Raw genomic sequence first — 288,358 nt, 5'->3', positions numbered from 1 at the left:
AGGACATTGGCTTACAATTTGATGAGCTTGTTCTCTGGTAATACTAAATTTTTTACGTAAGCTAGAAGCATTTTGATGATGCAAGGAATGGGAAGCTAGGGCACAGTCATATGAAGACATCTGTTGACAAAAAGCTACTAATTTATCAATTTTGTCATTACCTGCAATTAAAGATCCAGGAAGGCCAGTATGCGCTCGGATGTGTCCAATAAAACATGGGTACTTCCTCATTAGCACTGTCTTTTGTAAATTATGAAATAATTCAAATAACTCCTGTGATGAAGTAAACCCAATAACTGAGGTTTCAATATTTTTGGTAACTCCGACTGCATATAAGCTGTCAGAATAAATATTAATAGGCTCATTTGAAAAATAATCTAAGGCACAAATCAGAGCTTGAAGCTCTGCCCTTTGGGCAGAAGTATAAGAAGTTTGTATTACCTCTGTGTGAACACGGCTGAAGAAACCTGCCTTACCAGAGTTGGAACCATCTGTGAACACCGATAAAGCTTCCTCTATTGGATGAGAACGTATAATCTTTGGAAAAATAAGTGATGTTAATGATGCAAATTGTACAATCTTATCACGAGGATAATGGCTATCTATCTGGCCAGGAAAATCTGCAAAAGCTATCTGCCATGAACTAGAAGTTTGAAAAAGCCAATTAGTCTGTTGAACAGAAAATGGAATAATTATGATATCAGGCTCAGATCCAATTAATTGTAAAATCCTAGTTCTACCCTTAATTACTAATTGAGCTATAGAATCATGAAAAGGAATTAATGTTTTTTGAGGGGTATGGGATAAATAAATCCATTCTATAACTCCTAATCTTTGCCATATGGCTCCTGTTGGGGTATGCTCAGTTGGAAATATTAATAAATACATTATTTCTTTAGGATCTATTCTAGTAAGCTGTGCATTTTTAATTGCAATTTCTACTTTCCTTAAGGCTGCTTTGGCCTCCAAAGTTAGTTGACGTGGAGAGGTTGGAGAAGGATTTCCTTGTAATATCTGAAATAAAGGACTTAACTCAGAAGTAGTTAACTTTAAGGATGGTCTTAGCCAGTTAATATCTCCTAATAATTTTTGAAAATCATTAAGGGTATGTAACTCCTTAACTCTTATCTGAAGATTTTGAGGACGGATTGTACTCCCTTGAATTATCTGACCTAGATATTGAAAAGGAGATACCTTTTGCATTTTTTGAGGAGCTATACACAAACCCATTGCAGTAAGTGAGGTCTCTAACTGAGTAAAAATTTCTGAAAGTACTTCTGGATTAATATGAGCCAATAGTATATCATCCATAAAATGAATAATATATGCATCAGGGAAGTTATTTCTAATGGGATCTATTGCCTGATCAACATATTTTTGACACAGTGTAGGACTATTACGCATTCCCTGAGGAAGAACTTTCCAGCAGTATCTTTTAACAGGTTCCTTAAAATTAACTGCTGGGACAGTGAAAGCAAATTTTTCACAATCTTCAGGATGTAACCTTATAGAGAAAAAACAGTCTTTTAAATCTATTACCATCAAGCTATAATCTAAAGGAATGGCTGTGGGGGAGGGAAGTCCTGGCTGTAACGATCCCATAGGCTGAATTGCCTGGTTTATTGCCCTTATGCCTGCCCATTCAGGGGGCAGACAGGTATACAGTCATCCCACATAAGAGTGATGCCTCGGAGACTGGTGGGCAGTCGGCCTTATTACCTTTCGGTAGAGAGGTTTTTGTTGACATTGCTTCTCAGATTAGTCTCCTACTGGTATGTTTCCTGATGAATGAAAACATAATGGAGCAGCCTGGTAGAGAGGGACACCTGAGAGTTTGGCTGTGGTGTCTTGGATTGAAGAGGCCTCTTTGAGTGCAGACTGAGAACTATTTATCGGGTTTGCTATTAGTTTTGGGGATTAAATTCTAGCCTGCAAACACAGCCAACATTGCTGTACATAGTTTGTATTATTAGTAGCCTTTGACAGATTGAGAGAGATATTGACATGTTTATGAGAGAGAAGAGGTTCTTTGACTATTTTTGCCTTAACCAAATCAGGCAGCCAATTGGGTATATCAATTGTTCTCTTCCAGCAATTCTTCCTATTGAATGTCCAGCCACTTGGGCATGGTGTGGGAGGAAACAGGCCTGGATTTTTCCCAATAGCCATCCAGTATCTATTGTTATTGTGTTTAGAGGCCTGGGGATCATCGTGGTAACAGTCTTTTGAGGGGTTTCATTGAAGAATTTAAAATTCTTCTTAGGAGAAGTTTGGCTACAGTTTGTGGGACAGGATAGTACAGGGTTTAGCCTTCCCTGCACCACACTTTGAAAGAGAGTTAGCAGGTATAAAGCCAGTAGACATAGGTCTAAAAAGGGTGTGGATGTACTGTGTTGCCATGGGTTCCTAGATCCTATTGGGAGACCCATTCTTATGTATATTCTTCTCCTCTGGAATGAGAGGGAGGGTGGTACATGACTGTGAAAAAAAAGAGCTTTCCAGGGTTATCTGGGGATATCTCACAGGTAAATCTGGGTGATTATGGGGGTCCTGCAAGGCTGGGAGCTGTGGTGAGATTGTCCTCTGGAGGGCTTACTGCTAGTTTTAATCTAGAAATATGAATCAGGGGTTAGTTTCTTTCCTTCCTGTTGGAGTTTTGCAGCATTGGGTGTACACAGGGCTACCTGTAATGGTCCTTCCCATTTTGGGATTAGAGGGGGATCTTTCCCCTGGGTAAGAAAAGTAGACCCATTCTCCTGGTTTGAGCAGAAAGGAGGCAGCTGAGTTCTCTGGATCCAGAAGCAAAAAATCTTGTTGCTTCCATAGCTCAGAGCATATAAAGAAGAGGAGGGGAAGAGCATATTGGTTGGGGAGGGGCCAAGGCTCTGGTGAAATTCCCAGTGGGTGGGGGGAGAGAAGAGGACAACCATACATTATCTCAAAGGGGGAGGCAAGGGATGGCTTTTTGGGTAAAGCCCTCAGGCATAGTATGGCAAGAGGGAAGAGTTTAACCCAATCTAAGTGAGTCTCTAAAGATAGCTTCATTATGATGACTTTCATTGTGTGATTGGCTCTATCAACCTTACCTGAGGCTTGGGGGTGATAGGGACAATGAAAGTGCCATGGGATGGACAATGTCTTTGCCACATTCTGGGTTACTTGAGAGACAAATTCAGGCCCATTTTGGGACTGGATTGAAGCGGGCATCCCAAACTGAGGTATTACTTTAGTTAGGAGGATGTTAGCCACCCACCGTGGTAGCCTGCTTATTTGAGGTGGGGAAGGCCTCTACTCAACCTGAGAATGCGTCTATTAAAACTAGTATGTATTTGAAGTTTTTTACTATGGGCATGTTGGTAAAGTTGATTTGCCAATCTGCCCCGGGAATATGGCCCCTAGCCTGATGAGAAGGGAATTTTCTGGGTTTTAAAGATGTATTGGGATTCACTCTTTTGCATATCTGGCATGAGGCTGTGATTTGCTGTAGCTATTCTTTATTCTGGGGAGTCAAAGTAAAGAAAGAGTGGAGAAAGGCTTTGAGGGTCTGTGGACTGGTATGGAAAATGGAGTGGAGATAAGTAAAGACGGCATATTTTGGTGGGTCTCCGTTATTGGGCATTGTTGGAGAGCATGTGGCAATGAGAGATCTACTGGGGTCTGAAAGGGCAGCTGATCTGGATGCCTGATCTGGTTTTGATTTTCCCTGTGTGATGGGGGAGGAGTCATTTTGGTGTGATATGCAATGGACAACTCCAAGTTTTTTAGGAAGCTGGAAGGCTTGTAGTAGCTGGTTGATGTATGTGGAGATGGTTATAGAGATGCCCTTTGAGTTCAGGAGACCTCTATCCTTCCAAATTGCTGCATGAGATAAGAGAATGTGGAAAACATATTTGGAACCAGTATAAAGGGTAAGATTTTTTCCCACTGCCAATTTGCAGGCTCACATTGCAGCTACCAGCTCAGCCTGTTGGTTGGTGGTATTTGTAGGCAGGCTTCTATTATTCATGATAGGGATACTATGGCATATTTAGCTTTTCTGATCCCCTTATGCATAAAGGAGCTGCCATCAGTGAACCTGGCATAATCAGATTGGTCTAGAGGTCCCTCAGTGATATTAGTTTTGCATGGGAGGAAGTTTTCTAGAATTTCCCTGCATTTATGTATTGGGGATTGTGTTTGACCTTAAGGCTGAGTGTGTAACAGAGTTGCTGGGTTGAGAGGGGCACAGGTTTGGAAGGACACGGAGGAGTTGTAGAGAAAAGAGACAGAGAGAGAGAGAGAGAGAGAGAGAGAGAGAGAGAGAGAGAGAGAGAATTTGACAGGGAGGGAAGGTTTGCAGTCCTTTGTACATTAGCAAGTCCTTGTGGTGATGAGGAGAGGTGACAATGATTTGAAAACCAAAAATTTTACTTGGTTCTAAAGACTGATGTAGTTTATGTTCTCTTCTTCAGGCTGAGAGCTTTCCACCATCATCATCTGTCTGTTCCCTAACACTGACAGACTGATGTCTAGGAAACATGAACTCACAACAATAAAATCAAAACACATGATGAAATGAACTACCCTGAAGAAGAACTAGTGGAAGTAAACTACAGGGTGAGACCAAAATACATGTAAGTGTCGAAGATAGAGTATTAAATGCTTTATACATTTAAAAAATTAAAAGATAGAAAAAATGGAGAGAATATTTTATTTTATTTTATTATTTTATTTTTGGTACTGGGGAATTGAACCCAGAGGTGCTTTTCCATTGAGTCACACCCCCAGCCCTTTTAAAAATTTTTAAATTTTGAGTGAGGATCTCATAAAATTATTTAGAACCTTGGTAATTGTTGAGGCTGGCTTTGAACTTGTGATCCTCCTGCTTCAGCCACCTGAGCTCCTGGGACTACAGGCCTGCACACTTTTATAGGATTACACACCCGGCTAAAGAAAGTGATTGTTTCATGGAAAGTTTTTAGGCACATACTGAAGTTTTTAATTACTATTTAAATAATTTTAGGTAAACATTGCATTAAAAAAGGGTACTATAATATAACAAAACTCCAGTGTATTAAACTAAAAATAATTTCCCATAAATTAGTTACATTAAAATTTTCAGTATCATTTGGATCCAAATTCTATAAAATCAAGTCAAATTCTTCTTTTTTTTTCTATATATTTTTATACATTTCTTGAATACTTCAAAGAAATTACTGTCCATTTTGGTTAAAAAAGATATGATATTTTATGGCAGATTCATTTATAAATACACTTGGTAGGAATGGATTGATTGCACTTGCTCCTAGCAGCTGACATAAAACCATATCACAGACCCAAATCCAGTATTTTCTTCCCATGAAGAGACAGTGACCACAAAGACCACATGAGGAAAATCACATGCTTCATTAGAAACAGGAGCCTTCCCAGGGGCAGCTCCTCAGACAGAAAGGAGTCTGTTCTCCAGGAATACACCCACAGTTAGCAAGGGCCTAGTTTTCTCAAAGAGAGAGGAAGGGGCAGGAGAACAGGAAGGAAACAACAGACAGAAATAAGTACATCAAAATCTCAGAACAATGCAAGACAATTTATATGGGCAGTTTTAGAACCTCCTAGTTGATTATTTGAAATACCAAATACATATTTCTTGGCAACAGCTTTCTTCTGTTTTCTTATTTTATTATAAAGTAGGGAGTCTCTAACTTAGGGAGTCTAGCTTTGGCATGTTTTTTATGTTGTTTTAATTCTCTTCAATCAAAATGTTCCAATTACCATTCATTCCAAGAGAATAAATATGAAAAGAAATTCTCATGCAAACTTTTTCTTGTCCTGAATATTCAACAGTTTTTATAAATTTATTGGCCAAATGTGATAACACAGTTGTTAAATTCTTTTAAGTATTTAAAGTCATGTTGTCATTTAGAAAAATGTCCCTCTACATAAATGACTACCTGAACTCTTCCATGTCTTTCCTGGTCTTTAAAAACATTGTGTAGCAATTTTCCAATATTTCTACAATAATATAAGAGAGAAGGAATTAAATAATTTTCCCTTCAGTTTTCAGTGGATAAAATTGAGGTATTACAGGGCAAAAATTGTGTCTAAAGTTACAAAATAGATTATTTATTCACACAAGAAATATATGTTTCTCTATGAGGTAGCATCTAGACACAACATTTATCGAATGAAACTATGATTTTTAAAATTAATATTGGTTATGGTTAGATATGAGGTGAACTCCAAAATTGCATATGTGACACAATACAAGGACATTCACAGGTGAAATGAGAAATGATCACTGTTTGAGGGTTGTAACCTAATCAGTGGAGTGATCCACTGATTGGATTAACTGGTTGGTAACTGTAGGTAGCAATTAGGGTGTGGCTGGAGGAAGTAAGTTACTGGGACCATGCCTTTGGGGTTTATACTTTGTCCCTGGGAGAGAAGCTTTCTCTCTCTCTCTCTCTCTCTCTCTCTCCTTCCTGCTGGCAAGTAATAATTGTATACTTTATGGAGTAAAATCTGTTTTAATGTATAATATGGAATGAATGATTAAATCAACATGATTACAATCACATAATTAACAGTTAATTTAGCATATACTAGATACACACATATGTATATGTATACACACACACACACACACACACACATAGATAGATATACTCAAAAATATGCACTTTTGACATGCATTTGGGTTTCTACTATTGTAAATTATTAACAGAATTTTTGACAGTTACAAAATTTTGGTAATTCATGTGAACAAGTATGTGGACAAAACTTGTTTTCAATTTTATGCTTGAACTCTTTTTTAGCAATTTAAATGTGGAATTTGGGGATTTTATGAAATCCAATAACATTTGCATTTAGACTAACAGATTGTGATCTTTGAAATTGTATACAAATTGTATACAATCAAGGTGCTCTCCAGCTGATGATCTACATAGAGTTTAAATCTTTAAAACTCAATATTAAGGGCATATCAGAATCGTTGTTTATAAGGTCTCAAAGTTAGTGTTATATAGAATATGAACATTTTAAAATGATCATATTTTGATCATGTATCAATTATTCTTCCCCAGGAAAGACTACACTGCAAAAGTCATTCTCTTTTTTTTTTTCCTAGACTAAGCTTTGTATAACTTATTTTGGGGAATGAATCTATTATTTTCTCTCCTTTTGGATGAAACTCCTGGAGTTTCTCAGTATCTCTATCAACTCAGCTGGTAGCTACAGAGAGAAGACCCACCTGCATGGGGCCATTCTGGAGGCTTCACCATCAGGGCTCAGATTCCAGGCACAGAATCACAGTGTGAAAGCTAAAGAGTCTGTAGGACTTACAGACTCCCTGAGTGGAGTGCATAGCACATATGGAGGCCATACTTAGGTCAGAGAGCACAGCAGAGAGGAAGAGAAGAACTTCTGGGCCTACACACTTACTGGGCTGAGCTTGTGATCCAGATAGGTTCCCCAGAGGAGCTTTGACTGGTGGTTTGAAGAAAGCAGGCAGTAATTCCAGGAAATCATGATGTGACTGAGAGGGGTCACCTAAGCTCCTGGGCCATGTCTAATTTTTCCCTTGAAGGGAAGTAGCTGGAAAGTAGAAGGAAGCCTTCAGAGTTGTAATCTGAGGCCACCAGCAGGAGCCATGGGGTGCCTTATAGTACTGGGAACAGTTAGGGTGACCAAGCCCTGCTTCTTGTATGAAAGTTATACTTAAACTAAGAAGTTTTCTCTCAACAAAAGAAACAATAAGAGAGATAAACAGGGAGCCTACATCCTGGGAACAAATCTTTACCCCACACACTTCAGATAGAGCCCTAATATCCAGAGTATACAAAGAACTCAAAAAATTAGATAATAAGATAACAAATAACCCAATCAACAAATGGGCCAAGGACCTGAACAGACACTTCTCAGAGGAGGACATACAATCAATCAACAAGTACATGAAAAAATGCTCAACATCGCTAGCAGTCAGAGAAATGCAAATCAAAACCACCCTAAGATACCATCTCACTCCAGTAAGATTGGCAGCCATTAAGAAATCCAACAACAACAAGTGCTGGCGAGGATGCGGGGAAATGGGTACACTTGTTCATTGTTGGTGGGACTGCAAAATGGTGCAGCCAATTTGGAAAGCAGTTGGAGATTTCTTGGAAAGTTGGGAATGGAACCACCATTTGACCCAGCTATTCCCCTCCTCGGTCTATTCCCTAAAGACCTAACAAGAACATGATACAGGGACACTGCTATATCAATGTTCATAGCAGCACAATTCACGATAGCAAGATTGTGGAACCAACCTAGAAGCCCTTCAATAGATGAATGGATTAAAATAATGTGGCATTTATACACAATGGAGTATTACTCTGCAATAAGAAATGACAAAATCATAGAATTTGGAGGGAAATGGATGGCATTAGAGCAGATTATGCTAAGTGAAGCTAGCCAATCCTTAAAAAACAAATGTCAAATGTCTTCTTTGATATAAGGGGAGTAACCAAGGACAGGGTAGAGACGAAGAGCTGGAGAAGAAGAATAACATTAAACAGGGATGATAGGCGGGAGGGAAAGTGAGAGTTAAGGGAAATTGCATGGAACTGGAAGGTGAGCCTCAGGGTTATACACAATTACATATAAGAGGAAAGGAGGAGTAGGAGAAAATTATATAAGTGGAAGAAACGATTTATAGTAGAGGGGATGGAGAGAGAGTAGGGGAGGGGAGGGGAGGGGAGGGGTGAGGGGACAGTGGAGAATGGGATAGACAGCAGAATACATCAGTCACTAGAAAGGCAATTTGTAAATCAATGGAAATGTAACTGATGTGACACAGCAATCTGTATACGGGGTAAAAATGGGAGTTCATAACCCACTTGAATCAATCTGTGAAATATGGTATAATAAGAACTATATAATGTTTTGAACAACCAACAATAAAATAATTAAAAAAAAAACACACACACACACACAAAAAAGTGGATGTGGAAGCAACATAAAATGATATGCACTCACTACCTAGGAAAAATGTTCTCACAGAATCATTTGTAGGGTCTTAATATGTGATGACTTGTTTCACTGTAATGAAACTAAGCAAAGCAAATGCTTTTCATTCTCACAAAACCCTGTTGGTTGTATGACCTTATTATCCCCATTGTATAGATGTGAAAGCTGAGGCTGAGGCAGGCTGAGAGACATCACAAGATCTATCAACTGGGAAGTGCTCCCCACTCATACCCTGTGTTATCTGCTTCTGAAATCTGTGTTTGGTCCTTGCCAAGGTAATTATGATTGTGGGGAGAGGGGAGTTAACCAAAGTGGTGAGAAGAAAAATGTTTGAGCAGAGGAATACAGGGGAGATTTGGGGCAAGGTAATCAAGGTAATCAGGGGACATTTATAAAGAAAGGCCTGGGCTGGGGATGTGGCTCAAGTGGTAGAGTGCTCGCCTGGCATGCATGCGGCCCAGGTTCAATCCTCAGCACCACATACAAAGATGTTGTGTCCGCCAAAAACTAAAAAAAAAAAAAAAAGTAAAATAAATATTAAAAATTCTCTCTCTCTCTCTCTCTCTCTCTCTCTCTTTAAAAAAAATTAAGAAAGGCCTGCTGTGGCTCAGGCTGGGAAAGGGAACAGGCTTTTTATCTTAAGCAGTTTATGGGATAATCCTCACTTACCTCAGATCAACAGTGTGGTTCCCATTGGAGGGACCACTTTGCATGCAATAGGAATGACTCTGGCTGGTCTGCTAAATTTGTTGCATTTGAGAAATTGCCACAGTAACACTCAAGGTGTCTTGCATATAACTTTCCAGAATTCATTGAAATACCCATGATGCCCAGTAACTTAATGTCCCAGAAACATCCCAACTCCTTTGGAGCTTCTTAACCCTTTTTGTGTGCCAAGAACAAATACATTCTGCAGTTTGCTGAAGCCTATGAGCATCTTCTCAGAGTAATGCTTGCATATACTGAACACCTGCAACTGGCATTACAGAGAAAAGCAATTATTGTAGTGCAGTAATGAGGGTACTAGAAATTTTAATATGGTAGGCATCCTTGGTTATTAATTAGCATGTAAAATAACAAATATGGTGGGGAGCTTAATAACTAATGTTATTTTGACTACATGAGAGACACAAACAATATTTCCAACCACATGGTGATTGATATAAAAATATCTGCAATTTATGAGGATAACAATGCACAGGACATGCTGAACCTGTATGGCCTGTCTACTTTCATGATTAAAATAAATGTTGAGTTTAGTTAGAAGTGAGTGAAAATAAAGATGTAATTGTTTTTTACCCATGTTTGCAGAGCCCCTAAATGGTATCTGTCCCCATGTGTTAAGAATCTTGCCTGAGCCACATGGGGTACTCCTTTAAATACTATGGACAACCTCCTGGGCTTTTGATTGGCCTTCTAATGAATCTTTAGCTCAAGTTAGGAATAATTACACCTTGAAAATATGGAGTCTTTCTGCTGGTGTTTCTTTCAGACTGCATTTATGTAGTTGTTTTTTCCTATTTTCAACAGTTTTTATAATAATCTCCATAAATACCTTGCATCATTTTGTCAGATGCAGTCTTAGAAACCATTATATTTTGTTGCCATTTGATGTTCTCTCTTATCTTCTAAGTATGGCTGGTGTTTAAATATAGCATTAGTTTTTGAGCTAATAGCTAAGCAACCAGTTTTGTATCTTTTACCTACATGGCCACATATTCAGAAAGTGCTGACAGTTGCTTTTGGATCTTTTCAGTTCCTATGTGCTTCATTTTTAAATTTTCTCCTATAAACTTATAGAACCCTCAGTGCAGTGTTAACAGAAGTAGTGATGCCTGTGAGTCTTCTTCCTGAATTTAAAGAAAATCCTTCTAATATGTCCCCATTGAGTCATGTGCTGGTATCAATTTTTAGCAGCTAGAAGAGTTAACCACTAAATTTTCATGAATTTTGTAAGCTAGTGTTAAAATACAGCCATTATTTAAAATTAAGGTACACAAATGTGCAACTAAGCCAAACATATTGAAAATAAGGTAGGTGCCACAGGTAGGGATCCCACCCCAGGGCCTCTGCCACTGCAATGGCTTCAGGATGGGCCAGCAATCCCTGCTGTGCAGGGGAAGCTCTTTGTCTCTTCCTTTTGGCCAAGACCCTCCCTTCCCTCTTCCCTGGGGTGTTTCTGCTGCAACTGGGTGAACAGAGAAGCCAGGGTGTCTCTGCTTGTGTGAGCCCAGTGGGGGCTCAGTCTAGTGTTGCTAGAATGGGGGAGCCAGACAGCCATAGTTCTCACTTCTTGTTCTGTTTTTTTTTTTCCTTAAAATATCACATTTTAGTTCTGGGGGTCAAGAACCCATAAAGAGTCTTATGAGGCTAAAAATCAAGATGTTGGCAGGTTTGCATTTCTTCTGGAAGCTCTAGGGGAGAATCCTTACCTTGCTTCTTCCAGTTTCTAGAGGACACCTCTATTCCTGGGCTCTTGATCACATCATTCCCACCTCAGCTCCCCTCATCGCATCTCTGAAGCTGATGCCCTTGCCTCCCTATTATAAGGACCCTTGTGATTATATTGTTCCCATATGAATAATCCAGGGAAACCTCTCCAACCTGAAAGCCTTAAACTAATCTGAGCATTTTTCCATGTGAGATAGCATTCAGAGGTTTGGGGGCTCTGTGCCTGAGAACATAGACAGGTTAGCATTGCTCTTATTATGCCTACTGTATCACCATCTTCCACTGCATTTGTGCTGCATTTCTATATGGGTGAGGAGGTCTCAAATCTGAAGAGAATATGGCCAAGAATCTGCACACTTTCTTCAATTACTTATTATCATTGAACTTCTGGTCTTGGACCAAGACTTGTAAGCAGTTTTTCATACCTATCAATTATTTCGTTCTGGTTATAAAAGGAACTGCTATTATCTTTTTTTTTTTTCAAATGAGAAGACTGGACCAGAGAGGTTAAGCAGAGTTAGTTAATTAATACTAATTCTACTCTAGAATTTGGTTGTTTGAACTGTCTTAAAGTGCTCACCTGTGAGCTGATGCTTTGGGTCAATTCTCAATTAGGATGATAAAAATCTAACTTGGAACAATGATCATTTTTTTTTTTTTGGTGGTGCTAGTGATTGAACCCAGGGCCTTGTGCACAAAAGACAGGTACTCTACCAACTGAGCTTCATCCCCAGCCCTAGAACAACAATCTTAACTGACAAAATATTCTTTCCTTACCCTACAATTAAGAGACTGTTCACAAATGGGACCTTATGCTCCAATAAGTCAATGTATAAATTGTCTTAACAGAAATTGGAAGTAAAACATAAATTGGACCTTTGGGGAAAAATACTGGATTCCTGGATCTACTGGTCAATGGGTGAACTTTTGCCAGCTTAGTTCTGTTCTACTTTGGGAGAGAGAGGAAGTCAAATGCCCTTTTTAAACTTGCTCTTTGAGATTCATCTCCTGGATACTGTTTTACAGAGTTAATATAAGAGTTGAAGCAACTTTGCTGAAGATGAAGATTACATAATATTAGAAGAGTTTTTTTTTCTTTCGAAAGTCTTGACTGGCAGATTGCCTTCAATTTCCACTTTTCAATCAAATCTGTTTGCTTCATCAGAAATGTGTTTTACAATATCCTAGAAATTGAGTTTACTGTTGCTTGGACTCATTTGAGGATTGATGTAACTGCACTACACTTTTCAACAACCCAGACATCAAAGCAGTGTCAATATACCAGATTTAAGCAAAATATATTTCGAAGCTCTAGCAGAGGAAAGTAAGAACACAGTGGAAATTGAGACTGGTGCTTCTGTGGCAGGAAATGGGATTAAAGACCAATCCCTGTCCTTTTAGATGATATTTTGCAATGCTTGGTGAAGCTGGAGAACAAAGTTGGCTATATTGTTTTAATGACTTCTCCACCAGCATAAACAATGGAACTAGTGGGAATTTGGTGCCAGTAACCATAAACAAAAGGATAAATGCATCAGGCACCATTAGATAGCAGTTGAAGATCACCCTGAGCTTCTACATAGACTATGGATTTTATCCTATGGCAAAAGGGCTTTTTAATTGCTGGCTAGGACAAAAATAATACTTTATATAAGCTCCATGCATTTTCAAGGAAGGTTCTGGATTCATGGAACTCTTAAATCTGTATATAAAATTTTTATATGTTATTATTTTACTGTCAGGCAAGTATTATATTCTTAAAGGGAATTAGATAACATGGTTAATGTAGTAATAAGGAGGTTGATGATCTTATATAAATCTTTTGTGTTTGAGATAAATCTGGAATAAAAACACTAAAAGACATATTCATTTCTATAGATTATTTATTTAAGTATATAACTTATTTTTTAGACAAGTGGAGAATATTGTTATTGAATCATTCTATCACTTGTTCTCAATAGATGTAACTATTTGACTAAAACTATTAGAAAATGTGCTTATTTCCAGTAGTATATTTTGTTACTAAGATTATGAGCAGAGAAAGGAAGTATAATGTTAAAAATAATGTTTTGAAATCATGACTCAAAGAATGTCTTTATGTGTACTATCATTCAAAATAATTGAAGGTTAATTATTCTATAGTTTTAAAAATTACATTTGTAAGAGTATAGTCTTGAAATGGGTAGCAGTCACTGTTCATAAGCTATTCTTAACACTGGGGAAATTTAATAACAACATTAAACTAATATTCTTTAATCTCATAGTTAAAAATTTCTAGAATGTATTCTAAAAAATGAGAGATTTTTTATGATAAAATTAAAATTCACTAAAGTATTCATGATTTTTCACATACATGAGTGTTGCTTTAAAAGTTCAACCTCTTAGCTGGGTGCATTGTCCCATAACTGAAGTCCCAGCTGCTTGGGAGGCTGAGGCTGGAGGATCAAGAGTATAAGGCCAGCCTGGGCAACATAGTGAGACCCTGTCTAAACAAAACAAAACAAAAAGCATTTAACCTCTTGAGAATTTGTGAGATGTAGAATGCATATTATTTCTTCATTGGGATAATTTTGCTTTTGTTATGTTGGTGGAAAAGAGGGGATACTTGAGGATTTTAACCAGATATGCATAATGAAGGAGTTTGTGCTGCATACAATTGTTTAGAAAATGCATTACTTGATGTTATTTGAGTATTTAGATTTATGAATTTTTCTGATTAGGCTTTCATTTTATATAATGACCACTTAAAATAATTTAAAACATTTGAGATATAATTTAAGTTATAAAGATTGCCTATCCTTTCACTAAAACAGCTACCATACATAGCAAAAGAAATCTCAATCTTGGATAATTCTAGTGTAGAATGAAATACACCTTTATTTAATTTCCCTTGTAGCAAATCTAATTACTATATGGTGCCCTATATGTCATAGTATTTATTCTCTGTAATACCTGCTGAAGTGCAGCTAGCTTCTAGATTTAGGCTACATTGAATTTAGTTTTAGATATTATATTCATTATTATCATATGATACCATAAATAGCAGCAATAATTATAAGTTTTGTTAAAATAAGTGTTTGAAAATATTGTTTCATAAAAGTGATTTCCAAACTGTCTTTTCTGTACCTTTATGTGAACAAATTAATTGTATACCATTGCCAGGTGAAATGTGGAATAATTGGTCTCTCTGGTGAGATGTAGACATTTTGGTTTCTTGTTTTCATTTTCAGGGATAAAATAAAGTGTTATTTGTACTTATAAAAAATATGGGTAATCAATTATCAAAACTCATCTCTCACTGCTTCTTTTGTGCAGTCTTGCTGTTACCCCTGCTCTTCAGGCTGTTTATATGTCTTCTGCATGCATGGTGGAAATGTTGTGTTGTGGGTGACTGCATGCCTTCCCAGCCCTGGGTTCAGGAACATCACACTTAGGGCTTTGACTTGACCATGTTGGAAACAGTTATACCCAGGCAATGACAGAGGCTGGAAGCCTGGGCTTTGATTTTCCTTATTAGCCTGTTGTTAGACATACAATAATGTGCTTATGATCAAGACTGCTACAAGTTCTAGCCCATTAACTACAAAAAGAAAGGAGAGAAGGAAGGAAGAGGAGAGAGGAGAGTTTCTCCCAGTGTGCTTACCTGAACGTGTTGCTTTTCTCTGCAGACAACATGATGCTCTGTTGGCCTCTGCCTTGCCTGGGGTCCTTCAGTGGCTCATCAGACCTGCCCAGCAGCCATGGCCTTGGGTTTGCAAGTGTAAATCCGAGAGATGGTGAGTCAGCTGCTGTCTCTGCTCCTTCCTCAGAGAGAGCTTGCATCTTTAGTTATTTTTCATTACTATAGTCAAAAATTAATTATTTGCATTTTAATGAATTTGAAGAAATTGTATTTTTATGTTATTTTCTGTTTGCTTTCTTTTTATTATAAATTTATTTTTATTTATTTTATTTTTAGATAGATTTCTTCCTTATTGGTTGCCAGTAAATGCTCATAAAAAATTAAGTCAGAGGGAATTATTAGGGGCTCTACATTTTTTCCAATTATATCATCTAGAAGAGGCCACAGAAATGTTACTAGTCAAGTAAGCTTATCATGAAAAACTCAAATATGTAAGTACATAAATGAGCCAATGTCAGTGCCACTGGGGTTAGTCAACAGGTCGCCACACAATGTCTGTGTGACTGGAAGAGTCCATGGCTGCTGATGCGATTTGACCACCATCCCAGGACATCACATGGGAGGAGGCCAGGGGAAGGCTGTGCTGACAGTAGGAATTCTTTCCCTAGGTAATGTAAAGAAAGCTGCAGGCTTGCTTTGTGGAGATGTTTCTTTCCATCACAACACTCCAGTGTCATTGAGTAAATTACCTTTTCTGTTGGATAAGTAGTAGTTCAGAGGATTACATCAGTGAATACAATTAAAAATAAAGTGCTCTACAACCTTCTAAAGAGGTAGACTAATTTTTCTGTGAAAAGTGAGCTAATTCATTCAAGCAGTAGAGCTTAAGACTATCTGTCTCCTCTAAGTGAGTGTTTGTAAATATTGTAAATGATAGAGTTCAAAAATGGCCAGTCAACTTTCTTTGTTTTGTCTTCTTCAACACATCTGGAGATAAGTAAATATTGGTGATGTAGCCTTGGAGTTGAGTATTTTCTCCCTTTATGAAGTATTCCAAAGATGTGGGCTCAAGTATGGCTTGGGTTTAATTTTATCCCTTATAAATCAAGCATGGTACTTAGTAAGTGGTCAAATAGATTGGCAGGAAAGGGTTGACACAAGGGATTGGAGAGCATGCCCTTCATTATCCACTCTCACCAGTTTTTGCCATAAAGTAACATTTTTGGCTTGAGGTTTATGTTTAAAGTATCGTTTAATCATTTCTAGCATGCCAATAAAGATACATTCTCACTGAAGCCAGATTTTAGCTAACTGTATGTTATCAAATTGCTATTTTTGGTCTGGTGATTACTTTAGTATTGTAACAAGGAGCATGAATATCAGGTGGGTTCTTTATCTTGCCAAGTTGAAGAATGAAATCCATGAACACAAGGGTGAGAGAAAAGTAACAGGATTTATTAGACTAACATAAATAAAGCAGAACTCCCAAAGATGAAGAGGTGTCTGTTGTCTAGGTGTTTTCGTGGGCTTGATCTGTCCCTGTAGTTGATTGGTGGAATTATAGAGTTCAGAAATGGCCAGTCAACTTTCTTTGTTCTGTCTTATTCTTCACATCTGGAGATAAGCGATTTCTAAGCCTTTGTTAGCACAAGGGTGGAGGTGAGGGTCTTTTTGGACAACACAAGTACCTTTTATGATTGGTCATGTCTAGGGGCTGTTATGAAACTGTCCTTGTGGCTCTGAGTAGCTGGGGTCAGAACTTTGATTTCCCAGTCTCTTTTACTCTTTTCCTTCCCTCAAGACCCTTTACCTGGCTGTTCATGGGTGATCTTTTTTCATACCAACTTAACATCTAAACTTCCCAGTAGTTGTAAAGATTATAATAACCAAGTAAACACTTTAATAATTTTAAAGAAGCCCAAGGGCTTTGCATGTTATGTTTCTGATATGCAGAGACAGAAACCCATTATGATTTAGGCTCCCCTACAGTGAGTACTGTGAAGGTTGTAAAAAAATCTCCTAGTTTAGGATCCACTTATTTCCATTGTATTCAATTTTAAAAGTTATCAGCTCAGAATATGATAAGCAGTCATTATGAAATGGTAGTACAAAATTTAACTTGTGTATTCACACTACTTTCGTTGCATATTTAAATTAGTTGTTTTGTAAGACAGTAGCAATTAGCTGATGAGGTTTAATGTTTAGGATTGCTACTCTGATTGCATGTAATGTGTGCTTCAATAAATATTCCTGGTATTGCTACCAGACTTTATGCTCATCCCTGAAGTGTGATTTACAAAGCTCAATATATCAACATTTCTTCTGAAGGATTATCTATGTGTTTTATTTATATAATTTTGTGTTTTTACTCATTTATTTATTTATATTGCATTCTATTGATTTATGAAAAGTAATAAAATATTTCTTAGCAACACATTTGTGACAAAAGAGGAAAGGGGTCTTATGAAAGGTACTAAGAGGGCTGAGTAGAGAATTTTGGAAAGTTCAGGTACCAAGGGCAGATAGGCAGCTCCCAAAGGGCTGAGCATCATGGCCAGTGATTTTGTGGCCACCCTTGAGCCAGTGTATTTTACAAGTTCCCTAATGGAAGAGCTGGTTATTGTAGAGACAGTAATGGATTAATATTATCATTCAATATAGAATTAAATGCTCTTTTGGTTTATGCAAGCATTTGGGGAAGCAGAAAAGAAAAAAAAACCTTAATGTGATTCTTCTGACACAATATGCCTTATCTTTTTATGCCAAGAAACATACATTTTAAAATGTTACCATCTCAAAATGGTTGAACTAGGGCTAGGGGTATAGCTCAGTGGTAAAATGCTTGCCTAGCATGTCTGAGATCCTGGGTTCAATCCCCAGCACCACACATACACACACACACAATGGTAAACTAAAAAATTTTTAAACTGTTAGATTTTAAGAAGTAAAACTTACAACTACCTAATAAAATTGATGTCATTAGATATAAATGTAACTTTCTAAAAAAATTGACTGTTCACTTTGCTTCCATCAAAATTAAATTGATATTTCCTAAAATTAAAAAAAAATATTTAATATGTCTCATACAAAAGAAGATTGCTGAAATTTATGCATTCTAAACAAGAACATGCTATAATATTTAGTTTTTCCTTCATAACCTCCTTAAGCCAGGCATGGTGGCACCTGCCTCTGATCCCACCAGATCTGGAGGCTGATGTAGAAAGAATGAGAGTTCAGTCAACCTCATCAGCTTAGTGAGGCCTTAAGTAACTTAGCAAGTCCCTGTTTAAAAAAATTAAAAAGGGATTGAGAATATGGCTGAGAATTTAAGGGCTTCTGGGTTCATTCCCCAGTACAAACAAACAAACAATAAGAAAAACAAACCCAAAACCTCCTTAAGAAAACTTGTATTCAAAATTTATACAGACAAAAGTAAAAAATCAAGTGCCCAGAAAAATATCTCCAAAAGTAGCCATTTGAGACTTTTATTCCACATTTTGCTTGTGCAGGGTTCCTTTTTCTGTGGTTATTGTTGCTCTAGGGATCCAGAATCCAGCTGGTTCAGAGCATTCCAGATGCTGCTACCTTCAAACCTTCAGTGCCATTTTCTTATCCCATCAGTCATGGTGCCTGAGAGTTCAGGTTGGTGAAGAGAGCCATAGTTTTGTCAGAGGTGGTTGAAATCAATTAGAAGAATTATATTGAGAGTTTTTTTTTACTGTTCCGTACCACCAAATGCTTGCATAAATGCTCTGTTACAGGCATGGACTGCTCTGCTCTTAACTCAGATGGTGAAATCATGGTCTCTAAAGCCAAAAGTGCTCACCTGCAGGGGAGACCTCCCTGGAGACAGTGGAAATTGTCAACTACTTTGATTGGAACTCTATAAAGTAGCATTTAAAATACAGTATCATCATGGCTGGGTGTGACGGTACATGCCTGTAATCCCAGTGGCTTGGGAGCCTGAGGCAGGAGGATCTCAAGTTCAAAGCAGCCTCAGCAAAAGCAAGGTGCTAAGCAACTCACTGAGACTCTATTTCCAAATAAAGTACAAAATAGGGCTGGGGATGTGTCTCAGTGGTTGAGTGCACCTAAATTCAATTCCCAGTTCAAAAATAAAACATTATTTATGACACAACATAAAGTAGATGGAGACAAATGGAACTGATTGAATTGTTTATTTTTTTTCTCTGTAATTCTCAGCCTTTTCAGCACTGAGCCATCGAGCATATTTCCTCAGATCATGAAGATTGTCCTCATCTGTTGTTGGAACCAGGAAATAATTTGCCTAATACTTTTAATACTGTAATTATTTTAGCATTAAGATACTTGTCTCTCATTCTCATATAGTTATTAGTATAAATTTATATTACAGGCATCAGCAAGATAAATAAATAAAAGTGATTAGATTGGGAGATTTGTCCTTAAGGTATCACATGGCTTCTTACAACATGGGACTCTGATTATGTGAACTCTGAAATTTCCCAAATAGTATATTATATAAAATTCACTTAATTTAAGAAATGTTTTTTTAAAAAACTTGAAATAAATAATTTAAAATATCTAAACTCCTGCTATAAATCAGCAATATCATCATAGATGTTCAATGCAAATCTTTCCCTTACATTTTTTTTCCCACAGAATCTAGGTTTTTGTTTTTTGGTTTTTTGGTTTGTTTATTTGTTTTTTGTTGTTTTTTTTTTTTTTTTTTGTAATTCCATTGTTAGGCATAGGCAGGAGTCTGGTGGAATTGGCCTGTGTTCCATCCAATGGGTCAATTCAAATCACCGTAAAGGGACTTGCAAACCAGATTTGTATAAGGGCAAATAAAATACAGGGAAATTTTTGTTTTTGTATATCAAATACTTAATTTCATTTATTTGTTCTTCCTAAAAATTTTAGACCTATGAGGGCCAAGTAATGTTCTATTTGAAGCTACCATTTTTTTTTCTGAAAAAAAATTTTTAAACCCTTCAGATGCACTACATGTGTGAAGTGCTGTGGACAGGCTAAAGGTTAAAAGCGTGTATGTTAAATATGTCCATGTGCTGATGCACAGAGGCCTCTCTTGGAAGCCATGTAACTTTATTTCATCAGTTTTTATAAAAAGCGATAGAGTAGCACCTGGGGGTAAAGCTCTGAAACAACAAAGTTTGGACAGAATGTCCTGGAGATACAGCATGGAAGGGAAATGCTCCTGTTCTTTCCAGCTCCTTCACTAGCTTCAGAGCCTCCATATTCTCCATTAAGCCAAAGTTAACAGATGAGACAAACATAAATAACCAGCCATATTTGTTTTTAGTGTTGTCAGCAACCTTCAGGGAAGCAGTGTTGGGTGTGATGTTTGTCTAACAACTATGCCAAATCATAGAATCACTCCCAGAATCCAGGCTCTGCTGGACTCAGTTGCCTCTTCTGGGGGGTTGAATGCTCAGATTTCTTAGTGCTTTTCCTTCTTCTTTGCAAGATGGTTTTTGGATGCACGGGACAGTCTCCTGCCTTCGTGGAACTACAAGATAGGAGGAGACATCCTGGTGTGTCAGCCTCTCATGTTTGTCCTTGGTTCTTGCTGTGTGCTGAGGGAGTTTGATTGGCCTTAACCTGGAAGGCAGAGAATCCACATGTGTCTCTTCTCCCCCAAGGTTCTCACAGACATTAACAAAGTACAAATATCATACTATCCTTTAAGAAAATGTTTTTCATAACATCCTCTGGAGAGACAGCTACAAAACAAAGCCTGGGTCAGTGGCCAGGGCAGAAGTGGAATGTGAAGAAAGTGGAAGGAGAGGACAAGGTGGAACCAGGGCTGCTGGGTGCAGGCTGTGGGGGCTTCCAAGGAGAGGGTGTCTGTGCTGAGCCAGGAAGGACTAGTAGCTGTTTTTCAGATGTAAAAGAGGAAAGGGTTACAGAGACAATACACTATACAAATAAAAAGGTTGGAGGCTGGTTGGAGGAGCTACAAATAATTTTTAGAACAAGAAACTTTCACTGATTTCATAACAGAAAACTGCTTTATGAACTAAAATGATTCAAGACGAGTTGAACATTTTGTATAGGTATAGGATTCAATTTATATCAAGTAGTTCTCCCTTATCCTTGGTTTTGCTTTCTGTGGTTACAAGTATACCCAGTCAATTATAGTCCAAATATAGTATATGGAAAATTCCAGAAATAAACAATTCATATAGTTTGCATAACTCTTATTACTGTGTGCTATTATAATTGTTCTATTTTATTAGCATTGTTTCTCTCTGACTGTGTCTCATTTACAAATTAAACTTTACCCTAGGAAAAGTTTGCTGTGTCCCACACAGCAAGGGATCAGTAAACCAAATGGAGGTGTGAACTGGTTGAGAAAATTAAAGGTCTAAAGAAATGTTTAGAAATAAAAACAAAAACATGAAAATAGTTTAAAAGTGGGAGCATGGTAGGTGGATCAGATCTTAAGAGTCTGATCTCTTAACAAAGAAGAAAAGCCCAACACCTTTTATTTATAGGAAAGCACATCACAGAGATTTATTGTAAGAGAAAAACTTCTTCAAGATAAACAAAGGGCAAAGTAGAGCACCAGGAATAGGTTAATTGAGGCTCATCTACTTGTGCAATATCTTCTTCTAGCTCTGGACACCTAGGTGTGTATGTGGAGGAACAAACACAGTATATGTGGAAGATAGTATTACCTGCAGTTTCAGACATCCATAAATGGTCTTGAAGTACATCCTTGCAGATGGGGAGGGGGACCACTGTATTCCTCCTAAAACAAAGCTGGCATCTTTATACAAGTGCACATGGGAGAAGTAACCTGAAATATAATGAGAAGAAGGAAAATAAATCAAGAGCAAACCTTTGTTTATCAGGAAACTGACCCCCAGGGAGTAGAAGAGAAAGGAGTGAAGCCAGGGCTTGCATGGGTTTTTTCCTCTCTGCAGTGAAGGGACAAACACAAACCTTGCTTCACAGGATGACCTAGGCCAACCAAGCTACTCTGCTATAAAGTCATCAACTTGGTCATTGTGCTGAATAAGGACAGATACAGAGCTGGGATCAAAGCCTCACACTTAAACCCTGAAATTATTGTGGGCAGTGCAGTGGGCAGGAAGCCCTGCTGCATTTCTGGGCAGCCATTTGATGGGAGCCCACTTTCCTGCTCTGGCCAAGGATCTGCTAGGGGCATCTATTGACTTAATGATGGTCTCACCGGCTCCAGGCTCAGAGCATACAACTGCACCAGCCTGCAGGTCTGGGAGCCAGGTCATGGTCATGGAGGTGCCTTGACCAAAAGCACCACTGTATCCCACCTGCTGGATGCTTCTCTGTTATCTCAGCCACCCTGAAATTTGAGTACTGAAACATATGACTTATGATGCAGAATGAGAATCTGTCAAAAATTGAGCAGCAGTCTACACTTCTCTGATGACTGGAAGCACCTTAGAAGTAATCTCTTCCCACTCCAGGACGAAGAGGAGAGGACTCCTGATGCACACTCTTGCCTCAAATACCCACATTCTAAGACCCAGAGAGATGGAATCCTTCATTCCCTAGCTGGAGTAGGAGATTCCAGAGGAAGGACTGGCCATACCAAGTCTGTCCTCCGGGGAAGGTGTCACCTTAGTCCCACCCTTTTTTTCCCCTTCACACATCTAGAGGGAACAGCATGGTGACCTCTAAGAACAAGTGAGGCTGGGCTTGGTGACTGGAGATTTTCTTCTTATGAAACTCCCTGCCATTCCCTGATGGGGATGGGCAAAAAAGTATATAGGCTGCTCTTAGAACAGGGATCAGGTTTCTAGAAATGGGTGCTATTGTAGTTTGTTAGGGCTACCTGTAACAAAGCACCAGAGATTGAGTGACTCAAACAGCAGAAGTTTATTGCTTCACAACTCTAGATGTTGCAAATCTGAGATCCAGGTGTCAGCAGCATGGTTTCTCCTGAGGCCTCTCTCCATGGCTTGTAGATGCTGTCTTTTTCCTAGGTGCTCACATGGTGGTCTCTCTGTGAGTGTCTGTGTCCTAATCTCTTCTTAAAGTGATACCAGCCAGACTGGATTAGGGACCACTGAAAGAGCTTCAACTTCCCTCTTTAAAGGTTCTGTCTCCATATATCATTGCATTCTGAGGGCCTGGAGGCTAGGACTTCAACATATGAATTTGAGGAGAGGCACATCAGGTGGGCCAGCTGTCGCAATCCTTTAGTTATTGTTATAACCACCCATGGACAGAATCATGGTTTAGAGGTATTAATGGCCATAATTTCAAATCATATGTTTCTTTTCCATTCATCAAATATAAACGTTATTCATAATTTATCAATTATTCTGGTGGGTCCAATGTCATTACAAGGGTCTCAAAATGAAGAAGAGATGGGATGTCGGGTCCCTGAGGAACTGATTCTCTGAGAGCTTCACCAAGGGGCAGCTTCAGCCAGGCTGTGTGCCTGAGGAGGCATGGACACCAGGGATTGCCAGGGACTTGTGAACTTATGAAGACATGACTCCATTTCAAACTAGTGGGTCCTGATACTTGTGAAAGTCTGTGGCCCTGTCCCTCTCTGGGAAGTAACTGCTTGGGTCTTGCAGGGGTGTGAATTCCTGGTGGCAGAGTACAGGTGGTTTCTTGAGCTTACACCTTTTGTCTCCATGAAGGTTCAGAGAGTTTTCCAATCTTGTCAGAGAATGTTTTTCAAACATATAAATGTGTGGGTTTCTTTTTTAGTACAATCATGCTATGAAGCTATATCCCAAAATGTGGAGTCCCATCCCTGTATGTTCTCTTTGGCTCTGTAGAAGGTGTGGGTGCACACAGTTGGTGAGGGTCACTGCTCTGTGGTTATTTGTTTCTTGCACTGATAAATCTTCCAGAGATTTATCAGTGTATTGATATTTTTAAAGAACTAGCTTTTGGTGTCATTGATCTTTCTTTGCTGTTTTTAATTTTATTGTTGTTATTATCTTTAATATTTCTTTCTTCCTACTTGCTTTGGGTTTAATTTTTGGTCTTTTGGTTTAATTTTTGGTCAGAGCAAAGAGTTAATTGAGTTATCTTTTTTGAGATTTTATTAATTAATTGAGTTATCTTTTTCATAATGTGGGCATTTCAGTACTATACATTTCCTTCTAATCACTGCCTTCATCTGTAACCCAGAGTTTGATATTTTTTTTAGTTGAAAATATTTTCTAAATTTCCATGAGAATTCCATGGACCATTTAGAATTGAGCTGGTCAATATGTGTTTAAAGAATTCATTGTTATCTTTCTCTCAGTGATTTCTACATTAATATCAAACCATATAAAGTGTTTTATGTGACTTTCATTTATTTAAACCTACTAATATTTGATCTGAAATGCAAGATGTGATCTGTCCTGGTTCACTTGGCAAGGACATGTACCCTGTGCATTGGGTGGAGGGTCTATGAAAGTCCACTCTGTGCACTTGGCTTCTGGTATTGTTCCGGTCACTACCCTTGATGATTTTCTATCAGTTTGATTGATGACTTGGAGAACAGGATCAAAATCAGTTTGATTGATGACTTGGAGAACAGGATCAAAATCTTCATTTTCTCTTATGAATTTGTCACATTCTTCTTCAAGTTCTTTCAATTTTCTCTTCCTGATTTTCAAGCTCTGACATTGCACATTTAGGATTATTGTGTCTTCTCATAAAATGACTCTTACCTCATCATGGAATGCCCCTCATTCTCCCTGGTGGTGTCCTTTGTTCTGATGTCTGTGTGTGTACCATTCATATAGATGGTTCAGTTTTCTTTTCATTAGTATTTGCATGGTATGTTTTCTTCCAGCTTCTTCTAGAGCATTTAAAATTGTTATTCTTAAAAGTAATTCTGACATTCTTTGTACATGGATATTCTCTATATGTAGAGTTAGGTTCTCACTGTTACTATAGTAAAGCAACAATATATAGTTTTTGTGTTTTTTAAAAAGTATTTATTGAATTGTAGATGAGCACATATAGTATCTTTGTTTTTTTATGTGGTGCTGAGGATCAAACCCAGCGTCTCACACTTGCAAGGCAAGTGCTTTACCACTGAGCTACAGCCCCAGTCCCATTTTTGTGGGTTTTTTGTTGTGTATATTTTATTTTTGCTTAGGCAGTTTTTGTTGTTTTTTTAAATTTTTTTTGTGTTTTTCTTTGGCCAACAATTCTAATTCTAGGAACTTCATTTTTTTGATGTGTTATAATTAAACATAATAGTGTATTTCATTGCTATGTATCTGTTTGATCAATTTTATTTCCCAGTATCTCCCCTTTCCATCCCCTCCTCCTGCTCCCTTTCCTCTACTGTACTGGTCTCCCTTCTATTGTCTTTAAAAGCAATCTGCCAGTCTGTGTTTTGACTACTGTGCTTAGGCATTTGCATTGAATAAAATCATTGATCTATTTGGATTTAGCTACTTATTATTTGTTTCCCGTCTGTTTCTGGTTTCTCTATTTCCCTTTTCTAACTTCATTTGTGTAATGTGAATAGGTTTGGCTGTTGCACTGTTTTTTGTTTTGTTTTAGTTTAATCATTATTATTTAAAGTATACTTTTAAAAATCATAAGTGGAGTTTTATAATGCAAAGCTGAAACATTTATTTTCATTACTTTAGAATCTCACAAGCAATTCCAGACCATACTTTGTAAATTCAGTCTTTTTTGCTGTTTTTCAGACTTTTGAGACTAAGATTTTACACTCACTACTCCATTCTAAATGTACAATTTTAGATAACTACTGTACACTTGTTGGTAAGAGAGTTGTTTGAAAACAGTTCATCAAATATAAAGAATGGTTTCCATCTAAGGATCAGCAGTGAGGGGGAAATATTAAACACCTTTCAAGAAAACATGTATTCATTAAAAAAACAAAACAGAACAGAACCAATGAGTTCTTTGTCATAAAACATAACATATAAAATTAATCTAAATTATTTTTGTAGCTTTTGGTAATATCAACCCCCCCAGGCCTCAATCTTATGTACTTAATTTTTTAATGCAAAGTCACCACTAGAATTTACTGGGAAAGAAAAAAATTCCCAGTTGTTATTTCAAAGATGAATAGGTTATTTCTAAGGAAAAGAGCTGCCCTGGTAATTTCTCTCAAATGCTCATTTTATTTTTTTTCAAATGTTCATTTTAAATGAAAATAGTTAATGGAAATATTTTTTAAAACAAAATTTGGGTACTATGCAGCATACTACTCATTACACAAAATAGGAAATCAAACTTTTCTAGGAAAATTTCTACCTTTACTTTTACGATTACAATTTACTCAACTTTTTTCCCTTAGACATATACACATGTGCACATGTGCACAGGAGCACACCCTCCCCCATACACTCACTCTCAAGTAAGACAATTTTTTGTGTTTACTTATAAATTATGATAAATATAAACTAAGTGTGCACAGGGTTTCATAGGTGTGACTGCAAGATGAGAGACACAGACTGTCAAACCAATAATCATTGCTGAAGAACTGGAGCAATGACAAATCTTTGGCCCAGCTGGATGAAGGCTGTATTCTTTCTCACATCACTTAAAGGAGGAACTGGAATGGATTACTTACACTGTGACTCAGCAAGACATCTACTCTGGTGCCCAGGTACACAAAAAGACATAAAAGTTGCATCTGCAGCAGCACTATTTCAACTAGCAAAAAAACTCAGATGCAAATTGAACTTGACTAAATTACATGTTGGTATATCCATTTAGTGGAATACTCAATGGAAGTTAAAAATAATAAGCCACATTGTCTCAACAAGGGCAAATGTAACCCATAATTTTATTGACTAGAATGAGCAACTTGCAGAAGCATACACACACTGCACCTGCAACATCCTTTAAGAAAAAGAGGATGATAAACACCACATCCTTGGAACGCTCCTTTAAGGTCCCAGGAACCAAGCTAAGTTAAGGGAACATGGAGAGCAGGCCTGAGTCAAAATGTCCAGAGAGCGCTATTTTGAAGGACACTGACATTCTCTCATGTATGCTGGGAACTGGGACATGTTAGTATTATCTGTAGGAAGCCACTTTTTTGCAGGCATGACAGGACAACTTCTCCTTGGGATGTTGGTCATATAAAGAACAAAGCAAGCTAATACTGATGATGAAGTCAGAATTAGACAGGCAGTCAGTGTAGATAGGGAAATTGAGTCAGGTCAGATCTAGGAGGCCAATTTTGAGTGAGTCTGGGAAGTTGGAGACTGTCCCTTGAGGGATCCTATCAAGAACCTGCCCCCCCCCTGTTCCAACCTGTTGCCAAGGTAACCTGTCCCTACAGGGAGCTATAAGATTGTTAATGTGTCCTTGGCTACTCCACCCTGCCATTCCCCCTTCAGCCCACCTGTTTCCCACCTTTTGGCCATGCCTCCAGCATTCCTGAGCCTAGTCACATACACAGAAAGGAGAAGGACAAGGGGGGAAAGGCAGGAGAACAAAGGAATCCTAGGACATATAAAAAGGGCAGAACACCTCGCTTCTTGGGATACCATGATACCAGCTATGGCCCCCTTCTTCTTCCCAGGAGAAGTCTATGTTACCCCTTTTTAAATAAACCCTGCTTTGTATGCTTGCCTCAGCATGCCTCTCTAATGTTCAAACTTCTACATGTGGGGAAGCAGGTATCAACGATGTCACTGCTTCTGCAGCCTAGCCTGCAAAATCTCCCTCCATACAGTGACTGGTGCTGAACTGAGGGCACTGCAGAAAGGATAGGTGTCTTTCATTCAGCTGGCCACCACCAGACAAACGCCATAGGAATAGGAGACATTCTTTTCTGGGGTGGCATTGTGAGGGACAGGAGGTGCTCCTTGGTGAAGCACTATGAGGGAAGAAGGTCCAACCTTCACTACTGGACTCTAGTAAAGCCCCCCATTCAGCCTGTCACCACTGGACCTTCCCCCAAAGCATTTTCCCTACATCTCACTCACCATCTGTAGGTCTCTTCCTGGTTGTTCAGCAACCTATTTCACTGCCCTGGCACAACTGGGCTGTGGACATTATAACCCTATTTATAAATTGTTTAAAATACACAAAATAAGTCTCTGGACTGTTTAGGAATGCATACATACACAATAGAGTCTAAAGGGAAATACAGGAATAACGAAGATTAAATTCAGGTTAGTGGTTATATTCTGGGAGAAAATGTCAGGATGGATTAGACAGGGAGATTCAAGGTATGCTGATCAGGAAATCAATGAAGGTGTTCTTTATTAAAAAAAAATAATAAACAAATTGTGTATTTGAAATATGAAATGGTAAAATCCATATATTTATCTCCCCATATACATATGAAGAAATGCACCCAAAATCTTAGAAATGTGTATTGTTGAGCAGTAAGATTATGAGGTATTTTTTCTATTCATATTTTCTAAAAATTTCTTTTAGAATGTGTATCATTTTTATTAACAGTAAAAACACTGCAAGAATAGCTTTTGATAAAGAATGTTTTATCACAAACAGACATACAGGGACAGACCACACAATACTGAGATCAGGATGTGCCTGGCTTTCTGAAATAGACTGTTTCCATTTCTCCAACATTTTGTGCTCCTACTGTGGGATGTCAGTCTCAAACATCACTTGGGTGATCACTCAGCAATAGCTAAGCTGAATCTTAAATGCTTCACTTTGCTCCACAGACCATTAGGCTGCTGGACTGTGTATCATCTGTGTATCACAAGGTCTGGCAGGGCAACAGAAACTGGAAGCTTTGAACCCTTGGTCCCAGAAGCACCCTCCCCTGGGGCTGCACTTGGCTTTTCACAACTGAGGGATGAAGGTGACTCCTGCTGCAGGGGGAAAAGGCTGTGCCACCATCAAGGCATTGCCTAACTCAGTGTAAAAAAAAATATTTTTTTTATATTTAAATTTAAGTATTTGATCCATTTTGAGTTAATATTTGTACCTGTTTTGAGAAGGAGTCCAACTCTGTATTTGTGAACATGGATAACTATTGTCACAGCACCATCTGTGGAAAAGATTCTTTTTTTCCTCCAGTGAATTGTCTTGGCAATGTTGTTAAATATCAACAGACCATAAATATAAAGGCTTCCTCTGGACTCTCCCTTTCCATCAATCTATACCAGCAGTGATCCTACCAGCACTGCACTGTCTTCAGTACTTATTGCATTGTCCTGGGGGAACTGGGTCTCTTGGAAGCACTACATATTCCTCTGGCTGCTTTTGTCTTTGACCCAAAGGCCTTGCACTTGACAGAGGGAACTTGTAAGCAGGGCCCAACCTCAGACACCCATTATTCCTGTCCCAAGAATTCTCTTCAGTATTTATTTTAGTATAAGAATGATAGCAATCAATTTCTTGAGTTTCTTTTTGTCAGCAATCATTTATTTCACCTTTGCTTTGGGAGAAATTTTGGTGGATATAAAACCCTAACACTTAAAAAATGTTATTCCATTGACTCCTGGATTTGTACGTTGTCAGCAGTGAGTTGTCACTGTGTTCTTCCAGTGTACTGTGCCTTTTCTCACTGTCTACTCTCAATATTTCCCTTGAAGCTTTGGTTATAAGTAATTTTACTAGTATGTTCTTAGGTGTGGATTTTGCAGAATTTTCTGAATCTCTGGGTTAATGCCTTTCATCAATTTATTGAAATTTTTGATCATTCTCTTTTAATGTTATCTTTGCCATTTCTATTTCACTTTTTTAGGACTCAAATTTTGCATGTTAACTTTTGAATGTGTATCACAGATTTCTTTTATGTAGCTAAATGCATTTTCTCTTTATTTCAGTTTGGATATTTGCTATTGATTTCTCTTCTACTTCAGTAATTCTTTTTATTTATTTATTTATTTATTTATTTTATTGTTGGTCGTTCAAAACATTACATAGTTCTTAATATATCATATTTCACAGTTTGATTCAAGTGGGTTATGAACTCCCATTTTTACCCCGTATACAGATTGTTGTATCACATCAGTTACACTTCCATTGATTTACATATTGCCATTCTAGTGTCTGATAGTAGAGAATAGTAGAGAATAGGATAGACAGCAGAATACTTCAGTAATTCTAAGCTCTGCTATATCAAATCAGCGATTAAAACTCATTTTCTTAATTCTTGATTTCCTACATATTATATGTCCATTCTATAATATTCTCTTGATTTTTAACATGGACTCAAATTTCCTAATGACATTGTAGGTCATTCTACCTCCTCTGACTATGTTTTCATCTACCATCTTCAACACATTAACCATGGTCATGTTAAAGAACAATTTCAATATCAGGGCCCCTTGGAGATCTGCCTGTATTTCTTTCCCTCCTGCTATCTATCATCATTTTTTGTCTCACCCATGTATGGTTATTATTAGATATTGTATATTAAAAGCCTTCAAATGTTCCAGATAGTATGATAACCCACAAGAAATGGCTTCTATACTCCTCTCTTTAATAAATAAATGATAAGGCTATTATTTCAGTCCCATTAAGAAATCAAGAAAATTAGGCTGAGCTGTTAGATTCAGTGTACCTTTGCCACCTTCATCCTCAGATGTGGGCTCCCTGTCTGAATTACAGTCATGTCCTCAGCCTTGACGTGCTACCTAAGACCAGTTCTGTACTTAAGATTCCCACTCCAAGTTTCTTCAGTCTCCTAACTTGCACAGTTTCAATGTGAGGCAAAATTATAAAGAGGAAGCCTGGTATTGTGGTTGAACCAGGGTCTCCTCCAAAGTGGTTCCTTGGAGCCAAAGCAGTACAAAATTATAGGAATATTTGCTCAGATTTCAAGATTGAAAGCCAGGCTCCTAAACCTCCTACATACCTCTGAACTTAGCACACATCTCTTGGGTCAAATAGGCCCTTTAGAAAACTGTACAATGGAGACCTCTTGATTTCTGATATATTGTCACTGGATTTAAAAAATGTGGCATCTATACACCATGGAGTATTATGCAGCACTAAAAAATGACAAAATCATGGAATTCGCAGGGAAATGGATGGCACTAGAGCAGATTATGCTTAGTGAAGCTAGCCAATCCCTAAAAAACAAATACCAAATGTCTTCTTTGATATAGTGAGAGCAACTAAGAATAGAGCAGGGAGGAAGAGCAGGAAGAAAAGACTTACATTAAACAGAGACATGAAGGGGGAGGGAAAGGGAGAGAAAAGGGGAATTGCATGGAAATGGAGGGAGATCCTCATTGTTATACAAAATTACATATAAGAGGCTGTGAGGGGAATGGGAAAATAAACAAGGAGAGAAATAAATTACAGTAGATGGGGTAGATAGAGAAGATGGGAGGGGAGGGGAGGGGGGACAGTATAGGATAGGAAAGGTAGCAGAATACAACAGTTACTACTATGGCATTATGTAAAAATGTGGATGTGTAACTGATATGATTTTGCAATCTGTGTTTGGGGTAAAAATGGGAGTTCATAACTCACTCAAAGCTTATGTATGAAATATGATATGTCAAGAGCTTTGTAATGTTTTGAACAACCAATAAAAATAAATAAATAAATAAATAAAATGGTGTATTACAATAATTAGTTTTTCAATTTAGTATTTCTGGGGCAAGTGTTCTGTATCCTGATGCATTATCAATTTTCTATATTACTTGTTTTGAATTGCTACTATTGTGCATAGATCTTGTTTCGATTTTCATGACATTTTAGTCATACTTTTTCTTGTTTTATAATCTTTGTGGACTCATGACACTTCTGGTCTCATAAAATAATTTGCAAAATGTTCCCTCCTCCTTAATTTTCTGAAAGCATTTATGAAATATATATATATATATATATATATATATATATAAATGCTAAACAGTATTAACCAGTGAAGTCTTCTGGGTCTGGAGTTTTGTTCATGGGAAATTTCTTATTACAAAGTCAACTTTTAAAATACATATGGGATGGCCATGTAATTTTTTTCTTCTTGTGTTATTTATGTATTATGTCTTCAAGGAGTTTTTTATTTGATCTGTTATTTAATTTTTTAGCAAAGTGTTTTATAATATTTAATTATTACCCTTTCAATATATATTCAATTACATTCAGTATTTTTAGGATATATAGTGATGTCTTTTATTTTATTTTTGATATTCTCTTTTTTTCCCTTAATGTGTATAGATAAAGATTTGTAAGTTTCATTGATATTTTTGAAGATTTAAATTTTTATTTCATTGATCTTCCATAGTTCTCCTTTTTATCTATCATGCTGGTTTAGCCCTTATAAGAATCTTCTATTTACTTTGAATCTATTTGCTTTTGTTTTATAATTATTTTTCTTTTTTAATACATTTAAAACTGTAAATAACTTTTTTGGCTTGCTTCAGCTGAACCTCACAAATTTGGTATGCTATGTTTTCCTAATCATTCAATTTCAAAAAAGCTTAAGATTTACCTTTTTATTTTTCTTTGGTCAATGACCATTTTAGAGGAGCATTATTTAACTTCCCAATATTCTAGGATTTCCATAATATCTTTCTGTTATAAACATTTTCCTCTGTATAATTGCATTATGTTCAGAGAACACATTCTGCATAATTTGAGTCCTTTAAATTTTGTTGAGACTAAATTTATGACCCAGAACATCATTTGTGTTGGCTTTTGAAAAGAATGTGTATTTTGATGTCATTGTTGGAATATTTTTTGTCAGATAATTCAACTAAGACCAGTTGGTTGTCAAGATTTTCAAATCCTCTTGAGAAAAAAAGGGTAAAATCTTTCAGTATGATTGAAGATTCTCCTATTTTTCTTTTTTATAACAAGCAATCTTGGATTCATGTTTTTGGAAGCTTTCTTATTGTATTCACAGAGACTTAGTATAGCTTTTTGTTGTTGTTGTTTAATTGATATTGCTGTCATTATGGAAATTTCCTCTTTCTCCACAGCAATACTTGGGTGTAGGAATCTCTTTGATCTGCTATTGCTATAGTCCTCCCTGCTTTCCTTCCTTAACTTTTGCATCACATACCATTTTCATCCTTTTAATCTATACGTTTATTTAGATTTGAAGTGCACTTTTTACATGTATGTTATAGAGTTGGGTCTTGCTCTTCATTAGGTCTTAAAATATCTGCCTTCTCATTAAATTATTTTTGAGCATTTACATTTGATGTAAATATTGACATGCCTAGGTTCAAAGGCACCATTCATTTTTGTTTGTCATTTTGTTCTCCTTTTAATTACTCCATTTAAAAATTATTTGTGTAAATCACTTGCATTTTTCCCACTATTAGATTTTACTCAGTATCTCTTTTCAAGGTTTTTTTTGTGTGTTTACTTTCCAGTTTATATTATTCACCTTCAACTTATCACCGTTTATCTTCAAATGTGATATCAATTAATGTATATTGTAAAGATCACATAATAGGGGCTGGGATTGTAGCTCAGTGATAGAGCACTTGCCAAGAATGTGTGAGGCACTGAGTTCGATTCTCAGCACCACATATAAATAAATTAAATAAAGGTCCCTCAGCAACTAAATTTTTTTTTAAAATTACATATCAATATATTCATTTCCTCCTCCCATTGTTTGGGTATGTACATGTATTCACACATATTATTTCTGTATATGTTAGAAACCCCATGGCACTCTTGTTATTGCTTTTAATTAAATAGTAAATTATTTTGTCAAGAATTTGTAAAACAAAAGACAAGAGTATTTTATATTTATGCACATTTTACCATTTTTGGTGCTCTTTTCTGTTTGTGGCTTTTTTGTATTTGGTAATGTGTTTTTATTTCTTTGTTGGGGAATTTACATTGATTTTTGAAGGATGAGATCAGTCGTGTTGTGAAATGTACCATTTCTGAATCTGTTTAAAAGTTTTTATTTATATCATTCCTCCACTGAATAATTTAGAACTGGGATGATCTAGTGGACATCTATTATACATGGGGCCATAACCAAGTAGTGAATCATGTAAAAATGCCAATGTTGTAGAAATAACCTCTAACATGGTTGCAGAACTCAAGGCCAACAAACAAATATCAATCACTGCATAATATATTTAATATATTTAACTATTTAACACAAATGAAATGTATACTTAAAAACAACTATATGTTGTCTCTTTTACCAAAGTTTTTTTTTTCTTTTTCAGAAAGCATTAGGCAGGAGGATCACAAGTTCAAAGCCAGAATGGGCAACTTGGTGAGACCATGTCTCAAAATAAATTTCAGAATGTCTGAGAATATAACTAAAGCATAATTAGAGCAATTGCATAGCATATAAAGGCCCCAGTTTCAGTCTCTAGTACAATATATATATATATATATATATATATATATATATATATATATATATATATATGAGACAAGGTCTAGCAACTGGTATCTGATTAGATATGAAGTTATATTTTTTCCTTGAAGATAAATGAAAATATAAATCAGTCAAACAACAGTTACAATCACTTTTCTCTATGCCAACTATAATGACAATCTATAGTTATCAATACAATTTTAATTTTAGCAAACTAGGCAGAAGATTGGAAGAAATGTTTCACAAAAGAAAATAAAGAAGGCCAAAGAGCATATGAAAAGATTTCACATCATTACACAGTTCCCTGGAAATGTGAATTAAAGCCTTGCTGATATATCACTACATACTCATTAAAATACCTGTATTTATTTACACATGAGAAAATTCTCAGGAAATGACAAATATTGGCAAGCATGTGTATTTAATTGGAACTATCACACATTTCTGGTGTAAATTAGTAGTCATTTGGAAGTTTCCCATGTAATTAAACAAACATGTACTTAACACATGACAGGAAAGTGTATTCATAAGTAATTACTCAAGAGAAATGAAAATATATATCTACATAAATACTTATAACAAAAATGTTCATATCATATTTATTCATAACAGCCCCAAACTGAAAACATCTCAAGTGTCCATCAATAAGTAAAAAGCATGAGATGAGGTTGTGGTAGAGCGCTTACCTAGCATGCGTGAGGCACTGGGTTTGATCCCGGGCACCTCATAAAAATAAATAAATAAAAAATAAAGGCATTGTGTCCAGCTACAACTAAAACAAAACTATATTTTAAAAAATAAGTAAAAAGCAAAGCAAATTTTAGTGTTTCTATACAACAAAATCCTACTCAACAGTAAAAAGAAGCAAAAGGTAGGAAATTCAAAACCATTACTCCAAACAAAATAAGTCAGATACAACAGAATGCATACTAATGACCCCATTCATGTTAAATTCTAAAGAGACAAAAGCCATCTAGTGATAGAAATAAGATCTGTGGTCTTCTGGTGCCAGGATGGGGAGAATGGCTTCTTAAAGGTAGGAAGGAACTTTGGGGCAGTGAAAATGTTCAGTGGTTTCATAGCTATATGGTTTTATTGGTCAAAACTAAGTGAACATTTTGAACAGGTGTATTGAAATTGTTCAGAAAAAACTTCAACCGTTTATGAAAATTATGTCACAGTTTTGTCATAGTAAATAAAATAACAGCTAAAATGATATCTGTTTTATATGAATTCTTTTCAGTAAATATTTCCAAGACAAAGGGTATTTTTAAATGATTTGATGTTATTGTTTTCATTATTAAATTGTTCTTGCAATCACTGGGAATTTATAAAAACAATGTTCAGATCTTTGTTATCATTTTGTGCCTTTTACCAAATCTTTAACAATGAATACTTGCCTTAACAAAACACTTTAATGTTTTATCATCATAATTAATATTTCAAATTTAAAAGAGAGTGAGGAACTTATTCATTTAAAGAAAATCTCTAATTCACCTTGAGATTTTACTTAATAAGAAAAACAACTCTGTATAAAATTTATGCCAGGAAGTAAATGGATTCTATAAAGGTTGAGTTATGTCTTATCAATCATAATAAATCATTAACAATTAATAGGAGACCCAGCCTATGCATCGCAATTGCACAAGATGGCCACAAGGTAGTGGTGATATCCTCTATTGAAGCCTCATCCTACAGAAAGGGCCTGTAGCAAAAGAAAACTGTGCAGTCCTCTCAGAGGGCCTAGGACCAGACATGGATTTCCTCCTTGTGAAATTCCCTTAAGAATAAATGTCCTTAAATAAACACTGAATTGCACTACTGCTCTAATCCACAGAATAAGGCATCAACTGCTGTGAACAAAAACAATGTAAAGGTATAATCTAGTCCTAAATTGCTGCAAATAAGAACTAATTTGCTCTATATAGGACCCGATACCCACATAATTCTAGATCTTGTTGTTATTGACATTTAGTGCTGTGGATCCTTCACATCTTTGTGGCTGGAGATCTCTGACCTCTGCCCACCCTTAGAAATCATGGCAACCAAAACAGGTCACTAGACCCTGCAAATGACCCTAACTGGAAAAAAACCAGTTGAGAACCACTGCCCCAAACAAGATTTAAATGATTAGAAAGGCCCATATTGCACTAAAGACATCTCTATTATCCCAGATGGATAATGGCTTATATACTGCAACCTGCATACACATTCTCTAGAGGCTGGTGGAAACAGATCAGGAGCTCCTTCTCTGAATTTCTGGTGTGATTATTAACACCTTGCCAGGAGATAATGATGCTTCTGGCTCCTAATACCCTACAGAATCACTGAATCACCTCAGATAAAGCCTCGATTTCTCTAGGACCACTTTATCCAAATTCCTTTTCTATTATGCTGTGCCCACTTGGGCGGAACAAATACCATATGCTGCTACCCTATCATGGCAAGGAAAGAGTAGTGGAACCATCCAGGGAAGAAGGGGATAAGGAAAGAGTAGTGGAGCCATCCTGAGAAGCAGGGGATAAGGGGAGTGCCCTTCCCTCCATTCCTTGTCCCACAACACCCTCCGTGGTGCCTTCTTTGGTGGGAGAGTCAAAGAACCCTCCCACCTTCCCTATGTCAAGAGAAGAAGTACCTATCCACAGAAATCTGTCTATAAAACACTGCTTGAATCTGTGTTGCTATAATAAAATACCTGAGACTATGTACTTTATTAAAAGAAGAGAGGCTTATTTAGCTCATAGGCCAAGGGCATGGTGCTGGCTTCTACTTGCTTTAGTGAGGTGTTCATGGAAGATGGATTCATAAAGGTGGGAGCACTGACAGAAGAGGTGGCATAACAAGACCAAGAATCAAGAGATTGGACAGGATACGGCTCTCTCTTGTAGAAAAACCTGCTGTCCTATGAACAAATCCACTTTTATCAGACCTGACCCATTCCTGAGAGATAGCATAAATCCCTTCCAAGGTGAACTCCCATGTCCTGATTATCTATCACTATCACTAGGCCCCACCTCTTAAAGTCCCACTACCTCCCACTGAGGACCAAATTCCAACATATGAACCTTTAAGGAACAAACCACATCCAAACCATAACAACCTACAACCCAGAACTATGAGGATTTCTTATGGTCAGAAAGCACTACTATTAGCATTGTTATGGTTTGTATGTGAGGTGTCCCCCTAAAGCTCCTATGTTAATGCAGGAATTCTTAGGGGTTAAAGAACTAGATTATGAGCCATTACCTAACCAGTAAATTCATCCATTCTCTGAATTAACAATTTGAATGGATCAACTGGGGCATAATTGTAGGCAGGTGGGGAGGAGCTAGAGGAAGTAGGTCACTGGAGGTGTGTCTCTGGATATTTGTATTTTGTCCCTGTTGCTTTATTCTCTCTCTGCTCCCTGGCTGCTATGGGTTGAGCAGCTTTTCTCTGCCATGTCCTTCTGCCCTGATGCTCTGCTTCATCTTGGGCTCAGAGCTATCAAACTGGCCATAAACTTTAACATCTAAAACCATGAGCCCAAGGTAACTTTTCCTCCTCTAAGTTGCTTTTGTCAAGTATTTTGGTCACAATGATAAAACCCTAACTAACAAGCATTATCAGAAGCTCAGATTATGACCAAGAAATAGGTAATAGTAAAGAGAAAAATCACTTAACTTTTTGAGGATTTTATAGGAATCCATCTTAATTTCATATCTCTACTCCACAGAAATAAGAATGAAAAGAAAGGGACATTATTATTAATTCATTTTTGGAGTTATAATTCATTTAAGACAAACTCATGAGTTTGCTATTTTTTAAGAAAGATCACAGTCACGTTAATTACTGTCCTTTCCTAGAAATATCTGAAAATAAAATAATTCCTGATGATAAGATGCTTAACAGACTTGAGTTACTATTTTAAGGGTTTTTATTAGTTCATTATAGTTATACATAATATTGGGGTTCTTTTTGACACAGTCATGTAAGGATGAACTATAATTTGCTCCATACAGGAATAAGTACTTCCTCTTTCCCCTCTCCTCCTCCCTCCCCAGTTCCCCTTCCTCTATATTTGTCTTCTTATTTGTGCTGTATAGATAAACACAAAAATGAAATTCACTGTGGTGTATTCATACATGTCCACAGCATAACTTGATCAATTTCATTCTGCAGTTCCTCCCTTTCCCCATCCCTAGCCCCCAGCTCCTTTCTGGACTCCACTGATCTCCCTCCTATTTCCATAGAATTTATCTCTTGTTTTTCTTTTCTTTTCTTTTTTTTTTTTTGTTGTTCTAGTGTCAACATAAGAAAGAAAACAGTGGATCCTTGACTTTCTGATACTAGCTTATTTCTTAAACCAGGAATTTTTCAGAGAAAAACTTCAAAATCAACAAAAATAATTTTTAAGTGCATAGAAATATCTTAACGTAAGGATATGAGTGGTGGGGTGGCTTTTTAGATCTTGGGCCTGAGGAAGGGCAGGCTTTGTGCAGTGCTGCTGGCTCTGGCTTTGACTCTTTAAGGATATCAAAGGCAGAGAGTGTAAGACAAGTCAGTTCAGATGAATAGTTTATAAATTTTATATTTGAAACTAGAAGGTTGCACTTTGGAGATCATTGCTTTACTGAAATTTTTACTTGAGATATTAATAAGCAAACCAAATGCTACTGTAATCAACTTTGTCAAGCAAATACAGAATTGTATTGGTCACTTTTTTAAGGGCAGCTTATAGAACACATCCAGTTAACACAATCAGTGTGTAGAGAGAAATACTGTCTCCTGCACATTGTTTTGAAAGCTTTTTGGTAGAAATCACATGGTCTTGAACAGTCACATGTTTGAAAGACATCAATTAAATTCAGCCCTGTAATGTGTTTTTCATGTTTACAAGTGTTCTTATTTATGTGTCAAATAAATATTGGCCTCTTTTTCTGCCTCTCTGGTTACAGAAATCACAGCCAACTAATGGTTCATTAAGGAGAGTTTACTTTGAGGAAAGCAGATTGAGTCAAAAAGGAGTCTCTCTATCTGCACACATGTCCTGTTTATTGCTCAAGGGATAAGTCACAGGGTGCACACACACTCTGCAGTGGCCTTGTGCAGAGGCTTACGTATGAAATATCAATCATTCCATGCTCATGGTAAATAAAGTTGTGAGATAGAAACCCTCAAAATTATCTTGGCCCTGAAAAGAAACTAAGACAGCTCATTAGAAGTTGAATTATGTCCCTTGTAAAAGTGGCCTCAACTGGACCATTATCACAGACCCTGATCCAATATGACTGTGTTCTTATGAAAAGGGGACATTGGGACACAGGTACACAGGGAGAGCACCATGTGAGATGTAAGCAGAGGTGCAGTAATACTTCTACAAGCCAAAGAATACAAGACTGATGGAAACCTCCAGAAGCTGGAGAGAGGCCTGGGGCAGATTCTCCCTTCCAGCCTGAGAGGATATCAACTTTGCCCACACCTTGATCTGTAGTTTAAGCCATCTAGATTGTGCTATTTTTTTATAGCAAACTAATACCCAGCTACACTGGGCATTTTGTCCTATGCATTAAATAAGAGAGAGAAATAAATGTCTCATGTTTGCATGTTTTTTTTTTCATACTTTAAGTCTGCTAAAATCTATAGTGTAGATGGGACCTCAAGGATAGGCTGGTATCTGATATGGCTTTGTGCAGCTGTAGACCCAGACAGATCCTTTGGGGAAGTGAGTTCTCATAGGGAGCATCAAAATGATCATTAATGGTTATAGATAACAAGAAAAAGAATCTCTGAAAACTTCAGGGCACCGGAGCCGAGTACTTGGCTCTGTGCAAGGTTGTTGGAGGTGTAACATGGAGAGTGTCCCTTTGTTGTCCTGACCCACCCTGACAAAGCATCTTGCTCAGAATGGGAACCTCAATGACAGCCACTCCAAGCTCTGTGGGAGACTCAGTCTCTGAGTTCAGGGTAGAGGCCCTTCCTTTACACCCTGAGGGGGGTCTGATAGGGTGTGCTGGGGCCCTGTTACCTCCTGGCCAGACGACCCTGCTGATGGCAGGCTTCTGTGTGCTGAGGAAGCCCCTATCTTGCTGAGCTCAGGGATCAGGAAATGAAAGCACGAAAAGACACCAAGCACTCTCCTTCAGGCCCTGAAGAACTGAGAAGGAAGGGGTTTGCCTAAGACCACCTGGCCAGGCATGACAGGGGCACGCCAATCCTGTCCTGCAAGGTCCTGCACCCTCTCTAAGGCTGGGTCCAAGCTACCTGTGTCCAGGATCTGGCTCCTGGGCCCCACCCCAACCTTAGAGCCCATGTGATCCCAGCACTCTCCCTCAGATGTGGTCCCTGCTCCCTCCACCAGCAGGTGCCTTCCTCTCTCACCCTATACTCCCTGCAGGAAGGAGTTTCTAGGGCATTCCTTCCCTCATACACACTTAGCTCACTGTCAGTCATCTGCCCCAAGATGGTGGGAGCAGATGCCTTATTGCACATCAGTGCCTGACATGCAGTCGGCCCCGTACCTGTAGCAAATGTGAACACTGCCAGCCAAGGTCAGGGCCAGGGGCAGAGACCCCCCCCCCCCCCCCGCAAACATTCCATTGAGACAGAAGCTCCTTGTCCATGGTGAGGCTGAGCAGGTCAGAATACCCAAATGGCCCAACAGGGCTGGAATAAGGGTGTTGCTGGACCTGGAGTCAGAGCTGCCCTGGCAGTAGCCCCTCAGTCCAGCTGCCTGAGGGAGTTGATGGGGGCCCCTCTCTAGCAGGCTATGCCCTTGATGGATAAGACTGCCACTGCTTCACTCCCTGGAAAAGCCCACAGTGTTGGGGTACTAGTTCCAGGTCCCAGACCTACCCCTGCCAAGAAGGAGCAGGTGGACCCCTCAGTCATTCCCCATGAGGCTGCCACTGCACAGAGAGCAAGCTCAGGCCAATGGAAGGGCATCCAGAACTTTCTAGTGTCCCAGAGGCTCAGAAGCTCAGCTGGAGCCAAGGGCAAGCCCCACCCCCAGCTCTCCCCTTAGACAGCCTGAGTATCCTAGCCTTTCCTGTCCTGGATCCCATCTCCATCTTCTCTGACTTCTATCACTGCAGGGGCAGGTAGTCATACTGGGTCAGGGGATCATGAACCTGCACCTCCTGGGAGGTGGTGGCCATAGATCTCACCCACTGGTCATCTAGGATGCATGTGGCCAGTTGGTAAAGAAGCCTCTTTCCAGGCAGCAAGCTCCAGACCTAGGTGGGGAGGAAAGGTTGCTGAGGACCCTGGGATCCTGGCCTTTGGCTCAGCTCTGCCCTCTCCAGTCCCAGGAGTAGGGCTTTTTGGTGGTTGATCCTCAGCTGGGCACTGGAGAGGGAGCCCAGCATGTAGCAGGGGCCTGGTGGGGAAAGCACTGGTGGGCAGCATTACCCTAATCACTGACATGGGCCAATAAAAACAGAAGACACTGGCTCAGAACTCTCAAAACTTTGCTTCAATGTGAGATAGAACGTCTTTGTTGCAGAAAGAACTAGAACATTTTAGGGTCTATTTGCTGAGCTGATGAGCCTCTGGTGCATCTATGGTCACTGGCTTAGCATTCCTTTGGTGTGAGAGGAGGGGAGAAGATGGGACCTGCTGCCAGCTGAGCTCTTGCTACAAGCCAGCCTGCCTGGGCCAGGATGGCCAGCCCAGTTCCTTAGGACCCAGAACCCACTGCCAAGCCCCTCAGCCTGCCCATGTTCCCCCTTCCCTCCTCCCACACCTCTGCAGTGCTGCATGCAGACACACAGTACCCCCAGGCTGCCCTCTGCTCCCTAGCATCTTACATTTGTTCTACTTCAGCAGGGCTCAAATGAGTACATGCTTCACTGTCTCAATTAGCAGCTTCCTTGGACCACTCCACCCCTGTGGAGGTACCATATGTCAGTGTCATGAATAGACATAAGGCTGGGGGCTGGGAATTGGCAGCTCTCAATCACTTGCTGAGTAGACCAGGGTGGGGTAATCTACTGCACCAGAGGGGGTGCTGGGGCTACACCATGGACAAAGCCATGGGTAGGGCTTGTGAGGGTGTGGTCATTGGTACTCATCTGGGGGACACCTATCAGGCACCCAGAGCACATGAGTGTTGCTTGCCAAAGAGACAAGAGCTAGCCTGGCAGTTGGTCTCTGCCCATCTGCCTGAGCATCTGTCCCTCCTCAGCACTGCTCTGTTCCCCTCTTTCAGCCAGGACTCATTTGGGCAGGTGAATAAGGAATTAATGAGGTAGCAGAGACCAGAGCGCATGCCAAGTGCTCCTGGTTCCAGTAGAGGAGCAGTGAGGCCTCCTTTTTGGCCCTGCTGGAGGCTGATTCCAGATCCAATTGATGCTCCAGTTGATTGGCTTTCTCTTTCTAGGAGCATGACAGGTCCTGCCAAGTAATACCCAAGATAATTTGGGTATTACTTGATACTTAGATACCCAAGTAATTTGTCCTGGAGACAAATTACCAGTGGGTTGCCTAAGCCTTTAGCATTTGTGCCCCAGAAATGAGATTGGCAAGTTAATAATGTGGCCCTAATCACACTGTTCCCTGCTGGCATTGGAAGAGAATTACTAGGAGATGGAACATGGTGCTGGTGGGAGGAGACGGTGCCTTACTAGGGCTTTGGAATAAAGCTTCATGAGTCCCCTGAGCTTTTACACTTCTGCAGAAGGCCCCAGCCTCAGTTTCCCCACCTGGTGTTTTTCCTCTGGCAACAGAGCCTTGATTTTACACTGAGAAACTGCATCTCCATGGGTGGGTAGAGGCTGGATCTGCCCCTGACTCTGGCCCCAAGCCACAGTGACATGTGCACTATCTGTGGCTTTAGCTGGAGCCACTCAGCTAGAACATCCCCATGCGTGGGGTCCCTAGATGCAGGAAGGAGGAAATCTGGAGTTGCTGCTGAGCCCCCATGGGGCAGGGCTGGTGCAGAGCCAAGAGGCAGCCAGGCCCTGCAGGGTCTGGCTCACTCTGGAGTCAACGCACAGGAGTCACTTTTGCTTCAGGTAGTTTCTTTCACACGTGACCTGGAGTTCTGATCACACACAGGATGACTTGGCTTGTACACCTGCACACTCTTGCTCAAGGATTCACCCACATGAGAGCCTGTGAGGAGTCCCCAGGGAGGATGACAACCTGGTCAAAGGCTAGGCCTGGAGCAGAGTGTGCTTGAGGATGGCTCCATTCTGTGTTCAGGGGTCCACTGCCCATGCTAGAGGCCATGGACAGGGGAAGCTAACAGAAACTGATAATTAGTGAAGCTGCAGGAGGTTCCCCAGCACCTCGCAGCCCAGGAAGGCAGCCCAGGCAGAGAGCCCAGCCCAGTGGTGCCACTGTTTGGACCTTGAGTGTCCCTGAGAGGCTCATGTGTTAGGCTTGGTCCCCAGCCCATGGCCCTATCCAGAGGTGGTAGAACCTGTAGAAGGTGGGCCTAGTGGGCAGTCCTAGGTTGCTAGGGGTGTGCTTTCCAGGAGAGAGTGGGCCCCTGGTCTCTTCCTGTTTTTTCTTTCTGTCTACCATGAGGTGAGCAGTGTCATTCTTGCCATGATGTGCTGACCTGCCACAGGCCCCAAAGTAATGGGAACAGATGATCATGAACTGAAACCTCTGGAAACATGAACCTTCCCTCTTTTTAAGGTGATTTTCTCAGTTATTTTATCACAATAACAGAAAGCTGCCTAGCACAGGTGGCCTCAACCCACATAGAACTGTGGGCCCAGAGTAGGAACCAGCAGGCCCTCCAGGCAGCTGGGTTTTCAACATGCAACTGTGAAGTTCATATCAAGGCTATTGACAGACACCTGAAGTCATCCACTTCCAGGCCTTCCTGCTGGAAGATCAGGCCTGGGGTGCTGGCTCTGAGGCAGATCATGGTGGGCTGGCACTCTTGCCACTCAGGATAAAACCAGAGAGCTGTCCAAACTATAGGGCTGTGTGAAATGTGGGAAGGAGGGGATGCCACCCAGAAGCTGATGGAAGAACTTACCAGGCTGGAGTGGAGAGAAGTCCCTGCTGGTGCAGCAGGTGTGAAGGTGACCAAGACATATGGGTGCCTGAGGACAAATGGCTCTGTGTTGCTTATCTTTTGCTGTGTAATAAGTTATCCCAAAACAAAGGTTTACTATTGCACAGTTTTGGGGGGACAGAGCAGAATGGTGGAGGATTCTGGCTCTGGGTGTCATGGGGTTGCTTGCAGTCAAGAGGATGGCTGGGACACAGTCCTCCCAAGTATTGATGGGGGCTGAAAGACCACTTCCAAAACAGTATCCTAGCATGGCTAATGGCAGGATGCTTACAATCCTAGCCAAGTGGACCCATTCACAGAGTGGCTCATGATGGGGCAGGGGACCTCCCTCAAAGCAAATGACAAGAGCGAGAGAAGAAGTCAGAGAGGAAGAGGGGAGAGACAGAAAAAGGGAGAGGTAGCTAAAGACAGGGAGAAGGAGAGAGAAAGAGGGAGAGAAAGAAAGAAAGAAAGTAAAAGAGGAGAGGGAGAGACAAAAGCAGAGAGTAAGAGGAAAGTTGGGGAGAAAAAGAAGGGAGAAATGGAGACAGGGAGAGAATGGGAGAGGTAAATAAAGAGGAGAGAGACAGGGAGAGAGACAGGGAGAGAGAGATAGGGAGAGAGAGATAGGGAGAGAGAGAGAGAGAGAGAGAGAGAGAGAGAGAGAGAGAGAGAGAAAGAGAGAGAGAGAATATGACCACCAACAAGACAAGAGATACAGTATGCTGTGTAACCTAAACCTGGAGCCAGGGAGAGAGCCATGGCTTCTGCCATCCTCTGTTGGTCATATAGATGCACCCTGTGCCATGCAAAAGGACAGGGACACAAGTTCCTGGAGGGCAGATCACTGGGCCATCTTGGAGGCTGGCTATCACAGGATCCAGGAAAAAAATAAGTGCATAGATGGCCTGATATTTTCAGTACAAAAAAAGATTCATATTCCATGGTAGGGTTTGGGGATAAATAAGTAATGTACACATAGAGAATAACACCCCCCCAATTATTAAGGAAAAAAAAAGAAGTTGTACAGAGATTAATTACAACATATTTCTCAGCAGTGACCAATGTATGCAAAGAAACATCTCCTACACACTGAATCCTGATTCATGAGGATGGGAGGAATCAGGAAGACTGTACTGTGTCTGTGCACACATGTGTGTGCATCTGGCCTCCATGAGAGAACAAACTTTGACCCTCCATAGCAGGATATTGACGGGTAATTTCTAAATCTGAAAAGAAAAGGAAAAAGCAGAAGCAACATTGCTATTGAGAAGTAAATATTAAAAGAACCAGTCTAGGGCTGGGGATTTGGCTCAAGTGGTAGCACGCTTGCCTGGCATGCGTGCGGCCCAGGTTCGATCCTCAGCACCACATACCAACAAAGATGTTTTGTCTGCCGAGAACTAAAAAATAAATATTAAAAATTCTCTCTCTCTCTCTCTCTCTCTCTCTCTCTCTCTCTCTCTCTCTCTCTCTCTCTCTCTCCTCTCTCACTCTGTCTTTAAAAAAAAAAAAAAAAGAACCAGTCTAAATACCAGGAGGAGGATGGAGAAAGTAGGGAGCTACGGAAGAGGAGATGGGTTCCATTCCAAGCCCTACAGAACTATCTGATTATCCAAACTGTGCACATTTATCACTTTGTTTAGAACAAAACACAAAGGAAATTTAAATCACCAAAAACAAAACCCAAAGCACCCAAGCTGCCTTCCATGCCCAGCTCCCTGCAGCCTGGGCAGGAGCGCAGACAGCCAGGCCTTTTCCTGGGCCTGAGCTCCCCAATGTCCTCCTTCCCCTCCTGCAGGTGCCCTTGGTCTCTCTGCTCTGTCCTGGCCCTCAGCTTGCTCCCCAGGCCTGCCACTATCTAGGCTTCCCTCTGCAAGGTGGGGAGGAGCCTAAGAAAGGGAGGAAGCCAGCTAGGCAAGCAGGACCTCACCACCAGGGGGCCTCTGGTATCAGAAGCTGAGGGGCTTGGTCCCCTGGCTGGGAGGCAGGGAGCAGGCTGTGCCATCCTTCCACACTCCTTGCCCACCACCCACCTGCCAGTCACCCACATGCCAGTGCAGCCACCTCTGCTGTCATTAGTAATTGACAAACTCCACCAGGTGCCTGGCTGGGGGAGTGCAGTGGGAACCACTGGGCTGCTTGGGTTACTGCTGGGGCAGGTGGGCCAGGTCAGTGAGCCCACAACCTACACAGGCCCCTGGTGGTGCCCCAACTTCCTCACCTTTCTGAGGGACTAGAGAATGGGCAAGAGAGAGGTGTCTGCAGTGGGGGCACTGTGCCTGGAGGGGAAAGTGGAGACACCCCCTCTTGCCCCCCAAACATACAGCTTATTCTGGAGATAGTGATCCTACCATCCCAATGATTTGGAAAGAGGCACATAGAGGTGAAGTAACTTATTCCAGCACACAGAACAGAAGCCTGAATTATAACCTGCACACAACTGTCCCTACCAGGACACAGAGCTCCAAGCAAAGCCCTTCAGGCACTTTTCTGGGAGAGTGTGTTAGGGATATAAGGGGAAGATTCATTCCCTGCAGCCTGAGCTGGCTCTGCGGCCCTGCAGGGTTGGCTCCAGGAGGCCCATGGCTCTAGTGAGATGTTGAGGAAGAGGCCAAGGGACCCAGCTTGACCCTCTCAAGCAGCCCAGTGTCTGGGGGTGGGGTAGACTGAAGCTGGCCTTGGACAGATCATACAGGCCACTCCAGCCCTGGCTGGAGTTCCTGAGTTCATAGGAGAGCCCTGAGGGGTTTTAGGTGAAACCCTGGAGCCAGCTAATCCACTGCTGGAAGCCACTCCCTCTGGGTTTCTAGGCAGGTTGGGGTGGGGGGCTGGGAAGAAGCACAGAGGCCAGGAGGTAAACTGGAAAGTCTATTTAGTTCGACTTAATTTATTAAGAGGTTCAATAATATTCCTAGCCCCTACAACCTGTGGTACACTTAGCTCATGGTGGCCTATAAGGCTGTGCAGGAGAAAACTGAGACTCTTGAGCACTGCTCCCACAGCCCCAGGAGAAGTGTCTGCCCTGCAGTCCCCATCTGTGGCCTGGTGGCTAGACAGTCAACACCTTTGGCCTCTGTGGGCCCTGCTTCTCCAAACAGCCTTCCTCACTGTTGGTCACCATGTTTCAGGCCTGAGCCAATCCTTAGATTCCTCCCCTCCTGGAGTCTTTTCAGTCCCAGGGAAGGTGGGACAGGAATCGTTCCCACCTGATGTCTGAGTTGTGCCCATTTTGTTAGAGAGAGGAGATCAGATCCCAGCCAGCTATTCTCAGCTTCAATCCTGTGCTTCCAATTTCCCTGACCCATGGTCCTGATGGAGGTCTGTCCAAATCTGGAAGAAGTTAGGAGGGCAGCTTCTGGGGCCACCTGCAAGCTTTCCAGTCTGGGCTTCTATGGGAGGGCCAGTGTGTGTGTGTGTGTGTGTGTGTGTGTGTGTGTGTGTGTGTGAAGTTTGTGTGGGGTGTGGTGGGCAGCTGGCCAGGGTTGTGCCTCCTGGGGACCCTGATAGCCGGGGCACTCTGGCAGGGGTCTTGGGCACCAGCTCCAGCCCACCCCAGCAGGTGGGTGGAATGAGGTGGCAGCTTTCTCATGAGAACCTGGAGGGGAGACAGGAATCTGGACAATGCTGGTGTCTTTTGCAATTAGTTGCTCCCTGCTCAGGTCCCCTGGAGCCCCTATACCTCCCCATCTGGCTCTGCTCCCTCTGCTGCCAACTTAGGTGCCCTCTCTCCTTAAGGGATAGGCAAATATCTCCCATCCCTAGTGGAAAGGGGTGCTCAAAGGTGTGTCTACTCCTGAGCTTGGGTGAGAATGCCACCCTTTCCCTAGCTATCCATGTGTGCAGTGCCTGCCCAAGCCTGTGGCAGTCATGTGTCCCCTGGAGAACTTTGCTCAGGTCTGCCTGGGGAAGTGACATAAAATTTTAGGGGAACAGCTCGAGGTGCTTCCACTATAGCCCTGTTCTCTACACACCCTTGAAAGAATTCCACCAGGGGGCCTGGCTAGGAAGCTGACCCATGCACAGGTGCTCAGTGGGCAGTTGCAAGCCCTCTGCCCACCATCTTGTTCCTGGCCCAGCCTGGGACTAGACTCCTGCTCATCCACACTTCACTTACTGTGAATTTCCTGCATGTCTAAGAGACTTCATCGGTATTTGCACATATAATGCCCACCAAACCTGCTGAGGAAACAGGTTCTAAGTGAGAGCTGGTGGTCAGCTTTCTCAGAGGTTTCTGTAGACCCACCCCAATGGGGTCCTCAACACTCAGTACACACTGGCTTGAGTGAGTGGCCTGGCAGCTGGGCTGCTTCTAGTCAGGATATGTTGGGCTGTCTCTCAGGTCAGCAGGAACCCATCACCCCAAGCATGTGGCTGAGTCTCTTTCCCTGCTGCCTTTCTGTTTGGTCTATAGCCCAGCTGCACTAGGGTAATGTGACATGTTTCTGAGAGACCCAGGGAAATATGCACAGATGGCATGCAAGATATTGGTGTACTTTTTATTTTGGTACCAGGAATTGGACACAGGGATGTTTAACCACTGAATCACATACCCAGACCTTTTTTAATATTTTATTTAGAGATAGGGCCTTGCTAAGTTGCTGAGGCTGGCTTTGAACTCACAATCCTTCTTTTCAGCCTCCTGAGCCTCTATGATCACAGGTGTGTGCAACCATGACAGTGACATTGGTGTATTGAAATCTAATCATGGAGAAGGGCCACTCTTCCGTGAAATTGCCTGTTTTATTTTTTGTGATGGTAATTTTTTATTGTTTATGATGACACTGTCAGTAATTATAGCCACAAAATTTTATGCTGACATAACACTGCTCAATCCATTCACCAGGCTGTGCTACCACCAACAATATGTAGGTAAAGATGGAGCCCCCATAGAGAACATGAGTCCTTTGGGGGTTGTCACCCACAGGCCATCCTGGAGGAGGTATAATAGAGGACCCTGTGTATGGGGAAGAGGTAACTGCCTAAAATGTGGTGAGCATTTCAGGCCATTATATGTCTTATGTGATCTGTGATATTCACTATTTTAATTGTCATGTGGTACTATAAATCCTGTTCATATAAGATAGCAAAATTAATATGTGTGTTATTATTGCTCTATGGATTATATCTCACAATCCTCTTATTCCCTAAGACACAATATTGAAGCTAGACCAGTTAATAACTCAGTAATGGCCTATACTGTTTAAATAAAAGGAAGAGTCTCATGTTTTGTACTCTAAATAAAAATCTGTAACTCTTGCACTGGTTAATCACACTAAGGATACAAAGGAAATGTTCTTGAAGGAAATTAAGGTGCTGCTGCAGGGCATATGTGAATCATAAGAAAGCAAAACAGCCTTATTTCTGATATAGAAAAAGTTTTCATCTTCTGGAGAACAGATGAAACAAGCAACATTCTTTTAAGTCAAATCCATATCTAGATTGTTCTAATGCCAAGAGAAATGAGAAAGCTCCAGAAGAAGTTTGAAGGTGCATGAAGCCCATCTCCATAAAATAAAAGTTCAAGGTGAAGCAGCAAGTGCTGATGTAGAAGCTACAGCAAGTTATCAAGATCTTGCTAAGCTATTTGATGAAGATGTATTATGGATTAGTTACTAGGTTTCCCCCAAAAACTCATAATGCAAGAAAGTTTAGAGTTGAAATTATTCAGTTATGAGAGCCTTAACTGGTCAGTGAATTAATCCTCTGGCAGGGATGAAAAGGCCAGAGGCATGAAGGGGATGCCTTCCACTCTCTCCAAGCCTGGAGGTGTAGACAGCACCTGTGGAGGCATCTGGTGGCTGTGAAAGAAGTCTGGTTGCAGACACTCAAAAAGTGTATAGCACCTTCCTCAGTGTTGCACAACAGTGTTCCACATTTGAGGTGCCCAACAACAAGGGGCAGTGCCAGGATCTGGCACCAGGGGCATCTATCTGCGAGGAAGGCATCAGCAAGGCTAGGTGTCCAAAGGCGGTTTGGGGAGTCCAGTTGTATGGGTGGCAGCAGCAATGGGAAGTCCAGCCTTGGCATTGGGCATTTGTGGAGGCTTCAGTGTCTGAAGTTTGGTTATGGCAGTGGTGGCAAAGGCAACTGAGGGGTCTGGAAGTGGTAGCGGCAAGCAAGGCATCCAGGTAGGAGCTTCCTCATCCTTTGGTGGTGGTGGGAGTCTGGTTAGTATGCAATGGTAGTGAGGATGGCATTGCTGGTGGCCATGTTGAAACTCCAGTTGCTGCAGCATGGAGCTCTGGCTGCAGCAACAGCGACAGCTTGGGGGAAGCGGGCCTCAGAGCCAGAGGGCAACTGGAGGCTGGTAGGCTGCAGTGGCTGCTCCAGGCAACTGGTCTTGCTCCTGGCAGGGCCTGCCTGCTCAGGAAGTAGAACATGGGAGGTAGTGATACCCAGATATCCTCTGAGAACCACATTCTGCCCACGCCTTCCCTGCCTGCTACTGTCCTTGAGCCCACTGGGTGTCTAATTGCCCCCACCCCCGGTTTGCCCTGTTCCTCCCTGGGTTTTGGCCTCTGCAAGGGGAGTAGGCCAGCTGTCAGCTCAGGCAGGATTTGGAGATGAACCCCCTTCCCCAGACACATTTTCCATGGATTGTGGGGGGAGAGAGCTTTGGAAGGGTGAGGGCTAGCAATCCTCCCCCAGAAAGCACATCCCTGTGGTGGGAGGAGTGTGGAGGGCATAGGCAGCAAAGGGAGCCTGAAGGTGCAGAGCCCTCAGTCTTGGTCTTCTGATGCCTTCACCCACAGAAATGTGCTTTGAGAATGAAGATGTCCTAGGTCATCTGCTCTCTGCCCCACAGCCCATGTGGGATGTGGCTGGGGATGGTGGGAGTGAAAGAAAAGTTGCGCAGGACTGACCATAGGAATACCAATTATAGAGGCATAAGAAGAATTATTGTCAGGCACCTGACAAGTCTGTCTCATGCAGAGAGGGGAGTGACATGAGTGAGAGAAAGCAGCAGGAGAGGGAGAGCAGCAGCAACTCCCCCTTGAGCATTACCTTTTATAGGCCAGAATCATGGCCACCTGTCAGGGGCGAGTATAGCCTTTGTGACTGGCATAGCAAGCATCACCTGATTTTTCAGAAGGCAAGTTACTGTTTCTTTAGAACAGAGAAGAGAAATATTTTCTCTCTCAAGGAGAGAACAGAGACCTGCTGGTCTTTATCTCTTGAGAAAAATAACAGTGTTCATAGAGTGGGAGTGGGAAAAGGAAAATGGCTGTAGTTATGTCAATATTCCTCCCTTTTTTAAATACTAGAGCTTAGGGTGGCTTATGGATGGAGGTCTCTTCTTCTTATGGCTAATTCCTACTGGCATGGTGGTGGTGATGGGGCAGAGACAGGTCCTAGAGGGAGGTTTCTTCTCTCAAGTGAGTATATTATCCCAGAAGCATCTTATTGATCACTTCATTGGTGTAGGTCTTAGTCCTTTCCATGATGGTTTTCTGTAAAAACTTGAAAACACGTGGCAACAAAAGGCTAGGCAGAGAATGGCATTTAGAAAAGAGGTAAATTTTAGTTGGGGTGAAGTTGGAAAAAGGATCCCTAAAAATGTAAGTCCTGAAGGAGCTGGAAGAGGAAAGTGGGAGTCATAGGCCTTGGAAGTCCTGGGTCAGAGGCCAGCTCTGTCCATAGGATGAGAAGAAATTGATAGTAATGAGAAGGGAAGAGGGAGTCACTTATCTGGGGTTGTATGGTCTTTGAGTTGTTCTGATACCAGGTGAAGTTTGGAGGCTTTTGTCTGTTTGAGCCACAAGGTGAGTGGCCCTGTGGGCATTGCAGTGAAGTGAAGGTGAGGGCAGGTTTTGAGAGCTGAAATGTGTATCCAGTTGGGGAACCCCTTAAGATTGGCGGCAGTTGAGGTGGTAAGAGTAACTTCATATGGTCCCATCCATTTAGGGGACAAGCCATTAGGTGGAGTAACTGCATTGGGATGGGAGGATGAAATGTTAGAGGAAGGATTAGTTTTTTGTTTGTTTGTTTTGTTTTTACATATCTCTCAGAATGAAGAGAGGTCCTGGAAGAATTTGATATGGTCTGTGGTGACAATTAGAAATTGTTTGATAGTCTCTTAAAGAAGAGAATTTAGGGTGAAGTAAGTGGTGTAGATAGGTGAGGATGTGATAGGTATCTTGGGTGGTATTGGGGTGCAGATGTGTTTTGGGAGGTGTCTGGGGTGTAGAAAGGAGAATGGTGTTGGATTCATTGTTGGGGAGTGGGTATAGAGCTGCCTGTGGGCCATTTGATTTGCCAGGTTGCTACCTGCTGTAATAATGGAATTATCTCACTGATGGTTTTGCAAAGTACTATGCCTATAGAAGGGAGAAGGGAGACTTCTAGGAGGGCATTGATGTATGAAGTGTTGATGATGGAGGAGCCTTTGGTAGTCATGAGTACTTACTCTTTCCATATTGCTGCATGAGCTAATAGTATATGAAAGCAATATTTAGAATCTGTATAAATGATCAAAGATTAACTCTTAGCTTGGGTGAATGCTTGGGTTGGAGCTATTAAGTTTGCTTGTTGATTGGTGGTGCTGGGGGGTAGGGAGTTACACTCTATCACTTCTAAAGCTGTGGTGATCATGAGAAAAGGAACACCCATCCATGAACCAAGTGTATGAGGGAGTTGGCAAGGGTTCTTCCTGAATATGGGAGGGATAGGGGATTAACTGGAATGGAGAGGTTGATGAAGATTAAAGTCATTAGGAGGAGAAAGTAGAGTAAAGTGACTGAGTGGTGGGCATGTTTTGAAGGTTAGAGTGAGGTCCTCAATCAGTGAGATCTGAAGGGGAAAAATATGGGAAGGGGGCAGAGTCTGAGAACCCTTATAGGAGAGTAATTCAGTTAAGTGTTGAGGGGAGAGGACTATTAGAGGTGACCCAAATGCTAAGTTTTTTTTTTTTTTTGACTCTTGGATTAAAATGACTGAGGAGGCTATTACCCCAAAGCAAGGTGTATCATTGTATTGTTGGGTCAAGGCGCTTTAAGAGACTGCTATTCAAAGGCCTTTGAGAGAAATGCCACTGCTTACCCAATGTTGGGTAAGTGAAGGGCTGAGGCCTGTAGGAGGGCTTGGTGGTGGGCCCAAAAGGAAGTGTTGATGGGTATGATGAGGAGCTCTTCAAGGGAGACTTTGTGGCATTGAGAAGGGGTCAGGCCAGCAAAGAGTAACTGGGTATCCATGTCTTAAAGTATCCTGTTAGTCCCAAGAACGATGAGAGTACTTCAGCCATGGTAGTAGAAACAGGAAGGTGAGAAATAAGATTTTGGGATCCACTGTGATGGCCTTGTGGGCAGGGTTATTTGGAAGTCCAAGTAAGTGACTGTGGGAAGAGAAAGGTGAACCTTAGAGGGGGAGATGAGATATTCTTGCTAGGCCAAGAATTTTAATAATTTGGTTGTGTAGGTTTTACTATGGTATACAGAAGGGCTTCAGAAAAGAAGGTCATCTACAAGAAGGTCATCCATGTATTAGGGGGAGGAATGATGGTGACAAAGATAGGTAGGTGAGGTCTCAGGCCAAGGCTTGTCCAAAAAGGTGGAGGCTATCTCTAAAACCCGGAGGAAGAACTGTCCATGTAAGTTGAATGGATACCTGGGTGTCTAGGTCAGTTTGGTAAAAGCAAAGAGGGCTTTAGAATCTTTTTGTAAGGGAATGGGTAAAGAGGCATCCTTAAAGTCTAGAACAGAAAAGTGTATTGTGGAGGCAGGGGTGGAGGACAAGACAGTGTTTGGATTTGTAACAATGGGGTGTAAAGGTACTATTGCTATGTTGATGGATGCAAAGTCTTGGACCAAATGGAAGGCACCTGAGGGTTTTTCTTGATGGTGAGAATGGATGTGTTATGAGGGGAGTCTGCAGGATACAGGCCTTTGACTAGGAGGTGAGAATTGATGGGTCCCCTAAGACTATTTTAGTGGTTATTGGGATTGGAATGGAAAGAGATGGGTTTTTGAATGTGATGTGGATGGTCTCTTGGTGTGTGGCTACAGAGAGGTTGTGTATGTCCCATATCTGGGGATTGACCAAGGATGGGGGCAAGAGTATTGATGAGGGAGTTATTGTAAGTGATAGGAGGAGTAGGAGTTGGAATGGGGATACGTCTTGGAGAGAGTACAGCATGGAAGATTAAAGGAAATGGATGAGCTATAGTTACTTAAGAGATCTATCTAGACCTAGTAAGGGAGTGAGTGGGGCATTGGGGAATAATGAGGAAAGAGTGGGAGAAAGGGATCTGGTGAATGAGCATGTAAGAGGTGGCATTCTTAGTGGTTGATATGATTTGCCTCCCACCACGACAATGGAGGTCATAGAAGTAGAGGTGGACAAGTACTGAGAATGTAGCCTGGTGTCTAAAAGGAAAGTGATGAGCCTACCTGCTACTACAATGGTTACCTGGGTTCTGGCATTAGTTCAATGTTGGTATCACAGTCCTCATCAGTCATCCATAGCTAGTCTCAGAGGTTCTGCTTGTGTTGTGGTGGGGATGTGTGACCTCCTGCCTCACTGGGCAAAAGGGCAATCAACAGCTCAGTGGCCCACCTGGTGGCATTTAGTACAGTGACTAGGAGGTTGGTAAGGACTGGAATAAGATTTGGCTCAATGGCCCAACTGACCACAGCTATAGCATGATCCAGGGGGTCTTCTGTGGGTTATAGGGGTAGTGATTATAGTGGAAGATTGTTGAAATGTTTTGGTTAGCATTTTATATTTAGCATCGTGCACCTTTTTCTTTTCTGCCATTGTACACCTTGAAGGCCACCTCACACACTTGAGTCTATGGGGTAAGGGGACCTTGCTCCAACTTTTTAAGTTTAGCTTTAATGTTGGGAAGTTAGGTCATGAGTAAGTTCTGACCATCAAGTGACTTGGGATCAAATTGGTGTATTGGAGTAGGGCCTGATTCAGGTGGTTTAAAAAGGAAGAGGGGTTTTTATTTTTATCTTGGATGACCTCTTGGAGTCTATCATAATTGATGGCTTTATGAGCTGCCCTTTTAAACCTGTCAGTAAGCAGGCAATAAATTGGTCCCTTCTTGTTTGGCCCCCAAGGAAATTTTTTAGTCTCAATTGGTGGACTTCATAGTTTCAGACTTGTTTCCAGACTTATCTATACTCCTCTTGGAGGAGGGTGTTGGATAGGATCATGTGCATATTAAGAAAGCTGAGATTTTGGCCTATGTTATGTACTGTAACTCCTTGGTATATGTGTTAGGATTCGAGGCAAATGATCCTAGGTGTCTCTTGATTTGGAAGAGATCACCTAGAGAAAAGGGCACATGAATTCTGTCTACCTCTTCAGACCCAGCACTTCCTGAAGAGAGAGTAAAAGGGCAGGCTCTCAAATGGCTGTGTGAGATTGGGTGATGGGAGGGCTGAAGGGTGTTTGGAATGGTGGTGTGGAGGGAGCAGGTGGGCTTAATGGAACTCAGTAAGGGGGAGGCTCATCAGTGGGGTTGAAAGGAGGGTTTGGATCCCTTGTTTGTATAGGAATAGGGTGTCTGGAAGAACTTTGTGGCAAGTAACAGCTGGGCAGGAGAGCAAGAAGGGCAAAGGAAAGGCTTAGAGCAGAGAATGGTGAAGGGTGCAGGGCAGGTGGAAGAGTGGAACCCACTACAGCTGGCTCAGAGGCTTCTTCCCCCTCATTGCTGGCATGATTCTCAGAGTCCAGAGTCCAGGAGTGTTGACCTTGAAGGGTCTAAAGTCTGGTGTCACTTGGTTAAAATAACACAGTATTTTATCATCTTGTGAGTTTTTAGAACATGTATGAATGTAGAATTTTAACCTTTAATCATCTTGGTTTTAGTAAGACCAGAAATAAAGAGATCTTAAACTTTTTATTGAACAACAATTTATAAAAATCACATTATAATATTTATCTTATTTATGTTAAATCTGGTTCATTCATTTTAAATTAGGTTACTCATGAAAACCAAGTTTAGCTAACATTCTAAGGCATTTTTTTGTAGTTGTTACTAAGGAAAAAATCCTATAAGAAGTAATGGACATCAGAAGCAATGGGCATTATATTTAAAACATTAAACAGAAAATGAGATTTTCCATTGTCCGATCATCTGCATAAGTGATTTTGAAGACATCATACCTTTTTTGTTTATCCAATTTAAGCTGAACTTTAAATCATGAATCAAAGGTATTTAGATCCATTTTTTAATTTTAGTTTATGAGTGCTCTGTATATTCGTTCTGATGGACACACATATAGACAAGACAGTAGACAGAACAAATAAGTAAAGGGCTTATAACTTTTAAAATTTATTAGATTAAGAATCAACCTTTGTAAATTGGCCTCTGAGCAAAGCAGAGTATAAAAAAAAAACTTTTATAGTTGCATAAAATAGGTCTGAACATAAATTATAATTTAGGCATGCAGGATCAAAATTATGAGTTCAATAATATAGAATTTTTTTAAAAAGAAGAGTCCTAGAAAAAATGTTATGGTCATTAATTATTTTATTAAAGCAATATGAGAGAATGAGACAGAGAGTGAGAGAGAGAGAAAGAGTGACTTTGAAGTCATTTTTCTGTGTTGCAGCTAAGGAAAAAATTAAATTGACTTTTTTTTTCTTTAGTCTTAGGCCTCTTATCAAGCCTGCTGAGTTTGACTTTGTATTTCAATATTAGCTTCAGTGTATCCTTGCCAGGGAGATTGCTGCCTATGGCTTTTTAACCTTACTCTATTTCCCAGTCAGTAATTAGGGCATGTTTGGATGTAAAAAATTATGAAACTTTATTAGTGGAGATGAGGAAGAGTGAGTGGTACCATTAAGAGAGTGAGGGGAGCTGTTGAAGTTGTCAGGTGGGGAGTATGAGGAGGGAAGAAAGAGGGAGAAGAAGAGGTGGGAGTAGGAGATGTGGTGTTGAGGTCAGGAGAAAGGTAGACTCCCTATGTGGTGAAGGTGCATCTGAGTAAGGTGATGAAGTGTGGCTGGGTGGGGCAGCACAGCAATATAGAGTGGAAGCTGAGAAAGTGAAAAGTTATCTTGTGGGTTAAAAAGGGGAAAACCTGGTAGGATTGGGATGGGGAAAGGGTTAAGGGAGAGTGAGCAAGGAGAACCTATGTAGGGCAGCAGGATTGACACAGAGAGTAAGAAGAATAGAGGGAATGTTTAGAATGGAAAAGAGAATGCTTGCATGCAAGGGTTTTCCTTCCATTTATACAAAGACTCACAAAAGTTGTAAAGATACCAAAAAATGTTAAGAATGAAGGTGCAATTAGGTGGCCATTTGTATCCATTGTCCAAGTCATAGAAAGGCCATGACTTTGTGGAAAATTGAATCAGTTGATGGGCCTTTAGATCTGGAGTCAAATGGAGGGGGTGAGGAGGCAGCTGATAGGTGAGTCAGATGGGGTTTTGGATTGAGAGTTACCCATGGCAAGTTGGAGTGTTGGAGTGGCTAGAAGCAGGCGTCTCTGGCTCTAGGACAAAACAGAGAAGAATAAGAAGGGACAAGAGTGAAGAGGGGTTGTCAACACATGATTCACTGACCCAGGGCTAAACCCTTTCTGGCACTGAGAGAAGGGGGTCATCACCCAGTACTTCACTAGTCCCAGGCTTGTGAAGCCTGTCAAGAGTCTTGGTGCCTGGTACCAGGGCTTTTGTAGCTCTCCCAGATAGCCATGTAGGCCCAAATAGAATAGAGCCAAGACTGGAGTAGAAACTCGCCAAGGGGGAGGATATAGGAAAGTAGGTCACTTGTAGTGAGTCTTGGTGCTGAGCCAAGACTTAAGTTTAGTGAGTCTCCAGAGTGGAGACTTGTGAGAAGGATGGGAGGTAAAGGGCAAGGTCACTTATCCAAATAAGGCTGGTGTGGGGAGACAGAAAGAGCCCTCAGTGAATGGAAGGAAGTGTCCTAGGCCTTCATCCCAGAATCCTGAAGCAGCTCAAATCCCCAAAGGGGAGAGCAAGGTCAAGAGGAAAGTTTGTCTCAGAGCCTGTATCCAAGTCACTGGCATCAATGAAAGAAAAGTGGTGCAGGACTGACCACACAGGAACACCAACTACAGAGGCATAAGAAGACTTATTGTCAGGAACCTGACAATGGCTGTCTTGCACAGAGAGAACAACAAGAGAGGGAGAGCAGCAACAAGTGGGAGAAAGCAAAGGAAAGTGAGAGCAGCAGCAACTCCCCCTTGAGCATTATCTTTTACAAGCCAGAATCATGGCTGCCTGTGAGAAACTGATGTGACTCTATTTATTGAGAAATCAGCTTCTACCTCAAGGCCTGTCCAGAGGTAGGGGGCATGTCCTTGGGAAAATCCATAGAGCATTCCTAGGCACATAGCCACATTGCTGAGTTCTTTGTCTGTAAATAACAGGAGAGATCTGCAGTGCCAGGTGTCCCTGACTCAGTTACCTAGGTGAGGACCCATAGCAACCCCCTATCAACCACCAATCAGCATGAGCCAGGGAAAAAACCTGGGATTCCAGATGACTCCCCCAGTAGTCTCGGTGATTGATAACATGTTGGGAGACCATGTAGTTTAGCACGTACACCCCTCATGGCTTAAACCAATCAGTTCAAATGAATCCCCCTCTTGTACCAAACAATCACCCCTACCCGACTTGTTCCTGTCAATAAATGTGCTAATCAATGTTAAGAGTTGTTGTTTGATTTTCCCATGGTATGAAATGATTCACTGTGTGATCTTGTGACACATAGAGTATCTCCAAAAAACCTATAAAATCTCACTGAACAAAGGACCGGGGCTCATTCCTCGGGACTGCTGCATTAGAAACAGTTGTGAGTCCAGGCTCTAGCTTGCAATAAAGACTCTTGTGTGATTGCATCAGATTCAGTTCCTGGAGGTCTACTGGGGTCCCACGTATCTGGTATTACACCTTTTAGGGGCAGGTTTAGCCTTTGTGACTGGTATCACCTGATTTTTGGAGAAGGTAAGTCACTGTTTCTTTTCTTTTCTCTTAATAGCATTTTCTTTCTTTCTTTTTTTTCTTTTTGGTACCAGGGATGAACACAGGGGCACTCAACCACTGAGTCATATCCTCAGCCTTTTTTGTACTTTATTTTAGAGACAGGGTATGACTGAGTTGCTTAGTGCTTTACTTTTGCTGAGGCTGGCTTTGAACTCCCAATCCTCTTTCCTTAACTTCCTAAGCTGCTGGGATTACATGCATGTGCCACCACCCCTCACTAAGTTACTGTTTCTTTTTCTTTTATTTCTTTTTTTTTCAGAGAGAGAGAGAGAGAGAGAGAGAGAGAGAGAGAGAGAGAGACTGAGAGATTTTTTTTTTTGTAGATGGACACAAGACAATGCCTTTATTTTTATGTGGTGCTGTGGATCGAACCCGGGTCCCACCCGTGCTAGGCGAGCATTCTACCGCTGAGCCACAATCCCAGCCCCTAAGTTACTGTTTCTTAAGAACAGAGAAGAGCAACTTTTTATCTCTCAAGGAGAGAACAGAGACACTCAGGTTTTTATCTTTTGAGAATAAGAATAGTATTCATAAAGTGGGTAAGGGGTAAGGAAGATGGCTGTAGTTATGTCAACAGGTGTCATCTCCCAAGGCTGCCCCACTTGGCAGATGACCTAGTTCCTCTGCAGAGGCCATAATGGGGGATGGGGCGAGCAGTGGCCCAGTGGGATATAGCCAGTGCCAGGCAGGGCAGGTGTGGGCAGCTTAAAGTCCTCAGAGACTGTCTGGGTACCACCACCTCCTATGTCCTGCTTCCTGAGTAGGCCGGCTCTGACAGAAGCAACACCAAGGTCCTGGAGCAGTCACCATGGAAGCCATCCCAACTACTAGTTGCCATCTGACTCTGACACTCACTGTCCCAAGCCCTCACTGCTGCTGCCAGCCTGGAGCTCCTCACCATAGCCACTGGACTCCCCACATGGCTGCTAAATGCTGCCTTCACTGCCACTGCAGCCAGACTCCTGTCACTGCTGCAGGATGAAGACACTCAGGGCTGGATGCCTCTGTTGCCACTGCACCAGCTTCTGCACTCTCTGGTGCCACCACCATCACACATAAACTGAACTCCCAAACCCCAGCTGGACACCTATGCTGCCCACCTATGCCCCAACGTCAATGCACTTCACTCCATGCTGACACCCCCAAGGTCCTATACTTGACACCAGACCCTGATGCAGCTGCATGTTGCTACTGCCACACCAGACTCTGGAGCTCCACGCTTCTGCCACCAGACTCCAACATGGATGCCAGACAGTGATACTCAGTAATGGATGCCGAACTTTATTGCAACTGCAGCAGCGGGACTCCTGTCAGTAATGCAGGACAAAACCGCTTAAGGCTGGAAGCCTCTGTTGCCCCCACCACACTTCTGGACTCTTTCACTGATACCACCACCGGACCACCTTGCAAACACACTCCCAAACCATCCAGCTGATGCCTCCACAGATGCCCCAACGCCAATGCTCAACTCCCTATGCAGGAAGCAGCTGCTTATTGCTGTCACCAGAGGCCACCATTTGGTGATGCTGCTGCTGCTGCTACAGCAACTCAGCCCCAAGTCTGCTGCTGTGTTGCCCAAGATAGCAGAAGCTGGGGAAGCTGGGCATTCTACATGACAGTGGCCTCGCTAGTGTCTACCGCATGCCACCTGCCTTTCCTCCCCTAGGACTAGCCACCAGTCCTTCTGGACCCTTAAGGAATTGTGGTGCTAACTCAGAGAATTCATCCAAGGAAAACAAGTAAGTACTTTAAATAAAGGTTGCAGTCCTTGAAGCAGGCAGTATGCTGGGCTAGGTGGGTTCAGCCAGCTGGTGAGGGGCCAGGTCTGGACCTTGACCCTGTGGGGCAAGCTGGGAAGGGATCTCTGGCTGCTCTGGGAGAACCCTCTTGTCCTTTCTCCTGAATTTTCCACCCTTGCCCGTTCTCCCACACCCCCCCCCACTCCTTCCTGAACAGAACTCTGGGTACTGGAGACAGGGCTGATGGGCAATGGGCCTATGGGCAGTAGTGAGAAGCCTAGGTACATTGCAGCAGTTGGGGGACAGCCTGACTGATCAGACTCCATAAACCTGGATTGGGGAAAAGCAGTCTCTTGGGAAAATACTTCCCTAGATCTCTAGATCTATCAAATTTAGCCTAACATGAGCTACTTCCAAAAGATTTATCAAGAAAGGAAAAATATAAGTTAATAAGTTTTGTCTTGCTAAAGGGTAGTGTGAGGAAAGGCAAAGTTTTCAGAGTTGGTACAGCTGGACCCAAATCCCTCTTAACTGGGTGATTTTGACCAGAGTACAGAACTAAATACAACCTTGGTTTTGCATCTTGTAGAATAAAGATGGTGAGAATGATAAGCCAGGGGTAAATTAAGCTGTTGAGCACTACCTCAATTTGGGAGCCAGGAAGGCATTCGGCATTATTTCCCTGAAGAAATATATGCCGAGATTAAATGTGACACACTTAGAAATGCACCTTTGGAAGAAAACTGACCTCTGAGGTAGAAAATTTAAATTTACTTCATGTTTTTAGATAAAATAATAATATATGGGAGATCATAAGCTAAAGTTGGGTCAGGCTCATAAAATTATAGGCTGTTTTCAAATTTGTTTAAAATTACATTCAGATAAATCTATGTAGTTTAAGCCTCCTGGGATATCCCCCAGCTCTACCACACATACATGGAGCACTGTCCACAATTCCATATTTTTCTTTACAGTGTCACCAAATATATCAACACATGTATATACACATACACAGATACACATTTTGTAATATTTTGTTCCTTTTGACCTGTTTGGGGACTTTTTGAAATATAATCTTATATTGTCATACACATTCTTTAGCAGCTTTCCCACCTTAATTGCATCCCTTCCCCTGACCATCAGGAAGAAGGAAACAGCAGACAAGCTTGAGGATCAGAAGAACACCATCCCTGCTCTAGTCACTCTGGAACCTGACTAGCCTGCGCACACCTGCTTGAGGAAACATCAGCCCTGCTTCAGCCACTTGGAGCTGGCTGATCAATGGAGGGTGGGAAATAAAACTAACCAGCAGGACAAATGAACTGTTTCATCTGCTGAGATGGCTCTTATACTATGATTCATTACTTCTGTCATGGACACAGTCATTTCCTTGGTGCTTACTTCAGGATTGATAACAATAAAACACATAGCTGACAATATCAGAAAACTAGTACATGTACCAGTTCAAATCTCAAAGGGCATTAAGGATTAGGATCCAAGCTCACTACTTGGAGGATGGTTTTCTATTCTTGGTGGATTCAAAATCATAATTGACATAGTAGAGTTTATGCTATTAACTTGTTTATTTCTTTCATGTTTGTCTTCCCTTTACATTAAAACTATTATATCTGGGCTTGGGATGTGGCTCAGGTGGTAGTGCACTCGCCTGGCATGCGTGAGGCACTGGGTTCGATCCTCAGCACCACATAAAAGAAAATATATTGTGTCCACCTAAAATTAAAAAAATAAAATATTTTTAAAAAAAAACTATTAGGTCTACTCTATAAGAAGATGTGTGTGTGTGTGTGTGTGTGTGTGTGTGTGAGAGAGAGAGAGAGAGAGAGAGAAACTAAGATATGATATCACATAAAGCTTTAAACCAAGAAGATAATGATGGCCTTTGATTTAAAAGATTAAATAATGAGCATCAAAGGGAGTAATGGTATAGTCCCCAAAAGACTCCAAATGATGAAGTCCTCAAAAGACCCACACCAATTGTAACATATAAGCTTCTCTCCTAGCGAAGATTATATTTTTTAAAAAGTTAACAGGATTTCCAGAGAGCTCATTGTGGTTTGAGCTCCTCTTTGTTGTAAAGGTCAGGTTTCTCTTTCTTGTAATGAAGGTCGGCAGGGCTGGGGTTGTGTCTCAGTAGTAAAGCACTTGCCTAGCATGTGTGGGTCACTGCTTTTGATTCTCAGTACCATACAAAAATAAATAAAAAATAAAGGTATTTTGCCCATCTACACCTGAAAAAAAGTCTGCAATCAAGCTTTTTGATGTACAAAAGTTACTGTTTCTGTTTTCTTAGTAAAAACTTGTGAAATCTCTGTTTAACCTAAGAACATTGAAGAAAAAGTAACTGTTATGTTAACCACCCTGTTATTGTGTAACCACCAACTGAGTATAAATCTCAGAGAATTTTTATACCCGGGGTCCAGAGATTTTTTGGCATTAGTCCCTCTGGATTGCTGCACCTTAAATAAGACTGCTTCCCCAAAATTCCACAGTTGATAATCCTCATCTGTCCTGCATCAAAGCCTGTTTGAAATGCTAGAATGTCCCCATTATTGAAGGGTACACAGAGACAGTCTCTCTCAACTCTGCCACAGTATGAATTCTATTCAAAGTCATTAATCACAAAAGACTAAAGGGAGATTACATTCTAGTGACCTCTGGAATTAAAGTTAATATTGCATGGGGCTGGGGATGTGGCTCAAGCGGTAGTGCGCTCGCCTGGCATGCGTGCGGCCGGGGTTCGATCCTCAGCACCACATACCAACAAAGATGTTGTGTCCGCCGGAAAAAAAGAAAAAAAAAAAAAAACTAAAAAATAAATTTTAAAAATTCTCTCTTTCTCTCTCTCTCTCTCCCCCCCTCCTCTCTCTCTAAAAAAAAAAAAAATATTGCATGATAAAACTTGTATACATGTATTGAATTGCTGTGATTCACCCCATAAAGATATACAAATGATATATCTGAATAAAAAAAATTTAATCTGGAGGAAAAATGTGTTTTGTGAGAAATCTGAATGCCATGTTTGCATTTTTGTTGTTTCTAATATTATGCTGTAACTATATTTAATGATATCATTACATTTTTAAACCTGAAAAAGACATCCAAATTTTATACCATAATATTATTAGCAAAGGGAATATTTCAATGATTAGAATTTATGGTTTCCTGTTTTTAAAGCTAATATGTTTAATTGGAGGTTTGCAGCAGATACCAACTCCATCAGAACCTCAATCTGGTGAAGCCACAATTTTGTGCCTGCCCAGGCAAGTGCCCAATTGTGCCTAGTTCTTTGCCACCCAGTAGATAGTGCTCTGACCCAGGGTGGTGGAGCCTGCATTCCAGTCCTGTTAGAGTCTGTAAACAAGTCAAGATGGCACCTGGCATTTTGCAAGAGGGAGTGGTTTGTGAAGTAACGCCAGCCAGCCATTGAGTGTGGAGATTCCTTATTGGTTGACTGCTGTATCTAGTTTATGTTAATTAATATAAGCTGTGTGTAATGTATATATACTCCTCCTGTCCTACAATAAACGGCTCCCACTCCATCAATGTACACAAGTTTTTCGTTACCACCCAGCCCCCAGCCCCCCCCCCCCCCCCCCCCGTTATTTTGCTGCAGCCGGACTATGGCACAGTCCCCTTACTTGTCTATCTTGGGGCAAACTTGACTGTTGTGCTCTGCTTTAATTTCTCATCTGGGAGTATTTTTGTCCAATTTTCCCATGGAACTGTTGGAGATCAGTGAGAAAATTCATCATTTAAGAAAGTCTGGCTGGTTCAGTGTGAGGAGGGGCATCATGCCAAAGCTGGCTCTGTGACTAACCCCCACACTCTACTTGCTTTCCTGTATGGTCCCTGAGGGTGGCAGGGGGAATGTTGTTCATCTGCCATGCAGCTTGCCGGCTCCAAGGCAAAGGGACCCTCCTCTGACCTGTACCTGCCCAAACCAAAGGTAGTCATTGTTAGTTCTCTCAGTGGGTAGGAGAGATCAAGTAGTAGTGAGTAATAAACAGTGAAATGCAAAGCAATAACAGGGCAATATCATGGGTTTTCTTTAAGTTACTTTAAGGTGTTCTTTAAATTATTTTTTAAGGCAAATGGGTAATCAGAAAACGCAGAAAAAAAACAGGTATATAAATAAACACACAAAAAAGGAGGCAATTAAGAAATATATCAAGTAAGATTAGTGGGGTAATTACTAACTCTTGACAGGGTCAGCTGGTGTCACTGTAAAGTTAGACAATGGGATCTTCTGAAAATAGAATTTTATATTCACATATACATTCTTATGACCATAGTTGCCTAAAAATATTCCTGAAGAGAAATTTTCTTAGTAATTCAGGAGAACAAAAGTAAATTCTTATTAGTCACTGACCCCAAAAATCACATTAATATAGGAATGACTTGTAAATAACCACCCCCTTTAATATGATGGCCACTATGACAGTTCTGGGGAGGACCAATGAGGATGAAAAACTCCACCATCTGACATGAAGGAGCTGAACACCCCGATTGGTAAAGAGTGCTGAAGGTGAACCCCAGTTATCAAGGCAACCATAAAACAGCAGTACATTTACAAACAGCACTATTTCATTAGTTATTCTCTGCTGGGAGATGACTCACATGAGAAGGCTCTTTGTTTGAGTCTTACTTTATTTTTTACTTATGAGAAAGTTCGACCTCAATCTGTTGCAAAAAACATAACCACACTTAGGATACATGGCCTAGTTTGATTTAGAAGTCAGGATAGACCTCAAAATCCTGATGTCAACATATTGTGATTTTATAGTCTTATGACTGGTTTGGGACTAGTTGGTTCTTGAGACCTGAAATTAGATGGCCAGCCCCCAAAGGGAATCAGTGGATATGTGGAACTAAATTATGGGTCTGGGTTCCTCCAGGCTGGATAGAAAAATGTACTGTTGGGTACCTAAGAATGCAAGGAGGTGGACACAAAAAATAAGTCAATGGGCAAACATCCCCAGTCTCAAGCATAGATGGGGACTGTTTTTCACTGGTATGATCATTTAGCTTCACAGTTTATCCCAAAAATTGGTCTAGAGGATATAAATGTGGTACATGGAAGGTTTAACCAACTACATTGAAAAAGCTTTCAATGACACTGAGAAAGGCATTTTTTTTTTCTTAATGCAGACATGGTACTCATGAAAAAAAGCTGTTTTACAACACCAAATGGCCTCGGTGTTCTTACCTTGGATGTTCTTACAGCAGCTCAGGGTGGCACTTGTGCCATTGTTCAGACTGAGTGTTGCATTTACAACTGAAAGATCTGCATTCCTGGCTGGGTGCAGTGGTGCATACTTGTATTCCCAGCAGTTGGGGAGGCTGAGACAGGAGAATTCCAAGTTCAAAGACAGCCTTAGCAAATTTGTTTCTGTTGTTTTATGCCATCCAGTTTGTGGTGTTTTGTTACACCATTCTTAAGATACTAATACATTCAGAGAGCCTGGGTGCATTTTGTCTTTCTCTAGTGCAAAATTACTGTCATCTTTTTAAAAATCTACCTGGGAACTTTTAGAAAAGTTTGCATAAGTCCAGGGTCATGTTAATTCAAGTGTAGCCTAAGAATCTAGAATCATCCACACAGGGGCCTACCTGGGAATTAATGATGTCAACATCAGAACTGAAAGTCCCCCTCACATAGTCCTCAAGGCCTGAAGTGCACATCTGGGGTAAAAAGAGGGAATCAGAAAGACAGGCACCTACATTGGAAGCCATAGGGAAACATGCCAGCTTCAAGTCAGTATAGCAAGTATTGAAAGGACTTTCCACCATGGGGGCTGAGAAAGACTATAGGTGATGAAACAGAGCACCACTACTGAGACCTGCTTAGGTGTTTAACAGCATGGACACCTGAAGAGCTGAGAACAAGAAAGCATGGGCCAATCTACTGGGTAGGCTGCTTGCAGGTCCACCAAGATAGAGGTTGCCTAAGAAAAAGCAGAATAGTCACCCTTAGACTCCCTTCCCTGCAATCTCAAGAGCCTGGCCCCCCTCACTCAGGTCCTGAAATCCTCATTTCCTTCTCTTGTGCAGCAGGTTGTGTTTTTTTTTTTTTTTTTTAATAATTCTTGCAGACTTTTAAAATGTCCTCTGTACATATTTTATACCAACTTTCACTTATTAGAAAAGTAGAATAAAATCAGATCTAAAAGGATAAAAATCAGTTTTATGACCTCCCAAATTAAAAATAACAAAGTGAGAATTAAATTGTTCATTCTTTGAAGAAATGTGAAGTCAGAGTCACAAGAAAACAATCCATATTTAAACCCTTTTTAATATTTAATGACTTGATATCAGTTTCCACACAAGTGAAATATGTACTTCATATTTGAGATCTACTTCACTTATGTATATCTTTATGTGGAAAATGACACCATGCCTCAGTTAATAATATATGGGTTTATAAATATGGAATTAAAAGAACTTACCCTTTCCCTTTGTGCAGCTCTGACTTCCAAATCAGTTTCTATAGAAACAAGTAAACAAGTGCCAGTACCAGAAGTCTGCCAATTATAACTCAGCTTTTACTTGTTGGATAATAAAGCCAGATTCCAAAGTTGGCTAGAGAGTTTTGTCAGTAGATCCTGTTTACAAGAGATACAGCTGTTTACCACTGGAACACCACCTTGCAGAGTATAACCATGGCATCCTTGGTTGATAATCACCTGTTGCCTAGTAATCATCATACTGCATGGAAACAGCACTAGGGCTCTTCCATGCAAGCTTAAAATTCTTAACAAGCCCAACAAGCCTGCATTTCAAGGAGGTCTTCATCTGCAACTAGTTATGTTTAAAATTGGCAAACAACCATGGTGTATGAAGCCTATGGTGCAGCATTGCTGGTTTCCTCTTGAACTCCAGTGTTGTCATTGTGCACCGAAGTCTCCTGCTGCAAACAGGGGACTTGTTCTCCTGTACTGGGAACAGGCTTCCAAAGCTCAAGAGCCCCTGTACAGGGTAATGCAGGAACTAAAGGCAAACACTTTCTCCTCCTTAATGATGCCTCCATTTTTTTTTCTCACAATCTGTACTACCAACCAAAGTGACTGGGCCTGAGTGTGCGTTCGTACCTATGAAACTGTCATGGTGCATGCACATCCAAGGCATGTGGAACCACAGGTCAAATAAGGCACAACAGATACCAAGTAATGGTTCTAATTACAAACGCTATCTCTCAGGAACTCTTCATCCATTTAGAACTAAACCCATCACTGCACAACTCCTAAGAAGCCCCTGGAGATAGAGGAGCTCCTCAAATGTGTCAGGAAAGGCTTTATTAACATCATCATTAACATTTAAAAAGGAAACGGAGCATTTCTCCTTCTTTTGCCAATTTGGTGGAGATGTTAAAAGTGCAAGATAAAGCAATTTCAAATTTTCTTCAAATTAAAAACAAAGGCCAAACGTGATGGGTGAACAAAATAAATCAAAACTTAAATTTCAGCAACTCTAGCTTTTCAAACCAGCAAAGCCTCTGACTCCTGCATTGTGGTGAGGCTTAGGGTGCTTGCCCTGGCTTCTTGCATGCCAGCAAATAGCACCATTTTCTCATCACGTTGAGGACTGAGAAGCAAAGAATCCCCTTCACTGCAAACAAGGGGGTCACAGTAACACTAGTGATCCTTCAAAATTGACACACCGTGACAGTCAAAATGAAATTGATGGTCTCCCTGTTTCTTGCTCAAAACATACACGATCTGAGCAGCAGCAAGTACCCACTTGGCCTGCAGCAATTTTTAACTGAGTCATTTTATAAATTGGTTTTTAAATGTCTCAAGTAACTCCAGGCATGCCCCCACTCCCACCTCAATTAATTTCTTTTTTCTTTATCTCAAATTCAAGATCATAAATCCTCTGGGGTAGAATAAAGGGTTTGGGGCCAGACCTTGCTGGGCATTGGGCTGGCTCCCTGAAGCTGGAATCCAAAGGAAATTTCCCAACAGCCCAGGAGTGTATGCTCAAGACCCACTGAAGGGAAAAGAAGATACTGACCCAGCAAGTAAGGGGTTCTGTGGGGAATGCTCACACTGTGAGCAAGAAGGGAAGAAGGGGCAGCACTGGGCAGGGCCATCACCAGCATACCTGGATTTGAGGGAGTGCTACCTGTTAGCATTTACTAAGTGCTCCACTGAAGCCAGCACCAGCCAGTCCTCACAGGAACTGTGGAGTAATCTCCAGGAAAGTGTTGCCCCAGCAAACAATACTGATGTGCAAGATCAGCTCCTATCTAATGTGCTTTGACCTGAATACACCACTAATTATGTGTTGTAAAAATCCCTGGAGTAAGTGCAGTTATGATCCCATTTTACATAAGGAAAAAAAAATAGGTGAGTCAAAGATCAGAAAACAAGGCTGGGGAGAATCCAGCAAGGTCTGGCCCCAAACCCTTTATTCTACCCCACAGGATTTATGGTCTTGAATTTGAGAAAAAGAAAAAAGAAATTAATTGTATTCAAAATGCCTAGGATTAGCAGCACTTTAAATTTTGGATTTTTTTTCCAGATTTTGGAATATCTGCATAGACATAATAAGAAATCCTAGGGATGAGACTCAAGTCTAATCATAAAATTTCTTCATTTTTATATGTGCCTTAAACATAGAGACTGAAGGCAATTTTATATCATGTATTTAATAATTTTGTGCATGAAACAGAATTTTATGGTATAAAATTTTCCATTTGGGGCCTTGTGTTTTTACCCAAAACATGCTGGATTTTTCTAATTTTAGATTTTCAGAATGGGAAAGCTCAACCTGTCCTAACAGCTAACACATATGAAGGCAATGCCTGCCTCAGACACTCCAGTGAAAACTACATAAGCTACCTTCATTAATCCCCTACCAGCCAAAATAGATCATATCACCCATTTAACAGATGAAGAAACTGAGGCAGAGAAGAACCATGTAGGCTAGAAAGTGGCAGAGCTGGGATTTGAACTCACACATTCAGGTCTTACCTCCTACTCTCTAACCCATGGTAGGTGTAGACCTGGCCCTCAGATGGTGAGGGACAGGGGGATTTTTTAATTTAACCACACAAAAACTCTCTCTGAATCTGGTGCTTCCTAGGTATATTTAATGATTTCCACTGCAACACTGCCCTGAGCAGTTTCTTGTGTCTCCCAAGTTCTCCAGCTGGGGCCTTCGTTCCTGTTTTAAGAAGTGAAAGTGTGGGGACACCAGTCCATGCCAGATATAGTTTCAGATCTAAAATTAACAACAATGACCTAGCTCCAGCCTGACTCTGAAGAGAAGAAAGGGGAGAAGGGAAAGAAATAAAGAAAAAACCAACAACCAGTTCTTCACAAATTAGAATAATAATAAAGCTTCTTTCAAGTGTCGGGCATATTCTTAGCAAGACCCTAACACCTAAATCAAGTCCATGCTATAAAAATGGCACAAAAGCCAGAAGCCAGGATACAGTCCTGACTTCCTTTAGGGAGACAGGGGATTTGCTGGGTGTCAGGAGGCTGGGTGGCAGGGATGGAGCCAGAGAGTGCCTGACTCCCTGGCAGGCACATACTTCTGTCTGGCCCCCACTGAGTTCCATCTGGGAACCCTGGGTGGGGTTCTGGAGCTGGAACCTTCTGTGGTCATCATCATGCCTCTTGCTCACCTTCTCAGCTAATCTTGAAACAGCCCAAGGGCACATCTACCATGCCAGCCAGGTGGGCAACATGAGGACCAGCAACCTGGGTGCCCAGTGCACTGAGGGCTGTGGCTGTCTGGATTGAAAGCCACCTGCATTTATAAGAGGCCATGTGTCCCAGGGGCCAGCCCTAGCCAGAGTCTGAAAAAGGCAGGATACTAAGACAGGCCCATTTCTGGAGGATACAGAATCACCTGGACAGCTCAAAGATGCCCCAGGGCTTTGTAGAATCTTCCTCAGACTGCATGGCCACCAGGGACCACCCATCTAAAATGTATTTGACAGATATTTTTAAGCTTACTGAGTGACCACTAGGAATCAGATCTTATCTTGCCCAGCTCCATTTTATTTCAATAAAGCACTTCCCCTAATAAACCCTTACATATTTAATTCCCTCTTGGTGTCTGCTTCTTGCAAACCCAGACTAGCCCCATGTCTCTTCTCAGTGTTACCCTTTTCTAGGAGCTACTACTTATCTCAGCAGAACAAATGCAAATTCCTTGCACTGGCCTCCAAGGCCAAGGACCTCTCTACACTTGACTAATGTGTTAGTTGGCTTTTTTGTCACTGTGACCCAAATACCTGATGAGAGCAATGTAGAGGAAGAAAAGTTTACTTTAGTTCCTAGTTTCAGAGGTTCTGTCTGTGGTGGCTGAATATTGCTCTGGGGCTGAGATGAGGCAGAATATGATAGGAGAAGAATGTGGCAGAGAAAAGCCACTCATCTCATAGTGATGCAGAAACAGACAGCACAAGGAGTCAGGGACATAACATACAGCTCCCAAGCACACCCCTGGTGACCCGCCTCCTCCAACCATACAGGATGTGCCTGCAGTTGCTACCCACTAATCCCCTGATTAGGCTACAGCTCTCAAAGTGTAATCACACACCTCCTGTGTCAGCATCTGACCTTTTGGAGGACACCTCATATTCAAACTGTAACAACTACTAACCTTATCCCCAGCTTAGTGCTCTTCTGGTGGTTCCTTGAATACCCCAAGTTGATTCTGCCTTAAGGCCTTTGCATCTGCTCCCCCGCCCCCCAGTCACTTAACTGGGTCCAAGTTGCACCGGCCCCCTCCTCAGCTCTGGGACCATAATTTTCACAGCGCTCCTGGCCTCTGAAGGCCATCCCGCCTGAGAGGCTTCGCGAGAGAAAGTGTGAGGAACAAAGGCCATTGGTCACAGAGGCACCTGGTGCCTCTCAGGCCCCAGGGGTCAGGTTTGGCTAGAAGGCACAAAGATGAAAGTCTAGAATCCCTTTTATTTACCTGAATCTGAGGGGACTGCCAAGTGCCAAGAGGACCGCTGCTGGGCTGCAGCAAGTGGGGAAGAGCAGCAGCCCAGTCCTTCCCCTCCGCTCCTCAGCTCTGCAAGAGCCGGATCCCGGAGGTGAGGAGTTGGCGCCGGCCAATGGGCGCCTGCGCGGCGCCGAGGAGGCGGGGCGGCCTGAGTGGGGGAATCCCGCTCAGAGTTTAATTTCTCAGCGGGGCTGGGGTCTTGGCGGAGTGCCGCCGCTCCTTCCTGGAGGCAGGAGGTACGCTGTGGCCTGCAGAGCCTAGAGCCACAGGAGCAGTGCCCAGAGGAAGCCAGCGGTGCCAGTGGCCCCAAGACCGGGGCATCCTCTGCCTTCTCTCCGCTTCTTGCTTCTGCACAGCAGTGTCTCCTGGGAACCTAGGGCGCCCCGGCGGATCGCTGTTGCTGCAGAGGTGAGCCTGCCTTCTCGGCTGGGGGATCTGGGGCATGGAATCCAAAGGCGCGCTGAACACTGGAAATGGTGGCGAAAAACCCCAGCCGGGTGAGTCGTGGGCACGCGGTGGGGGTGGGGGTGGGGAGTGGGAGCGCGGTTGGGGTGGCGGCGCTGGTGGGGGTGGGGGCGCTGGTAGGGGTGGGGCGCCGGAGGAGCTGCAAGCGGTTGTACTTTGTCTGTCATTTTTAAACCCCTGAAATTGAGGTTAAGTTTATTATCCTTTAAGATTTAAATTACTAGGGCTGCTGCAGGGATCTCTGTGATTAAGTCCTTTTGTTACACCCACTTTGCCACGTGTCTGTCTGCTAACTTGGTCAGTCAATAAGCTTAAAAATATTTATCAACATACATTTTAGATTTACCTTATTAGATAGTTTGGTGATTAACATGGTAATAGTTCTGGATAGTGTTAGACATCACATTAGAAAATAACTCAAAGCATTAGGACAAAAGAGTTTTAAAATCATTATTTTGTGTCTCAGTTACTCAATAAAATTTTCACTTCTCCATTTTGCCTGAGGAGAATCTTCCAAGAAATATAAATTTGGCGGTTTAAAGCTGTGGATCTCAAAGTATGATCACCAGCTAGCACAGGGACACCAGGAGGGAATTTGTTTGAAATGCAAATTCTCAGCTTCTACCTTAGATCTGTTCAGTCAGAAACTCAGGGCCCAGCTCAGCAATCTTTGTGCAGAAAATGCTCCAGTAGATTCTGATGCTTTAATCATTGAACTTTGCAGAACCATAGAGGCAACAGGGAGGATGAGGGTAAAATCCTTTTGACCAAAATAATCTTGGCAAAATCATGTACAGAACAAATATGTCCTTGTTGGCTAATTGCAAAGCAAGCCTTAGTTATTTTTAATGCCGCCAGTGACATACATAGGAATATGTACTGCTAAAATGGGAAATCATTTAAATTCTTCATTATCAGGGTTTCATTATTATATTGCTATCTAATAAGCTAAAGAACTTCATTTGAACTTGACTAATTATATTCTTACTTTGTTCACCACTTTGTTACATTCACCACTTTGTCCAGTAGTGGCCAGCTGGATTGTTGACACATATCCTTTCCATGGTGCCCTCAGCCTGTGCAGGTCCCTACTCAGAGGGGTTTTATATCTTAGACTGCAGAAGTAGTGACATCATCAGCATTAACTGATTAGTTAGCTTCTCTGACCAGCATCCTAAGGAGCAACTGTCCTGGTGTACATGTAAGAAAGTAGCTTTCTACAGATAGCACCAACTAGCCCTGGTTTCCATTGTGCATAAGAGAAAGCCCAAGTCCTTTAAGATAATACATTTGTGGACTTTCCAGCCCAGGCTTTTTCTCAGTGTTCCCTTAACTTGGCAAGGTTTTTGGGAACAGAAAGAGGGCATTCAAGGACATGGAGTTTTACTGTTCCCCTTTTCTTTAGGGTTGATACACTTTGATAAGCTATTATACAGATCACCATGGAAATAATGATACAATATTCTCATCTAAAATAATGAGAAGGCTTCATATCACTAGAACTTGTAATAAGGGGATTGTGTCTCTCCATAATGAAGACAATGATCAATCTGCATCTTAAAACTTCATTTGGAATTAAGATGGCAATATAATATGCAAATCAAATTTGAAGATAATTATCATTGTATCTGTAAATCATTAATATTTGGGGCAGATAATCAGAAAATAATTAATATTATTTATATTATTTTTTCCTTTTGAACAACAGCTTTGGAGGGATTCCTGGACATGGAAAATCAATGGTGTTGCCACATAAAAGCTTCCACAAGTGTTTTGAAAAATCTCTATTATAATGGAGTGGATATCATTGATTTGTCCAAGAAACACAAATCAAGAGATACTTATCATGGTAAGAAATTCCTAATGTGTACTTAATAGAGACAAGAGGTGCAATTTGTTTCATTGATTTAGTTTTAAAATATAGTTCTTCTAAAGTACAAATCATTCATAATTTTGTTTATGTTTGATATAATTTTTATACATGTTTGAAATGGATGCATGTTACAAAATCATGAAGTATGATCATATAATAGCTTTTAATATACTTTTTGTGGTGATAAGAACACTGAACATGAGTACACCTTCTTAACAAATTGTAAGTTTGCAATAACAAATTAACTAGGTCAGTGTTGTAAAGCAGATCTCTAGAACTTATTTATCTCTAGTAACTGAAATTTTACATGATTTACATGGCAACTGTCCATTTTCTTTGCTCTCAAGCCCTAGTAACTACCATCTTATTCTATGCTTCTATGAGTTTGTCTGTTTTAGATACCTGATCTAAGTGGAATCATGCAATGTTTGTCCTTCTGCAAATGTCTTACTTCAGTTAGCATATGGTTCCCCTGGTTCATCTATGTTTCGCATATGACAGGATTTCCTTTTTAAAAGTTTATGTGTGTGTGTGTCTGTTTTATATCCACTCACCTATCAATGGATGTTAAATTGTTAATGCATTTTGGCTCTTGTGAATAATGATACAGTAAACATGGGAGTGAAGTCTTTTAAGATCCTTATTTCCCAAAAGAGTACAATTGTGTTCTTTCACCTGTGAATATACAGTTTTCCCCATACCATTTGTTGAAGGGACGATCCTTTTCCTTTTGTATATTCTGGGCACTCCTCTGAAACATCTGTTGCCTGCATATTTGTGGATTTATTTCTGGTCTTTATTCTGTTTCTGTCTTTATCCAATACCATTCTTTTTCAATTTCTGTAACTTTGTAATATATTTTGGAAAAAAAATACATGATTCTTCCTGCTCTCTTCTTCCTTCTCAAGATTGCTTTGGCTATATAGGATTTTATGTCATTCTATATGAAATTTAAGGTTATTTTCTATTTCAATAAAAAATACCCTGGGTATTTTGGTAAAGAGTGGATTAAGTCTGTATGTTACTTTGGATTATATTGCCATTTTAACAGTATTGTTATATCATCCATGAACATGACATGTATTTGTGTCATATTTCTTTTATCTGTGTTTTGATGTTTTCTATATAATCCAAGTTTTTTTAACCTCTTTAGTTAAATTCATGCTCAGTATTTTATTCTTTTTGATGCTACTGCAAATGAAAGTACTTTATTAATTTCTCTGTCCGCTTTCTGTTACTGTGACAATACACCTGTGATAGTCAATTTATAAGGAGGAAAGGTTTATTTTGGCTCATAGTTTCACAAGTTTCAGTCTCTGGTCACTGGACCCTGTTGCTTTGGTCTGCGGAAGCAAAGTATATCCTGCAGGATGGTATGGCAGAGGAAGCCTCTTTGCCTCATTGTAGCTAGTTAGAAAAGAGGGGACCAGTTACCTAAGATACATACCTAGTGACTCAACTTTCCTCTACGAGGCCCCACCTTCCAAAAGTTGCACCCCCAGTCAGTAGTACCACAGGCTGAGAACCAGGCTTCTAACACACGATCCTTTGAGGGTAAAAGGCTTCAATTTTTTTGAATGCTATTGGTTGGATCTTGAATGTCCCCCAAGGGCCAATGTGTTGAAGGCTTAATCCCCAGCCTGTGGCACTAATGGGAGGCGGTGGTTAAGCCATACTTCAGGAGGTATAGCTTGCTATTGGTTGGATCTTGAACATCCCCCAAGGGCCAATATGTTGAAGGCTTGATCCCCAGCCTGTGGTGGTAATGGGAGGCAGTGGTTAAGCCATACTTTAGAAGGTATGGCTTATTGAAACTAAGCTAGGTCATTGGGGGCACATTAAGGGGGCATTGAGACTCCAGCATCCTCTGTCTCTGTCTTTGCTTCCAGCTGCCCTCAGGTAAACAGGCTTCCTTGGTCATGTGCTTCTATCATGATGTAGTTTCTCACTACAGGCCCAAAGCAACAGAGCCAAGCAACCATAGACTGAAACCTTGAAACTGTGAGCCAAAATAAATCATTCCTTCTTATGAATTGATTATCTCTGGTATTTTGTCACAGTTTCCTTAGAAACACAACAGATTTTTTTGTGTTGATTTTTTTTTTTATTTTGCAACTTCACATTATTTTTTTCATTAATTCCAATTTTTTAAAAATATTTAGTATTTTTTATATCTAAGATGTCATCTGGAAGAAGAGATAATTTTACTTCTTCCTTTAAATTTGGATGCTTTTATTTCTTTATCTTGCCTAATTGCTGACTACAGTTTTTATTACCATGTTGGCTACAAATGGTAAGAGTGGGCATGCTATCTTTGTTCTTTTTTTTTTTTTCCAGTTTTTAAAATTTTATTATCAATTGTGTCAGTAGTTCCCTTTCTCTTATTAAACTAATTTTTAAAAAAAGTCCAGACAGAGCCAAGCAATTTACCAGCACCATCATCAAGTAAACTGCGAATTTATCCTTATCATAGAGCAAGAGGTCATTTAAGATCAACCCAAGAAAACAGCTTTAAGTGTCCACAGGAGTACCTATATCCACTTGTCACTCCAGGACTGCACAGTCCCTTTTAAATGTCTAACTCTTCACCCAGCTGCTTTTTATAGTTTGAAATTATGGAATCACTCAAGTGAGGTTCCCCTTCAGAACATGGTTGTAAACAGATCAAACATGGAGATATCACAGATCCCTGTTATTAAATGTTAAAAATATTTTATATTTAGTACATAGAATATTCTTTATTCTTCAATATATTCTGTTATCTTCTAAAGAGCTTTTGTTTCCCCTTTTTGATAATGTCTTTCATTTCTTCTGAGACCTTTCCTTTGTAGTCATTCTATTGCCTTTTTTTTTTTTTTGGAAGGGGTACCAGGGATTAAACTCAGGAGTACTCAATAACCAAGTCACATCCCCAGACCTGTTTTGTATTTTTTTAATTCAGAGACAGGGTCTTACTGAGTTGCTTAGTGCCTCGCTTTTGCTGAGGCAGACTTTGAACTCATGATCCTCCTTTCTCAGTCTCTGGAGCCAAGGGAATTACAGGCATGTGCCACTGTGCCCCACTGGTTCTATTGCTTTTAGTCTCTCCTGATGTTCCAGTGGCAAACCATTTTCTTTTGCACTTATGCAAATAAACTTTTTATATAGTGGGGATGGGTAAGTGTGTTCCTAATTTGTCATCAGATAGCTTCAACAGGTTCTTTCCTTTCTTGAGTTGAAACTTTCATTTCTGTTACAACATACATTCCACTTTTAACCCCATCTTGCCTCCATGCCACCTCTGACTTCTTTTGCCTTGGAAATTACCAAAGTCAAGCTTAAAATTCTACAGGTGGTCCATGAAGCAGAAAGGTGGGTGAGAGGTTTTGAGGTGGCTCATCTCCTTCATTAAGTTGCTGCCAAGGTGACATACAGAAAACTCTCCTCCTCCTGGCCTGTGCCTTCCTCTCAACAGGAGCTAGCCATATCTAATTAGATGCACCATCCAAGGGGTTGGGAAGCAGAAGTGCAAGAAACACACAGTAACCTGGTGCTGCTGCCAATGGACCAGGACTGGTATCTGCAGCACTGCCCCCAGGGGCTGGGGAAGACTCCCTTGGTTTGTTCTTGATCTTCAAGGAAAAACTTTTATTTTTTTACCATTGAACATATTAGCTTTCCATAGATGATTTTTTTTATTATTTTATTGTTGGTTGTTCAAAACATTACATAGTTCTTAATATACCATATTTCACAGATTGATTCAAGTGGGTTATGAACTCCCATTTTTACCCCGTATACAGATTGCTGTGTCACATCAGTTACATTTCCATTGATTTACAAATTGCCTTTCTAGTGACTGATGTATTCTGCTGTTTTTATTATGTGGAGATAATATCCTTCTATTTTTAGTTGTTGGAGTTTTTATCATGAAATGGTGTTAAATTTTCTCAAATGCCTTCTCTGCGTCTATTAAGATAATTAAGTGATTTTTAGTCCTTGTTTTAAGTGATTTTTAGTCCTTGTTTTATTTATTTATCATATTAATTGGTTTTCATATATTGATACACCCTTGTTTCCCAAGAATAAATCTCACTTAATTATGATGTGTTATCCCTTAAATTGTGTTGTTGAATTCAGTTCTCTGGTATTTTGTTATAGATTTTTGCTTCTATGTTCATCAAAAGTATTGTTTTGTTGTTTTGCTTTTTCAGTCATCTTTAATTTTGCTGCTCTCAGCATGAGTTTAGAAATGTTCTCTTGTATGTTTTTAGAAGAGTTTGAGAATAATTGGCTTCAATTCTTTAAATATTTTTAAAATATCATTTTTAAATTCTTTAGTAGGAGATTTAAAATACTAATTCAATATTTTTACTATTCTAGTTACAGGTCTACTAAGATTGTCTCTTTCTTCATTACTTGATATTAATAGGTTATATTTTTGTGGGAATTTATGCATTTCTTCTAAGCTCTCCAATTTGTTGGCATTTATTTGGTTTTATCAGTCTCCTAGGATTCTTTTTATTTGCATGTCATCAGTTGTAATGTTTTTCCTTTCATATCTGATTTTATTTATTTCAGTCTTTCTTTTTCTTGGGTAGCTAAAATTTTATAAATTTTCTCAATTTAGTTTTCAAAAATCTAGCTCAATTTCATTGATTTTTCTCTTCCTGACTTCATTTATTTCTCTTCTCATCTTTATGATTTCCTTTTTTTTTTTTTTGATGATGGTGGGTGAGCTTTGTTTGTCTAGATCTTTTTTTTTTTTTAAGATAGAGTGAGAGAGGAGAGAAAGAGAGAGAGAGAGAGAGAGAGAGAGAGAGAGAAAATTTTTTAATATTTATTTTTTAGTTATCGGCGGACACGTTTGTTTGTATGTGGTGCTGAGGATCGAACCCTGGCCGCACGCATGCCAGGCGAGCGCGCTACTGCTTGAGCCACATCCCCAGCCCCCTGTCTAGATCTTTGAGGTATAAAGTTAGGTGTTTGTTTCAGATCTTCCTTCATTTCAGAATAGGCACATATTGTTATGCTGTATTCTATAAGTTTTGGCACAGAGTGTTCTCATTTTCATTTGTCCCATGATGTTTTCTAATTCCCCTAAATGTCTTCTTTGATGCACCGGATTGTTCCAGAGATTGTTGTTTATAGCCAGGAGTAGGGCAGTATATGCTTTAAGTCTAGATCCTCAGAAGGCTGGGTCAGGAAGATCAGAAAATCAAGGCCAGCCTGGGAAAGTTAGCAAGACCCTGTCTCAGGAAAAAAAAAAAAAAAAAAAAAAAAAAAAAAAAGTAGCTTAGTGGTAACATGCTTGCCTTACATAGATGGTACCCTGGATTTTAAAAACCAAAAAACCAAACAAATAGAAAAAGACATACTGTTTAATTTTTACATATTTGTGAATTTTCCAGTCTTCCTTCACCTATTGATTCCAGTTTTGTTCCATGGTGTTCAGAAAAGAACTTTTATAAGAGGTCAATCTTCTTAAATTTATAAGAGGTCAATCTTCTTAAATTGTATGGCTTGTTTTGTGATCTAGCATGTGATCTACCCTGGAGAGCATTTCATGTGTGCTTGAGAAGAATGTATTCTTCTGTTGTTGAGTAGAATCATTTGAATTTATCTATTTGGTCTACATTGTTGTTCAATTATGCTGTTTGTTTATTGATTTTTTGTGCAGATGTTCTATCCTTTATTGGAAGTTGGGTATTGAAGTATCCTACTATTGTTGAATTGCTTCAGTTCTGTCAGTGTTTGTTTTATATATTTAAGGTCTCTGATATTAGTACATTTATTTTTAAAATTATGATATTTTCCTAGTGAATTAATCCTTTTATTATCCTTTGACATTGTTCAAATTTTGTGTCTTGTGACAGTTTTTGACTCAAAATTCATTTTGTCTGACATGGTTAGCCACCCCTGCTGTATTTTGGTTATAATTTGCATGGGCTATTTTGTTGCATTACTTAACTCAGTCCATATCTGTCCTTATATGTAAACCTGAATCTCCTGTAGACAACACATGTGGATCTTGATTTTTAATCTGTTCAATCACTCTGTATCTTTTGGTTGAGGAATTTAGTTTATTCATGGTAAAGTAATAATTAATGAGGAAGGTGAATATTTATGCTTACAATATTTTTACCACCAAACTTGTGTGGTATTTTTCCTTCTGATGCCAAATTTATGTTGCCTTTTCTAACACCATTTCTCCAACTCTTGAACACCAGTTGTATGTCCTACAATTCAGAGCAATTCTGGTACTCAATACCCTGAATTAATGCCATATTCCATACTCGTAAGGAATAGTCTTATAAGATTGTCCTTTCTTAAGATGGCATTTGCAAGCATCAGGTCTCTGTGTTACGCATACTTTTGTCAGAGTTGCCTACAGAGTCATCACAGCACCCCCAAGTTGGGTTCACTAATTTGCTACAAAAGCTCACAAACTCTGGAAGACACTTTACTTGCTATCACCAATTTATTTTAAAAACTACTAATAAGCAACCACATGAAGTACATAGGATAAGAGTCCTAAACACAAAAGCCTTTGACATCATGGTTTGGAACATACCACACTCCTAACACATGGATGCTTGCATGCTCTTTTTGTTTAGTGATTTTTATGAATGTTTTGTACATAGGTAAATAGAGTAAGCCATTAGCCCTTGGATTAAGTTCAACCTTCATCCTTTCTTGCCTTCCTGGATTTTAAGAATGCAGTGGAAATTTCCATGCCTCTAATGATTCTTTGTTTTTTCTGGCAACAGCTCCCATTTAATAAGTACTCAGTCGCCAGTCTTCTCTTGAGCATACAGAAGGCACTTAGACCTCTGGAGATTTTAAGAGTTATGGGAGCTATGTGTCAGAAATTCAGTAGAAATACCAAATGTTTATTGTTAATTGTATGACAGAAATACATTACTAGCATTTTGTTAAAGGTTTGCTGCCTATCTTATACATCTTTTGTTCCTGTTTTCCTTTTATACTTTCTTTCTTTATATTTTATTGATGTTTATAGTGATATGCTTTATTTCTTTATTTTATATATCTTCATTGTGATTACAATCAGACTTACATAAGATATTGTATAATTATTACAGTTTACATCAACAACCTCAATTGCATATAAAAACTATGTTATTAATCCTCTCCGTGGACTTTATATTATTAACATCACAATTTACATCATTTCACATTGTATAAAAATGCACATATTTTATATAATTGTTTTAAAAATTTTGTCTTTTGTACTAGAATTGAAAACCAATTTCCACAGTTCTGTTTCGGTGTTATATTATTCTGTATTTTTCTATGCATTTACATTTAACAGCAAGTTTTATACTTATATATGCATTGATAGTGTTATTTAGCTTTGGTTTGTTTCAATTGAAGAATTCTCTTTAACATTTCTTGTAAGACTAGTAATGATAGACTACTTCAGCTTTGTCTGGGAATATCTTTATGTCTTCTTCAATTTAAAGGACAAGACTTCTCTGGCCAGGTATTATATTTTTGATTGGCAGTTTTACCTTTCTGCATTTTGAAAATATTCCATTGCCTTTTTGCTTGCAACATTTCTCTGAAAAAATCCATTGACTATCTTGGACAAGTTCCCTTAAATGTGATTTGTCACTTTTTCCTGGCTGCTCTCACGGTTCTCTTTGTGTCTGATATTTCACAATTCAATTATAATGTCTCTCACTGTGAAATTCTTTGGGTTCATCTTATTTGGAATTTTTTGGATTTCCTAAATTTCCTAGATCTTCCTTTTTTTTCCCCTCAGATTTCAGAAGTTTTTCCCCATTATTTCTTTGAGTAAGTATTTTGGCTCTGTCTTTTCTTGGACATTCATAATTGTATACATTGGTCTTCTCAATAGTGTCCTATAAGTCACCAAGCTTTCTTCATTTTTTTTCACTTTTTGTTTTCTTTTTATGCCGTTGACTGGCTAAGATAAATCAAATGACCTGTCTTCAAGTTCAGTGATTCTTCTGCTTGATCTAGTATGATGTTTTGATGTAGACTGATTTCTCCATTGAATTTTTCATTTTAGTTACTTTTTTCTTTAGAGACAAGACTTCTCTTAGCTCATATGTATCTTTGCTAAAATTTTAATTTTATTCATGCATTTTTCTCCCAAGTTCATTTTGAGTACTTTGCCAGCTAATTCATATATTACATGTCAGTAAAATTAGGGTCTTGAAGTTTCATCTTGTTCCTTTCGGAGAGGCATGTTTTCCTATTTGTTCCTTTTTCTTGTCTCTTAGTGTTAGTACCTGCACATTAGAAAAAAATGACTACCTTTTCCACTCTTTGTGAGCAAAATTTGTATAGAACAAGATCCTCAGTAGGAAGCATTGTCAGGGAGCTTTCAAATTCTCTGTGTGTGTTTTTGCTGGATTTACTTGTGTAAATTCCCAGTTAGAGGATTTGCCTATTTCATTTTATTGTTGCTTGGCTTTTTGGCTTTCTTTCTTTCTTTTCTTTCTCTTTCTTTCTTTCTTTCTTTTTTCATTCTTTCTTTTTTCTTTCCCCTCTCTCTCTCTCTCTCTCTCTCTCTCTCTCTCTCTCTCTCTCTCTCTCCTGTAGCTTCTGGTATCTGTGTCAGTACCAATGGTTTTCTGAAGCAGCAGCACACCATGACTTCTTTGAGTTCTCAGAGGCACACAGACCTCTAGATTATACCAGGTCTCATCCATGCTCTGAAAATGTTGAGACCAAAGCCAGTTCTGAATGTTTGGCATATATTTCTTTCTTCTTCCCAGAGATGAGCCAGGCTCTGGGATTCTCATTGATTTGCTATGCCAGCTCTCTCCTTCCAGAGAAAAGCTGAGATTTCGTGATTCCTTTACCCACTTTAGAACAATAAAGACAGGCTATAATAAGTTCTTACATTATAGTCCAAAATGCCACCCTTTCCTCCAGTGGCTCACAAGTATCTAAAATGTGCCAGGTCCCATCCTTGCTCAAAGACAAAAAAGACAGAAGCCAGTCTCTCTGGCAACCCCAGAAAAAGTTGGAAACTTGTACATATACTTCAGTCATTTTCCTTCCCAGAAATTGGAAGTTGGTGGTTTCTATCTTTTTGCTTTTCTTCTCTACTGAAGTTGAGGGGCTGTGGCAGGTGCTTACTTGCTAGTCCAAGCAGCCATCTTTGTTCTCGGTTTCTCCCAGATGCCTATAACATGCCAGATTCTAACTTGCTTCAAAATTGGTGAGAAGGAACCAATCCCTTGGGAAGAAGCCAGTACCTAGAGAATTTGGAATGTTGGACACACAGTCCATCTCATTCCCTCCCCATGAAGAACCTGGGATTTGGGGGTTTCAGCAAGGCACTCTTTGCTGAGCCATGGAGAAGGGCTATCAGGAATATTCCTTGATATCCTTCATATTGCTCTTTTTGTTCACAGGGACTCCTGTCATGGCTCAGATTAAAGCAAGAATTAAACCAGTCCCTTGGGTAGCCCTAAGGAAAGTCAGGACATTGGATATATAGTTCAGACCTTTCCTTTTCTCCCCAGGAAGAAGCTGGTGCTGCACTTTCTTAGTGCTCCTCTGGTGCTGTGCTGGGAAAAGGCTTATGTTGTGAGGGTTTTATAGATTTTGCTACCAGCTTCAATGTGAAGTTTTGTGCTTCTCACAAAATCTAGTTCTTGATTGTTCACAAGGGATTTGTGTCTTTGAATCTGTGTGTCCTTGAAGGAGGGAAAGGCCAGATCTTCCCATACCATTTCTCTGAGTTCACCTCCTAGTTTTTCTTTCTTCTTGGCTTCTTTTGCTTTCCTTCTGCTTTCTCCCTGTGGAGCTGCATTTCCTCCCAACACTGTCATGTAACTGGGCTAATTTGTCTACCTTGTTGCATTCAGCATAATCAGATCCCATGTAGATCTGTCACAGGCTCACATTCACACACACCTGTCTGAATTTGGCAGTATTTACAAATATGTTTTTCTATATCTTCGGACTTAGTAACACCTTGTGGGAATTGTTTTGAGTTTCCTGATATAGTTTTATTTTATAATGGCTATGTAACATTCTATTATGGTAGCACACCATTGTTTTCTTCTTTTTCTTACAGAGGGTATTTACCTTATCTCTACTTTTTCCCACTGCAAACATTTTTACATGTGTTTTCTGATATTGAGGCTTTTATTTTGATGAGATAAAGTTTCCAGAGTAGAATTTCTTAGCCAATAGGTTTTTCATAGTTTACATTTGAATAAATGTCCCATTGCTTTTCCCAGGAAGAATATAATTTACCTGCAGAGTGTGGCAATGCCTGTCTGTCATGTCCCAGCCAGGCAAATGTGTTAAGCACCATGTAGACTTTTCCAGCTTAATGGACTGAAGGATTGTCTCTTTCTTGTTCATGGTTATTTAACTATTGGCAAATTAATCTTCCTCTATGTTTATTGTCAATTTGGATTAGCACTTTTGATCATTGTTCATTCTTATTTTTACATTTGTTTTTATATTTTCTTCTCAATTTATAATAGAACATTATATTTCATTGATAACCTTACTTTTTCAGATTTATCAATTTTACATTTAATATTTTAGGATATATTGAGTATTTATTTATTTATGATTATTTATTTATTTATGAATATATAGGCATATACCTATATATTTCTTCATAACTTTGAAGTGTTTAGTCCTACTTTTGAATGCCTCCAAAACCACAGAATCTACATAGTCTCATGGATTTTATTGCCAAAAGTTTAACTTAGTTTTCTTTATTTAAAGTCTTTGATTACTAAGATGTATTTTTTTAATTGCTTTTATTTTTTAAATACATGACACAGAATGCATCACGATTCTTATTACACATATAGAACACAATGTTTCATATATCTGTTTTTATGTAAAGTATGTTCACACCAATTCATGTTTTCATACATGTACTTTGGATAATGATGTCCATCACATTCCACCATCATTGCTAATCCCCGACCCTTCCCTTCCACTCCCACTCCTTTGCCCTATCTAGAGTTCATCTATTCCTCCAATGCTCCCCTCTCCCTACCCTACTATGAGTCAGTCACCTTATATCAGAGAAAACATTCACCATTTGTTTTTTGGGGGATTGGCTAACTTCATTTACCATTATTTTCTCCAAAGCGATCCACTTACCTGCAAATGCCATGATTTTATTGTCTTTTATTGCTGAGTAATATCCCATTGTGTATATATGCCACATTTTTTTAAATCCATTTGTCTACTGAAGGGCATCTAGGTTGGTTCCACAGTTTAGCTATTGTGAATTGTGCTGCTATAAACATTGATATGGCTGTGTCCCTGTAGTATGCTGTTTTTAAGTCCTTTGGGTATAGACTGAGGAGAGGGATAGCTGGGTCAAATGGGGGTTCCATTCCAAGTTTTCCAAGGAATCTCCACACTGCTTTCCATATTGGCTGCACCAATTTGCAGTCCCACCAGCAATGTATGAGTGTGCCTTTTTTCCCACATCCTAGCCAACACTTATTATTGTTTGTCTTCATAATAGCTGCCATTCTGACTGGAGTGAGATGATATCTTAAGTAGTTTTGATTTGCATTTCTCTAATTGCTAGAGATGATGGACATTTTTTCATGTATTTGTTGATTGATTGAATATCCTCTTCTGAGAAGTGTCTGTTCATATTCTTGGCCCATTAATTGATAGGGTTATTATTTTTTTTGTTGGTGTTTAGCTTTTTGAGTTCTTTATATACCCTAGAGATTAGTGCTAGGATCCCAGGTGTCCAAGAAATGACTGCACACCCTCCAGGTCGCCCAAGCCTCCCTGGGGTAGGGCATTGCTGGGTTTGCACCTACCTGTGGAGCTGAATCCCCGCATTGGTCACACTGGCTGTGGAGACATCTTCCAGGTGCTCAAGAGTCCTGACTTGGCTGCTGCCCAAGCCCCTTCTTCGTACTGATTACCGCTACTTTGGCTAGTGCCTGGCTGGGGACCCCTGCCCACTACTGGGGCTACAACGGTAGCAATGCAGACTGTCCCGCTGGCCCTCTAGATCCCCTCCCTGTTGCCTTCACTTCTCCACCACAGAGGCCCTTGAACACCAGTGGTGACCACCCAGAGGTGCTTGGCTACCTTTCTTGAAGGACCTTTCTGGCCACACCAAACCACCCCTTCCTTTGCTGCAGTGCTGCAACATTTCCTCCACCAAGGGGAGAAGCAACAATATCTCAAACAAAACCCAGGAATTGGTGTGTGACTCATCTGCTTGGGTACCTTCAGTCCCCAAACTGCCTTCCAGGGGTTTTCTTGGCCAAAGCTGCCGGATGTTTGAGCCTTTTCTTTCCAGGGTAGATGGACTGAAAGATGCCAGTTGTTGACTGTTTGTGATCTGGGCACTGCTGTGTTTTGAAGGAGGTGAAGGGACTCACGCTTGTTTGTCTTCCCACCCAAGCGAAGAGTTCTTGATGTTCACTGCTTATGCTTAGACAGTATGCAATTTGTTTTAATTTAACTTTATTTTTTGTTGTAGGGGATAGGGGTATAGGCTTATGAAGAGCATTCTGAATCTGGAGGAACTCTTTGTTGTCCCTGGTAGGAGAGACACCCCTAGTCTGTCCTCCATGCCATCTACCTTGGTCATCTTCACTTGCTTTGCGAATTTGCACCTGTTTCAGGAGCATCATGTCTACCTGGATGAGCCCATCAGAATTCACCACTCAATGGCATGTTGTCAACCAGCACAGAATAACGCCGTCTTTGATTGCAAAGTACTGACAAGGAACCATGCTTTCCTCTGGTTGGATCACAAGACAGGCAAGGTAATTTCACCACATTGTCTAACATTTTTTCTGTTTCCCTTTGCTCTGAGAGCCATAATGTATGCAGGATCCTAAGGTTTATATCCAGAGGACATTGTCAGCAAGGCCATGGAACCAACTTTTTATATGCCCGATTCTAATCGAAATCTAATTGAGGTGGCTGAATGAAAACAGAGAAGGTATTGTAATTAAATACCTCAGGAGGGCAATGGCATCTTGATAACATGAAATCCCAAACTATATTTCGTTTTGGAAAACAGGATAGTGAAATTTGGCGTTTTGCTTTCAGTCTTTTTAGAAAGGTGAATCTGCACTTCAGTGTTTGATTAAGTAAGCAGCAGTTCCCAAAGCAATTTGAGAAATTTGGCCCACACTATACCTGGGCTCAAGTGTCCCTATGGTAAAATGTAGTTAACACAGCTTTTTAGTTGAGTTTAATAAGGGCCTTATTTATAGTAAGGATAATCACTTGTGTAAACTTTATGTTTTTCAAAAGTCTGATACATATTTACTTTTGAAGGAATAATTTCCAATAATCAAAGCAACCTAATTAGTGTGGACAATTATAACTTTTTGTTTTCAGAGTTATGTTTACAAGTTGGATAAAAACATATACTTATTACTTTTGAAAATCACTTTTTGATATTCTTTGCAGCTCTTGTTAAATACATAATGCTTACTTACAGGGTGATATTAAAACATTAGTGTTAGGAAATTAATTTATTTTCTGAAATTATCTCCAATGCTATCAATTATAGCTTTACTTAAATATCATAGGATGAGTTCAGGGTTTTTCATTTTAAGTGTAACCATTATGGCATTTTTATGTTGGCACTTAATTGATGTATGTGTGTGCTTTTAATTTGAGAAATCAGAAGAGTAAGATTCTTTCATTTTTTAAAGACTCTTTTATCTTATATGGGGAGGGTGTATACCAAAGAGTTCATCTTTGGGCCTAAACCTAAGATTTTATTTGAACTACTGAATCAATTCCAACTTAAAGTAAGTTATGTAAAACTAATAGGAATATCTCAGGTTTCATCTCCTGACTTTTTGCCCCTTCTTTGAGTAAATGATTTAAGTCTTTCTTAAAAGACTTTAAGTCTTCAGGAGTAGTTTTTTTTAAATGAAAGAAATATGAGCTTCAAAATGAAGTGAGAAAATGCTTCTGCAGCTACTGACTTAAAGAGGAAGGAATACTGACCTTGGTGGGGCCATGGGAAGGGAAAGGCAGCACATTGCAGACTGTGGAGCCCCCAAGCAGAAGCAGCCTCCACAGCAGAGGGGGCTGCTGCATGTGCAGGGCCCTCCCCAGTTGGTTCTCTGAAGCACTCCACCAGCTGAGAAGGAAGCAGGCTCAATGTCCCTATAGGGAAGGTATGAGTTTTGCTAGCATTTTCTCTCTGGAGAAAGCACTTGTGCTTGTTTTTCCAACTGGACCTGGGATTCTAAGCATAGGCTTAGTGAACTTGAAGGGGTCAGAACATTGCAGAACACAATGTGAGTGCCAATTGCTGCCAATTGCTGGTACCCAGCTCCAGGCCTCAGGGCTGCTGTCCCATGGAGCACTCTGCTGGCACTGTGACATGCAGCCTCACTTGGTGCTTCTGGCATCACATCAGAGATGCTTTCCATTGGCACACTGGTGCTCGTGGGCATGCCAGAACATGGGTAAGTTTGGCTGGGCCCTTTGAACTGATGTTTTGCTCACAGTGATTATCAGTGGAAGGTTGTTTTTGAGTTGAAATTAGCTTAACATCTAGGAAAGCTGAAATAATCCCTGTCTATCTCCCTTAACAAGTGGCAAAATTTCATAAGCATTAGGGATGGTATGGAAAGGGTTTGAGGGCAAAGACTTGAAGTTCTATTTCTTTCACTGCCTTTCTGTTACCAGGATGTCTTCTCCATGCATAGCCTGCCTCACTGAGTTAGGTAGTTTTCATTCTTACTCCTTAGTAGCTGGGGCTTTGCTGTTTCAGTGATGTCCTTTAAGAAGAAGACACCCCCCTTCCCCACTGAGACTTAAGCTTTATCTACTGTGGACAAGCTGTTCTGTCCAGTGGAAGTTTACCATCTCACATTCTAGAGTGTGCTCTTCACTTCTGAACCATCTACTTCATGAATACTTTCAAGAACATTTCCACAAAAACCCATAACCATTCCCACAGTCTAGCTGAGGTCTACATGGCATATACAGTAGCATGCTCCCAAAGAGAGGGATCCTTTAGCAGCAGAACTCACATTTATCAAAACAGCATTACAAGTATAATGACATTTACTTGTACTAGCCTGGTGTATTTTTGTGTAAATTGTGGTAGATAAGACAGTTAAGGCTTTGAAAGCATAGCATACAAAAGAAAACATCTTAATTAGAAACAATTCATAATAGTGAAAAAAATACCCAGGCCAAAGGGAAAATAAGGGTCTTCATATCAAGGACTTGACACCTGATTCTACCTGTGAAGGTGTGGCAGTGAGGAACAGGTTGAGTCTGAGTGCCACCTGCTGGCCCTGGCAAGCTGCACCCTGACTCCCAGGCATCTAAGGCCAAGGTGCTTCTGCTCTCAGGTGGCAGGCATCTGGTGGGAGGAGGAGGTGGCTCTACATAGTCTGGAAGGTTCATCACAGCTCACTAAATGCAAGTGCATGTTGTGAAAGGAGCTACTACCTGAGGTCTGTCACTGCACTTCCTTCATCAGACGCTGTGAGAATGATACATGGAAATGGAGTGCAGTGTTCCTTCTGTACCTACCTTTGCAGGTGTGCACAGGGCCTGTGCCAGGTTACCTTTTTTTGGTTTTGTTTTTGCAGTGCTGTGGGTTGAACCTATGGCCTTGTGAATATGAGGCAAGCACTTTACTACTGAGCTGTGCCCTTTGCCCCCATTTTGCATTTATGTAGCTGAAAAGTTCTCAGGCCTGATTTCAAGTTGATCTTTAATGTACATGAAAAATAGGTCTCCAATGTGTGGATGGCTCTTATGGCAAACAGGTTCTGAGCTGTGAAGAAAAGGAATTTATCTGGAGGTCCAGGACATCAAAGTAGGTTTCAAAAAGAGACAAAACTTACAATGACAAACACAGCACAAGATCGAGGCAAGTTAATTTCCCTTTTTCAGAAATGGAACTGGTTTTGTACTCTCTCTGAGACTCAGTTTTTATGGTACGGTTGAGACTGAAAGAAAGGAAGGCACATACTCAGGGAAGCTTAGATCACACCAAGATTGCATGCTTATGTAGTGTAATAATACCTGGCAACCAAGAACTCCCCATGGCATTGCCAAGAGCCTGCTCTGATCCATGCTGATGCTGTCGAATTTTCTTTAGAATCTCAAGATATGAGAACTGGAAGGCACTTTGGCTGTCAATCCACTCCATTTTATTCACAGGAAACCAAAACCCTAGCAGTGTCCCAAGTCCCATGCTCTTCACAGAGTTGTTGGCTCTCTTTGGCATCTGGCAGTGACTTAGAGTGGGATCTGGGTTGGCTTTGTTCTCGTGGCATTAAGGCATGTGCAGACACCCTGGCTTTCCATTAGTGAGAAGACAAAGAGAGTGTGGTACTTTTTTCACATCTTGGAACCCAAGAAATATGAGTATAATACTCAGAATTTAAGGGACTGGGAAAGAGAAGAAAACCAGATTATCTTCTGCGTATGCAGAATAGCATAGAGGAAAAAAAAAAAAAAAAAGACCAGTAGCCCTACATTCTGCCTCTGTGTGGCAACATTAGGAAGCATGAGGAACAGGCTGCAGGCCCGACACAGGTCATTGCTGGGTGTGACCCCAACTATGACTCTTCCTGTTGCTCCTTGAATGCACAGGATGGTGGTTGATTTCCAGTTTCAAGTAACTGCCAGTCTCACCACTTGATATTCATAATGTAACATGGAAGTTCTGGCATCTGCATGTATTCTAGAAACAGCTTAACTCTCAAAAAAGCTGTCAGCTGGCACAGTACATGCTGGCCTTGAATTCAGTGCTGTGCCAACACTTTCCTTCCAGGTGCTCCCAGAGGCACAGTGGAGGGGAGGGGAGCTGTGTCTGCAGCACATCAAGAGATGGAGTAGAGAATTCTATTTTGCTTGCCTGTCCTGTTTCCGTGTAGCTGCCACTTTCCACACAGAGACACAGTTGGACAACAGTATCTCTTCTGGGAACTGGGTTTCCACTTCCAGAAGAACTTCATTCTCTTTGGATTCCATGTAACTCATTAGAGTGTCCCTCAGGCTGTAAAATCAAGCACAAGACATAGTGTTTAGAGCATCAGGAGCTATCAGCTCTCACTCTTTCCAGGCATTGACAGGACTGAGGTGCTAAATAAGATGGGAAATACTGAGCGTCAGCCTAAGGTCAGCCAGCTGCCCAGTTCCTGAGCTAGACCTGGAATCCCAGGCTCAAGGCATCTAGAGGATGGAGCTTCCTCGATGATGCTCAGCTAGGCCACTTCAGGCACTCCACTGACGGGCCTGCCTGGCTGCATCAGAAGCAAAGCTTTGCCATTCAGAACAGGCAGGTATTCCCTTTCATGGTTTATCTTACCAAAGGTTGTAAATTCTCTAGGAAGGGGAATTTAATTGCTCACAGGCATGTGCCATATGGCCTGAGATCAGAAATAGCAAGTGTAGTCTGACTATCCATCCAGAAAACCAAGTCAAGTGAAATGCCTGCCTCTTACCACATATAAAAGTGAACTAATGAAAGAAATGTGCAACATAGAACTATAAAAGCAGCAGGAGAAAACATGAGGATATTTTAGCACCCTGCGATGTGATAAGGAAGGCCTTTAGTGTATGTCCCCATGGCGGCTTTTTTGGGGGGGTGGTACTGAGGATTGAACCCAGGGGTGCTTAGCCATTGAGCTACATCCTTAGTCCTTTTTAATATTCTATTTAGAGATAGGACCTTGCTGAGTTGCTTAGAGCCTCACTAAGTTGCTGAGGGTGGCTTTGAACTCACAATCCTCCTGATTCAGCCTCTACAGCTCCTGGGATTGCAGGCATGTACCACTGCATCTGGCCCCACAATGACTTTATGAAAAAATCCCATCGATTGACTTCTAGTGCATTTGTAATGTGTACATCAGATTAATCTGTTCTATACAAAGATCTTTTAAAAATCATTAAGAAAGAGAAACTGGTTGGGTGTGGTGGCATATGCCTATAATCCCAGCATCTAAGGAAGCTGAGGCAGGAGGATTGCAGAGTTGAGGCTAGCCTCAACAATAATGAGGTCTTATCTCAAAAAATAAAGAGCTGAGGATACAGCTCAGTAGTTAAGCACGCATGGGTTCAGTTCCTGGTACCAAAAGGAAAAAAGAGATCAACTGCCCTGTCCAATAACCAAAAGCTACCAAGAGATAATTCAGAGGATGATAAAAGTGGTGATAAATTTAAAAATGTGCCCAACCACAAAAGTAGGTGGGGAAACAAGTGAAAATAAGATACCATTTTTTGGCCATTAGAGTGACACAAATGTAAAATTAAGATAGTTTTGAATATCTTAGATTTCACATATTAGTGTGGCTTTTTGTACCTAATCTAAAATGTTTATCTATTTGACATAGTTATGTCTACTTATTAGACAGAGGGTCAGTTTAACAAGTGGAACTACCTTCACGTCAATGGGAAAAAGCAAATATTCTGCACACCTGCCTGCCAGCAGGTATGCACACCGTACCTCCATTCAGGGTTGAAGCTGTCCTGGGTCTGAGTGTTTCTTAGTTTCAACACCATCATTTCATGAAGCTCTAGGAGGAAAGCATCCAGGTCTGTGTAATTCAGGAAGGCGCTGAGGAGCTTAGCACTTTCTGGGCTGAGGTCTGCTTTGTACTTAGAACTGATTTCCCTAAAGGGATCCTAAAAAAGATAACAAGTGCAACATCAAAGCCTGTGAAGAGGGTGCATCTCCCTTAGTCTGGGCAGAGGCAGGGCAGACTCACTTTCTTCAGTCCCAGTAGCTGTTCCGACTTATGAGCAGAGAGGAATTGCCAGAGAGCAATGGCGTGTTTTAACTGACATCTGCTTAAGGCCTGGAAGAGAAAGAGAGTCCCAAGTAGAATGCAAAGGCTCACACCCTCCCTTGGTGCACACCAAGGACTCTGGGTGCTACCCCAGGGCACTCCTCCCTGTTTCCTCCATTTCCTGTCTTGAGGCCACCTCTATTCCATCCAAGAGTCTACCTGTCTCATCTTGCAAACACATGAGTCTATTACTTCTATTACTTCTCCTGCAGCAGCTGAGTGTCTGTGAGCATCATGCAACGTATAGGTAGCCAATGTCCTCAGTCACTTGTGCATCCCACTCTACTAGGTGGTCAGCACTGAGTGTCCCTTCCTCTCCTGTCCCCAGTGTGCGCTGCTATTCTGTGGACTGGCTAGGGGTGGGGTTTGTGACTGCCCCTTTCCAGAGGTGCCTGCATTGATGCTCCCTGTTTGGTGGCATTCTGGCAGGAAATTAAGATGAGGTGATGCTGATTCTCCTTGAAAGGCATATGGGACCCACCTTTAAAATTGGAGTCATTTGGTCACCCATTCGCAGGATGTCTTGGACATACACATTCAGATGCATATTTGGATCCCCACCAGCTGTGCCTAGAAAGCCCAAAGTAACCTCTATAACAGACAGGGCTTCACAGACATCACTGTAGGACTGAAGCTCTCCACTGATGGCACCCATGGCCGAATTGGGGAGAAGGCACTGAAACCAAAAGCAGGACAGAGGCTTGGGTCAGGCTATTACTTCTCCTTGTTAAGAGCCTAACTGTGAGCTGCCAGCAGGACCAGCTATCCAACACTTGTGGTAAGAACTGATGCTTGTGCTTGAGCTGATGCTGAGTATAGCAGCGTTTCAGACTTTGCACAGAAATGGGCCCGAGCTAACTGAATCCTCCACATGATCCATGAGTACATGGAAAGGCACAATAGCTTCTCCATCTGTCAGTAGCAGAACCTAAGGAGCAGGAAGAATTGAGTTCTCAACTTGTAGCACCATGGTCATGATATCATCATTAAGAAAATAACCCCCAAGTGGTTGGTCTGTACTCAAAAGAAAGTTTGGTGATCGGCCATCCCGCTTGCTTCTCCAGAAAGCACTGGGCTCTTAAGGAGCTCCTGGGGTTCTTAGAGAGCCAGAGAGCCTGGTGCTCACAGCACATACCAGATGGGACTGGACTGTCCTTGTATATGTGAATGAAACCACCTTGCAAGTGAGGGTTTATTATGACCACCTGTGCCATTTTGTTCTTGATGTCCATAAAGAGATGTTCAAAGTTCCAATCATGTCTGTATACCAGCATGGGTATTCCCTAAGGTGAGAAAGAAAAAAAAAAGTTTTTGGAAATTAAATCTATAGTGGAGGTTTCCATCTGATGACAGATATATTCTTCAGCAGTGACTCAGTGACTAAGTACCAAACTGGACTAAGTACCAAGCTGTGGACTGGCTGGGGGTGGGGGTTCCTGACTGCCCCTTTCCAGGGGTGCCTGCACTGATACTTCCTACATGGTGGCATTCTGGTAGGAAACTAAGATGAAGTGGTGCTGCTGGCACTGGGCAGCTGGACCAAAGGCTAAATACTCTGACGTGAAGCCTCGGCCATGGCAGTTAGAGGATGATGGAATGGGGAGGTCTGCGCAGTGGTTTCTGGGCACCAACTACATATGCAACTGAAGGGGTGGCAGCAGTGATGGGTTTTCTTGGTGGTACCATTAACTGTAGTGGAAACCCAGTCCACTGAGACTTGAGGCTGCCCTGGGGGACAGGTGCAGATGGTGATTGTGATATGGAAGAGAGCTGGGGACACTTCCCAGCCCAAAGAAGGCATAGAGACCACAGACCACCAGTGGGGAGGAGATAACGCAGACGAGAGCCTGGGTGTCACTTAAGTCTGTTTACCCTGAAACCCACAGGGCTGACTGACACAAGCAAATCATTGGCAGAGGGCCCAGCCTACCTTGAGGGTGAGCCAGGGCTTTCCCTGGAGGAAGCGGCTGCTAATCTGCCGCTGGATCATCTCCAGGTCAAACTCCTGCAACGTCTCCCCACCTTGCTCCACTTGATACTGGCAGTTTGAGATAATCAGTGGAATCAGGTCTCGTTCCACTTCGTAACTGATAACATGCAGGTCAGTGACCTCTGAGGCATCCACGGAATAGCTGAGGGACACAAGATACAATTCTTGGGGTCCAGGGCAGGTGTATGGGGCCTAAGGCTTTGGTACATATGCTCCTGCTTCTGCCTTCATAGTGTGAGCATGTGAAAACCATGTGTAAACACGGGGCTTTGTTGAGGAAGGCTGAGAGAGTGGGGACAAGAGCTGTTGCTAGCAGAGTCTGCAGCCAAGCCTGGTGGCAGGGATGGTGGGCTTCTGTAGTACCTGTTGTTTTCCTTGGAGAACTTCTCCACCATGTGGATGATTTCGTTGTGAAGGTTAATCAAGTAGCTGACTAACGCAGTTGAGCAGAGACCCAGTCCCCGATGCCGGGGTAGGATGACCTCAAAATCTGTGTCCAGATCCAAGTCAGAGCTGCAGTAGTCTTTAGGTAACTTGATTTCACCTTTAAAAGACAGGATCATTCCTAAGCGGAGGGATTCTGCTCCAGGCATTTGGTTCACAGCCTGGGGCACCCATTTCCATAGAGCTGGTCCCTGGCTCTTAAGTTTCAAGTGCTCTCAACTCTATTCTTATTCCATATTTATAGATTCAAGAGGACTGAGGATTACTTTGGAGATTGATTCATGTATCCCAGCACCTCCATCAATAGGTTGCAATTGCCACACACACAGCAGGGTGCTGGCAGAGCCACATGGAGGAGGACACTTACCATTGGTCTCCAGTGACCGCCTCAGTGTATTCCACGTGGACAGGAAGATGGTGATCCTGTTGTGGAATAGCTGCCTCAGCCCCTCTGTTGAACAAAACATCTGGTAAGATCCCCATGGAAACAATCCCTAGCACTACCCTGACAAGAAACCACAAGGTGTGCTCCCAAGAACCTGACCCTGCACCTTCTTCACGTTCAGTAGCATGCCACATTTCAAGTTTGAGGTTGTGTGAGAGCTGGAGAAGGTGAGGGCTTTCTAGCCACAGCAGTGGCTCAAGGCATGTCTCTGGGATTCGGCATCGTTTGCCTCATGTTCTAGCTTAGAATCTGAGCCCCACCCTCATGCCCCAACCTGAATGATCCTTTTGAACCATGACACATGGATGGTCCTGATCTTTTGTTGGAGCAGGCAGCAGTCATACCTGAACTGTGACTGCTAATAAAACTCCTGATGGAACAGTATTCATCTTCTGGAACATTCTGGAATCATTTCACTAGATCCCTTTGCAGGGCCAAAATCTCAGGTAAGAATTTCACCAGTCTTAGTTCTGCCTCCTGGAAAAGGGAAAACAGCTCAGTAACACTTTCTCTATTTAACTGAGAAACAACATGAGGTGTATAGATTTTGGGGCCGGCAGGGACTTTCTGTGTGGTTTGTGTGGTCAGTGGGTTGTTTTACATGATTATACCCTGAAACTTGCAAATGGGAAAGGGGCAAGCCCATCCTCTCACCAAGTGGAGGGCCTTCAATGTGTTAGACATGCCCTGCACACGACAGATGTAGGATGAACAAGACCAAGTCCCCTCCTTCCTCCAATGAAAAGCTTCCTCAAGGGCTCAGCTGGGCCACCATCTCTCAGTTTGACAAGAATCAACTCTAGATGACCAAAGACCCAGATGTAAGACTTGACATCTGAAGCCGTCAGCAGAAAAATAGAGGAAACACTCCAAGACATTGGCACAGGCAATGGCTTTCTGGATAGGACCCCAAAACCACCTTTACCTGACAGCTGGTAAATACCCAGACTATATAACTCAAAAAATTTAACAACAAAAATATCAAAGCAATCCAATTTAAAAATAAGCAAATGATCTGAATAGACACTTCTTAAAAGAAGAAATACAAGTGGTTAACAAATATATGAAAAAATGCTCAATATCAGTAGCCATCAAGGAAGTGCAAATCAAAACTACAATGAGACGCTATACCACCACAGTTAGAATGGCTGCTATAAAAAATAAGATAGGCATGGTGGCATCTGTAATACCAACTACTCAGGAGCCTGAGGCAGGAAGATTACAAGTTCAAGGCCAGCCTCAGCAAGTTCTAGGCCAGTCTGGGCAACTTAGTGAGACCTTGTCATATTGGGGGGAGCTGGGGATGGGGACTTTAGCTCAGTAGTAGAGCATTTCTTGCCTAGCAAGCCCAAGAAGTCCCTGGGTTCAATTGCCACTAGTATCCCACCCTAAAAAAATAAATGAACCCAAACATAAAATAACAAATGCTCACAAAGATGAAGAGAAAAACGAAATCTAATATACTGCTAGTGGAAATGTAATTAGTACCTCATAATGGAGAATAGTATGGAGGTTCCTCAAACTAAAAAAAAAACCTAGCATGTGACTCAACTATCCCACTTGAAAGAAAATTAGCGTATCAAAGAGGTACTGCACACCCATGTTTATGTGGCACCATTTACAATAGCTAAGACATGGAATCAGCCTAGAAGCCCATCAGCAGATGAATGGATAAAGATGTGGTTTATATACATAATAGAATATGATTTTAGCTGTAGGAAGAATGAACTCCTATCATTTTCAGAAAAATGGATAGAACTGGAGGATGTTATTTTAAGTGAAGCCAGACACAGAGACAAGATCAGTGCATGCTATAGGCATACACGGAAATATCGCACCAATTCCCATTAATGTGTATAACAAATGAATTTATAAAAGTAAATAATTTGGAAAAAAAATTTAAAACCTGACTCTTGGGCCCACTGTTGGGTGTGATGCTGCTGGAAGGAAAGATCAAGGCCTGGGGCAATGGTAGCTGGTGTGATTCCTGGATTTTGTTCTGAAGATCCAGAATCCAGCATCCTCAGTCAAATAAAACTGTGTCTTAAAAAGAGATCACAACACTACCATAAAATTCTTTCTAGTGTGAGCACCAGATATTTCCGAATCATTCTGCTCCCTGCCATGGTTCTGGTCCATGAGGGAGGTGGTGAGAACTTCTACTGTGGCCCAGGAGAGCTCAAGTGGGTAAAAGCTGGGGATGGTTTCTGGGCCTGGCAGATCCCACAGCCCCATCATTCAGCACGCTGCCTCCTGCCTGAAGGGCACAGGGAGGGCTCTGGTTTGGTTTTAGTGTGCATTCTTGACTGTTTACCAGGTACTTGCTGGTAATCACCTGCTCAACTTCTGGGGATGAAGACAAGGTGTCACAGTTGAGTGACCAGGGTGGTCCCTCCTGGCTTTCAAGTTCCTTACAGATCACTGCTAACCCCACTCATGTGCATATTTCACCTGTGACTTCAGCAGATGTGTCTTAAGACCTTTGTGCTCTCCCTGAGACTGGTGCTACAGGTCTTGCATTCAGAATCACAGTGCTGATGGGGTTGGTTAGGGTTCTGCCCCTAGGAATGATGACTTTGAACCCAGGCACAGAGCCTCCCAGTCCTCAGCAGAAGTATTCCAGGAAAAGGGGGCAGCCCATGAAGCAGACACACCTTCTGTAGAAACTGCCAGAGCACAGGCACCACCTCCTTGCCGTTCTTCTGCTCCACGACATGCTGGAGGTACTCGACTGTGATCTTCTTCCTGCAGCTCCAAATCTTTGAGCAATGAACCACACTTTTCTGGGGCAGCTGGGGCAAGAAGCTTGCAGGGTCACCATATATGATTTTGGCCACAGGGCTAGAGCTGATGCGCTCATCCTGGCTGATGAGTGTGCTCACAGTCAGCAGGGTCTTATCTAGATGCTGGATAAAGAAATGACACAGCATTCTGCAAGTGAGACATTGTCACAGACAATCGGGCAGCTCATGGCCCCACAGTGGCTCTTTAGGAATCTGCCTGCACACACTGGATGCATGATTTTGCTGTCTTTCACGGTGATTGGGGGGTTCTTTGTTTACAGGGTTTTTGCCTCCCCAAACAGAGCAAACTTTATTTTAGGGGCCTTTATTTCACCTCCCTTTTGCTTCCTGACTTTCCTGTCCTGCTGTGGATAGTCAGCTCTGTGATGTTCTCACCAGAGCAGTCATGAATCCAGATATCGATGTATTTCTGGAGGGTCTCTGCCTCTTACTTTCACATCCTGCTGTAAAAAGCAATAGAGAACAAGCGGCCACCTGCCCTGTGAGAACTCCTGATAATCGTTGGCCTAACTTATGAGCAGTATAGGAGGGACACCTGGGGATAGCAGAAGGAGTGGTTTCTCCAGGTGAGGCCTCTAATGACCTTCCTGAGGACAGTGGTCCAACAGTGCTCTACAGATGAATGGGACCCCCTCCTGGACACAGGGCTAAGGAGTAGTCACCACTCACCACTTACCTCCAGTTCAGGTAGAAGAAGAGCTTTGACATGTTTTTCCCAATTGTTTCTCTGTCCTTTGGTTGACAATTTTGCATCAAAATTTAAATGCCCTACAAAGAAAACCAAAACGTGTGTGTGTTATCCAACAAACAAAAAACGGCAATCTCCATACAGAAAACACTGAATAATGTTAATAAAGATAGTCCTCCTTTTGAGGTGATAACTTCCTAAGTTAGCCAGGTACTGCCAACACCAGCCTCCAGACCTTGTGAAGATACTTGAGTCTCTGACAACCTTCCAACCCAAAGTTGTGGTCTTAAAGGTATTCTAAACAAATGGTTAAGGACAGGGCATGAACTCAAAAGCCTAGGGACACAGAGATGCTGACAGGGTACCCAGAGCCACCTCACTGCTGCCTGTTGGGCTCCCGAGTCTGTGTGCTGTGGAAACCACACCAGAACAAGAGGCTTTCAGCAAAATCAGTCTTGATAAAATGGGAAGCACATGTTAATGTTGGTTTCTGGCAAAGATATCCCTGAAGGGAAAGGGATTCTTTGGTTGTGGGAACAGACTTTTCATTGCTATTGTATTATCTGTATGCTTTTAAATAACATTGTTCTGCAATGGTCATTTTAAGAGATTTTTGCAGGTAAGCAAAAAGAAACTGAAATCCCTCCTAATGCCACTCAAATAACCACTTACAGAGTCCCCTCACAGACCTTTGCTTTTGGCATGGTTTAAATGTTTAAGAGTAGAAGAGTTAGCTTGGCAGACAGTGTTCTGCAGCCTCCTTTGTTCGGGTAATGTGGATAGGCACATATTAAGTCAGGGTACAAGTGTGACATCTCTGGAAAGCAGAAGTAGAACACATATCACCTGGTGGGGTGCCATGTGGTCTCAGGGTACAGGTTAATGCTGCATGAACAAGCAACAGGTATCAGTGCTGCAGGCCCCCACCAGGCAGGTGATATGTGGAGGAGTGCAGCAGCCCCAGCAAGGAGAGCAGAGTGCTTGCTCCCACTCTTGTCATGCCATTCACCAGGAGCTGAGGGAGCCTGACCTCTTGGCAGTCATGTGCAGCCCTCACCCCGCTTACTCTGGTTAGGGAGTAGGTGCTGCTCTTTGAGAAGGCAGCACAGCATGAGGTGGACCACATGGGTGGTCTCATCAGCACTCTTCCCCAGCATCTTTGTTAACTGCTCCAAGTCTCTCTGGATGTGCTGCTGCAGGAATCTTTTTGGGTCACTCACTGGAGGCTTGATGATGTTTATCAAAGCCTGAGAGAGCAAGAAAATAAGATGTGCAGTGGGATCTGTGTGTAGAGGACACAGTGAGAGGCCAAGGGAGCAAAGCACCTGCACTGGGGAGAAGGTGGTTTCTAGGTGAGGTCAGGGTGCTCTCAGGCAGCAGATGGAATCACATGCATCTCATGATGCAGGCAGCAGAGGAAGGGAGGCAGGTGGTTGGAGCCAGAGACTGCTGGCTCTCATGTCATCCTGGTGCAGCAGGGAATGCTTCACTGTACCTCAAATAGCCACCACCATAAGGGGGTGACAGGGTCCTACCACCTCCCCATGCCCAGGTTTGGGCTGAGGACAAGAGTTGTACACGCCAAGTAGACTTTATGAGCTGATTATTACACCTTGTATACACATGCTAAGATGTCACACTGTATGTGTAATTGCTTTGTGTCAGTTAAAACATTTTAAAATTAAAAAATGAAGAGGATTTTCCATAATCTGATGAATAGTTACCCCATTGCATCATATGTCACAGTGGAAAAAGCAGGATCTATAACTTTTGTATTACCCTGTGACTAGGTAAAATCCCTAGGTGTCTAGGACTTTGTAGACAAAAGGACTGACTGTAAACACAGCAGGTTCTTCCTATGGCAACATAAGAGAGTCTAGCGGTAGCATCTTATACCTGAGGATTTTGTGTGGCTCCCAAAAGCATAGCCAAATGAGTGAGTAGCCGGATGAGAATGAAGACGACTGGGGACAGGTCTCGGTCAGACACCACTATGACATCTCTGGGTTGTGGGTGGCCCAGCACATGGCCAGTCTTGGTTCTATCTGTGCTGGCTCTGGAAAGGATGAGAGGAAACAGGGTGAAGATTGGAGATGTCTGTTTCTCCTCAGCCAGGGTCTCACACCTTAATGGCTATGTTCCCAGTTTTTTTTTTTTTGTTGTTGTTTGTTTGTTTTGTTTTCTTTTTGTTTTTGGTATTGGGATTGAACCCAGGGGCTCAACCACTGAGCTACATTCTCAACCCCCACTTTTTTAGTTTTTATTTTGAGACAGTCTTGCTAAGTTGCTGAAGCTGGCTTTGATTATCCTGCCTCAGCCTACTGAGTCACTGGGATTATAGGTGTGCACCACCACACCCAGTTTTGAGGAAAACTCTAAAAGTACCGGTTCAGGCCTAGACCACCTGCCTCTAAGTCCTTCTCTTTAGACCCACCCTGCTGACTGGCCAAACCCTGCAACATTCCCAGTGTTAAGTGGCTGCAGTGGGCCAAGTAGACTTTAGGATCTGATCATTACAGATCATTAATGTGGCCATTAGTGCAGGGTGTCAGAATGGAGGTCAGCACCTGCATCAGGACAGCAAGTTTGGAGCATTTTTGCATCCTCATGGGGTTTGTCCACGTTTTTCTCAATATTTCCAAATCAAAAACTGAGATACACAGTCTGGCAAAAATTTTTTGAGATTTAACAACATTGATAGTTTAGGGAGATAACAGGCTAGACAATTTTAAATTTTGTAACAGAATAACCAGATGTATGATGATGGTAGAAAGTCCTGCCTTTTATATCTTAAGGGAACACTGACAGCCACACTTATCTTAGAATCAAGCATGGGACTGTGAGATCAGATTTTTATTTTTATTTATATTTTCAGTTTTGGGAATTGAGTGGGGGCCTCACATATGCTAAGAAAGCACCCTACCTCTGAACTATGCCCCCTATCCTTTCTATTTTTATTTTGAGTTGGTCTCACAAAGTTTCCCAGGCTGGCTTCAAATTTTCCATCCTCCTGCCTCCCAAGTAGCTGGGATTATAGGAATGTACTGTGTCTAGCTGGAGGTCAAATTTTTATCTGGTTTCCGAATCTGATACATTGGGCCTTCTGTATCTGCAGTTCTGCACCTGTGGATTCAAGCAACTGTGGAATAAAAATATTCAGAAATAACTGCATCTTTATTGAATAGCAGCTTTTTTCTTGTCACTATTTCCTAAAAAAATATGATAAATGAATATTTTCATAGCATTTACATTGCATGAGAAACTTAGAGATAATTTTTTTAAAGTCCATGGAAGGCTGGGTACAGTAGTGCACACCTGTAATTCCAGTGCCTTGGTAGGCTAAGGCAGGAAAATTGCAGTTTCAAATTCAGCCTCAGCAACTTAGCAAGACCCTAAGCAACTTATCCAGACCCTGTCTCTAAAAAAAAAAAAAAATTAGATAAAAATGGGCTCGTGATGGGGATGTGACCCCTATGCTCAATCCTCAGTACCAAAAGGAAAAAATATTTAAAAAATAATTTTTATTATTTTTTAATAATAATATTAAAATTTTGTGACCTACCTATTTGTAGGTCACAAACAAGATTGTTTCATGACATATAAAAGAACAGAACATCTGAATCTGAGTATCTGTGGAGGGCGGTGTCCTGGGAACAGTCCCTGCAGATATGGAGGGATAGGGATGGATGTACTTGATAAGACTGATTATATGTATCTTTCACTTTTCTTATATTAAAAAAAAAATGGGCTGGGAGGCAGCCCAATGGCAGAGCACTTGCCTAGCATGTGTGAGGCCCAGGTTCCATCCTCAGCACCACAAAAACAAAACAAAGCAAAACAACAACAACCAAAAAGTTTCAGTGCCACATGACTACAGGTGTGTTTGATGTGGATCCCCAACATGACACAGGTCCAGATGTACAGCTGTGGTGTTAGTGATCCTATAGTTGGTATGATTCATCTGCGGGAATAGACAGCCTGGAACCACAGGCTCCAAGGGAAAGAAGCTGAGCCCACATACCCGATGCTTTGGAAGCCAGCATGAGGTCTGTGGTCGACACCTCCAATTACAGCACCACAGTCAACACAGGTACTCAGCTCCATCGGCTTGCCACACTGGGACAAAGAGGGGACCCACAGCCAGCATTGCTACATGTGGAGAAGCCACCTTGCGTAGAAGGTGGCGTGTGCCACAGACTGCATCTGGTGCATGTGTGCATCAGTAAGCAGCAGGAGCTCTGGGGACAGAGTAGGCACTTAATCAAGTGTGCCGTCCATGAGCAAAGGTGGCTTTATTTTCCCAAAATAAGGTTTTTTTACTCCAATGTAGAGTGACAAGTGTGTACAGCCCCATCTTCCTTTCTCATATTCACTGCCTCCTTCATCCCTGTGACTAGCATGCCAGCCTCTAGAGCTTCATTATCTAACACCAGGAATTATGGTGTTAATAGCTTCCAAATAGACCTCCTAACACCCACTGGACAAAAAAAAAAACAAAAAAACAAACAAACAAAAAAAAACAACAACCATAAGATTTGCCATCACTGATGGGCCCAGGTTTTCAAGTCAAATGGCATCCCACTGCATGCTATGAATCACAGCCACACCAGGCCCCTCCAGCTACAGGCGTTCAGACCACAGAACTCAGCACTAAGAGGGGCCCTAGAATCTGTTCCTATTTCACTTCATGGTCAAGGAAGCGATTCAGGAAGGTGAAGTGTCATATCAGGGCTCCATCCCTGTCTCCAATTCACTCTATGGAGAAGCATGCATAGGTCTAATCCAGCAGCCTGTTGCTCAGCAAGTGCAGATGTTGTGAACAACCAGGGAGATGCCCCAGAGTCCCAGATGAGCAGCATCTACTTGTCCCCCAGGACTCATTAGCCATGAGTCTTTCTTGTCCTCTCCGGTTCTCTGGTATTCAGCCCACATTTCTCTCTGGCTAGTGATCCAGCTGAGGGTCTGTGTGGCTGAGCCCTGCTACAGTGCTCCCAGCCAGCAGCATTATGGCATCCCAGGAGACTTGGGTGATGCCTGCAGACATTCTTGGGCATCACACTGGGCTGGGGGGTACTGCTACTGGCACCCAGTGCGCTGAGGCTAGGTATGCTGCTAAATATCCTACAATGCACAGACGATCTGCAGGAAAGAATCATGTCCTTGGTGTCTTTAAATGAGACTCAGTTGGAACACACTGAGTAGTCCTCAGAATGCACCTGTGCCTCCTAGAAGGTGAAGACCCTTATTCCCAAGTCTGTGCCCCCCACCCCAGATGGGAATGCACATTTTGAGCCTCCCCCAAACACCAAGACTCACCTGTCCTACAGTGCATGGATGACCATTGGGACAAACTGTTCAAAGAACAACAGGACACATGTTAGCTAGCAAGTCTCCATCAAATTACCAAATGAGGGAAGGGGAAGTTGCTGCCCTCCTCTCTGGCCCTGACCAATAGGACACAGAGCCCATGTTCTAAGAACCTCACCAGAAGCCTCGAGCCATGCCATCAGCTAAATTACTTGCATGTTCCTGGAGCTCAGTGAACACATATCACCCATGAAAATAGTCTGAATTTGGTTTACACAGCAGAGAGAAGTTGGATTCCAGACACAAACCAGGGGTAACTTGGTGGCAGCAGGGCTAGCACTGTATATCTTTCTATTCTCTTGGATTTTTATTTTTTTGGCAAAAGCATGTTTCAGAACAACTTTAAAAACTAGTTTTAGAGGATTATTTACTTAAGGCAATGGCACAACTCATATATAAGTCATGGGTTATGTGGCTGTCTCCCAGGTCTAGACTGCAGGAAGCTGTCTCTGGGTCAAAAACCTCTGGATTGTGACTGGCCTTTGAATGAGCCTCAGTGTGGTCTCCAGGTCCCCCTTCTTCCAAGTGACATTTCTAGAGAGCACCAGTGTAGCCCAATGGCTCTTATTCCATGACTACACAGGGAAATTATTTGGTCATCTAGCCAGTTAAGTCTGTGGCCCTCAAGCCAAAGGCAGGAGGAGGCAGGTAACATGGGCTTTCAGCAGAACCTAGTGAAGCCCAGATCCAACCTCAGGCATGGCATGGCCGCAGGCTGACCTTACAAGCTGAGAAGAGTGCGACCCCTCCCCATACACTGGTACTCACTATACCATTGGACGCCTTCCAGACCCTCCCACTTCTGGGCTTGAGCCAGCAGGTCTTCAGGCATTGTTGGAAGAAAAGCATTCTGAAAGACCAAGAGCAGAAATGGCCCTGCTGAGAGGGCCTCTGGGCTGCAGCTGCTGCCCAGCAAGAGGCACAGAATGAGGCAGTTTCTTCTCAGCTCCAGAGCTGTTTACAGAGGACATACAACAGCTCTGTGTGAACTGGCAAAGGGCAGAGCGCGTTTTCACCAGCACTGTGCTGAAGGATCAAGTGGGGCAACGGGGCAGAGAATCTAAAAGGTGGACAGGTTTGAGAGTTCCCACAGCCACCGGCCAGGTCTCAACATGAAAAAATACACTGAAGTTTCACTGTAAAATCAAAGTTATCATGCAGCTTACCGACATGCTGGCGGGAGAGAAAGCTAAGTTCCTCAGGGGCACCAAGACTTCACTCTGTCCACACAGAAGGACAGCTGCAGTGTGAATGGCCATTTCTGTCACTGTTCTTTCAAGACTGTCGGCACCAGGGCCCGCACTCAGCAAAGGCAGAGTGTTGGCCACGAGGGATGCTGCAAAAGCCCTGACTCCCGGAGGAGACAGGATCCTGCTGTTTTCAATGAACCTGCTCACAGCCTCGCATTGCTGGCACGAAAGACGTTTTTCATGTTAGGATATTTCAAAAAGGAATACTGTGAATTTAGGATTTCCTCTTTGAAGGTCACACATTACGATACTGAGTACACATCAAATATCCAGGTAAACATAGTTAAATGATCACCAGTGGAGGGAAAATGCTTCAGAAAAGAGAATTTTCATACAGATACACAGCAACCACATTCTTCAGTACAGATCTCAATACTCTGTTTTGGTAAATATTAAGTAAGGTTCCTGAGTCTGTAAGGTTTGGATTAAACAAAATAATTCTTCCACATAACAAGGGTACACCCTCTATCCTACGTAGAAAATTATGGAAAGTCATAATTCCTATTACCCTAAATAGGAAATAAAATTTGTGAGTTCTGTGCTTAGAAAGTCCTTCCCAATCATGAGACTGAACTCAAGCCCCAATGTGTCACTCACCTCTGGCTTAGGGCGGAGGTCTACGTTGTGGGAACAGTGGAGAGCAGCCACTTCTCGGAACAGCACCAGCAGCAGGTAGACTGCCTGTTGAGCTCTGGGTCTCTCGAAGGACTGTGGGTGGGGTGTGGAGCAAGTATTCAGAAGATGCAGCACTACCCAGAGCAACCTTCCCTGGGCTATGCACCATGGGCCTTCATGCACATGATTGGGGCTACAAGGTCATGAGACAAGCTCAGGTTAACCTCAGTGCACAGGCAGTCATGATGGAGAAACAGAAGTCAGCACCTGTTCTCCTGTGACTACTTTACTGGTCTTAGAAATGTGTCCTGAGAAGAGACAGAATTTTCTACTTCCTCTTCCTGGTGTAAGGCAAGGATAAACAGGGACTCAAAAAAGATGCAAGACGAGAACAATTTAAAGATTAGAATCCTGGGGCTGGGGTTGTAGCTCAGTGGTAGAATGCTTGCCTAGTATATGTGAGGCACTGGGTTCAATCCTCAGAACCACATACAAAATTAATTAATTAATTAATTAATTAATTAAGGTATTGTGTTCCTCTACAACTTAAAATATTTTTTAAATGATTAGAACCCTAAAACCCTGTGTCAACATCAAAATAGACACATAGTATGTATGTGGACTATGAATCTACATAGCAATGGATTTTGCTAATTGTTAATATCTCTTACTTGATATGAAGACAATAGGCATCTGCCTCCTGGCATTAGTGTCACTCTTGGGGCTGTTCAGAGACCTTCTCCATCACATCTGCATCTTTTGACAGGGAAGATGCAGGTGTGAGGGATACTACCCGGAATCAGGGAGAAGCTGCGAGCCCATCCTACCATCAGAGCAGTCTCGAGGCCGGAAGCCTTGTACTCAAGCATGGCTTTGCCCACTGCATCACGAAGTGCCTTGTATTCATCCCCATGCACCAGATATTGGTCCATCTGGCCCGTGTGGTCCTTCTGCAGCCCAGGAGAAGAGGGTTAGTCATGGTGGGGCAGGGTAGGGTGTTCTGCAAAGACCCTTTTCCATAGGCAAAGAAAGACAGCAGACACAGTTGGAGGTGAGAGGCAACTCAGCTGGAACTCCCTGTGAGTTCCAGCCATGACAATCCTGGAGGCCTTCAGGAGCATGGCCTCCACAGAGATGGAGAGCCTGGGGAGAAGGGAGGCTGACCCTGGAGCTTCTTGCTTTTTCTACACACAGCAACACACCAACAAACATGTCATCTTTGAGTCCCATATAGTCATCTTAAAGATGCCGAGAGTTTCAGTGCCATTTTTTAACCCCAGGACATTAAGAACTTAACAATTTCTGAGCACTGGGAATGGAGAAGACTGAAAGCCAAACTCATTGCACTGTCTCTCAATTCTTACCCACCTCTGCCTGGCAGAGAGCACAAGACACAGCTTGCAAGCTGAGTAACCTTTTACTTTGCTGGAAGCAAATATTAAAAGAAACATTCATTCACTTTTCCTGTGTAGAATTTAATTAGAAATTAAGCCTCCGGGGCTGGGAATGTGGCTCAGGCGGTAGCATGCTCATCTGGCATGCGTGCAGCCTGGGTTCGATCCTCAGCACCACATACCAACAAAGATGTTGTGTCCGCCGAGAACTAAAAAATAAATATTAAAAAATTCAAAAAAAAAAAGAAATTAAGCCTCCATAAAATGCAGGTGAACTACAAACCAGAAACACACACAGATGTGCACACACAAACATGCCCATACCTACCTTTGCTCTATGGCAGGTGGCCTAAACCCACCCTGAAGCAGAGACCAAGGACCAGATACCTACCTGTGTCCTGCCTATTATGAGGGAAGGGAGAGTGAGGAGTGGTTCCCACAGCTTTCCTGCTCTGCCAGGGACCTGCGTCTCACCTGCTGTGCAATGACTCCCTTGGGAAACACCCACTGGCATCGATTGCCCTGCCTGGAGAGGTTCTGCACAAATTCCATCCCTCTCAGGCTCGAGAGCCTCCGGACCAGATACACGCGGTGCCAGTCGTTCCCTGCCTGGGTGCAGAACTGCTCGACACATCGCAGGTAGTACTGCTCCTCCACAGCCAGCTCTGACAGTGCAAGGAGAAAGCTAGTCAGTGACTGGGGACTGAGGGCCTGCTTCTGGGGAACTCAGTAAAAAAAAAAAAAAAACATCCAGAACAGGGGAACATGGTAAGGGCCAGCAAGTCCCTAAGGAGAGTTCCTGTTCTTCTGAACTTGTAGCTAATTTCTCCAAGGTAAAGAAAACCTGCCTGAGCCCTCCTGAAGCTCCAAAAGGAGATCAGAAGCCCTGTCGAGACACAAGCGGGTCCTGGCCACCTCCTGAAGGTACTCAACAGACACTGTAGTGGCAGGTCCTTGGCCTTGTCTCCCTGAGGAGCAGGTCTGTAGGAAATGGCCTTCCTCCCTCAGGCAGTCAAGTTCACTCCTTGTACAGTAAGCACTGGTCTTCTCATGAATTGAATCCCAAGGAGCAAAGAACAAGAAAGAAAAGAATATTATACTTTCCAACAGGCAACTCCCCAACCTTCTAAAATTATAGAAAACAACCAGAAAAAGCAAACTGATAAGGAAAAAATGTGTATAATCTATTTTTATAATATGCATTATACAAGTTTTGGGAATAAAAATATGAAGACAATAAAAATAAAAAGGATTCAGGATCTCGCCAGGTGGGGATGACCATTGCTAACCCTGTTGTGTACTCATCCAGGCTGTGGTTTCTTCTGCTTTGCACACACATGTACATGACTCCCTCCCCTTTGCCCTATCTAAAGTTCCTCCATTCCTTCCATGCTCCCCCCGACCTCCATTCTGGATCAGCATCCACATATCAGAGAAAACATTCAGACTTTTTTAGGATTGGCTTTTTCCATTTAGCATTTCATTTGTACTCTATATACTGCTGAACAACAGGGACACCTTCAAAAAATGCATCTGTAGGGGATTTCACTGCTGTGCAAACATCAGACATTTTCAGATGCTAGGTGAGGATCTCACGAGACCAACATCAGACACGCAGTGATGGAAATATCACCAAGTGACTCATGACTGTGTGTGACATCTAAGAGCAGAGCAAAGTCTTTGAAACTTCTTTCTTTTTTCACATGGAAAAGAAGCATCTATTAATTGTACTGAATAAAGCTGCATTTTTTCAGTTTTCAGAAACTCTGCCACTGTGTAAACCATATGGTTCAGAGAGTTTGTAGAAGAAAAGCACCAAAGTGGCAGCTGGCTTACTTCCAGGCAGTTGATGAAGAGCATGTAGGGTTCAGTCTTATCTTTAATGATGAATGCCTTCTTCTCTAATAGGGACAGGTAGGCCTGGATGTAATCTTTCACTGCATGGAAGCTGTGGAAACATAAATATTATTCCTGATGACGTTAGAATGGCAGAATCACCCTATACAAAAGAGCATCTATTAACCAATCATCTGCCCATCTATTTCTCTATGTGTATAAAGGTATAATATATATATAGGTATATAGATTTGACAGCTCTTTTAATTAATTCATTCAATCTAATTTGTTATACATGACAGCAGAGTGCATTTCAATTCATAGTACACATATACAGTACAATTTTTTTCATGTTTCTGGTTGTACACAAAGTAGTGTCACACCATTTGTGTCTTCATACATGTACTTAGTGTAATGATGTCCGTCTCATTCTACCATCTTTCTTATCCCCATGCACCCTCCCTTTCCCTCCCTTTCCTTTGCCCTATCTAAAGTTCCTCCATTCCTTCCATGCTCCCCCTGACCTCCATTCTGGATCAGCATCCACATATCAGAGAAAATATTCAGACTTTGTTTTTTTAGGATTGGCTTTTTTCATTTAGCATGATATTCTCCAACTCCATCCATTTACCTGAAAATGTCATGGTTTTATTCTCTTTTAATGATGAGTAATATTCCACTGTGTATATATATATACCATAGTTTCTTTATCCCTTTATCTACTGAAGGGCATCTAGATTGGCTGTACGATTTAGCTATTGCTAATTGTGCTGCTATACACATTGATGTGGATGTGTCACTATAGTATGCTGATTTTAAGTCCTTTGGGTATAAACCAAGGAGTTGGATAGAACAGTGAAGCAGGTGGCATCACTATACCAGACTTTAAACTATACTACAGAGCAATAGTAACCAAAAAAGCATGGAATTGGCACCAAATTAGACTTGTAGACCAATGGTACAGAGACACAGAGACCAACCCACAAAATACAGTTATCTCATACTAGACAAAGGTGCCAAAAACATATATTGGATAAAAGATAGCCTCTTTAACACATGGTGCTGGGAAAACTGGAAACCCATATGCACCAAAATGAAATTAAGCCCCCATCTCTCACCATGCACAAAACTCAACTCAAAATGGATCAAGGACCTAGGAATTAGACCAGAGACCTTGTGCTTATTAGAAGAAAAAGTAGGCTTAAATCTTCATCATGTCAGATTAAGTCCCAATTTCTTAACAAGACTTCTATAGCACAAGAAATAAAATTAAGAATAAATTTATTTTTTAAGAATAAAATTATTATTATTATTGCTGTGGATATATACGTGACTGCATGACCAATGTAATTCTGCAACACCTACACTCAGAAAAATGAGAAATTATGTCCCATTTAATTCAAACGTATGACATGTCAAGATCATTGTACTGTCATGTGTAACTAATTAAAAAAAGAATAAATAAATGGGATGGATTCAAACTCAAAAGCTTTTTCTCAGCAAAAGAAACAATCAGCGAGGTACAGAGAGAGCCTACGGAATGGAAGTAAATTTTTACCACATGGACATCAGAGCACTAATTTCTAGGATATAGAAAGAACTCAAAAACTTAACACCAAAAAAAAAAAAAAAAAAAAAAAAACAAAAACAAATATCCCAATCAAAAAATGGGCCAAGGAAATGAACAGAACTTCTCAGAAGATGATATACAATCAATCAACAAATATATGAAAAAATGTTCAACATCTCTAGCAATTAGAGAAATGTAAATCAAAACTAATCTAATATTTCATCTCATTCCAGTCAGAATGGCAGCTTGTAAGAATACAAACAACAATAAGTTTTATTGAGGATATGGGGGGAAAGGCACACTTACTCATACATTGCTGGTGGGACTGCAAATTGGTGCCACTAATCTAGAAAGCAATATGGAGATTCCTTAAGAGCTTTTTATTAAAAATATGTTTGCAGAGGCTTGAAGGAATATTAAGTTCCATATTGCAGACCAGTTGTTTTCAAACATTTTGGATTCAGGCCCTTTTACAGTCTTAAAACTTATTGATTTGTTTATGTGGGTCAAATCTATCAATGCTTATAGTATTAGAAACTGAAAAGTTTCAAGAGTGTATCAGTTCATTTAAGATAAAAAGAATAAACCCACATGTGTTAATGATGTTTAGAAGAGTGGCTTTCCCACAATTCTTGGAAGCCTGTTTAACAGAAGTCAGCTGACTTCCTACATCTGCTTTTGATACTACTTTGAAGCATTTGAAGAAAATCTGGCCTTACACATGATATAGTTGGAAAAGGGAGAAATCTTTAATAGTTCTTGCATATATTGGGGGTTATTCTTTTCAATACTGTAACAACACTTTTAAAGTGATCATTTCTGAAGGCTGGTTATAGAACCTGACACCATGTCAGTTGTTTTCATCAAGTATATTACAATCACATAGTCTACTCTGTTATGGATTTTTCCCAGTGCTATGGATCAAACTGGGGGCCCCACTGTGTGATAGTCAAAAGCTCTACCACTGAGCTGCATCTCCAGCCACTGGATCATTTTTTGACACACATGATTCTGTGACATTAGGCATTGGTCATTTAGAAAAGCCTTGGTTTTCGGAGCAAGGCAAATCTTGAGATGTTGGCATCTTTTTAGTCTACAATCTCTTGTTGTAGATACCTACCTACATGCATTAACATCACCACAGATCTGTAGTCTGGTGGTCACTGGTTCACGCAAAATGGCAAGGCCTGAGACAAGCAGCTAGTTCTTATCTGGAGACCTTTAGGAGTAGCATTCTTTGAGATAAGCACTGTCTTCTGTTTTGCAGTGTTCTGGGTCAATTTCCATTGACCAGCATTAAAAATCACAACCTCAGGCTGAGGTTGTAGCTCAATGGTGGAGCGCTTGCCCTCAGGTGTGAGACATTGGGTTCAATCCTCAGCACCACATAAAAATAAATAAACAAAATAAAGATATTGTGTCCAAGTATAACTAAAAAAATTTTTTTAAATTTCAAACTCAAGGGTTGAGATTTAGTAAAGCTCATAGTGAAACTGGCATCTTAAAAAGTACATATGCACAGTGAAGAAGAAGACCATAACTGTGGTTGCTATTTCCTTCATGCAGAAAAGCTTTGGCAATATTATTGCAAACATGGACATGTTGAACAGGCAAATTACTATCTCAGTATTATTTTTAAAAATTCAGAGTTCAGGAACCAACTCCCCACCAAAGGGTCCTTGCCAACACTCTGAGAACTGAAGCTCAATGAACACACAGGATCAGCCAGAGGACACCATGCTTGGACATCACCGACTGCCTAATTCGAGAAAACACAGAGTCCACATGTTGTGGAATCTGGACTTGGAGGACATTGAGGGTGAGGGAGACTCTGAATTACCACACCAAAAATCACACTCTGGGGTGGCCATGGAGCTAGGGTCAGAACAACCATTCCTGGGTTCTGCATGCATCACCACACCAAGGGTCCTTTCCCAGCACTCTGTATTTTCACTTCATACCCATGCCTGGCCAGCCTCTACCTCAGAGCAAAGCCTGTCCAAGGAAGGGGGCGTGACCCTTGTCCTTGGAAAGACCCACAGAGCACTCCTAGGCACAAATACCCACCCTGCTGAGTTGTTTATCTACAAATAACAGGAGAGACTGCTATGCCAGGTGTCCCTGACTCAGGCTAGGTGAGGACCCATAGCAACCCCCTAGCAACCACCAATCAGCATGAGACAGGAAAAATACCTGGGATGCCAGATGACCCTCATAGTAGTTTATGGTGGTTGATAACATGTTGGGAAACCATGTAGTTCAGCATGTACACTCCTCGTGGCTTAAACGAATCAGTTCAAATGAATTCCCCTCTGGTACTAACCAATCACCCTTACCCAACTTGTTCCTGCCAGTGAATGTGCTAATCAATGTTAAGAGTTGTTGTTTGATTTTCCCGCGGTGTGTGATGATTTTCTAAGAGAAGCTATGATGTATGTGAAGTCCCTGCCTTCCCCAAAGAGTGTATAAAACTGCTGCAAACCCTGGGCTCGGGGCCTTTCAGTGCCACAAGTTGCTGTGTGCGCAGAGGACCGAGCTAGCTTGCAATAAACACCTCTTTGCTTCTTACATCGATCTTGGTCTCTGGTGGTCTTTTGGGGGTCCCGAATTCGAGCATAACAGTATGCCCACAGAAACATGTCTAAACACACTGAAGAAACTTTCCCCAGTCATGCGTGAGGATATGTGGTGGCACAAAGACCAAGCACAACACAGGCCAGAGAAGCCGAGGCCTCAGAGAAGTGTGCATTCAGGGAGCTGCTCCTACCTGTATTTCAGGAGAAGCTTCAGCACCACAGAGCAGACGACAGGAGTCTTATCCACAGCATCATCAAATGGTGAGAGAGACTTTGTGTGTTCCTGGTATCCTTAGTCAGAAAGAGAAAGGTGCTATTGCTCATATCATGGCACAAAACAGAGAGGAACTGAATCAAGATTTGAAAGAAGAAGGCAACTCACTTTGGGGAGCATCTCTCAAGAGCTCCTTCTGCACGAAGAGTAGAGACAGAAGCCCATCAATCACGTTCTTCTCAGGAGGGTTATTGTCTTTGAAGCACATGGTAGAAATCAGGTCCATGAAGAAACTGTTGCACATCTGCCGGAACTGGGCGTGTTTCCCAATGGCCACCCTAAGGAAACAGCGAAAACCCAGTCAGAAGACTCAGAGACCGTGTTCCCAAATCCCTGCAAGAAGAATGATTTGAGATTTGGACAGCATGTTGTTTTACATCAAGAGATTCAAATATCTACTTTTGTTGATTAGCTGGTCTTAAAAACTGCAGGCAGCATCTACACACATCTCTTCCAGGAACACCTCCATCATTTAACCTGCCTAAGCTTGTCATAGAACCCCTCCATTGGGAGGAAACAGAAGAGAAAGCAACCACTGATGGAGCATGACCATGGTCTAAAGCCCACAGCTCCCCTTCCTGACCTCCCAGAGGCTGGGAGAGAGCTGGTGTGTGGCTCAATGGTAGAGGGCTTGCTTGCCTAGCACCTGCCACCTATGCGAAACGGAGGCTGGAGAAGCTGTATCTAAGTTTCTTGGATCTCTTTCAAGGGCTTCATTTATTACTTTCTGAATTTTGCTGTCTCAAAATCTTGTCAGATGTGTGTGTCTTGGGGAGAGAGGAATTCAGAGACACCCATCATCTAAGAAGTGCCCAAGTCTTACTTCAGACAGCTCTCTGAAGCCAGGCTTTTACCAGACAAAGGTTAATAGAAATTAAATTTCTGAATATTATATTTGGGGAAAAAAAGACAGAGAAAAGAGGAAGAGAAACACTTTTAAAGAGAAAGAGTGTTTTACCTGTGCTCTTGGGAAACTGTCACAGAGAAATTATCTGGCAGGTCAGTTAAACAGGAGGGGCAAATCATCTGCCCAGGGACAAGCCAGCTCTTGATGCACATCAGGCAGTACACATGGTCACAGGGCAGACACACAGGATCATGAGCATCTCCCAGGCAGGTGGGGCACAGCTGCACTCCACACCTGGAATCCAAGCAGGAGATGGGGTTCAAGGCAGACACTGGCTTGGAGGTGCCAGTGCACCCCAGGGGCAGCGCTCCCTCCTCCCTGTGCTCCCTCCTCCCAGACCCCCTCTCACCTGGCCAGACTCTTGCTGGCTTGCTCCTTGCATTCACAGAGAGTGGTCATCACAGCCACAAAAGGCCTGTGGGTCTTGAGGTCAGAGTTTTCTTGAAGACACTGGAGGGGAAAGGCCTGGTTAGGGGTGGCACCCATCAAGGAGGGACAGGGGTCAGCTGTGCCCTGGGGCAGCCCAAGGCCTGGGGAATTCTTAGCAGTTTTCCATCCTTTCAAATCCTTGTGGCCCCACTGCTTTTTAAAGAGAAGGACTAAATTCCCAATGTCATTTTCCATCTTCCTCCTTCTTTTCAGGTCTACGCCCCTTCCTCATCAAGAGGTATTTCAAACTTTAAATGATAATAATGTACACACCATTAAGCTCTAAGAGACCTGAGCATTTTTGGAATATTTGCTTTAGATCTTGTTTTATTTATTTACTTAGAGAGGGGGTATTGCTATGTTGTCCAAGCTGCTCTCAAACTCCTGGACTCAAGCCATCCATCTGCCTCAGCCTCCCAAGGTGCTAGGACTATAGGGATGTACCACCACCACTGGCTAGATCATATTTTAAAGGAACAACACATATACATCCAGTTGTGGCATCATGGGCAACCCTTTCTAGTCAAGTCCCCTCCCCACATTCCTAAGCTTCTCTGAGGACTTGTGTGCACCTGTGTAAACACCCTGCCATTGTCCTGTACCATTCTGCCCTCAGGCCTGGGAGGCCTCACTGCAGGCCCCTTCAGTGATTTCCTGGTAAACAGCTCAGCTGCTTTAACCACTGTATAGCAGTCCCGAATGAATATTCTTCCAGATACCTGTTTCCAGTAACCAGTATTTAGTGTGTACTTGAGTTTTTGCGATTCTAAACAGTCCTGTACAAGCAATCTAGCATATGTCTGCTTCAGAAAAAACAAAAGGTTGAGCTGGGAAGCAGCTGGGTGGTACAACACTTTTCTGGCATGTGTGAGGCCCTGAGTTCCACCAGAGCACCATAAAATAAATCAAAGTGTCTATTGGACACACATTTAGAAATGCACATCTCCAGCAACTCAGGGTAGTAAATTTATTTTTTCTCAAATTATTTTATTTTTAATTAATTTTTCTATTTATATATGACAGTGGAATGCATTACAATTCTTATTACACATATAGAGGACAATTTTTCATATCTCTCATTGTATATAAAGCATATTCACACCAATTCCTGTCTTTATACATGTACTTTGGATAATAATGTCCATCACATTCCACAATCATTTCTAATCCCATACCTCCTCTCTTTCCCTCCCACCCCTCTGCCCTATGTAGAGTTAATCTATTCCTCCCACATTCCCCATCCCTACCTCACTATGAACCAGCCTTCTTATATCAGAGGAAACATTTGACATTTGATTTTTTGGGATTGGCTAACTTCACTTAGCATTATCTTCTCTAACTCCATCCATTTAGCTGCAAATGCCATGATTTTATTCTCTTTTATTGATGAGTAATATTCCATTGTGTATATATGCCACATTTTTTTATCCATTCATCTACTGAAGGGCATCTAGGTTGGTTCCACAGTTTAGCTATTGTGAATTGTGCTGCTTTAAACATTGATATGGCTGTGTCCCTGTAATATGCTGTTTTTAAGTCGTTTGGGTATAGACTGAGGAGAGGGATAGCTGGGTCAAATGGTAGTTCCATTCCCAATTTTCCAAGAAATCTCTATACTGCTTTCCATAATGGCTGCACCAATTTGCAGCCCCACCAGCAGTGTATGAATGTACCTTTTTTCTTACATCATTGCCAACACTTATTGTTGTTTGTATTTATAATAGCTGCCATTCTGACTGGAGTGAGATGAAATCTTAGAGTAGTTTTGGTTTGCATTTCTCTAATTGCTAATGATGATGAGCATTTTTCATATATTTTTTGATTGATTGTATATCATTGTCTAAGCAATTTTTAGCAGGAAGAGTGAAGCAGGTGGCATCATTATACCAGAACTTAAACTATACTACAGAGTGACAGTAACCAAAAAAAAAAAAAAAAAAAAAGAATGGTATTGGCACCAAAACATACTGGTAGACCAATGGTATGGAATAGAGGAACAGAGACTAACCCACAAAATTACAATTATCTTATATTAGACAAAGGCACCAAAAACATGCATTGGAGAAAAGATAGCCTCTTCAACAAATGGTTCTGGGAAAACTGGAAATCCATATGCAACAAAATGAAATTAAACCCTTATTTCTCACCATGCACAAAACTCAACCCCAAATGGATCAAGGATCTAGGAATGAAACCAGAGACCCTGTGTCTAATAGAAGAAAAAAATAGGTCCTAATCTGCATCATGTAGGATTAGGCCCCAATTCCTTAATAAGATTCCTTTGGTGCAAGAGTTACAATCAAGAATCAATCAATGGGATGGAGTCAAACTAAAAAGTTTCTTCTCAGCAAAAGAAACAATCTGTGAGGTGAATAGAGAGCCTACATCTTGGGAGCAAATCTTTACCTCTCACACATCACTAATCTCTAGGGTATATAAAGAACTCAAAAAGCTAAGCACCAAAAAGACAAGCAACCCAATCAATAAATGGGCCAAGGACCTGAACAGGATAGTGAATTTAATGATTTAATGCTGTTTCTGAACGTTTGTAGTCAGGCATAAATTTTAGTACAGATGTTAGCACAACTGTCCACTGGGCATTGTACAAGTAAGGAAAGTTCCCTATTTCTATTTTGCCTAGGGCATTTTTTTTCTAAATCATGAATTTTTGTCAAATGTTCTCTCTACCTTTTTAAATTATCATTTAGAGTTTATTTTTTCATTTATATAACTGATGACATTTGTAGATATTTTTTGAGCCATCCTTGAATTCCCAGGATTGATCATACTTGGAAATGATGTGTGTTTAATATCCTGATAAATTTGATTTGTTAATTAACAACCCACTCAGCAAAGGGCAAAGGACTTATACATTTCTCCAAAGATGCATACATACCTGAGAAGAACATGAAAAAATGTTCAGCATCATTAATTATCATGGCAATGCACATCAAAACTCTCTTGAGCTGGGCACTGTGGCACATACCCAGTGAGGTCAGAGGCTGAGGCAGAAGGATCACACATTTAAGGTTAGCCTCAGCAACTAAGCCAGATTCTGTCCTAAAGTAAAACAATAGGCTGAGATGTAGCTTAGTGGTGGAGCATCCCTAGCTAGAGACAAATGTAATAAATTGATACAGTAAGTCCCCTTCTAGGTACACATCCAAAAGAAGTAAAAGCAGGCCTCAAATAAGTTCACAGCAATCACAACAGCCAGAAGGTGGAAACAGCCTGAGTGCTCATTAACAGATGAGTGGACAGATTCAGTGTCCACCCATACAGTGGCATTCATTATCCAGCCCTAAGAAGGTTGAATGCTGACACATGCCACCATACAGATGAACCTTGAAAACATCATGCTAGGTGACACAAACCAGAAACCAAAGACAAATGCTGAACAACTCCACTTATGTGAGTTACCTGTGGTAATCAGAGTGACAGATAGAAAGTAGAGCAGGTATCTACATGGCTGGGGAGTCCATGTGTGTGTGTGGAGGGAGGTAAGGACACTCTGGAGCATGATCTGGTGGCAGCGCAACACCCTGTGCTTGATGTCGCTGACTATATGTTTAAAAGTGTTTACATGGTGCATTCTGTGTTATGTATATTTTAGCACACTTAAAAAAAAAGCAGCAGTGGCCCAGTGGTGGGGTGCTGGTTGGGGAGGTTAATGTTAGGACAGAAGGGAAAGCCAGTTCCCTGAAACCTGTGGGAAAATATGCATTACCGACATGAGCCGTGAGAATTGGTCTCCCTTGCATCTTTCTCTGCAGACTACCTACCCTCCTAAGACCTACCTCTGTCTGCCATGTCTAACCCTCCTGTCAGAGCTGATGGACAAGATTCGAATACCCATCATGTGCTGGCTACTTTCAGCTTTTACCAATATCCAGGGGTGTAGGAGTTAGCTCTGTAGTGGCAGTCTGCAGGAGGTAAGACTCAGGCCCCAGACATCCCCCACAGTTTCACTTAAACTTCTAACCAAAGGAGGAGAGCAGCAAACATCAATCCAGGGCAGCACCCTTTCCAGGCTCAGGTAGCCAATGAATGGAGCTGTAGGGATTCCCTGTAGCTGGAGGAAATGCACAGAGCACAGACCAGTGTACAACACAGGCTTCAAGCTCGGTAACTAACTGGGTAGCATCTGTGGCTATGGTTAGTTGCACAGGGATCTGATTAGAAGGAAATGAACCAGAAACCTGTGAAGTTTTTGAGGTCATCACATTGGGGAAAAAGTCTCCCATGAACAGGTGCATGTCAGCTCTCAGGGCCAGAAAACCCATCTCTCAGCTAGCAGGCTACCTGACCACCAGAGGCCACACTGGACCTGGCTGAGTGCCCAGTGCATCCCCAGGGTCTGAGGGTCCTGGATGGTACAGGAAAGACTTGGAGAGAGCTGTGTCCAGGCCATGTGGGAAGGTGGTCCAGGATGCCTGTGGCCATAGGGCAGATACATGCTCCTTCTCACCATTTTTTCTCTACTTTTCCTTTAAGAACCTCCACAAGAGTGGCCCACTTCATACTTTGAACATAGCTTTGCTGCTCTAAAGCATACCTGTTTTTCTCTCCTCCCTGATCTACCTAATATCTCCTTCCTAATCCGGGAAAACAGAAGTCCTTTGAATAGCCTCTTTAAAAACTCTCTGTTTCCCCTGATAGAGGACTCACAGCCTCTAGGACAGGAGTCCCTTGTGTTTCTCCTTTGCTAGCAAAGCAATAAAATTTCCTTTTCCCTTTTCTCAAGAACAACATCAAAAAGCCAAAAACAATTTTTAAAAAATCCTCTAAGTTCCATGGCACATAAGCATACTCTGAGAAAGGTTTCCCATCTTCTTTCAACTAGATGAGGCCAAGGGACTTAGTTTAGGGTGATGAAATATGAGCTGTACTGTGTGTGTGTGTGTGTGTGTGTGTGTGTGTGTGTGTGTGTCCTGGGCTGTGTTCTTTTTTTAAAATTTTTGGTACTGGGAATTGAACTCAGGGGCACTTAACCACTAAACCTCATCCCTAGCCCTATTTTGTATTTTATTAAGAGACAGAGTCTTACTGAGTTGCTCAGTGCCTTGCTGTTGCTAAGGCTGACTTTGTATTCACAATCCTCCTGCCTCAGTCTCCCGAGCTGCTAGGGTTACAGGCAGGTGCCACCATGCTTAGCCTAGGCTGTGTTCTTAAAGGCACTATGTGCAGGGGCTGGGGTGTGGCTCAGTGGCAGGATTCCAGCCTAGCATATGTGAGGCCCTGGGTTCCATCCCTGGCACTGCCACTCCCTTCTTTTGCTCCCCAGGCTGTGACAACAGGAATAGACTTTGAAGACAAGTAGCTGGAAGGTAGCTGCTGAGGAGGACAGAAGAGTAAGTGAGAAGCAGTGTGGGCCCCTGGCATCCTAGGAGTGTTAGCAAGCTCTGGCCCGTATAGGCCATCCGGCACAAGGCCTGTGACATTCTGATCAAGTCTGAATACGCTGGCACATGGCATCTGTGCCAATCTCCTTCTGGTGCACCTACCTACATTTCAAAGACTGCACACCTAGGTGGTCTTTCTCAGACACCCTGACAGTGGGTACACTGGAGGCCAATGGCTGTACACCCACAGGATGTGCTCATGAGCTAGTTACCCTAGCTCAAGGTCACAGGGTGACACAGGTAGGAACCGTGTTGTGCTGAGTGGCTGTTTTTGGTGGAAAGCCACAGAGATGGTGGCTTTCTCTGAGGGGTACTGGTTGCGACATCATCAGCTTTATCTGGTGTTGGGGGCAGAGGCTCAATGGTTTCCTGTTCCCATGGTCCCATGGACAACATGTATTTTGAAGTCCCAGCTCCAGTGGCATTTTCCTGCATTGCTATCATCCTGCCAAGGATGGTGGTGAATTTGCCCCTAAGGGCTAGGCTGCTGGCCTGCTCTAGGTCATCCTAGAGGTGGGTAGAACCTAACCATTCAGCTCTTGCAAAGCATCTACAAGCAAGTTCCCTGAAGAAGTCCAATTCTGTACAGTCATTCCTATTCCTAAGTGACATGCCCCAACTCGGCAATCAGGGAGGGCAAACTCTTGAACAACTGAGCTTATCCATTCAATGGCTGGCTGATGAGCCACATTCCCCTGTGCGACTGGGTGAGAGCCCAGCACTGACCTGCAGGTGAGGGAAGAGTGGGCTCCCAAACTCTGCATTTGACCAAGAGAAGTGCCCAGTGCTCACCTTGTCTAGTGAAAAGACGTACTTGGTCACCAGCTGACACAGCTCAGGAATCTGGCTCTCGGTCCCCAGGAGCGCATGCTCCACAAAGAGTGCAATGGGGAAAACATGATTCCACTGGGTTCTGTCAAAAGAGGGTGTTACACACTCAGCTCTAACAGAGGACTCTGAGACAGGAGGAGGGGACAAGAGGGCAGATGTAAGGCAGCATGGGAAGGTGAGCTGACAGGAGGGGTTATCCACCAGCCCTGCCCTCAGCACTCTCCCAGTGCTCTGTGCAGGCAGGACTTGGAATCTCACTTTGCTACCTCAGCATGCACTGCCACTGTGCCTACTCTCTGACAATCCTGCATACAGTAAATCCCTCTTGACTCTCACAGCCCAATATGGATTGGGACTCTCCCCAACACTGAAGGCCTGCCCCTCTGCTTGCCCTGCCCAACCTTGTCCTTTCTAATGGCTCCCTGCCACCACAGTGGTTCTCAAGGTGCAGCTGAATAACCTGCCTTTCTGTGGCTCTGGGGCACCATGGCCTCCCTGCATGTGGTTTTCCTCTTTCTTCAGCATCTAACGAGATGCCTGGCACTTGACAGGGTTCATCAAGGGCAGATTGAGTGCACAAAGAGCCCCTCCCATGGCAGGAGCACCTGCTCTCCCTGCTGCCAGGTGTTCCAGGACCTGGAGTCAACTGATGAGCACAGGCCGAGCATGCCAGGGAGAGCCGACTCTGGATCTCACCTGACCTCTGCAGTGACAGCTCTGGTTGTGCTCCCACTGCCTCGCAAGTACCCATCGGAGCAGACGAGCTCCAGCGGTATGGACAGCTTCTTCACCAGCTGCAGCCAGGCCTGGGGACTTGGCTTCAAGATGTCTCTTGTCAGCATTTCAGCACAGGCCATTGCAGCAAATGCGTCCAGTGTCTGGGAAGAGGAGAACAGTCACATGACCCCACAGGGCCCCTGCCCTTCCACCCACTCTCTTCTTTGGCTGAGGCTTCCTTAGGCCAGAGGTCCCAGCAGAGGCAGTGTGTCCTTGTATTCCAGGCTCTTAACCTGCTCCTTTGGGTCTTGGGATACAGGAAGCACAACCAGCTATTCCCAAAACCTCTGGGCCATGCTGATTCACACACCCCTAAAGGGTTTCTCCTTCTGCTCCCAGGGATGCCTCCCAAAGGGCTGTACCATCTCACTGCCAGCCATGTCGTGCTTTTGTGCAGCTTCAGTGAGGCTCTGCAGAACCTGTGGGTGGATGGTCAAGATTCTGGAGAAGTTGTGCAGCCGGGTCCTGAAATGCTGATAGGCCAGGTGCACCCACGGCAGGCAGAGCCCATCCTCGGGACTCCCTGAGGCTGCTCGCAGCTCACAGACACAGAACCACAGGGCCATCTGCAGAAACTGGGGTTTTCAAGGGTTTTCAGTATGTATTTTTGAATCATAAAGAAATGTTTTCCTGTAGGAATTCAGAACTATTCAAAAACCACAAAAAAATAAAATTACAAACCAGACTTCCTATTTCCTGACTGCTTTTTAGTAGAGTCTCTAGCCATTTTCCTAATTGTTCCTTTCCTCAGAATCATCCTCAAATCAGAATGACTGTGTTCCTGATTTTTTCCACTCAAGATTAGGTTATGAGAATTCCTCTACCACTCATTATCTGTGAAAATATTGTTTTCAATGGTTGCAAACAACTATTTTAAAATGGTCCTACTTTAATTTGTCCCTCCTTCATTTATTTGAACACTTAAATTGTTTTTAATTCTTTGTGATCAGAAACAAAGTTGGAAAGCCTTGCTGTGAGCACTGTCCAACCACCCTGCCATGTGACCACTGCTCAGTACCTGCCCAGGAAGCCTGTGAGCCTGCCCTTCTTTTTGAAAACTCAGTTTTTCCAGATGAGCAGGTACAACTGGCATCTGGAGACTGCTTATCTTCTTTTGACTGACTGGTGGGGCTGAGCATGTGAGCAAAGCTTTCTAGATTCCTGCACAATTATGCCCGGTGTAGCTGGCTTATAACTTAGACCCATTTTTGAAATCAGGATAATTCTGCTCATTCCCCAAAAGATCTCTCTAACCTTCCCTCATGCTGGCTAGAGTATGTTCTTCAACGTTCTTTAAGTTTCCATCTTGGGCTGGGCTGCTGCTCTGCAGTCAGCACTTGCCTAGCATGCCTGAGGCTCTTGATTTTCTCCCCAGCTCCAGAAACAAAAAAGTATCAACTTTCCCATTGAATTTCACTTATTATTCTTACCGTAAGACATCAGTTACCTATTTATCTTAAATTTGTCAAGAGAAACTCAACAGTTTCAAGAGGGTGCTACAAGGAACCTGGAGAGCTTCTCAAGGTACTAGAACATCCCATTCCAGGAGGCCTTGGGGAGTGATGAGGACTGGCCCTGTGTTCTAAGCACCTTGGGGGACATTCTAGCCAAGCATCAGGTGTGGCTTCATTTTGTTCCCCCACATGGCAGCACCAGCTCTCAGAAGTTGAGTTCCTGTGTTTGTCCCCAGTCTCTACCATGCAATTTTCACACTTGACCTTGAGTGGATACCTACCTTCAGCTCCTCCCAGGTCGACACTTTCATAGTTAAGAGCAGGATGTCTCTCAAGTAGCACTGAACCAGCTCCTGCTGGTGATCTCCAGGAAGCTTGGCAAGAAACATGCCAAGGGGAGTCTGCTGGAAGATTTCCACTAACTTCTCTGACCATCCTGCAGGGAGGAAGCCAGAGCGGCTTGAGACAAGTGAAGCCACAGCTGAGAGAAACTTGCTCCGCAGTAAGGAGCCACAGGCTAGTGTAGCACCCTGGGGCATTTCAAAGACAAAGTTCCATTATGGGAATGGAGTATGGTGGATGTGTAGCCTAGGTGACATAGAAAGGAAGGCAGGATCAACATTCAATTTAGGTCACAAAATCCACACTAACTCCAACAGGAAAAAACATATGAGGTAGCCTGAGTTGTGTGCTGCAAGTCTGTTCAGTGTAATGGGCCCAAGTAAGTTCCCAGGGAATCACGACTGAGTGGGCTTCTCTTTAGGGCTGGGGTCAGAGACTACACCAATCAGAGAGATTTGCCTTCCAGCAGATGGGGAGTTGGCTACCTACTTCACACTCAGCTGGACAAGCAGGTCCAGGCAGGGCATTCCCCCAAGGGAAGAAACACTCTCTCAGCAGGAGACCAACTGCATCACTTTGGTTTAGGACAAGTGGCAGAATGCAAGCCCAGGAAAGCAAGTTCACATTGAGCATACTGGTTCTCTAAGTACATGTTGAAAAGATGATTTCACATGTATCTGAAAAGTGACTTCTCAAAAAACATAGCACTGCCACTGGCTTTTCTGAAATGACTATGGCCAAACTCAGCCCCCAGCTATGACTCAGGAGGAAACAATGGCTCAGCATGGGGAAAAGGGCCATGTTCCTTTCATTGCTAGCATTTGCTGAGAAAGCTTAAAGGGGCTGTTTCCTAGGTCTAAGCCTCAGAACAGGAATGGTCAACTTGCAGCAGGAAGTAAGCTTCATCCCTGCTGGAACATGCTCTAGTTCACCAGACTGCCAGCCAGTGAGCCACTAGAAATCACCTCACAGCCTCCCTTCACGGCATGACTTAAAGGCTTCTGATCTCCTGGAGACTCTCATTTCTTCAGCAGACATTTCAAAATGAAGGTAAGACATGAACTTGAGTCTATTCCACATGCAAAGTGTGAGAACTACAAGTCCCAGAATTTACCAGGTGCTAGCTGCTGTCTGCCCGCTGATGGTCAGGCAGTGTCTTTGTGGGTAAAGGCTGCTTCACCAGGGCTGCATCGGGCCAATCTTGAGTAGGACTCACCTTTTGCATCTGTGATGTACTGGGCCTGGACCCAGAGGTCTTCCAGATAGTCCCTGATTCTCCAGCTGAAGGGGACACTGTTGAAAGCACCCTTGGGAAGGCTCATATGGTTCTGTACCACGATAAAGGATATCTCACTCTTGGATCTGCAGTGAGGTGAGGTTAGTGAGAATCAGTTCCTGAGATGGTGCTCCAAACACCAGAGGACATGTGCCACAATTCTCAGAAGGTGCTGTGGGTCAGGGGTGAGGGGGTAGCTCTGTGGTAGAGTGCTTTCCTGGCAAGTGTGAGGCCTCAGGTTCCATCCCCCACACCACATCAAAACAAGACTAGGTGCTGAGGCTGCATAGACAGTTGCTGTCTGCCTTCCTGGCCAGGGCTCCCAGTGCACAGAAACTGGAGGGCTACCTCATAACCCTTGTTTACAGGCAGAATGAAAGCAGGCCACCTGTGCAGGGCCTAGAAAGGGCCCAAAGCTTCAGGCAGGACCAAGTCTCCAGTGCCTGTGCCTGCCCCTCTCCTGCATCTTATTGGCCTACATTCCAGAACTGAAGTCCCTGTAATCTGAACAGAAAACTTGGGGAGGTTCCCTGACAGAACAGGGGAACAGCATAAGGGAACACAAGCATGATTAAGGACATAGTCTCTCCAAAGGGCAGTGTCCCCACTGCACACAGAATCCAGCCTGGCTTTCTGAACTATCACAGATGCCCTCAGAGAAGAAAATGAGGAAAAAGGAAATGGAACAAAGACCTGCCAGGATGCCATGACCGCTAGGCTATACAAGAAGCTGGAGAAACATTCCTTGGAAAGCAGAGCCTACATTCTCAAGCCCAGGAGAGCTACTGAGGGTGCTGTGAGGATTTTCATTCACCTTATGTTATTCATCATAAGCGGAATGTTTAGCAACTTAGTGTTACTAAAAATAAACATCCACAGGTCCCGGGCCCAGGCTGGTGAGTCTGGTCTGATCAGAAGCTTGAGGTTGCCATCTCTGTCGATGAGAGAGATCATGCTGGCCAGCAGAGGAGTGACTACGCTTTGGACCCACTTCCAAAGGGTATGCCTGCAGCAGGGGTGGGACAGAGGACAGGGGACAATGGCTCAGCACCACAGTCAGTACTATGATCTTGATGCCTCCTTCCTCTGTGTCAACAAGCTTTCTAGCCTACAAGCCAGGGCCGCAAATTGAAGTTCTCATCACTTTTAAGTGTAAGAGACTCACAAATGCGATTGTCTTAGATTAGAAGCAGGACTGGATGGAACTTAATTCTACATCTAGTAACAGCAACTAGTGCCTTGAAAAGATGAAGAAATATTTGCTGTTTTTGTATATAATGTTTTTTTAGAACAAGCCAACTAGGCTCTATAAACAAATCAAATAATAATGAACTTCACTAAATAAATAAACTTTGCAAGAAAAAAAAAATCAGCTGTGGATACCATATAATAAAGATGAAGAGATGGACGTAAATTTGATCTAGATGAAGTTAAGTAAGAAAACATGTTCATCTAGAATTCAGCTTTCATTGTGGGTGTTCCTGTAAATAACCCTGAGTACTTTAGAGTGACAGTGCTTAATTGGTTGAATTAACTACATCTCACTTTCATGTTACAAAGATATGTTTTTTACATAATAACAAAAATTCTATAATTTCTTATGGTAAAGGACAAGAATTACTAGGTAATTGTGTTGGAAAATAAAGTAAGGCCTTTTGTATGAATTTTTTTTTCCTGAATATATAGTACACTGGATTCTAGAGAGAACTTAAAAACATCTACTGAGAAAACAAACATCCCACTAGTCAAGGACATCACTTGACTTAAGACCCCAAACTAGAACATGCACAGACGATGGGGAAGGGGTGGTCGTGAAAGAGGTTCTGGGCTGGAGGAGCTGAGAGCCCTGGGAAGTGCTCTCAGAGTAATGCAGTCACCTCAAAGGGGTTCCAAGAGACCAAATTTAAATAACTTGAGAATCAAAAAGAATATTAAGACAAGGCTACTTAACACAGTTAACTAAAAAGCAGAGGACTTCTGGTGTAAAGGACTTCAAGGAGGCTGGCTGTCTAGCCCCAAGGATATGTGATGTTAAGTCCCAGACACACAGTGTTAGTGAAGAGTCATAACATCCAGCAGGGTCCCAAGGCTCTACTAGCCCCAGAAATGGGCATTGAGGGTGCAGTGCAAGCAGGTCCAGTTGTTCCTGGGTGTTGCTTGTGACCACGGGGAAAAAACTGGTCCCGAGTACTGTGGAGACCATGGGGTAGTAAAAAGGGAGGCTGGCAAACCCAGCAAGGACAGAGCAACAGTGGCAAAGGGGCAATGGGAGCATGGCTTGGACATGTGCTAGGAAAGGGAGACTATCCAGGGAGCAAAAACATAGTTCTGCCCTCCTCAGAGGTGGAGAAAGAAACACCTGGTGTGCTCCTTCCCCTGGGACAGTATAGTAGATCCCTGCACTGCCCAGTGCTCACAGTACCTGAAAGTGCCGGCCTCCTGGAGTGCATCCTGGTTCGCAGCCTCTCGCCCCACCCACTCCTTCAGACTGCAGAGCTGGTTCTCTTCTTGCTTCTTTAGAAGGACGGAGAGGCGCATCTTGGATATCCACAGAACGAGGCTGTGAAAAGGCAGAAGGGACATAATTTGGTCCACCTGTGAGCACCAAGTTGGAGGCTCCACTGTGCTGCTTGACCAGTTCCCCCACAGAGGGAAGCCACAGGTCCTCTGGCCAGGCCAACTCTAGAGAAGAATTCTAGAGATGTCCTGAGATTCCCACTATGCCAGCTGCATCTGCCAAGCCACAGAAACCCAGAAGAGCAGCTCTCCACACTCAGTCACCTGATTCCCTGATGAGAAGCAGGGACATGACTCATACTACTGCACACACTGTCCCCATTCAAGAGGCTGAGGAGGATGGTGACTCTCCTCATGTTGCATGTGCTGCTCTCCTGGTCCCTGAGCATCCCCACGGCACTTTGCACACAGCTCCTCAGCAGTCTGGTGGTGTCCAGGACTTGTGCCTGCCAAGGGAGACAGCACGTCATCTGCTGCTGTCATGTCCAGGGTGGGTGAAAGCTACGCTACCCACACGAGAAGGTGGCCTGGTGTCCACCTGCCCAAAGCATCAGTGGCCAGTCTCCATGGTGAAGCTGACCTACTGACCTCTCCCAGCTGATCCCAGTGTACTGCCCAACCACCCTGAGGACCACTGGCAAGGTGGTGGCTGACATCAGGGATTTGGTGAGTGGTTGAGGGACAGGGCAGAGCTAACTAGGAGTCTTCATAAAGAAGGGAATGACAGATCTTGTCCTGGTAAGTCCCTCATACTTCCAGCATAAAGAGAAGGCAGGGCTCAGCCTGACCCTGGCACAGCTGCCTGGGCTCCTCCAGCTCAGCCACCTGCAGCCAACAGGGGAACAGAGAACTCACATCACCGCCCCTCAGGTCCACGGCCTCCCATTCCATCTCCTCAGGACCTTCCTCTTCCATTTCCATTTCTGCCACCTCCCCTGACATGCTAGTCTCTGCCTCCATCGCCTCCTCCTGGTTGCCTTTTGATGCAAGCAAAGGGAACACAATCAAGTCACCACTTGGAGAAGGAAAAGGATGGTGTGGCACCAAGTCTGGGCCTAGGCTGAGAGCTTCACCAAGGTTTCCTGTCCCAAGCTTCAGTGGCAGCCCCAGTCGTGGGGACATTTGTCACCCAGTTTAGCACAAAATCTACTGTTCAGGTGTCCCACAGCCTGGGGCACATGACCCACAGCATACCAGTTGATACACTGGGTGTTGCTACTTGGCCTTCCCATGGCCCTGGTGATCTTGACCATGAGCCAGGCAGTTCAGTGCCACATCCTGAGTTCTGGCTGAGGCCAGGTGCCGAGACTCAAAGGTAACTCAAGTGTGGCAACCCTGACTCCAGCCCCACAGGAAGCTGTCTAACTTGACACCTTCCATCTGCCTCTCTGCCCCCACTTTCCCAGACTGAAACCTTGCAACTCACGCTCAGGGCTGTCTCCTGGCATGAACAGCTGGCTGATGGTAACACTCTGCAGCTTAGTCACATCAGAGGACATGACTGGGAACCTCCGGAGGTCATCGATGTGCACAGACCGCCACAGCCCTGTGAAGAACAAAGCTACCAAGTCTTCTCAAGTCTTTTCACTTTCTTCTTGTCAGCCATGAGCAGGGACACACCTGTGTCCAGATGTTTAATCACACTACTGACAGAGGAATGATCAGTACCTCAAAGTCTATGTCCCTGAACACACCAAAACCCATCAGTTCCACTACATCATATCAGCATGCTCACCATCAGCCTGTGTGTTGAGACTTATTAACTGGTGTGCAAAGGCTACCTGGATCCTGTCTATGGTTCTTTACATGCATCTTAGCATACTTACTGTCACTTAGTTAGAAAGTGCTTCAAGATACTGACAGGTTGTCTTTCCATCTGTGAAATTATTAAACTTATTTCCCTCTTCTCAGGATACCAATTGTCTTACATAATCCAGTTTGTGATCATTCCACAGAAAAAGAGTTGGGCTGATTTGAAGGCAAATCAAGGAGTCAGGCACAAGGAGTCAGCACTAGGGCTGGTTGCAAGGGGAAGATCTCTGAGTCATTTGTACAATGAAAAGTTGGAGCAGGAGCTTATCCTGTGCACACCTGAGATAGCCCAGGCCATGCTGACAGAGCAGCAGCAAGTCCCAGGGTGATGGCTGTGAACAGTGAGCCCAAGAAGCCCAGAGACAGCTTGAATTGGTGTCTGACTTAGACACGCAGGCAGCATGGGACCCCTGAGAATCAACCCAGACATACTTAAAGACAGTCACTTATCTTTGGCCCTACCTCCATGAAATCCCACATAGGATGCTCTGCTCCCCATCCGGGACAGTTTTGTGATGAAATAGACAAAGATGCAGCCCCGAGTTCCTTGTATTTTGTTGATTTCATTGATAGCAGAGTATCTATTTAGAAAACAAAAATCAAAACAAAGCAAACAATTGAGCAAAAGCCAAGGTGTGAGACGGCTGCTGGGTGTCCCTGGAGCTGTCAGGGGCTTTACCACATTCCACACAATGCCAGGGGCCACCACATCTCTTGTGAGAGGAGGATGGCTTCTTGTTGGTGGGGTCACTTTCTACCTCTCACTGCTGATCAGAACTCCCACTCGGCATGTCTCAGGGCCCTCACATGCCAGAGGGTGGGGCTTGTTGGCCTTCCCATTTTGAGAGAGTACAGTGAGGTACAGTGCCCCTTGCACCCCCAGTGGTGGCAGACCACCTCCTAGCAGGATCTGGCTAGCCTTAACTTTGTACTAGGCTCCCAGAACTTTAAAGGGGCAGAAGTCACTCTTACATTACATGAGTAACAGAACACAGCAATTATGAAAGCAACAGATTTATAGTCATCATAAAAAATGTCCAATAAATATTAATTTATTTACATAGTTTTACTGCCCTTAAACTTATGATAAGTACTTTTTTTTTTCTTTTTATGCAGTGCTGCGGATTAAACCCAGGGCCTCAGACATGCTAGGTAAGTGCTGTACCACAAGGCTACATCCCAGACTAAACTTTAATCCTAATTCTGTGATTAAAAATTAAAATGACCAAAAAATGACTGCAAACATAGCTTTAACACATTCTTCTACACACTACAAATATTCCATTATTGACACTTCTTGCATTTCACCAATTCTGTGCCATTACTGGCCTTTTCCTTCATCCTTTCCTCTCTAGCTTCCCTAGCCCATGTCAGGAGCTGGGAGGGAAAGTCATTCTTATTTTCACACTGCTTTCAGGAAATAAATTCTTCAGGAGGTCCTGGGTAGATTTTGGCTTCCTGTGTTTCCTGAGAAAAAATACTAAGAACATACTTAGCTGATGCAATGAGCTGAGCACTGTGAGCGCCATCATCAAAATCCAACTGGACAATGAGGATTTTACGTCTGGCTGTCTTCATTAAGCTGCTTCTGAAAGAAAAATTGAATCACCCAAGTGAATCCTCTGTCCTAAAACACAGGCAGCCATGGCTCCATAGGCTGAGGCACAAGGCTCACAAGTTCCAGGCTAGTCTCAGCAACTCATCAAGACCCTGTCTGCAAATTAATAATAATAATAATAAAAGGGCTGGAGATGTGGCTCAGTGGTAGAGCAGCCATGAGATCAGTTCCTAGCATAAGTGAAACCAAACAAAACATAAACATGGATCACAACACTCCACAAAGTGAAGGGAAACACAGGCCATGCAGAATAATACAGCATCCAGTAGGGTCTCCTTCCACAAGGTGAGGAGGCAATCCACTGGAGAAGGAAAGGGCTACACAAATATCAAGAGACAGATGATACAGCTGTGGAGAAGGCCACTTATGACAGGGGCTGGAAGGGCATACCATGAGGCTGAGCAATGACCTTCTCACAGTGTCCAGTGCTCAGAGTTCCTTTCGAGTGGCTACCATGCCCCATCATGGGATACCATATACCTAGGATGGAGGCTGAGGGTGATGGCCAGGCAGGACACCTCACCGGACTTCCTTGAGGAATGAGTACTCGGTGTCGAACTGCTGCAGTGACAGGATCACGGGCTTCGGGGCCAAGCCCTTCACTTCCTCCCCTAGGGCCTCGCAATCATGGCCCGTCAGCAGTCTGGAGAAGGTGGTGACCTGCAATGTGGGTGCGCAATCCATCAGCCAGAATTCAAGCAAGGGCACAGAGTGGTGGGTTAGAACCCAGGACCAGGGGGCACTGGGACAAAAAGAAGCCCGACCCCGAGCAGGTTTTACATACAAGGAATGGCTGAGGCAAGCAGAACCTCCAGGGTCAACAGATGACAGAGAGAAGACTTGCCCCGGCCAGAAGATGCCTCGGATGCCTTCTGAGAAGCCAATGTCTCTTTTCCTATTTTGGTCCCTACCTGAGAGCCTCCTGATCCTTTAGGGCTCAGCACAATGCCATTTCTTCTTGTAATCTGGCTTCCTGCTATCAGATGGAGTTAGCCACGGGCAACTCTTCCTCCCCTCAGTAGTTCCCAAGTCTCTGCCATGGACCACATCCCATGGTGCCAACCCAGATGTTCCTAGGCATGTAGGACCTCAGCTCTCCAGACCCCTTCTATTTTTTTTTTTTTAGTACAAGAGATTAGATGTAGGGGTGTTTAACCACTGAACAACAACCCCAGCCCTTTTTTTTTAATATTTATTTTTTAGTTCTCGGCGGACACAACATCTTTGTTTGTATGTGGTGCTGAGGATCGAACCCGGGCCGCACGCATGCCAGGAGAGCGCGCTACCGCTTGAGCCACATCCCCAGCCCAACCCCAGCCCTTTTTTAAAATTTATTTATTTTTTAGTTGTTAATGGACCTTTATTTTTTATTTATTTTTATGTGGTGCTGAGGGTCGAACCCAGTGTCTCACACATGCTAGCATTCTACCACTGTGCTACAAGCCAACCCCTTTAGCCCTTTTAATTTTCATTTTGAGACAGAGTCTCACTAAGTAATTTAGGGCCTCCATAAGTTGCTGAGGCTGGCTGGCTTTGAACTTCCCATCCTCCTGCCTCAGCCTCCCAAGCCACTGGGATTATAGGCATGTGCTATTGCACTCAATTCCAGACCCCTTCTCTGGGCCTGTCCTTATGAATAGGCTTCAGGTTCCCACATCCAACCATAGAGCAGACATCCAAACCTATCCCAAACGGATGTCACCACCACTAGCTGCCAAACCCACTGCTGTTCCTGGATTCTCCATGGTGATTGCACAAAGCTACAGTGAGCTCAGGAAGGCTGTCTTCCACCTCCTTCCTCCCCTTAATGCCTGCTAACTGTCTGCAGTTTGCACCATGCCAGCAGCCTCCTGACAGCTCTATCCTCTCAATGTCAGTCTCTTGCTCCACTGTATTCCCATCACTGGGGCAGTGGGGTATGTCCACATACATATTGCTTCATAGCTCCTCTCTGTGCAGGCAAGACAAAGCTCAAGGCTGCTGACAAGGCCCTCCACATGTCTCTCCACCTATTCCATCCCTGTGAGACCCAGCACTCAAAGCTTGAACTTTACCGTCTATCAGTGATCTCCTAAAGGTCTCTTGCACAGATGCAGATTCAGACTCAACACCTGTGTCCCACAGAGGCCTCTGCCTCTGACACTGGCCCAGCCAGCCCTCTCTTTCAGTGCAAAAAGCCTCTCTTAAGGAGAACCACCTAAGATCCATGTCCCTACCTGGAGTGCAGTTTTCACCTATGACACACACTAAGGGCACCTGCATGGGAGACATTCTCATCCATTACTCTTACTCTGTCAAAGGATGGGAAGCAGACCAATTCACTTACATCCCAGGTGGACCCAGCACTCTGGGACCTGAATGTTGTGCCCAATGCTGCTCTCAGAGCAGAGCTCTACTCACAGTCAAAAAGAGGCCTAACTGAACTTATCCTCCTTGTGCCTGTATGAAACACACCCGTTTCCTAGACTGCACACTATCTTGAAGAGAGTCAAAACCTCTGGGCCCCAGGGACCAGGGCTCTTGGGTGAAAGAGGAAAGGGAAAGGCTGTGGGGCAGTCACCTCTGTGAAGATGGCATGGCACTCCGAGTCCCCATTGCGAAGTTGGGCCTGGAGGAAATCTGCAAAGGAGTGATGCTGCTGCTTGTACCAGTATTCTTGCGACAGCACCTGCGCAGCAAATGAGCCCAATGCAGAGTTGCTCAGCCGCACCACAGCATCTGGTGTGGCACAGTCCAGCAGGATCAGCTTGGCTTCCTCAGACACCCTGTGGTATAGCTCCTCTGTCAGGTCCCCGGGGCCCTGCCTCTCCACAGCCTGCAGCACCACGGAGGCACAGGCATCAGAGTGGTAGCCGATGAAGACATCAGCAGGGCTGTACTTGTGCCCAGCCAGGAACGTATGGGCCTTCACATCAGCAAACTGTTCTGCCCACTGCATGAGCTCCTGCACAATGCTCTTCTGCCACCCCTGTAGCACCGAGCTGATGTCCAGGTAGTGCTTCTCCAGCCAGTTAATGAGGGGCACAGGGAACTGCTCATACACCACATTTTTCTCCTCGATGACAATCAGGCGGAAGTTAGGGTGGACCTGACACTTGACACGATGGGTGCCAAGCCCGAGGTCCACGTACTTCTGGCCCCCAAGGCAGACGTAGTACTGGTTGAGTGCATCGTACAGGCTCTCATATAGGTGCTGCAGGTTCAGCAGCACCACCATCTTGCCGGTCTCCATGCAGATCTTCACCCAATTGATATTTCTGCAGATCTGGGTATACTCCTGGTCCCGGGGAAAACTGGAACCAAAGATGATCTCAGGCTGCTGGTCCTCACTGAAGAATGACTGCTGCAGGATCTGCAGGGCCATGTAGTTTTTGGTCAGTATGAGCAAGTAGCGGGATTCAGCTTCTTCCAGTTCTCCCACTGCTGGGAGTATGTTCTGCATACTCCCACAAATGTTCTGCTTGATGAGCTCCAGGGTGCTGACCTCTTCCACACACCCGGCCTCAGGTAAACTGGCCATGAAGATGTCCAAAGCAGGGATGTCATCTTTGCCACTGAAGTTCCGAAGGACTGCCTGTGCAATATCCTGTGGAGAAGGCTTCTTGTTAGATGCTCTGGCGGTGGCGAAGACCATCTTGATGAGGCTATAGTAGTCACAAAGCCCGAAGAATTCCTTGTTCTGCCTGCTGCACACTGTTTCATAGGCCTTGGCAAAAGGAGCGAAGTACCCTCAGACCCTGCACCAGGCTGTCTGAAGAGCAGATCCCTCTGGAACTCTCTATGAGCTCCTTCTCACTGGGGCTGCCGCGGGACACAAAGATGCCTCGGTTCATCTTGGCAGGGTCGAGGGCCCAGTTGGAAATACCTATGAAGCTGACTTTTTGGTGGGGGACAGGATCACCTTCAATGCACCCATCTTCCAGCAGTGGGTGCAGAGCCTTCAGGGGCATTTTGGGGGAATCTTCTGCCAAGCCGACCTCATCCAACACCACCACAGACACGTACTGCTGCAGGTCTTTCCCCTGCTGGAAGCGAGCACACTGCTTGAAGGTGTTTATTATGCCCTATGGGGTGCAGTGGGGGCTACACTGGAATGACACCAGGTGGACTTGCTTCAGGCTGCGGAAGAGAGCGGAGTGTGCAGCCTGGCCTTGCATGGCATCTGCCATGATGGTCTTGGCAAGAGATTTGGAGCTGCCAGGCTTTCCCACCAGCAAGAGGGGTATCTTTAGCTCAATGCAGATGATCATCATGAAGACATTCTCCTTCAGAGCCAAGTTCCTGGCTATGGTTTTCCTCAGAGGCACCCCACTCAGGAAAAGATCCTGTGCGTATGTGATCTTGTCCAGGATGACTCTGCTGTCGTCATATGGTTCTGGAAAATACCTGCAAATGGCTCTGCGGTAGGACTCCTTCTCCTTTAGGGAGGCATGGTAACAGACCCCCACAGCTAGTACCAGGGACCAGAGGACGGGGTCTCTCCTGAAGTTATTTTTGCTGACACTGGTCTCACAGAGAAAGGTGTTCAGCTTCACCAAGAGCATCTCGCTGCGGCCATGAAACCATGTGAACACCTTCACACAGCGCTCCACATCCCGGAGACTGACGAAACTGCACTCACTTTCAGTGTTCCTCATGAACCTCTGAGAGGCAGAGAGCACTTCCGTGATTACATGAGTCTCGTCCTCGCTGATCCTGACATGGTCCACCAGTCTCTGCACAATCTGCTGGATGTAGAGCTTTTCAGCAGTGCCATTCAGTTGCCCAAAGTCCCACATCAGAGGAATCAGGCTCGGGGGCAGGGCGTGGACACGGTACACCAGCTGCCTGAGGGGAATGGAGCCCAGCCTGTCTGCTGTCTCCTCTGCACTGACCCTGTACCCCAAACCAGCTGACTCCAAATGGCAGATGGTCTCCTGAGAGTGCTTCCTGTAAGGGTTGCAGGCAGCTATGTTGTGCAAGCCTGAGTCCTCCTCCAGGGGCTGGCCATCCACAGTCTGGTCACACAAGACTTCCTTAATACAGCTTATGACTTCTGTTGTGTTGGCTTCATCAAAGAACAAGATGGTGTCCAACTGGTGTGAGTCCTTATTGGATAAGGCAGTTTTCTCAGCCTCTAAGACTTTGGAGTGAATCATGGCTGTGGTTGTTCCTCCATGAACCTTGACCAACTTCATGGTCTCAGCCTGGGCACCACAACACTGCAGATCACTAAGGAATTTAATGAGCCTGGTTTTCCCACAGCCAGTTTCTCCCATGATGATAACTGGGATCCCACACCTGAACCGCATTTCAATGGCCAGAATCTTGAGCATGTTGTCCATTGTAAGCTCATATGTTTCATCAGGGTCAAAGGCCTGAGGAATTCCTAGTGGCCGGCAGAGTCTCAAGAGTTTCTCGTGTCTGGGCAGGTTATCAAAGTCAACATTGAAGGGCACGCCTTGAAGCAACAGCCCCCTGTACAGTTCTTCTGTCATGACATCTTTCCTGATTATCTCCCCATTGAGATGGTTGATGGCATCAACGCTGCCATTCTCATTGGGCTGGAGATGGAAGCCTATGAATGTCATGGTCTCACGGTCACCATTGAAGAACACATATGGGTGAGGCTCTGACTCCCACCTCATCCAGAGAGTGAAGGGGGTGAGCTCTGCCTCATCAACCCCATTCATGGTGACTATGTGCTTCCCTTGACTTTGGTCAGAGGTATGAAGTGTTGGTGTGGCAAAGTCTCTTGCCATGACAATCATGAAGGTGACCACAAAGTTCTTGAAGCCCTGTAGTGTATCTCCAGTAAAGTCTGGATTGCAGAACACAGAGGCCTCACAGTCCTTGAGCTGAGAATTGAGGAACCGAGCAAAGTTCTGGAGCTCAGACCAGGAGGGGTTGATGACCCCACAATATATGAGGAGGTGCTGGATGCACTCCCCTGGGGTACCTTCAACAGAGCCTGCTTGGTATTGAAATGTGTCTAGGTTTTGTTTTTGATGGAATCTTTTTAAATATTGGTAAGGTCTTTGGAAAGTAGCACTGCAGAACTCTCTCTCATCCATTCCAGGCTCTATGAAGCTCCTCTCAGGGCTCAGCTCCAAGGCTATCACTTCTTTGGGAGGTCTGCAGGTGACTCTGGGGAAGATGTCAAGAAAAGTGAACTGGGGGGCATGTGGATTCTGCAAAGAAGAGACATAAATAGAAGTTAGAATTTGATTTCCTGAAAGATGCCCATATGTGTTAACCTTCCACGTGGTCTCCTGTGGATAAACCTTTATAAAAACAATCACTTGAATGCATGTGGCTTTCTGCAGCCTCTTGTTCACAGAGGCTGGCATCTGCATGTTAGAGCATTACAGAAGCTCAACTATGGCATCTGCATTATGAACCAGAAAGCTATATCCAATCCTGTGACTTGATCTCTTCACCAAGCATGAACACATGTGTAACAATAGAACTCCCACCAGCTAACAGGTTTCCATGAATGACATCTCACTGTCTTCTTCACTGGCAGTAAGGGAGACAGTGGCCATCAACAGAGGAATCCTCCACACTCAGCACCCCTGGAATTCAACCCCAGACATAGGAACCAATCTGACATATCCAGATGAATCCAAGATGCTACCAATCAACATGAGAGTATTCTCATTCTAGACATCATTAAGATCTAAGTCCAAGCATGCATTTCCCCTAACATGTACTCACAGCTACCCTAAGGTGAAAGTGGAAAACAACCAAGATGTGTCAACCCAGGCTTCAAGCCACAGAATCAAAGGTGTGCCATGACCACCTGAAAATGCCCTGTGTACATACCAGCTTTGTAGACCTCTTTGGCAGTACTGAATTTCCTTCTGTAATTTCAATGATATATAAATGGCATGGGTTCTGAAGCCACATTTTCCCACTTATATCCATTAGGTATTGTAAAATGAGGATCTTGAAAAGAAAGACCCAAGTTCCAGTCTGTACCTAAAGACAGAGAAGCATGGGTTTGAAAATACACAATTGCCAACCATTCCTCCCAACCTCCAGGACCCTCCTGACTTCTTCCTTGGGAGAAGGCAAGCATAGAAGGAAGGGACTCCTCATTCAAAGAGAAGCAGATGGGGCCCTGGGAATGTGAGCCTTCTGGTGTGGCTATTCAGTTGCCATGTGGGCACTTACCGAAGCAGTCACATCAAAGTGGAATATCATGGGCGTTTTCCAATACTGAACATCCCAGAAAGACAGGAGGGAGCCCAGGACCTGGCCCTCATCCACCTGAGCGTCAGTCAACCGAACAATCTTTAAAGGCACCTCTTCACTGTTTAACTTCTTTTTCAATTTTTCATGCAATCTCTTCACATAGAGAGATTTTCCTATAATGTTAAAACAAGGAAATTAGATCCTAAGCCTATGGATCAAGAGGAACAGATTCCAGAGAGATTAGAAATTACTTCTCAGCCAGGAGCAGTGGCACATGCCTATAATCCCAGGAGCTTGGAAGGCCAAGATAGGATGATTGTAAGTTCAAGGCCAGCCAGTAACCTAGTAAGGCCCCAAACAACTTAGTGAGACCATATCTCAAAATAAAAAATGAAAAAGGCTGGGGTATGGCACTCTTGGGATAAATCCCCAGCTAAAAAAAAAAATTAAAAAGTTACTTCTCTATATAAAATTCAAAACTGATGCAACGGAACATCATATTAGAGCACAACTCCATCATGAAGCCAGAGTCCCTAGCTGTCACCCACCCAGCATCCTTGAATTCCCCATGATGACAATGGTGGAAGTGTAATAAAGTAAAAGCAGAGGCATGTCCCCCAGTGGGGGAGAGAACAGGTTGTATCTGGACAGGGCACAGTGATGCTCACAGGTTGAAGTCAACAGAATGGAAGTCACCACCTCTTTCCAAGGAAACATGACAGTGACTAAAGGGAAGATGCAAAGGCACTCTTTTCCTGGAGCCAGAGCAGCTGTGCCTCTTCTGCTCACACCAACACAACCCGGAATAGGTCAAAGGAGGTTATGCAGGAAAAAAGTGACCTGCAGAGAAGTCCATGCAAGGAGAGGATCAGGGCTTCCAGGAACTGCAACCTGGATGGAAAGGGGGCTCCTTCTAGGGGAAGCACTGACCACAGGGAGTCAGACCCTCCTGAGACTCACTTTCCCACCTGCAGAGGGTTGTCAGCTGAGGTGCCCTCTGCTACAGAGAAAGGGGACACTAGGAAGCCCTCAGAGACTGCCTGCCCATCCCAGCACTCTCATTACCAAGTCCTGCTCTCTCTGAGGCCACGATCCCCACACACATCCGGTCTCTGAACACAGCTGCCGCTGACAAGGTCTGTGCCGGGACCCGGTAGTGATGTGCCAAGTAGGCCTGGATGGCATAGAGGGGCGCCTGGGGGATGACGTGGACTTTGTGCTGGCTGAAGGCTGAGGGCAGGTAACAGCACTCCCGTGCTGCATCACAGACCAGCACCAGCTGGTAGTCCTCCCAGGGACACTGTGTGCACAGGCTGTGGAAGAGAGCCTCTGCCTGGTAGGCCACCTCATAGCTCAGCTGATCCGCAAACAGCAGGCTGTAGATCTTGTGCCCCTGGGAAACCTGGGCCAGGCAGCGGTGCAAGAGCAGGGCTACCTCCTCAACAGTGGTCCCTGGGGTACAGAGTAGCACCTCATCGAAGGTGGGCAGGGGCTGGCCTGGGGCCTGCATGCAGATAGCCAGGGCAGCCAACAGCACCTCAGGGTGGCCACATATGACCAGGTTGGGCTTGCCAGCCTGCAGGCCCACAGGAAGAGACCGCTCCACAGGAGGCCCGCCCATCCTGGCCAGGTGAGCCAGACAATGGCCCAAGGCCTCCAGGTCTAGGCATCCAGGCAGAAAGACACTCATGCTCTCCAGGGACTGTTCCATGATGGCCCTCAGCTTGGTCACCAGGCTGATCTTAGAGGATTGCAATGGTGGTAATTCTTCCATCACTGTCCTCATGTGGTGTCTGGGGGCCTCGTTGAACCCCTCGGTGGCCCTTAAGATGTCAGCTGGGGTGCAATTGTCTTTGATGAAGGACAGCATCATGAGGGCAGCTTCGCTGGGACTCTGCTTCCTGAGCTCAGTGCTCAGGAGGACCAGCTGCTCGGCCGTGTAGAAGTTGAGGTAGAAGTGCTCCCTGCGCTTCCTGCTCATGAACTCCTTCCAGTCATCCAAGAAGTGCTCCATCTTCCTGCAGAGGGCTTCCAGGAGCCGGGTGATGTCCCCACTCTCTGTCAACTGGCTTACCAACTCCAAGTGGAAGTCCATGCAGATGGAGACGCCATTCCTGGGGCAGCAGTAGACCTCGGCAGTCCAGGTCCGGAACAGCATGTTTCCCGCAGAGTACAGGTTCAGGAAGGCTTGCACGAGCCGCTGCACATGGCAGAATAACTGGGGGAAACAGGGGCATAAGGCATATGTCACAGTGAACTACTGGAGGGGGACGTGCCAATCTAGACACGCACAGGTTCTAATTGAAGGGGCTTGGGTTCACTCCTCCCTCAGGGTCATTGGGAAACACGATCAGCCTAAGGAGTGGGTTCCCATCTTTGGGAAGTGATCAAGTGGAAGATAAGAATGTCGACTGTGGGCTGGGCTGTGCTCAGTGGTAGAGCACTTGCCTAGTATGTGCCAGGCCCTGGCCCTGTATCCAGCACTGGGGAAAAAAATGTCAATTGTGAAGTACAAATAAACTGTAACAAAAGAAACTTTACATGAGAGAGAGAGACTATTATATAAATCAATAACCTGTGTCAACAATTACTTCAGATTTTTTTCAGTACTGGGGATTGAATCCAGGGTAGTCTACCACTGAGCTATGTCCCCAGCCCTTTTTATTTTGAGACAAGATCTCACTAAGCTGCTGAGGCTGGCCTTTAACTTGCAATCCTCCCGTATCAACCTCCTGAGTCACTGGTGTTACGAGCATGTGCCACCACACCTGGCTTGAATACTTTTATTTAATATTTATTTTTTAGGTGTAGATGGACACAACACAATGCCTTTATTTTTATGTGGTGTTGAGAATCGCAACGGGGTTCCGCCCGTGCTAGGCCAACGCTCTACTGCTGAGCCACAATCCCAGCCCTGGTTACTTTAGTTTTGATGAAGAGTGCCCATTAGAATCTTGAGATTTTTGATTTTGCCAATTTACAAAGTAAATGAAGCCATTCATACTTCTTCCTAAGAACTATCTACCTGGTCACCTCCTGTTAAATGCAGTGGATTAACCACCAGTGGTGACAGATCCCTCTGATGCTCTTTTGGAGGAGCTGATGGCCCCAGGGCCTGTCCCATCTCAGATGTGACTCCACGCAAGGTGCACCCTGCAGACCCACAAGCTCCACTCTCTGGAACCACTCTGTCCACCAGAGGCCAACCCCTGCCTATTTCCATTTGCATGCCCAGCCTGAGGCAACAGGGCACCTGCTCACCTCAGAAAACCTCTCCACTTCCATACTCTTGTGGTCTTTCTTGCCAGACATCAGCATCAGCTTGTTTAAAAGATCCCTCAGCTCTTCCAAAGTGTAGGAGCGATCTGGCTCTAGGCCACTGTGACCCCCAGGGAGGATCAGGTGCAAGATGGCATCTGGGGAGATCTGGGAGGCACAACATGTTTAGAGGTCATTTTCTAGTGGCTGAAACCCTGACTCTGCAGCAGGCCAGTGTGTGCCACCAACAGTGCACCTGGAATCTGGGAGGGCTCACCTTCTGGTCACCTGTGGGTGCCCTGATCTCATAGATGCCTCTGCTGTTGATTGCTGTGGCCAGGGACAGGGACGAGAGCTCAATGGATCCATGGCTTTCCTTCACTGTCTTCAGCCACTCCAAGTTCCTGGCAGAATCTCGCTATTGGGACAAAAGCAGAGAACATGGGTCAGGGTTCGAATGACTATCTTCCTCCCTATCCTCCTCCTGCCTCTGCCCTTGCTGGGCAAACTCCAGCCACTCTCCTCCAGGGCTCTGGTGTAGCTGCTCACCCAGTGCCTAAGGCTGACTCAGGTGCCTCTGCCTGATCCCTCAGGACCCTGCTTGGTCCCCAAGGACCCTGGCCACTCAGTGTAGATGCACTGGTGCCTGGTTCTTAGCTGACACAAGTGCACATGGAGTGCACGTGGCCTGCACTTATGGATGATTGGGTGGATGGCCACAGGACATGCAGCCAGGTGGGAGGCCACCATCCTGCTGTGTTCTCAGAACAAAGGCCCTCTGAGGAAAGATGCCTGACTGAACAGGAGCCCTAAGTTCTTAATGTCCTGCCATGGTCCCTGAGCATGGCCAGAACAACTTAGGAAAATTTTAAGAGAATGTAAGCTTCTAGCAGGAAAACTGTCTATCTCCCCACCCTCCAATCACATGCAGGACCAGCTGTCCTGAGGAGGGTGCAGGCCTCTGGACATCTCTGCTCATTGGGTGAGTTATGTAGTGCTGGTTAACTAAGACTCTGGTACAGGCAATTTACTTAAATGTTTATTTTTTTCTGATAAAAAATTAATCAATATCAATTGTGAAAAATACCCAAAAGTAATAAAATAAAGGACAATTACTACCATTCAGAGAAAACCACTGTACACCCTCTTTTACACTTCCTATTGTGCTCTTTCCACTCCTGTCTTGTAGGGTGGAGAGTACTCTTGACATGCAGTTCCATAGCTCTCTTCAAACCCAAGACAAAAAAAGCATTTCCATTTATGAAGAAAACCTGGTTTTCAACATCAGTTTAAATGGCTGCCCATGTGCCCTCAAAGCAGAGCAGTTCCCTCGGGCTGCAAGATCACCATGCCTTGGAACCGGGAACAAGACTCATCAGCTTACTGGGCAGGTGAGGGTCGTTTTGCAGAGCCTTCCAGAGTTCTTTCAACAGTTCCATGAACTCGCTGAAGCCTGACTTCTTGTCCAGCTTATACAGCAGGGACGCATAGCCCTGCACAGCATCATGGAAGCAGGCCACCCGGTCCACATCAATGTCATTTTCTCCAGCCAAGATGGAGGCGAGGTCCACAAACACCTGGAGCTCGGTGATGCCTGAGACAGAAAGGGGGCTAGCACAGAACAACTCCACGAAGCTGCACAACTCATACCTGGGGCATGATCCTTAGTGAGGCCATCATATAGACACTAAGTAAACATCTAGGGCCTGCTCCACTTCCTGCCTTCAGTTAGGACTCCAGGATACCTTTTCTTTTGTAGGATATGATGACACCACTGACCAACATCTAACCTTTACCAAACAATTCCCAGGCACTGTTCTAGGCTTGTGTGTACCTTATTTCCTTTAATCCACAAACATCATCACTTAAACAAAAACAGGTTCAGTTGGTAAAAAATATGTAGATGATTAATTATTTTAAAAAATTGAGATAATTCTCTTGAGTTAATTACCAATCAAAGATTGTACATCAAAGCAGACTCAGGAGTACAAGCAGCACAGTTCTGGATGCTATCAGGAGGTGTCCTGCCAGGCCTCTGTGGTGCACCAGTGCTGCTCCTGCTCCATCTACTTGGCCTTTCTTACCTCCCCTCCCCCACCCTCTATCTAATCTATACAACCACATAGGCTGCCCAGCCCTAGACTTGGAGAGAAATGCACAGCTTCTGCAAGCTTGCTGCAGCAACATCCACTTATGTGCAAGAGCTTGCCTAGTCCTCTAGCAGAATGAGTTGGAAGGCACAAAAGGAGTCAAGATACTGAAGTAAATGACACCAGTATCCAAAGATGGAGAGAGCAGAAAAGAAAACAGTTTTAACCAGAACTCTGAAAAGCCGCCCTGATGCAAACTCCTGGAAGCAGACGCTGCCCCCCACCTAACACACGCAAGTGACTGAGGCAGGATGTCCTCAAGTTCAGGAACAAAACTTGGCAAACACTTGAAACTGAGCTACCCGCCTACCTCCCAGAGCCTCATGCAGCCAGCTGACCAGCTCCTTCTGCAGGGCCAGCTCTTCTAGACACTGGCAGTGGGGCTCACTGATATCCTGTAGCAGCTTCTTGGCCTGGATGAGCTGTGGGCTGATCTGGTCCAGTCTCTCATGACGGGTGGCCTCGAAGTCATCAGTCTGAAAGATGAAGCTCTGCTGAAGACTATACCAGAGACCACCCATGCCTGCCTTCCCACATGCCTGGACAAGAAGACGCTACAGCAAGAGTGTGACACACTCTTGCACCAAAAATAGTATGACCTCCATGGCCCTCTTTGCTACACTGCAGAAGCTACTGTCCACAGTTACCCAGTGCCATGAGGAAGCCTTCAAGGACTTTGAAAACTGTTCTGCACAGCAGCCCTGCCAGTTCTGGGCTTCTCTGTTTGTGAGAGTAACAGATGTGCTAAAAGTTTCAAGATTAGGTATAGACAATTCCACACTCTGCTAAATTTTAAGCACTATCATGCCTGTCTCTATTGAAACATAGGCCACACACACTTTAAAAATGTGAGGCTAAAAACAGGAAGGAGACTCCCTATTTACCTCTCTTATTGTTTCTCTTGCTGAGAAAAAACTTTTAAGTTTAATTAAGTCCCATTTGTTGATTCTTGTTATTAACTCTTGTGCTATGGGTGTCCTATTAAGGAATTTGGAGCCCGACCCCACAATATGTAGATCGGAGCCAACTTTTTCTTCTATCATACGCAGAGTCTCTGATTTGATATCAAGCTCCTTGATCCATTTTGAGTTAACTTTTGTGCATGGCGAGAGAAAGGGATTCAGTTTCATTTTGTTGCATATGGATTTCCAGTTTTCCCAACACCATTTGTTGAAGATGCTATCCTTCCTCCATTGCATGCTTTTAGCCCCTTTATCAAATATAAGATAGTTGTAACTTTGTGGATTAGTCTCTGTGTCCTCTATTCTATACCATTGGTCCACCCGCCTGTTTTGGTACCAGTACCATGCTGTTTTTGTCACTATTGCTCTGTAATATAGTTTGAAATCTGGTATCGCTATACCGCCTGATTCACACTTCCTGCTTAGAATTGCTTTTGCTATTCTGGGTTTTTTATTTTTCCATATGAATTTCATGATTGCTTTATCTATTTCTACAAGAAATGCCATTGGGATTTTGATTGGCATTGCATTAAACCTATAGAGAACTTTTGGTAATATTGCCATTTTGATGATGTTAGTTCTGCCTATCCATGAACAGGGTATATTTTTCCATCTTCTAAGATCTTCTTCTACTTCTCTCTTTAGGGTTCTGTAGTCCTGGGAACAAATTTTTACTCCTCACACTTCAGATAGAGCCCTAATATCCAGAGTATACAAAGAACTCAAAAAATTAGACAATAAGAGAACAAATAACCCAATCAACAAATGGGCCAAGGACCTGAACAGACACTTCTCAGAGGAGGACATACAATCAATCAACAAGTACATGAAAAATGCTCACCATCTCTAGCAGTCAGAGAAATGTAAATCAAAACCACCCTAAGATACCATCTCACTCCAGTAAGATTGGCAGCCACTATGAAGTCAAACAACAACAAGTGCTGGCGAGGGTGTGGAGAAAAGGGTACACTTGTACATTGCTGGTGGGACTGCAAATTGGTGCGGCCAATTTGGAAAGCAGTTTGGAGATTCCTGGGAAAGCTGGGAATGGAACCACCATTTGATCCTGCTATTGCCCTTCTCAGACTATTCCCTGAAGACCTTAAAAGAGCATGCTACAGGGATACTGCCACATCGATGTTCATAGCAGCACAATTCACAATAGCTAGACTGTGGAACCAACCCAGATGCCCTTCAATAGATGAATGGATTAAAAAAATGTGGCATCTATACACAATGGAGTACTATGCAGCAATAAAAAATGACAAAATCATAGAATTTGCAGGGAAATGGATGGCACTAGAGCAGATTATGCTTAGTGAAGCTAGCCAATCCCTAAAAAACAAATACCAAATGTCTTCTTTGATATAATGAGAGCAACTGTGAACAGAGCAGGGAGGAAGAGTAGGAAGAAAAGAGTAACATTAAACAGAGACATGAGATGGGAGGGAAAGGGAGAGAAAAGGGAAATTGCATGGAAATGAAGGGAGACCCTCATTGCTATACAAAATTACATATAAGAGGTTGTGAGGGGAATGGGAAAATAAACAAGGAGAGAAATGAATTACAGTAGATGGGATAGAGAGAGAAGATGGGAGGGGAGAGGAGGGGGGATAGTAGGGGATAGGAAAGGTAGCAGAATACAACAATTACTAATAGGGCATTATGTAAAATTGTGGATGTGTAACCGAAGTGATTCTGCAATCTGCATTTGGGGTAAAATTGGGGGTTCATAACCCACTTCAATCTAATGTATGAAATATGATATGTCAAGAGCTTTGTAATGTTGTGAACAACCAATAAAAAAAAAAACAGGAAGGAGAAACTCAGGCCTGACCTACGACAGGAGTAATGTATCATTTGGTACTTCCTGCTGGAACTAGGAAAGGTACCTGGACAATTGACAAAATATTTCCTTTTGTGCTTTTATAACCTAATGAAATAAGATTCCTCTGGAAAGAGTATGGTTTCTCTATCCTGAATTTTTGGTTCTCAGATCGACCCAAGAAAACTCACTAGCTAAGGAACAGTCACACTATCTCAAGCAAAGGTAAAAATGCAGGCCATGGAATGTTCCAGCCTCAGTGCAACCCAGACAGAGCCTTTCAGGGGGGCTGCCACACTGCCTGTCCCAGAATCCCTGGGGCTTCCAAGGAGTCTGAGGTAGGCCCCCACCTCACAGGAGTCCCCAGAAAATAACTTACAAAGTTTATTAAAGTGTAAAGAACACTGAAGTCACCAGTCAATCCAAAATCTTTTTTGACCTTGCAGATGACTTTGGCTGAGCTGATTGCCTGGTGCAGGCTATGGTACTCCTTGATCTGCTCAACATGCTCTGAGATCCAGCCCCTCTGGGCCTGAGGATGTACTTCACACATGATCTGGAGGTCCAAAGTCAGGTCATTGTATTTATCTACAAAGTCTTTGAAGATGACATCAATTTCTGCAAAGGTGATATCTCCTGACTTCAGATCCTGATACAGTTTCATGAACCTTTGGTAACAAGGCAAATATAAGTACTCATAGGCCTCTGTAAGTGCAAGGGGTCGACTTTCATATTCCCCTTTGGGATCGTTCAATGACTCTGCGGCTTCTTCCCAGAAGATCTGGAAGATGTGGCTGTCTGTCAGTGAGTCTATCCTTTCAGCCATTTCCTGGACCTTGGGGCCTAGGTTGTAGTGTGTCATCTTCTTACAGGCCGAGGACAATGGCTGGCTCAAACTCATGATTTCATTCAGTCTTTTGCAATTCAGGTCTTCCATGTGTCTTGCTTCAATCTCTCCAAAATCCACTTTGGAAACCACAAGGAAACATGGAAGTTAAATTGCTAGTCATGGTAGCATCTTATTTTACTTTCCCAGTATTTCTAATCACTGCCTTAAGAAAACTAAGTGAACACCATTGCTGGGATTTTTGTCACATGAAGAATTCATCCCTCCTCCCCTCCACCCTGCTGTGGCTCATTCATCAGTTTTCAAGATAAATAACAGATTGTAAGCTCTTGTGTGGAAAGGACAATTGGAAACACATATCCATCTCCTTTCCTCCCAAATCTGTCTCCAGTAACAGATTAGAAATTGCTTTTTCAAAGATCATAACCAGCAGGAATGAGGAGAGTAGAAAAGGAGCCCAATAGCAACATACACTGGGAAGTAGAAAGATGACCACACCAAATGATACTCCTGGGGCCTGAAAACACAGACCCTGAGGCCACAGTAGACATGAGCTCAGCCAGGCCAAGCACAAGCTCCTGGTAGGCAAGGACACTAGTTTCTAAGGTCACCCTAGACTGGAGGAGGCAGGGGGAACAGGAAGTGAGTTCAAAGTCTGTTTAAGAAGCAGTTGGTAAGAGTCCATCCCCACCATGGAGGCTGCCCTCTGCCTGGCAAGAGACAGGAAGGACCACTTGCAGGGCTCTCAGGCCTGGAGGCCACTTCTAGACACACACCTGTCTTGGACAGTTACAAAGGACAGGGAGTATTCAATTTTAAGAACCAAGAGGACCACACAGCCACCAGGGCAGGAGAACTGGAGTAGAGGAGCTCACCCTCCTACACTCCAGAAATCATGGCAGCAGGCAGGGGGCTGCAAAAGTGACCAGCCCACAAGAGAAGCCCTTAAGGACCAAGTCAATTCAAGGGCAGCCACAGAGCCTCAGGGGCCATGGCCCAGAAGCCCTTAGCCTGTCAATCCACTTGTGGTGACTGTCTTTATAGACACAGACAAACAAAAATCTCCAGCCAGAATAGAAAAAGCTTTAACATGGGGAACATACCAAAAACCCAATAGGGCTGATGTAGCTCAGTGGTAGAATGCTTGACTAGTGTTCTAGCATGTGTGAGGCATGGGGTTTGATGCTCAGTGCCAAATTAAAAAAAAAAAGAAAAGGCTAGGTTTGTTTCATCCTCAGCATGCAATAAAGAAAAGAAAGGGGGAAAAGCCAACAGAGAGAAGCAAATTGAATGAAGTGGAAAACTATGCAAGGAAAAGAAAAATCTTTAAAAATACCAATAATCTCCAAAAGATAAGATACTTCAACCGTGATCCATGACAACAGCACAGTATATAAATGGATCTTTAAAGAAAAAAGGGAGGGGCTGCAGTTGTGGCTCAGTGGTAGAAAGCTCACCTAGTGCATGAGGCACTTGATTTGAACCTCAGCAATACATAAAGATAAATAAATAAAGGTATTGTGTTCATTTACAACTAAAAAAAAAATTAGAAAAAAAAATGCTGGTGTGGTGGCATATGCCTGTAATTCCAGCAGCTTGAGAGGCTGAGGCAGGGGGATCGTGAGTTCAAACCCAGCTTCAACAAAAGCGAGATGCGAAGCAACTCAGTGAGACTCTGTCTCTGAATAAAATACAAGGAGCAGATGACAGTGACCTCAGCCTTTTTGCCACACAGAAGGAAGTGGAACAGACAACAGCGACCCCAGCCCACTCTATGGTAGGAGGAGAATGACCATGCTATGGCCTCATCTGCTGATGCATGCAGTGGCTTTCCACCTGGCTTCCATTTAGTGACAACAGGCAGGACCAACAAGACCATATTTCAGGTTCCTGCAGGCAAGGAATTGGTAATCACTACAAGATTATAAGTTAGAAACTATAATACCTCGAATCCACAATGCTAGAGAGGAAGACACATGGACGACATGAAGAAACAAGGGAAGAAATTGCTTGAAACACACCAAGCTGATACAATAATAGATTCCATTGACATTCCATTCCAAATGTACATAATTAAAATGATCTGCAGAGCAAAGAATGAATTAAAAGAGCAAATACAAGCAACAATTGACTGCTCCACCAAAGAGATTGAGAGGAAATACACGTAACAAAAAGTTACTTCAAGAAAATCATAGAGACTGTGAAAAAAAAAACAAACGGAAATCCTTGAAATGAAGGAAACAATAAACCAAATAAAAAATTTAATAGAAAGCACCAGTAGACTAAATCACTTGGAAGACAGAACCTTAGGCAATGAAGACAAAATATATAATCTTGAAAATAAAGTTTACCACATAGTGATGATGGTGAGAAACTGTAAAGAGAACCTTCAAGAATTATGGGAAAACATGAAAAGACCAAATATAAGAATTACCGGGATAGGGGAAGGCACTGAGATACAAACCAAAGGAATGCAAATCTCTTCAATGAAGTAATAACAGGAAATCTCCCAAGCATGAAGAATGAATTGGAAAAATAAAAAACAAGAGGCTTACAGGACAGCAAATATACAAAATTACAACAGATCCACACCAAGGCACATTATAATGAAAATGCCTAGCATATAGAAAAAGGATAGAATTTTAAAAGCCACAAGATTAAAGTTTCAGATTACATATAGGGGGAAAAAAATTTGGATCTCAGTAGATATCTCAGCTGAGACCTTCAAAGCTAGGAGATCCTGGAACAACATATATCAAGCTCTGAAAGAAAATGGATGCCAACCAAGAATCTTCTACCCAGCAAAATTAAGCTTCTGATCTGATGATGGAATAAAAATCTTCCATGATAAAAATTAAAAGAATTTACAATGAGAAAGCCTGCACTACAGAATATTCTTGACAAAATGTTCCATGAGGAAGAAATGAAAAATAACAATAAAAATCAGTAAAAGGAGGAACTACACTAAAGGAAAATCCAATCAAAGGAGAAACCAAGTCAACTTAAAAACCAAAAATAAACCAAAATGACCAGGAATACAAACCATATCTCAATAATAATCCTGAATGTAAATGGTCTAAACTCATCAATCAAAAGACATAGATTTACAGATTGGATTAAATAAATCCAAAACCATGCTGCTTTCAAGAGACTCATCTCATAGGAAAAGACATTCACAGGTGAAAGGTGAAAGGATGGGGAAAAAACATACCACTCACATAGGCCATGTAAACAAGCAGGGGTTTCCATTCTAATAACGGATAAAGTGGACATCAAACCAAAGGTAGTCAGAAGAGGTGAAGAAGGACATTTGACACAGCTTAAGGGGACCATATATCAACAAAACATAACAATCATAAATGTCTATACCCCAAACAATGGAAGTTCTATGTATATCAAACAAACCCTTCTCAATTTCAAGAAGAAACTGATCACAACACAATCATACTGGGTAACATTAGCACACCTGTCTCACCTCTGGATAGATATTCCAAACAAAAACTAAACAAAGAAACTACAGAACTCAATAATACAATTAAATGATTTATATATAACAGACATATATAGAGTATTTCATCAATCATCGAGTAAATACATCTTCTTCTCAGAAGCACACGGACCCATCTCTAATATAGACCATATATTAGGCCACAAAGCAACTCTCAGCAAATGCAAAAAATAGAGATATTACTCTGTATTCTATCATATCATAAGAAAATGAAAGCAGAAATCAATAATAAAATAAAAAATAAAAGCTACTCCAACAGTTGGAGACTAAATAATATGATATTAGAAGAGAAATGGGTAGCAGAAGACATCAAAGATCAGTTAAAAAAATTCTTAGAGGTAAATGAGAATATCAACACATCATATCAAAATCTCAGGGACACTATGAAGGCAGTGCTAAGAGGAAAGTTGATTGCAGTAAGCTCATTCATTAAAAGATTAAAAAGTCAACAAATAAATAACCTAACATTACATCTCAAAGCCCTTGAAAAAGAAGAATAAATCAACACCTAAAGTAGTAGAAGACATGAAATAATTAAAATCAGAGCTGAAAACAATGAAATTAAAACAAAAGAGAGAATTCAAAAAGTTGACAAGAAATGCTGGTTCTTCTAAAATATAAATGAAATTAATAAACCCTTAGCCAGGATAACAAAGAGAAAGAGAAAGAAAATTCAATTTACTAAAATTCCTGATGAAAAAGGAAATATCATGATGGACATTATTGAAATACAGAAGATTATTAGAAACTATTTTGAAATTTATACTCCAATAAAATAGAAGATCTTGATGACACCAAAAAATTTTCTAGAAACATATGATCTATTCTATCTGAATCAGGAGGACCTACACAATTTAAATAGATCAATTTCAAGCAAGGAAATAGAAAACACCATCAAAAGCCTACCAATCAAGAAAAGCCCAGGACCAGATGAATTTTCAGTCAAGTTCTACAAGACCTTCTAAGAAGAACTAATATTAGTATTCCTCAAATTATTCCATGAAACATAAAGGGAGGAAACCCTTCCAAACTCATTCTATGAGGCTAACATCACCCTAATACCAAAACCAGACAAAGACACATCAAGGAAAGAAAACTTCAGACCAATATCCCTGATGAACAGATACAAAAATTCTCAATAAAATCCTGCCCAATTTCATACAAAAATATATTAAAAAGATAGTGCACCACGATCAAATGGGGTTCACCCCAGGGACGCAAGGTTGGTTCAACATATGGAATCAGTAAATGTAATACATCACATAAATAAATTTAAAGACAAGAATCATATGATCATCTCGATAGATGCAGAAAAAGCATTTGACAAAATACAGTACACTTTCATGTTCAAAACACTAGAAAAACTGGGAATATTAGGATCATACCTCAACATTGTAAAAGCTATCTATGTTAAGCCCAAGGCCAGCATCATTCTAAATGAAAATAAATAAATAAATAAATAAAAGCATTCCCTCTAAAAACTGGAACAGGACAGGGATGCCCTCTTTTACCACTTCTATTCAACATAGTCCTTGAAATTCTAGGCAGAACAATCAGAAAAAAAACAGAAGAAATTAAAGGGATATGCACAAGAAAAGAAAAACGCAAACTATTTGCAGACAACATGATTCTATATATAGAAGATCCAAAAAATTCCACCAGAAAACTTCTGGAACTAATAAATTAATTCAGCAAAGTAGCAGGATATAAAATCAATACCCATAAATCAAATGCATTTCTATACATAAGTGATTAATCCACTTAAAGAGAAATTAGAAAAACTACCCCATTCAAAATAGCCTCAAAAAATACAAAATACTTGGGAATCAACCTAACAAAAGAGGTGAAAGACCTGAAAACTACAGAACACTAAAGAAGTAAATTGGAGAAGACCTTAGAAGATGGATAGATCTCCCATGCTCTTGGATAGGCAGGGTTAATATTGTCAAAAGGGCATACTACTCAAACTGTTACATAGTTTTAATGCAATTCCTATTAAAATCCCAATGACATTCTTCATAGAAGTAGAAAAAGCAATCATGAAATTCACTTGAAAAAATAAGAGACCCAGAATAGCCAAAGCAATCCTTAGCAAGAAAAGTGAAGCAGGGGGCATCACAATACCAGACCTTAAACCATACTGCAGAAAAATAATAACAAAAACAGGTTAGTATTGGCACCAAAATAGACATGTAGACCAATGGTACAGAATAGAAGATACAGAGACCAACCCATATAAATACAGGTTTCTCATATTAGACAAAGGTACCAAAGACATACACTGCAGAAAGGGTAGCCTCTTCAACAAATGGTGCTGGGAAAGCTGGAAATCCTCTGTGGCAAAATGAAATTAAACTTCTATTTCTTACCATGCATAAAACTCAACTCAAAGTGTATCAGGACCTAGGAATTATACCAGAGACACTGTACCTAACAGACAAAAAAAGTAGGCCCAAATCATCATGTCAGATTAGGCCCTGACTTCCTTAACAAGACTCTTAAGGCATGAGAAATAAAATCAAGAATCAATAAATGGAATGGATTCAAACTCAAAAACTTGTTCTCAGCAAAAGAAACAATCAGTGAGGTATGGGAGCAGAATTTTACCACACACACATCAGATAGAACACTAATTTCCAAGATATAGAAATAATTCAAAAACCTCAATACCAAAAAAAAAAAAGAAAGAAAAGAAAAAAAGAAAGAAAGAAAACCTAAACAACCCAGTCAATTAATGGGATAAGGAACTGAACAGACACTTCTCAGAAGAAGATATACAATCGATCAACAAATATATTAAAAAAACTATTCAACATCTTTAGTAATTAGAAAAATGCAAATCAAAACTACTCTAAGATTTCATCTTACCCCAATCAAAATGACAGTTATCAAGAATACAAGCAATAATGAGTGTTGGCGAGGATGTGGGGAAAAAGGTACACTCATACATTGCTGGTGGGACTGCAAATTGGTGTATCCACTTTGGAAAGCAGTAAGGAGATTCCTCTGAAAATTTGGAATGGAATCACCATTTGATCCAGCTATTCTATTCCTCAGTCTATACCCAAAGGACTTAGAATCAGCATAGTATAGTGACATAGCCACACAAATGTTTATAGCAGCTGAATTCCCAATAGCTAAACTGTGGAACCAACCTAGAGGCCCATCAAAAGATGAATGAATAAAGAAACTGTGGTATACACACACACACACACACACACACACACACACACACACACACATACACACACACACAATGGAATATTACTCAGCATCAAAAGAGAATAAAATTTTAGCATTTGTAGGTAAATGGATGGAGTTGGAGAATATAATGCTAAGCAAAGTAAGCCAATCCCAAAAAACTAAAGGTGGAATGTTTTCTCCCTTTAGAGGATGATGATCTATGATGTGTGTGTGTGTGGGGGGCGTTGGAAGAATGAAGGATCTTTGGATTGGGCAAAGGGGAGGCTGGCGAGGGGTTATGAGGGTAGAAAAGATGGTAGAATGAGATGGGAATCATTACCCTAGGTACATGTATGATTGCACAAATGATGCATCTCTACAAAATGTACAACCAGAGAATTGAAATGTACTCCAGTTGTGTATGATAAATTGAAATGCATTCTGCTACCATATATAACTAAGTAGAATAAAAATGAATATAATAATAAAAAAGAAATTACTCAGCTCACCAATAAAAGATATAATCCATGCTTATACAATTACATCAAAGTGAATTCTGCTCTCATGTGTAACTAAAAAGAACCAACAAAATGCAATCTCAAAAAAAAAAAATCAGCATACTACAGTGATTCAACCACATCGATGTTTATAGTAGCTCAATTCACAATAGATAAGCAATGGAGCCAACCTCAGTGCCCTTGGACAAATGAATAAAGAAAATGTGGGGGCTGGGATTGTGGCTCAGTAGTAGAGCACTCCCCTAGCACGGGCGGGACCGGGTTCGATTCTCAGCACCATATAAAAAAATAAAATAAAGGCATTGTGTTGTGTCCATCTACAAAAAAAAAAAAAACTCTCTCTCTCTCTCTCAAAAATGTGGTAAATGTACACAATGGAGTGTTACAATTACTCAGTTATAAAGAAAAATGGTTTTATGGTATTTTCTTTGGTTAATGAGTGGAAATGGAGACTATCATAAGTTAAACAAGCCACAGTCCAAAAGTTAAAGGTTGAATATTATGTCTGATATGTGGAAACTAATCCAAAATCAGGGGGGGCATTAAAAATAATCAAAGTAAGATCAGAAGAGTAGACAAAGATGAATGAATATAAGGGAGGAGAGAAGGGATAGGAAACGTCAGTGGAATGAATGCAACCTAAATTTCCTATATACCTGTGTGTATATACCATGAATATACCACAGTGAATCTCACCATCATGTATATCCACAAGAAACTAATTTTAAAAAACTCTTAAGTAAATAGCAAAATGATCAGTAGAGTAGAGGGAAGGGAACGGGGAATGGGAGGAAATTAAGGTAAAGAAAAATACTGGGGATAAATTAGAACAAATTATATTCCATGCTTTTAAAATTATGCCAGTATATTCTATTTCTATGTATAACTAAAAAGAACCAATAAAAAGAAATATTTTATTTCTTTTATTTTTTTATTTCTTTATTTCTAAATAAATAAAATACAAAATAGGGCTGGGGATGTGGCTCAGTGTTTAAGTGCACTTGAGTTCAGAGTTCAGAGGGTTTTTGGTACCAATACCTGGTACCAAAAAAAAGAAAGAAAGAAAAAAAGAAAAAAAAGAAAAAAGGGAGTGTCTTCAAATTAAATATATGTGAGAGCTGAAATGAAGAGTTCAATGCCAAGGCTGCACAAGAAGGTTGAGGAGAAGGCTCAGGAAGCGAAGCCCAAACAGGAGAGATGTTATGAGAATCAGGCAACTGTTCCAGCAGGCCCAGCAGCTGCTGATGTGAACCCAGCAAGAAGGAAACCACAATAAACCAATTTATGAGAACTCCCTAGAGTTCTAAGACTAGATCTCCAGCTGACAAAGATCTGCCAGTGCCCAGTCCTGGAGATGGAAAAGAGATCAACAGTCAAGCACAGTTTTATGACATCTTCAGGACACCAGGGCCAGAGAGCTCTCCAGAGCATCCCAGGAAGGACAATAAGCCTCACACAGAGGATCAGTAGTGAGGCTACATCTGATGGCCCAATACAGCACTCAAGCAGCACTCTGAAGGAAACTCTGTCCCCAGCCAAATGATCAACCTACAGCAGGGGCACAGTTCTGTATTTGGCCTCCTGTGCCCCCATCCCAGCAAGCAGCAGATGCCACCCTCTGTCAAACAGGATTCAAGTGCAGGCCATGGATGCAGGACTTGTCCTACCAGCCTGGAGGCACAAGGCAACCCTGCGAGGCAAGGGGAGATTGAGGGCCACCTCCCCACCAGGGAAAATAAGCCCTTAGTCTGGGAGACTTTTCAGAGACATCCACTCATACAGCTGATATAGTTCGGGGTTGAATTCAAACTAAACACAATGAAAAAGGGGGAAAAGTTAATGACAAGACAAGAAATGCAATTCTACCAGCTACAGAAATCTTGTGCCAAAACCGTGGAATAGTCATGGTCCATGGCACGGTCCGCTTGTGAATCCTGTGTTCACACCATGGCGAAGGCCTAACCCTGAAGAATGCACCAATAACTCAGGACACCACTGGGAGTGACAGAGCAGCAAGAAGCCTCATGTGCAGGGCACAGACTTGAGAAAGATATACACCTCTCCTCCATGGGAAGCCAGAACAGGACAGTGACACTAGGAAATTGCAGATGTCTATGGGTGTGGAGGTAGACAACAAGAATGTACAAGCTGAAGCTGCTTCCCTGGGCAAATGCATTGAAAACTGGGCTAAGAACATGTTTTAAAAGCTTCTCCCTGCCAAATAAGGCCCCACTATTTGTGGCCTGCTTCTGTCCCCATTATAGCTCTCGAGGGTGGCCCAGCGTGACTGCGGGAGCAGTACCTTGGACGAGGTGCTTCACCTTCCCACACAGCCTCAGGAGGCTGTCCACCTGTCTCTTCTCTCTCTTCAGAAACATGACTTCATCCATCCTCCAGTCCAGTGTCTCTTCCATGTCACATTTTTTCTCTTGCAATGAAAAATTTTTTCTTTCTGGAAAATAATGACAAAGTCAGCCAAAGGAAACAAACTTCATGGCACCCCTTTCTCTTCCTAGGAGTGCCCCCACAGTCACCACCAGAAGGACAGAGAGGCCTCCACTCAGTGGCATGGATAAGGACAACCAGCACACATGTGAACACGGGCTTCTTACAAGCCTGGCCTCAGCTCACCTAACTGCCACAGGTCCAGAAACTGACTTTTGTGCTTCAGGATCAGCTCCAACCGTCTGACCAATATGGACCCATTCAGGACATCACCAGCAACCTCTGTGAAGACAGAGCTGGCGGCAGCCATTAACCTCTTGGCATCCTCTGTGATGTTGGCTAAGAGCTTCTCATCTGTCCCTGAGAAGATAAGGAGTACAGTGAGCTGGTTGAATTCAAACTAAACACAATGGAAAAGGGGGAAAAGTTAATGACAAGACAAGAAATGCAATTCCACCAGCTACAGAAACCTTGTACCAAAACCGTGGAATAGTCATGGTCCACGGCTGGTGTGAGGTTCTAAAAACAAGGAGAGGGGGCAGCCCCCTCTCCTTGTTTTTAGAACTTCACACCAGCCCCATGCCCACGTGGCTCCGGCAGCAGTGAGTTTTGTTTCCAGATGTGCTGATGCCTCATTCATCTGTGCATGTACTTGTGAGGTTCAGGTCTTACCCTAGTGCATCTCCTGACTAGGAGGACGAGACCCTCCCAATGGCCAAAGTCAGCCAGTAGAACCACAGTGCTCAAGGTTGAAGGCCTGAATCCATGCTACAGTGAACATATTTCTTGGACTGCACATGATGTCCTTTGAAATTCACCTGTCTTGGGAATCCTTGAAATAGTACAAAAATAAACTGCAACAGGACAAGCTCACACATAAGAGGCCACTCCATGGGTGCAGTGAAGCATCTGCATAACACCCAGGAAGGAGACAGATCCACGCTGAAGCTTCATGCTCTGCCTATGCCTGTCTGAGGATCAAAACCTGGAACATGAGCTTTTGGAACAACTTAGAGGACAACAATTTGAAATGTGCTTAGTTTAACTGCCAGACTATTTATCTCACAGTAATATGAGGCCCATAGAGTAGTATGAGAAGAGCAAGTTTATCTGTACCATTAAAAACAAAGATAGCAGAGGGTTGGGATGCAGCTTGATGGTGGGGTGCTAGGCTTGCAGGCATGAGGCCCTGGTTCAGTCCCCAGCTTCACACATACAGACTTTCATTCATAATTACAAAAACATGGACACAGCTGAGATGAACTTCAGTGGGAGAATGGACCAACCCAGGCACATCCAGACAAGGGAGCTTTGCTCAGTTATAAAAGTAACAGAACAATGAAGCCAGGAAAAGACAAGGAGGAGCCCTAGATGCATACTACTGAGTATGTGGAGTGTAACACGATATAGTCTTCCCCAGCAGACTGCTATGGCCCGTGCACACAGCAGCCACCTTCAGGACCACATGCTACTCCTATTTGTCTCCTGGCATGGAAGGACACAACTGGTTTGGCTCAGACAATCATCTGCCCTGGGTTTTTATTGCCACACCCAGAGTTTTTCCACTACAAGATCTGAATCTAGCAATTTTATGCATAAACCTGCACCATCATTTCCAGGGCAATCAATGCACAACACCTGGGAAGGCAATGGCTGAAGAGTCACTTCATGTTTAGTTAGTTATCAATATAATATTAGTCTCAACCTGTGACAGATGGGCTTAACAGGGAGGCAAGCTGGGCTTGGATTTGAGTTCCAAACACTTGTTATCTTTGAAATAGTAAGTCTCCAACACCCTGGGTAATCAACCTGCCCTGGGCACTTCCATTCCCTCAACTGGAAATCAAGGGCCTTGGGGACTTTCAAGGGGCTGCTTCAAGGACAGTGTGTCCCCCCAGGAGCAGGTATTCAGCAGGCACTCAGCAGAAAATGGCTCTGGTGCTAGATGCTCTTTATGCCTATCACCTGCCTGGCACCTCTGCCCATCCTGCCTTTACCAAACCTCAGCACATGCAGGCTGAGGATCAGGTCAAGTACCTTGCCCTGTTCTATTGCCCAAGGAAGGACAGCAACTCCAACCAGCCCTACACGCACCGTACAACTTGAAGAGCTGCTTCACATCTGGCCCCGTAAGCAGGTATTCAAGAATCTCATCCAGGCCTTCTCTGTTGTTCCTGGGCCAGGACTTGGTGATCACAGCAGACACGAGGCTGCCAAATTTCTGCAAATCATGACAAGAGACTCCCTCTAGGACACTGATCCGAGACTAAAAGAAAATGAATTAAAAAGAGAGAATTTAGAAGATTTTACTGATTTATTTTTTAATGACATAAGTTAGCACCCAATAGCATTTCAGAAATCTACTGAAGCTAGCTTTATAGTGCCTCCAAAAAAAAAAAAAAAAAAAAACACACAGAAGAGAGGCTTGGGATATCCCCCTGATAAAGGGGGAGTTTAGCTTATTGGAGGCCCTAGGTTTCATCCTCATACTGCAAAAAGAAAAAGAACAGAAAATGTAAAATACTTAATGTTTCCTAGAGCATATCCATTCCCCTGTGGCCTGGTTCCATACGTGAGGTGCCAGAGATTTGAAGATGCACGCAAACGAATGAACATACCCCAACAACCCCAAGTCACATGCCCTCCCAGCTCACTGCCAGCTTCTGTATTTCTCTTAGACTTGCCTGCAAAGAAAAATACCAAAAGCAAATGAGGAAAACTTTACTACGTTGTACGTTTTATATCCTGAGCTGCCCTCAAACACCACTGACACTACAATTCTCCTTCTGATGCTTCACCAAGAAGCAAAACACTCTTCTTCTTTGGGTTCACATTTTTACAAAAAAAAAGTTTCAGTAATCAGTACAAAACACTGGGTGAACTAACAACAGATACTTTTTGACATTTAAAAGGATAAAAGAAAACATTAACTAGCAATAAATAAAAAGTTATAGACCATGGGGAAGTGAGATTTATCCAAGGAATAAAACCATGTTTTAGCATCAAAAATCAGTTAATAAGCCTGGTGTGGTGACACATGCCTGTAATCCCAGCAGCTGGCTAGGCTGAGGCAGGAGCATCAAAATTTGGAGGCTAGATTCAGCAACTTAGTGAGGCTCTGTCTCAAAATGAAAAACAAAAAGTGCTGGCAATGTGGCTCAGAGATAAAGCACCCCTGGGTCCAATCTCTAGTGTCACATATACAGACTTAAAAACATGAATACATCACACCAATAGAAAAAAAGTGACACAATCATTTTAATAGATGCAGAACACATATCAGACAAAACTCCAAGAACAAGACCAGGATGGCCAATTTCACTCCTTTGTCAGTCCCAGAGTTGCTATCCAGGGCAATTAGGCATGAAAAAGGAAAAAAAATGTATTGGGATTGGAAAGGAAGTACTATCCTCAAAGGCAGATAACATGTTCATCTACATTGAAACCTCAAAGAAACTATTCTCTCATGTATGCTCTGCTAGAGCCAAGAAATAAGCCTGCCAAGCTGCAGGTCACAGAGATGAGGTGCAGCCCTGTTTCCAAGTGCTAGTGATGAACAAACTGAAAACAAAATTGAGAAAATAATTTTAAAAAATTTTTTAGTTGTAGATGAACACAATATCTTTACTTTTTTTTATTTTTTTATGTGGTGCTGAGGATCAAACCCAGTGTCTCGTATGTGCTAGGCAAGCGCTCTACCACTGCACCACAACCTCAGCCCCGAGAATATCATTGGTCACAATAGCAAAGGAATAAATAACTTAGGAATAAATTTCACAAAAGAAATGCAGACCTCACTATTTGCAAACCACAAACCATTGTTGAAAGAAATTAAAGACCAATATAAATGGGGAGACATTCTAGGTTCAGAGACCATGAGATGTGACATTTTTAAGAGGTCAACACTCCCCAAACTGACCTACAGATTCAAAGCCATCCCTGTCAGAATCCCAGCTGCTTTCCTTGCAGAAATTGACAAACTGATTCCAAAATTCATAGGGAATCCCAAGGGATCCAGAAGAGCAAACAATGTTAAAGAGGATAATGAATCAGGAAAATACATGCTTCTTAATTTTACGAACTACTTGAACGAAATGGCAGTGGAGACATGGACAGATGTGAGGTGAACCCTCACAGCTGTGGTCAACAGACTTTTTGATAAGAGTGCCAAGATCACTCAAGGAGTGAAGTACAGTGCCTTCCTCAAATGGTCTGAAACAGCTGGATCTCCACATATAAGAGAATGTACCTGGACCCTTACCTCATACCACAGAGAAAAAGGAATTAATGTTAAGAACTAACACTCTAGAGCTTTCAGAGGGGGTTGCTCCATGACAGAGCACATGCTTAGTATATGGTCCTAGGTTTAACACTGGTGCCAAAAGCAAAACAAAACAAAAACCTTTTAGAGGAAGACACAGGTAAATCTTGATGACCGAGAATTTAGCATTAGATTCTTTGATGTCAAAAGTACTAGCAACAAAAGAAAAAAGAATATAGACACATTGAATTTCACCAGAAGTTAAAACCTTCCCAGGAGTGGTGGAGCACACCTGTAATCCCAGCTACTCAGGAAGCTGAGGCAGGAAGGTTACAAGTTTGAGGTCAACCTGGGCAACTTAGTAAGACTGTGTCTCAAAATAAGAAACAAAAAGGGCTAGAGATGTAGCTGAGTGATAGATCACCCCTGGTTTCAATCTCTACTATCACAAAGAGAAAGAGAGAAAAAAAATTTAAAAGTCCATGTGCTTCTAAAAAAACCACCAAGAGTGAAAACAATCCAGAGAATGGGAGAAAATACTGGCAGATCACATATCTGACAGGAGATTTGCATCTGATTATCCAAAGAACTCTTTAAGCCACAATAAAGGAAAGACTACAGCCCAATGAACAAAATGGGCTAAAGATCTGAACAGACATTTTTCCAAAGACATCGCAAAAAGAAATAGCCAATAAACATATGAGAAGGTACCCGAGGTCATAGAGATCAGAGTCATTAGAGAAACCACTCCAGACCACCAGACTGTACTTCCCAGGTCTGAGAGCAAAGGCTGTGGGGTGTGGAGAAGTCAGGACCCTCCGAAGCTGGCAACTGACATGGAAATGGTCCTGCCAGTGTGGGAATGGGCCAGACAGTCATTAAAATCACACAGGTACTAAGTGATCCAGCCACTTCACCATAAGCATAGACAGCATGAATAGCATGTCCACAAGAACCTGTACATGGTGGTTCACAGCAGCAGATTTATAACAGGCATCAGTCAGGGAGAGCTTGGATATCCATCAGGGGACAAACGGAACATAAAAGCACACTGCATCCATATGATGAGCAACATGTAGCCATGAAACAGGACAAAGTACTGACAGGTGCTCCAGCATGGAGGACCTTAAACACACACTCAATGAAGCCATGTGCTTAAGGCCACAGCCTATGTGATTTCATTCCTGAGCAGTCAGTGGAGGACGAAGGGGATTAGGTGCTGCTGGGGAGGGGTCTGGGTCAGCATGGTGGAGGGTGGACATGGCAGCTGAAGAGCTGTGCTTTCTTTCTGAGCTGATGAGAATGTTTCCAGGTAGACTGTGCTGGTGGTACCCACACCTGCAAACACATCTCACTACCTAAGTGTGGCTTCCAAGTGTGAGCGACAGGACATGTGACTATCATGTTACTAAATCACTGAGCAAAGAGCAAATGAAAGCCTTAGAAAGTATTATTCATGTAAAAAGATGAGAATCTGTTTCCTTGGAAGAAGGGACTTCTAATTCTTGGGAATCCACTGGCCAACAATGAAGGTGAGGCCTATGCAGGGCATGAGGTGTCCTGTAGGAAACAGAGCAGGGTGCTGGGGCCATCGGGGAGCCACAGTTGTATTGTGTGGGGACTACTCCTGTCACGAGGTAAGACAGAACCTATACCACTTTGCAGAAAAAAAGCTAAGTGAACTGATAGAATATTTTCACCCTTTTTCTGCAGTTTTGGGAATAGAATCCAGGGCCTTGCACATGCTGGGCAAGCGCTCTACACCAACAAGGATGGAGTCTATTTATCTTCATAAGCTTCCTTCCATAGATGCTTTATCAACCTTTGGGGTCCTTTCCTGTATACCTGTTGGGCAGGAGTTAACAAACCATAATAAACCAGCAGCAACAATCACAATGGGCAGTCGGAGGCATAGCCCACCAGATAACCTGCACCAAGGCATGTGAGCATGGTTGTGGTTTTGCATAGCAAGCATGGCTGCCTCTGCAATAGGAAGCCAAGTTTCATCTCAAGGAGTGTGTAGAGAGCACTGGATCACATGAGGCCCAAGCCAGGGAGGGGACACCTAGGACCCAATCCTGACCAGCAGAGGCCTTGGAACTGGCAAGCACTTAGGTCCTGGAGCTGGCCATGTCAACAAGCAGCTATGAACCCAAGCATGTTTCTCAAGAATAGACTGGTCACCTGGCAGGCAGAGCTCACAGCTTCGATGACACACTTCTCAAAGCTCCTGGACACACTGTCCTGAGGCCAGCGGCATCCCAGTGAGGGCTGCAGAAGGCAGAGATCTGGGAGAGAGGCCTCTCCTGCAAACACAGAGGTGGGTGGGGTGTGAGTGGTTATTCTGACTCCCCTCCTCCCTACCCTACACTAAGCATGTCCTCCCTGCCCGTCACCAGAGGAGCAAAGATGAAACCAAGTTAGTCTCTTCCCATGCTACAAAAAAGCAGCCAGAACAGCAGCTTGCAAAAACATGCAAATTTTGAAAAATGAGCCATTTTTCCTCGCTTTTGTCTTGCTAAAAAGATCCATTTGATCAGGTCCTTATAAAACAGTCATGTAGAAACCAATTTTCCTGGGTTTCATTCAAAATGAAGGGCATTTTTGATTGTGTGTGTTTTCTCCATGTCATTGTGTTTAATAAGGCTGCTGCCACCTGCAGGTCCCTTGGAGCATCTGCACATAAAGTGCTTTATGACACATGTCTAGGGGCCCAGTGACAGCACAATCCCATTCCCTGGCTCTTCTCAAGAACTCTGAAATGTTTCTGTAGTCAAACTGCAGAGGCCTGATCTGAAAGAAAAATGCAAAGCTGGGGTGGATCCCAGGGCTTGCACACACTGCACTGCTGGTAGCCCGAGGTCCTGCCAATGGTCTGGGCTCATCACCACTCTGAGGGTACCTGCTTGAGCCTCCCTTCCATGTCCCCCAGCAGCGACTCCTTCCAGCCATGCTCTGCAGGAAAGTTTATTCCCACCAGCTGCCGCCAGACCTGCAAAACCCACAGGGACAAGTAAACATCGCAGGGATATCTTACAGAAAAGATAGCAATAGCCAAGTGTGGGGGGCACCTGTGGTCCCAGCTGCTCAGGAGGATTTTGAGTTCAAAGCCAGCCTCAGCAACTTAGAGAGGCCCTCAAGACAGGCAGCATTAGGAGGACAGGAGCCTTGGAGCAGCTGCCCTACCCATGTGCCTCTATATGTCTACCTGACATCTGGATCCAGGGTCCACCTTGGGACACATAATGCATTTACTGATCATGTCTCTTTTCTAGAGAAGTTCTCTGGCATTATCTTTTCCTGATGTTGACAATTTTGAAAAGGTCAGGCCTTTCTGTAGACTGTTTCTTGACTCAATTGACTAACAGTTTTCCCATGATTACAATAGGCTTAGTTGGAACACTACTAAGTCAAGCCACATAAAAATGCACTTGGTATAGGTCAGATGTGGCCAAATGTCTGCACTTGCCACAGCTGCCCAATCAAACACCTCTAGCCTTAACAAGCAGCCCATGAGACCTGTTGGTGCTATCGGGGCTGTCAGAGAGGTTGGCCCTTGATTAAGGTTTGTCTTCCAGAATTCTTCACTGTGAAAGTCGTCTTTCCTCCTCCATAAAGGCATCTGCAGTGGGGCACTGGAAATCCTGTTTCCTCTTGGAGCCCCCACTGATCTCAGGATTCCTAGGTGATACCTGCCTGCATCAGCTACTGTACCTTGGTTACAAAGTGATAGTCTTCTATTGTAATTATTTATTCTACATTTCTTAGTTCTTTTTTCTGTATGTTTATCAATGAATTTTAATCTGTTCCTATCATTTTGCCTTTTAATAATCAAATTGTACCAGATTTGGCTAACGTAAGCATCTTCAACGGTTTTCTTAAAAAGTACAGAGTAACTTCAGACTTCCAAAACACTGAAAGATAGCCCAGATAATTTCTATGCTTTTTTGGCCCCATTTCTGCAATCATGAACATGACCACCATTCAGTCATCAAAAGTAAAAACCTAGCAACAGCAGACCACCATGGCAACCACAGACTTCACATGAAGTCCTCTTGCTAACCGAGATGTCTGGATCACCACATGTGTTTAACTCTATCCCTGTGATGGGCCTGCAGCCTCAGCACTTCCTGACATTCTAGCACAAGGAGCTCTTGGCCCACCTGTGCATCTCCTGCTGACTCATGGAGGTGGCTCTTCTTCCAGGAATAGCATTGTGTGGTGGGAAATGGCAGTTAGAAGATATGATTGGGCCATGTGAGGTGGAACATTCCTGAAATCTCAGCTACTCAGGAAGCTGATGTAGAAGGGTCACAAGTTCCAGGCCATCCTGGGCAACTTAGTGAGACCCTGCCTCAAAATAAAAAATAAAAAGGGCAGGGGATATAGTTCTGTGGTAAAGTTCTTGTGGGTCAGTCCCCAGTACAAATTAAAAAAAAAAGAAAACCCATGATGTGATATGTTGTGCTCAGGTCCTAGGGCATCATTATTTCTGTAGGTGCTCATGGTCCCAGGGTGCCTTTGCCACAGGACTCTTGATGGACAGAGCTGGCAACTATCTAAATCATGAGTTCCTATTGCTATCTCTAGCTCCTTCCATACCACAGAGCTCTTTTCCCCCTTACTCTGTATTTTCCTTCTCCTATGAGAAAGAGCCTTGACTTCCAACAATACCAACAGCATGTTCATCTCCCCAGACCTTGGTAAATTTACTTATAAAACAGCAATAACAGCAGCAACCACCTCAGAGTAGATGTTTAATTAATTTCATTTATTTTTATCATTACTACTGCACTTAGAAACATTCTTTCTTGTCAGTGGCTCCACAGCTATCCTTCACTCATGTTTAATGCCTAGGGATTATACCACTTAGAATCCTGGAATAATATTTAATAATCCAATTGTATTTTCCTGGAATTTCAGTCTATTAGTATCAAAATTCATAAAGTAGTTGGGGGAGTATTTTTTTTTTTTTGTCCTTGATTGAAATGAACAACTCTCTGGCCCTGTGCCCATCCTAATCTATACAGTTGGGGTACCCCTGCCTCACATCACAATAAGTCCTGCTCCCAACTCTGTGTGAAGACCGTGAGCAGGTTCCACAGTCTCCCTGGAAGACTGTGTCTGAAGGGGAACAACCTTCCACTTCCAGGACAGGGAATAAGGCAGCCAGGCTGAAGAGCAGGCCTGGGGCGGGCAGGACCTCCTACCTCCAGCTCCTTCCACTGCAGCCCTCTAAGAACTCAGGCTCCCAGATCCCACAGGGTCTTAGTCATCCTTACCATCACTGGGGTGCCTATTATGGAGTCCTTCCCATGTCCCAGGCTTTGGGGGTAGAGTTCATCCTGTCAAATGGCTTCACTCAGTTGCCAGCTAAAGGCACTTCCTATCATATTGGCCTTCTTTTTCCAGTGCCACACGGCTGGCTTGCAGCCTCAGACCTGAAGCAGATGGTCCTCCTGGCAACCCCTGCCTCAGCGTGACTGCACCCCATCCTACCGACTTCCTGCCAGGCAAAGGGCAATGTCCTGTCCTCAGAGTAGGGGCCAGGGCCAGGGCCAGAGGCAAGGTACATGATGAGCCCAAGCCTTCAGGCCTTGGTACTTTTGGTCCAATAATTGGTGATGGGCCACAGCTCTGTGATTCCCCACCCTGGTGCCTGTGGAGACTCTGCAGCCTCAGGCAAAGCTTACCTGGATTTCCTCAGGGTATGTGAACAGGACAGTTGAACCCTTCCAGAACATGTTCTTTGCTAACACTGTGCGCAGCCAGGATCTTGTGATGGCCAGGACACCCTGGAGGACAACTGTCAGCAAGCCTTTCCTGGCTGTGGCTCCCAGGTCCTCTACCATGTCCTGTGGGCATATAAAAGAAGGTTTACCAGCTCTGCTCTGCTCCTCCCCACACCCAAGCCACCTCCTAGCTCTGTCCTTGTTGGAAGCCCAACTGACACAAGCACTGTCATTTCTCCAAAACCCTGGGCTCCCCTAAAAGGGGCCACATGGGAGAGGAGAGGAGAAGGCATGGGTGTTATAGGTCCCTGAGCAGACTCCACCTCAACAAGAGCCTCCAGCAGTGGGAGCACACACAAGAGCCCTGTGCTTTCTCCAGATCAGGTGAGAAGAATGGACCCATGAGCAGAGAGCTTCCAGAGAACGCAGGGCCAGTGGACCATGCAAACTCCTGGCACCCACTCCTCAGGGATATGAAGTAGACCCTCTCTGGCCTGAGGCCAGCCAGTCCTTTCCCTTGGCAACTCTGTGGGGACAGCCACTTTCTCTCCTCCTCTCCTCTACCACCACACCAACAGAACCACCCCCTTTGGGGGCTTAAGGCCTCTGGTGACCTGTCACTCCCTCAGCCCCTCTTTGCACTCCAGAGGTATCTGCCAGGGAGCACATGCAACTCCAGCATCAGGCCCCTCTTTAGAGAGGCCTCTCCTGAGCCTTTGAGGGCTGCACAGCTTGTGCTCTTACAGAGCCCACAAAACCTGGGTCTGCCACCTCCTGCCCCCCTCGAGGCTCACAGAACCACCCTGGTGCCTCCATCTGGGCAAACTGATGAGGTGGCCAAGCAGATGCCATTCCTGCAGGAAGGAACCAACCAGGGTAGAAGAGATGACCCATTCAGACAGCGGGAAGAGCATGGTCCTCAGCCACAGTAAGCACCAAGGTGGAGAAACATAAGGAGCTGGGGAGGCATACCAACAACAGGGCTCCAGGCAGGGTAACCAGAGCACAGGGCACAGGTGAGAGCAGGGCAGGAGAGCGTGAGGGGTCTCAAGGGAAACTGGAACAGGGGCCCTTGCACAATGTCCTTGAACAGCACAGCACCTTCCAGGACAATCTGGATGCCTCAGCGGGGCATGCATTTCCCTGGTACTAGGCCTCGAGCATTCCACCAATTCCAAAAGTGGCCCCAGTCCCATACTGACCCATCCTAGTGTCATCCAGGGCTGTACAGAGGTGGTCAATAAATGAACTGCAGGAACAACCCTGAGGCTGAACAAGCAGCAGGGCCCTGAACTGTGCTCTGGTCCTCATGGCAGCCGCCCAGATGACCATCCGACAAGAGGCTCCCACTTGCCCCGGTATGTTTCTGTTTTGGTCAATTTTAATACTGCATTTTTTTTTTTTTGCAGCACAGGTAGAGCATTTGTGACCACAGATCTGGGACCCCAAACAACAAATGAGGACATTTCCTTCTGCAGAAAAGTAAATCCTAAATAACTGACAAACTTTCAAAGCATCATCTACTGGGAACTGGCACTAACCTGGGATGGATAAAATAGTAGCACCTGGGAGAAAGCAGACACCTTATCAGTAATCATTCTTAGTGCCTGTAATCCCAGTGGCTTAGAAGGCCAAGGCAGGAGGATCCCAAGTTCAAAGCCAGCCTCAGAAACTTAGTAAGGCTCTAAGAAACTCAGTAAGACCTTGTCTCTAAATAAAATACAAAAAAAAAAAAGGCTGGGAATGTGGCCAGTGGTTAAGCACCCCAGGGTTCAACCCTGGCATAAAAAAAAATAGAGTGTGTCTGTGGTATTTTAAAGAATAAAGGCTGAAAGGAATAAAGTGAAAATATAGACTTAACCATCTCCATTCCTGATGTCACAGTTCTGAAGTGGAAAAAGTTTAAAAAGAGAGTCACCTGAGATGCCACTCTGCATCACCCACAGCAGAAGCTCAGGACCCATAGTGGAGACGCTGCATAGCAATGCAGAGCTCCCAGTACAGCAGCCGGAAAGCTGCCCTGAGACACAGGTGAGAGAACTGAGTGTGAAGGCCAAGGGCAGAGCATCTCCAGTGGCAGAAATCAAAGTCAGGTTCCCTCTGGGGCATGAGGGGGAGGATGACTTCAGGCTGAGGGGCACAGGGGCCTGAGCAGGGCAACAGGACATGGGCTCTGCTGCCATGTTGTGTTGCAACATGAAGAGAAGGGTTCTGGCAGGGAAGATGAGGCATAGATATATGCTTTTTTAGGGGGAAACAGGCCCTAGTTTTCTGTGAACAATAGAATCAAGGACAAAGAATGGGTCATCTTTTTTTGTGAGGCTAAGAGCTAAGTGTGTAGTCTGCACAAAACAGAACTCAGCATCTAAGAGGTGCCAAATAAATACCTGACAGCTGACTTGACCACTCTGTCTCATCCAGGATTCCCAAAATACCCCAAGTTCCCTTCCAAATCAGACTGCATGGAATCTCAGACCTCTCCTGGGCATGACATTTGGTACATAAATCCCACTCACCACTGGAGGTCTAAGTCCAATGATTCTGCAAATGATCTCAGCAGACAAGGCAGGGATCTCGTAAAACCTCAGGCATTTGGTGATCCTGCAGACAGCTTCATGGAGCTTCAGGCACACAGTCAAGTAGGACTCTAATGAGGTCTTCTCAAGAATCCTATCCCCACCAGGATCCAGAGAGACCATTGAAGTCATTGGGAAATGAGAAAACAATACCAATTATCAATCAATTACCAGTCCCTTCTCCTTTTGTAGATGTACAAGTATGCCTGTACTCACAGCTCCTCAGGAGGCTGAGGCAGGAGAATGGCCCAATTCAAAGTTAGCCTCAGCAAATTATCAAGACCTTATCTCAAAATAAGAAACAAAAAGGGCTGGAGTGTGGCTCAGTGGTAAAAAGCCTCTGGGTTCAATCCCCAGTACTTCAAATAAATTAATTACTTAAAATAAAATAAATGACCACAAGTAAGGCATTTACTTGATCTCCTCTAGGCTATCATTACAATAAGCCTTAAAGCTGTGACTGAGATAAGAAAGGAACACAGTCATTTTGACTTAGCTCAGCAGTTGGAACTCTATCAAAACCAAGTTAAAATATTTTTCAAATACATTCCCTTATTCAAAAAAATAGCAAAGGATGAATCTTTCTAATAATTTAAATATAACTTAAGAAAAAAATCAGAGAGATACAGAAGGGAGAGAGGGAGGGTACTAGAAGAAGAGTGTGCACTGTGTACAGAATTTCTTCCACTTGCTGTGAACGGGTTTCACATTTACTAATTGACAGCCTGGTGACACGAGAAAAAACCCTGCAAAGTCACAGAGACTTGTCGTGCAGGGAGACCCTGTGCTGTGCCCCACGTCCAGACATCCCAGGGGCTCAGAGGAGGGAGACCAACAGTGCTGAGAGGCTCCAGGAACACCTGGGCCCCTGGTGCACATTCCTGTTCTGTGTTTCATGTGCTATTCCTCCAGGTGGCAAAGGTCACGCACAGGGGTTGGAGTAAATGATTCTGCAAGGCAACCTTTGATTTTTGTTTTAAACTGGCCCAACTTACAAAAACCATAGAAGCAAACATTTAAAAAATGCAGGACGCATACATTTGCACTATGAAAGTGATCATTTAAAATAAATGAAAACACAAAGGCCAAAAGATTGGGTGGGAATGAAGCAAAATCTCAGCACCCAAGAGCGTGATTTGCTTTTTTGTTTGTTTTTAGTTCTGTAGACTGAACCCAGGCCTTGCACATGCTAGGCAAGTGCTCCATCCCTGAGGTACATCCACAGCCCTATTCATTTTCTTTAAGAAAAAGAAAAAAGAAAAACCTGGATGGCTGGATTGGCAACTGCAGAGGACACTGGGGCACTTGCCGGTTTTACCACCCTCCCACTTTGACACGAGGCAGCCCCCACAACATAGGAGCCCCATAGTAATTGGCTGTTCTACTTACATGTCCTGATAGATGTTCACGAGGTACATGAGCATTTTGAAAACATTCCCGACATGCTAAGGCAGGGAAGAGAAAAGGAAATATGAAAGTTTCAACCAGAAAACAGCTGTTATGCTGAGAAGAGAGAAGGGCTCGGGGACTTGTCTTGTTCTCCCTGCACATGAGACTTCAAGGGCTCAAGGGCCAATCTTCATTTTCCACTGGTAAAATGCAGGCTATAAATTTGTACCAGTTTCTTCTTCTTCTTCTTCTTCTTCTTCTTCTTCTTCTTCTTCTTCTTCTTCTTCTTCTTCTTCTTCTTCTTCTTCTTTTTTTTGGTTGGGGTTCTTTTTCTTGTTTTTTCTTTTTTGGAACTGGGGATCAATCCCAGGGCTTTGCCACTGAGCTGCATCCCAGCCCTTATACCATTTTCTTTACCCCAAAAAGCATACAAGGAAAGACAGCAACTATGACACATGTGATGTTCACAGAGCCTTCTAACAGTCATAATTAACAAACGGCTACTGTTCCCTTGTCCTCTATATACTAAACCAGAATCAACTCTGGGAAGTCAAACTTTAACCCTAAGAAATAATGACTTCTTATTTCAGCAATTCTGAGCACTTCCCCCAACCTGCCCTTCAGGACAGAAGACCCACAAGCATTCAATGTTCAGTGTGTGACCTGCTTTTACTAAGCAAGGCCCTGACAATCTACTTCCAACCACAAACCTCCAAGAGATCTTCTGAGATCTTAGAGATCTTCTGAAGCCGTTGCAGCCTGTAGTGAGTCCCTAGAAAACAGTCCAGGACCCTAGCAGGCATGAGACTCAAATATTCAGTGGAGTTTTCCATATAGGAAACCAGGCTTCTCAGAGGCAGCAAACTGAACCAGGATCGAAAGAGATAATCATCCATATACAGCAATTGCTTCCTGCTCTCCATGAAGTCAAGAAACTGGCTCCTGAATGAAGAAACCAGGACAGAGACGAGGGCAGCAGTGAGAGTACTGAACAGACTCAAGACAAGGAAAAGCAAGGCTGGGAAGGCCCAGAATGCTCAGATTTTAAAGTAGATATCAATGCATCTTGGAACCAGACATACAGAGTGAATCAAATGAAAACTGAATAAAATAGCCAAGTGTATGGCACACTTGTGGTCCCAGCAACTTAGGAGGCTGAGACAGGGGGATCAAAAGTTCAAGGCCACCCTCAGAAATTTAGTGAGGTCCTGTCTCAAAAAAAAAAAAAATTAAAAAGGGACTAGAGATATAGCTCCATAGTTGAGTACCCTTGGTTTCAATCCCTGGCACCAAAAAAAAATAAATAAATTTTAAAAAATCATTTCCATTTGGCTTTCATTTCAAAAGGTTTCAAAACTAGATAAGAGATGGGAACAATTGAGCTCACTGCCTTTATCCCTAATGATGGCAGCTGGCTCCCAGTGGACGTGGTGGGCAAGGGGATAGGTTATTCCACACATGGCAGTTATCTGTATGTGGAAATGAGTACAGTGATGATTTCATGTTTAATTCAGATTTACTTTAAGTTTTGAACTTAAATTTGATTTCAAAAACTTTTTTTTTGTGGTGTTGGGGAGGCAACCCAGGGTCTCGCTCAATGCCAGGCAGTCCTCTTCCACTGAGCACAGCCCAGCCCCCTTTGATTTTTCTTATGTAGTTGTGCTTTCCATGTCTTCTTTGAAGAACCTTTCCTCACTCTAAGATGATCTTATTTAGAAGCATGCTGTTAACATATCCAGGCATGTAAGGATTTTCCAGAGAGCTATCTGCTCAGCTGTCGTTAGGAACCTGCACCCTTGGACTGCAGCACCTTCAGGGTACTAAGAGTGGTTCAGCTCAGAATGCAGCTGTTTTGTTGCATGTGCCCACGGGCACACCTGCCATGCAGGGCGCTGGAGTCCCTGGGTGCCATCTGGGTCTGCAGCTTTGTCCCCAACATCTGTACTATATTCATTCTCCTGCCATTTGTTTTACCAGTTGCTGGAGAGGAGGCACAGAGCTCTACAGAGCTATGGATCTGGATCTGCTGGCTCCTCCTCTCAGGCTCTTGGTTTGGGATTGGATTTGATTCTCCACCTACACAGTTCTACTTGGTACCTTTGCTCTCGATTCCTCTGTGACTCCTGCTCTGACTTTTTTTCTTTTTGGTGGTGCTGAGGATGGAACCCATTGCCTTGGCCAAGCTAGATAAGTGCTCTATAACTAAGCCCCAGCCCCAGCCCTGGCCTTATTCTGGCTTTTTAAATTGGTGGAATGCATGTTGCTTGGTATTCCAGTTTATCATTTATTTAGTTTGGAGTTTTGCATCTGTGAGTACCATTTCTCCTGATGAAGCACAGTTCTCAGTGGGGACAGAAGTGTTCAAGCCCACCCCCCATCCCACACAGGGGGGGCCTGGCAATTCCTGGATACACTTGTGCCTTTAAGACCTGGGATCGGGGCAAGCCATTGTCTGTGTACCCTTGCCCACCCAAGACTTCCACTCCAGGAGGCCTGAGCTTCCCACCCATGGGACACCGCAATGCCCTCACAATTAGACAGCAGAGAATGTGGAAGTACTCTGCTTTTCCTGGCCAGTTCTCTGGCCTGAGCTTTATGGCTAGCAAAAGGAGAAGCTTGCTCCAGCTCTACCAAATGCACTCATCACCCACCACTTCAGGTAAAAGGCAAGGTTAGAGGTCAGAAACTAAGATTTGTGGTACTCAGGGCTAAGTCCTGGGATACACAGAGTTGCTAAGTATCTGTCACACAAATGAGTAAACACATATTAGTACAGTCATAAGAGAAAGACTGCATAATACACTGGCCACGCCAGTGATCCCAGTTGTTTCAGAGACAGGAAGACCATGAGTTCAGGCCAGGCCAGGCAACTTAGCAAGACCCATCTCAAAAATTAAATCTTTTTTTTTTCTTTTTTTGGTCGGGGGTGGTACTGAGGATTGAACTCAGGGGCACTTATCCACTGAGCCACATCCTCAGCCCTATTTTGTATTTTATTTAGAGACAGGGTCTCACTGAGTTGCTTAGCGCCTTGCTTTTGCTGAGGCTGGCTTTGAACTCAAGATCCTCCAGCTTCAACCTCTAAGTTACTGGGATTACAGGCATGTGCCACCATGCCCAGCTTCAAAAATTAAAAATTTAAAGGAGAACTGGGGATGTAGCTCCATGGCAAAGTGCTGATGAATCATTCCAAGATGTGCTTACATAAATGCAGCTTTACAACTTACTCATTTAGCAATTCTTTCTGAAACTGAGAGAAGGAGATTCCCTTGAGGGCAGCCCAGATGTCCTCAGACTGGTTCACAGAGTCCTTTCTTGGAGGGTCCAGCTGCATACAGTAGTGCAGGACAGGGAGGATGCCCAGCCAGTCGACAACCCTTGCAACCATGCATCTTTGGCACAGGTTGACCAAGTACACTTGCCATCTGGAAGGGAACCAAGACCTACCATGAGCCATGGATGGCTGTGTCCAACCTTCCCTGTGGTCTGATGTCCCAGGAGGGAAGGGACAGCCACTTGCACCCAGCAGAAGGAGCATTACACATATGGACCGAGTCCCAGACCAAGAGGCAAAGGGTGGCAAGGGGGACAAGTTCCTGGCCACCAACCCAATGCATCAGGATATCACAAATGCCAAAAGACACCCACTAAGGTCATTTCCACCCACACCATACAGCTGAAGTATTGAGGTGCTCGGTTTAAAACCAACGAATTCACATAGGACCTAGGGTTTGAACCAGGCAGTCTGGCGATGGTGGACCTAAACACAAAGCAAATGTTTTTGTTTTTAAACTGGGATTGAACCCAGAGACATTCTACCACTAAGCTATATCTCCAACCTTTTTTTTATTTTGAGACAGGGCCTCCCTAAGTTGCTGAAGCTCAAACTTGTAATCCTCCTGCCTCAGTCTCCTGAGTCACTGGAATTATAGGCACATGCCACCATGCCCAGCTACGTTTTAAAAGGAATGGCACATGATATGTGTTCCATGGGCACAAAAATTGATGTTCCTTCCTTCTCTCACACCCATGTACAGCTGTTTGTAGATTTCCTTACCACTGTCTCTCTTTCATACAGGACACAACAACTGCCTGGGTCTTTAAAACTTAGGAAACCCACAGGTGCTAAGAGCTCAGGAAAGGCCACCTGATGTTACCCAAGCTCAAACCAAACAGAAGCAGAAGAGACCCTGATCCTCCAATCACAGCAGCTCAGAAGAGGTCTCCCCTACCACATAAAAGGCCATGGCTGACCCAGCAGGGGCAGTGTCCTTCTACCAGCACAGGTGGGACAGCAGGAACAGCATCCCTGTGGATTCTGCAGCTGAGGTAGGTGATACCTGCAGGCAGGCCTGGGCCCCAGTGCTAAGGAATGCTGAGCGTGAGGAGGAAGGTCCTCCAAGGAGCACTTCTGTCATGTACTTTATATTATTCATTTATTTTTCCAGATGGGGTTCCACTAAGTTACCCAGGCTAGTCTTAAGCTCTTGGGCTCAACCTCCCAAGTAGCTGGGATGACAGTGTTGCCGTGGTACCTGGCCCTGTGAAGCTTTTTGAAGTCAGGGTATTCAGGAGAACACTGAATTTAACAACACTACCAATGACATACATGCCAGGAAAGTGACAGGAGCAAGTGGTAACATGACTGTGGTTTTATTTTTCCCCAGTGTGCGCTCAGCCTTTCTCTGACTAGCACTTATCTCTATAGTCAGATAAAAATCATGATAAATGCCTACGAAACCTCTGACAAAACAAAACAAAACAAAAAAACATGGGATACCTCTCAGATGTGAACAGGATGTGGTGGAGGTCGCTATGCAGGGCATCTGGTGAGCATGGACTGGGGCAGAGAATGGAGCACAGTGAGGTCAGGTCACGCTCCGATAAGCAGAGTTTGGTATCTTCCACCAGGAAGAGAATGATCAGACCCATCCTCAGTCTGCTCTTCACAGGGCACCCTTCAGGCAGGGCATCCCCACTCTTTCCTTCCAGAAATGGTCTCATCTGCTTTTTCAAATACTTCCACAGGTGTTTCTTCACCTGATGCAGGGGGAAAAGAAGAGGCATGACTATGGAGTGCATGCCCTGGAGGCTGGAGGGCCCCTGGGGCAGGGTATCAAGGCCCTGAGGACAGAGAGCTCTGGGGAGGGTCCCATCTGCCCCACTTCCCACCTTCCCAGCACTTGGGCTTCTGGAGCAGCAGGAGCACATCGATGCTCAGTCCCAAACAGTGTAGTGAGGGGGTCTGGGAGGCCCCTGGATGTTCATGAGAGCTCAATGTCAAACTTTTTTGAGTGCCAGCTCTGTCTCCAAGCCACAGTGTGGCTGAAGGGGAAAGGATGGGCTCCACCTTTTCTTTCAACTCTGCCTAAGCCCGGAAAGAATGCAAGATTGGTGCTGGGAATGAGGTTCATAGGTGCAATCAGGAGGAGAGATAAGGAGAGAATTCCCAAGACGTGGTGCAGAAACAAAGGGATGGAAAGGTCCTCCTGACCCCTCTACACCTTCCCTACTTAGTCACAGGGTCTCTATATGCCTCTAGTAGGTCAGGGGACCCTGACCACCCACACCAGAGCTACTGGTGATTGGGGGAAGACTGATACCTCTTCCTCTCTGAGGCCCAGGCTATGCCAGGGCTGTGCTTTCCCTTCATAAATCATAGGCACTCGGACAACAGAGTAAAACTGCCGGAACTGGGTAAAGAAATTCCTCAGGTTGATGGGGTTCCAGGTCTGGAGGATGCTGAAGATGCAGCCCAGCATGATCTCAGCTGCCATCTTCTTCCCCTTCAACAGCTCCTTCTTTATCTTATTAGTGAAGAGGTTCTGGAATTTCTCCAGTGTCCCAGGAGGCCTCATGCAAATTATGTCATCATATTGATGCCAGTCTATGGGTGATAGCAAGAAAAATGTCACGCTTAAGATCTCAAAACCCACCAACCCAAGGTACCACCCCAGAAGACAGAAACACAGAGGAGCAGCCAGTCACAGTGGCACATGTCTATAATGCCAGTGAGGCTGAGGCAGGAGAATCACAGGTTGAAGGTCAGCCTTAGCAACTTAGAGAACCCTTCTGAAAAATAAACAGAAACAGGGGAGTACAGTCAGAGGATTAAAGGAAGGAAGGAAAACAAGTCTGGTAAACTGAAGTGATCAGAACTCACTCCATCAGCTACCATGGGCAGGTCATGCCCCTGCAGAGAGAAATTCTAGACAATCCACAGTGATGAGCTTAAAACCAAGTCTCTGCTTAGCCATGCAGTTCAGCAAGCCTGGTAAAAGCTTTAAACATGACCATATGCAGGTTAAACATTTTTTATACCAAAACTTCATCCCTCACTAGCAACTGAGTACTGTTCTGGTAAATGAACAGGGTGCATAGTGGAACAGCAACACCCACCCCAAAGAGAACAGCGCAGATCACCCAACAGCCACAAGCCACTAGCAGGTGCCCAGTACAGGGAAAGGGCTGAATTTATGGCTATTCTGCGGACCAACTGCAAGCGACACAATTATAGACCAAGAAAACCCAGTGACATTAACTGTAAAATAATTAGAAAACAAAAGTGGTTAGCCAAGCACCGTGGTTGCACGGCTGAACTCCAGGCAATTTAGGAGGCTGAACCAGGGGGATCCAAAATTTGTGGGCAGCCTGGGTAACTTAGGAAAACGTGACTCAAAATTTAAAAATGAATAAAAGAGCTAGGGATCTGGCTTAGAGGTAGACCAGAGGTAGAACACTTGTCTAGCATGAACAAGGCCCTAGGTTCCATCTCCAACACTGTCAAAAAAAGAAAGAAAATGAAAAAAAGAGAGAAAACCTATAAGAGGGCAGAGAGCTGGGCATGATAGTACATGCCTGTAATCCTAGTAACTCCAGGGTTGAAGCAGGAAGACTACAAGATAGAGATCAGATTAGGAGGCCCTAAGCTACTGCACACTACTGTCGCATTGGTAGGCCCTGCCACCCCAGCTCTACCCTGTCCTTTCCTATCCTGCCAGGTGACAGTTGGCCAGGGTTCATATGCTGATTTGGGCATGGCCTCCTCTCGAGCTTCTCCTTAAGCCCACTCTAGCCCCTCTCTTTGTGGGAATTGTCAGAGAAGAAGCTCCATCTTTCCTTGTGGAATTATCTGATGAAGTCCAGTTTCACCTCAAAGCTGAAGTCCTTGGAGTACACTATTGTTATTAAAAATTACATGTACAGGGGCTGGGGTTGTGGCTCAGCAGTAGAGTGCTTGCCTAGCACATGCAAGGCCCTGGGTTCGATCCTCAGAATCGCATAAAAATAAATAAATAAAATAAAGATGATATTGTGTCCAACCAAAAAATAAATAAATATTTTTTTAAAAAAATTACGTGTACAGCCATGTATCATGGTGCACATACAGCCACTCAAGAGAATGAGGCAGGAGGGCTTCCTTTCTATTTGGAGCCCAGACACTTGAGGCCAGCCCAGAAAACATTTTTAAAATTCTGGGTCTCGGAGGTCGCTCAGGATAGAGCTAGGTGCCCAGGCAGGACAGGACAGCCAGTATCTGCAGAGAGGGTCACCAAGGAAGAGCTGCTGAGGGACTGAAGAGGTGCAGAGGGTTCTTTCCAAAGATTCAGCAGATGGAATGTGGAAGCCACCCAAGTGCCACCAGTAAAATGTGATGAGGACAAATACAGAGGCCCATAGGGAGGCTCTCGACACATTGTCCTGCTTCTGGTCACCACCTGGACGCCTCCAGGAAGGGCCAGCCAGCAGCTCCCTGTTCCCTGCTTTGTTGCAGAGTCTGCCCGGTACCCGGGCCCACCCTGCACACAGCCCCAACCCTTCCTTTGGCTTCGTCCTCTCTCCTTCCCATTTCCTCTCTCACCTAAGTTAAACCACAGCAGGGGCAGCGCACAACAGAGGACCCATGCAGACCAGGCAGTCTGCTCCACACAGCCCCACCCAGGCCAGGACACAGGTGCCATGGGAGAGGCCCTTTACCTCCGGAGCGCAGGAGGGAGGACTTGACACACAGGCAGCGGTTCACGTGCTCGCCTGCCTTCTGCGGCTACTCGTAGATGTACTCATACTCCACGGTGCAGTTGGAACCTTGGCCGCAGTGAAGGACGTACTTGTAAGGGATGGCTCTATCCAGGCTCTGCCTGGGAATGACAATGCTGCCCTCGATGAGGGACCCGTACTCATGTAAGTCCCTGCAAATCAACAGACACTGGCCAGTTATCCGGAAGTCTTACAGCAGAAGATTTTGTTCTCAAACACCCCAGGAGCATAGACCCCAAATTATAGAATGGACACTGACCAAGATGGCATGTCTAGAACAGGGCAGGGCTTCCTTTCTAGTTAGAACAGAAAAAAGACCCATGGCGAAGTGAGACAAAGAATGCATGCTGGGAGTATCAAACACACTCACCCAGGGAGCAGGGGGACCCTGGGGACTCACTGATCACCTCTAACAAACACCAAGGGGACTGGGGGCCCCAGGACTCACTCAGTGTAGTACATCTCGCAAGCGTCACTTCACTCGGGCTGTCCAAGCTCTTCTCCTCCCCTGATGAACACAGTGTGGAGCATGGGGTCGAAAGTGACATGCTTGGGGATGATGGCATGGAAATACACAGTGATTCCCCTCCTCCGGGTTCAGCCAGCTGGAAGAAGGAAGGAAGCAGTTGGTCACCAACTGCTCCTGGCCCAGCCCACCTCCTCTTTCTCTACTGGTCATTTTCACACCTGGCCACTGCCCACCATGAGCGGCCAAGAAGAGGAAAAGAGAGTGTGAAACCCCAACCTGGCCAGCCCACCTCCCCTGCAAACCCCACAGCTGGACTTGTCACAGGGGCCCTCAACAGGTGCGGACAGCATCCCTGTGCCTGGGCGGGGCAGCCTGGTACCTTGAGGGGATGGCCTGAGTGCTGGCCTTCTGGTTCTTCTGCTCCTTCTCCTTTGTCACAGCAGCTGTGTAATTTTTGTCACTCCCTTCTGGCTTCCTCAAGTCTTTGTGTTCTGAGCTGTTTTCACCTGGTTTTTCTCCAGGAGCAGCCAACCCATCCTTGGTCTCACCCTCCTGAAATGAGCAACCAAGCCCCAGCCGGAAAGGCTGCCCCTCAGCCATGCATCTCACAGCAGTCCAGGTGGACTGTCCAGTCCTTCCAGTCTACTCCCATGGCCTCTGAGGACCCTTCCCCAACCTTGCCTGGGCCCTCCTCCCTCTCTCACTCCTGGGCACACTAGTTCCTTCCCTTGAGAACAGGCTGCCACAAGATAACCCCAGGCCTTAGCACGCCAATCCTTTCATCTGAATGTGTCCCCAGGGACCCCAAAGCTCACCCCTCATTCCCTCTAGCCTCTGCTCCCCCAGCACCTCCCTGGAAGCCTCAGCCAGCTTCCCTGGATGAGGGGCCACCTTCCCTCATGGCACCAACCATCACATTCCTGGGGACCCTCCTGGTACCAACCATGCTCTTTTTCCCAGCTCATTTCCTGTTGCCTGGCTTGGCCTCAGTCTTCCCCCATCAAGAATGAGAGCTCCTTAAAGGAAGGCTTGATCTCCTTTGCACTGTCCCTAGCTCTCCATAATGTGCCACACAATCAGACTGAAGATGGGCTAGTGACTGCCTATAGCAGAAGGGGCCGGGAAGGCCAAGCAGTGTCCCCAAGCCCAGCCTGGAGAGAAACTTGTACCTGGCACTGTTCCTTGGAAGCAGGGGGACTTGCCGGCAGCTCATTTGCTGTGACTGAACCTTATCTTTCATTTGTTTCCCAGTCCTGTTAACTGGAATATCTGGCTCAGCTGTAGTGTGAACTCCCTGAAGGAAATAAAGACCCCAGACTCCTGGGATCTGAGCCACAGAGACAAATGGAAAGGCTGCTCTGCCCCAACGGCTTAAGATCAGCTTTGGCCTTAATGCCGAGTGTAGGGTCAATAGTCCCTTCTTGCCTCCACAGCTGCCCTCCCAGATAGGGAAGTAACGTCTCACCCACATGGCATACCAAAGGTGCTGGGGCCAGTCCCATGCCCCTGGCCACCACTCACTATACTCACCCCAGAGGCTGGGACCTCCATGTGCTGCCTGGCCCTCTGTGCTTCTTTCTGAGGCTCAGAATCCCCTTTGGACTCAGGCAGCGGGAGCCCTTGGGCAGCATCTTCAGGCTTAGGGTGGGCTTTGCAGGTAGATGTGGGTGGCCCAGACACCTCCTGAGAGAGGCCCCTGGCCCCAGAGGGCGTGGAAGTGTGGAGATCCATTTCTTCCATGTGGTCCTGTGGTGCTAGCCTGCTCTGAGCCACACCTCCTGTGGCTGCACCCCTGCACTGGCCAGCTGGACCAGCATGTGGGGCTTGGCTTTGGGCCAGGGCTGCGTCCTGGGACCAGGGGTGTGAAGGTGAATTTGGACTCTGGGGAATGGAAGGCGATGGGGCCAAGGAACCCTGCTCTGAGGAAACAGTAGTGTCCTGATTCTTCCTCCTTTTCTTTCTTTTGTTCTAAACAGGAGAGACATACCAATTTTACTTCTTAGGTTCACTACAACTTGCCCCACATTTCCCTCCCATTTTTGTGTCCCAATTTCTCTGGTACAGCAAGCTTAGCTCTGCTGAACCACTTACATTGGTCATTCCTGCAACTTCTTTATCATGGGTGGAACTGAATTAAGAAACCAAGGGTGGGGGGTAGGGGAACCAAGAAGCAAGGGGCCAGGCAGAGCCTTGCATAAAGGGGCTGGGGGTGTCACTACAAGATAGCTCTTGGACACTACAACATTCGTGGACTGTTCACGTGACACTCTTCGTAGTATGTGTCACAAGCAAGAAAACCAGAATAAAGGTGAGAAGACTGCAGAGTGTGGAGGAGCAGTAAGACTGCTCCTGAGCTCTTGAAGGCTCAGGCAGCTCCCAGGCAAGGTTCCTGCCTTGGAAACCAGTAACACAGCTTGTGAGGAGCAGGCCACTGGGACCCTGGCCCCAAGGGCTATGATGCTCTAGAAGAGGTGTCAATGGGCCACTGAAAGCAAGTGGTTCGTACATCCTGAGTCCTGGCTGTATGTGGGGACACCCTGCCACCCCAGACAGCTGGGGGTGAACCTGCACCTGCCCTAGACCCTCACTCCTTGCATTAAGCCATCAAGAAAAGGGAAGAACTTGGGTACATCTGTGCCTAGGATGTGTGGCCTTCTTCTGAGTCACTATGCAGCTTCCCCAAGAATCCTAGCTGACCTTCCTGCAGAACTGCTCAGATGCCCACGAAATCCCTCCAGGTACCCAGAGCACTCCTAGCCTGACTCATGCTCTTGACTGGGCTCATGAGAGTCAGCGCCCAGTGTGTGCAGTAGAAAGACACGGCTTAAGAGACTTTTTTCTTTTTATGGTGCTGAGGAAGGGACCCAGGACTTTACACAAGAAAAAAAGATTTAAGACAGAAACTTCTCCATCTTCCAAGGGCAACCAAATCACCCAAGACATTGTTAACATGTGCAGTGACTCAGCAGTCTGGGTGGGCCCCAGGGTACTCATTTCCACAGGCTCCTTGGAGGCCTATGCTGCCCGCTCAGGCCCAGTCATGAGCATGAGATAGTGCAGTCACTGGTGGTCTTCTCCATGACACCTCAGGGTCACTAGGAAGCCTCTGAGACTGCTGGACAGGTCTGGGGTCTCCTGACCTTAATGGTGTCTGTCAGCATCCTGATGGTTCCAAGAAATTGCTGAAAACTACCACATCAAAGCAGTGTAGACTCCGGGAGGGACATACTCCCTAAGCCCTTCCCAGAGACCCTGAAATGTCAGTGCTTAATCCAAGTGGTGCTGCCACCATACTGAGCCACTGAGTGATATGGGTCTCTGTGAGGCACAAGGACCATGAGGGCATGAGGGCAAAACAGGGTCCTGTCCCACGATGCTGGCAGCATCATGAGGCAGGCTAAGACACATCATGAGACATGCCAAGCACAAATCAAGCCAGGAGGGGACGGTGGGAGGTCAGAGGCCACTCTGACTCATAGGCTTTCTGGAGAAGGTGGCAAGAGGCTGAGTCTGAAAGATGCAGAAGCTCTAATCCAACCTGCTCTGCTTGGCAAGGACTCACAGGTCTTTGTGTACAAACATGAGCCCTGCCTCCTAAGGCTCCTGCTCACCCAGGATGAAAGCCAAAATCCAGCACACAAAGACCCCATGAGGCTCAGGCTGCTCACTGCCCTCACCTAGTGCAAGCAGCAGCTCTGGAGGTGAGTGAGGCCTGGACACAGGCAGTGACTCAGGCAGCACCTGGGGGCAGCACTGAGTGCAGAACAACTGAACCAGGACACCTCCAGGTGGGACACAGGTACATGAGAGCTGGGAGCCAGGGTGAGTGAGGACAGGTGGGCTTGGGAAAGGCACTCCGCCAGCTCAGCCAACACCTGCAGTAGGCCTCTGCCTTAGGACAGGTGGAGCATCAAGGCTGAGGTGATAGAGCAGGGAATGGGCAGAAGTGCAGAGGGGCTAAGGCTCAGGATGTGGTCCACATAAGAAATTGAGAGACTTCAATGTCACCAAGGGGGTACAGCATCAGGGATGGGGACAGGCCAGCAACACAGACAGGGATGGCTAGTCCTCATGCAAGTGGGCAGTGGGATATAAATGCCGAGAGGAGGTGGGCAGTGAAGCTCCCTATGGAGGCCCAAGGGAAAGAGGCTGACAGGTGGGTGCTACATGCTTCCAAGCCCCCAGGGCCAGCTGGCTCATCCCTGTAGCAGATAAGGGCTGTGAGGAGCTAGGGGCAGGCTGCAATGAGGACAGTGAGGTCTCGCCCCTGGAAGCTGCTTGACACATCCTTCCAGCAACCTGGCTACCAGAGCTTTGCGTGGGAGGGCCTCCTGGCAGAGCCACAGGGACATCCACCTGACACACCTTTCCATGATATTCTCCAATTCCATCCATTTTCCTGGAAATGCCATAATTTTATTTTCTTTTAATGCTGAGTAGTATTCCAGTGTGTATAAGTACCACAGTTTCTTTATCCATTCATATATTGAAGGGCATCAAGTTTGATTCCACAGTTTAGCAATTGTGAATTGAGCTGCTATGAACATTGATGTAGCTGTGTCACTGTAGTATGCTGATTTTAAGTCCTTTGGGTATAGAGCAAGGAGTGAGATAACTGGGTCATTTCCCTCTGTTCTGAAGGAGCATCCTTTGTTCCCTGGATGAAACACTGAGGCAGGGAACTGTGGATGCCATGTGACCAAGGAATGGGATGGTCCAGAGCACTAGAGACAGTGGCCAGGAGGGTAAGGAGGCAGTGCAGACAGGCAGAGCTACACCTGCACTTCAGGGCTACCAGCTGGGTGCCTAGATTGATCTTGCCTACAGCCTCAGGATTCATCGGTGATATGAGCAATAAATTCAACATAACCAATGTGAGTTGCATTTTTGGTAATTTGGAAACAAAACATTTCTAATGGTTTGAATAATCAAATCTCAGATTAGGTTATTTTCTTCTTACAGAAGTGAAAACTAAGTCCAGGTAACTAATGTCCTAACTGCCAGGATGAAATGGATGCTGGGGTCTTGTAGATACCTGCAGGTCACCACGTGGCACAGAGGACCCTCCAGGCCCATCAGAGTACACACCCTGCTTCAACCTTAGAACAGCTGCTAGCTGCCCTCTAGGAGGGGAGTGGTCAGAAGGGAGGCACTCAGCAGCAGGACCTTAAGAGGGCAGGCACCCTGGTTGGGGCTTGCAGGTGCCCTGAAGAGGGCCTGGCTATACCCTCCATGACAAAGTGGTGTGGAGACTGCAGGAAATGCAGAGGTGGCCCAGGGAAGACCCTTGGAAGGACCCCAACCAGTTCCTGGAGGACAATGCCAGGGAAGTTGGTCAGTGACAGCCCCCTGTGTACCCACACCCTTTTGGCCATACCTGGGCAGCAGCAGGCCACTCATTTCCAATACAAGCACAGCCCAAATCCCTGATGGACAGAACTGCAGTAGCTCAGGTGCCCCTGGAGGAAGGTCCATACCGGACTTCCAAACTCACCAGGGCCCAGCCCGACTCATGTGTGAAACAATGTGTGACCATGGTACTCAGGACAAACCATAGCCCTCCATGAGTGACCGCATCCCCCTGCAGGGGTGAAGAGGCTCTGCTTTCCTCATGTGCATAGCACCTTCATTACACAAGTGAGCTTCTTGTGTTGTAGTGAACCTGGAACATGCCCAACCAATGCTCTGGAAAATGACAGGGCAGGATCTGAACCCCAAGGAGCAGACATCAAGCTCAGTAGGGTACACACCATACCACTGATGTCTCAAGCACAGCCTGCTGATGGGCCTGTGCCCAACTTGGATGCCACCTGGCTGGTAAGTAGACCCCTGGGTGGCCTGTGGATGTCAAGGGAGAGACTTCCACAAGAAATAGAAGCTGGGAGTCAGGGTGAGCAGGAAGGATGTGCAGCACAGAACAGAAAGATGGCACCCCCAAAATGACCTGCCACAAGGTCCAGCTATTCCAGGGCTGGCAGGAGGCTCTGCAGCCAGAAACACAGACTACCTGCTCATCGTCCGCAGTGAAGGTGTCCAAGACCTTGCACAGAGCAGCCTCATTCATTCTCCTCTTGCTGGGAAGGCGCTGGGCAGCTGCCTGCTCACCAGGTACATCCTCTATGGCATCTACAGAGGGTCCAGAGGCCACTACCTGTTGAGACATGACCCCTTCAGACAGCGCAGGGTCACCCACATACCCTGGAGCCCTGCCCCAGCCAGGCCCAATTAGGGAAACCTCATGGAGCAGGGAAAACACAACACAGAGCCCAAGGCAGCTGAGGCCAATAGGAAGGGGGATGCAGGTGGGCAAATCAGGTCCTGGTCCCCTGGAGCATCCACCTGAACACCTGGGCCCCTGCTTCCAACAAATACAGCTGCAGAGGCACCAGAGGGGGCAGGTCATTCCAGACACCCAACGCTCAGCCAAGCACAGCCTTCAGAGCCTCCGGAGGCCAGGTGTGCCTCCACCAGGAAGCCTCTGTCAAATCATACCAGCAAAAGGCTGAGGAAGGGAAGCCACTGAGGGCCTAGGGCCACTTGGAGCCTCCCACATGACCCACTCAGGCCCCTGCTAGGTTGCTTCCTTGCTGCCGGAAGAACAAATCTCTAAGCCTCTGGAAGGATGCAGAGCCAGCAAGCAGAAGCCCACAAGCCAGCATCCAGTGGCCACTGAAGAAAGGGCCAGAAGGAGGCTGGCCACCTCCCCATGGCCCTGTGGACCATAGCACTCTCTTGGGCAGGTGGTAGGACATTCTCAGTTCTGCTGGGGAGGGCTGGGAAGTGGCTGGTGACTTCATCCTGGCTTCTGAGGTCCAGGCCACCCCCAGGCTCTGCCCACCTCCTGGGAACATCAGGTCTTAGCTCGGAGACCTTCTCTCAACAGCAATACCAGCTCAGGTGAAGCATGATGCAGGCTCACTATGGGACTGGGAAGCCACTGCCTAGAGACACTTACCGTGCTCACCTGTGCACTTAGCTCCCAGTTTCTTTCAGTTGCAGCTTCTGCACCTTCAGGCATGTGTTTTAAATAAATCTCCTGTGACAACACCACACACAGTGTGAAAATCATACAAAAATAGACAGTTTAGAGTGGTTTTGCTGCTGTTTTTTAGTGCTGGGGCTGGAACCCAGGGACTCACACATGCTGGCAAGTGCTCCACACGGAGCCACACCCCTGCCCCAAACATTTGAAAGTAAACACTCAACAATGTCGTCAATCACCATCTGTACTACGCTCCCACTTTATCACCCCAAAAGCAACCAATCTCACAGTGCCCCCAACCCCTGCCAATTCTGAGCTACTCATCTCTCTGGATGAGCTTGTTCTGCATGTTTCCTATAAAAGGCCTCACACAGTTTGTGCCTTGCACCTCGGGTTCCTCCTTGTAGCACTGCGTGTCTGAGGTCCACCCTCGTTACAGTTTGGATACGTACACTTCCTTCTTTATTATGGCTGACTAATATTCCACCGAGTGTATACAGCCTAAGTAGTTTACCTGCTGTTCACCTGCTGAGGACAACCTGGGTTGCTGTGCCACTGGACTGCCATGGCTCTGCTGCTCTGAATGTGCAGACAGGCATTTGTTCAAACACCCGTTCTCTTTTCTCTTGGATGAATACTTAGTGGAACTGCTGGGTCATATGGCATTCTGAATTTAACTTTTTGATAAGCTGCCACACTGCTTTACAGAGTAGCTGTAGGACTTCACATTCCCCACAGTATGAAACCACAGCTCCAACTTCTCCACCTCCTCACCAACACCTGTGATTTGATACTTTTTATCACAGCTATCCTAGTGTGTTTTAGGTGGTGTGTCAAGAGGTTTTGCATTGCACTTAACCACCAATGGGTGCTGATGCCTTTCACAGGCTTCTTGGCCTCTTGTATATTTTCTTTGGAGAAAAGCTTTTGCAACCCAGGTGTGGCAGTGCATAATTGTTATTGCAGCTGCTCCAGAGGCTGAGGCAAGAGGATCTCAAGTTCAAGGCCATCCTGGGTTATTTAGTGAGACCATCTCCAAATAAAATAAGGACTGGGATGCTGTTCAGAGGTAGTGTTGGTCTAGCATGCAGGAGGCCCTGGATTCAATTCCCAGTATAAAGAAAGAAGGGAGGGGAAGGCAGGCTGCTTCAGGCAAATCTTTTGTCCAGAATTAAGTTGGACTGTCTTTTTGTTGTTGAGTCATGAGTTCTTTATATATCATGGATACTAAACCCTTATCTGATACATGATTTACAAACACCTCTCCATTCCATTGGCTGCCTTTTCAGTTTTTCTTCTCCTCCTCTAAATGAAAAAAGTTTAAATTTTGATGAAGTCCAATTTTTCTACTTTTTCCTTTTGTTTCTAGTGCTTTCGATGCCACAATTAAGTAAGTTTTTGTTAAACATTTGGTGACCAAATGCCAACTGTATGATATTCCCTCAAATTGAGTTTTATCTCTATAAAGTCATCAGTAATGTCTTCACCTTCATTCCTACTTTATTTTCTTTCACACCTTTTAAAAATATATGCTTTACTTGTTTGTTTGTTTGTTTATTTATTTTCATGTGGTGTTGAGGATGGAACCCATGTGTTAGGCAAGGGCTCTACCCCAGTCTGGAATCTTTGCTCATTGGTGTTTTGCAATTGCACACATTGATGGTGTTTGTTGTTGCATATTGGTGCATACAATACACAATGTAACAATACCATTTTGCCAGGATTCCTCCCCAGCAGTTCCCCTCCCTCCCCACCTCCCACCTGCACCTTCTTTTCTTCCACTGGTCTCCCTTTGATTGTCATGAGGTCTGCCCCCACTTTCCTTTCCCTTTTTGTTCTATAGCTTCCATATAAGAGATAAAATATAGGACCCTTGACCTTCTGAATTCTTTACATATTATTTCCTTTTTTTTAAAATTAGTCTAAAAGTTTATGGATCTTGTTGGTCTTTTGAAAGACTCAACCTTTTGATTCATTGTTTTTTCTCTGTTGCTCTTCTATTCTCTCCTTTTCAAAAAATCTCTGCTCTAATATTTAGTATTTCCTTCCTTCTTTGTCTTTGGGTTTAGTTTCCTCACCTTTTCCTAGTTTCTTAAGGTATGGAGTTGAGATTGGACACAGGGCTCTTGTCCTCAATAGTTATCTTTTTTCATCTTCTTCTTCTTCTTTTTTTTTTTTTTTTTTTTTTTTGCGACAGGGTCTTACTAAGCTGCTGAGGCTGGCCTTGAACTTTGGATCCTCCTGCCTGGGCCTCCTGGTCACTGAGATTACAGGCATGTACCATTGAGCACAGCTATGGTTTCTGGCTATTACTCATTTTTTTCTTCCACAAAGATTCTTTACTTACTCTGTGAATGTTTAAAAAGAACCTTGTCCTGCTGCGCAATGCAACATTTTTAATTGCCATGCCCTAAGTGTCTCTGCGGTGACTCTCACTGGAGGTTTCAGCCAAGCCTTCAGTATCCCTCAAGATCCAGGTTTGGGTGGCCTTCCCTGCTGAGGAAGAGGTGACTCCAGGGAAAAGACACAACCATACACCACACACACACACCTCTTTCCTCACACACAGGCCTTGCACCCTGACACACATGCACAAATCAACACTCACCTCATACACACTACATACACCAGACACTACACACATATACCTTCCCCTGCAGGCATCACATATATTGCACCCCAGTATGTCACTGCCACACTCTGAACCACAGAGCACCCTCTGCAAGGAACCTCACAAACGAGACCCAGCCCAGGAACAGAAAGCCCCAATCCCCTCCATGCCCAGGAGGAAGCCTGGGAGCAGGTGCCCCACTCTGGGTGTCTGTGAGCTGGAGCTGAGTCATGGAGCACACCTAGTGCTCCTGAACACCTGCAGGGAGATCCCTCTCAGAAGCTTCCTGGGGCTCCAGTGGGTTCCTTTACCAAACAATAATTCCCCAGTGCCTGACAACTCCCAGAGGCCAATGGGACCTCACTCTGAGGAGGAGCACCTGCCAACCAGGGAGCACCCACACACAGGCCCTGCAGCACAGTAGAGGTGCACCCAGCCCATACCTCAACACGTAGACCCAGAGGATAGTGGGACCCACACATGGCCCAGCCACAGCTCCTGAGACACCCACATATCTGGTCTAGGGCTGGGAAAGGAAGGTGGAGACCCAGGGCCTGAAGCCCGTAGACTCCTGTGGGGATGGACCAGACACTGGGGCAGCCAGGCCACTGCCCATGTGGTAGCACTTCTAGGGCCAGCTGGACTGCAGTGCAGTAAGTTTGCAGGGAAAAAGTCGGGCAGCAGGGGACACATGGAGGCAGTGAGGGTGGCTCAGACAGCCCAGCTTAGCCACCAGGGAAACAGAGCAGGGGCAGGGATGGGTGGAGGCAGCATGGCTCATTCACTCTTTGGATGGTCCAGGACCCTTCATCGGAACTGGGCTCAGCTGCATTTTCCTGTCAATCACTGGAGCCTGGGGACAAGCACAGGTTCCCATCTTCCTTCAGCACTTCCCTGCATTCCATCTCTTCCTTCAGGGATTAGGCCACCAAGGAGTTATTGTTCTCAGAATCTACACAGGCAGATGAAGGACAGGTCAAATCATGGAAAAGGCAGGGAGCACCAGAAGGCCACACTGGGACAACCCCTGCAAGATCAGCCCTATCCTCCCCCAAGGCCCTGGTGTGGTTTCTGCTACCAGCCAGGCAGGATGTGGCCAAGGATTCAGCCCCAGCTGCAAAGAGCGAATCAGACAGAAAGAGCCTGGGCTGGCAGGTGCATGTAACCCAGCAACTGGGGAGGCTGAGGCAGGAGGATTCCAAGTATGAGGCCAACCTCAGCAACTTAGTAAAGCCCTGTCTCAACATAAAAATAAAAAGGGCTGGGGATGTGGCTCAGTAATAGAACACCTCTGGGTTCAATCACTATTATCAAGGAAGAAAGAGAAAGGGGTGGTGCAGGAGAAATGGAGAGGAAAAGAAAAGAAAGAGTCAGGGCAGGGCCAATGTCCACAATATTCCAGCTCTGCAGCTCTAAAACAGAATCTGCCCTTTCCTTCCTACAAGAAAACTCCCCCTTCCTCAGGGGCAGGAAGCCTCAGTCCAGGTACCTCCCAGTGGAGGCCTGCCTCCCTTAGCCTAGCACTACCCCATCCATCTACCCTATTGTCTATGGAGAACCTCACCTGACCAGTTATGTCACCCACAGAGTGCACACACAGCCACTCAAGATTGTATACCTGAGCCCAAATTTAATCCTTCGAAGACTCTCTCTTGTCAAACCTGGGTCTTGATGACATGGTGCCATTTCAAGCCTGTGCCTGGAACCTTCTCTGAGCTGACTGCCCAAGGCCCAGGTCTGCTGGGCTCCAGGTGTTCCCTCCCCTAACCCCTGCTCTCTTTCCTCTCCCAGCTCTTTTACCACTGCATCTCCTCCCTACACATTCTATGAAGACCGTAGGCCCAGAGTGCTGGAGGAAGAAGACCCTCAGTTACACACACTAAAGGAGGCCCAAATGCAGGTCTCAGACCCTATACCAAGTCCTCCTGCAGGACTCAGCGCCTATGCCGAGTCCCTGTGGAGAACTCAAACTCAACACCACCCACATGCAGGACTCAGACCCTATACCAAGACTTCTAACTTCCCCCACACAACACATCACCAAAAAGTTGGAAAATTTTCTGCCACATACCCTACTCCCAGACCACTTTCCTTTCACAGCTGACACTTAACAATAAACCCAGGATTCTGACGGGCCTCTCTCCCATTATACCAGCTGGACGGGCAACCTCATCCAGTCAGAACCTGGCATCTTCTCTGGCCCCAAGGACAGAGTCAGGAGCTCCAGGGCTCCTACTGGAGTTGGATACACCCACCCTCTCCTGGGGGGGCCACGATGATGAGCTGGATGTTGGACCTTGACCAACATGAGTTTCACCTGCAGCCTGAGGAAATAGCTGTAATGTGCAAAAGGGTTGGGTTGCCAGGACCAGAGAAAGGAGCAAGACCCTAGGCATACCCAAACTTTCAAGCCAGGTCCTGGCTTCCTGTGTTCTGCAACACAAACAGCCCCAGGGACTGTAAATCTCAACAGGCAGTCCAACAAGAACAAATAAAAGTGTCTATCTGATTTCCAAAAGACATCTGGCTTCCCTGTTAATGGAGATTATAATTGGATCCACAGGTGCCACTTCTGCCCACCCCACTGGACTATGAACAAAATTAAGCACCCCCAGCACTGGGGAGTGGAGGGTGGAAGAGGAGATGAAACCTTAGGCACACTGCAGCCAAGGCAGCTAGAGAAGCTAGGGGCTAGCAGAGGTTGCCCTGGTAAGCATTCAGTACTGGGGTGCAGGAACATGTTCTCTAGACAGACTGGCCAGGAGCAGGAATCTGTCTAGGGAAGCAGCCCAGCAGCTGCAGGTGGCTGGGCATAGCCAGGCCAGGCTGCCCACAGCTTCAGACCCTGCCAGGTCAGAGCATTCCATCTGTTCAGCACACCAATTTCCTTAGAAATATGAGGAAGAGCTGGACACAGTGGCAAAAACTTATAATCCTAGTAACATAGGAGGCTGAAGCAGGAGGATCACAGGTTCAAAGCCAGCCTCAGCAATGAGGCCCCATCTCAAAATAAAAAAATAAAAAGGGCTGGGGATGTGGCTCAATGGTTAAACACCCCTGGTTCAATCCCCAAGACCAGAAAGTGTGTAAAAGCTCACACCAGCTCACTGACACTAGGCAAGCTCCAAAGGCCCCTGAAATGCTCCACTTCAAGAGATCAAATGCCAAATGTATGTTATGATAATTCTGTTACAACTCAAAAGCAAACACACCAGAGCATAGCACAGCAGGCTTTGCCAGCCCATTGTGTGGCAGGTGCTGGGGGCAGAGGGGCGCAAAACTGATACACCAGATACCACAGCCCAGGCCTCTTCCCCACCTGGTGAACATCCACTCCCTCCCAGGCTGGGCCTCCAGTGGAGTCCCCTGGGAGGCCTCAAGCAGAAGGGACCTTGCTATTTGGACTTCATTCTTGTCAGATGGGGTCTTACCCACTCACGCCAGGGACTGGACTGAACCGCACCCACCCTGGGCCTCAGAGTTAAGGCTGCTTCCCTCCCAAGTGGTGTTCACCATCCTGGCTCCAAGCAGCACACTCCCCACCTCCCAGGAGCCTTGATGTTCTGGCGACTCTGAACTTACTTCCTCCATCACAGAAACATACATCCTCCAGGAAAACACAGAATAAAAAAGAAACACGCTGCCTGGACCGTCACGCCTCCTCCAGGAACCTCCCAGCATTGGGGAAGGAGTTCCAACTGGGTCCCTGGGTACCTGGGCAGGAAAGGGTGGCCCACACCTCTCAAAGCCCTCACCCCACCCCCACCCCCTGCCTGTGCAGAGACCCCAGGTTTCCCCCCATGCCTTCATCCAAGGGACCTCTAGGCCTGGGTACCTGGCAGAACACACCAGGGCCTGGGATTCCTACCAGCAGGTGAAACCACCTGGAGAACCTCCAAGTGACTGAGAGGAGTGGCCTCCCTCTGCTGCAGAGCCAAGTCCCCAGTTCCTGTTTCAGCTTCAATTCCTATAAACAGTTAATCCCAGGTGTGAGGAAGCCAGGGCTGGCACTCCTGCCAGGCTCTGGCTTAGGGGAGGTGCCAGGCCACTCTGCCCTCTCTCCCTACCTGCAGGGATGGGCACCCCCTGGAAGGCAGCCCCTGGTAGTATAATGGATGACAAACCCAGGCCTGGATATAAAATAAACTATAAAAACACTGCAATGAGAAGTAGTGCCTAGAAAAGGGAGGGTTCCTGCCCTTTCTAGTCAGTTATCTCCAGGAAACCTGATTAATAGGATAGACCCCTATCTTTTGCCTTTTGGAATGTAAATAACTACCCCTAGGAATATAACTTCTCCCCTTTGAAGGCTCAGGGACATGGCTAGAGATTTGCCCTTTGCTGCTTCTTCTCTGATTCCTGCCACAGTAGGACTCCAGTATGAGAAGAATCAGGGGCATTTGATAAAAAGGCCCCATGTCCCTGTTCTCAGGAAGATCCCTCTTTGTTCTGGTTCTGCTGGCAAGTGGTTCTGGGCCCATCCCAGACCCTTGCCAAAAATAAAAAGGGGCAGAGGGCAGTGGCCTTTCAGGGAGGCTCTGCAGCAGGATGAAGGTGGATTGCCACTTCCCAAAGGGATGGGGACTAAATGAAGCCCCTCAGGGTGCTGTGCCTGCCCCTTTGGCCCTTTTCTGGCCATGGTCAGGGAACCCCTTGTCTTGTCGCATCATTGATTTTAATGCCAACCCCACAGCAAGCCTATGAAGACAGGCTGGCACTGTTTATCACTCAGACCAGTGCCCCTTTTCTCCCTCAAACCAGGACCAGCAAGACCTCAAACACAGTTCAACCTGCATGTGGGCTCCAGAGGGTTCAAGTCCTATCTCTTCCTGTTACTAGCTGTGTGGCTGTGACAAGTTACTTAACCTCTCTGTGCTTCACTCTCAGCATCTGTAGGACAGGGATTTATAATAATGTCATGTTTAGCACCGTGCTGGGAACATCACAGTTAGCAGCTTGGCTTTTTTAAAATCTCTGGGACTGCAAACCCTCCCCCCCAAGGCCCCAGCTGGCAGATGTTCTTCCTGATACCCAGGGGTGGGGAACCCTGGCAGGCTTCACCATTCCACAGCTCTATCTTCACAAGGCAAGGAATCTACAGCCACTCAGGATCACCAGGTGCATCTGCCCTAGGCCCAAGGTGCAAGGCCCAGCTAGGTTCCAGAAGAAAAGATGGACTCCAAATCTCACTGTAATTCAAAGCCCCTCCCCAAAGAGCCAGAGACAAAACACCAAGGAAGCAAAAATCAACCAAAGAAAGCAGCTGCCTCCTCACACCTCCTGTGGCCCAAAGAAAGCACCTGAAAATGAGAGCGTGCCCAGGCAGAGCAGGGGGAGAACCCACTCATACCCACTCACACCCATGACACCTGCTCAACGGACTAAGGGTCAGCTGTGGGCAAGCAGCAAGTTGAAATAAGGACTTTGTTCCCACTTAAGCACAGGTGTGTGTGGCACATCTCCAGAGCACATGTGTGGTCCTCTCCCAGGCCCTCCCTGCTATGCACAGGTTGCAGATTCAAAGGGTGCTCTGGGTGTCCTTGGGGCTGGGGGAGAGCAGTGCTGCCCTCTGGGAGTGCTGTGCTGCCCTCTGGGAGTGCTGTGCCACTTAGGCTCTGGGGCAGTGGGACAAGAGCAGGGGAGGTAGTTTCTCTATCCCTGTCTTCAGCAAGGAAGACCCATCTGACAGCTGGTGCCCTCCTGTCCCTCCACCGACAGCCTGGGCAGGCTGTGGGGACCCTCCCAGGGTATTGCAATCCCACAGAGCCCTCCCCCTCCGGCAGCCTCAGAAACCTCCCAAGATATCCTCTGGAATATCCAGGGCCCTTCAGCTCAGCCAGAGGCTTTTCATCCCCAAAGGGGACTAAACTCCAGTTCCCTCAAAGAAAAGAGATGGGAAACTTTAAGCAGGACAGATGATGACTCCAGTAAAGAACCTCACAAAACTACTTGAGGAAAGTGCCCCCTGGGAAGAGTTCTATGGGGGGAGGGGCCAGGCCTCCCTGAGGCTGCAAGCTGGCCCTGCTCCCATTTGCCTGGAAGGCACAGATGCCCACACTCTCCACTTACCCCAGTGCCTCTTGGGATTTGCCTGGTCCTGGGGCTGTAGGAGGCAGCCTCTCTTCACACTGGCTACAGAACTTGGAGGCCTCCTGGCAGGAGATGTGCTGTCTCTGGCTGGGGGATCCTCTAGCCCTGGAGGTCTGAAAGAGAAGCAAGAGTTCCCAAGGCAGCAGCTATAAACTGTGCCTCCTGTCATGTGACCACAGTCCCATTTAAGTTTCATTTTGTGAGAAAGTGAGATTGCTGTAGCCAGAGAGTTCCCCTGGCCAATGGAAATCCAGCAGCAGTTTGACTCCTGTGGCTGCTCATGGTCATTGCCCAATCCCAAGTCCCACTCTGCCCTGGATCCCCTTCCATCCAGAAGCCCCCTTCTGTCTGGGCCATCACCCAGGGAGGCTAAGACTGCAGCTCAGACTGCAGGCCAGGCCAGCTTTCCAGACAATCACTGAGAACTTGGGGGAGGTGGGCAGGGAACTCAGGTGGACCTTCAGCTATGGAAGAACCTTGGCCTAACACAGAAGACCCCTAGGCAGTCTGCAAAGCTGCTTGGAAAGTGAGCCTTTCTCCTAAAAGTTACTACAGCGGTGACAGAGGCGGAGCCTCAGGTCTCAGATCCCGGGTCCCGCTGCGCTAAGCGCTCTAGCTGCAGCCTTTTCACCCCAGCTGTGCTGTCTGGGGGCTCCTGCGCGACCCCCGGGCTGGAGCGGGACACAGGTAGGTGGACTGTCCTCCAGGGATGTCGCACCATACCCAGGAAAGGCCTGCAGCCCCACCGCCTGCAGCCGGAGAGCTGGGGTCGAGACAGCGCTGAACGCATACCTGCGAAACCAAAACTTTGAACCAGCAGGAAGAGGCGGCCTGCGCTTAAGGACGCAACACTGCCCCAGGGCCTCCTCACCACCCGGCCTTGCACCCCGACCCGTGGGACCTTAACTACCCACTGGACAGCACCCAGCCCAGCGAGACTCATAACCCGCACCTGCATCCCGCATCACCTTCTCTAGAGGTCTCTGGCGCCCAGGAGACCTATATTCCGCATCCCCGCACCCTACGCAATGGAATCCGGTATCCAAGGAGTGTATCCTTGCCACAGGGACCCTTGACACCCACAAGACCCGCAGCCCCCCCATGTATGAATCCTGCCAAGCGAGATCCCGTCACCTACCCGCTGGCACCTACAGCGCAAAGAGCCTAGCCGCGGTCCCGCGCTCTTTTCATCCATAGGTCACGTGCCCCGAGGCGCCTCTTCTCAGCCAGCCTCCTAGCCACTGCTGGGTACAGAGGGATGTGGCCGGAATTCCCCACCACGTGATTCCCCCAGAGGACCTGGCACCCTCCCAGATCACTGCTCCTTCCCCCGAGAGGCGTCCCCTGCCGCTTTGCGCTTGACAGGTAATGGAGGAGGCTCTGATCCTGATTTCCAAGGGCTCGGGGTCCCCGAATCCTCCTCACACCCATCACCCATCAAGGGCCAGGAGAGCTTTGGGATCCTCCCATCTCAGCCTCCAGAGTGGCAGGGATTATAGGTGTGGCCCCTGTGCCCAGGATGAGTCATATTCTTTTAGTCTTGGTTGCCATCCCCTAACAGAATTGCATGGCCAGCTAGTGGGTCACTGTCCTCCTTCACAGGGAATTTATGATGCTAATTCATTTATTTCTTAAATGTGAACTTCAGAGACATCAGAGAAATTCAAGTGGGGGGTGCTGAGAATTCTCACCTCAACAAAACCAGTGAGAAAACTTGCAAAAAAAAAAAAAAAAAAAAAGGCCCAATCAGCTTTTTAAGAATTCTGGAAATTAGGAAAAAAAAAACCACTACATTTTATTGGTGTGTGTTAATTATACAGGATGATGAGTATCATAGGGGTGTATTTGTACCTACAGGGAAACATAATTTGGCCAACTTCATCTCTAGTATCTTCCCACTCCTTCCCATGCTCCTTCCTCCAGATTCCCTCTCTATGCTAAATGTTTCCCTTCAACTCTCCCTCTTAAAATCTTAGCTTGCTCTTATCTCTACAGTCCTTCAGGGCCACATAGAATAATACTGAAAGTTTCATAAGAATTCTGGAAATTAACCAGTGGAGACAGCAATCTGGGAGCATTTATTTAAGAAAAATGGTGGGGCTTTGTAAGGATAGTGACTTCTGTAGCATTTTGAATTGGCTCATCCCTGCTACCCCCTCCAATTCTGTGACATCCTTGAAACAACAGGGAGGTGTACTCCCTCTGTGGAGTTCCTGGAAGGCATCCCTCTTTAGCAAGGCTGGATTTCTTTGACCTGTCACCCCTGGAAAAAGAGGACAATGAAACACCATGTCCTTTAAGTCTCCCTCTCTGTTCACAAGAATCTAGCCATGTCAAGGCACTAATTAGAGAGCATAGCTGGGCCAGAATGTCCACAATACACATTGTCCCATGGACACTGGCATTCTCTCACACTTGCTGGGAATCAGGGCAAGTTAGTGTTACCTGTAGAAAGCTACTTTTGTGTGTGCTCACCAAGTTCTTTTGTGTGTGCTCACCAAGTTCTCTGGGTACTTTGGGTGGGACAAAGCTAGCTAAGCTAATCTGCTGGTAACCCCCACAGCCCCTCCCTGGGGAAACTAGTGCAGATCAGAGCACACTGGAGAGGGAAAGGCACTGTGGGGATGGAACACTATTCTCTGGAGAAGCACAAAGTCCCACCCCTCCCCTGTTCTCCATGGGACCTTCTGTAGCACTTCTTAGGAAACCTGTCTCAATGCCCAACTTTGGGTGTCTGCCCTGGGGTCTTGGCCACCTGTCCCACTGCCCTGACCCAGCTGGGCTGTCAACAGCATAACCTGATTTGATTCATCTAGTATTAAAAAAGCATTTCCCCTTCAAGGTCATTTGTTGAAAACTTTGAAACACACTAATTTACCCTCACTGCTGCTTGAATGTAGAAAACAGGGTAGAAGGCTGGGGTGCAGCTGAGCTGATATATCTTTGCTGGAACTGTGGGTGCCTGGGAGAGGCCGGAATCTGAGGTAGCTGTATAATGGTGATAGAGCTCTATTTTGGTGTAATGAAAATGGCTCAGAACTAGACAGAGTGGGTGGCTGGGCAACATTGTGAGCTGAAGGTACCTGGACTGTCACTTAAAAGGATTAATTTTAAGCCATGCACAATGGTGCATGCTGATAATCCCAGCTACTAAGGAGGGTAGATGAGCTAATGGTAGAGCACTTGCCTGGCACACACGAGGCCCTGGTTCCATCCCCTGCGCCACAGAAAAGGGGGGAGGCAATTTTATAAAATGTGATTTCACCTCCATCAAAATTCTACAGCTATTGAGTCAGGCACAGGAGGCTGAGGCTGGGGGACAGTTTGAGGCTAGGAGTTCAAGGCCAGCTGGAGCAATATAGAGACCATCTACTGAAAAAGAAGCCAGGCACAGTGGTGCACTCCTGTAATCCCAGCAGCTGGGGAGGCTGAGGCAGGAGGATCACAAGTTCAAAGCCAGCCTCAGCAATTTAGCAAGGTCCTAAGCAACTTAGTAAGATCCCTTCTGAAAATAAAAAGTAAAAAGGACTGGGGGTTGGGGATATGGCTCAGTAGTAGAGCATCCCTGGGTTCAATTCCTTGTACCAAAAAAGAATAATAATTATTATTATTTAAAAAATAATTATACATGCCTGCATGCACATAGGGTGTGTGCCCCTGATATGACCCACGACCCTCCTGGCTCCTGTCTCCTTCTTGGCTACAGCAACCAGACTCTACTCCACACCTCCTGCCCTCCCCCCAATGGTCAATGACCTTAAAGCAGGGCAGAGCCCTGCATGTCTGAGCTGTATCCTGAGTGTGCTGGGCTTATATTTTACACCCTGATCTGTCTGCATCAACAGTGGGTGTCTTCTTGTATGTCTGAGCTTCTGTCTCTTCTTACAAGGACACTGCTCATATTAAACTTAGGGCCTATCCTGGACCACTACAATATAATCAGAATTAAATTAATTACATCTGGGGTTGGGGTTGTGGACCAGCAGTAGAGCACTTGCTTATTATGGGAAGGGCATTGGGTTCTATCCTCAGCTTCACATAAAAATAAAATAAAGGTATTATCTCCAACTACAATTAAAACAAAATTAAAAAAAACACTAATTGCATCTGCAAAGACTCCATTTCCAAGTAAGGCCATAGTCATAGCCACATGGAGTTAGGAACCCCACTCACCTGCAGATGGGGCCAGATTCATCATGGCAAGCAGTAGCTCCATGAGCCTTTGCCAGGAGTCTTCTAGAAAACCCATCTGCCTGGCAATGCACAAATTCACATGATGGGATAAACTTCATCCATGCAGAGGGTTAATATTCTTTTAAAACAGGGAAGCAGAATTGGCTGAGTTTACAAAGGGCAGAGCCACATAAGACACATTTTATAACGATGAGTTTTCTACAAAAATCATGATTCAAAAAGGTACATTCCTCATTCCAATCAGCTCTGTGGTTCCACTCCTGGTGGCCTTTATTTTATTTTTGTTGTTGTTATTTAATTTTCTTTTCCATTTGGCACTGGGGATCACATCCCAGGGTGCTTTAACACTGAACTATATCTCCTGTTCTTTTTACTTATTTATTTTTATATTGAGAAAAGTTCTTGCTAAGCTGCCCAGGCTGTCCTGGAATTGGGAGACTTTTGTGATCCTCCTGCCTCAGCCCTGAGAGTCACTGGGATTACAGGTGTGGACCACTGAGCCAGCTCGGACTTTCTTTTAAAGAAGAATGGAGTCAGATTGAATCCATGGATGTGTAGCCCCAGGATATGGAGGGTACAGGTATGGACATGTGATTCTTGAGGTGCAGAGAGAGAGGAAAACCAGGCAAGATGGGGGAAAGGAGGTCAGGTTACCAGCTCTGCCACAATGCACACCTGCTCCAACCTGGGCAGTAGCCCTTGGAAAGATCACCTAGGTGTGGCAGGTAAGGATTGGAGAGATAAGTTCACCCAGTCCGGGGAAAAGCTGGGGACCCTGGTCTCGGGCATAGTCCTGGTGGGCCCCATACCCCCTTTGTCCAGAGGCTCACTCTCTTGCAGCTCAAGGCAAGAGTGCAGGCATGTACACGCACCTTCTTGGAACAGCACCTGGATTTGAATACTCCACCACTGTGCTGTCCTTCCTAAAATAAAACAAAACAAGTGAATTTTAGGGTAAAACAATCTGTCCATAATCCATATTCTAGTTGAACAGAGAGCTCACTATGGATATTATAATATATATGCAGCCATCAACGTCCCTCAGGAGCAACTGGTCCAAACTGAGATGCTCTGGCCCTGTAAAATTCACACTGAGTCTGGCATCCCAGCAGCTTGGGAGAAAGCAGTATGGAGATTCATCAGAAACTTGGAATCGAACATTTGACCTCAGTTATCCCACTCCTTGGCTACACAGACACAAAAGACTTAAAATCAGCATACTATGGTGACACAGCCACATCAATGTTCACAGCAGCTCAATTCACAATAGGATCCAAGTCTCAGCAACTTAGGCTGACCCTGCCTCAAAATTTCAAAAAAAATCAATATAAAGGGCTGGGGTGTGGCTCAGTGCCTCTGGGTTCAAACCCTGGTACCACAAAAAAAAATGCCCCTAAAATAAAACAAAACAAATGAATTTTAGGGGAAAACAATCCATATTCCAGTTGAACAGAGAGCTCACTATGAATATTATGATATAGATGCAGACATTAAAAACCATTTATCCTGACACTATTCATTATCACAGTAATTCATAGCAAATGATGTATGAGAATGTAGGTCACAGAACACCATGAATGGAGCACATGGAGCCAGCAGTGTGCCCACATGTTGACAGATGCATGAATCCCAGGGATAGGAAGTTCAGGGTGATCATCAGAGTGGAAAGAGGCTAGGGAAGTGGTTTTCTGCATTTTTTACAATAGGCATTTATGATTTTTACAAAAACACCAAAGCTATTGCTTCAATTTAAAAAGAACAGAATTACTTTTAAACAGAGTTGAAGTCATTTGGTTCACCTTGGTGTCCTCCCCAGCCACAGCATGGATGCTGCATCAAGATCTGATGTCGCTGAGTCTCCTATCTGGCTAGAGCTCATTGTAGGTCCAGGCAGGTTCTGGGTAGAGCATGCCTTTCCCACCAAGCTGTGAAACCCTCTTCCTTCCTCTGTCACCTGATCTGTCATTTTGGTGGGCTCTTGCCAAGCCACTCTCCTAAAAAGCTCTATGCCCAGGGGACAGGCAGAAGGTTTTTCCAGTTGTCCTAAAGAACATCAGAGTTATACCTGGGGGTCCCCATGGGCTCCCTCTTCTTCTGGGGTCATCTCACAGCCTTTTCTCTGCCCCATCAATCGGCTAACAAATATATGAACAAGTGTTCAACATCTCTAGCAGTTTGAGAAATGCAAACCAAAACTACTCTAAGATCTCATCTCACTCCAATCCAAATGGCAATTATCAAGAATACAAGCAATAATAAGTGTTGGTGAGAATGTGGTGAAAAAGTTATACTCATACATTGCTGGTAGGACTGCAAATTGGGGCAACCACTATGGAGATTCCTCAGAAACTTGGAATCGAACCACCATTTGACCCAGTTATCCCACTTCTTGGTCTACTGTCACAGTCTGGCTGGGCACAAAATAACCCAGCCGCCATGAGGCACTTGTAGGTTCAAACAGGAACTCCTTTATTGCCTGAACTCCACCAGCACTCCACGCGCACTTCCCGGGAACTCTCTCAGCTCTCCACCGTGAACTCCATGGGAACCCCGCGCGAGAACTCCACAGGAACTCAATGGGAAACTCCCCGAGAACTCAAAAATAGCGGGCGCCAGAGGCAGCAGGAGCCGCCCTATTGCCTGACAGCAGGTGTCTATATACAACTGAATACACAGCCTGCCCCAATCCAGCATCATCCAGTCACAGCAATTATACACAGCTTAACTTAATTATCATCATCTTCATGGCTCACTGGAATCACCTCTCAACCACTCCTTCTGTGGCTCTCAACAGTCTACACCCAAAAGTTTTAAAATCAGCATATTATAGTGACACAGGAATGGTCAATGTTCACAGCAGCTCAATTCACAATAGCTAAACTGTGGAACCAACCTAGATGCCCTTCAACAGATGAATGGATAAAGAAACTGTAAAATATACATAAAATGGAATATTACTCAGCATTAAAAGAGAATAAGACCATGGCATTTGCCAGTAAATGGATGGAGTTGGAGAATATCATGCTAAGCAAAGTAAGCCAATCCCAAAAAAGCAAAGGCTGAATGTTGTTCCTGATAAGTGGATGCTGGTCCATAACAGGGGTGGTGTGAAGAGAATGGAGGAACTTTGAGTAAAGGGAAGGGAGGGAAGAGGGAGGGCATGGGAACAGAAAAGATGGTGGAATGAGATGAATATCATTATCCTAGGTACATACATGACTGCACATATGGTGTAACTCTACATCGTATACAACCAGAGAAATGAAAAGTTGTGCTCCATTTGTGTACAATGAATTGAAATGCATTCTGCTGTCATGTATACCTAGTTAGTTAGAACAAATAAGAAAATAAATTCAGAAAGATTCTAATAACAACCTAATAATGCACTTCAAGGCCCTATAAAAAAAGGAACAAAATCATTTCTAAATCAGTAGAAGGAAGTAAATAATTAACGATGAAATAGAAAATAAAAAATATAAAGGATTAAGGAAACAAAGAGTTGGCTCTTCAAAATGTTAAACAAGACTGATAAACCCTCATTTTAACTAACCAAAAGAAAGAGATGACTCAGATTAATAAAATTGGAGATGAAAAAGGAGATAACAAACATCTCTGAAATCTAAAGGATCATTATGGACTTTTTTTGAAAACTTATATTCTAATAAATTAAAAAATATAGAAAAAAATGGTCAAATTTTTAGACATATAAAACCTACTACAGTTGAACCAAGAGCATATGGCAAACCTATACAGACCATTAAAAACTAATGATATTGAAGCTGTAATTGTAAGGGACCAGCGAAACTTCAGAGGAAGAGACCACCAAGAGACTGACTTCATGCAATAAGCAGAAGGGGATTTTTATTGAGGATCCAATTCAGCGCGCTGAGGCTCCAGGCTCACTCAGGAAGGGAGAGCAGCCCAGAGCCCAGAGCAGGGGTTGAACAATGCTTAAGTACACTTTTTGGGGAGGGCGGGGGCTTTGCATACATCATAGTCTCCTTTAACAAATCACCATACACCGCAGGAAAATCAAACAACAACTCCTAGACTTGATTAGTACATTCATTGGTGGGAACAGGGCGAGCTGGAGTGATAGGTCATTCCTAAGGAGGGGGTTACATTTAAACTAATTGGTTAGGGCCCTGTATGTCTGCGTGACAAGCAGCACAGGGTCTTGAATGCTTATGTGAGGAGTTACACAGGATCCCAGGCCATAAATCAACTAAATAGCCAGTAGGGCCTTGTCTTAACTGCCTCAGGAATTTAACCCATGCTTTGCAGTTTAGAAGCAGGTTTACAATGCCTGGTCCTTTACATTTTAACTCAGGATTTGCAGCTTAGAAACTTCACCCTTTCATAATAACAAGCTTTCCAACAAAGTAAAGACCAGATCCTATTGTATTCTCAATTGAGTTTACCAGACCTTTAAAGGAGAATTAATGTCCCTAGTTTTCAGTTTATTCTAGGAAAAAAAGAGAGGGAACACCACAATGGGCTGAAAAAAATTTACGGTTTCACAGAAGTGAAAATCCTCACAGAAGTATAATTAAAGAGTTTGCCAAAGGTTAAGGGCAACAATGGAGAATGGCAAAATACTAATGAACAGACCACAAATGTGAAGACATGTCTGCTTTCCCCTACAGAGACAAGAAGGAAGGTGACCCAGAAATGAGCAAGATCTGTAGCAATGGAGGAATACCTGCCCAACAGGAGCTCTGGCCACAAGTAGAAGTACTTCTTCCAAGTACTAGGAATGTTTCTCAGTGATAGAATAATTGACTAGTATATGAGGGGTTCTGGATTTAATATCCAGGGCAAGGAAAGGCTTGAATAGAGTGGGTAAAATGGAGAAATTTGTGAAAATTTTGACATTGTTCTAGTCTTGTCTTTACCATATTTTTTGAATGCTAGGCAAAAATTATTCTAAAGATGCAAGAGACCCATGATAGTATTCATTGAGAATGGATTATCATAAGAATGTACAACTTTAGAATCTCTTTTTTTGATACATTTGTTATTTGCAATTGAATCAAAAATTCTACTTTATATCACATTCAGAGACAGCTGGGTATAACCCAAAATACCATGCAAGAATATGGACTGTTCAAATTAGAAGTAGACAGGTCCTTCAGGTATTCTGAGCACTTGAAATATACTATTAAGTATAAAATTTGATGATACATATGGTAATATGATTGTGCTATTCAATAATCTACAGATATTAAGTATGCTGCTTAATATTATAAAAATCAAGATTTCTTCATTTTGCTAGCTGTTACAATATACATTTTCCCTCAGAGGTACAAATATGTAGCATCATACAGTTTACTCAAAATAAACATATTCAGCCATTAAAAAATAAACAGCAACCACAGAGAATGAAGGGAACATAATGGGGACAGGAATAGGAAAGAGAGTGAAATGAATCTGACATTATTTTTCTATACACATATATAAAAACACCACAATAAATCTCCATATAAAGTATAAATTCAAGACTCAGATCTTAATTAGTGTAAGACATATGTCATTTGTATAAATATGTCAAATAAACTCTACTGTCATGTATAAGTAAAAAGAAAAAAAAATAAATATGAAAAAAGAAGTAAGGGTGCCTCAGGTTGTTCAATGAAATTAAAGGCTGGCCTTTAGGTTCTAGTGCCAGGAAGGGGTCAGCCATCTGGGTTAGCATCACTAACTCTGATGAGCTCTGGCTGAGTCTCTGAGCAGGTCATCCTCCTGTGTAGTCCATCTCTCTGCTGGGTACTGCTGGCTTCCTGCAGTTGTGCCAGGTTCTCTTACCCTTTGGTCCTCTGCATTTGAATGGCTTCTAGTTACAAACCAGAGGAATCTCACAGAGAATGCACTGAGACCAGAAAGTCAGACACAAAAACAATCTTTATTTTTCTTTTTTGCAGTGCTGGAATCTAGGGTGTTAAGCACACTAGTCAAGTGCTCTACCCCTGAGCCATGTTCCTAGCCCTTTTTCACATTTTACTTTGAGACAGGATCTATATGTTGCTAAGCCTCGCCTTGACCTTGCACTCTTCCTGTGTTAGCCTTCTGAGTTGCTGGGATAATAGCTGTGTGCCACCATGCTGGCTATAACAGTGGTTCTTTCTAAGGGTGAAGGCCTGAGAAGACTTTCTAGAATGAGTGATATGTTATCTTGATTGGTAGATGCACAATCAAGGAGAGACATTTAAGATATTTCTTTGTATTTAAAGATTACCACAAACACACACAAATATTTAAAATATCTCCAGAGAAAGAAGATACAAGGTTCCACCCATGCCCCTAGGGCCCTCCCCTTTCCCAGAGTTTCTGGCTGTTCCGATCATGTCCTGTCCTGTCTTGATCCCTAAGAGTGTGGACATGCTGGACTGTCCAGCTCACTGGAGAATGTCCTCTGCACCCACCTGCCTCCTCAAGGATATAGAAGTACTGAAACCCCTTTAGGTCAGCAGCCAGTAGAGCACCCGTGAACAGATGTGCTCCAGTCCAGGGCACAAGCCCACCTGCCCAACACGCAGGGTAGGCAGCCGGGACATAGATAGGTCGAAGGAGGGCAGCCTGCCTGGGGATCTGCTGCCAGGGGAGAGATCTCTATATGAATGGTCTCTAAAGACCACCAGGAGGAGTGCTGTGCATAAACCACCAAGAATGTGACAACCATGAGCCATGAACATGGCTCTGGAGCCAGATGTCCTCAGTGCTAAATATAGTCTGGCTGCAGACATGGATTGGTACTGATAGCAGGGGAGTGGCCCCTGGAGGACAGGCAGAGGTGAAGTTTAGGCTGTCAGGAACCAGGTCAGAGGAAAGGGGTCAGGCCATACCTACCTGTAGACCCACAAAGACCAGAGCAGCACCCTTCCTGTGGAAGTCCTCCAGGAGTTCACTGAGCCCTAGCACCATGGTGTAGTCGATGCTGTAGATGTGTGCACTCCAGGACCGCTCAGAGCTATGGGGATCCTGGGGGACAGTCCACTCTGTCACACCTAGTGAGAATGTCAGGGTGGCAGGACCCACATGTCAGGGGGAGCCACACTTGGGGAACTGTGGTCCTTGCTGAAGCAGACAGCAGGGTGTTCTGTGGTCCAGTGTCCACTGCAGATCTGTGTGTCAACCTCACGATTGTGCAAGCAGGTAAGTGTCTCCCTGATGGCTGGGGCTGGTCCTTCGGTTCTGAAAGCCAGGGCAGGAGAACAGAGAGCAGTGGAACAGAGGGCAGTGGGAACTCACAGTGACCTCAGCCCAGCCACATACCTTCCAAGACCTGGTTCAGTATCATCTCCCTCAGGGCCTCAATGTCAGAGTGCAGGCCACTGATTGGCTGCAAGAAAAGGACTGGCTTCTCTGACACCTTGGAAGGCAGAGGGAAAAGATTGAGTCCTGGAGGCAGGTTGGACACAGCCTCTGTCAGGCCTTGCCTGTCCCAAGCAGGAAGCCCATGTTGAGCCCAGGGTGCTGGAGGAACAGAAGGGGGCACTGGCAGGAGGCCAGTGCATGACCAAAGGACATCATATTCAGCAGAGACTGAAATCACCCATGAACTCAAATACCAGGACAGCAAGGCCAAGGAGTCCCACCATTGAATGCCCACCCCTGATCTACACCTGGGTCTTGGGCCTGGCTATGGAGTGCAGGAGGATGAGCAAGGACACCAGAATCCCATCCAGCCTGCTGTACTGGTCCTACCAGAAACACAGCAGGAACCTAATGCAGAGAGGTAGCAGGTCCAGCCCTGGGAGAAAAGTCTGCTGAGAGGTGCCTCTCCTCCCTGGCTTCCCACTACCACCTGAGCCCAATGCACCCTGCAGTCAGCAGGACAGCCTTCTGGTCCTCACACATGAAGCAGTGGTGGTCATGGATCCAAAGCAGCCCCAAGGGCTCCCGTTTCTGGAGCCTCACGGGCAGCAGCCACAGGCCACACCTGGTACATTTGCCTTGGAGAGAGGAAGACCTTCTTGTGCCTGAGGTTCAGGCAGGACATGCCTGGGCCTTCCCTCAAGGGACCTCAGAGGGAGGAGAGCATTGGAGCTATCAAAAGGCTCAGGATAGAGGTGTGTGGGTACCACAAACCCCCAGACTCATAGGTTTCCTTTGCTGAGGAGGTATTCTGAGGTCAAAGTGCAGCCATAAAGTCCCCCCAACATATGTGACTCAGAAATGTTTCACCCCCACAAACCTCAGTTTCCCTTAAGAGAGCCTTATATTGCATACAGGCATGACAATGTATTCCAAAGCTACTCAAAATATGAAATGTGCATGGAAGCCCATGGATAAAATAACCACTCCTTTCATTTGGTGACTCACTGGGGTCAAGGGAAGGAAGCCACACAAACTGCATAAGTTCTTACACTTCAGTAAGCAAAATAGAACAAATTTGTGAGGATGAATGTGGTTAAGCATGCCCTCAGTGTTTGCAGACACAGTGCTACAGTGTTCTCTCTTTTTGTAAAAAATATACATATTTTTTAGCACTGGAGACTGCACTGCATGGCCTCATACAGGCTAGGCAAGGGCTCTCACACTAAGCCACACCCCAGCCCTTTGTATTTTAACAGAGGATCCTGCTAAAGTTTCCCAGCTGCTCTCCTACTAGTCATCCTCCTGTCTGAGCCTCCCAGGTGACAGGTGTGGGCACTGTTGCCTGATCCATATACATACTCTTAACATACCAGAGTGTCCCAAAGATCTTGGTGTCATACAGTGGGCTCACAGCCATGATGATAATGGTGGCCAGCACAGCCTTGGGGATACAGAAGAGCGAGGTCAGGTAGTCCAGTGACAGCACCAGCACACCTGTGTGGAGGGGCCTAGAAGGCCACACAGACTCCCCCGGAAGGGTGGGGAACAAGCTCTGACACCCTGCATCTGCAAGGCCCCAGGGAGACACAGCAATGCACTTCAACTGTGGGCTGCCTGCCCCCACACACTTCAGGGACACAGGGAAATATGAGGGGCTCACTAGTCACCAGTCTCCCTGCTGGGGTGCACACTCCCAACTGGGCATTAATGGCGGTCTAGCAAGTCAACAGAGAGATCTGTTAATCCCTAGAAGCTCTGGAGAGAAAGGGGAGACCTCTGACTGCAGGCTGCAGCTGATTTTCCTGGGGTTCCTGGGCTGGAGGAGGAGGTGAGACCACTGAGGTTCATGGAGAGATGCGCTCAAAACACCTGCTTCCTTTATCAAGGATATGTCAGAAAGCCTGAGTGCCCTTGGGGGTCCCCTGCTTTGTCTTCCACCCCCACCTGGCAGTGTCTGGGCACTGCTTCCCTCTGTTTGGCCACTACTAAGGACAGCCTGTGGGGTCTGAGCTTGGCCCCAAGGCCAACTTGTCAGGGCAAAGCCTCAGTCCTCCTGCCTCCACTTTGGGGAATTAATTTAGGCACCACCACGCTCGGAGCACCTGCATGTGCTGGGAATGTTCTAGTACTAAGCACAGTGCAGGGAGCTCAGATGCCACTCTAAGGGGCAGGCATGAGCCCCCACCCCCACTATGCTGCAGATGCAGTCACAGCTGACTTGGGGGTAGTCAGGAGGCCAGGTGGACTGTGACAGGGAGAATAAGAAAGGGTCCAATGTCGGCAAAGTGCCCAGGTGCGGAAAAGAGGTCCTTGGGCTGGGCCCTTCCAGAAGGAGCAGAGAAGGAAAGAATGGTCACTCACCACCCAAAGCTGCAGATGACTCCTCCAAGTGGGAGGAGACGAGGGAGCCCTGCAGATCTGGTGTGGAGAAAAGGAGGCTTGCAGGAGGAGGAGATGGAAGACAAGAGCAAGGCCAGGGAGATGCAAGGAGTGACCTGGGCCTGCATCTGACCTCTTGCCTTAGGAAAGAAAATGCAAGACACAGTCTTCCTGCCCAGGATGATTCCAGCTTTTTGCAGGGAGAGGAACTAGGGATAGAACCCAGGGCCTCGCCCATGCCAGGTGAGCACCCTACCCCTAAGCCAGCCCCTGCCCTAGTTATAGCTTTACAATATAATTCTGGCCCCAGCTTGCCATGGGGCTCAATCACCTCCAGCAGAATTGTAACTAAGGGAGGCAGTGCCTGTAGGTTACAGCTGCCACCATCCACAGGGCTCCACTAAGGTCCTCTCAACCCCTCCTTTGCTCTGTTGCAATGATCCTCCAAAGTGAGGAACAAGCTGTCTCCCCCAGGTGGCACTGGCTGACCACTTGGGGCAGCCCAGGCCCACAGCCAAACTGGGACCAAGAACCAAGCATCAACCCATACTAACCCCAAGCTGCCCTGCCAAAATTTATCTCGCCAGAGCCTTCACAACCACCGCAGTTTCCCAGACTCTAAAACCCAAGATGTAAGGCAGATTCAAGGCTTGTTCTCAATCAGCTCTGGTCCATCAGGCCCTCCAGGTCTCATGGCTTGGTGCAGATCCTTAAGAGTGAGAGGCATGGATGTCAAGGGCCTTGGCAGAGGCAGTGCCCTGACTACCCTCACTCCTGATGATTTCCGGTCCAGAACAGAACTCTTCTGTCACTGACAGGACAGTCCCTCCCAGCTCTGGCTTCCTGTGGGACCTGTGCCAGCCTCTCCCTATATACCAGCTGGGAACTGTTGGCCCATTTAAGATCAAGAAGCACACATGCCCCCTCAACAACCTGAACTTTGTGACTTCCCCTTGTCAGCCTGTCTGGGCTGCAGCCAGGAACTCTTGTCCTATTGGGAAGATTCTGGGATACTAGTTCTTTGCTGCTGCTGCTGCGGTTCTTGGGTGACAGGTGTGAGCAGCTTAAAAACCAATTAGGAGGTCTGCTAGCTGGTGACTGGGGTGGGGGTTGCTTTGGGTTTCCTCTGCCTCAGTCCAGCGCTTTTGTTTTACTAATGAACATCAAGAAGAAGCAAGTACCACGTACTGAAGAAGAGCCAGAACCCCAATTTGAATGATCACAGTGCTTTTGCTGGAACACAAGTTGCTTTAGTCGGTACAGCAGGGAGTCAGCACAGTGTTTCAAAACTGAATGTCACATTTGAATCCTGAACTGCTGGGAATGAAGACGTGTCCTATAGTCACTCCCACCTCTGCCAAAGCCTTCCTAGGGCACAACACAGTGATAAAATTCATTTTCTTTATTTGCTCCCCTTTTATTCTCTCTATGGGACAGAACTCACTGTTGGCTTTAATTTTGTGTACATTTTGTAATAAAACCTCAATTATAATATGCTCTGAAACAGCTCAAGAGAAAAATATTTAATATTAATTTGATAGTATTTAAGATGATTATATTCAGCAAGTATCCAAGTATTTTTTAAAAATAGTAATTGTCATTTTCTTTGACTTCCCTTTTCTGCTCTACCCTCAGACTTTTTAATAATGATCTTTCTTATTACACAAGCACTAGCTGCCCATAGAGCAAATGGTATTTCATAAAGTAAAATCAGAATGAGGAAATTTTATAGCAAAACCTTTCCCATAGGTAGAAAGCTTACCAAGAGTCACAAGTAATGTCAATATGAGTGTATAATTAATTGTACTACCACAGTTCTCTGTAGAAACCTAAGCCTCAGCATCCTCAGCCCCAAGATCAGGAGAGGGGAAAGATTAACACAAGACAGAGCAGCTATATGAGCAAAGAGAGATGTGTATAGGAATGGATTGGATTGACATGCTGCTTGATTAGTTAATGATTATCCCTCAGTCTCTTTTACCTGAAGAAATTGTAACTCTACAGTAGGTCACAGAGTTTTCTTTTTTAATTTTTTAAATTAATTTATTTTTTTCATTTTCCACATTTTTATTGGTGCATTATAATTGTACAAAATGATGGGATTTGTTGTCTAATATCCATATGTGTACAAAATATAATAATATAATTTGGTCAATATCCCTACTCCCCATCCTTTCCCCCCTTCCCCTCTTTCTCCCACCTTTTGGGTCCCTTTCTGTTACTGATTCCCTTTTAATTTTCATAAAATAACAGCCTTCAAACTTCTTTTTCCATTTTTCTCTCTAGCTTCCACATATGAGAGAAAACATGAATGACCTTTGACCTTCTGAGCTTGGTTTATTTCATTTAACATAACGGTTCCATTCATTTTCCTTCAAATGACATAATTTCATTTTTCTTTATGGGTGAATAAAACTACATTGAGTATATATACCACATTTTTTATCCATTCATCTGTTGAAGTACAGGTAGTAGGCTGGTTGCATAATTTGGCTATACTCTAAACATGCTATGCATGTATCACTGTAGTATGATGACTTACAATTCTTTAGGATAAATACCGAGGAGTGGTATAGCAGAGTCATATGGTGGTTCCATGCCTAGTCTTTTGAGGATCCTCCATACTGATTTTCATAATGGTTGTACTAATTTACAATCTCTACAATTGTGAAAAAGTATTCCATTTTTTCCACATCCTCTCTAGAATTTCTTATTGTTTGTATTTTTCTTGTTCAATAAACATAAAATCATTGATTTTATTAATATTAAAGCATAAAAGGAAGCATAATGAGGTTATCACATACTGTGTTCCACTAACATTAAAATACAATGGAAAATATTACAAAATAACATTAAAAATAATACAAAAGCAAAAGCTAGGGAAGATTTGGTTTAACGTGACAAGTGTGCTTTCTGTTCAACAGCTCTTTCCAGTTTGGAGCACAGGAAGATGATGCTACCTACATACCTGCTGTGCCATGCAGTCTGTCTCCTCCCTTTGATTTTAACTGGGTTAAGATAGAAAAGCCCACCTCACACAAACAAGCTGTTGTGAATGGTAGTGTTAGCAGGATCCTCTTTCTACTTAGCAAAGAAAGGCTTCCTCTATCTTAATCCAAATGCTTATAAACTTAATGTCTCATAATCATTCTTCAACATATATGAAGAACTAAGCTGCAATAATTCATTTTCTTCTTTAGGTACCAAGTTTAACTTGATCATTGATTCAGGGTTTTGAAAAGCAAATGGAAATGTCTCAAGTTTCTTCTAGAGAGAAATGGTTAAATGTTTGAGATAGAAAAGTGAGATACAACAATACTTCTAATTTCATTTCCTTCAAATTGTTTTATTAATAAATGTTCTCTTCAATATGTCATAAAAACTTTGGGAACATGTAGTAGCTAGGATGATTACTTTTAAGCCTTGCTTGCCTTGACAACAATCTCTTTGAGAATGCTTGGATACATTCAACATGTTGGAAAATACTATGGTTTTTCCCATGTAGTTTTAAACTCAGTTCATTAAAAATGCCAAAAATATCAGTTAAATATGCTAATTTTGTTACTCAAATATCATCTTCAAAAATATTGGCTAAATGAGATTTTTTTTTCAATGAGAAAACTGTGAATCTCATTCCTTAGCTCCTACACCCTGGTTAGATTTTTCCCTGAGACAACCAATGAATTTTTGTATGATACAGCAAGTTGGTGTGATTAGTTTCAATTTCTGAACATAATCAAGAAGTCAGCTATGCAGTGAGCTTTCTTTAATAATATTAACAACAGTTACTGCATTTTCCAATACTTCCATGAGATTCTGTGGAATTTCTCTGGATGCTAAAGCTTCATGATATATACATCATGAAAAATGAATGATTCCACATAGCACCATTATTAGTAACTTCCAGCAATTTTTAATTACTATGCTGTGTTTTCCAGGTAGCTTGCTGTCCTATCACTTGTAATTCTCATACATTTCTTTCAGTTTAATTTATATTGACCAAAAATGCACTTTTCCAATTCTGTAAAAATATCTAATTCACTTAAATGAGAGGTTAAATTTAAAAAAGCACAAAAAATCCTCCATGAAATCATCCTTCCATGCAAACGTGACATTAACAACTAAAAGCACTGTGTAGCTTCTAATATCAGTGCTTTCATCCAGCTGGCCTGCAAAATCTACACTAGATTAACTGAGTAAGAGGTATTAATTCTAAATGTTTGCAATAGTACAAATCTGAAGAGATATGTTGTTGTCACTAGATATAGTTTTTAATTTATTAGCTGACTTATCATCAAATATTATACATACCATATCAAATATTATACAAAATGCTGGAAGAATATTTTTTTTTCAGCAACTGTGTGAGCCATTTTCTCATTTGACACATGATATGTAACTAAATATAATGAGAGTAAGTCTTTCTCAGCAGCACTAGGGCAATGAAGAAATTGTGTTGATAACTTTATGTCTTTTTTTCTTTCTTTGAAAAATATTCAACTTTTATCAATTAAAGTTCAGCAAGTATTGTCACCCAAAATAATCTAATGTCACAGTGGAGCATCTTGAAAAGGGTTTTGTTGGGCTGTTTGCATGAGGAATTGAGCATTTCACGCAATTAAACCCCCAAATACTGTTCTCAATAACTGAATTAGCTGCAGCAGATTAAAAACAGCTTTTCTAATATGCACTCTGGTTTTCTTGTACATATCAGGAAGAGATTGGGTTTTTGTATATGTGAGGTTATTTAGCAAGAAAAACTTTCACCAAGGGATAATCAAGTTAATGAAATTTATTAAGAGACTACCTCATGGGTAATGAATATGCATATTTATAGGAACTACATAATAAACTGAGCACTTACCAGACTTACCAGATTACTTTCCCTCACAAAATAAATATGGTTGATGGTATTGCATAGGAAAGAAACAGCATTTATACGGAAAATGATTTTAAGTCACTAGAAGTTTCCCCTTATTGAATAATAATTACAATGTGAAGAACATTTACCTGAGAGAGAGAGAGAGAGAGAGAGAGAGAGAGAGAGAGAGAGGGGAAAAGGGAAAGGACAAAAGTGTTTCTTACCTCCTGAGACCATGGATTTCACACATGGTGCCTCCACAGCCTGAGCCTGTGACCCCTCCAGGCACGTGTGCTCCAGCAGAGAACACATACTTCAGTAGAAGCCTGTGAGCACTGTGGACAGGAAAGCATCAGAAGGTGAGTGTAAAAGTGAACCAAAAATATTGATATTTATTTCAAAGTAGTTTAGCACCAGCTTGGTATCCTGTTCATGCAGGGGACATTGTTCCTGCTTTATGTGGTGCTGTGTAAGAAATGTGTGTTGGTGAGTGGATTCTTACTAACACCTGGCACACCAACCGTCCACTGCTAAAATCGAAGCCAGTCAAGGTGGTGGCACATTCCTATAATTTCAGCTACTTGTGAGGCTGAGAGGCCAGAGGATCACAAGTCCACTGGGAACTTAGTGAGACCCTGTCTCAGAAAATAAAAAGGTCTGGGGATGTGGCTCAGTGGTAGAGCAGTTGCCTAGCATGCAGAAGCCCTGCATCCAATCCCTAGGACCATGTAAAAGAAAGTCCATTATTTGTCATGGTTCAGCAAATTTTTTTCCTAGGAATCCATCCCAGAGAAAAGAGTTAAACCATATAGGAGCCCATGAGTTTGCACTGAGCCCCTGCAATGGGCCCCAGCTGAACAAAAATGGAGTAACTGTGCTAAAGTGCCACACCACCAAGATGTTACCTCACCTTTCAAGGACACAGAAGAGTGAGGGGTAATAGCCAAACCCTCAGACAAAGCCAGTTTTAGCTGGAATGGAAAATTCTTCTGTTTTACTCCATGCTAAGAAACAAACGTAGAAAGGACCAATCCCTTTTTGTTTCCTTTTCTGATTTCTTAAGCCCTTTTCTGCCTATGAGGCTAAACTTCTCAATTCAGCTCATTGGAACACTCATCTACATAGAATGAGTTGTTTTTCAATTCTAGAATCACAAATAAAAGTAAATTAGTTATTCATATTATTTGATATAGTTTACCTTTTAACAAATGAAAACTTGTACCCATATATGAACATATGCAAATTTTTATGGCAGCTTTATTCATAATAGCCCTAAATTGGAAAAATCCACAAGTCCACCAATGGGTGAAATGGTACAGATTGTGGTATATCCAGACAATGGAATACTATTCAGTAATGAGTCTCTAATACATGTACGACATGGATGAACCCTGAAAATTTTTGCTAAGTTTATGAAGCCAGATAAAATACTGTATCTTCAGTAATTCTATTGATGTGAAACTTTGGAAAAGGCAAATCCAAAAACAGAGAAAGTAGAGTGGACTGCCTGGAGCTGACAAGCATAAAGATTTTTTTTGGGGGGGTGCAAGGGATTGAACCCAGGGGCACTTAACCAATGAGCCACATCCTCAGCTCTTTTGTATTTTAGTTAGAAACAGGGTGTTATGAAGTTGCTAAAGGCCTTGCACTAAATTGCTGAGGTTGGCTTTGAAGTCTTGATCCTCCTGCCTCAGGCTTCTAAGCCACTTGAATTATAGGCAATCACCACGGTGCCTGGCAAGCATGAAAAATCTATGTGAAAAGTTGAGAATTTTATAAAATTAGATTGGGAAGGAGGCTGCACAATAGGCAGATTTACTTAAAATCAATGAATTGTGCATTTAGAATGGGTGAATTTTACAAAAGTAAATTGTAGCAGAGCAAAGCTGTTAAAAAATTAGTGATGACTCCGTTTTTAACACAACCAGTTGAAATTCATGAGGCCATGGTTTCCCCTGAAGGAACAGGAAGGACCTCCACAAGGCCCAGAACTTAATCCTGTTAAACAACCTGTGGGTGTCCAGGCAAAGGAAGTGTGAGGTGTTGCACAAAAGAGAAGCCTAACTGAAATCATGCATACCTGTAGGGATCCATGGCCCTCTCTTTGCAGAGTTAAACACCTGGCTATTTCCACCTTAAGTCACTCAGGTGCTAGTTGTCTGAAGTCAACCATTGTATTTTTTATGGAAGAAACTGTCTAGCAAATTGAGAATGGAAATTAGGGAGCAAAGGATGGAAAATCTAATAAATATTCAGACAATTTGCATGTTAGTGTCTTCGCACCTATAGCCTAATTTGAATTATTTTGCATATCTAAAAGTCATGGTGGCTTTTCTTAACAGTGTTCTGTGATTCGATATTCCTATTAGTTTAGATAGGCTTTCCCTCAAAGAGGTAGCTTTACTGTGGTTTTCCAGTAAAGATCACAACATGGTGGTTAGGATGTGGGGGAAAGGCACACTCATACATTGCTAGTGGGTCTGCAAATTGGTGCAACCACCCTGGAAAGCAGTATGGAGATTTCTCAGAAAACTTGGAATGGAATCACCATTTGACCCAGTTATCCCACTCCTTGGTTTAAACCCTGTTATGTTTTGGATGTGAGGTGTCCCACAAAAGCTCATGTGTAAGACAATGTAAGAAGGTTTAGAGGAGAAATGATTGGGTTGTGATAGCCTTAACCCAGACAGTGACTTAATCACTGATGGGATTAACAGTGTTGACTGGAGGCAGGTGGAGTGTGACTGCAGGAAGTGATTTATTGGAGGTGGGGCTATGGAGTATATATTTTGTATCTGGAAAGTGGAGTCTTTCTGTCTGCTTCTAGATCATCATGTGAGCTGGTTCCCTCACCACATTCTTCTTCCATGATGTCCTGCCTCACCTGGAAACCCAAGGAATGGAGCCTGTTGTCTATGGATTGAGACCTCTGAAATCATGAGCCCTCAAATAAACCATTCCTCCTCTACAGTTGTTCTGGTTGGGTCATTTAGTCACAGCAGTGAAAAAGCTAACTAAAACATACCCCAAAGACATAAAATCAGCATACTACAGTGACACAGCCACATCAATGTTTATAGCAGCTCAACTCACAATAACTAAACTATGGAACCAACCTAGATGCCCTTCAACAGATGAATGGATAAAGAAAACATGGTGTATATACACAATGGAATAATACTCAGCCATAAAGAAGAATGAAATCATGGGCTTTGACAGTGAATGGATGGAACTGGAGACTATCATGCTAAGTGAAATAAGCCAATTCCAAAGAACCAAAGGCCAAATGTTTTCTCTCATATGTAGATGATGATTCACAATGGGTGGGGGGGGGTTTAGGGAAGAATAGAAGAACTTTGGATTAGACAAAGGAAAATGAAGGGAAGGGAGGGGGAATGGGAACAGGAAAGAAAGTAGAATGAATCGAACATTACTATCCTATGTGCATATATAATTACATGACCCATGTCATTCTACATTATGTACAACCACAAGAGTGAGAAGTTATACTCCACATATGTATAATATATCAAAATACATTCTATTATTATGTATAACTAATAAGAACAAATAAAAGAAAAAAGAAATAATAGAAAAAAAAAACCAGGATGATGAAGCGACAACCAAATGCAGTTGAAAGAAAAAAAAAAGACCAAAAAAGTTGATTTTTAAAACTCTTGGAAAGCAAAGCCACATTATAGACAGCAGAATACAAGGAAATGGCCTTATAGATGAGGCCACAGGATGGAGAGCATGGACTGTCACTGGTTTGTACTTCTAGCACAGGGCTAGCACGTCTGGACAGCAGGAGCCAGAGAGGCAGGTTGACTTCTTCCTTTCACCAGAGTGGGATTCCTTTCCTTTACAGATGACTAGTTTTCACTGAGACCCATGAGATGTCATTCATCTGGAGGTAGACCTTGGATCACAGCAGCAGATGGACAGGCTACAGGCCATCCTGGAGTGGGGTGTTGCTGTTGCCGCTCTGTGGGTGACTGCTGTTCCAATCTTTGGTGAGGGTTAAAGTTGCCTTCTAGAGTTTCAAAGAAATGTTCATTTCTGTTTGGTCTCTCCCCTGGGTTCTCAAAGATTCATCTAGGGCCTTCCAATGCCCAAGGGATGGTTTTGCATCTGTCTCTCTGCCTCAGGGTAACAGTTTTCACTAAAACCTCAGACTACAGAAGACAGTGAATAAAACAATGAGTTAAACATTCTAATGTGGCCTGACTTCATAAAAGTATACATTCAAGGTGAGCCTTGTGGCCCTAGGCCCGTTTTGCCAGCAGGTGGTCAGGTGTGGGGACACCCTGGCCTGCAGGTGAGGCTTGCTCCAATGCTGAGGGACCTGGCACACTCTATCAGGGTAGCAGTGTGTGCTGGCTAACCCTGTGGAGGGATGTCCATGACAGCTCACACCTTTGCTCACCAGCAAGACCACCTCCAGGAATGTCTGAAACAGAAACATGTGCAGGCTTGGCGCTAGGACTGTTTAAGACAGCAACAGGGGGAAGTCACACAAATGCCTGGCTGCCAGGGATGAGTTAAAGCAAGTAAGGCCCATACCTGCCATGGAACACTCGGGGCCAGAGTGCCTTCCATTGACAGAAACAAACTGTGTAGAGGGTGGCCATTTGTGTAAAAAAGTAAAAAGGGTATGTGCAATAGTATATGAATGTACTGGCTTATTTATGCCTAGAGAAACTCTGGGAAGATCCCTAAGAAATCAGCAACAGCAATTACTTCAAGGTGGAAGGTGAAGGGAAGGCTGAGGGAATGAGCGATAGAAATTCCTGAATGACAGAAATGCATCTGCTATTTACTAATTAAGTGAATGAAATAAAACTGAAAAAGAAATATAATACTGTAAAAACACTACTGTCCTAATTTTAAATATATAGCAATGAGGCTTGTGTCCTGGCTGTCACCAGGTCAGCCAAAAATCCAAGGCTTTCCACCTGCATAAAGCATTACTCTTTTATTTCTAAGGCTGATTACTGAACATTCAATAATTTTGAATATTTAAGGTCTCTACTACTTTGGGGAATGATTAGGAGAAAGGCAGGAGCGATAGGGAACAAAGTTGATCGCAGAAAGTCGGTCCGCTCTAACTGTAGCTAGAAGTTGAGAGATGTCATTTGGAAATGATATCCTTGACACAACTCCCTTTTAAAAGTTCACTTCAAAAGATTTTAAATGTCTCTGGAACAAACATGCACATGGAACTAATGCCTGGGATTTGTTTCAAACATAATCACAAAACCACGAACTGTCCCAAGATGGCTACCAACATGAACATGTGAGTAGATTCACTTGCTGGGGGTGTTGCTCATGGGTAAGCATTTGCCTAGCAGGTGTGAGGCTCTGGGTTCCATTCCTAGTACACCAGCCCCCCCAAAAAAGAAAGAAAATTTTTCATAATATGGCAACTGTAGACAAGAATAATGCATTGCATATTTTAAAAAGCTAGAAGGATTTTGGAAGTTATTACCAAAAAGAGAAATGATAAATGTTTGAGAAATTAAAAATGTTTAACCTAATTTAAACATTACCCAACATATATATGTATGAAACATCTCATGGTACTCCATTAGTACATATTATCATTGTTTTTATGTATAAAAGAGTAAAAATTAAAAAAGAAGTGAACGGATTTAAAGTGTTTCCATGCCATGAGATCTCACCAAGGGATTTTCCTGAGTTGATGGGAAGCTCTTGTACACAGGGGTAGTCACACAACCTAAGTCAGTACAGAAAAGTCTGTGGCAGTGTGATGACAGGCTGTCTTAACAATTGTTGTTTATCAAAAAATCTAATGGGTGTACAAGGTATATGTGGTGTCCAATGCCTCGATTTAAAACTCAATTACAAGCCAAGCACAGTGTTGCATGCCTGTAATCTCAGAAGGCTGAGGCAGGAAGATTGAGAGTTCAAAGCCAGCCTCAGCAATGGTGAGGCACTAAGCAACTCAGTGAGACCCTGTCTCTAAATAAAATATAAAGTACGGCTGGGGATATGGCTAGTGGTTGAGTTCCCTTGAGTTCAAGCCCCAGTACCCCCTCCAAACAAACAAACAAATAAACAAATAAAACAAATCAAAAAACTAATTTATATGCAAGCAACTCAACAGCTGTGAAAACATTCCTCTTTTGTGGGGACAAATAAGGACAGACCTGTTACATATACTCGAATCATGCAGCTCAGCTCTATAGTCAATGGATCTGGAGTGTCCCCATTAAGCCATCATTGTTCAATCACATTTTCTAAAGATGTACCACAATGTTACATTTGGAGTGAGCAGGCAGAGATGTTTTATTGGCATTCCCCCACTCCCTGGGAAAAAAACTTTCCCAGTTTCTGCTGCTGTAGCCCTACCATGCTGTTGGTAGCCTGGAGCACACTGTTAATGCTTAGGAACAGTCAAGGCTGACCGAAGTGGCACAGAACCTTGTTTTCTGGCTCTGCTTATGGAAAAGCAATGCAAGGGCTAGTTCCAATTTTTCAACCTCAGGTCTCCACTGAATAGTCAACCCTCCAGGTGAATCAAGTCAGAGACAGAATCTAGTTCCTCTTTAAGATCAGAGAAGTCACTTCATTTAACATAATATTTCTTCCCTATGCATTCTGGACAATGTTGGCCAAGAGAGGGCCTCTGAGGATGCTTATGATTCTTAAACCAGTCAGATCTATTCCTTTCTATCCTGATCTTAGAATGAACATGAAGACACAGAATTTATTTATTTGTGTGTGGGTGAATCTGTGAGCTGTATTGTGCTGGGCCAGTAGAGCAAGAAAACAGGTCAGGACATTCTACCCCCAAACACAGCTCTGGGACATTCGAGGAAACTGCAGAAGCAGAAGGCCTTCTGACCTCATCCTGCCCTTCTCCCCTGAAGCAAGTCATAGAATTCTCTGGTTTCCCTCTGAAGCAGGTCCTAAAATCCTCACTCCAGAGATTCTCCCCCTATACATGGGCAGAAGGAATATCCTTATCTCTGAAGACACAGAGAAGAATGTAACAAAGAGGCCTTTCGAAGTCCCCCTAGTAAATTTCAATTGGGTCATACCCATTGACCAATCATGCTTCCCTGCCACTGTCCACTCCATTAATTTCAGCACAAAAACACCATCTTTCCCTAATGCTTTGGGTCTTCTTTTATGAAGGCTTCTGGGTCACATAAAACTCATACCAAATAAATGGGATGCTTTTCTCTTGCTAATCTGGGTTTTCTTGTAGAGGTCTCAGACATACACCTTGCTCTGGGTGAGGAAGATACTGTTTTTCTTCTACTACAATAGGAGAAACCTTAAAGTCAAAATGATTCAAGGTGCTGCACACCCTGGCATGAGGGATCTACTTCAAGAGAAGGGGTTTGTTGTTCAAGTGGGTTTTTTTCCTCCTAGTGACCTCTCATCCTTACCCAAACTGGTATACAATACTTGTACTACATGAACCTTGCTATGCTGTGAGTCAATTTCAAATTCAATTAGAATGTACACTCTGAAGGAGAACTAGGATGGAATTCATCATCTGGGATGGGCTCCTGTCCCCTGAAATGTGTCCCGAGGCTCAAGGATTTTCTGCCTCAATAGTTCTCAGGAAGAGATTGCATCCTAGGCCCCCTCATTAGAAATGCATATTTGGGGCCACCCAGCCCTGCTGGGTCAGAATGATCACAGGGAAGGCAGTGAGCATTCTGCCACAAGATCTGCAGAGCATCACCTGCAGACTAAGGAATGCTGGTCTACCCTGAGCAGGCTCACAGCTCTGTCTCCCCTCTACCACTCCAATAGACAAGAAGTAGCTCTATCAAAATGTCAAGGTAAAGGGCCCAGCAGGGTTGCTTGCTGGCTGCCAGAAAAACCTCCAGGTTGTGCCCTTGTTTCCAAAACCCCTGTTTGACAGGGCCCCTTGGAGTCACTGGCCTCCAGAAATGTCTTCTGGTCCAGCTCACTGCACCCAGCTGCACTACAGATGGAACAGGGGGCTGAGAGCCCTAAGCTTACCCCCTCACCCACTCATCTTTCTATATCTCAGCCCTGTGTTGGGGCCCCAGAAAATGACAGATTCCAGGTCTAAAAATGTCAGGGGCCATCATCAATCCATTATCTGTAACTGATTCACACTTGAGCTCTCAACAGAGAAAATCATTGGGAAAAAAATCAACTTGAATGTAAACTAGAGATACTAGAGGCTGGGTAGAGGGGTGGGTGAGCATGGCAAAGAGTTGGATTAGCACATGCTGTAGGCATGTGTTCAAATATCACATTGAACCTCACCAATGTGCACAATTAACACATGATAATTAAAATTAAATAAAAATAAAGGAATTGATTTTCATCACTTCTCTATACTACAACTACATTGGTTTTAGCATGGAGTTGATGGTCCTATGTGAATCTTTCAAATCCACAGACAGGGACCAGAGAATCACCCACATCTCCTTCATTCAGCAGGCACCTTCCACAGCCTCTCCTTACAGCCTGCAAGAGTGCCAGACAAAGGTTCTGTTTCACTTTATTGGATACACCAGGTGTGAGATTTACAAACAGAACAACAACGTGTACCAGATAGAGACAGTGTGCCTGCTGGATTTTGTGTCAGGAGGGCTCTGAAATGAATGGATCCTGCTTCCACACAGTACAACAAGCATCCCAAAGTGGATAATGTAAACAATTAAATTACTAAGTTATTATTCAAGCTTAAAATACTTCCATGAAAATGGTATGTGTGTGTGTGTGTATGTATGTGTATATATATTATATGGAAGGTCTGTACATGATTCTTAAAAAAACAATAAAAATAACAATACTGTGTTCTGTACAATATTGCTTCCTTTTAAACATTCTAAACCCAAGAAATATTTTTCTTGAATTCCACCAAAGTGGGCAAAATACACATGCAATATAATTAAAACCATTTCACAAAAATACAAGATTGTGTCAGTTTCTATAAAGGCACATTTTGCTTGAATATAAGGAGGCCCCATTTCAGAAGCCTCTTTTTCTTGGGACCCTGGTAGGTGGCAGTGTGCTGTCCTGCTAATCTTTGGCTGAGAGAATACAACTGGCAGGGAGGCAGCAGAGAGAAATGGAGCTCCCTCCATCCTTAAACCAGCAGGCTGGTTGATGAGAATCTCAGAGTCCGAGGTACCACCTGCTACCTACCCCTTCACAGACCTGTTGTCCCCACATTTCTAATACTTGATACATATACCATATGGAGTGAAGATGTTGCCTATGTTTCTGCAGAGCATATGCAGCTCACTACTGATTGAGCACCAGGATAAAGGCAGGTGGAACAGGGGTCACTATGTGTCCTGTTTCTGAAGAGGAAATGCTGCTTGGCCCTCTACTCAGCTTAGGCACCAGTGTGGCTTCCAAACAAAAGGGGGGGGGGACCCAGAGGCAGCTCTGAGTATAGAAAATGGACAAGACAGGTGCAGGATTTTAGGTCACTGAGTCTGCAAACCAGCCCTCCAATGTCTTCATTCTTGTGATTACTGTGGCTTGTGATCTCTCAAAGGGGGTTAAAGTCCCTGTGGGGTCACAGTGGGGTCTCATCTCCTGGTGCCTGGCCCCTGTATACCCCTCAGGTTCCAACTGGACTTGTGGTTCATTCATCTGTGTGTGACAATGAGTGTCATTGTCCCTCAGGAGCTTGGTCTCTGGGACAGAGCCATCTTCTTCCTTCTCTGCTTCCTGTGTGGTGCTATAGACCACATCTTCTGCGGTGTTCTAGAAGAACAGTGTCCTCCAAGAGCAGAGCTGCCCTCTCTGCCACAGATGTGTTGCAGGGTGCCATAGTGAGGTAGACCATGCTGGTGGAGCCACTGCTGCTGTGACATGAGCTGAGTTTTGGAACCATCTGAGGGGGCACCTGCTGTGGAATCATTTGCACAGGGATCTGGACCAATAGAAGTTGGGCAGGTATGCCCCATAGGCAGGCACTGGCTGGTAGCCACCAATGGGGATGTAGAGCTGGGGTGGGGGCACCATAGGTCTTATCTGGCCCTTCAGGGGGATGATCTGGGGCTGTGGGAAGGGCTGGTCCTTTTGTTTGTGCCCTATGTAGCCAGCATTGCTCACATTGCTCATGGGGCTGGTGCTCAGGAAGCTAGTTTGCGTGGTATTGCTGGCTCCCGAGGACTTCGCTGAGCTATTGGAGTGGACAGGTTGCCCTAGGCTTGCAGCTGACTGTGGATGTCCCTTCCCTTTCAACTCAAGTTCTCTCTTAGCTGCCCAGCCAAAATATGTAAGTGCAAGTGGACAATACAATAAATTACACAAAGGAGCAAAATTGTACACCAAACCTTAAAAAAAAAGTAATGCTCATCCTACTATGGAAATAACCACAAACCACTACCCACCAGGGAAACAAGCTGAAATACACAGGATGGAATGCAAACAAACTCAACAAGCCTTAATGCCAATAATGACCACATTCACTTTTCTTTCTTGATGCTTTGGACACAGGGAAGGGGTGTTGAGTGGTATTACATTTTTACCAAGGTCTCCTCCCCTCCAGATTTTGGTTAGATTTAGGAAATACATCTGATGTCCTTGATCTTAGTGGGTCAAACTTGACTTTGGGATTAGAAATGCCCTTTTTCTCATTCAGTATTTTGATTTTTTAAACATTTTTGTATCATGTTAATGTTGTCTTTTAGAATACTACTTAAAATGAATTTAAATTAAAAGAGCAAGGGTAATCCATGGATTTTCCCAATACAATATGCCAAAAGAGTAAAAGAATTCTTGAAAAATAGGATGTACCAATAGTACCAAGTTCTCAAATTCCTTTTGCTTTAGATTCCCAGTGAAAAGCAGCACTTTGTCTCCCTCTACAGGGTTTATGAGAAGTAGCAGCGGGGCACACAGAAGCCAGGCTTCAAGACCATGGTAAGCAGGGATGGGTCCTGAGGGCTGGGCAAGGCAGAGGGCTGGCTGTCCTGGGGCTGCTGGCTCAACCCTCCAGCCCAGCACCTCCCTTAGCCCTACAAAACTACTGTATTTAAGAGCCAGTGACCTGACTGAAGCAGACTGATCCCTTCCCTATATGTGATGAAAGGTGGGCTCTCTAGAGGTACTTCCCTGTAACCCCAGGGAACTACATGGTCTTATGTTTACCCCTTGGCCTTATAAATAAGTACCCCACACTTGAACAGCTCTGTGACCAGGGGCAATGAGCTCCCCATTGGAAGAAAACAAAAAATTTCTGGTCAACATAACATTGACAAAAAAATTGATTTGGTCTCAAAATGAGTACTCATTCTAGTGTGCTCTTAGGAAAAGTCACAGTGTCCAAATCTAGTCTCATCTCTGCACTCCAAATAAGATAAAATGAAATAAAGCAAAAGACAAAAAACTCTCATTTGTCCCCACCCAGCAACTTTCTCTTTCCCCTAAAGGGTCCAGGAGGCAGATGTTCCAGAAGACTCAGGGGCCATGGACATTAGATTCTAGTTTATTTTCATTATTAGAGTGAGAGGTGGAGCCATGTCCCTCATGCCAAAATCAGGAGAAAAAGCTTTGTCTAGGCAATTGCATGATCATCTGCCTTAATATGATTTAATTAAAAATTACCAATACAACACATACTCTTTGGGAAAAAATGTACTGTTGAAATGTGGGCATTATAAAGTAAATATTCCTAATAGCCCTTTCATGTTGTTATTAAAAGCTATCATATTGTTAATAAGTTAATACTCAATATATTATACATATTTTAATTTCAACCACATGAAACAAATGACATTTAACTATTATGATATCTATGAACAGTAGTTTCATATGGTGTTTTACAAAATATCAGACTTCAATTTAAATTAAATTGTGTCACCTATATTTTCCTGCTTCTGGTTTTGGAACAAAATCAAATATTTTGGACAGGTCTATGGATTCTTTTATAGCTGTGTACTATTCCCCAGTATGGATGCACTTCCAATACCCCATGCAACCTCCTACTGATAAATTAGTTTGCTTTGCATTTATCTCTCAGGAATGTTTCTGCAGGAAATATCCTTTCATTTTTGCCCTGTAAGTGCAGCTACCTCTGCAACATAAGATTCTAGTAATTGCCAGATCAAACAATGTGCATATTTTCCTTTTTGGGCCCAGCTGATGTCTTTCCTTGCAGGAAATAGATTTAAAGAACTGTACCAGGGTAGACTCCTCATATTTTCATTATAAGAGTTTATTCCTACAATGAACACACATTCAGCACAGCACAGGTCAGCACAGGTCAGTGGGAACCTGTCAGTGAACCTCCTTTCAGAGTAAGCTGGAGTTACAAAGTTCTGCCTCTGCCTTGGGTCCTCCTTTCTCCAACTTTCTACTCATCCCATTACCAGGGTAGTTGTTTAATACCCCCTTTGTCCAGACTCCCTCAAGTAAAGCAGGCATTAGAGATCACTGCAGCTTCTAACGTGCAACCAATGTCAAGAACACCATAAAAAGAATCCAACCAGACTCAGGTGCTAGTATGCTGCCATCTTCACAAGGTTTTCCTGATACATTGTGGGGTCTGGGAAGAAGTGTGTGTATGATGTGGAGGGATCAGAAGGAAGAAGAGGAGGCTGTGGAGGACTTTGGTCATGTTTTTCCTTCCCAAGGGCTTTCCATTAAGGGAGATCCCATCCATGTTCACAAGTTATTGTGTTAGGGTTGACAGCCAACCCAAGGAGCTGATTCCTAAATGACCTGCCCACTTCTCAGACTCTGAACCAGGAATTTTGCTTTGTTCTCTGGAAATTAAATCCTGACATAGCCTGTGTTCACTGAAGTGTCCCCAGGTAATGGGCAACCCTCTCTCCAAAAGGGCTGAAATCAAGCCTGTGTTCCTTTGGACCAAACTTGGTTCAGAGAGGGTGCAAGAGTTAGGAAATGTGGACCTAGCACAGGAGGCCCTAGAGATGTCATAAGAACCATGAGTGAGGTACCATGTACTCATAAGGTTTGTCTAAATTAGGAGTGCAGAACTATGACTTGCACTTGCTAACTATTACTGGATGTGGTCTATCCTCCAAGGGTTTGTGTGTCAGAAGCTTGGTTTCCAGTGTGGAGATGTTAAGAGGTAGTGGAACCTCTAAGAGGTGGGGCTTAGTAAGCAACACTGTCCCTCAGAAGAGATTAAGGTAGTTCTCTTGTGACCCTGCTTAGTTCTCTCAAGAATGATGTCATAGAAGAACAAGCCTGGGCCCTCCTGGGATGCTAGGGCTTCCTGTTATGCTGAAAGATCTCTCCTCTTTGCATATCCTCCCATCATGATGCCTGCCATTCATCGTGTGATGAAGCCAAGGGAACACTCACCAGAGCTGGTATCATGTGGTTTAGACTTTCAGCCTCTGAAACCATGAGCTAAAAAGACTTCTTTTTTTTACAGTACCCAGCAAAAGAGACAAAACAGAGATTCACTCTCTGTGCTATGAACAGTAAAATGTACAAGTGACAACTGCCTACAGAAAGAAAAAACGTACAAGTGACAACTGCCTACAGAAAGTGCCTTCAAGTGTGCTTGATGTCTCCTCAGAAAAATCTGTGACTCTTACCAGTGATTTGGTTTTCAATCTCCCTCTGCATCTGGACGGAGTCCACATAAATGGTCCAGTTCCCAATAAAATGTTCACAGGCAATTTCCCAATAAGGCTCTCAGAATCCGTCCTCCTGGTAGTCATCCTTGGTGAAAGCACACAAGGTCTGGAAGTGCAGCAGGAGATGTCAAACATTCCCAATGATTTGATTTTTAAATCCAGCATCTTACAATCCAAGAATTTTGCTATTTATCCAGATGAGTTCAAAACTTAGAAGTCTACACAAAAACTCGCATGAATATTTACAGCAACTTTTTTCAAAACTGTTGGAGAAAACTAAGATTCACTTCAGGAGGTAAATGGACAAGCAGAAATGGATGCACCCAGACAGTGGAATAGTATTCAGTGCTAACACAAATTGAGCTATTGAGCCACATGAAGGGAGGAAATTAAAATGCATATTACTAGTGAAAGGAACCAATCTGGAAAGGCTACATATTGTGTGATCTCAACTATATGACTCTCTGGAAATGTAGAAGTATGGAGACAGTAAAAAGACCAGTAGTTGCTAGAGGTAAAGGGAGAAGATGGGCAAAGTCATGAAGAAGATTTTTAAAGAAGAAAAACTATTGCCAATGATACTATCGTTGTCATCATGGAGGTCATTACACATTGGTCAAAATCCATAGAAGGTAAAACACAAAGAGTTACCCTGAATGTAGACCACAGAGTCCAGATCATGATAATGTATCAACATTGGTTTGTCAACTGTAATTAATAGAACAGACTGTAAGGAGACTGAGAGGAGAGTACAGGGAATTCTTTCTGTTCAGAATTTCTATCAACCTGAAACTGCTCCCCAAATAATCTATTAATTAAAACCAAAACCCAAACACCCTGCATCTTTAATGGAGTGTGGGATGCATAAGGACTCCTTAAGGATGACACATGGCTGAGCAGGTGGTTCTGTATAAACACATAAATGCACCCATGTCAGACATGAAATATGTTGCTTCCTGACCTTGGTGCACACCAGAGCTGTCTGGCATCCCCCCACCACACACACACTTCTCTTGTTTGCAAACCTGTATTTTATAAAAGCAATGATATTGCAAAAACTGCATTCTATCATTAAATCATAGGAGAGAAATCTTTGAAGAAGAGGAAAGCTGAACAGAAGCACCTTCTAGTATATCCAAAGGCAATGGAGGCAGAGAAAAGGAAGCCTGACCCTCAAGAATTTGCAAGGGGAGATACACACTGCACCATGGGCAGCAGGACCCTGCACAAATGTTCAGCAAGCCAGAGAGGGGACACGTGACAGCAGCCTGCTCTCCTTCCAAACTGCAGTCCTGCCTTCCCAGCTCCTCGGAGGGTGGGGGGTCTGCACTGATGTGAAGGGCCTGGAGGCCCTGGTGGTTCTTTTCTGCAGAACCAATTAATCCAGCTTTAGGCAATGAAACCCACCATTGTAAATACCCAGGTGCACCACACAGTGAGTCTGAGATCTTCCAGCAGAGACCAGTGGACTGCAACAGGCCCTTCAGGCTGCTGCCTGCTGGGGACAGAGGAGCTGGTCTTCCAGAACATGTCTCTGCTGATCCCCTTAAACCTGTAAAACAGTAGCTTATTTTCTAGCAAATTGGGGACTGATCTCATGAGCAAGAACACTTACCTCTCAACCCTGCATGGAGTAGACTGTCCTCAAATGAAACCCGAGTTGTGTTCAGTTTAACCAAATGGACTTAAAAACTCCCTGTGTGAGCTGTTACAGAGCTGAGGCAGAATGCTTGCAACAGATGAGGGGCCCCAGCACAACCTTCTCTCTCTTCTAGGCTCTCCCCCACTGCAGTGTCTTCTTGAGCACTTAAGAAAAAGTTCTTTTTCAAAGAAAAGAACCTGAAGCCATAAATAATCCAAATGAGGAGGTTTGGGTCTCAGCAAGTGTAAGATGCCTTTCTCTTGAGCTTGCTATCTGTTATATCTTTGGTTTCCTTAAAAAGAGTTTAAATAGGCAAGCATATTGACTGTATGAGCCCAGCCTGTATTCCTTCACCTTTCTTGAGCTGAAATTTATTGCTGGTTAAAAACACCACATAATGAGAGTTGCCTCTGCCTTGGTGCTTGTGGTTGGGTTGAGGGTGCTTGTGGTTGGGTCAAGAATGCTTGCATTAATGTCATCTAAGCCTGAGAGAGAGATTCTGCTCAGACTCTAAACAAATCTGCAAGAGTGGGCAGTTTCTTTTCTGCCCTGCCAGGTTTAAGGAAGAGAACACTGGTCACTTGCTGCAGGCTTCTCCATGGCCATAGGCCAGGTGCTTACAGGGTGGAATGAGAAACTGAGGTACAGGGTGGACAGTAAGGGGCTCACACTGTGCCATCCCCTCCTCAGCACTCTGTGGGCTTCCAGTCTGAATCTTAGAAAACATCCCAAAAGCCAAACAGAAGTGGTTGGAAAATGATATTCTTAAATTTTTTTGAGAATTCTAGTGGGGGTTACTTTCTACTTTCAAACAAAATTATGTTTCATGTTTACCTGGCATAGTTTGGGGGTGCTGAAGAGTACCAGAGCTGGAGAAAAATCTATAAAATCAGTCATTTGCAGGGAAGGGCTGAAACAGAATCTGGTATCTATGAAATTCCTTAGACAATGCAAGTGAAATGGACATGCTTACCCAATGGTAGAACATCTGTGCTATTGACATTCAATCTGAAAACCTTCTGCCTTCCTAATGTGGGCACTGATCCAAGGCCTGATGATACATGGATGCAGAAGAAACTTCTATATGAAGAAATCACTGTGAAGGAGGGAAGAGAGAAATAACTGCAATAGTTGGTAAGAAGATGTAAGAGAGAAGGAGCAGCGGGTGGAAGGGAAACACAGAGGAAGGAACCAACATGCTGGGATAAAAAGTGCTCTTCTAGAGGAGCTGAGAGGAGGGCAGGGCAGATCCACCACCTTCCCTAAATGGCACATGCTATAAATAAAACAGTGTGAAGAAGGTCAGTTCAGGGGCCTGGCATGGTGGTGCATGCCAGCAATCCCAGTGGCTCAAAAGGCTGAGGCAGGAAGATTACAGGTTCAAAGTAAGCCTACACAAAAGCAAGTTTCTAACAACTCAATGAGATGCTGACTCTAAATAAAATATAAGATAGGGCTGGGGATGTGGCTCAGTGGTAGAGTAACACTGATTTCAATCCCTGGTACATGTGCCGCCCTCACAAAAAAAGAAGATAATCAATTCAAGGACAGAAATAATGAATGAGATTTAAGGGGAAGAAAGGCTCTTTTCAGATCAAAAGCATCAAAATTCAAGTGTAGTCACATATTTTATAGGAAGTGAAACATTTTTCCCCATAAAATATATTTTGTTAAAAAGTAGTTAAACAATTTTCATAATTGTTCCTATTATGAGAGACTACATAACAAATGAGCTGCCTGCTGGATTGCAGCTGAGGGTGCTAAAACTGAATCTCCAATTTAGTGGGAGGCACAGACAAGAGGACAAAGAGCAAACCAGCCACGTTAACAAAGAGAGCAAAAGCTCTGTAAGCAATTACAAAACTCAGCACTCTTCGCAGAAAGTTAAAAAAAAATCAAGAGTGCAAGCCACAGTGAAATAGAGAAAGTCACAATGATAGCTGGAATTTTAATACCCATTAAATGCAATCAATGGAATTAATAGAACCAATCAATGGAACTAGTCAAATATTAGTGCACAAACTCTAAGCACCATCCTGACCTGATGAACATCTATAGAACAATATGCTCAACCAGAGCAGTCCCTACATCTGTTCAGTCCACAAGGAATGAGCACCCCAACAGATCACATGTGCAGCCATAAAACAAACCTCAATACATTTAAAAGAATCAAAACCATAATTCTCTAACAACAGGGAACTAAATTAAAAATCCATAACAAGAAGATATTTAGAAACTCTCCTAATTTTTGCAAATTAAATAGCAAACTTCTGAAGAACTGATAGGCCAAAGAAGAAAATGCAGAACTACACAATATGAAAAATGAAAGTATTGGATATCAAAAGTTTATGGCTCAGCTAGAAGGTATAATTAGGAATTTAGAACTTTAAGTGTTTAAATTAGATGAAGTTTATACCCTAAGAATTTTAAGAAATAAGGGCGAGTTATATCTAAAATAATTAAACCAACTCAGGGGACTCTTTGGTTATAGCTTCTTAAAAGGGATCACAGGAAGCTGCTATCTATGTAAATGCTGGGAACCAGGAATTCTGAGATCTTAATATGAACTGACACATCTAACAGGAAGAAATCAGCATTATAACTAAGCATCAGCATTAGAAGCTGCTTGGGTGAGCTACCCAGTCTGGTCCCTCTCCACCAGCACACCTGACATGAGAACATACAGCATACAACCCTCTAAGAGGCAACGCTGTCTCTAAATTCTAGGCTCTGCAATCTGGGCCACATTTATTATTAACCTCTCTGAGCCATGATTGCCTCATTTGTAAAATGGAGACAGCAATAACTTCTGCCTCATTATGCTGTTTCATTATTAAAAAGTTAATGCACATAAATGAATCAGTATTGTCCATTCCTGGCACAATGTAAGTCTTTTTTTTTATTGTTGGTTGTTCAAAACATTACATAGTTCTTGACATATCATATTTCACACTTTGATTCAAGTGGGTTATGAACTCCCATTTTTACCCCGTGTACAGATTGCAGAATCAAATCAGTTACACTTCCATTGATTTACATATTGCCATACTAGTGTCTTGTATTCTGCTGCCTTTCCTATCCTCTACTATCCCCCCTCCCCTCCCCTCCCCTCCCCTCCCCTCTTTAGTTAAGTATCTTGCTTTCAGTGGTAATATATTATCTACAAAACAATTGCAAAGGGACAGTGCAAAAGTTTTCCCCTCCTTATTAATAAATAAAAGGGCAATAAAGATTCTTAATAATAATTTCAAATGTTAGTAACAAGCCAATGACAAAGTTTAACCTTGAAATGAACAATTACTTTATGATTATTTTTTGTCTTTAAACACATTGACCTTTTAAACTGTTATCTTTAATGTGATCAAAACTTTCACTAGGGCTGGGGATATAGCTCAGTTGGTAGAGTGCTTGCCTAGCATGCACAAGACCCTGGGTTCAAACCCCAGCACAAAAAAAAAAAAAAAAAAAAAAAAAAAAACTTTCACTAATGTGACCTGGTCCTGTTGTGCATCTTTCTCCAAACAAATCAAACACAATGCAAACCACATTATAGACCAAACAATCCAATGAGAGGCCCTAAAAGACTTTTTAAAAACTTTATTAATTAATCATATGTGAGGGCAACTTTTAAAGTTTTAAGTTAGTTTCTTGGTTCTTCTAAGAACAAGACAGGTGAAAATGAGTTACATTTCGCTCTTCTCTAGCAACACACCCTCTGTTGATGTAGACAGACAACAGAGGTTGTCTGTTTTATTTTAAGACACATAGCTTTAACTATCATGACACAAGCATGGTTACTACAAAGATATTATGACATGGAAACCTGAAGTAAAGTCATTTTCTTTTAAAGACAGGACAAGTTATCTCCCTAGATCCACAGGCCCTGCAAATTGCTGCACCTGCTGAAGGCCTGAGAGTGAGAAAAGATGATACACCAGTGATTCTTGCTGCCTTTATATAGTACAAACATGATCACTATCTGAAGATGGTTCAAAATACAGATGGGTTTCTATACTTCAGTGACCTTCCTTTCCTTTAGAGCTGTCCTTCAGAATAAGGCAGATATGTCTCCAGCATTCTGTAAACCATCAATGTTCACTACAATTGTCTTTCAGCTGCTTAAATACCTGGAGATGCATAATACAACATTGTAAAAAGCTACTGGACTAAACTCTTCCTGACACAAATTATGGCATAAAAGATCATTAATTTTTTTTTGTTTTACTGTCTGCATTTCTTTAAGGCAAAATGAACTGATTAAAATACTTTTATACAAAATACATGTATGAAGATGTGAGGGAAAAAAAAGAACAGCATTACCCTAGATTAGATAGAGAGAAGTGATGGGAGGGGACGGAAGGAGGTGGGGACATAGGAAGGATAGTAGAAAGAAACAGACATTATTATTACTGTGTGTATATATGTGACCGAATGACCAATGTGATTCTGCAACCTGTATACTCAGAAAAATGAGAAATTATATCCCATCTGATTCAAATGTATGATATGTCAAGATCATTGTACTGTCATGTGTAACTAAGTAAAACAAATAAAAATAAATAAATAAAATACTTTTATACTTGTAAAAAAAATAAAATAATAAAATAATTAAACCACTACAGTCAAGAGCAGAAATCTATGAACGAGAAAATAAACAATATAAAAATCAGTAAAGCCTAACGTTAGCTAATACTTCAAAAAATTAATGTAGCTGCATGTGGTGTTGCACACTTGTAATCCCAGTGACTGGGAATGCCAAGGCAGGAGGATCATAAGTCTGAGGCCAGCCTCAGCAATTTAGTGAATTCTTATCTCAAAATAAAAAGTAAAAAAAGGATGGGGGATTTAGCTCAGTTGTAAAAGATTCTTGTATTCAGTACTAAAAAAAAAACCAACCCTCCTAAACAAACAAAAACACACCAAGTAACATAGTTGCTATAGTTGCTAATATCTAGAAAAACTGATTAAGAAGGAGAAAAACACACATCACCAATATCAGGAAGGCACAGGAGAACATCACTGAAGACTCTGCAGATGTTTAACAATAAGAAACATTATGAACAAAGAAGTAAACAGATTGAGTTAGAAAAGAAGACAAATTCCTCAAAAAACAAAAAACACCAAAAATTAGTACAAAGAAAAAGAAAAACTCAAAATAACTCTCAATCTCTTGAAGAACTTGAAGTTGTAGTTAATTTCTTGAAGTTGTTAAAAAAAAGCCCTTCCTACAATTAAAACAGAGAAACTGGTATTGTTTCCAAACATTTAAAGATGAAATATCAGCAGTGTACACAAACTCTTAAGAGAAAATACTGGAGTAAAGGACACTTTCTAATTCATTTTTTGAGGCTAGCACAACTGTTCTACAAACATCTAACAGGGACATCAAAAGAACATGCAGATCAATATACACCATGATCAAAAGGGCAATACCCTTCTCCTAATGTTAACTAAGTCTAGCAAAACACAGACAATACTTTAAAAAATATTTTTTTAAAAATGCATAATGGACCAACTGGGGCTAACTCCAGGAATATAATGACTTCAACATTCAAAAGTTAATCAATGAGCTGGGCATTGTGGCTCACCCCTATAATTCCAGAGGCTCAAGAGACTCAGGAAAAGAGGATGATAAGTTAAAACCTTGCCTCAGCAACTTAGCAAGGACCTAAGCAACTTAGCAAGACCATGTCTCATAATTTAAAAAAGTAATAAAATAAAAAAGGGCAGAGGATGTGGCTCCATGGTTAAGTGCCCTGGGTTAAATCACCTATATCAAAAAGAAAAAAAAAAGTCAATGAAAACAAACACACAGAAACCATATAATTATCTTAGCTGATATAAAAAAGATCAGTTCAACATCAATTCATTGTGAAAACTCCAAGGAAATGAATTAAATAACCTTTTCTAACATAATCTAATATAAAGGGTATTTATAAGAAGCATGCAATGAATATACTACTTAAGGTAAAATAAAAAAAATATTTTCCCTTTAATAAAGGAAACAAGACAATGATGACTGTTCTATTTCTATGCAACATTTTTTAAGAAAGATTTTTTTCAATGGACCTTTACTTTATTTATTTATTTATATGCAGTGTTGATTATCAAACCCAGTGCCTCACACATGCTAGGCAAGCACTCTACCACTGAACCACCACCTCAGCCCTATCTACCAACATTTCTAGGTTGGTACTGAGCATCACAATAGGAAAAATGTGACAGGTAAATAAGTAGGTAGGTTGATGATAGGTATTTAGATAGACTTAGGTGATAGATAAATGGCATGTAGTTTAGAAAGGAAGACATAAATCTGTATTTAGTCATAGATAATGTTATAATTTACGTAGACTGTTCCAAGGAATATATTTAAAAATGAATACTTGTAATGTGGATTTTGCAAGACCACAAGATAAGTTCAATTTACAAGAATCAATTGCATATTTATATGCAGCAAGAATTTGCAAATAAAATTTATATACCTTTGTACATATATATTTATATATATAAATTTCATTTGCAAATTGATGTTTTAATGTTGCAATAACTTTGCAAACTGATATTTTAATGTTGTTATTGCAACATTAAAACATCAATTTGTGGTTGCAATGTTATTGCAAGTTTTGTGTGTATATATACATATACATTATATATATATATATATATATTACATACAAATAACTTGCAATAACATTAAAAACCAACTAAAATAGTGGTCAAATCCACAGAGACAGAAAGTAGAATGGTGTTTACCATGGGCCAGGACAATGGAAAAATAGGGAGTTAGTGCTTAATGGGGACAGAGTTTCAGCTTGGGAGGCTGAAAAAGTACTGGAGTTGGATGGATGTGACAGCAATATGAACTGATCATACTTAATGGCACTGAACTCTACATTGGAAAATGGTTCAAATACTTAGGAATGAATTTAACAAAAGATAAACAAGACTTCCACACTTGAAACTTCAAAACATCACATAAAGAAAAGAAAAACTGAATACATGGAAATATGTACCATATTCAGAGACTGTAACACTTGGTAGTTTTAAGGTGACAATTCTCCTCAAAGTGCCATACCACTCCAACAAAATGCTAGCAATGTTTTTTCATAAATTATTTTTAATGTCACATGGAAATAAAACTATGTAATGAGAAAAGAGGTTGTACCCAAATGAATAAAATTAACTTCACTATTAAAGGGCACACTGAGACCATGCACCCCCTGATGTTATATCCTGGAAGGAAAAAGCCACAAAAGGCCAAGGAATGATTCTGGGTTTCAGGAGAGTAAACCAGCATGGTTAGTGTCCTATTCTAGGGAGGAAATCTGAAGAACATTAGGGGGATAATTGGAGAAAGTAGAATATGAATGGAATATATACTCAACTTGAGCTGTTGGTATATAAGGCAACACCCTTGATCTTAGGCAACACACTCTCAAGTATTAAGGGGCAATTTTTATTCACTATGGGATTCAAGGGGAGCTACATTTTCCAAAAAAAGAGACATCATGACAAGGTGGCACTGAGAAAGAAAATGAGGCTGGCTTCTCTGTTGCTTGAACTTCTGCTCGAATTGAATTGAACTTGATAAGGCTGTTGGTCTAATGACTTTAACATCAAATATGAAATGTCAGTCTTTTGTCCAAGTTCATTTACCAGCTATAAGGCAGTCTTGTTTCTCCTGAAGTCATTTTTAATTACTGGAATATCAGGAAGTTTCAATTCTTTTTTAATAGTGCTACGTTCTGTAATTAGGATGAAGTTTGAATTATTATTATGATAACTTTCCCCAAAATAGCAATGGAAGGAGCTGAAACTAGAAAATATCCAAGTTCCATTTAGATGCTCTGAGTACACAAGGCCCTTGAATCATGCCCATGGAGATGCTCATTATGTGGTTCAATACACAACCCTGGAGATGGGGAGATAAGTTGGAGTTTGAAATGGAGATTCCAGGGTCATGAGTATGTGGGTAGAGAAGAGTGGAAGTCTTGGAATTGCTTGATGTTTATTAAGTCCAAAAATAAGAGGGATCAGGATATGCCCTCAAAGAAGGTGATTTTCCAGAGGCCAAGAATTAGGATAACTTTTAATTGTTCAAAAGAGCAGGCATTCCAGAAGCAGCATGGTATGCAAGCACATATTTTTGGGTCACAAGGTTGGTCCAGGACAACACAGAGAAGGTGAGGGTTCTGATGCTGAGGTTTTACAGAGCACCCCCACCCTGCTACAATCCTCTGCCACCTCAGCATGCAATACATGTAGATGGGCCCATCATAGTGAATATGAGCCACTTTTAATCTAAAAGAGCAGGAAAAAAAACAGAACAAACATATGAAATGCCAGATATGTAGCCTAGTGTTAATTCCCGGTACATGCCCAAACTACCACCTGAATAAGTTATAATAACCCTCTTCATTGAGCCTGTATCAGTGGAGAAACCACCCTTTCTTAAAGCTTTTGTTCTTCATATATACATCCTCCTTAGCTGAAGCTGAACACAGATGGAAGAAAATGGCTACTTTGATGGTACTATATCCATTACCTCCCAGGACACCCAGCCTCACCTTTCCCCACACACTCTAGCTTAAGGTAGACTCATTGCCAGTACTCATGTGTGTGCACCTATGAGGGTGGCAGCAGGCAGGGACAGGGCAGTGTGTCATCCATTCACTTTCCTCTCTGAGAACCAACAGCAGTGCATCCTATGCTGCCATTCTGTGCACAGGGGTAAACTCAGCTCTGACTCAACTCTCCAGTTCCCCAGATGACACACCACTTGACCAAGGATAAAGGAGGGAGAACTGCTGTGCATTTGGTAAGGAAATTGCACCAGAGAGGAGTCACTGCATAGGATAGACTGGATGAAACAGAGAGAACTTGTGAATTATTCAGTGTTTTAATTTCCTTATTTTCCTCTGTCTTCACTTTGGTTAACTTCCAGACATGTCATGAGCACACCATTATAAGGGAGAGGTGAATCTGAAATGTGATCATAAAAGAAAATCATGGTTGCAGAAAGATGACATCCAATGAACTGATGTCTCAGACTACAGGGTTTCTGATCAAAGATGGTCCTTGTGTGATAAAGTCATTTGCCAGAGAGCAGAATTGGTGGTCCCAGGGGATTGGAGTGGTGGACTGGGGAGACATGGGTCAGTGGACACAGAATTTCAGTTAGGAAATTAATAAGGAGTAAGTTCAAAAGATCTGCTGTATAACATGGTAGCTGTACTTAATAAATATATATTATATATTTGAAAATGTCTGAAAGAGTACATTTTTAGTGTTCTCACCACAAACACAAAACCATGAAAAGTATATGAGATAATGCATATGCATTTTGTGGGGAGTGTTTTGTTTTTTGGTGTTGGTGATTAACTAAGGGCCTTGTGAACACTTAGGTGCTTGCTCTACTACTGAGTTACAACTCCAGCCTTTGCATATATGTTATGTATAGACATATATGTGTATGTTTGCATGTGTCTAGTTTTTATCTGTCAATTAAAAAGTAAATGAAGTACTCTAAGAAAGTCATCTACCAGCACAAAGTCAGTAAATGAATCCAGCAGGGCATCAAAAGAATAATTTGGTCTAACTGAGTAGGTTTTAATCTAGTTATTAAAAAATCAGAATTATATTATATAACAGAATGTTAACATCACAAAAGCAGAAAAATTCACACTTTCACCTTTGTATCTGGAAAACTGAGTATAAAAATGACGGGTTCTCATTATTAGTGACAATAAACATGTAAACTATGTACAGAAGAATAGAAAAATATATACTTTGAGAAGATGCTCAAGATCTTACTCCAAGCAATAAGACAAGAAGAAATAAATGCTAAGGCTTAGAAAAAGCAAATCATATATCTATTACTTGTAGAAGACTTTATTCTCCCCACAGGAAAAAAAAATCTAAAAGATATTACATAAAATTAATGAGATGAAAAAATTCAACAAAGTTGCGGAATACAAGGTCAGTATCTAAAATTCAATGTGTTTTAAACCACTGTCAACATAAAACTTGAAAATAAAATGTGGGAAGGAAAGATAAGGTTATCAATAGCAGAAACAATAATCCACCTACAACATATATAAGAAAAAGATATGCTACATGGAGGTGTTTGAGAAAATCATACAATTTTTTTGAAAGAGACAGAAAAAAATAATCATGAAACCATAAACTACAAAGAACATCAGTTTTCTCAGTAGGACAATATACTTCTATTCAATTCCTATAAAAATATAAACATAAAACTCACATGGAAAAGTGAAAGACAAGTAACAGTCCAGAAAATTTAGAAAAATGGTAGAGTAATAAGGCAGGTGTATTTTTTATCATCTCAGTGCCATAACAAATACCACAGATGGGAGGACTGAAACAATGCAAATTTATTTCTCATACTTCTGGATGGTGAAAGTCCAAGGTTCTGTCCAATTTAGTTCTGGTAGGGGCTCTCTTCCTGCCTTACCAATGGCTGCCTTCTTGCTAAGTCCTCACATGATAGGTGTGGGCCGGGGAGATTTGATGTCCCTTCCTCTTTTATAAGGAGATTCTATACCATCAGGGTTCTAGTGCTGTTTCTAATAGGGAAGACACATTGGGATAGGACTTCAACATAATGAGCTAGGCAGGGGGAACAATTTATCCCTTAGCAGTAGGTGGAGGTATCTTCTCCTATCTGTTGCAACGTATACTAAATATCAGAATGTTGAAACTTCAGTCCAGGATCAAAAGCTATAGTTAAATTGCCTCCAGCTGTGGTGGCGGGTTGCTGATCAAAACAAAACAGAAGAGAAACCTATAGGCAGACCCCCACTGTAGAAATTTTACCTATAACAAAAGTGATGTTAAATTTAATAATACAGATGAGATCATCATTAGATGGTGCCAAGGTATTAGATCATGTATATAGAGAAATATTACAAAAGGATACTAGCTTTTATCAGCATAAAACACTCAATTATAGATGGAGCAAACCTATGTAAAGGATTATATCTGGATAACATTTTAAAACTCTTTCAAAAAATAATAAGAAGACAACTATTCTAATGGAAAAAATGGAAAAAACAGTCTATTTTGGTTATTTCTGGTAGTAATTTTCTATGAAGTCATTACAAACACTGAATTAGCAGAAATGGAACCACCATTCATATTGGGTATACAGAGTTAGTTTTCTACAAGTCTCTAGTCAGAACATTTTTTCTTCTACCTATCAATACACTGCCTGTTTAATGTGTTTCTGTTTAAAGGTATCATATATATATATATATATATATATATATATATATATATATAATTGATTTGTTAGCATTGAAGTCACAGCCAACAGCATTATAATTCATGTTTGAACAAAGCTTGTCAAACACACATATTTCTTCTAAGGCACATCCCAGCCTTCTCAGGCTTTGGAAGGCTAGATAACACTTTGCCATTGTGACTGTGAGCCACTTTAGCCAGGGAAATCACCAACAAAAAAACATAAAAATATAAAAAAAAGTGACACAAAATAGACCACAAAAATGATACTTGTTTATAATCTGAGAACTAACACAAGAAGTGTTGCTGTGTAACCTCAGCTGGGAAAATAAATGTTCTGACTCAAATTTTCACCACTCTGCACATATCCATGAATGACTAGGAAAACACCCCAAATGTTGATTTTCAGTTTCCAAATAAACCATAGTGAGTAAGTGATTTTGCAAACAGGGAATCTGTAAATCATGAGGACAGGCATTGTGTGAACAGACAATTCAGTGGCTATTAAACAAAAAAGATGATGTTCAACCTCATAATTAACCAGGTTAATCTAATATAAAAATATGATTTGGCCCAAGACACTGGCAAAAATTTTCAGTTCTGATAATATTATGTTCTAGAAAGAGGCACCACGGGAAATGATAATTCGCTCATTGCTGAAGGACTCTTGAGCCCCTCAGCCTCTGTGGAGAGCAATCTGGCTATTCCTAGTGAGAAGGGAGGTGGTCACCTGCAATTTACCCGGGAACTATGTCCTGGGTGGATGCTTACTTTCAGGGACAGGAGGGTGTTGGACAGAGACCCACTGTGAGATGGTCTGTATTAGTGACAAGAGGTAACCTGTGTCTGTAGGCAGTAAATTTGTAATTAAAAGCAGCACTGGTATACAGATTTGAACACTAAGTATTAGATAAAATGACCACGTCCTATGTGGAACTTTACATTGGAAAATACTCCTCTCCAACACCTGCCAAAAATATAGTTATATGCTATAATCAGAGACCTACATATACAGGATGTAAAACGTGATTTTGTTTGAGTTTTTGTTTTTTTAAGTAGGACAAGATAGTAAAATAAATTCCTGGCAAATGAAAATGAAAAGAAAGTAGGTATAGTTATTTATTCAAAACTGAATTCAAGGCAAAAAGTATTGAAAAGAATTGTACCATGTACAGCCAGAGGAATGAGAAGTTGTGCACCATTTGTATATAATGTGTCAAAATGTATTCTACTGTCATATATAACTAATTAGAACAATTTTTAAATGAAAAAAATAATACAACAAAAATAAGGAAGCAATAAAATAAAACCTTTAAAAAGCCCAAATAACAGTTTGGGGGCAGGGAAATGCAGCCAGAATGGTGTTCAGAAGAAACTTTATAGTCTTAAATACATTTACATGTTGAGATCCCTTATTCAAAGTGCTTACCACTGAAGTGTTTCAGACTTTGAAAGATTTTTTGGATTTTGGAATGTTTGCCTAGACTTTATAGGTTGAGCCTATAAATTTTATCTAATTTGAAAATAAAAAATGCTCCAAATTCTTAAACTTTTGGAGTATTGACATGAGGCTTGAAGAGTTTTGGATCTTATTTCAGATTTTGAATTTTCACATTAGATATGTTTGACCTGAATTTGAAAATAAAAAAATTACTAATAAATATTACTTTTACAAGATGATAGAACAATATAAAAGATCACTTGGGCCACCATCCAAGAGAGGAGCTAAACTTAAAAAGACTGACCACCTGAAATGTTAGCAAATATGTGCAGGGGCCAGAGCTTTCAATGCTGTTGGTAGAAGCACCTAGTGTGGTATGAGGACTTTAGGTAGAGATCTAAGAATTTCCTTAAAAATCATGCACATAACCCAATAATTCTATGCCTAGGTAACATTAGAAGAAATGAAAACACATGTCCACAAAACTCTTGTAAGAAAATATCCATAGCAGCTGTATTCAATAGCCAAGACTGTAATGTGCTTAGGTGTTCATCCATGGGAGGTTGGATAAACCCACTGGTAAGTTTACAAGATGGAAACTACTTGGCAATGAACAGCAATAACCCACTGCCACACCTACAGTGTAGATGAATCTCAAAAACATCATGCTAATTGAAGGAAGCAGGCTTACACAGCTATGGGCTGCAAGCATTCATTTCTGTAAGTTCGAGAATAGGTAAAACTCATCCATGAAGAAAAAAAAAAAATAAACAGTACGGTGGGTGGGTGCATGGAAAGGGGAGTGACTGGGAAGTTCTATGGCTGAACTTTCTAGCATGCTAATGTTCTGTACTGGGATGGGGTTTACTGTAGAGGCCTGTAAGCTCTTATTGGTGATATTGAAAACTGTATATTACATTGTATGTAAACTTGAACTAAACAAGTAGAAATGGGAATAGGAAACAAATATAAAACTCCTTAATGATATCTATCCTGAACTATTTTAGGGTAAGTGTAAAATAATTGCAACATGTTGTGAAATGAATGAGAAATAAGATGGACTGATGGTATGGATGGAGGAGTAGGTGAAAAAGAGAAGCAAGAAAGCTAGCAGAGTAAAATGTAAATGTTAGGACGTGTCTGGCAGGTACATGGATGTTCTCTATAAAATTCCTTCTGTTTTCATATATTTGAAATATCTCATAATACATTATTAGGAAAATCACAATGCCTTAAAACATGAAGTGGTTCTTGATAGGACAATTCAATTTAAATTTCGTGTTTTCACCAAATTTAAGTAATATTCATTAAAATTCTAACCAAAACACCATCAGGATATTTCAAAGAAATTGGGGTGTTCTTTTAATGAGGTATAATAAGAAAACCCATAAATTATTTGTAAATAATAAAAGAGTTTAATTTCTATATGACTAAGAAATAAGATAGGAATAATTATTTAAAATCATTAAGGCTTCTCCTGGGCCCGCCCCTCCCTGCCTACCGAGCCGGCCGGCCTGGCTCCCCTCCCCGGCTCCGAAGGGCAAGTGGCTGCCCTGAGGAGGCTTGGAGGGGAGAGCTGGGCCGGCCGGCAGGCGGGCGAGGATGCCGAACTTCTGTGCTGCCCCCAACTGCACGCGGAAGAGCACGCAGTCCGACCTGGCCTTCTTCAGGTTCCTGCAGGATCTGGCCAGATGCCAGAAGTGGGTGGAGAATTGTAGGAGAGCTGACTTGGAAGATAAAACACCTGATCAACTAAATAAACATTATCGATTATGTGCCAAACACTTCGAGACCTCTATGATCTGTAGAACTAGTCCTTATAGGACAGTACTTCGAGATAATGCAATACCAACAATATTTGATCTTACCAGTCATTTGAACAATCCACATAGTAGACACAGAAAATGAATAAAAGAATTGAGTGAAGATGAAATCAGGACACTGAAACAGAAAAAAAATGATGAAACTTCTGAACAGGAACAAAAACATAAAGAAACAAACAATAGCAATGCTCAGAACCCCAGTGCAGAAGAAGGGGGTGATGAACAGGATGAAGATATTTTGCCTTTAACCCTTGAAGAGAAGGAAAACAAAGAGTACTTAAAATCTTTATTTGAAATTTTTATTCTTATTGGAAAACAAAATATACCTCTGGACGGGCATGAGGCTGATGAAATCCCAGAAGGTTTCTTCACTCCTGATAACTTTCAGGCCCTGTTGGAGTGCCAGATAAATTCTGGTGAAGAGGTCCTGAGAAAACGCTTTGAGACCACAGCAGTTAACACATTGTTCTGTTCAAAAACACAACAGAAACAGATGCTGGAGATCTGTGAGAGTTGCGTCCGGGAAGAAACCCTCAGGGAAGTGAGAGACTTGCACTTCTTTTCCATTATCACTGATGATGTGGTGGACATAGCAGGGGAAGAGCACCTTCCCGTGTTGGTGAGGTTTGTAGATGAGTCTCATAACTTGAGAGAGGAATTTGTGGGCTTCCTGCCTTATGAAGCTGATGCAGAAATTTTGGCTGTGAAATTTCACACTACCATAACTGAGAAGTGGGGACTAAATATGGAGTATTGTCGTGGCCAGGCTTACATTGTGTCTAGCGGATTCTCTTCCAAAATGAAAGTTGTTGCTTCTAGACTTTTAGAGAAATACCCTCAAGCTATCTACACACTCTGCTCTTCCTGTGCCTTATACATGTGGTTGGCAAAATCAGTGCCTGTGATGGGGGTGTCTGTTGCATTAGGAACAATTGAAGAAGTTTGTTCTTTTTTCCATCGATCACCACAACTGCTATTAGAACTTGACAATATAATTTCTGTTCTTTTTCAGAACAGTGAAGAAAGGGGTAAAGAACTGAAGGAAAATTGCCATTCTCAGTGGACAGGCAGGCATGATGCTTTTGAAATTTTGGTGGATCTCCTACAAGCACTTGTTTTATGTTTAGATGGTATAAATAGTGACACAAATATTAGATGGAATAATTGTATAACTGGTCGAGCATTTGTACTCTGTAGTGCAGTAACAGATTTTGATTTCATTGTTACCATTGTTGTTCTTAAAAATGTCTTATCTTTTACAAGAGCCTTTGGGAAAAATCTCCAGGGACAAACTTCTGATGTCTTCTTTGCTGCCAGTAGCTTAACTGCAGTACTACATTCACTCAATGAAGTAATGGAAAATATTGAAGTTTATCATGAGTTTTGGTTTGAGGAAGCAACAAATTTGGCAACCAAACTTGATATTCAGATGAAACTTCCTGGGAAATTTCGTAGGGCTCAGCAGGGTAACCTGGAATCTCAGCTAACCTCTGAAAGTTACTATAAAGAAACCCTAAGTGTTCCAACAGTGGAACACATCATTCAGGAACTTAAAGATATATTTTCAGAACAGCACCTCAAAGCTCTTAAATGCTTATCTCTTGTACCGTCAGTCATAGGACAGCTCAAATTTAATACATGAAAGGAGCACCATGCTGACATGTACAGAAGTGACTTGCCTAATCCCGACACGCTTTCAGCTGAGCTACACTGTTGGAGAATCAAATGGAAACATCGAGGGAAAGATATAGAGCTTCCATCCACCATTTATGAAGTCCTTCATTTGCCTGATATCAAGTTTTTTCCTAATGTATATGCTTTGCTGAAGGTCCTGTGTATTCTTCCTGTAATGAAGGTTGAGAATGAATGCTATGAAAATGGATGAAAGCATCTTAAAGCATACTTGAGGAACACTTTGACAAACCAAAGGTCAAGTAACTTGGCTTTGCTTAACATAAATTTTGATATAAAACATGATCTGGATTTAATGGTAGACACATATATCAAACTATATACAACTAAGTCAGAGCTTCCTACAGATAATTCAGAAACTGTTGAAAATACCTAAAAGACTTTTTAAATGGGCTTTCTCTTATATTTTATATTTGGAAGAAAAGCCGTAAGGTATATGTAGGTCACTTATCACTGAATATCTTTGCCTACAGGCCTCATGAATACATTAGCCATTGGTAATCTGCCTATGTACATGGCACCTGTTTGAGCTCTCGTGCTTTGAAAAATTGTTCTTCCAGAAGACTGCATTGGAAGTACCACATTTCACCTCTGCGTGACCTCTGCTAGTAGCACTCTGAAATTGTTTTAGTTAAGTCTTTTAGGTTATAAAATGTATTACTACCATGGATCCAGTTGTCAGGTATTATTAACAATTTTGAAGAAATAAATTTTGAGGAGGTATAAGAAAAGAATGCATCTTATGAAATGTTACAATGAAGCCTACTGTTGACCTTTGACTATTAGGAGTTTTAAGTGTGTTAAAATCTGTAATGGACAATTAAGGGAATTAACCAGAGTTGTGAGCTCACCAAACAGATTTCAGTATAGATTTTGTCTTTATCAAAAGAACTTAAAGAACAAGTGACAGTTAAAATTTGAGTGGAAGAGCTTGCCGTAGTTGTTCCACATCTGGTTGTTGCTGATTATATTCCCTTGTTGAATCTACGTCTTCATAAGCCTACACCTTCATTTTAGCAGGTAAATGGTGAACACTTCTGCTTCACGGTCAAGACAGAATCAGGCTGTGGATATGGGCAACTTGTCTGTTTTCTTTTTCCATGACTATATCTACTGCCTCGTCTTGATTTATAAGCAAAACCTGGAAAACCTACAAAATAAATATTTCGCGGTTTATCTAGAAATAATACAGAAAATATTGCTGTTATTTTTGGTGAAGAAAATCAATTTTGTATAGTTTATTTCAATCAAAATAAAATGTGAATTTTGTTTAAAAAAATAAAATCATTAAGAAACAACATAAAGGGAAAATTGACAGAGAATACAATGAGGTAAGTGATAAATGCCAGCAATCAGTGACAAGAACTTCTCATTCGCAGGCTCAGCCTCACCAATGAGGAAATGGAGAATAAAGCAGGTTAGATAACATTATTTCATCCTTCAAAGTGGCAAAATTAATGAATTTGGAAATCAACTTATGGAAGATAAAGAGAACCATGTTTTCTTATGTTGTGGTGGGAAAGTAACCTGTGAAGAGTTGTTGTCTGTATTAATTACAGTAGTTTCCCTTTATCTGTGAGAAATACATCCAGAGAATAGCTAAACTTATAAAGACTAACAACCACAAATATTGGCAAATATGTGCAGTGACCAGACCCATGATGTTATAGGTGGTATAGTACACAATGGTGTAAGGGCTTTAGGAAAAGGTCTAGGAATTTATTTTATAATTATGCACATACATATACTGTGTACACATCCTCATTTGATACACCACTGATAGCACCACAAACTATATATTCTGTTTTTTCCTTTATACACATACTGTGATAAGGTTTATTTATAAATGGGTACAGAAAAGATTAACAATGATAACTAATAATAAAAAAGAACATAACAACATACTATAATAAAATTTATGTGAATGTGATTTCTTGCTTTGTCTATATTTAAAAACTCACTTAAAAAAGACACACTTCTCTTTGGCAAATCTGAATCACCAATAACACTTCTCTTATGCTATGGGGCTCTTACTGAGTAAAATCAGGTTACTTGAACATAAGCACTGTGACACCATGACATTCAATGCAATAATCAAGATGGCTAACTAAAGTGACTAATGGGTGGGTAGAATATATAGTGTGGATATGCTGGACAGAGGGATGATTCATCCTCCAGGTGATGGAGCAGGACAGCATGAGATTTCATCATGCTTCTCAGAATGGCACATAGCTTAAAACTTATGAATTATTTCTGGGATTTTCCATTTCATATTTTCAGACTGTAGCTGACTGAGGGTAATGAAACCTTAGAAAGCAAAGCTGTGGATAAGGACTACCATGTACAAAGGTGAACTGTGTAGGCTGGGGCTGGGGCTCAGCAGTAGAGCGCTTGCCTAGCACAGGCAAGGCCCTGGGTTCGATCCTCAGCACCACATAATAATAAATAAATAAATTAAACCTGTAGAGAACTTTGGGTAATATCGCCATTTTGATGATGTTAGTTCTGCCTATCCATGAACAGGGTACATTTTTCCATCTTCTGAGATCTTCTTCTATCTCTCTCTTTAGGGTTCTGTAGTTTTCATTGTATAAATCTTTCACCTCTTTTGTTAGGTTGATTCCCAAGTATCTTATTTTCTTTGAGGATATTGTGAATGGAGTGGTTTTCCTTATTCCCATTTCAGAGGTTTTTTTGCTGATATACAGGAATGCCTTTGATTTATGCATGTTGATTTTATAACCTGCCACTTTGCTGAATTCATTTATTAACTCTAGCAGCTTCTTTGTAGACTCTTTTGGGTCTGTTAAGTACATTATCATGTCATCCGCAAATAGCGATAATTTAATTTCTTCTTTTCCTATTTTTATGCCTTTAATTTCTTTTGTCTGTCTAATTGCTCTGGCTAGTACTTCGAGAACTAAATTGAATAGAAGTGGTGATAGAGGGCATCCCTGTCTTGTTCCAGATTTTAGAGGGAATGCCTTCAGTTTTTCTCCGTTTAGAATGATGCTAGCCTGAGGTTTAGCATATATAGCTTTTACAATGTTGAGGTAAGTTCCTGTTATCCCTAGTTTTTCTAGTGTTTTGAACATAAAGGGATGCTGTACTTTGTCAAATGCTTTTTTCTGCATCCATCAAGATGATCATATGGTTCTTGTCTTTAAGTCTATTGATGTGGTGAATAGCATTTATTGATTTCTGTATATTGAACCAGCCTTGCTCTACAGGGTTAATGCGATGCCAATCAAAATCCCAATGGCATTTCTTGTAGAAATAGACAAAGCAATCATGAAATTCATATGGAAAAACAAAAGACCCAGAATAGCAAAAGCAATTCTAAGCAGGAAGTGTGAATCTGGAGGTATAGCGATACCAGAGGTCAAACTGTACTACAAAGCAATAGTAACAAAAACAGCATGGTACTGGTACCAAAAAAGGCAGGTGGACCAATGGTACAGAATAGAGGACACAGAGACTAATCCACAAAGTTACAACTATCTTATATTTGATAAAGGGGCTAAAAACATGCAATGGAGGAAGGATAGCATCTTCAACAAATGGTGCTGGGAAAACTGGAAATCCATATGCAACAAAATGAAATTGAATCCCTTTCTCTCACCATCCACAAAAATTAACTCAAAATAGATCAGGGAGCTAGATATCAAATCAGAGACACTGCGTCTGATAGAAGAAAAAGTTGGCTACAATCTACATATTGTGGGGTCGGGCTCCAAATTCCTTAATAGGACACCCATAGCCCAAGAGTTAATAACAAGAATAAACAAATGGGACTTACTTAAACTAAAACGTTTTTTCTCAGCAAGAGAAACAATAAAAGAGGTAAATAGAGAGCCTACATCCTGGGAACAAATTTTTACCCCCCACACCTCAGATAGAGCCCTAATATCCAGAATGTACAAAGAACTTAAAAAATTAAACAATAAGATAACAAATAACCCAATCAACAAATGGGCCAAGGACCTGAACAGACACTTCTCAGAGGAGGACATACAATCAATCAACAAGTACATGAAAAAATGCTCACCATCTCTAGCAATCAGAGAAATGCAAATCAAAACCACCCTAAGATACCATCTCACTCCAGTAAGATTGGCAGCCATTATGAAGTCAAACAACAATAAGTGTTGGCGGGGATGTGGGGAAAAGGGTACACTTGTACACTGCTGGTGGGGCTGCAAAATGGTGAGGCCAATTTGGAAAGCAGTATGGAGATTCCTGGGAAAGCTGGGAATGGATCCACCATTTGACGCAGCTATCGCCCTTCTCAGACTATTCCCTGAGGACCTTATAAGAGCGCACTATAGGGATACGGCTGCATCAATGATTATAGCAGCACAATTCACAATAGCTAGACTGTGGAACCAACCTAGATGCCCCTCAATAGATGAATGGATAAAAAAAATGTGGCATCTATACACAATGGAGTATTATGCAGCACTAAGAAATGACAAAATCATAGAATTTGCAGGGAAATGGATGGCATTAGAGCAGATTATGCTAAGCGAAGCTAGCCAAGCCCTAAAAAACAAATGCCAAATGTCTGCTTTGTTATAAAGAGAGCAACTAAGAACAGAACAGGAAGGAAGAGCATGAGGAAAAGACTACAGTAAACAAAGACGAATGGGGGGAGAGAAACGGAGAGAGAAGGGAAAGCATATGGAAATGGTAGGAGACCTTCAATGATACATAAAATCATAAGAGGTCATGAGGGGCAAGGGGGAGGGAAAAAAAGGGAGAGAATTGAACAACAGCAGGTGAGGTAGAGAGGGAAGATGGGAGGGGAGGGGAGGGGAGGGGGGATAGTAGGGGATAGGAAAGGTAGCAGAATACAACAGTCACTAATATGGCATTATGTAAAAAAGTGAATATGTAACAGATGTGATTCTGCAATCTGTATTTGGGGTGAAAATGGGAGTTCAAAACACAATTTGAGTCAAATGTATAAAAGATGATATATCATGAGCTATGTAATGCTTTAAACAATCAATAAAATAGTTTGACAAAAAAAATAAATAAATTAAAGATATTGTGTCCAACTACAACTAAAGAATAAATATAAAAAAAGGTAAACAGTGTGCCTTAGTATGTTTTACTCTTCAGAATATGTCCTAGAGGAATTCATTCTTAGGTCCCAATGCACATGGCTAGGGAAATCAGTGTAGCACTGTTGGTGGGCACATTGGAAATGCCAATCACAACAGGAATGGTCACATGCTGTATGCACAAGTTCAGAAAGAGGGAAAGAGATTACCAGGGAAATTTAAAATATACTGACATGAAAATATAACTAAATACATACTGCTAACTAAGTATATCATTTATTTACTATAGCAAAAAGAAATAAGAAGATCTATTTCTCCAGGTACATTTATATACGATATTCCCCCCAACACACACAAAAAAAACCCACCTTGGTCTGGTTCACTCTGACAAGTGAAGAAGCTTTTGCCATACCACAAATGCCCAAATTATTTACATGAATGTGCTGATTTAACTCAGAATTTAAAATGAGAAGGAAATTAACATTAAAAGGTGTGAAGTATTTTATATAAATATTTAATTATATAAATGTGTAATGTATCATGTCTGTGAAAATATTTCACACTTATATAATAAATTATATATAAATTGTAAGAGTATATATTTATAATAGTATTTGTTATTTTTATTTATTTTTGCAATGCTAGGGATTGAACCCACAGCCTCACATGTGCTAGGCAAGTACTGTATACTGAGCTACATCCCTAGTCCCTACTATATATTTATAATATAATAATAAATAAAATATATTCATTATAAAATATATAAGACATAAATTACAGAAAAAGCAATAACTTCTGAAGGATCTATGCTTTCCCCAAAGCCCATCAGTATGTGCTTGATGCAACTTCTCTGCCTAATCATCCTTTGTAGGAATGATCATTAAGGATTTGTTCCAGCACTATATTTCAGCAGAGACCTTCTCAAGTAGGCTGCCTGCACTCTCAACATTGCCCCACAGCACACCACCCTGTGGAGGCCCCAGGGAAACAGAAACCAGCACAGACTGAGCAGATTATCAACAACACAGTGTTCATGCCACTGCCCAGAATGGCTGAATGTGAAGCCACAGCTATTCAATGTGACTGCATGGGAAATGAAGGAGACTGAGTCTTTCCTTTTCTCAAAAACTGACAATGAAATAAGTAATTCTCCCTGTACACAATGACAGAATTTGCAGTTCAGAGGAGAACTCCTAATCCAGTGGCAGTGGGTCAGCCATTGTGCTGGAAGAAAGAGGCCCAAGTTCAAAACCAGATTAAGTCAGCAGCTGGCTAAGGGGATAGGACCCTGGCTGTGTGCCTCAGCCTCTTCATTTATAAGGTGAGCTTGAGACCCTGGCAGTAGAGAGTGGCCTACTCTTTATAAACTCCATCTGCAGGGGCTGGGCATGTAGCTCAGTAGTAGAGATGCTGCTATGTGCAATGCCCTGGGATGTATCATATCATCACCACTGAAAAAATTTTTCTAAAAAAATAGAATTATAAATTGCAGATGGTTGGGGTGGGGATTTCACAGTGAGAACTGCCTTCCTGCTTGCAGACACCTTTGTATACCAGGCTCCTCCTGGAGGTCCCGGCAATCTGGTGTATATGTTTATATCCGATCTAGTTGTCCTGAAAGGTCAAGATCCCTGAAAGCAATTAACAATTTTTATTATTATGACAGTTTTTTTCTGTAAAAGTTTCCCAAACCTAAACAAGCACATTGCCATTCTTGTGTAATGACCAGCCAAATTCTAGCAATTTCAGGAAAGACAGGAGTCTGTTGAATTTAAAACCTAGATTCTTACATAATCTAAACTCTCAGAGCATCAGAAAATGGTTTGAGGAAAACAGATACTTACTGGAAATTATGATTTGGGCTGTGATTTGGACCTAAATGATAAAGCAAAAAGCTAGGTTATTAATACTTCATGATCCAGAGTACAACTGCAGGAATGGTCACATGCTGTATGCACAAGTTCAGAAAGAAGGAAAGAGATTACCAGGGAAATTTAAAATTCACTGACATGAAAAGATATCTAAATACATACTGCTTTCAAGTCATGCTGATGGTAAACAAGGTAGGCACCCATGGGTTGTTTTGTGGTCAGTTGTCCTCATGCCTTGGGCTCTGCTTGGCTCATGAGGACACCACATAATGTCAGAAATCATTAAAATAACAACAACAACAAAAAAACATCAAAAGAAGGGGTGTTTCTATTTATATGAATACTTTGGGGGCTATTTCAGGAATTGCTGCTGTCCCATCTCTCTCCTCATCTAAACATCACACACAAAGCTTGTTTTACTAATTGTGTACAATGGTGTGGACTTGGAAGACAGGCCTGGGGCATTCATAGTGTGGGACCCTCCCACAACCGGGACTAAAGGAGTACATTCTTTCTTGCCATTCAATTCCTTCACCCCATGTGACAAGCACTCTGTCTTCTTGCCCAAGCTGGGCCAGGTGTTCATGGGGCAGGGAGGTGCATGCAGTATTACAAAACCTTGGCACACTCTGGCAAGTGAGCTGAGACCCCTGTGACAGAATCCAACACTCACCTGGCCATCTGCAGTGTGGCCAGCCTCCCCATAGACACCTGAACTGCTGAAATGTGGCCTTTCCACTGAATGATTCAGTTCACCTTGTGTGTCTGGGATTCTTTTCTGGGCTCCATGTTTACAGACCACTCCATCTGTGTCTATTTTCTGTTATTACTAGTAAATGGGTAATAGGTTAAGCCAGTTTGTCACTCTCTGACAAACTCACAAATCAATTCAGCAAAATAGCAAGATACAAAATTGACACCCAAAAATTAATTGTATCTATCTTATCATTTAATATTTAAAATAAATTGTTAGATATATAATAAGATTAGTTTGTTGATAGTATAATTATTTCATTTTCCATGTGAAGAAAGTGATTTGAAAAAAGCTAAGGGATTGTCTAGGTCAGCATCAGCTGAAGACATTGCTCTTTTCTCTTCACTGAATTTCCTCCCCGGGCTACCCGTGCTCCCTTGAATGGTTCTCATTGTTTTATGGCAATATAGATTGTTTTCTACTTGGATGAAGCCCAAAATTGATATGTCCAAAAACGATCTCCATAACTCACTTTAGATTTTTTACTCAAATTAGTGCCATGCCCATATCTATCCCTGTATCTTGGTGAACAGTTTTTAAGTTGGGTTAACTTTAGGATATCTCTTGCCCTAAACTCCCCTAGAATTTCAATTGCTATTCTGAGATTTCACTCTAAGTATGGTGTTTTATTTTTGCAATATTGTGCTAACTGCCACTGCTTTGATTCTTTTCCATTTTTTAAATTATAAAAAGGCAAGGCTGTGAGACTAAAATATGAGGATGGAACTAAGAATAGAGGACATTGGTCATCAGCAAATGAGAAAGAAAGTTTAAAATTAAAATATAGGCAGCTGTTTTATAATAGTGCTTTAGTCATCTCTTTGAAGTAGCCCTTCCTGTATAGGGAAGGCACTGTTGCTGAACCATGGTCCCTCACATGCTGTGCTATTCAGCCTCCTCACCTCTTCTGTGTAATCATATATCCAGAATCCCACATTATTGATTAATTTTGCAATGGGCCTGGATGTTTGGCTAATGAAAAGCAGATTAGGAAAAATGAAACTATTTCTTTTATTCTCTTTGTCTGTTTCTGCTAAGGAACACCATTGCTACTCTTTACAAAAAAATCTTGCCTTGATAGTCAAGAAATAATTTAATCATTTGGGGATTGATACATAATTATTTGGTGTTTTTTCTTAGTCAATTTGAGCTTTCCTTAGGATTCTTGACCAGGCCACAAACCCTTTTTCTCTGTGAATCCCCTAAACTTTTCTGATATTCTTTGCTCTGGAAAGTTTTGGTCTCCTAACTAATATTCAGAAAACAAATTCTGTGCTCCAAGTAATTGATGTCACTCCACAGTCTGACAATGAAAGAGCATTTTGTTCTTAAGAATCTGAAATAGTGGCCAGTCGGGATGAGTGGAGGAGGGACAGAGACCCCTGTGGGTTGTGACATTGCTCCTGGTGGCGGCAGCAGCAAGAAAAGGGACTTGCTGGGGACTGCAGGCTCAGCACTATCATTATCAAAGATCTTGGAGAAATTCATTCAAGGCTTTTGGATCACAGACCAGTTATATAAGGTGAAACTCGTTATTATTTTGTAAAATAATTTGAAGAAAAACGTGGTCTTTGCTAAGACCACGTTTTTCTTCAAATTATTAACTTGGTCTTTGCTGAAGAATGTGTGTTCTTGAAGATTGGAAGACTATGATCCATGAAACAAATGAACATACTCTTCCCAAATGCAGACAAATGATGCAGGACAACTTGAAAGAAGTTCTCCAGAGATTGCAAGCATCTAATGACTCCATCTGTAGACTCTAGCAGAGGGAACAGGAATGAAGAAAGATGTATCATGACCACTTAATAGCTACTGAGAAACAGCATCAACTCCAGTGGGAGGATTTCATGAAAGAACAACCCCACTGTCATGCTGAGGAGGATGAAAAACACAGAAGAACCATGGAGAGGCTTAAAGAGCAATATGCTGAGATGGAGAAGGGACTAGCAAAATTCTCAACTTTTTAAGAACTTGAACCACAATATTGACAAATGAAGAAGATATTGACTCCTCCACAAAATACTCCCACCAAAATTTAGCCTCTGCTTCAAGCTTAGAATACCTTCAGTGGCACTTTACAGAGAAACTGGGGCTGGAGCCTGACTGAATGGCCAATAGAAGAGTGCTATACCATTCCTGTTTTAAGTGCCTAAATATGATCATTTGAATGGGGAAGAAGAGGGGGGAAATTGGATGAATTTACCCTTTTTCAGAATTTGATTTGTTTTCTGATCAAATTCTGAATAGCTGAGAGAACTATAACTACAGACTTCTTAGAAAGATAATTCAACTCATTCTCGTAGAGTGTTGATGTTAATTACTGTAGCTTAAAGGCAGGTAGTGAGAGACAGAAGGATGCATGAAGTGTCATTCCATGAGTAGTGTAAACAAACAGCTGGCCTTGGAACAAAGATCACATTTAAAAGAAGGAATGATCAAAGCATTGTCTCCACTATGACAAAGATAGCTGCAGTGTTGCTGGCACTGCCTGTTGGGAAAGATCAGATTTTGCAGTGCAGCAGAGTGCCCTGCATTTCCCTGGAGGACAAGATGCATGTGTGTTAAGCTTTGTGGCCTTACAGCTCTTAGTATTTTCATCTTTTGAAACATGCTTAGGAGGAAAAGCTTACCAAAATACATTTTGGCTTTTAGCCTTTTTCCAAGAACCACAATCTTGCCCATAGTATTTACCTCATTTTTGTGTCTGTTTTTTTGTGGATAAGCTTTATAAGATAAATAATGTCTATACATGTTCAACTCTTTAATGAGTAATTAGCAAATTCTGCCAAGGAGTTCCTCTGGAATCATATAAGCATTCTGGCTCTGAATGAACCAGAAGTGTTTGTCCATGTGGCAAATGATCCTTGTTAAATGTGAATTCTTTTTAATGTTCACATCTGATCTCATAAGCAGGTGTATTATGATGAAATGTACCAATTTTGTCATCACTCTGATTCTTAAAATTCTGCATTTAGAAATTGAATTGAAGAACTAAGTTGATTTTGTTTGTCATACACCAAGCAAAAGTAAATGCAATAATTTCAAGAGATTTATGGAAAATGAATTTGAGGTATGGCCAAATCTTTGTAATAGTTTTCATTGCTTTTAAGTCAAGAAGGGTACAAGAAAGAAAATATCTAACTCTCTCATCTTATCTCAGTGTTGTGACTGCAGAAAACTGACAATGCTTGACTGTGTAAACTTGTGTCTTACTGTCAAAGCTTCATTCTTGGCTGCATGTTGAAATTGTGATTAAAGTTAATAGAGGAGATGAAAAAGAAAAGAATCTGAAATAGAAAAATTGTTTTGGAAACTCTCCATTGAGCAATTTTTTGAAAATTGAAAAAACTAGATTTTTCTAGGTGTTATAAACCACTGTACACCAAAATTTGATTAATTCTTTTAGTATAGACCACATGGAAACTTCAAATATCCAGCAATAAATGCAGATTGAATTTTTCTCTGTTAGTATTCAAACAATGATTTTTATCCTCTATATATCTTTAAAAAATGAAAGTTATATTTCTATTCCCCAATCTAGAAAATGTTATGTTCACAGTGAATGATTTCTATTAAAACATATTAAAAATCATAATAAATATTTCTCAACAATTCTAATGACTATTAGAATAACCACTTTTTTGTTTTGCATTTGTCATGCTACATTAAAGCATATAAAAATAACTTTATCAGCTACATAGAAACTAAAGATGGTTTGAAATGCAATCAATTTTACCTTAGACTAAAAGGAAAGAAAACACTACTCTCAATCCATATTTAAGTAAATAATGGACTTTACAATATATGGAAAGCATGTTTATCAAGATAGCTAATGCTAATATAAGTTTTCATAGGAACTATAAAGAGGGGGGATATTGCAGTTGTTAGTTTTGTCTACATTGCTATTGACATTAGAAAGCATATTTTATATTATATTACATTTAGGGGGAATTTGGGTAAATTGGTTAGCAGTCTGTCCTTTAGGAGACAGACTATTCTGTGTTTTTATTAATATCACTGGCTATACTATAAATTGGCTATACTATTCCGACACCACAGACTGTATTTTTTCTGAAAAATGAGATGTACATCCTACATATCCCCCTAAATAATAGTTTTTTTAAGCACTATTTTATATTTAGAAAAATCAGTATATTTAAGGATGTTTTTGATTATAGCTTAAAAATTAAGAAGGAAGACTCAAATAAGAAATGTTAAATAGAATCATAATTATACTCTTAGTGATTATTGTAATTAAATTCACCCTGTGTTTTACTTGTGAATTACTTGACATTGAGACAACACTGATGAAATTTCTACTGCTCTGAAAGATTGAGAACAAATTAATTTTTAAAAAATCTACTGGCAATTTAATATGCATATTAATTGATACTTAACTTTATGCACTGAAATTGTTTCCTGAAAAATTAATTACCTTATCCTCCATAAGGGTTAATTATGAAGTAATACAATTTGAAATTGAAAGTGTAAAGGGTGGGGGGAAGATGGCGGCAGGATGTGAGTAAGCCGCTCCGTGCTCTGCGCCGCCGCGCCTGCAACGTATGTCTTAAAAGATGAAGTAAAGATCATTAAAGGAGATCTGTTGACAAAGACTCAGCACCGTGTCAAGAAAGGGGCCTAGGTGGAGTGAATCCGCCATGACTCCAGCCAAGGTGGAGTGAGTCCATCACGACTTCAGCGCAAGCAGTAAGGCTGCAGCCCGAGCTGCCCAGCTCCCTCGGCCCCTTCTCCTTCTCCTCTCTGCCTTTCCGCTTTGCTTCTCCCTAGCCGTCTCTCCTCCCACGCTCAGACCCTAAATCTAGATCTCAATTTCTTTCCCCCACCCCGCCCGCTCTCCCGCGTGTCCGGTACCGGCCTGCGCGGCCCCGAGGCGCTGCCTCCCCTCCCCCAGCCCGCACCCCCTCCCCGGGAGTCCCGAAGGCCACAGCTGGGCCGCCACCGCACTGCTGCCACTGCTTCCTGCGGAGCACCATAGAGCAGACTCTTCACTGCGCGAGTGAGCTGCTGAGTTTAAATGGAACAGCTGATAAGATGAGTGACAATTTAAAATCTAAGTGATCCAACATGGCGGTGGACGTGGAGAGATCAAGTCTCTAACCCCTTCAGCTGCGCGAGCATAGGGAGAAGTAAACTGTCAAAATACTGTTCGCTCAGGACCACTAGGCACTGTTGAGCTGAAGGGGATCCCGGGCGAACAGTCTGCCCCTCTCAGAACACAGCAAGCCCAGATTGGGCTGCATTCTAGTTCTGGTTCGCCTGCTTCTAGTGACTCAGCACTAATGATCCCACTGAAATAACTAGTCGGCCCACCTGAACTCACAGAGGTAAAAGCCAACTGAGCACGATAGTCAGACCCAGGGTATCTCTCTGCTGACAACAGAGGTCCCTTGCACCAGCTACCAGGGGAGTTGCTACCTGAGGGCAAACAAATTTGCTGGGGGTCCTCAGCTGCAAGCCCTACAAACTTAGGGTCTGAGGGAGGCAAACAGAAAGGGTGTGCCCAGGCATCCATGGAAACAGGGCTCCCAAGAGCAACAGACCCGGCGTGTAGCCAGTATTGTGGCGAGCTTCACAGGGGAGCGGGGCCTGGCTTGAGGAACCACAAGAGAAGGCCCTAGGCACTCAGGATTGGAGACCCGCACAGTCTGGGAAGAAGAGCTGAGGAACAGTGATTGGTTCCCACCCATCAAGAAGAGAAGCCTGGCCCAGTTCCCACTTACTGGAAGAGAAGTTAATTGAGCTCTATGACTGCATTTATTATTATTACTATATATTTTTTTAATGATTATTATTGGTATTTTTTTAAATTTCATTTTCACTTTTTGTTGTTGATGTTGTTGCTGCTCTTCAACTTTCTTATTAATGATTTCAATTTTTTTAATTCTTTTTATTCTATTATTATTACTATTATTTTTTTTAAACTTTAATTTCCATTTGTTTATTATCATTATAATTTTTTTTTTGGTTTTAAATTTTTATTTTTTTTTGTTTTTTCTTTCTTTCTTTTCACTTTTTTTCTTTTGTCTTTTCATTTCTTTTCAATTTTCTTATTCCCCCTTTCTCAAATTCTACCTGCCTACACTCACTCTCTTTAGTGACTTCTTCCCTTCCCTTCTAATACCTCTCCTCCCAAGCATCAAATAAATTTATAAGAGTAAACAGTAACTCAGCAGTCAAACAGAACAAGAAGTATCATGAGCATAAAAAAGCAAGGAAGAAAAGGAGTACAAACAATGAAGGACAGCCTAAATATTCAGGAGGACCTGGAGTCATCAGAAAAATGGCCATATAAAGAACTCAAGGAACACCTTAGACAGATGGAAAGGAACTTTAAAGATCACATTGAAAACGAATTGCATAAACAGATAAAAGAAGAAGTTAAGCATCTTTATCAGGAGATAGAGATTATAAAAAAATCAAACAATAATTCTAGAAATGAAGGAAATGATAAACCAAATTAAAAACTCAATTGAGAGTATCACTAACAGAGTGGAGCAAGTAGAAGCCAGAACATCAGATAATGAAGACAAAATATATCATCTTGAAAAGAGTCTAGCCAACTCAGATAGGCTGGTAAAAAATCATGAGAAAAACATCCAAGAGATTTGGGATAACTTAAAAAAACCAAACTTACGAGTCATCGGGATAGAGGAAGGCACAGAGATTCATGCCAAGGGAATGAGTAACTTGCTGAATGAAATAATTACAGAAAACTTTCCAGAAATAAAAAAGGAAACAGATATACAAATTGTAGATGCATACAGGACACCGAGCACACAAAATCACAGTAGACCAACACCAAGACACATTGTTATGAAGATATCCAATATACAGAACAAAGAGAAAATATTAAAAGCTACAAGAGAAAAGAGGCAGATTACATTTAGGGGTAAACAAATAAGGTTAACAATGGATTTTTCATCACAGATGCTGAAAGCGAGAAGATCCTGGAACAATGTATTTCAAACACTGAAAGACAATGGATGCCAACCAAGAATTCTGTATCCAGCAAAATTAAGCTTCAGATACAACAACGAAATAAAAATCTTTCATGATAAACAAAAGCTAAAAGAATTTGTGGCCAGAAAACCAGCATTGCAAAGCGTCTTGAGCAAAACTCTACACGAGGAAGAAATAAAAAACAATAACCAAAACCATCAGCGGGAAGTGCCTCGGTAAAGACAGAGGACGGGGGGAAAGCTAATCATGGAGAAACAAACTAAATTAGAAAAAAAAAGAGATAAATAAACATGGCAGGAAGTACAAACCATTTATCAATAGTAACTGTGAATGTTAATGGCTTAAACTCTCCAATAAAGCGACATAGGCTGGTAACATGGATTAAAAAAACAAATCCAACAATATGCTGCCTCCAGGAGACACATCTGATTGGAAAAGACATACACAGACTCAAGGTAAAAGGTTGGGAAAAAATATACCACGCAAACGGTCCTCGTAAGCAAGCAGGGGTGGCCATTTTCATATCGAATAAAATTGACTTCAAGTCTAAGTTAATCAAAAGGGATAAGGAAGGACATTATATACTGTTAAAAGGAACCATTCACCAACAAGACATAACAATTATCAATATTTATGCACCAAATAATGGCGCTGCGACGTTCATAAAAAAACTCTCCTCAAGTTCAAGAATCAAATAGACCATAACACAATAATCATGGGTGACTTCAACACACCTCTCTCACCATTGGACAGATGCTCCAAACAAAAGTTGAATAAAGAAACTATTGACCACAATATCACAATCAATAACCTAGACTTAACTGACATATATAGAATATATCAACCATCATCAAGAGGATATACTTTTTCTCAGCAGCACATGGAACCTTCTCAAAAATAGATCATATATTATGCCATAGGGCAAACCTCAGTAAATATAAAGGGGTAGAGATAATACCATGCACCTTATCAGATCATAATGGAATGAAACTGGAAATCAATGATAAAAGAAGGAAGGAAAAATCCTACATCACATGGACAATGAACAATACGTTACTGAATGATCAATGGGTTACAGAAGACATAAAGGAGGAAATCAAAAAATTCTTAGAGATAAATGAAAATACAGACACAACATATCGGAATCTATGGGACACAATGAAAGCAGTTTTAAGAGGGAAATTCATCACCTGGAGGTCATTCCTCAAAAAAAGGAAAAACCAACAAATAAATGAGCTCACAGTTCATCTCAAAGCCCTAGAAAAGGAAGAGAAAAACAACAGCAAATGTAGCAGAAGGCAAGAATTAATTAAAATCAGAGCAGAAATCAATGAAATTGAAACAAAAGAAACTATTGAAAAACTATTGAAAAAATTAACGAAACAAAAAGTTGGTTCTTTGAAAAAATAAATAAGATCGACAGACCCCTAGCCATACTAACGAAGAGAAGAAGAGAGAGAACTCAAATTACTAACATACGGGATGAAAAAGGCAATATTACAACAGACGCTTCAGAAATACAGAAAACAATTAGAAATTATTTTGAAAACCTATATTCCAATAAAATAGAAGATAGTGAAGACATCGATAAATTCCTTAAGTCATATGATTTGCCCAGACTGAGGAGGATACTCACAACTTAAACAGACCAATATCAATGGATGAAATAGAAGAAGCAATCAAAAGACTTCCAACCAAGAAAAGCCCAGGACCGGATGGGTATACAGCAGAGTTTTACAAAACCTTTAAAGAAGAATTAATACAAATACTTTTCAAGTTATTTCAGGAAAAAGAAAAAGAGGGAGAACTTCCAAATTCATTCTATGAGGCCAACATCACCCTGATTCCAAAACCAGACAAAGAAACCTTAAAGAAAGAAAACTACAGACCAATATCTCTGATGAACCTAGATGCAAAAATCCTCAATAAAATTTTGGCGAATTGGATACAAAGGCACATCAAAAAAAATGTACACCATGATCAAGTAGGATTCATCCCTGGGATGCAAGGATGGTTCAATATACGGAAATCAATAAATGTTATTCACCACATCAATAGACTTAAAGATAAGAACCATATGATCATCTCAATAGACGCAGAGAAAGCATTCGATAAAGTACAGCATCTCTTTATGTTCAAAACACTAGAAAAACTAGGGATAACAGGAACTTACCTCGACATTGTAAAAGCTATCTATGCCAAGCCTCAGGCTAGCATCATTCTCAATGGAGAAAAATTGAAGGCATTCCCCCTAAAATCTGGAACAAGACAGGGATGCCCTCTATCACCACTTCTATTCAATATAGTTCTCGAAACACTGGCCAGAGCAATTAGACAGACAAAAGAAATTAAAGGCATAAAAATAGGAAAAGAAGAACTTAAATTATCACTATTTGCGGATGACATGATTCTATACCTAGAAGACCCAAAAGGGTCTACAAGAAAACTACTAGAACTAGTAAATGAATTCAGCAAAGTGGCAGGATATAAAATCAACACACATAAATCAAAGGCATTTCTGTATATCAGCGACAAAACTTCTGAAACGGAAATGAGGAAAAACACTCCATTCAAAATATCCTCAAAAAAAAAAAAAATACTTGGGAATCAACCTAACAAAAGAGGTGAAAGACCTGTACAATGAAAACTACAGAACCCTAAAGAGAGAAATAGAAGAGGATCTTAGAAGATGGAAAAATATACCTTGTTCATGGATAGGCAGAACTAACATCATCAAAATGGCGATATTACCAAAAGTTCTCTATATGTTTAATGCAATGCCAATCAAAATCCCAATGGCATTTCTTGTAGAAATAGATAAAGAAATCATGAAATTCATATGGAAAAATAAAAGACCCAGAATAGCAAAAACAATTCTAAGCAGGAAGTGTGAATCAAATGGAATAGCGATAACAGATTTCAAACTATATTACAGAGCGATAGTAATAAAAACAGCATGGTACTGGTACCAGAACAGGCGGGTGGAGCAATGGTACAGAATAGAGGACACAGAGACTAATCCACAAAGCTACAACTATCTTATATTTGATAAAGGAGCTAAAAACATGCAATGGAGAAAGGATAGCATCTTCAACAAATGGTGTTGGGAAAACTGGAAATCCATATGCAACAAAATGAAACTGAATCCCCTCCTCTTGCCATGCACAAAGTCAACTCAAAGTGGATCAAGGAGCTAGATATCAAATCAGAGACTCTCCGTCTGATAGAAGAAAAAGTTGGCTCCGATCTACAGATTGTGGGGTCGGGCTCAAAATTCCTTAATAGGACACCCATAGCACAAGAGTTAATAAGAAGAATCAACAAATGGGACTTTCTTAAACTGAAAAGTTTTTTCTCAGGAAGAGAAACAATAAGAGAGGTTAATAGGGAGCCTACATCCTGGGAACAAATTTTTACTCCTCACACTTCAGATAGAGCCCTAATATCCAGAGTATACAAAGAACTCAAAAAATTAGACAATAAGAAAACAAATAACCCAATCAACAAATGGGCCAAGGACATGAACAAACACTTCACAGAGGAGGACATACAATCAATCAACAAGTACATGAAAAAATGCTCATCATCTCTAGCAGTCAAGGAAATGCAAATCAAAACCGCCCTAAGATACCACCTCACCCCAGTAAGATTGGCAGCCATGATGAAGTCAAACAACAATGAGTGCTGGCGAGGATGTGGGGAAAAGGGTACTCTTGTACACTGCTGGTGGGACTGCAAACGGGTGCGGCCAATTTGGAAAGCAGTATGGAGATTCCTGGGAAAGCTGGGAATGGAACCACCATTTGACCCAGCTATCACCCTTCTCAGACTATTTCCTGAAGACCTTAAAAGAGCACACTACAGGGATACTGCCACATCGATGTTCATAGCAGCACAATTCACAATTGCTAGACTGTGGAATCAACCCAGATGCCCTTCAATAGATGAATGGATGAAAAAATGTGGCATTTATACACCATGGAGTATTACGCAGCACTAAAAAATGACAAAATCACGGAATTTGCAGGGAAATGGATGGGACTAGAGCAGATTATGCTTAGTGAAGCTAGCCAATCCCTAAAAAACAAATACCAAATGTCTTCTTTGATATAATGAGAGCAACTAAGAACAGAACAGGGAGGAAGAGCAGGAAGAAAAGATTAACATTAAACAGAGACATGAGGTGGGAGGGAAAGGGAGAAAAAAAGGGAAATCACATGGAAATGGAGGGAGACCCTCATTGTTATACAAAATTACATATAAGAGTTTGTGAGGGGAATGGGATAACAAACATGGAGGGAAATGAATTACAGTAGATGGGGTAGAGAGAGAAGATGGGAGGGTAGGGGAGGGGGGATAGTAGAGGATAGGAAAGGTAGCAGAATACCACAGTCACTAATATGGCAGTATGTAAAAATGTGATGTGTAACCTATGTGATTCTGCAATATGTATTTGGGGTAAAAATGGGAGTTCATAACCCACTTGATTCTAATGTATGAAATATGATATGTCAAGAGCTTTGTAATATTGTGAACAACCAATAAAAAAAAATATAAGGTTCACCAATAATAACTAAACACCTGAGTTATTCATGAGTCAAAGTAGATGTAGAACTGCAATTACAGATTATGGAAATGTTAAGTACAATTTTAAAAAACTACATATTAAAAACCAATAAAATTTAAATCAGAAAAGTGAAAAAAAGTGTAAATGGTTTTGATGTAATTATATTGTAATACTTAATAATGTAGGTAAGTAAAGATAACCATGATCAAAGAATATTTTTTGCAAAGGTCATTGGAATATTTTTAGCACATTTTGTAGAGGGATGTCTGGGTATGTAAGTAAAAGATGAAAGTGTTTTAATAAGAAAAGTTACCAGTGGGTTTCCTGTGTAGACTCTACAAAAATTTAACAACATTCTCAATATTTCCTTAATACAATGAGTACAATATTTACTAGTGGACAGATTATCAGTTTAGCCTGTGAGTATCAATTATTAGCAGAAAAAGTAAAACAATTATTTTATAAAATGCATCATGCACAAAAATTGAAACATGTAGAGGGACATGTGTTATTTTGCTTTCAGTGATAGAGGTGTTTTAATATTTAAAATGCTTTCATTTAAAAAAAATATTTTCTTTTCTGTGTTAGTTGGAAGACTTCAGTTTTGACAAAATACAATGGTGACCCTTCTTTCAAAAAGTCTATTTCATTCTATCTTTAATAGAAAATTTCTTGCAATTTAATTAACCTCCAGTATCTAGAGGGATAACTTCAAAAATTGTAAAAACACTATGAATCACAGTTGGCTAATTACAGTAATTTTCAATAATTTTTCTTCTTTAATATACTCTATGCAGAACAAATATTTGACTTTCAGACATTGAGATGTGTTAATTCATTTAAATTTATTTAATTCCCATTTTAGAAAATTTATTTCTGATGATCCATCAATAAATTTATAAATGTTTTATAAATAATCATTTATAAATAAACTTAGAAATAATTTATAAATAATAATAATAATAAATTTGTAAATAATCATTTTTTATTCCTGTTTTAGTGTTTTGCACAATTATATTCTCAAGAACTTTTTATACTCTGTTTTATTCTGTTGATCTCCTTACTGCTTTTATGAGATCCCCTTTTTATCCTCTCTTTTTAGCTTCCAAATGAGAGGGAAAACATTTGATATTTGATTTCCTGAGTCCCTTAGTATAATGTTCTTCAGTTTCTTCCATTTACCAGAAAATAACATAATTTCATTCTTCTTTCTGGCTGATTAAAACTCCTTTGTGAATAGACACCACATTTTCTTTATTCATGTTTATTGATGGGCACCTGAACTGCTTTCATAGTTCAACTATTGTGAATTGTCTTGCTATAAACATTGGTATGTATATATCACTGTAGTATGTTGCTTTTAGTTCTTTTGTATAAATATGTAAGGAGTGAGATAGCTAGGTTTTGTTTGTATCATATGTGGTCTTTTGAGGAATCTCGATCCTGCTTTCCAAATTAGTCCTACTAATTTACAGTCTACCAAGAGTGTACCTTTTCCTACATATCCTAGACAGCATTTATTATTATTTCTGTTCTGGATTGACATTCTAATTGGAGTGAGGTAAACTCTCAGTATAATTTTGATTTGCATTTCCCAGTTTGCTAGGAATGTTGAACATTTTTTCATATATTTTCTAGCCACTTGTATTTCTTTCTCTCTTTTCTTTTTCTTTCTTTCTTGATAAATATCCATATAGTTAATTTGGCTGTTTATTTATTAGGTTATTTGTTTTTCTGGTGTTAAGATTTTGAGTCCTTTATATATTCTTCACATAAATATCCCATCAGAGGAGGAGTTGCCAAAGATTTTCTCCCATTTTGTATATTCTCTGAACATTCTTGTTTCTTTTGCTGTGAAACAGATTTTTAATTAGATGCCATCCCACTTATTGATTCTTGGTTTTATTTCTTGAACTTTAGAAGTCTTGTTAAGGAATTCAATACTTGTATGCACTAATATATTGGAGAATTGACTCTTAAGTTGTGAGATTTTTGTTTTTGTTTTTGTTCCTAGCAATTAGAGTGTTAACTCCTAGATCTTTGATTCACTTCGAATTGACTTTTGTGTAAGGTGAAAGATTGGGATCTAGTTTCCTTCTCCTATGGGTTTTCCCAGCACAATTTGTTAAAAAGGCTCTCTTTTCACCCACTTAATATTTTTGGCATCTTTGTCAAGGATCAGATGACTGTATCTACGTGGATTTATCTCTCTGTTTTCTATTCCATTTCATGACTCTTTTCATGCCAATACCATGTTGTCTTTGTATAGTATAATATAGCATAATAAAGTATAATTTCAGATCAGTTATTGTGATGTCCTAAGCATTACTCTTACTGCTTAGAATTGCTTTGGCTATTCTAGTTCTTTTATTTTGCCATATGAAATTTAAGATTGGTTTTTATGCTTCTGTGAAGAATAGCTGTGGAATTTTGATGGGGATTATGATAAATCTGTATATAGCTTTTGGGAACATGCCATTTTGACAATATTAATTCTGCCAATCCAGGAACATGGGAAGTATTGCCATATTCTAAGGTCTCCTTCAATTTGTTTTCTTCAGTGATAATATTCACTGCACAGTTCTTTCACCTTCTTTGTTAGATTTATTCCAAGGATTTTAGTTTTTTGAGTCTATTGTGAATGGAATTGTTTCCCTGAATTCTTTCTCAGCAGAATCATTATTGGAGTATAGAAAAGCTATTGATTTTTCTATGTTAATCTTGTATACTGAAACTTTTCTGAGTTTATTTATAAGATGACAGATAAATCCACCTAGATACAGTATTCTGGTGGTGTTTGTTGAGTCTTTGAAGTATAGTATTATGTAATAAACAAACAGAAATAAATTGACTACTGCTTTTCCTATTGGTCTTCCTTTAATTTCCTTCTCTTGCCTGATTGCTCTGCTAGAGTTTCAAGGACAATATTGAATAAGAAAGGTGAGAGTGGACATACTTGTCTTGTTCTTGATTTTAGAGAAAATGTTTTCCGTTTTTCTCCACTCACTATGATGATAGATTTTGGTTTGTCATATATAGACTTTATGATATTGAGTGGAGTTTACATTGTATACATCAAAATATCAGTAGCAATAGTAGAATTTTAATCCATTATTCCACATATAAAATGAAGTAATGTAATGATTAATGAACAAATAAAGTTGATTATTGGAAATTTTATGATTAAATTGATACATTATGAAAGTTTGCCCACGGCTTTTCTAGCACAATCTTATAGGAGAAGAGTCAGATCATGAACAATTATCTTTCACCTAAAACATTTTTTCTAATTAGGGTTTAACCTAGCAATCTCTAATAGAAGTGTAAAATTTAGAAATATTGAATGCTTTAGATCTCAGCCTAAATGTAAAATTGGCAAATATATAAAATTAATCATGGAAATTTTAAGGTCAGGCAACAGCAGCAACAAAAAGGAGGCAAATCTAAAGAGGCTGCTGAATGAGGCTTTATTGAGATTCCACTCCCAGGTGGAACTCTATCAGAGCGGAAAGGAAGAGGGTTTGAGGAGAAACCGCATTGGGGCTCTACTGGACTGGAATTTTATGGGGCTTACAACAGGAAGGGAAGGGATCGCGACAGGAAAAGGGGTTTTTAGAGTTCCTTGTCCCACTGAAGTTGGTTGGGGGAACTGGCTGAGATCCAGGATTGGCCAGGAGACCCTGATGATTGACAGGCAGTTCCCTTGGTGCCTGATTGATGTTTCTTTTGCACTTGGGGGCTGCTTGGTACTTTGTACCTAAGTCACCACCACCCTTTCAGAAATAATTCTCCAAGTTTCCATATATTCTGAAGGAAATTATAATTTATCTAAGGTCTCATATTTCATTAACAGAAAATCACTTTAGATTCAATTTCTATTAAAGGTTTGAATGTGATAACCAAAAATGGCAAAGGAATTTACCCTACCATAGTCAATGGTGACCATCCTGTATAAATATCATTCAGATGGCTTTCCAATTTTTAATGGTATTTTTAGAAATATTTTGTAGTGTATGTAAATGATTTCAGATATTTGCATAAGAACATCAATGTTACCTATTTTATATTACTTATTAATAATACTGTTTATTTTTTATAATTTATAATATATAATATAAAATGTTTTATAATTGTTTATATGTTTATGTTTAGTATAAGTGTGTTCTTATTCAATAACCACACCTCTGTTTATTTCAGAACCTCAGTAATTTGTGCCTCCACCAAAGAGAAAAACGTGAATATTTTTATTCACCTCTGCTACATGTATTCCTATTGGAAACAAGTTATTTGTTATATTATTTAAAACTTTATTGTTAGAAAAGTCCCAATCCTAAAATAATTTTAAATACTCAACAATAAAGCTTAGGTTTTCATTGGATTTTTACAAAATGTGATTCAACTACCTGGCCTTGAAAATATGGCTAGGGTTGTTTTTCTGATGCCTAAACAAACTACTGTGATGCCCTCTGCTCCAGTGCATCCTTGAGTCACCCTGGATGCTTTGATTAACACACACTGCAACAATTTATTTCTGGCAGTGAGCCGAATAGAATACATTAAGTCCACATCTTGCATTCTGAACTGCTTTCTGTGTACTTTGAATTGTAATTCAAGGCATTGAGATCAGGCTCTAAATTGCTGGATATTTTAGCCCCTAGTGTTCTGTTAAATTTTTAGTCCCCTTTGTTCTGTCATGGTGGAAATTTCCCTGATAAGGTGACTCCATGTGTGTGATTTGGGTGTTAGAAAGATGACAGTATGCATCTTTCTCCCTTTCTCAGAGAAATCATGAAAATATGCCTTCCCATACATTAAGCAGGACTCGAGAGCATGCCAGTGCTGTTGCAAGCTCCAGTGAAACTCTCATTCCCAAGGGAAAATATAGGAAAAGGAACTAGATATAATTTTCTTCCAGTTTTTATATGTTTGCTTGTCTAATGAGTAGAGAGGTAAAACTAAGCACCCAAATATATTCACTCCATGCTCCAAATCCCTTAAGAGTGTTAATCTCCTTTCATAGTTAAACATTTACTATTTACTTGTCTTCAAATAAACAGAGACTACAGAAAGCAGTGGGTAGTGAGTTTAGTAAAGAACGCTGGTACTTTGCAAAAGAAGAGAGATTAATACTGTTCTTGCTGAAATATGTATGTGATATACCCAGAAAAATCCACAAATGGATCATGAGGGACGCACAGCTGACACAGAATATGAAAATTTCTTTACTTAAATATCTTTTTTTTTTGAAAAGAACATAAATTTATTATTAAAGAAAAATACAGAATATCCAAATGTATTTGTAATGCCTACCAAATTTCAAATATGCCTGGACCATCTATAAGTTAAGGAAAGAAAATTTTAAGTATACAATTTTCACAATAAAAACCCAAACTGAACATACATGGTTAAAAATATATGTTAATATCCAACAATTAGTGTAGCATAAGAAAAATAAACAGATCAAGCAGAGGCTTATTTTTGATTCCAACTGCCTTTGTAGAAAAATTCAAAGAGGAATAACAAAAAATAAAAATAAAATGTTAAATGAAAATACATATGCAATTATTCCCATGTTACTACCCTTTTCCTAGCATTGTTGTTCTGGCGCATCAATCCTGAGTACTGTAACTTTTGATTTATAATGATACTCCTTCAAATATAATTTCATAGAAGGAGGAATTGGAAGGGCATCAATACCATCATAAGTTGTACAATTACAAATAACTGTTCTGCAAATATGCTGCAGGGAAAAGGGGAAAGTCCGAATTAAAGGAGTGGATAAAAGTGGTTCAAAGAACATACAGGCGCTTGGGTCCTTATAATGTTCCAGGAGCCCAGTAATATCAGGAGAATGGAAGACACAAGGATCATGTGCATCAAAGCTAAAGTTGTGATTCCATTGTTCAATTCTAGCATGGAGAGAACGACTATAGCGTCTAAAACTAACAGAGAATAAATAGTCTTCCTGTGCTGAGTCTCGAAGTAAAAAGGTACCTTCTGGTTTTCCTTCTAGTAGAGCTTCAGCTGCATATTTATCCATAACTCCCCAGTAACATGGATTGTTATTGATCTGAAGGAGGTCTGGTACAAGACAGTGAACATAATCAATCTGGGTGTGGTACTTAGGAGGTGTTTCCAACTGTAGGATATCATCATCCATTTCCCATTTGGGTTTGTTTCTTTTTCTGGAACTTGTGCAAAGTGTTATAATTTCATCATCTGAATCCATATCACTATCTTCTATACTGTTATTTGGACCTAGATTCATCATAGAGCCAGTCATGGGACCACCTCTACATGAAGCATTGTTGGTAGTTACGACACAAGGTTGAACATTGGTATGAGAGAAACAGTTTACATCTTCCATGTTTCTTCGTTTTAGCTGACCATCCCTCAATTCACTCTGAGACAAGTCTGTGCTTACCCATTCATCTGATTTGGGACTTATAGGAGCAGTGTGTCGTTTAATAAAATGCCACCTGAAGGCTAAATCTGATCGAGGTGGAAAAGGACACTTAGCTAACATTAGTTCACTGATATGAATTTTTCTTTTAGATGGAAGCCCGGAAGAGTGCCGACTACAATTCTTTATTGGAAAACACTGCCCTACAGCATCTTGCAATTTTTGTTTAAGAGATCGTCCTAAAAATCTATGACCACAGGAATGATCTAAGTCCAACTCAATGGATGAACAGCTGTGATTTCTTTCTTGGCTCCTTAAAGGAACTTCAGTTTTCTCTATAGTAACCACTGTTTCAGCATCTGAACAACTCTCACTCTTTTTGGACCAAAACAACTTCTTTCCACTCCACACATAACCATCCTTTCTGTCAGCACTTCTACTTCGACTAGTTTTGGGTCTTACATCTATATTTTTACTATTATTTTCACTACTTTCTGCCATTTTAACAAATGTATCCACAGATTCCAGTGTTATAAATACTGCTTTTTCAGTTTTTCTGACAGGATGTTTCTTCTGAGCACTTTCCGGATGTATCTCCCAAAGGGCAGCTTAACTGGGGCTGACCGAGTAATTGCCGCCATCACCATAGTCGTGGCTCTCAGCGCACGTTCAAGTGGAGAAAGAAGGCCCAGCCACTCCTCGCACCTCCGGTGGATCCTACCAGGCGGTTGCCTTCCTGCCAATCCCGTGCCCCTCCCCTCGACGACCGGTTCCCGTCTCAGACTTCGCGGTCACCGCCTCCGCCGGCCTCCACTTCCGCGTTCAGCTCCCTCTTTTCCACGCTCACTGTCCCAGCAGCCGGTTCTTTGCCTCCCGGCCGGCGCGCAGCTGACGCCACCATCAGCGACCTTACTTAAATATCTTACTGATGAAAACAACCCAAGGGAGAGCCGCGATCCCGGGGCGCCTGCGCGGGTGGCTTTGCGGGCGCTCGCCGTAAGTTTGCGCCAAGTGCGCGGCAGCCGGGACGCAGACGGCGGCGGCGAGAGGCGGAGCCCGGGGACCACCCCCCAATACCCTCCCCCAAGTCACCTCACGTACCACAACCTCACCTAACCTCTCAGCCCCGCCCCCATCCCCCCAACCCCGGGATGGCAGAGCCCGCCAGCCTTCCCGGCCGGACCAGCGGTCGCCAGCGCCGGCTTTAGCCTGTGGGACTAGGCCCCGCCGAGGCCTGACCTCCGGAGCCAGGACCCACTGTGCAGTCAGCCGCTGGGCCGGGACTGAGGGGCCACTCCCCCCTCACGGCCGTGGGGAGGACGCTGCAGTCCCAGGAACAGGGGGCCTGGGGGTGGGGGTGGGGGGCCTGGGCGAGGAAGTCGGGACCCGTGTTGGGAAAAAAGAAGGGGAACCGGGGTCAGGAGCTCCCCCCTTCCCCCAAATCCCCCCTCCCCCCGGGGTTGGGGGGGCCGGAGCAGAGAGCGCCCAGCCCGGGAGTTGGATGAATGTGGGAGAAAATGGAGACCAAGATGATCATGTACGACTTGGATACGTCGGGAGGGCTGATGGAGCAAATCCAAGCTCTGCTGGCTCCCCCCAAGTCGGACGAGGCAGAAAAGCGGAGTCGGAAGCCGGAGAAGGAGCCCCGAAGAAGCGGCAGGGCCACCAACCACGACAGCTGCGGTAGCTGCAAGGAAGGTGGAGATCTCCTGTGCTGCGACCACTGCCCGGCTGCCTTCCACCTCCAGTGCTGAAACGAGAGCAGAAAAAGGAGCTGGGCCTTGTCAATGGACTGGTGGACAAAACTGGCAAACGGACTACATCACCCAACAGTGACACTGACTTGTTGGACAGATCAGCTAGCAAAACTGAACTCAAGGCCATTGCCCATGCCCGGATTCTGGAAAGGAGAGCCAGCCGGCCTGGCAACCCCACATCCAACGTCAGCACAGAGACTCCCACCTCTGAGCAGAACGACGTTGATGAGGACATCATTGATGTGGACGAGGAGCCAGTAGCAGCAGAGCCTGACTATGTGCAGCTCCAGCTGAGGCGGCCTTTTGAGCTGCTTATTGCTGCCGCCATGGAGCGGAACCCTACCCAGTTGCCCAATGAACTGACTTGTACCACTGCACTACCAGGTTCTAGCAAGAGGAGAAGAAAGGAGGAAACCACAGGGAAAAATGTAAAGAAGACACAGCATGAGTTAGATCACAATGGTCTTGTTCCCTTACCGGTCAAAGTCTGCTTCACGTGTAACAGGAGCTGCCTGTGGCCCCTCTCATCCAGTGTGACTATTGCCCCCTCCTGTTTCATATGGACTGCCTCGAGCCACTGCTCACTGCCATGCCCCTGGGCAGATGGATGTGTCCGAATCACATCGAACATGTGGTGCTGAACCAGAAGAATATGACAATGAGCAATCAGTGCCAGGTGTTTGATTGTTTCCAGGACACCATTTCATAGCATGTCGTCAAAGTGGACTTCCTGAACCGAATCCATAAGAAGCACCCTCCTAACCGCCATGTGCTACAGTCAGTCGAAAGAAGAAGCCTGAAGGTTCCCGATGCTATAAAATCTCAGTACCAGTTTCCACCCCCTCTCATTGCACCTTCGGCCATTCGGGATGGGGAACTGATCTGCTATGGGATTCCTGAGGAATCACAGACGCACCTTTTGAACTCTGAGCACTTAGCCACCCAAGCAGAACAGCAAGAGTGACTCTGTAGTGTTGTTGCGGCTCCAGTGCAGCATATTGAAACATTTATCTGCTAAGCAGATGCCTTCGCATTGGGACTCTGAACAGACAGAGAAGGCTGATATTAAGCCTGTTATTGTGACTGACAGCTCAATCACCACATCCCTGCAAACCACTGACAAGGCACCTACACCTTCCCACTACCCCTTGTTCTGCCCCTCAGGGATTAGCACCCAGAATTCCCTGAGCTGCTCTCCACCCCACCAGCCCCCAGCCCTAGAGGACATCAGCTGCAGTTCTTGTGTGGAAAAATCCAAGAAAGCCCCTTGTGGGACTACCAATGGGCCAGTGAACACAGAGGTGAAAGCCAATGGCCCCCACCTCTACAGCAGCCCCACTGATTCCACGGACCCCCGGCGACTTCCAGGTGCCAACACCCCCCTACCTGGCCTTTTACATTGGCAAGGCTGGCCTTGGCCCCTCACGCCACCAATGGCTGGGGGGCTTCAGAATCACACCGTCGGCATCATTGTGAAGACAGAGAATGCCACTGGCCCCAGCTCTTGCCCCCAGAGGAGTTTGGTTTCTGTCCCAAGCCTGCCCCCTTCCATTCCCAGCTCTTGTGCCAGTATCGAGAACACCAGCACTTTGCAAAGAAAGACTGTCCAGTCACAGATAGGACCTATGTTGACAGATTCAAGGCCACTGGGCTCACCTCCAAATGCCACCCGGGTGCTCACTCCCCCGCAAGCAGCAGGAGATGGTATCTTGGCCACAGGAGCCAACCAAGGATTCTGCTCACCAGTGCCATCATCAGATGGCAAGGTTAGCCCCGGCACATTATCCATAGGAAGCGCTTTAACCGTACCCTCTTTCCCAGCCAACTCTACTGCCATGGTGGACCTCACCAACTCACTTGGAGCATTTATGGATGTCAATGGAGAAATCAAGATAAATATGCTGGACGAGAAGCTGATCAAGTTTCTGGCCTTGCAGAGAATACATCAGCTTTTCCCCTCCCGGGTCCAGGCTTCACCGGGCAGTGTTGGGACACATCCACTGACTTCCGGAGGGCACCACACAGAAGTGCAAAGAAAGGAAGTACAGGCCCAAGCTGTGTTCTACCCCCTCTTAGGGTTAGGAGGAGCTGTGAACTTGTGCTATCGAACCCTCTACATCGGGCCAGGAGCTGACATGGATGTGTGCCTTACAAACTATGGTCACTGTAACTACGTGTCCGGGAAACATGCCTGCATATTCTACGATGAGAATACCAAACATTATGAGCTGTTAAACTACAGTGAGCATGGGACAACAGTGGACAATGTGCTGTATTCATGTGACTTCTCTGAGAAGACCCGCCAACCCCCGCTCCCCCAAGCAGTATTGTTGCCAAAGTGCAGAGTATCATCAGGATGAAGAGCCAAGTGAAGAGGCAGCCATGATGAGTTCCCAGGCCCAGGGGCCACCACGGAGACCCTGCAATTGCAAAGCCAGCAGCTCAAGCTTGATTGGGGGCAGTGGGGCCGGCTGGGAGGGCACGGCCTTACTGCACCATGGCAGCTACATCAAGCTGGGCTGCCTGCAGTTTGTCTTCAGCATCACTGAGTTTGCGACCAAACAGCCCAAAGGTGATGCCAGCCTGCTGCAGGATGGGGTCTTGGCTGAGAAGTTGTCTCTCAAGCCCCACCAGGGCCCTGTGCTGTACTCCAACTCCGTTCCCTAGGGCTGGTGACTACCCTGCCACCAGCCTATATACCCACCCAAGACTCCTGCAATGCAAAAATGTACACAAACCAAGCCCGGGTGTTTTCTATACTCTACCAGAAACCCTTCAACTACAATCTTTGCATGAAATGAAGAAAACCTTTTGACTTTTTTAAAAATCCTTTTTCTTTTCTCAAGTTCTAGGGGGCATTTGCACATATATTTGTACTCAACATTTCATGGGAAAGTGGCAGACCCGAGCTGAGGAACAGCATGGGCAGGGAGGGGAAGATCCATGGTCTGGACACTTCCTCCAATACAAACCCTTCCCCCACCTCCTGCTCCCTCCCCCTCACCGGCCATTGTAAAATAATCAGAAATTTGTTCTATTTTGTGGCAGTGACAATAGTTTTATATTAAAAGAAAAAATACAGTTTTCATACAGCAAAATCTATACAGTATCATTGTTTTATTTAATATAAAGATCGCTACCCACCCTCTTTCCATGGTTCCCACCCCCCAAGTTATTTTCCCTTTCTGCAGCGGTTGCACTACAGGTAGCTACTGTGTATTATGGACAAATGAAAAATGAATTCTTTTTCTGGCTGTCCATCTATTTTATTTCAAATAAGGAAAAAGTGTATTTGGATTTTGTGTAAATACATCTAGTGATGACATTTTTTCAATGTTTTTAAAAACTGTGTACAGTACTACATGTGGTAGAGCGTTTTCTCAAATTGTCTATTGTAGCAAAAATGCTCTTGTCATAAACCCGTTTTGTCTCCTTTTTTTTTTTTTGTTCTCTTGCCACTTCTCTCCTTTTCCTCCCACCCCTGGCTCCCTCCTCTCCTCCCACCCCCACAACTAGTACCAATGTGCATAGTAATTGTAATGTTTTAGACTTTACAGAAACTTTCCTGTATTCTGTATGTAAAAAAAACAAAAAATATTTCAAAAAAAAAAGAAAGAAAACAACCCAAAATGCAGAATCCTGAATTACTCCAAATAGAAATCTAAAAATATGTAAATATATTTTCCTAAATAAAAGGAATTTAATTTTAGTTCAATTCAAAATTACTCTGGGCAGCATTAGATAAATTATAATTCAACATTATAATATTATATTATTAAAAAGATGTTTATTATGAAAAAATCAAATATAATAAAATCAATATAATCAAGCATCTAGATTGAATGTCTAAGTTTGCAAGTTATGCAATGCTCATAAAACTAATTGATACTCAAGTTGCAGTAAAATAAATGTAAGATAAAAATTCAGAATATAGGCTATTTTACAAAACAAAAATTTCTACTTTCTTACATAAGAAATGAAAAGGAAAATATAGGTAGATTTAATGAAACTAATCTCAAAACTTGATTTTTCTATATGTGGCATAAAAGAAATATTTTAAAATAATGTAAGACCATCAGGGACATGTGGATACTGACTTGAAATTTGTTTATAATTCTGCAGTTTTTATTGTTTTATGCATGGAATTGGAATTGCAGTTAAGTTTTGTTAAAGTGCCACTATTTTGTACTGAAATTATTATGGATGAAATGCTATGCTATTTTAAATGTACCTCAAAAATAATTTGAAAGGACTGGAAAATATGGTTAAATAATATTGGCTATAAGTTGATAATTGCCCAGGCGAGTCCATTATACTATTCTCTATATTTATGAATACAATTGAATTTTTGGTGATAAAAAGATAAAAGAGTGTCTTGAAGCTAATTCTTATGAAACCAGCATTTCCATTAGGTTTCATATTCAAATTTTACTCCACTCTCCTTCTTATACATAATGTTAGATAACTGACCTGGTGTGTCAATTAGCTTCCCACTGTTTTAGCATATGCTTGTGATAAATAAAAAAAAAAAAAAAGGAAGGTACACAGATATGGAGGCTTCAGCCTATGGTTTATTGGATCATTGGTTTGGAACCCGGGTCAAGATAGCATATCATGATGGGGAGTGCATGGCTGAGGAAGCTGCTCACCTCATAGTGGCTAGAAGCAGAAAGAGGAAGCAGATGGGTTCCCCTTCACAACATAAAGCACAGTGACCTAACTTTCTTCCACTAAGCACCACTTCTTAAAAGTTCCACCATCTCTCAATAGCAGCACAGTATTGCAAATAACCTTTAACACATAGGCCTTCAGGTATACTTATCCAAAATGTAGCATGACATATGAGCCTGAATTAAGAGTATTGATAAAGATAACCTTAGCTAATAAGGAGTTTGAGGTGTATTTAAAAAATAATGTAACTTTGTATAGTTGAATATACAGGGATGTTCAGGAATATATCATATATAATAGATATATAATAGATAAGAGCATAGATCAGGTTTTGTTATAATAAATATGGAGTAATTTAGGTGATTAAGAAACCAGGCTCTGAAGTCTTCTTTGCTAATTTTCTGCATTTATAAAATCTACTAAAGTTCCTGAACTTCAAATACCTCACCATAAAAAATGGTAGTAGGAGTACTTGCTTCAAAGGAATATTGTGAATATTTAACAATTCATGATAGCATTTAATCATAGGAAATATGTATCAACAAATAATACCTACATGTTCTAAATATGTTATTAACATGAAATAATTAGTTTAATAATCACAAAACCACCCTTTGAGATAAGAATTTTATTATCAGGTTTTAAACATGAGGAAACAAAGGCACAATATTACATAAATTGTTCAATATATTCCATCCAATGAGTAGCTGAGTTGGGATACACTTTTCTGCTTGTCTCTAGAATCTGTGATCTTTAACCAAGTATATGGAATGCAGAAAATTGTCAAATACTAATTGGTTAATAAAAGTTTTAAAAATTGTGGTTGTAGCTCAGTGGTAAAGTGTTTGCCTAGCATGAGTGTGGAACTGTGTTCGATCTTCAGCATCACATAAAAATAAATAAATCTATAAAATTTAAAAATAAATAAATTAAGTAAAGCTATTTATTTCTACAACCAAAAAATGAAGAATAGTAGCCCTTGTTGCCTTTAGTGGTAGAATCTGCATCAAAGAACTGAATTTTTTTTAAAATTATTTTATTGTTGGTTGTTCAAAACATTACATAGTTCTTAATATACCATATTTCACAGATTGATTCAAGTGGGTTATGAACTCCCATTTTACCCCGTATACAGATTGCTGTGTCACATCAGTTACATTTCCATTGATTTACAAATTGCCTTTCTAGTGACTGATGTATTCTGCTGTCTATCCCATTCTCCACTGTCCCCCCTCCCCTCCCCTCCCCTCCCCTCCCCTTCTCTCTCTCCATCCCCTCTACTATAAATTGTTTCTTCCACTTATATAATTTTTCTCCTAGTCCTCCTTTCCTCTTATATGTAATTGTGTATAACCCTGAGGCTCACCTTCCAATTCCATGCAATTTCCCTTAACTCTCCCTTTCCCTCCCGCCTATCATCCCTGTTTAATGTTAATCTTCTTCTCCATCTCTTCGTCTCTACCCTGTCCTTGGTTACTCCCCTTATATCAAAGAAGACATTTGGCATTTGTTTTTTAAGGATTGGCTAGCTTCACTTAGCATAATCTGCTCTAATGCCATCCATTTCCCTCCAAATTCTATGATTTTGTCATTTCTTAATGCAGACTTATCCTCTTCTAAAATTATTATATTTTAAATTTGAAAAACAAAGATTAAAGAAAGTTTTTCATAGTAATTTATAATTTAATTTTCCTTTAGCAATGGAAAAATTGGTTTATAAGAACTTATAATATCACAATCACTGAACTTAATATTTTCCTTAGAACAACATCTATAAGGCAACAGAATGTAGGAAATCTCAAATAAAGAAGAAAAGTGAACTTTCCTTAGTGTTTCCAAGAAGGGATGAGAAATTATCAATAAATATGCATCTATTATACTGAAAACATTAACACATAATATTATACCAAGCTCTCATTACAATCTTGAGAAAGGTATTATTATCTCATTTTCCTATATGAAAATAAGAAATCAGGGTTTACAGAAATTAATTAATTTGCTTAAAATCACAAACCAATAAATTACAGAGCATATTTCAAGTGCCCAACTTCAGAGGCAGTTTCTCAAGAAGTCATTAGGCCAGCAGAGCTCCATGTTTGTGGAGTGTTTACCCTGTCCCTTACTTCTGGAAACTCCTCTACCACCTCCAAGGTTGTGAACTCCTGAAGATTTTCCATTCCAGATATGTACTCACAGATTTTCTAACTCATCTCCTCTAATTGTGTCTTACTTGGGGCAAAGGTAATGTCAAGGCATTGTTCTGGATGAGAGTGGGAAGACTTTCGTATAGCATATATTTGCATACACATTGGATTCATTTTCCTATTTTCCATTTGAAATACTGAATTTCTGACACACATACCCTACTAGACTCTGACTACTAACCCTAATATGATGGAGAAAAATAACCCTAAAGGATAGAAATACAGGCAGTTAATAGGAGGCATGGTGAATACTTGGATTTGCCTTTTACTTTATCAAGGGTATGTGTTATAAATATAGTCAACTTTTCATTGTAATAATTCTCCATGAGTTTTTAAAGTTAACACGTATGTAAATTCCTGTCTCCCTTTCTCTGTAGCCTATTCAGCACATGTATTTTTATATGCACATATAGAATCCTACCTGGTATCACACGTATATTCTTGTGAGGTGGGTGACTTGGCATATACAAATTGTGAGAAGAGATCACTCCTCCTAAACGGTGTTGGAACTGAAAATTCAATCTATGGGTGAGCTTCCTACTTGAACAACATGATACATAAATCCATGTTCAGAAAAATGAATATTTTTGGATTTGTGGATGATATATATTTCATGATGAATTTTGATTGGCATATATTGCTACTTTTAATGTCTCTGTGTGTGTGTGTGTGTGTGTGTGTGTGTGTGTATATATATATATATATATATATATATATATATATATATATACACTATCCAGATTTTTCAAAATATGAAATATATGTGTCTTATTATACACTCCCTAAATTCATTCATATTCATGTATGTGGATTTATAATCAACTTTTCACAAGATTATTCTCAGAAATAGTCATCCACCTGAAATACATATTTGTTTCCTAGTACTGACAACTAACTTCAGTGAATGGTGCATACAAATCCTAATATTTCTACAGTAACTGACCCAGTTTAACATCAATGCAAGTAGATTCCTATGGGACATGATGTGTATTTTGACGTTCATTTTTATTCAACACTGGTAAATTACTATTTCTTCAGTTTATGCACATCATAGGATATATATTTCATCCACAAGTTAGCAAATTTATAGGCATTTGTTTCACTTTCAATCACTTCCTGCTTCAGAACACATGTATTCCTCCATGTTTCTTGTCTGGTCTTTTCATGAGACTTCTTTCCAAACACATTATTTTTGATTTCCATAATAAATTTTGAAGCAAAACTCACACACCCTTCATGATAAACCATAACCCTAATATTACCATTAGATGTATACCTGGTTGGAATGAATGATTGTATATCAATATAAGATTTCTTATATATTTTCAGATATCAATTAAATCCATTATTTAAAGTGGAACCAGTTATATTATTTATTCACAGTATGGTCTATTCATGCATTATCTCTATATTCATAGACACAGGGTACACCTCTTTGTACCCCCAATACTAATTTATACGTCTTCAAAATATTGCTCCCAGAAATGTTGAAGAAATACTCATGTCACCTGATCTACATATACATTTTATCACAGTGATATTCTGGACACAAAATGCCAAGGTCGCACTTATGATTGTACCAAAGCCTAATTGGAAAGTGAGCATGCATTACTAAAAACATCCTTGTCCAGGTTGCCTAATGCTCTCAAATGTCAATCCTATTGGTGACTACACATTTGTTTCTTCCTAAGATGATATATTCGACCTCAAGCCTGTTGAAAATGTCTACTCCTATCACTCACTTTATACTTTGCCTGATTTCCTAATGTCTCTATTGATATCTGCTTTCCTACATATTTTCCCAAGTTCATCATTCTGACTGCCTCTTTACATGTGCTGACATTTACATTCACTCTAACCGAAGCCCTATTGCTAAAGAACTTTTGTTCCAAATCCTATACTCACTCTTCTTCCTAAACCTACTGACTATCATCCTAATCCTACTGACTATCCCTTTTTGACTGGATATTCTCTTTTACATTCAATCATCCAAGGTACAAGGTCCTATGCCATTGTATATATCAATTTATCTGAGACATCTGTGCAGAACGTAATTCAAAGCTAAGTATCCAAATCAAGGGCCCAATGTCCTTCTGGGCTTCAAATCTTATATTTCTGTTTTCATACATATATTTCACCCTTATATTCTTATAAATATCGCAGGTTCCCAATACCATTATTCATCCAGCAGAATGATTCCTAACGCAAATTTAACATGATATTAACCCTAACCGTACACTGTTCCCTCAAACTAACTTTACAGAAGAGCAGGGACAGAGTTGGTGTTACAATACAGGAATGTAGGGGATCTTCCACCTGCTGAGATCCTAAAAGGTCCATGCAGAAATGATCCCTGGAGAAGATGTAGGAAGCTATGAAGGACCTGAGAGAGCAAAAGCCATCTTCCATGGCAAACAACCTGGTCAGGATGAAGGGTTGTGTCTGAATCAGCCTCTCTCTTCTTAATGTAGAGAAGATGGACCAAACCAGGCCTGTGTGGAGAGCTGTTCCCAGGTGCCTATGGTTGATATACCATTCTAACTTGTGAAAGTGTCAGAGGAAGTAGGGGAAGCCTCCATATTATGGGACACTTGGAAGCAACTGTTAGGACAAAGTGGTTGCCAAGGCAGTGACCTCATTCAGTTCCTGAAGAAAGTGACCTCACCTCACTTTCTTGGTGATGGAACTCTCTGAACTTGGGATCCAGGAAGCCAGGCACCCAGAGGCAGCCCCAGTCCCAGTCCCAGTGGGCTCCCTTGTTTGGATTCACCAAGGACAGAGTCAGTCTTTATTGGTACCTTCTGATGTGAGGATGGCGAAATGCCAGGAAAGCTCTGAAGAGGGGCCTTTCCTGAGAAAACATGTAGTGGCTCACCGCTTGCTCCTGACAACTTCACAGAGTTGGCCAAGGAGATCAGATCTGAGACAGGACAGGCCATTTTGGGGGAACGTAGTATGGCCCACCAGTCAGAGGACACGCAGCATAGTCACAGACCTACTTGGGGGAAGGAGGTGCCTTTGTGGGTGTGGGTGTGGGTTTGTGGTTTTGTCTCATGTTCTGAGAATAGGTAGGAAAGGCGGTTTGTTTGGTTTGGAGTGGACTGTTTCTAGTAAGTCATTTGAAAAGGCGAGTGTTTCTATGTCTGTGTATCCCACTGTGTCCCTGGTTGTAGACATTAGAAAAGAGAATGCATCAATGTATACATCCTGTCTAGTAGAAAACTTCCCAGCATTCATCCCGCCCAATTTATGAATGGACTGAAGCTTGCCTTATGGATGCGCAACACCTACTATCTTCCTAAGTTCCTGTTTTCTTCCTGAATTCTGACCACACTCCAGAATAGGCTCATGGTTTTGTGTCCAAGATATGTACCACCTCCCAGCTCTGTGGCATGTCCATGTACTGGATAGCTGAAGGGAATGGCGAGCATCTCAGAAAACTCAGATATCAGTGTGACCAGTAAAGTCTCAGTGGAGAAACCCTGCTTTGGGCCTTTTGCTTACTTATTGTTCTGTTGCCCTGAATGTCAGAAAGGTCTTTGACTCAAGCCACCCCTTTGTGAAGCCTGAAGAAAACTGTTTACAAAGGGAAATGAATGGGCATCACCTATGGCTCTTTGCTAAACTGCTTTGCAAAGGGATGTGTCTGAATCAGCCTCTTGGCTCTGTGTGAGGCTGTGGCTTAGATTCTCAGTACCTGATGGATCTAAAGAAAGATCCCATTTGTGCATCCAAAGCCAAAATGGCCAAAAGTGCAGTCATTGTGGATGAAGTCTCTCGCCTTCCTCTGTAAGGTTCCTGACCTCCATCAAGTGAGAATAGGAATCCTTTGGGACAAATGAGTTCTTCAAAGCCCTGCAGAGGCTAGCCCAAAGGTGCTTGGGTTTTCTCATGACTCCAGTTCACATAAAGAATCTAAACCCCACAGTCAGTAGGCCTCAAATTGGAGAAGCGGAGTAGTATTAACAGCAGGCCTGTTTGATCACTCCTGGTTTACAGGAAGGGTGTCCAGTCCACCCTGACTTTAGGCAAATGAAGAGCAAGGGAGCTTATTTTGGACACTGTCTTGGGATGCGCCCCTCATGGAAAACTCCAGTCAGAGGTTATGATGAGTGTCTATATGGAAGAAGATGAGGGCCATGTGGGAGTGTTTTGGTTTTAATTGTGGTCATTTTGAAAGGGTAAAGTTTCTAAACTGCAAAGCATGGGTTAAATTCCTGAGGCAGTTAAGACAAGGCCCTACTGGCCATTTAGTTGATTTATGGCCTGGGATCCTGTGTAACTCCTCACATAAGCATTCAAGACCCTGTGCTGCTTGTCACATAGACATTCAGGGCCCGAACCAATCAGTTTAAATGTAACCCACTCCTTAGGAAAGACCTATCACTCCAGCCAGCCCTGTTCCTGCCAATGAATATACTAATCAAGTCTAAGAATTGTTGTTTGATTTTTCCGCGGTGTAAGGTGATTTGTTAAAGGAGACTGTGATGTATGCAGAGCCCCTGCCCTCTCCAAAAAGTGTACTTAAGCATTGTTCAACCCCTGCTCTGGCCTTGGGCTGCTCTCCCTTCCTGAGTGAGCCTGGAGCCTCAGCACGCTGAATCGAATCCTCAATAAAAATCCCCTTCTTCCAATTTTATGAGTGTTCACTTGGTGGTCTCTTCCTCAGACGTTTCACTGGTCCCTTACAATTTGTGTGGTGGTTTGAAGAGATGACTGGGTCAACCTGGGCTTGAACTCTGGTGTGATTCCCCTTAGAGACTGAGTTCTGGAACTGAACTCAGAGAAGTATTGCCATGAATTGTGTTGGGATTTTAGGAGGCCACGGATGAGAGTCGCCCTTGGAAATTGAGATCTAGGCCCAGGGTGGCTTTCCACAGAGCACTGGGAATCTCAGCCAGGATATCACATGATTTTATTCTGAAAGACTTGGCAGCCATAGTTGAGAGTCAAAACACACATGGACCTCACATTGTAGACCTCAATGGGCCTGGCTTCATGTGACCTTTTGGCCACTCTTTGGGAAGCCTTGCTTCTGAGAGTGTAAGGGTCCCATGAAGCGTCGGATTAAGAGACCATACAAGAGACTGGCTTCATGCAATTGGCAGGAGGGAGTTTATTGAACCAGCATGCTGGGGCTCAAGGCTCACTCAGGAATGGAGAGCAGCCCAGAGCCCAGAGCACTGGTCAAGCAGAGCTTAAGTACACTTTTGGGGGAGGGTGGGGGGCTTTGCATACATCAGAACAAATCATCATGAGGCATAGGAAAATTGAACAACAGCTCTGAGACATGATTAGTACATTCATTGGCAGGAACAGGCTGGACAGGGGTGATTGGTCACTTCTAAGTGGGGTACACATTCAAACTGATTGGTTTTAGGGCCTAAAGGACTACATGACATACTACACAGAATCCCAGGTTATTAGACAACCAATGGAAACAGTGGAAATATTTACTGGGCAGTTCGGGTATTGTCCTAACAGCTACAGGGATTACAGGTTTTGGGGGTTGCAGAGGAATTTTAACAATACCTAGTCTTTCACTTTTTAACCCAGGCCTTGCAGTTTAGAAACTTTACAATGCCCGGTCTTTTACACTTTAACTCAGGCTTTGCAGTTTAGAATCAGCTTAGAAATTTTACCTTTACATTCCCCACTCCTTTTTCTGACTACTTTTAATCTTAAAACTAATGAATCATAATTATTGAAGGGTATTACATTACATGAGTTGTTTTGTGTTCCCTGGAATCATTTTCAGCATGGCCTCCATTTTAGATTTCACTCAATATTAGACCCCGATTTATCTAACTACACTGACTACCTAACTTTAAATCTGGCTTTATTCCCCCTCTAATTTGGGAACTCCTTACTGCTGTGAGGAAGGGGGATGAAGAGAATCTTTCTGCTTTCTTCAGGCTGAAAAGGGATGGCGTGGGGCAAGCAGTTTGGAGTCCCCCCTTTAATAATCGGGTCTATTGAGCGGTCCATGATAAAAGTCCAATTGAGAAATAAAAGGCTGGAGGGCCATTTGAGTAATAGGTGGTGTATAAGAGAAACAAGAATTCATTAGTACTGGAACCATATTGATGTAGCAATAAATGCCACAGCACAGGAATATGCCAATGAGTATAATGGCCAAGACAAAAACTAACAATGTTTTTCACCAGGAAGTACCAATTACCAGGAGCTAAGATACTATTTTCATGACAAATTTGCTGAGGACATGGCTTCCTTCTGAGCATGTAAATCTTTAAGGATATTTGTCACATTGTCAGAAATGTCAGGGATGTAAACACAACTAACATTTAGGTTTACCCAGATGTTCTTTCCTTTAAGATATAGTCTAATAATTTAATGTCATCAGATCTGCAAAATCCTTTTACTAGTATGACCCCTGTGTCTAATAGAGAAATCTTTAATTCTGTTACTTAGGGCTGGATAACCATATTAGCAAACATTAAGCCTACCTGCGTTGGTTAGAAATAAAGGCCTTAACCTTAAGCTAAAACTATTCTGGCAGTTCCTTTTGATAGTTGTCAGGCATTCCTGTCTGAGAATCTCTTTTGTAGCCTCTAGTTTACTTATTTATGGAAGTTACATTTAACTATTGTTATCATTTAAAATGCTCAGGAACAACTGTGTTTTGGCTTTGGCTGTCTTTGCTAAGTGCTTAAGATGAAGCAAGTCAAACTGACTTTTGTTTCTATCTATTGTTAACAGTCAGCTGAGTTTCTCTGGGAGTCCTCGAGGAACTTACAGCAGCTTCTCAGTTCTGCTAGTGCCATTTGCGCTAGGATGGGTCCAGGCCTTGCTTGACCATATGGCTTCCCTCAGAAGCATCAGGGATGTCTCCCTTTTCTGATGACCCTCCTCTTCACAGCAAATGCACTGACTGGCTTCCTGTCCTCCACTGGTCTCATTAATCTCCCTGTTCAGGAGGTTATGTGGCCTAGAGTTGCAGAGCCCTTTGGAGAAGTCCCCTATTCCCTGACTCAGACTGACTCAGAGGGAAAGAGCCAAATTTTTAATTTTAAAATTTAATCTTAAACATCTAGCAAATAAGTTAACAGCCTTATATTAAGGGTACTGGGCTTTAGTACCTATCTCTCTATCCTGTAGGTGATGACTTATTATAACTTATTATCTTAAATTAACCCAGGTCTTGAGCTCTTAAAGTAGAACCTCTGCAAAACATTAACAGGCAATCTTTAAACCATCTATAGGCAAACTACAAAACAAAACTAACTAGGGTAAAAACATATTTAGTTTATGTAATCGCTACCTAGAATTTTGGCAGAGTACATCCCCTGTTTGATATCCTGGAAATTGTGACAAAAACCAACTTTTAGACACAACCTTAAATGTACTGAAATCTGGCCTACTTCTTTTATAGTCTCTTTCACATGCAGTGAGATGGGACATAGAGCCTTATCTCAAGTAAGGCGGGGTTCTTTATAAATCTTAAATACTATAGTTCTGAAGCTGATCTTTGCTTTTTTAGACATCATTTTATAAAACCTACATAAATTGTTGCTCAAGTTTACATGAATATTAGCTAACACAACATAATATCACATCTAAAACATGAATTAAGGGAAGGCTGGAAGCTTTTAACCTCTTGTAGGAAAGTAGCAAAATATTTTTTGTGTTTTACAATAAAACTTTCACCCAGATTAGGCTCTCATTGACTTAAAAATACATTTAAATTGTATCTCAATGTAGAAAGTAACATAAAACTTTACATATCTTATTGATAACATGTTCAGTTACAGAACACAAATGATATAAATAAATCTCCAACATGTTTTTCTTTTTAAGCCTAAAATTACCATACAACTTTAGAACACCAGCTTGATATAATGTTCTTTTAAAGCTTTTACCTTACAGACTTGTATACCTGGAAGATATGAACACATTAATACCATCATAATTACATTGATGATTTTATGTTAACCAAGTTTGGCTTTTAAAGAAATGACTAAGGGGGAGATGGCAGGGCTTAGATAAATGGCAGGCAACCCGTCTATTGGCAAGTTCTTCCAGATATCATCACCAGCACCTGAAGAAGATCAGAGTGAATAAAAACAGAATGAAGATAAAAATTAGAGTAAAGATCAATTTCTGGCAGAAGTTCCATGTTGGAGGGCTGACAGAAAAG

At 42.5% G+C, this 288,358-nt stretch overlaps 2 protein-coding genes, 2 long non-coding RNA genes and 2 pseudogenes across 7 annotated transcripts; 3 read left to right on the top strand and 3 right to left on the bottom strand.

Moving 5' to 3' along the window:
* Positions 1–56,955: 56,955 nt before the first annotated feature.
* Positions 56,956–72,068, bottom strand: LOC308631791. 2 transcript variants are annotated; one of them, XR_014018341.1, is made up of 5 exons: positions 71,937–72,028; positions 66,842–66,946; positions 66,612–66,683; positions 66,208–66,341; positions 56,956–57,725 (listed from the first exon to the last, which is right to left on the bottom strand). It is a non-coding gene; the product is annotated as an uncharacterized lncRNA (long non-coding RNA). The 2 variants fall into 2 exon arrangements; XR_014018340.1 differs by lacking the exon at positions 66,842–66,946 and having other exon boundaries at positions 71,937–72,068.
* A 59-nt stretch (positions 72,069–72,127) lies between these two features.
* On the top strand, positions 72,128–87,061 carry LOC308631468. Its single transcript, XR_014018216.1, has 3 exons — positions 72,128–72,463; positions 74,140–74,280; positions 86,922–87,061. It is a non-coding gene; the product is annotated as an uncharacterized lncRNA (long non-coding RNA).
* A 2,968-nt stretch (positions 87,062–90,029) lies between these two features.
* LOC308631647 (E3 ubiquitin-protein ligase RNF213-like) lies at positions 90,030–196,681 on the bottom strand (the record flags this gene model as incomplete). The annotated part of the gene is given in 75 exon segments (XM_081263027.1): positions 90,030–91,294; positions 92,744–92,922; positions 93,006–93,095; positions 93,568–93,762; positions 94,292–94,369; positions 95,017–95,218; positions 95,440–95,620; positions 95,888–95,971; positions 96,310–96,373; positions 96,377–96,442; positions 98,620–98,871; positions 99,446–99,537; positions 100,524–100,704; positions 101,354–101,513; positions 103,479–103,573; positions 104,774–104,808; positions 105,593–105,674; positions 105,991–106,233; positions 106,672–106,782; positions 107,517–107,639; positions 108,558–108,748; positions 108,932–109,145; positions 109,920–110,031; positions 114,257–114,356; positions 114,448–114,617; positions 115,298–115,480; positions 115,596–115,696; positions 121,870–121,990; positions 122,605–122,786; positions 123,048–123,260; positions 124,421–124,575; positions 125,698–125,843; positions 126,572–126,763; positions 128,180–128,306; positions 128,309–128,317; positions 128,576–128,720; positions 129,130–129,251; positions 129,701–129,820; positions 130,549–130,667; positions 131,579–131,674; positions 132,228–132,364; positions 134,265–135,435; positions 135,437–135,768; positions 135,772–137,874; positions 138,509–138,664; positions 138,860–139,053; positions 139,946–141,098; positions 142,142–142,306; positions 142,416–142,552; positions 143,511–143,732; positions 144,599–144,764; positions 147,455–148,041; positions 157,434–157,583; positions 157,763–157,936; positions 159,671–159,842; positions 164,022–164,086; positions 164,089–164,143; positions 164,740–164,829; positions 167,531–167,692; positions 170,086–170,239; positions 171,535–171,590; positions 172,245–172,476; positions 174,762–174,959; positions 176,315–176,574; positions 177,138–177,421; positions 179,512–179,578; positions 179,582–179,723; positions 180,045–180,176; positions 180,420–180,592; positions 181,571–182,008; positions 186,048–186,191; positions 186,996–187,076; positions 190,419–190,472; positions 190,476–190,544; positions 196,676–196,681. Coding segments are annotated over 75 exon segments (15,366 nt in total). The 3' UTR covers positions 90,030–91,140.
* A 58,290-nt stretch (positions 196,682–254,971) lies between these two features.
* LOC308632021 (biogenesis of lysosome-related organelles complex 1 subunit 5-like) lies at positions 254,972–255,423 on the top strand (annotated as a pseudogene). Its single transcript has 2 exons — positions 254,972–255,156; positions 255,334–255,423. The product of its transcript is annotated as a biogenesis of lysosome-related organelles complex 1 subunit 5-like (transcript).
* Positions 255,424–270,418: 14,995 nt separating this feature from the next.
* Positions 270,419–272,455, bottom strand: LOC308631910 (suppressor of cytokine signaling 4-like). The gene is made up of 2 exons (XM_081263466.1): positions 272,193–272,455; positions 270,419–272,162 (listed from the first exon to the last, which is right to left on the bottom strand). Exon 2 carries the CDS (start codon positions 272,067–272,069, stop codon positions 270,753–270,755), a length of 1,317 nt encoding a protein of 438 aa, XP_081119592.1. The 5' UTR covers positions 272,070–272,162; positions 272,193–272,455; the 3' UTR covers positions 270,419–270,752.
* Positions 272,456–272,939: 484 nt separating this feature from the next.
* LOC308631868 (PHD finger protein 12-like) lies at positions 272,940–275,992 on the top strand (annotated as a pseudogene). Its single transcript has one exon. The product of its transcript is annotated as a PHD finger protein 12-like (transcript).
* Positions 275,993–288,358: the final 12,366 nt, after the last annotated feature.

Source organism: Spermophilus citellus, assembly GCF_964194105.1.
Source record: "Spermophilus citellus genome assembly, chromosome: 12".
NCBI classification, from domain to species: domain Eukaryota; kingdom Metazoa; phylum Chordata; class Mammalia; order Rodentia; family Sciuridae; genus Spermophilus; species Spermophilus citellus.
This window is presented reverse-complemented; position numbering and strand designations above follow the sequence as displayed.

Bases quoted from the DNA above. Each gene is read 5' to 3' on its own strand.
- LOC308631910 (XM_081263466.1), bottom strand. From the start codon at position 272,069: ATGGCAGAAAGTAGTGAAAATAATAGTAAAAATATAGATGTAAGACCC.